This window comes from Haliotis rufescens, unplaced genomic scaffold (genome assembly GCF_023055435.1).
Source record: "Haliotis rufescens isolate VD_foot unplaced genomic scaffold, xgHalRufe1.0.p SCAF_7, whole genome shotgun sequence".
NCBI classification, from domain to species: domain Eukaryota; kingdom Metazoa; phylum Mollusca; class Gastropoda; order Lepetellida; family Haliotidae; genus Haliotis; species Haliotis rufescens.
Genome location: NW_025964361.1, coordinates 8,314,606 through 8,523,919, shown reverse-complemented (window position 1 = coordinate 8,523,919; position 209,314 = coordinate 8,314,606). Strand labels below are relative to the sequence as shown.

Below are 209,314 nucleotides of genomic sequence, written 5' to 3'. Positions count from 1 at the left end.
ATTGAAGTATATTTTGGGTTCCGTGCACCATATCCGTGCTTGTGGGTTCACTATTTTGGAAGATCTCAACGAACTGCAAGACTCCGGGCTGCACCCCCCCCCCCCCCCCCCCCCCCCCCCCACACACACACACACACACATCATACATATTTCACACGCAGTTGCGATGCACACGTCCCTGAAATCATCATACATTTTAGAATCATATCAGAAACTGACACAAATGGACTAATAAAAATCAAGCGAAGTCAGTCCGACGTGGAAACGATTTGCCCTGAATACTTAACTATGTCTTGTTAAAAAAGTGTAATGCATAATTCATGGTCTTTTGTTTTATATTACTTATAAAAAGATAATAACAACAACTTTGACACAAATAACACCCCAGAAGAAATAAAGGCAGAACGGCACACGTTGTTTAAAAAGGGAAACCACTCCCAACTAGAGTATGAAATAAGGTTACCTGCCCCTGAGTTATCTTAAAGGTCACGGTCAAAACTATATCCTACAGACAATTTCTTTTATCCTTCCCAAATTATATAAAAGGGAGTGTCGTTTCACATCTCATTTAACACAAACTCGAATGGAAATGATAGTTTAGATAAGGAAGTTCTTTGTGTAATCAAAGTGTCCTTGGATAAAGATGACGTAGGAACATAATCTCAAGATTTATGCCATTCTTTCGATATCTTGAGCGATGGTTTCGAAAATAGGCTACTATGGCGTATGAGTGCCTAAGAATGGCTTCTCTAGAATGGCTTTTCTATACTCGCAACCTCGTTCAGAGAATCTAGAGGCTGGTGATCAACTGAGACTCAGAAATCTCAAGGGGGTCATGAATTGGATAATAGTGTTTACACTTGCTAAACGTAGCTTACAATTCGGCGTTTGCTACCAAAGAACAAGTGAAGTGAAAGCCAATATCATATTGCGTGCGGACAGGACAGGTCTATATTTCTCTAGAGGAAATTGATACTGAAGCTTGAGTTTACACTCCGAGGCAGAACAAGTTGCCACACTTCCAAGCTTGTCATGAGCCATTAGGACGTCTTCCTACAGAGCCCAAAATGACATCTGATTTGGGATTTATGTCATTTCTTTGACCTTGCAGGAACTTCTCCCCGGATTAAAATTGGTCCCCAGTCTCCAGCAACAGAGCTGGACCCCGACGGCGTGACATCAATCACTGGATTGTCCAGATTAGATTATTTGTTGGCTGCCGTCATATAGCTTGAATATTGGTGTGCGGCGTCAAACATCACAAGGATGCCAATACAAACATAACTCCTTGTGAATCAAACAGTGATACGTCTTGACATGGTAACTTAGGTGAAAAAAAGGTTTAATGTCACGTTCAAGATTAGTTTGTCTTTTGGTATTTCGCGGCCAGGGGGTCGACCTATTGACCTTCAGAATCTGATCCCTGTTCAAACGTTCTTATCCACTGCACCGCAGAGGCCGTTAACTATACAAGGTACTTTGTTAATTTTTTTACCTCAAGTGCTGATGCACACTCCATATTGTCGGGGGCACGGGGGCCCAGTCGTCTAAGGCGCCGCGATTCGCTGTGCAGAGTTGCGTCCCTTGGGCACGCCAGAAACCTATGATTGTGGGTTCGAATCCCGGTTCGCCCCGATTATGTTTCTAGGTTTGTCAGCACCATACCCGTGCTCGTGGGTTTCACCTTAGTGGTAAACGTCTGAGACCTGCATCACTTCGGGCTTTCCTCCCACATTAAGCTGACACGCCGTGATATAGCTGGAATACTGTTAAAAGCGGCGTTAAACCCAACTCACTCACTCACACTCACTCACACTCCATATTGTCAATATTTCGGTGATAGTACCCCAGTGGGTCCAGTAATAAATGCGTTATTTTATTCATGCGAACAAGGAACATTCGCAGTTTTCACATAAAGTTCATGATTTAGAGTAGATGTTTATTGGCACTGGCAGTTTTTCCTGTGCTGTGAATCTTACGTGACAAAAAACTCCAGTAAGTCCAGACACAAATGCGTCACTTCATTAATGCGCACTAGGCATATTGGTTCGCATTAATTTACCAAACAGTATATATGATCGTTGACGTTGAATTATTAGCAATCGATGTGCTGCCTGTTAAATAGCCAGAACACAAATCCTATCATCCTTCTAGAGAACTACAATAATTTGATCAAATGAGTATAACACAGTTCAACAAAAATGTCGCTTGACAAGAGCTGACAGACTTGCGATGAGCTCCAGGAGATGAGACGCCACCACGTGGTGCAACACGTGACGTACAAGCATAGAATTTATATCACATTGAGCTACTTTAAATATAAACGTGACATTTAGTCTTAAAGGGGGGCCTTGCTCCACCATCTTATAGATGTTTTAAATGATGGTCGTATTGACTGTGGTGAGGTGAGGTGAGGTGAGGTGAGGTGAGGTGAAATGGGGTTTAACTTAACGTCCAAGATTATTGCACTTATATAGCGACGTACATGCACGTGTGACACAGACACAGTATACTGACTCCGAGCCTTGTTTTAGCCCCTTTATGCCGAGCGCCAGGCAGGGTAACAACTAGTACCATCTCTTAACGTCTTTTGGTATGACGTGGCCGGGGATCTCTTGACAAGCTCCCACTAGACCACGGAGGCGGTGTAATAACTGTTAGTATAAACATGTTTTCGAACCCCTTAACAATACGTAACCATGAGCTTAATGACGTAATCAAGACACTTCAAAGCTCACTGAAGACATCACAATGTTCGCAACTTGTCGAGTAGAACCATGCTTGCCGGAAAAGGCGACTATACTTGTCGTAAGAGGCGACAAACGGGATCGGGTGGTCAGGCTCGCTGACTTTGTTACACGTCATCGAATCCAATTGCGTAGAACGATGCTCATAATGTCAATCACTGGATTGTCTGGTCCAGACATTACTATTTAAAGGCCGCGTCATATAGCTGGAATATTGCTGAGTGCGGCGTTAAACAACAAACAAACCAAAAAACAGTACTCCATTTGTTTTTCCTCTTTTCATAACCTGGGCCTGTTCCTCAAAGCGATCGTAGTTCTACATCTGTCGGATGTTTAAGTGTGGGCGTTACGATCACCACAGCGCTAAGATCGCTTGGAACGGGGCCCTGCATCTTTGTACAAACGGCATCTGAACTGATCATGATATTTATTGATTATCATTCAACAATAATTTTGGTTAGCATATCAATTGGTAAGATAAATGAAACATTTCCGAAAATGTTCATATTTAATAAGCGTGTTTCTATCAGAGAATCTTGCCTGAAATTTGAACAGGACTATACGTAGGTTCAATCGTAGGCACTTGGGTAGAGATAGGACGTCGCAGTCGGCCTGTGTGGTGACGTGTCACCGACGCAATGTAGACGCAGTTATATTAGTCTGTTTTGTCAAAGGCGTACTGATTTATCGTTCCTATCTCTACACTTTTGTATACAATTAGATTCACTCCGTATTGATAATAATGACAAATAGAATGTATTTATGAATATATAATTAAATGACAATATTCACTGCCTCGAAAGTATTGATTTTGCCGTATAAACGTTTCACATTGTAGTTAATCGATGGCTTAACAAAATTATAGCAGGAACAATAGCACTTCGACATTTGGAAATATGAATATTTTATATCCCCTTTCTTGAGGATGAAGATACCTTATCGGAGTATTATTATAACAAGCGCGGGCTTTCCTGACAACACCTAGTTTAAGGGATACATAAATATTGTCTCATTTGTGATAAACAACAGGAATAGATATTTCACTGCTTCGGGGCTCATGTTCAAGGAAATCCGGACAAGTTCATCACTGAACACACATACATATTCATGATATATTCATGATAATTGTTACTGGTGTAACATGAAGGGACGTCTCATAGAGAGTAACTGTTTAAGAGTGACAAAGGTAATTCTGAAAATAACTTTTCACGAAAGCCGAAGAAGATTATAGTTATTATTACTGGACATGTTTCATTTATAACATTATACAAATAAATTATTTATTGACCAAATGGTTCACAACCCACGTTCTATTTCTGAATGAAATTGTATAATACAGTATACACAACAGTGCCATGTATGGATTAACACATACATGTATTTACCGGATATAACATTATGTACATGTATAAGTGTAATTATATCATTAATCATTAATTATATCAATGGAGCTGTTGTGTGTCTTGGATAATTGTAAGTGCATAACAGTGTCAGACAGCCTTAAGAAACAGCATTTATAAAACATGAAGATGAAAATATTTCCTGAGAGAAGGCGTGTAACGTTTGTCGAACTGACGGTGTATTGCGATTATCTTGTGCGGATGACGATGTATCGTTGAAGTATCGATGGTTGATATCGATTCCATGCTTAACGGTCGAAAGTTTCGCTAGACTTAAGGCTATAAAAAACATAACTATACTCGCAGTTCCGATTTCACTAGTAACCTTATCAGAACATATCATTTACACCAGACTAAAATATGTCCACCTCTTTAAAAATACAAGCACATTAATAATACATGCACCGGGGAGTAGAGGACGTGTCAGGGTTGACATCGTGTTGAAGCAACACCTGTGACAATGACCATGCACAAACTAGCATACATGTACAGCCGTGGAATGAAAGTGCATCACACATAGATTAACATGCACACAAAACCGTAATATTGAACATGCATCATGCACAGATTAACATAAATGTGACCATTTGAAAATGAACATGCATCATGCACAGATTAACATACATGTCAGCCTGTGACTGTAAACATGCTTCACATCTAGATTAACATACACACAAAACCGTAATATTGAACATGCATCATGCACAGATAAACATACATGTCAGCCTGTGACTGTAAACATGCTTCACACATAGATTAACATACACACAAAACCGTAATAATGAACAGGCATCATGCACAGATTAACATACATGTAACCATTTGAAAATGAACATGCATCACACCTAGATTAACATCCATATAACCCTTTGAAAGCGAACATGCATATATTAACATAGATGTAACCAAGTGTTGGTTGGTTGGTTGGTTGGTTTACGCCGCACTCAGCAATATACCAGCTATATGACGGCGGTCTGTAAATAATCGAGTCTGGACCAGACAATCCAGTGATTAATCTCATGAGCATCGATCCACGCAATTGGGATCGATGACATGCATCAACCAAGTCAGCGAGCCTGACCAACCGATCCCGTTAGTCGCCTTTTACGACAAGCAAAGTCACCTTTTACGCAAGCATGGGTTGCTGAAGAACTATTCTACCCCGGAATCTTCACGGGTCGTAACCAAGTGTAAGTGAATGTGTATCATGCATAGATTAAGTCATGTAACCCATTATGGCAGTGAACACTAACTGTGTTGATAACTAACACCTCACCTGCAATGCATAGACAGATTAACATTCATCACATGAAATCGAGCACATCAAATATTAATACTTAACTCACCATGTATCATGTATACCTCCTACTTCACGGCAATGGCCATGAACATTAAACGCATGACAGTTAGCATTGCTGCATTCACATTTGCCTCATGTACTGGCGGGGGCACGGGTGGCCCAGTCGTCCAAGGCGCCATTATTCACTGTGCAGAGTTGCGTCCCTTGGGCACGCCAGAAACCTATGATTGTGGGTTCGAATCCCGGTTCGCCGTGCTCGTGGGTTTCACCTTAGTGGTAAACGTCTGAGACCTGCATCACTTCGGGCTTTCCTCCCACATTAAGCTGACACGCTGTGATATAACTGGAATACTGTTAAAAGCGGCGCTAAACCCAACTCACTCACTCATGTACTGTCATCATGCATAGACGAGACGCCTCCGTGGTCTAGTGGTAGAGCGTCCGCCCGGAGAGCGAAAGGTCCCCGGCTGCGTCATAGCAAGAGACGTTAAAAGATGTTACTTGTTGTTACCCTGTCTGGCGCTCGGCATTAAGGAGCTAGAACAAGGACTGGTCGCCTCGGAGTCAGTATACTGTGTCTGAGTGGGGTATTCGTGTTAAACAGCTGCATGGTATCTCAGTGGGCTAGGACTATAAATCAGGATCAGTCTAGTACAAGCAGCCACACATACACGTGCATGTACGTCGCTGTATAAGTGCAATAATCCTCGACAGGACGTTAAACCCCATTTCACCACCTCACCTCACCTCATAGATGCGCGTTCATCAAATGACGGGACACTGGGTGTTAAGGGGCGATCTACTCGCTTAGCCCTGAAAACACCCCGCGTTCACTAAATATGTATTTGTATATCACATGACTTGACGGAGCGCATATAATTGACTCTCTAAATAAAGATCCATACACGAATTATATGAGTTTAGTTCCACTGCATAGAACCGATATGTCAGATAAATACTTAATCAGTAATTGATATTATAAGAGTAAATTTGTTCCACATTGTGCAAAAGATTTTCACCTGGTAACGTCAGTTGTTAAGAAGTACTTCAAGAGATGTACTGGAACATGTGTTTATAAGATTATAGTGGAATCACGTACCTAGAACATATACCGGATTAAAGGTTTCTGCGAGAAGAATTTGGTTTTGTCGGATATATGACGTTCGATTTGTCATGGGTTGGTCCTTATTCACTCAATACCAATTATTGATACCTCATTTGAGAGGTACTTATATATGGCTTCCAGTGGTATATCACACTTGAAGATCAGTGGATCACTAGTGAGATGACAACCAAAAACGTAATGATACCCCCAAGTGATATATGGCAAAACCGGGCGAAAACGCGATATAGGGTACCATACTTTTAAAGGCTGTAACAACAAGTTCGTCCCAACTTTTTTCTGGATAACATTCAAAATCATGTGTAGTATGTTAATGGGCTTTAAAAAAAATTAGTGGGGTTTGGATGTGTGTGTGTGTGTGTGTGTGTGGGGGGGGGGGGGAGGGGGGAGTGCTCGTTGGTCATACCTAGCCCACGGCCTTATTGTACCTGGGCCCCGTTCCACAAAGCATTCTTAGCGCTAAGATGGTCGTAACTCCCAAACTTTAACACTGGCTTACGATAGTCGTAACGCTAAGATCGCTTTGTGGAACGGTGTCCTAGACTTTACCTTCAAGTCACGTGTCACTATATGGCTGGAAAATTGACGTTGTGACTTTAAATATTAACTCACTCACTCATTCAAGTCACGTTGACACGATCTCCATGAAATATGAAATCAGAAAATCCACGTAGATCATTCTTTGTGCCACAATTACAGGGAAATTACACGTATCAGCACTTTTGCATGTATCCTATCGTATGGCAGTGTGGCGATCATAAAGAATAAAAGTGTTCAATGATAATATATATTTGCATTAATCAATCATAGATTCCGAAAAGCCTTATTGACAAGTACACCTCGGCACACTGCCCTACTTGAGACTAAACAACGCTTTTGTTTGCTGGCACTGAAAATAGACTAACATATAAAACAAATTAGCACAAATAATGCCTGCTGTTCCGTATTCGGAGCAAAACACTGATCAGTTATGAAAGGGTATCTGACCGAAAAAATACAATGCTGTAATATTTTACGCAAGCACACTAGCAATAATCCGCAAACAGAAATCTTTACCCTCAATTCATGTTAAGTCCATGCACTACTAATTCATTAATCAAATCAAAGTGTGTAAAGGTTATTTAGAAATAGTATTGGATAATGTTGAGAATCAAACATAAAGCTGAACAAACTCAGGTCCTTCTTAAAGAGAGATGTGCCATAGTACTTTCAGTGCATGCTGCGTCGTTGTGCTTTGTTTGCTGCTGGCGTGCATACTCGCCGTCCCTGCTTTAAAATGGACGTAATGTGGAAACATTAAAGGCCACTGCGTTTGGTAGTAAAGAAAGTCTTTGTGTGTTAACTGTCTTTAACTTTGATGTAGCTCATCAAAGTTTCTGGCAACTGGATTGTACTGTTTCTCACGCAAGACGGACGTTCTTCATATAAAAGCTTAAGTGTTAGATTAATGAACAGACGTGCATTTATACAGAATAACACGACCACTCAATTGAAATAATTCCTTGGAAAGTAGGCGCTGAAACCTCAACCTGGTGTGAATACGTTTCTTGTTTTATTAAAAACGAATAGATGATAAACAAAATACAGAATTTTTTAATAAGGTTGGTTGGTTTGTTGTTTTACGCCGCACTCAGCAATGTTCCAGCTATATGACGGCGGTCTGTAAATAATCGAGTCTGGACCAGACAATCCAGTGATTGATAACATGAGCATCGATCCACGCAATTGGGATCGATGACATGCTTCAACCAAGTCAGCGAGCCTGACCACCCGAGGCCGTTAGTCGCCACCTACGACAAGTATAGTCGCCTTTTACGCAAGCATAGGTTGATGAAGACCTACTCTACTCCGGATCTTCACGGGACTTCTTTAATAAGGCATGAAACAGGATAACGTGGCAGTATTATTTTGACAAACTAAACTGCCACCAAAGGAATGTTTACACCCGTGTTTGATGGTGGCTTAAATGAAGCAAACAAGAAATGGTTATTCCATGGTGATGTATTTGATACGGATATCGAAGCCGACATGATATGCATACTATGACGCAACAGATGACGTGAACATGACGTCACAAAGGACCCGTGTCGCAGTACACAGTAATGAGAGAAGTGGGAATTCAAGTCCATACTTTCTTTTGCGCGGTAGTTTATTCCAGTTACCTCTATCGTACGACTCATCATTGTATCTCTTACTAAGAGTTGTCCATCACCACGATATTTTTATATAACATGTGTCTCGTTTTTAACACCACAGTCAACCAGTATACAAACCTAAATTTTCACAGAGTATTATAAAATAAATATACCACATGATAAAAAAGAAGTTAAATTTGATATATACATCCCCGGTTAGTACTAATACATATATACTTGTCAACTCAACTTGTCAATATGCATCGTTTCCGGACAGTCCTTCTCGATCCGTACATGCACCATCGTTGAACAGTGAGAACATACCAATCAATCTTTAAATAGTTTGATATTTGTTTAGAAAGAAATGCGATTGTTACAAACGTGATAATTAATGAACTAGTTTGCATGTACCCCTGAGGCTAGTCTGCAGGCAAAGTTCCAGCTTTTGTAATTAACCGTTACATATTGTTCTGGAATGTTACCGAGTGTTGAATGAAATAATTGTCTTACATGCGTGTGTATCCGTCACTCTCCTTGTGTTTGTTGTTAGCCATGTTATTTATTTAACCCTGTCTGTGTTTGGCTAAATTAAATCATTTTTATGGACGAACTGTATAAAATATTAACACCAACACACAATATGGAAAGAAGGTATGTTAAAGATCATTTCTTATCAATCGAATGTCGAATCAACATCGAAATGCAATATTTATAAAAAACATGTCTTCTTTTCAATAGATATATTCTGAGAGGTAAGGATTAATTTCATCTCAATGTCTAAACGGTCAATCAAGGAAGTACCAATTAGTAAAGAAGTATCTTACTTTTGTAGCAATATTTGAACACGATACCCTCAAAACGTTCTGAGTAGAGGATGGTGTCTTCCCGAGAAGATATTCCTATTGGTATTACTAACAAAGCTTATTTTGCTTCAGGATCGCAATGATATTTCTCAAATACTAGTTGTAAAAACGATAAAACTGTTCAACTTATTAACCTGTGGTTGTTCTGGGTCAGAATTGGTCGCCAGCAGCATGTGCTGGTCGCAAGAGTCGACTTAAAAGGACCTGGTCAGCATGCGCGATGACCTGGTGCATTGAGTGTTATATTACCCCGACAGCATGGGTTGTTGCTTATAACGTTAATCACTGGATGAGCTGGTCCGGGCTCGAATATTTACAGCTGGAATAGTGCTGAGTGTGGCGTTAAACAACAAATATGAAATACTAAAGGTCTAACAGGGGGTGGTGTTGATGTAGATGCCGTATCTGTACAGTTTCAGTATGTACAGCGCTGCTGAATCCACGCGTATGTTATATGTGAGGAGCCGTGTATCTGTCCATGGGGACAGACGCACTCATTGGCGGCACGTACAGCTCAGACTCTGGGCACGGTTCTTGTCTTGATAGTCGTGAAATCACTTCACATACCCTTATCACAATGGCCGCCTCCGTGGTCTAGTGGCAGAGTGTCCGCCCGGACAGCGGCAGGTTCGGGGTTCGATCAAAAGACGTTAAAAGATGGTGTCACCCTGTCTGGCTCGGTATTAAGGGACTTAAACAAGGACTGGTCGGCTCGGAGTCAGTATACTGTGTCTGAGTGGGGTATTCATATTAAACTGCGGCATGGTATTTTAGTGGGATAGCACTATAAAATCGGCATTAGTCCGGACTAGTAAATGGAGCCACACACACACACACACACACACACACACGCACGCACGCACGCACGCACGCACGCACGCACGCACTCACGCACGCACGCATGCAGGCACACACACACACACACACACACACACGTGCATGCACATCGCTATATAAAGTGCAATAATCTTGAACGCGACGTTAAACCCCATTTCACCTCACCTTTCCGTCACTTCGGAGGAAAACACTTCACATTTTACCAATATGAGAGGTATGTATCACGCGAACATTCAAAGTCATGTATGTATGATTTCATTAAGTCCATCTGCTTCACCTTAATCCTTGATACACTTTCTTTACGCGAATGGAATATTCTGTTACATTCAATTGATGCCTTTTTAAAACAAGTGAAATCTTTATTTGTGTGAATGCGTGAGTTTCAGCGCCGGGTCACCGGTGTCAATTTGTTTGCACGAATGTTACTGTTTGATGTGAAGGTATATTAGACGCAGGATACTGACGATGACCAGTCGTTGTTTTATCCCCTTTTGCCGAGCGCCAGGCAGGGTAACAACAAGTACCATAACGTCTTTTGGTATAACGCGGGGATCGAACCAGCGACAATCTCGTTTCCGAGCAGACGCTCCATCCACGACATCACGGAGACGGTCTCAGGGAACCATAGACTCCACTACAACCTCGGCTTCAGCAGCTACTGAAACGGTAATCGAAAGGTCATTAGGGTTATATTGAATGGATAATTGAGCACAACGTTAGAAGACGTATTCTCAGCTGTGACCTTCCTGAGATTAGTGCGCCATGGGTCGATGCTCACAATATCGATCACTTTTTGTGTGGTCAAGCCTCGCCAGGTGACAAGTCATTGGAGACGTCAGTAATGCATTTATATAGTAAAGTCAATATGATTTAATGTAGTTCGTATCTCACCCTGTCCAAATAGGACGAATGCTAACATTACACATGCAATATAAATGCATGCTTATATTCCTGTGAGCGAAACTCTCGGTAAACAGTGATAAAGATCCGGTATTGGCCGTACACTTTGAGTACCGATGTCAAACATCGACAGTCATACAGAGAGTAAATACGTGTATAGCATTCAACATCTAGATTAGGATTTATCGAAATGAATGTTTGTAAATCTAACTATGTACATTAAACTACGTTTATAACGAACACGCTTATAACGAACTGACGGATATAACGAAGTTATTTTTTAGTCCCGGCCATTTCTTGTATATATGCTGTATATATGCTTATAACGAACTACGGTTATTACGAACTAAAATTAGTGGTCCCTTTGAGTTCGTTATAACCGCAGTTTACTGTAATAGCAAACACTTGACTCCCACCCAAACATTATCTGGGCTCTTCCAAAAAGCTATGTTAGCGTTAAGATGATCGTACTCCCATGCTTTAACATAGGATTCTATTAGTAGCGATAAAATAACTTTTTACGAGACCTTAAACGAGACGTGTTATGCATTTCAGACCGTGTGCAATGTCATGACATTGTTTTCTACCGTTATGATAATTTTTATTCTTTCAGACTATTCGCATATTTAGGTTCGTTTACAAACATTCACTATGCATGTATGTGAATCCATATAGCTGCATTATGATTCATATTCAGTGATTGTAAAAAATGGAATGAATGGGAATCAATAGACCGCATTCAGGCTATTGTGTCAGCGAGATTTTAAATTGAGTTTTTTCGTTTTTTGCCTGATAATTCAAATATTAGATCGCATAGTTTCCCCTCTCTGTAGTTAGGGATGGCATGTACATACTGGCTGATTTTGATATATGACAACGTTTTGAATATATCATAATGAATGTGTATTTCCAGCTATGCTTTACTGAATAATCAATCAAAATGATCATCATTCAATCATTATGATTGATTCTCTCTGCTGCTGCGTTTACGAGCTTTGTCTGGGACGCGGGTAATAAAACAAATTCACGACTAGATCATGCTGGAAAGACATTAATATTGGCCAGCATTAGAACGGAATTGTGCATATAGACAGGATGATGTTAGGCGATGGTGAAATACACCTGCAAAAAGTTCATAAAAGCGGCAAAGCCTAACCATAATCGTACAAAATCTCTGCTATTTTCTCTCCATTGTACGATTCCTACACTTGCTAATATCATAAGCATGTGTATTTGAATCTCTATTAAATAATGATGATACGAGGTATTGGCGAGAAGGTGAGCGTATCTTGCCCAATCGGTGGCACCGTCACAAATACATGCAAAGGCAAGTCAATTATTCACCTGAAAAGAACCACATGAATATGGTTAAAAGTCAAAATAGGGAATTTTATAGGACATTTTTTTCGTCCCTGAATTTGGAAATGACATGTCTGAAATATAACCTTTTGAATGTATTAATAAGGCCTTAAATGTTGTAGTGATCCAGAAACTTATTTATACTTAATAGCTTAGTGTGAGACAGGCAACTTATATGGATACCTGTTTTATGTACCATACGCATTGTCGATATTCGTGTACATTCGTGTACGGTGTGGTATACACTGCGTGTCATCGTATGCTGGAGGCATGGTGAGGTGAAATTGGGTTTAACGTCGCGTCCAAGATTATTGCACTTATATAGCGACGTGCATGCACGTGTGTGTGTGTGGCTGCTTGTACTAGTCCGGACTGATGCCGATTTAGCACGCTGTGATATCATGCCGCAGTTTAACATGAATACCCCACTCAGACACAGTATACTGACTCCGAGCCGACCAGTCCTTGTTTTAGCCCCTTAATGCCGAGCGCCAGACGGGGTAACAACAAGTACCATCTTTTAACGTCTTTTGGTATGACGCGGCCGGGGATCGAACCCCGGGCGTACGCTCTACCACTAGACCACGGAGGCGGTACCAACCATAAGTGGAGCCATTGATGTCAATGGAGGCGGTACTGGAGGCATGGAGCATTATATGGAGCATAATATCAACCACTGGATTATCCCGTCCAGATTCGGTAATTTACAGGCGGTGGGGTAGCCTGGTGGTTAAAGCTTCCGCACGTTACACGGAAGGCCCAGGTTCGATTCCCCACATAGGTACAGTGTCTAAATTTCATTTCTTGTGTCTCTCGTCTTGATATTGCTTGGGTATATGCTGAAATCAGGAGTAAAACCATATTCACTCAATATATACAGGCCGCCGTCATATAACTGGAGTATTGCTGAGTGAGACGTTTATCAACCAACAAACATACCTCCGCAGCATCAATTATAAGTCGTACGGGCCGACTGAAATGAGGTTTTGTGGCTGTGACGTGTTCATGGCAAAGTGTGCATAATCGGTTCCCGATGGCAAGATGTTTTGCTCATACTCTCGACAACTAGTTTGCTTTCGTCAGATTCAAATATTTTTAAACCATCGCGATTTTGCTATTTCACGCGGGTTTTTTCCGTTTTAAGTGTCAGATTTGCCTCGTGGGTGCGAATAATTATATATGTCATATACTAGGAAGGGTTACCTGCAGGTCAAGGTCAACGGATAAAAATGATATCCGTTGGGGTCATTTACGGAAAATAGGTAAATTGAAAAAAGGCCGGGTAGGTACCATCTTTATTGTTAACAACCATCGACCATCAGGCATGTGGACAAATTACTGTGATAATACATCACCGTACAATTTAGAGGTCATTCTTCGTTTAGATCGATGGTACTGATTGTGAAGGACAAATTGAACGACATTTCTTTACTAAGATACACCATCAATCCCACGCCTGCATAAACCTAAATCTCCGAACAGACGAATTCAATATGAACCTAAAACATCCCTTAGTAAAATCTTTCACAACGTTTATTGATGCATATTATTATGACATACCGCGTGTTATTATTCTCAAAATATTAGTCAAAGATATCGAAAATAGTGTCTAAACTCAAATATAACACTGTCCGACTTACGAATGAATACACTTGTGACGTAATATATTCCTGTGCACATTTCAGGAAGTGTAATGTTTATGTTTCATTTGTGAGAGATGAAAATACTCTTTTTGACAAAATAATTTAAGTATGACATTACTTAATAAAAAGGTTATCAGGCTTGTGTATTTTGCAACGGTAAATATCCTGTATTAGGAATACCCGCTAAATACGATGCCGATTCCTCACACTCTGTTTAAATGAGTTTGACAGGTTGATTTGCTGGGAACAAATCTCAGATTAATTAACAACAATACTGACATTATTAAATCGATTACTACACGCTTCAATGTGTCACAATATCAAGTGCAAGCACATGTGTTCCTGTGGATAATCACATCATATTCAGCAGGTGGATCGTTAACACCATAACAGAAGAAATAATCTGTAAATATCCTAACCGCGTGACAAGGCGATATTAAACCTGCATTTGGCTCTCATTTCATTATTATGATATAGATTACGTTAGCCCACCTATGAAAACCCCAATTTCATACCGAATCGCGCAACTGATTACAAAAATACACAAAGGCGTGTTCCGATTTCCTACTACTTAATCATGTTGGGCATTTTGGACTTTAGCCGGATGCTCTCGGGCAGCAGAGCATTTCGGAAGAAACAATAGATCGAGAAGCAACATGGTTTAATTGTCGCTTGAATGCTTTGCTCCATAAATAGGTACATACAAACATTATAAACCAGTACATACAAAACATGATAAATAATTTAATACAAACATGACAAACAAGTACATGCAAACATGATAAATCATTTAATACAAACATGATAAAACAAAACATGCAGACATACAAACATGATAAATTAATTGATACAAACATGATAAATAGGTACATGCAAACATGATATATCATTTAATACAAACATGAGAAACAATGCATGCAGGCATTATAAGCCAGTACATACAAACATGATAAATCAGCACATAGAAACATAATAAATCAGGACATACAAACATGACAAACAAGTACATACAAACATGATAAATTAATTAATACAAACATGATAAACAGGTACATGCAGACATGATAAATCATTCAATACAAACATGACAAACAAGTACATGCAGACATGATAAATTAATTAATACAAACATGATAAACAGGTACATACAAACATTATAAATCAGGAAATACAAACATGACAAACAAGTACATGCAAACATGATAAACCATTTAATACAAACATGATAAAACAATACATGCAGACATTATAAGCCAGTACATACAAACATGATAAATCAGAACATACAAACATGTAAAGGTATGGCTAAAAGATGCGCAGCGTGGTGAATTAACACGTTCATGGTGAAAACGGAAAGTGATTATAAGTTGTTCTATATACTGACGTTATTGGGCTGTCGGGCAGACATTTCTACTGCCTCAGATTCCTAACCTACTTAAACAATGTGACCACACAGTTCTATTCCTGTGGAGAAGTTGGCAGGCATGTTCAGCGTGGCGGAAGACGTGATACACATGCGAAGCTGGTGGCACAGATCTGTCACGGCCACAGTAAGACTGTCTATCTGGTAACGCTGAACAGGGGGATCATTTGTCACGTCCTGTGCAAGACGGGAAGTACTATTGACACAGAAGTTTCAGGTCAGAGAAATCATTTGTTATGCCACATGCTAGACAGGATCGAGCTGCTACTGGCCGAAAACTGTCAGGTCATAAGGTCATCTCTATAACACAAGAATTAGGAGTGACCAAAACAGGTCAGAAGAGAGAATCATTTGTCATGCCGTATGCTAGACAAGATCGAGCTGCTACTGGACGAAAAATGTCAGGTCATAAGGTCATCTATGAAGACAAGATTTATGAGTGACCAAAATCGGTCAGAATAGAAAATCATTTGTCACGGGATAGTGACCAAAACATGTCATGTTAGGAAAGATTTGTCACGGCCTGTTCTAGAGAAGATGGAGCTACTACTGATCAACAATCAAGAGCTACGTGATAAAGAATCGCTCAGGCTGTGGATCCTTCGTTACGACGTATGCAAGGCATGAGCTGCTAGTGAATCAAACACAGTCAGAGACCATTTGCCACGACCCATAAAGCTAGACAACAATGTGCCACAGTATTTTCAAATGACACATTTCGATCTTTTAAGGCACGTATAACTACGTTAGCTGTAACAGTAATTCGATCCTGTAACTGTTTTTTCGTTACATGTCAGCTTAGGCCCTGAGGCAATTATGAGCTCATATTTTTCATCCTTCCGAGAATTTTACAAGAAATTTTTACGTGTATGCATCTTCCCATCACTCACACGTTACACTGATGATACGAGCAAATATTTTGTCAACTTTTATAAGAGACAATACATACTGGTATACACTACACGAACCATGAGTGAGTGAGTGAGGTTTTACGCCGATTTTAGCAATAATTCCAGCAATATCACGGCGGGGGACACCAGAAATAGGCTTCACACATTGTACCCATGTTGGGAATCGAACCTGGGTCTTCGGCGTGACGAGCGAACGCTTTAACCGCTAGGCTACCCGACCGCCCCCACGAACCATGAAGGTCAATATGTAAAACAATGCACACTTGTTGTGGAAACTATAATGTTCTTTCAGTGCAGGATATGTAAGGTGAGCTATGAAAACACATGAATAAACCAGAACAAGAACTACAAACGGTTTAATACAATACAAGGGTCCATATGGCGAGCCATCAAGGCCATCTGTAAGACGGCCCTTACTGGCGATGGACATGTACAGAAGTCCACATGGTGCCCCATCACAGCCAACGTAACGCAAAATCTAATCAAGACAGAGTAAAGTAGAAACATTGCATGGTGAGCTACGAAAGTTTACGTGTGAGGCAAAAACTACCAAAACATGTGTTGCTACAGTGGGTCATTGGCCCGCAACTCTTGTTTTTCAACACAGCTTTAAATAAGTGGAAAATCATGACCATCCCCTCTGCCGTGAGCCCCACTTCCCTTCCACCGCTGTTTATCTCCATGACCTCCTACTTCAAAACAGCTCTGCTCCCAATGTCGCCCGACGTCTATAGCTGGATGTCATATCGCCCAATTTTGCTAATTTGAAGCCAAACTTTTGGTCTGTTATTGATCAAATGGTTTCACAACGAAATTCATCTGCCTGATAACTTGCAGATATCGAGCGTTTTGATTGATTGGTACATGCAGTCTGGGTCACGTGACCTGCATCGACCCCTCGTCCTTTCATGCTCCCTGTGTGTAATTAGTTTTACAAATTGTACAAACCTTGACTCGGCTTTTTCGGGTCAGCAGAACTCCACGAGCCTTCTTAAGAAAGCATGACCTACATCGGAACGAATGGATTCCCTTCCTCGTGCTCCTCTGCCTGGACGTCCTTGACCCTTTACTATTCTGTGGACAACTCGTTTATCCAGACTACTCAGATAAACTTGTCTGGATGAATGGGTTGGATTTTTGGGGCGTGATGACAGTAACTACTTTGAAGTGAAGAAGCAACATGTCTGCAGCTTATACCCAGATGCTGGATCTCTGAAGCGTCCATCCGGAGAGCGGAAGGTCCGGGGTTCGATTCCCGGCCGCGTCATACCAAAAGACGTTTAAAGATGGTACTTGTTGTTACGCTCGACATAAAGGGGCTAAGACAAGGACTGGTCGGCTCGGAGTCAGTATACTGTGTCTGAGTGGTGTATTCATGTTAAACTGCGGCATGGTATCTCAGTGAGCTAGCACTATAAATCGGCATCAGTCGGGACAGGTACAAACAGCCACACACACACACACACACACACACACACACACACACACACACACGCACACGCACACGCACACGCACACGCACACACACGCACACACACACACACACACACACACACACGTACATGCACGTCGCTATATAAGTGCAATAATCTTGGACGCGACATTAAACCCAATTTCACCTCACCTCACCTGCACCTCTGAACAGTTCGGATCCGATCACAGTCTGTTTTTTGAGACAATGAGTATGTTTATACACAATTTAAGAGGCGTTTAGCACTATTCCAGCAATATAACGAGAGGAACCCAAAGACTAGGCTTCAGCAATATCTGATCATGAATCATACCCGCGTACTTTGGGCTTAACCACTAGTTTACATCACCGACCGCCGTTCATACATGTACAGTAAACTACGGTTATAACGAACACGCTTATAACGAACTTACGGATATAACGAACTTACTTTTTTGTTTCCGACTATTTGCTGTAGTTATGCTGTATATATGCTTATAACGAACTACGGTTATAACGAACTAAAATAAGTAGTCACTTTGAGTTCGTTATAACCGTACTTTACTGTACATTTCACCTCCTGACTACGTTGGTTTGTCATACAGTAATGGAGTAGAAAGGATTCTTCGTTCAAACTAAGTATTCATCTTCACACCCGAGTTGCCTCAATATTAGTTTTCATGCGTTTAGCAATATCTAACACGAACCCAGGTCTTTGGCGTGACGAGTGAAAGCTTTAATCACTTAACCCCCTATCGCTCCGCATGGTGTGAGGTCCAGGATGTGTTCATATATATCTGTCTACATGGCGATAGGGTCGAACATATAAAGACATGCTTGGAAGAGTTCCCGATAATAAATACTTTGGTTCAAGTTTTCAGCATGACATGACATGTCAGCTGAGGCCCTGAGGCAATTATGAGCTCATATTTTTCATCCTTCCGAGAATTTTACAAGAAAGTTTTACGTGTATGCATCTTCCCATCACTCACATGTGACATGGAACTGAGAAAACGCAAAGATGCAGCGGCCTAAATAACGTTCTGGTATCTCATGTTCTGACACCTCAAGAATTATGACTCGTCTCGCAGACTGACATCTTGATAGTTCTCCGACTGCTGTAGGCAGGGATGGCCCAGTCGTCTTAGGCAGAAACCTATGGCCGTGGGTTCGAAGCCGGTTCGCCCTTATTATGTTTCTAGGTTTGTCAGCACCATACCCGTGCCAAAGGGACAAAGGTCTTAGGCACATCCCACATCAAGATCGCACGACGGAATATGACTGAAATACTTGTCAAGGGGATATTAAGCCAGACTTTTTCACTATCTACAACGTAAACTACACAGTGCGACGAAGGTAAATGATACAATTAGAATTGTAGACCTGTTCAGATGCAGATAGGCAGTGATATAATGTGTATTGTAGACTTCGCAGGAGATGACAGTGCTCAAATGTAACACCGTACAGAGATCGATAACAATCATTGGCTGTTTGTTAGCATGTGAGTGAGTATGGTTTTACGCCGCTTTTAGCAATATTCCAGCAATATCAAGGCAGGGGACACCAGAAATGGGCTTCACACATTGTACCCATGTCGGGAATCGAACCCGGGTCTTCGGCGTGACGACCGAACGCTTTAACCACTAGGCTACCCGACCGCCCTTGTTATCATGTGCACGAGAGGCAAACCATTGTCTTAAACAGGCATATAAAAATGAATTGCTTTAGACAAGAAACAATCTACGAATAATTAATGCCACATGTGTTTTTCGATATCATACATTTATTGAAATGCGCATTTGCTTTGAAAGAGTCGAATAAAATTGGAATGGATTGTTCTCCAAGTCCAATAGTGATTAAATGGCTAAATGGCTAAACTCCCATCTCAGCCCAGATTAACTGGTTCGTTGTTTGCCCTCGCACCCCTCGACCAGACTTGTTGGAATACGAAAGACTCTGTGCAAAACCCTATTCACTCAATACCGAGGACACGAGCTGTGTGTTGTTAGACAGAGTTCAAGGCCTCGAGAAATCTGTGTTTCTTTTACCATGACCCTGATGTTACATTTAAATTAACGTGTTTGTGTGACATAACGTCAGCAATGTTGATTTATCCATCAACACAAACACGCTTAACGGAATAGAGCTCAGATGAGATGGGAAAGAAACCTATGAAATTTAATTGGAATGCTTCTCCAATTTTCAGATGGGATATCTACAATCATAAATCAATTGATGTCACGTGATCTGATTTCGAAATGCGTGTGCAGCCTTTTGCGCAAATAATCTTCAGCAATATATGAAGACGCAGCGGGCGCACTCCTTATTCCTAATGGGTCTTCTAAATGTGGATTCGCAAGACGATGGATGTAATTGTACGACTCTGAAAGCGGGGGTTCCGATGTTCAACATAACACTGTTCCAACTACGGTTCCTCAAAACTATCACCTTTGGAATGTCAGACATGCAACCGTTAGGTTTAAATTACCTACAGTAAAGTGCTACCCTATTGATGGGCTTTGAGAAATGCCTGCGTTCTGTCTGTCGTGTTTGAGGAAGACTCGTTTGTTGTGAAAATGTGTCTGTTCGCCTTATGTTAAGTCACAGCTGAAAAAGAATGTTATTTATAAATACACATAAGAATGATAAGCTGCACCAATGGTTCAAGAACAACGTTGTCCACAACAAGAAAAAGAATTGACAACAGAAACAAAATAAAAGGTAGTCTTGCGAATGATAACCTGAACATTTGTTTAAGAACAACGTTCTCCTATATCAACAAAAGAAACGACAACGGAAATAGAATGAAATAAGTTGATAGCTTCCACTCCCATATTACCCAGCAAGGATGATTCTGAAATGAGAGCAAAGGCAACTTTTCGTTTTAAGATGGTTTCATTATGATTTCTGGTATTTTGTAGACTTGCTTAGGAATAATCTCGAGCAAAGTTAAGCAGGATCTTGAGGAAAAGCACCCGCACCTGTGACAGCGTTTGACCCCGCTGAAGAAACTAACTGCGATGGTGTGATAGTCCATCTTACGTATCAATCAAGCCTGCATAGTTATAGCTAGATCTGTTCCACAGTGATGTGTGATCTTTCTGCTAAACGTTTGCCGATTTTGCTGATAGACAATACGAGGTGTTTGTAACAGTTTTTATGATAGTCAATAATAACTCTACAGTTTATGGCAGTTTCTAAACAATATTACTTTTTTAAACAATTCAGCTGTGCCATTGTGAAACATGATCGAGCCGATGACACATCTGTCAAAGTTTGATGCATGATATTCCTGATAAACAATAATACATATTATCCTTTAATGCATGGTCGTGCGGATGTATCCCTCGCAGTACCACACTGTGTAGCGGTAACTTAATGAACCCTACACATTTAACTGTTACAGGTTGTTGCTTAGTCTTATTAATTACCAATACCATCTGTGACAGCTGGGTTAGGATATAGATGATACACAATGCATTTTTGTTGTTGTGTGAAGCTGTTTTCTAATGCCAAAGCATCTCAACTGTTACAGTGTGAATCAGGGTCTCAATGACACAGCATCTCAACTGTTACAGTGCTAATCAGGATCTCAATGACACAGCATCTCAACTGTTACAGTGTGAATCAGGGTCTCAATGACACAGCATCCTAACTGGTACAGTGTGAATCAGGGTCTCAATGACACAGCATCTCAACTGTTACAGTGTGAATCAGGGTCTCAATGACACAGCATCTCAACTGTTATAGTGTGAATCAGGGTCTCAATGACAAAGCATTTCAACTGTTACAGTGTGAATCAGGGTCCCAATGACAAAGCTTCTCAACTGTTACAGTGTGAATCAGGGTCCTAATGACAAAGCATCTCAACTGTTACAGTGTGAATCGGGGTCCTCATGACAAGTCATCTCAACTGTTACAGTGTGAATCAGGGTCCTAATGACAAAGGATCTCAACGGGATTTTTCTGATAGCATCCCCAAGTATGAAACAGAAGCCCTGATCATGACAATGTTAAGAATGACAAACAGTAAATTATAACAGTGAACTTTCGGTACCAAACTGAGGCAAACTGTTCACTGATTATAATCACCTCTAATGTGTTTAACAGCTGGACCTACAATCAGGACTCACTTGAATCACTTAACTGTGTATCAACACTTGAACATTTTGTGCACGGGTAAATTAATCGAGTATCTCGATTGCTTTGTAACGTAATGTTTGTTTTCTAACCAGCGTTTTCCATTAGTTTTGTTAAATCGTCCTGCAAAGTGTCTCTTCTTTACCTCTAAGTGATTTCATTTACCCAATCAGTGAAAAGCACAGGAGATGTGTTCAGGTAATGCTGGACCACCTAACCTGTAAAAAAACAAACCACAACGAATTTTAATAGTTCTAAACGAGCTCACAAAGAAAGATAACAATATATCGGATAGATAAAGTAAATGCACATTTTAACAAGGTAAATATACAATGTATGGTCTTATCTCGAAAGAAGTATCCCCATTGACACTTCTAAAAGCCTGACAAGTTCGATCTGTTTACACTATCGAGCCATGCACAGGAGATCAGACTAAAACAGAGCCATGGCTGGAAAAGAAGGTTTCAAGCGATAATTAGACAGTTCGAGCACCTGTTCCATCACGGGGAACAATATAATTCTAACTTCGTGAGAAACATGGCAGGCTTTCCCCGACGCAACTATCGGTTATTTTCAGATCAAGGGGGTGCTTAGAGGAGGAAGCAATGATTTATTTAATGAAAGAAAACATGCGCGTTTCTGGTATGTATCTGATGCTTTTAAACAGGTATCAAGCCCATCATTATCGCTTTCGGGTGTATCTAGGTCGTTGTGCTATCAGGATTAAGTCAATCTTCTACAGATTTGAAATCACTCATTGTGAAACACTGCATTATATATCAGCTCATATTTGAATTGCATTCAGTTCGTGACAGACAAGATACAAAGCGTGTCATTTTTACTTGTTTAGAGGATTAACATGTATTCATTTTTATAAATTGTAGGTCTGGTTTGATTTGGTTCCTTTAAATTGTTTCAACACCATCCACTTATTTTGTTGCATACATTCATTACTCCTGGGTCCTCGCCATCAGATTTGGTCTATATCAGCGTGTCAGATAATCAACACCACAAAGACAGTAGAGTCGTCATCAATGTGACACATTACACATGGCTCCACGAAATCCTAAATTGGAATCGACACGTCCATGCACCTGATTTGACTCCTGGCTTCAGATTAGTCAGACATTATCTCCATGCCATCCTAAAACATGTCTTCAGATACTTGGTTTCGTGTAATTGACGTTCATCGATTCTCGCTGTACAGACACTCGGGTTTTTCTCTCCAGACTGTTTGACTCCACGCCATTCTAAAACACTGTAGGTATTAAGGGTAGAAATGGTGCTCATTAGCCCATGCTTGTCGCAAGAGACGACTAAGTAGATCGGTGGTCAGGCTTGGTGACGTGTTTGGTTGCGTGTCAAGAAACAACAACCATTTGTCTGTGGCATTGGACTTCATTAAACAATTAAAGCATGCCACTCAGGCAGTCAATATAATGTCACCAGATATCAGACCCCACGCTTACTAGACACATGGTCCGGGGTTACCTAGTCGTCTGACTTAAAGCACCAAGGTAAACGGCTCATGATCAATGTGACCCAGTCATCTGATAAACGCCATCCAGACAGATGATTCAATGTCACCCAATCTTCTGACCCAAGCCATCCAGACAGATGATTCAATGTCACCCAATCATCTGATTTCATCCGAAAGTTCGTTTTCAACATACTAGTATTTTGCTTAATACCATCCACCTGACTCAACGTCATCGAGATAGTTGGCTTGTGAAATTGTAGAGACAATGGCATATGAACACTGTCACTGCTGCAAACACACGGATACGGAGATGAAGACTGCATGGTATTAACTAGGTGTAAGTATTTCAGTCTTAATGTGTGAAGAAAACCTAGGGTCATGCAGAGCATAGAAGTCAACAGCTCTGTTGAAACCACTGAGCACGTATATGATGCTGACGAATCAAGAGTCATCATCAGAATGAATCTGGAATTCGAACCTACTCTCAAAGAGATCCTGTCACTACTAAGTGATACAACAATGCAAAGATCTGTGTTGTGCCTTAAACTATTGTTTCGAAGGCATAAACGAGACGAATTAGGGAACCATGATAACCATGAAAATCCCCCTGTGTCCTGATGTCATTTGCTTTATTGGTATCTTTATATCTGGATGAAGCATATTACGATGATGAAGATGAAGAAGAATTCAGATAATTATGGTGATTATGATGGTGTTGTTGTTGATGATTATGATGATCTGAATATTGGTGATGATGAATCATGTTGCGATAACAACATGTAAAGTGAGATGTATCACTTCTACGTCTAGTTTTGATGAATTAAGAGGGATGATGATGATGATAATGACGATGACGACGACGACGACGATGGTTATGAAGAACAATCTTGAGATATCTACACATATATATATCACATCTGCTTCTAGTTCTGATGAATTAAGAAGGATGATGATGATAATGATGATTATGACGTCGACGACGATGATTATAAAGAACAATCTTGAGATATCTACACATAGATATATCACATCTGCTTCTAGTTCTGATGAATTAAGAAGGATGATGATGATAATGATGATTATGACGTCGACGACGATGATTATAAAAAACAATCTTGAGATATCTACACATAGATATATTATATCTGCTTCTAGTTCTGATGAATTAAGAAGGTTGATGATGATAATGACGATGATGACGGCGACGATGATTATGAAGAAAAATCTTGAGATACCTACATATAGATATATCACACCTGCTTCTAGTTCTAATGAAACAACAGGGACAATGTTGATGATAATGATGATGATGATGATGACGACGACGGTGATTATGAAGAACAATCTTGAGATATCTACATATAGATATATCACATCTGCTTCTTGCAAGGGTGAATCCATAAAGTGATGATGATATGACCTCCGCATGCCGACGATGACAATGATAACTACCCATTCATATAGAATCTATATAAGTAAGTGAATGAGAACCCGTTGGCGCTTCTTTTGTCAAAGCAAATACATACGGAACTCTGCGAACGGGAAGCGAACCCGAACCTTTTGCGTGCCTCCATCCATCGCCCTAATAGAGGACAGGCCGGTGGGAACTGAGCAGCTTGGGATGTAAGATTTATTGGGCTATCGCTGTCAACCACTGTCTCAAGTCAGACATCTTCTTTGTCAGTGCAAGATGGCGACGTTTCCGTCCAACGCCACATTGATCAGTTTTATCGCTATCTCAGCCAGTCTTAACTATCTTGACTGGACGCCTCGATGATTAATTAATCTTGTGTGATATCTCAACCACCAATATTTGTGGTGAAGTATAGTTGTACCGGATTCGATAGCCTATATAACATTTGTATTATTATTGTACGGGTATCATTATCTCGTTTAGTGATTAAAGTGCTGTGAATATATAGACAATTATTTACTATGTCCAAATATTTTATATCTTATCCTCAAATGTCACATATAGCCAATGGGAGGTCACAGTAACTATTTTGTAGGACAACTTGTGGGCCCCCAGATGATCATACACTGTTACCTCATTGAAGTCCCAGCGTGAAGTTCCAGCATGAAGTTCCAGCATGAAGTTATAGGCAAAAAAACTCATCGTTTTTCATTTCAGCGTATCAAGAATAATTGTCACAGCTTAAAATCCCATAGGCTTGAAAGATAGGGAGGGACAATCCGAACATTTAAACATACTGGAATCTGCATAATTGTAAAAAGTCATCGGAGTTTTACAACTTTCTCTCAATCCCATTCACGTTTGTGGATACAAATGTTTAAACTAGCAGTCCGAACTTCACCAAACTAATCAAGCACAAAAGGACACGAAAAATTTAACAATTCTATATATTGTAGGGTTTGTTCGTTTAGCTCGATTCTTACTGGATGGTTAAATCCTTTTGGACAAGTTGGGACTGCTGACTATTCGGCCTTGCCCATTCCACAAGTAAAGGTCTGCAAACTGGTATGTATATGTACAAAATAATGTAACGGTACTTTTAGCCACACCATTGTTTGAGATAATGTACTTAACTTCTACTCGCTAACCATCCACTCTCATATGATGTTTGTACATCACCGCATCCCCAACAAGTTTCAATATCACTGAAGGAATGCCCCCCACACACTTAACAGTATATCGTCCAATTAGCAGCACGGCCTCTCCAGCATTAACGGGTCTCAGGAACTGTACAGCAGCATTACAGGTAAAACAAACCAGAGCTGAATTCAATCTCCCGACAAATATGTTTCAGCCTCCTGCAATCAGTGTTGTTACTACCAAATATTGTAACCATTCGTATGAAACGAATGACACTGCAGGGAGCCACTCTGTGAGTATCAGGCCTGAAATTGATCATGCTCACTTTCACAGAGGAATAGACCCTCCGCTTTGTGCATTAGGGCAGCATCATTGGCTTTTGAATGCAACGAATGAGCACATGTTTACTTGGAGCAAAGGTTGAGAACGTTTACTCACAAAATCGGTGATGTAATTGTCATTAGAACTGACGTTACACTACTTCTCATGTTCATAAACGCGAGCACAGAAATCCTTTAGAAAAAGGGTAAATATAGCACGCTATGTCGTTCTGATCACATATATCGTAAAAAAGATCATTATTGACTATTATATTATATTATAGACATGGTACTAATAATTACAGTTCGCCTACGTTCTTATGCAAATATTAGCTTATATCGACCAAATGTAGCCAATATCATGGCACATTACACCATTGATAGATATTTGAAGATCTTGACTCAAGAAGATTTATTTAAATAGTTACTAGGATCAAACGTCGTCATTACAGATTTTATTCCTGTCATTCAGAGATCACCTTTAGCATCTCGTTAAACCTAGTGGTAAAAGGGTTACAATCGGATCATGTGTAAGTTTGACTGAGGACTTTCATTTTGGGGGCATATCATTTTTCAATGTTACAGATAGGGTTGACATTATTTTGAATAAGTCTCCCCTGGCATCATGATTTATGCTTCATGCTGATTGGTTAGTTCCGTTGTTTTCTTTGTTGGCGAAGAGTCCCCACAGCATCGTGACATCATTTGAATTTACGAAGGTTCTGAACTTATAAAATAATTCTCTCGGGACAGATATTACTTCTCGTGGCATGTTGACCGCCTCCGTGGTCTAGTGGTACAGCGTCCAACGGGAGAGCGGAAGGTCCGGGGTTCGATCCCCGGACCAAAAGACGTTAAAAGATGGTACTTGTTGTTACCCTTTGCTGGCGCTCGGCATTTAGGGGCTAAAACAAGGACTGGTCGGCTCGGAGTCAGTACACTGTGTCTGAGTGGGGTATTCATGTTAAACTGCGGCATGGTATCTCAGTGGCATGGGCTAGCACTATACATCAGTACCAGTCCGGACTACTACAAGCAGCCACACACACACGTGCATGCACGTCTCTATACAAGTGCAACTATCTTGGACGCGACGTTAAACCCAATTTCACCTCACCCATCTTGTGGCATGTGAGTTATTCTCTAAATACGTACAGCGAGTCGTGAAGTATAACTATTTTACCTTGCTTGTTAAAAGGGAGATTATTTTTCAGAATGCTGTATATTCCTAACCTTCAACATTTCATTAACCCTTCCTGATTGCACATCTACAAAATTAAAAGAAACGTTTACGCGAAATAATTTGTGTTATGTGGTCAAGTTTGGGAAACTAATGTCCGAAACCGTAATTTAACAAACCTAATAAGACATATTGACATTAAACAATCAGGACAAATGACTTTATGATTTTGCATTATATGCATTCGACAGGTAATTGACACCGCTTTAAGTGGCGACTGCTATTGACAGTGGACAAAGCGGCTATGTATGGGAGTTGGGATCACCTTCCTGGATAAACCTTCATATCACCTTTAGCACGTTTCTAATCAAGAGACATATCAAGATTATTCTTCCATTAGGCTATGTCAACATACGGTCCGATCAGTTTTGCTTGCTCGAAAAACACCCTCGGGGAGCGCCATTGCCATCCTCACTCACATCAATGTGATCAAACCACGATTGGTTTATCTGGGAACATGTCTTGCCAGCACCAATCCTGGGTGGTGTTTGGAAGATGTAGTTTAGATTATCTGAGTCTTTATAATTAAACACCTCCGTCTTATTTTTGAAAATCCTTTGCCTCGGGTTAGTATTATTGTTTTGTTTCACATTTGGCTATTTTTCACTCTTCTATTAAATATTCATTCTAGATTGTGAACTAAACTAATTAAATTGCTGGAAAAAGAAAGTATACACTTGAAAATAGAATTTAAGTAAAATAATACGAACGTTACTAAAACTTTAATAGTAGCCAAATCAATGCAAACGTGCAACTTCGATGCAAATATTAAATACACCACCATGACATAACCAGCTTTTGTTTGGGTCATTTTTGTCCGTCAGTTTACTACAGAGACTATATAATTCAGTATAGGTAATCACTTTTTTGTTCGTTATCTGCTACAGTAATTCCACGCTAAAAGAATGCAACTCGTTATTGGGTATTTGATGTATTTGGCTGTTGCGCTTTGCAATGTAATTTATCTTGTGAGTATGTGGATTACATTTAGTGTCGGCAATGAAATCTGCTTCTGGTGAATGCTTTCAGCAATGTTGAACTCATGTTGGTAGCCGGTGTCCCGGTATAAGCTCTCCCCTGTACAAATTCTCCCCCCGGAGATTTTATACCGGTACAGATTCTCCCCCGGAGAATCTGTTCTGAAATAAAATCTCCCCCGGGCGGATATATTTCGCGCCCCCCTCAGTATAAAGTCTCCCCCATGATTATTCGGTTTGTTGCAATGTCTTTAAATACTATGTTCTTTAAATAGTTATCTTTAATGTAAGGAGGGTTACTTTAAAAATAGATTATGAAATATGGTCATAATGAATTGATATTTCAGCATATTTTATTTGGTAACTGTACCTTCCATCCTACAATAATTATAAGACATAATAATACCAAACAAAGGATGGGAGACAAGAGTCTCTACAGAGTTTGTTGTTTCTAATGTTGTTTTCTGTATACATTTTTTTAATATACCAGTTTGAGTCTACATGTGAACACAATCGATAGTTGAAATGCTAGTCTCAGAAAAAAACATGAACTAATTCTCAAGAACTCTGATGTATAAGGTCACCTTCATCTTTGATTGACTGATGTATTTTCAATCTTTATTCAGCACTGAAGAGGCCACAGGCCTATAGTAGGAAGCATTAAGTTTATGAATAATCAGAATTGATTTTGACTCCATTAACTGTCATAAAGTATTCATAAAGTATCAGGGGTCATTTCAACTTGCAAAATGATTGACATAGTCCTTTATAGAGCGAGGATTGGGCTGTTTTCCCATCCGATTGACTGATATTACAACATTCACATGGTTTAGAATGGTACAATGAATGGTAACGCATGCAAATTACACTAATACGCGATATTTCATAAGAAAATATCATATCTCCGTTGAAACATAAAACCAATATTTATGAGTCTACATATTGATATAAGACTTTATCACTGTATCCAATTCCAAAATTTTAGATATAAACTTTCGGACAGTTCAGTTCAAAATTCTTCAACCTTTAATACATCGTATGATTTGTAGCTAGACGACGGGAATCTACAGTCTTGACTGTGTGTCTTCTTTGATGAGAATGTTTCTCACCGACCTTAGCGTGTAGGGGTGTGATGTCCTGGGCAGGAAATGACAGTGTTTTGACTACTCGTCTTTCATTAATTAACGTGTTTGGCATCCCTAATTAACCATTACTAAGTCATGTAAAACCAACACAGGATGTTTTCTGGAAGTGGACAATCGCGAATGTCATAGGGCTGACACGACACGTGTTAATAACTGTCCTAGAACTTCTAAAGTTACTAAACATTCTTTATATCTAACGACTAGTATTATATCTACCTATATACTACTTTATTATCTCATATTGCGGTAGTTAAAGAAAACACAGTGCTCAAAGTGAAGACCTTTTCACTCCACATTCTCAACATCGTCTCTATCAGAAGTGTTTGGCAACTATTGAACTGCATGGCAAGTATTTATAAAACGACCGGGGGAGGAAATATTCTGGGGGGAGATTTTATTTCGTAGGGTGGGGGACAATTTATTTCGAGAGGGGCGGAACTGTACCGGTATAAATTCGCCGGGGGGAGACTTTATTCTGGGGGCGAATATATTTCGTGACACCGGCTATTCAAAATCAGGGTATCTTTGTTCGGCGATCTGATCATTGAGGAATAAGTCAACCAATGAAATACAACCTGAGCCCTAGCCTTAACCAATCATCGTGCATAACGGCTGACCCTTGAGCCAATGAGATCCCATCTTGCCCTGACACCAACCAATCATCACGCTTTACCTACCCACACAGTTACCCTTGACCGAATGAGAGACTTTCCAGATCCTAATGGTCCCTTAAGTTCAACCGCGATAGCTTCTATTTATCCGAATGACATATACATGGAAGAGCCAACTTTGTTAGATAAATGACATCACGTGATCGGACGAAGTTTTACCGATAAATTACGCTTGTAACGTGACGCGAAAACCGGAGTGAAAAACCTCAATTATGACATTTTGTAATTGGGTTCCATCGACTGGATGCTGTTAGAGAGGAGATGCTTTAGATTCTAAGAGAAGTGTTTTTGTGGATGGAAGTCGGAACTAGTTAGCATCAATTAAGAAAGTATCTTGATATTGAATACCTCCTCTCTACTGATATTGGCTTCGTGTCAAATATTATTCATAGTTTCAGATCACGAGATGCAGTTATTTCTTTCCTTGAAAGGGCGGTCTCAGATTCTTCGATTCGATGAACACTTAAAATACTGCGTGCAGTCATTCATCTGATTAAATGTGTGAGAAAATAGTTGAATTGGTATTATATGCGTATTTAATGCATATTCCACAAATGATATACGCGGATGAGGGTTTTATGCAAGTAGAAGCATGATCATGACTGATAAACGAAAAAAGAAATTGTTAATTACAATGTAACTGTTATTTACACAAAGAAATGTCTCACACTGAATAATGAGATCAGGTGAATATACCAAATGATACATAGTGTGACGTCACAAGAAGTACGCTCTACAAAGAGATGTAGAGAACATCATCTTATCAGGTGAATGGACCCAGGGATCTCAATGAGATAAATATACACAGAAATGTATAAAGGAGTGAGTGAGTATGGTTTTACCCCGCTTTCATAATTAGCACAAGAACTCAACGTTGAGTGAGTGAGTGAGTGAGTATGGTATTACGCCGCTTTTGAGCAATATTCCTGCAATATTACGGCGGGGACACCAGAAATGGGCTTCACACATTGTACCCATGTCGGGCATCGAACCCGGGTCTTCGGCGTGACGAGCGAACGCTTCAACCACAAGGCTACCCGATCGCCCCTTGACAGTACAAGACCGTATCAGGTGAATAAACCGAGGAATATATAGGAGAATAGCATCATGACCGGTCAACACTAAGAGAAGATTAGGAGCATAACACAGGTATAAGTGAATATACCCAGGGACATATAGGAGAATAACATCCTAGTTGGTGAATACATCCAGGGATACTGAGGATAGCATCGTAGAGAAGTGAATAGAAGTGAATCTGTTAAGACAACTCGTTATGTGGGAATATAAGGGTCTAAATATTTCAACAAGTTTTTTTTATATATCCATCGACAGAAATATAAACATGTGGGTCTAAATACTTCAACACCTTTCGGAGATCAGCAGCAGAAACGGGAATATATTGGTCTGAATAGACCCAAATAAGTTCGACCTGACAGCACAACAGGGTCTAATAGGCTCAGAATATGCCATGAATGTCCTGGCACTTGATGTGGCCCAGCCTTTTTGTCAGTGTATGTTATACTATGGAGTTATACAGTCGGAACGCTAAGACCTTTTTGAGCAAGTGAACCTGGGCACCCTGTACACAATGGCTGTATTAAGAGGGTGGTCTATATTTCAATGGGCATCGACCTGGGAAGAGCCACTCGACGTTGTTAACTTGTTGAGTAAATGTTATCATACACCGGGAACGTAGATCCGGGACGTAACATTGTTGATCTTTGGTCTTCCTGAGCCAGTTGCCATTACACTTTACCCAAGCTGCTTTGATCCTTACGTCCTTACTTTTACGTCAATAGCCAAGGATGCAAAATTATTATCATCTTGTACTAACATAGAATATGTGTGAGAACTTACTTTCTGCTGGTACGGTACACATGCAACTGGTGAGGCACATGTCTGCCTCGGTAGATTTCTAGGGGCAGAGACACTCGATGTATGACCCTATCGCATGTTTGAATTTGAATTTGAATTTGAGTTTGAGTTTGAGTTTGAGTTTGAGTTTAAATTTGAATTTGAATTTGAATTTGAATTTAAATATAAATGTATGCATTTGAATTTGCAAAAAAGTAAATTAATATTATATTTCCAAACGAGGCTTAAAGAAATCATTCATTTTGTGCTAGATATGTACACTTTAGATTCAGACCTTTGATCTAATGTTAGCACAACCCATGTTTAGCCTCAAACAAAAATGTGTTTGAAACACTGCATTAGACATTTCAATTCTGTTTTAAAAGAACAATATCTAATTATTATCCCACCAGACAAGACATCTTTTGATCCAAAATAATAAAAACATGCATAAGGGCAACTAATTGTTAATATATTACTTGAGAAGAGATAGGTTTTTCGGTTACAATCTGGCGTTAGTTCTCAGCACAGGTATAAGGTTATCTAGGTCACTATTTCTAACAGTGAACTTCCCCGTGTCGAATGATTGATGCCCCAAGGGTACTCCAACAGCAACTCTAAAACGTCCAACACTCCTAGCCTATCCCACAGAGTGTAGCACTGTGCGCGTGCTGGGAGCGTTGTTCCCCTATCAGGCGGTTATAGTGGCGAATGATACGGAAGCAAAAACTGGTCAAATGATGAATGATATTGTGACGCGGAATTTCAAAATGCGTAGAAGGAGCCGAAGGATTTAAAGATAACTATAAATATGTATATACTATTACGTGATAACCCATAGGTGATGCTACACGTGTCTTTCACATTCCTCATAAGCATCCTTGATAACGTGGAGCCTCCCAGATGCTTAATGACTTTATCTTATCCAAAGCACAGCGTAATTTATAGCTATATGTGAAGGCGAACAACAATTTATTGTGAAACACTAAAACCGTTCAAGCACTTACGAGCAAACTACACCGTCGATGCTTCAAGAGCAGTGTGGGGATTGGAACGTTCAGGCCCTTGTTACAAATACAAATGTACATGCGGCTTTGGGTCCCGCTTTGAGTTGGAAACAACAACGTTGTTTTACAGACAGAGAGGCGAGATATGGTAGGTCGGAAGCAAATAAAAAGACATAGAACATTCCTGCCTGCGACCATCGCTTCAAGTTTCAAGAAACCGGAAGTAGAGGCCATATGTCCTGAAAGCTGAGATGTAAACTCCTTGTAATAAACACTGTTACCGGTTCTAGTTATGACATTATATAAACAGTGCACTTATAGCACATTGTAACAAAATGTAGGTCACGTGTTATAGTTTAAAACACTTGTATTAGCAGCTGTAGCATATAGAGAGATCTGCTTACATTACCGAGGGGCAAGTTCTAATAGAGAGACAGCATTCGCTTACATTACTGACGAGTCAAGCCTCTGATAAAAATATATTTGCTGACATTACTGTCGAGTCAAGCCTCTGATAAAGAAACGTTTGCTTATATTTGTGAGGGACAATCCTCTAATAGAGAGATAACATGTGCTTACATTAGTGAAGGGCAATCTTGTGAAAGAGAGATATTTGCTTACGTTACAAAGGCGTCAACTATATGATAAATACACATTTGCGTATATTAGTAAAGGCCAAGCCTGTGATAGAGAGACGGCATATTAGATTTAGGATACATTACAAACGCGTCAAATCTATGATAAGAAATATTTGCGTATATTAGTAAAGGCCAAGCCTGTGATAGAGAGACGGCATATTTGCTTACATTACTGAGTGTCGCGAGTCATGCCGCTGATAAAGAAACATTAGCGTATATTAGTGAAGGGCAAGGATGTGAAGGAGAGACGGAATATTAGACTTAGGATACGTTACAAACGCGGCAACCCTATGATAAGAAACATTTGCGTTCATTAGTGAGGGGCAAGCCCCCATAGAAACATTTGCTTACATTAGGCAAGATTTTTTTGGATGGACCACATGCGCTTCTGTTTACAATAGTGAGGGGCAAGAAGTTTATGTTCGACAACATTTACCTACAGTAGCGAGGGGCAAGAAGTTTATGTTCGACAACATTTACCTACAGTAGCGAGGGGCAAGCAGTTTCTGTTCGACAACATTTACCTACAGTAGCGAGGGGTAAGAAGTTTCTGTTCGACAACATTTACCTACAGTAGCGAGGGGTAAGAAGTTTCTGTTCGACAACATTTACCTACAGTAGTTAGGGGCAAGAAGTTTACTATATACATCATTTGCTTACAATAGTGAGGGGCAAGACATATTTGATATACATCATTCGTTCACAATAGATAGGTGCAAAACGTTTCTGATAGACACTTTTTGCTTACAATATAGAAGGGTTACAAGTTTCTTGTAGACAACATTATTTTGCTTAGAATAGTAAGGGACAAGACGTTTATGATCGACAATATTTGCTTACATTAGTAAGGGATCAGCCGTTTCTGATATACATCATTCGTTTACAATGGTTAGGAAGTTTCCGATGTAAACTATTTGCTTACAATATGTAGGGGCTAAAAGTTTCTTGTAGACAACATTTGCTTAGAATAGTAAGGGACAAGACGTTTATGATCGACAATATTTGCTTACATTAGTAAGGGACCAGCCGTTTCTGATATACATCAATCGTTTACAATAGTGAGGACGTTTCCGATGTAAACTATTTGCTTACAATATAGAAGGGCTACAAGTTTCTTGTAGACAAATGTACATTTGCTTAGAATAGTAAGGGACAAGACGTTTATGATAGACAATATTTGCTTACATTAGTAAGGGATCAGCCGTTTCTGATATACATCAATCGTTTACAATAGTGAGGACGTTTCCGATGTAAACTATTTGCTTACAATATAGAAGGGCTACAAGTTTCTTGTAGACAAATGTACATTTGCTTAGAATAGTAAGGGACAAGACGTTTATGATAGACAATATTTGCTTACATTAGTAAGGGATCAGCCGTTTCTGATATACATCATTCGTTTACAATAGTTAGGAAGTTTCCGATGTAAACTATTTGCTTACAATATGTAGGGGCTAAAAGTTTCTTGTAGACAACATTTGCTTAGAATAGTAAGGGACAAGACGTTTATGATCGACAATATTTGCTTACATTAGTAAGGGACCAGCCGTTTCTGATATACATCAATCGTTTACAATGGTTAGGACGTTTCCGATGTAAACTATTTGCTTACAATATAGAAGGGCTACAAGTTTCTTGTAGACAAATGTACATTTGCTTAGAATAGTAAGGGACAAGACGTTTATGATCGACAATATTTGCTTACATTAGTAAGGGATCAGCCGTTTCTGATATACATCAATCGTTTACAATAGTGAGGACGTTTCCGATGTAAACTATTTGCTTACAATATGTAGGGGCTAAAAGTTTCTTGTAGACAACATTTACTTAGAATAGTAAGGGACAAGACGTTTATGATAGACAATATTTGCTTACATTAGTAAGGGATCAGCCGTTTCTGATATACATCAATCGTTTACAATAGTGAGGACGTTTCCGATGTTAACTATTTGCTTACAATATGTAGGGGCTAAAAGTTTCATGTAGACATTTGCTCAGAATAGTAAGGGACAAGACGTTTCCGATAGACAATATTTGTTTATAATAGTGACGGGCAAGACATATCTGATATAAGGCATTTGATTACAAAAGTGAGGGGCAAGACGTTTCTTATGGGCATTATTTACTTGCATTAGTGAATTGAAAGTGTTGTTTGTTACTTATTATTTTCCTGTTTCTTAATATACTTCATACGAGTTTTGTCCGCTTCAAACTTTCCTGCTACTTTTCAACAATGGACTACAGGAGGTGTACACAAGAAGTGGCTGCCGTTTCTTGCCATGAATTGAGAAAACCGTCGAGTCTCTTTTCGCGGTTGAAGTTGTGTAGAACTACTGCAGAATGAGTACCTAGACAACCATCTGCTATCAAAATCAATGTACTAATTGATGACCATGTTTGGCCCCAACATTCGTAGCCGATACAGATGTGTCTATGATATAAGTGGTCAGTCACATTGCCAGCACTACTCCAAAACCGGCATCTCGGAATATAACAGAACACAATCTTTGTAAATGGTGCATTTATTTCATCGACTCGCATACTGCATATAATGCCAATACATAAATGATATGCAAATGTGTTGCCCCCACGTACACACGACGGATTCTCACTAAAACAGGTGCGTGATCACACAACGAAATACCATAACATCTGCTGATATAGAACAGGGATGACCTGGTCTATACATAGACGTTCGTCAACAAGCAGACATTTTGACGGCATCGTACAATATGGTAAATATATCCCATTTGTAGAAATATAATGGAACAGGTGTTACATTGACATGTCAATATCGCCACACAAATATATTAATTACATATTATAAACATCCGTCGGAGAGTTACGTGCCATTGTTTCAGAATTCTTCAACAGTGTGAATTGGTACGTATTGAAGTGAAGGGCCGTTATGCAGTGGAGGTGCATATATATTGATGCATTTGTCTACTATATTGTGATATTGCTTTGGTAACGCTAATTTTGTGACACACTTAGCAATGGGATGTAATTACATAAAAAAACATTAAGGATTGATATTTCAGGCGGTGATAATGTCTCAAGGAATAATTGCTCGTTGACGACAAACAAACATTGTGTTTAGTACGAGACGTCCTGCAACCAGTTTTGTAGAAGGTCGACATAAAGTGTAAGTACAAACATTGCATGTGTAGTGTCAGACAGTTCTGTTGTCATTATCTCGACATGATCGCATGTATTATCAATACAAACAATGAATATAATACATCGCCAAACACCTCAGTAGTACAAACGTGTGCAGGTATGATCTAGGAGAAATCAAATACAAAGTATCTTCGCAGACGCAGTGTGTGGTATAATGACACGAAAATATTAACAAAGTGTTTGATCTGCATAGGGAACAACATGTAGCTCCTAGTGATGACTTAGGTTAGATTAGAAGTATCTTAGTAAAACCAGTATATACTGGTAAATTTAGAAGTATCTTATGATAGTAGACCCCGTATGTCCTGGTCAATTTCGAAGAGTGTTACCACAGTCAATCCTGGTAAATTAAGAAGTATCTTATGATAGTAGACCCCGTTTTACCTGGTAAATCTAGAAGAATCTTACTACAGAAAACCAGGTCAATCCAGGTAATGTAGAAGTAATCACTACAATAAAACCCCAGTCAATCCCAGTAAATATAGAAGTATCTTACTGTAGTACAAATTTAGAAGTATTTTACTCCAGAAAACCTAGTCAATCCTGGTACATTTAGAAGTATTTTACTCCAGAAAACCTAGTCAATTCTGGTACATTTAGAAGTATTTTACTCCAGAAAACCAAGTCAATCCTGGTAAATTTAGAAGTATTTTACTCCAGAAAACCTAGTCAATCCTGGTAAATTTAGAAGTATTTTATTCCAGAAAACCAAGTCAATCCTGGTAAATTTCGGAGTATCCTACTACAGTAAAAACCAGTCGCTCCGGACGGTACCGATCTCAGTGAACTCGGGTGAACTATCAAAGTTCCGGATTAATGGATTATGGGAACGTGGAAATGTCTTTCAATAATATTTAGATCTAGCATAAAGCAATCGTCAAGAAACGGTTTCATGATGAAGGGTGTCCGGGTTTATGGGGCTTTGCATTGTCTATGATACTTGGGTTGTTTTCGAGAACATGTTGCCTTACACAAACTAAGCGCAGAAGAATTATAACTATTCATGAAAATACCTGCTCTATTATTTAAATTTCTTTTCAACTTTAAGGTATTTTGAATTGAAATATCGATCTGGCGTGATGGATTTATGCATAAATGCATGTGTATATTAACGTGTGAAAGAGCAAGCAATGATGTGTAAACTTGTCGATACAGGCGAATTTGCGGGTTAAATAGACGAAAGGAAAGCTGTGCACATTTTGTGTTGAGTAGTGAAGAGCTCTAGGTGATTGGCGTAGACTTTAAAGAAGTCATGTTGGTCAGTGCACAGTGTATGTCATACTGAATATTGTGTAGTAGTTAATGACATTTGACAATTTCAGGGCATTGCTCACCGAAAATCTCACAGACATACAACTTACAGTGTGACACATGGCATATTGGTGATAATTCAAAACAAACAAACATATTGTTATATCATTTACAAATGTGATACGTATACTGTTGCATCTGTGAACATATATATTTTTTTCACTTTACATTGTTGAAGACAAAAAAGTTGATAATTAACAGAAAAAATGTGACAGAACAACAAATCGCGATTTTGTTTTCCACAAGAGACACATAAGCGTATCTGTCATCATGTTAACTGTGCAGATGTATTTGTAAATATTTTGTAATGATTGCATTCATTCAATGTCTTGTTTCACACCGTTTTGTAACACTATTTCGGTTTTATCACGGTCAGCCAGCTTTAAATGTCACGAAAGTGACGGAAACCTCATCGTATTGCTGAAACCAATGTGTATGGTATGAGTACTGACATACCAAGAATATTTATCAGTACGAAACCAGGATTGGAGCGTACCTCGGCGCGCGTAGGCCTCAACTCAACACAACGAATTTCGGCGCCTTAGGAGGAGTGAGCCATTAGTGTCCCCTTAATATGAACAAACTTAAGGTAATGCACTTTTACAGAAGGGTCATCGCAGCTCCTCACATTAACACCACCGAGCATATGAAAGAACCCAAACACAAACATCTAGCCAGAAACGGGTTGATTCCTAGGCATTGTATGCATAAACTCTGTATCGTGGACAAGGAAATATCTGCCATTCTGCTGTAGCAAATATCTTTGATTGAACTAATTCTGAGACGACATTGTTTTAATATGATACTTTTGAAAAATGAGGCGGTATTTCTTCTTGTAAAAAGGGAAACAAAAAATTGTTGCTTTGATCAGAAAACACTCTATTGATTAAGAGGGATTTGAAGAAAAAGCCCACATCCTCGTAGAATTTTCATTTTCGCTCGATTTAAGTGATATCTGACAAATAAAAACATCAAAGGAGATTTCGAGATCTGGAGCATTGGAATTCTTTAGTCAAGGGTCCAGTGTCTGCCGATGCATAAGGGTGGTCACTTAACAAGGTAGCATCCCCATCCTTCTAGCCAACGTAATTATATCAAACGCTAAACAAAAAAAAGAGTTTAAAATGTACTTAAATCGAACAAAATTGCAGCATGTGGCACTAGGTATAGGATCGGTTACAAAATGATCCATTTGTTCTAAGGCTGTGTTCAAATTTCAAGAGACCATATTCAGTATCATTTCAGACAACCCTATTGGGTATACAATGTATAGAAGACGGTGCAGGACACACACATGAACAAAACCAATGCATATTAACCTCATGACTATGCACGACAGTGTGGATATTACACACTACACAGTGTGGAGGCTTTACCAAATCATAAGTCGTTAATGTTTGTAAATCTGGATGAGCAATAACGTTCATTGTGATAATGATCTGTCCTGGACTTTCACCAATTCCCTTGACATCTAACTGATGAAGATTCAGATTGTAAAGCATATGATGCTGTTTCTCGAACAATCCACGTAAACCCTTAAAACTCGAATAACTTTAAAAGACGAATTGCCGATTTATATACCTGTAATATGTGGCATTGGTCAAATAGAAAATCGAATCTCTAAGATCTGTTGACATATGTTTTATTCTGTTTCCAAGTTGTTATAAAAGTTTACAAAATCTGATAAAAATGTTGCTCACAGATTGTTAAGACAGTGTCTAGTGTCCTTTGCTAGTCCAGATCTAACTTTTGCAATTAATTCACTATAGATTAGCATACAATCAATAAAACAAATTGAGTTGACAGGCATCAGTAGGTTTCAAATGGCTTGAATTAAACTTGCTCAGGCTACCAATTAGCCCGGGTCCAGTTCTCAGTTAAATCAAGCAGCCAATTGATTTGTGTGTTATCATAAAATTTTCGTGCTGCATTTGAGCAGTGATACTGTACTTTACTTCTGCAGTGATGTTCTATTTGCCAAACACTTCAAACACACATACTGTTTTACAGCGTATGAAGTATCAAATTGTCGTTGACAGTAAACACGAACGTTCATGGCATTATAATGAGCCCAATTAGCGTTAGCTGGTTAATTTGCTTGTATTATTTGCTCTTGAAACATATTCAGGTTGGTTTGTTTTACCACCCCGTGGAAACAAAAATAAACTTAGGTTTGTGGATTCTTTGGTAAGCATACATGCGTGGTTAAAGCAATAGTATAAATACAAAGAAATAAATAGGGATGAAATAATAAACATCGAGGATTCAATATCACAGACTTCAGTGCCAAATGTTAAGCAATTTGACCACTACATCCTAACACTTGTCGACTCTCTGTCAAAACCTGCCTGAAAATTTAAAACGACTAAACCCGTTTGACAGACTTAAAATATGTTCTGATGAGGTGAACAAGGGGACTAATTTCTGTCTAGCTGACTTATACACCTCTAAAATGATGCATATAGTCTGCTGCAAATGTATCACAATTCGCTCTGATAATGAAAATTAAATAATCCTGATAAATACATATAAAGATCATCTCTCCGCCGACAGGTCGTAATGTTCAAGGGCTAAAGCGATGTGGTCCGTCGTCTCGATGTCCGACTCTGGAACGCCCGGATGTGTGTAACTTTCCAGAAATAGTGGTACGCCTTCAACGTTTTCCGGAAATCCGGGTGGAAGGTCTTCGCGCGTGCGCGGTATGAAGTTGAACCCCGGGGTGTCCCGCAGTAAACTGAAAAAGACAAACATAAAATTCATGAGTGTATATATTAATATTAAATCGAATTCCACCTGCATCGCTTGTTTTTTTCCTCCCATTTCATTGAAGCTGATACGCCTTGATATAACGCAACTCACTCACACACTATTCCAGTTCCTGTTGACGGTGACTATATGACTTCATCTAATACACCCATCTCAACCCTAACCCTCTGTCCAGCACTCTCTTCGTCCTGGGTCTCGTACCCGCTTAAATCCTCAGAAAGAGATACGATAAAATGAGTATCGGGTGGCTTTTACAATAGTTCAGAATGGATATTTCATAGATGGGTCACCACCTAGAGTTTTGGCAATTATCATCCTATGCAGTGTCACTGGATACCCCCATCAATGCTTGCTGTTCACTCCATTGACCACTGGTTTACTTTTACCAGACCCAACAACTCCTGATTTACAATTTTACTGTTACATGACATTGTATATCTAACTACGTCCTAAAATCATATTCACTCAAACACATTATTTTCCTGTGTCTACCATGCCAAGTGATTATTATCGCGTCCTGTTGCATTATGTTTGGCATAATTTCTGACCTACCGTGTTTTATACATAGAATAATGTTACATTTACCTATTCCCCCCAATCTTGCAATCCGTCCATCTGTATATAAATGTCTGTGTGTATATATAAATAGCTCAGTGATGTAGAGGATACGATACCTCTAAATCTACTTCTATTTACAGATACAGCGAAACTTCGGAGTATTAGATAAACAATATCAGTCAAATCCTTCCGATTATTTAGCAATAAACATGCAAACTCACGAGGTGGTACGAAACTACAGCGAGAAACCTGACAGGTGTTCACTATACTCAGTCAGCCATCTTATCTCAAGACGTGATGCACTCAGCAAGATTATTTCTCGTGCGCTGTGATTGGACACGCCGATAACGCGGAGACGACAACAACAGGATGAACTATAAATATCATCATAATTACACATAATATGATGGATGTGTTCCGATTGGAAGTGGTTGTTATCAGATTGTGTTCGCCAGATTTGCCGGTCCGCTTGTAAAAGGTATGGTAGAGTTATCATAGAGCATACGTCTTCGCATAATCTTATTAGACGCACACTTCGGTTCCGGTCATTATTCATGAATGACCGGTATGTTTCCAAGTTAATCACTACTTTCCACTTAATTAATTGCTGATTCGATAACCTACAGCTATGTGTGCCATCAACAACCATTGTATAAATTGACAGGCATACTTCAACACCTATCGATGTTGCAATTGCCAGGCCTTCCGACTTACCATCGTAAACGTCTCACTGTTTCTTTATCATTTATCATCTTGAGTTTAAGGCCATAAAACATGACATTAAAGGAGCCGGAAAGGAAACAGAATAAAGGCTTATCAATAAGAACTTGAGTTTAAGGCCATAAAACATGACATTAAAGGGAGCCGGAAAGGAAACAGAATAAAGGCTTATCAATAATAACTTGAGTTTAAGGTAATAAAACATGACATTAAAGGAGCTGGAAAGAATGCAGAATAAAGGCTTATCAATAATAACTTGAGTTTAAGGCCATAAAACATGACATTAAAGGAGCCGGGAAGAATACAGAATAAAGGCTTATCAATAATAACTTGAGTTTAAGGCCATAAAACATGACATTAAAGGAGCAGGAAAGAATACAGAATAAAGGCTTATCAATAAGAACTTGAGTTTAAGGCCATAAAACATGACATTAAAGGAGCAGGAAAGAAAATACAGAATAAAGGCTTATCATTAATAACTTGAGTTTAAGGCCATAAAACATGACATTAAAGGAGCAGGAAAGAATACAGAATAAAGGCTTATCAATAATAACTTGAGTTTAAGGCCATAAAACATGACATTAAAGGAGCCGGAAAGGAAACAGAATAAAGGCTTATCAATAAGAATTTGAGTTTAAGGCCATAAAACATGACATTAAAGGAGCCGGAAAGGAAACAGAATAAAGGCTTATCAATAATAACTTGAGTTTAAGGTCATAAAACATGACATTAAAGGAGCTGGAAAAATACAGAATAAAGGCTTATCAATAATAATTTGAGTTTAAGGCCATAAAACATGACATTAAAGGACCCGGAAAGAATACAGAATAAAGGCTTATCAATAATAACTTGAGTTTAAGGCCATAAAACATGACATTAAAGGAGCAGGAAAGAATACAGAATAAAGGCTTATCAATAATAACTTGAGTTTAAGGCCATAAAACATGACATTAAAGGAGCCGGAAAGGAAACAGAATAAAGGCTTATCAATAAGAATTTGAGTTTAAGGCCATAAAACATGACATTAAAGGAGCCGGAAAGGAAACAGAATAAAGGCTTATCAATAATAACTTGAGTTTAAGGTCATAAAACATGACATTAAAGGAGCTGGAAAAATACAGAATAAAGGCTTATCAATAATAACTTGAGTTTAAGGCCATAAAACATGACATTAAAGGACCCGGAAAGAAAATACAGAATACAGGCTTATCAATAATAACTTGAGTTTAAGGCCATAAAACATGACATTAAAGGAGCCGGAAAGAAAATACAGAATACAGGCTTATCAATAATAACTTGAGTTTAAGGCCATAAAACATGACATTAAAGGAGCCGGAAAGGAAACAGAATAAAGGCTTATCAATAATAACTTGAGTTTAAGGCCTTAATACATGACAATAAAGGAGCCGGAAAGGAAACACAATAAAATAAAGGATACGTGTATAAATGGTGACATTTTACAATAAATGCAAGGAAAGAGAAGAGATGATATGTTGATAAAGTAGATCTGAATAGCATTTATTTCAGGTTAAATAATTATAATGACGTCCTTACTTGTAACTGATTGGGCTGACGTTAATCTTCAGGGCAACGCTGCCGGATTCAAACTTGTTTGTGATGGTGACGTTGTTTCCAAACAGACAGTATCTAGGCATCTTGGTGCCCACAACCCCAGCCAACACAGATCCCGTATGGATGCCGATCCGCATCTGTAAGATGAAACATACAAGAACTATACATGAAATGAAAAATCATTATATCGATATAAGAATCTCAAGAAAATTGAATTTTATAATTGTGAACTAGCTTCCTCATTATATATATATATATATATAGACCGCCTCCGTGGTCTAGTGGTTGAGCGTCCGCCCGGAGAGCGGAAGGTCCGGGGTTCGATCCCCGGCCGCGTCATACCAAAGACGTTAAAAGATGGTACTTGTTGTTACCCTGTCTGGCGCTCGGCATTAAGGGGCTAAAACAAGGACTGGTCGGCTCGGAGTCAGTATACTGTGTCTGAGTGGGGTATTCATGTTAAACTGCGGCATGGTATCTCAGTGAGCTAGCACTATAAATCGGCATCAGTCCGGACTAGTACAAGCAGCCACACAAACACACACACACGTACATGCACGTCGCTATATAAGTGCAATAATATTGGACGCGTTAAACCCAATTTCACCTCACCTCACCTATATATATCTATCTATCTTGTCGCTTGAAATGGAGCAGAAAAGGTTAAACTCAAATATCATATCAATAAACCACATATTGAAAAGTTCAAATACGATCGTCATAATGCCACAAGGCTCACTAGAGCGACGTAAAACATTCCCATTAGTAAATCTATACTATAGTTCCAGTACAATAACATACACTATCTTTGCAAACAGTTGCCAACCGTATAATGCCAGAACAAACACGATAATTCATTGATGCGATAAATGGTAACGATTCATAACGTATCAGTTGTTAAATATATCATACATTGGCAATTTAGTGGCCTTTAACGTGTTATGTGCCAATGATGTTATAACCTCTAAAAGAAGATTGTAAGTAGATAAATGATTCCTTTAAGTGCACAAGTATTTATCTATTCACATGGGGAAAATGTACGCTAGCATTCTCAAACCAACATAACTAATTCTAACCATGAGGCTACTGCGAAAGTTAGTTGATCTTGTAATTGCAGATATGTTTACTGAATATCCTCGACTGTTATATCACTTAGAACGTGTTCATTAACAGTCATGATTTAACTGAAAGAGCGCGAGTGACCAATATTTTACGCCGCCATCTGCATGACTAGAATTGATCCCCAGCAATCAATGATCGGCCGGATCAAATGGATCGTCACTCCGTGACTTCTTTCATTGCGGCACCGTACCCCGACAGTGTGGATCGTTGTTCATAATATCAATCACTGGATTGTCTTGTCCAGACCCGATTGTTTTCATGCCACCAACACATAGCTGGGATATTGCTGAGTAGGGCTTGAAACATCAGGCAAACAACAAAAATCACACCGGCCTGAAAAAGAAAATTAATAATCGAATCTGGACGGGCACCAATGGTTGATAGCAAGAGCAACAATCCTTGCCGTCGAGGGACAATAACAACAGGTCGGAGATTGTGACTATCCGATCCTTATTGTAAACTGTGACTATCCGATCCTTATTGTAAACTGTGACTATCCGATCCTTATTGTAACCTGTGACTATCCGATCCTCATTGTAACCTGTGACTATCCGATCCTTATTGTAACCTGTGACTATCCGATCCTTATTGTAAACTGTGACTATCCGATCCTTATTGTAAACTGTGACTATCCGATCCTTATTGTAACCTGTGACTATCCGATCCTTATTGTAACCTGTGACTATCCGATCCTTATTGTAACCTGTGACTATCCGATCCTCATTGTAACCTGTGACTTTCCGATCCTTATTGTAACCCGTGAAGATTCGGGGGTAGAAGAGGTCTTCAGCAACCCATGCTTGTCGTAAAAGGCGACTAACGAGATCGGGTGGTCAGGCTCGCTGACTTGGTTGATGCATGTCATCAGTCCCAACTGCGTGGATCAATGCTCATGATATCAATCACTGGATTGTCTTGTCCAGACTCGATTATTTACAGACCGCCGTCATGTGGCTTGAATATTGCTGAGTGCGGCGTAAAACAACAAACAAACTCATTGTAACCGGCACTAACAACAAGCATTGTGTTCTATGTATCAATTCTACCCTGACATTCCACAGAGGAACTTAAAGAACAACAGTGTCCGCGTATACGATTCGAAGATTTTACGAGGTCGAAAAACACACGCACAAGACAGAGCCGCCACAGATTTAGCCGAGCCTCCTGCCAATGATTCAGCTTTATCGTCTTTCATGTACTTTTGTAACACTTTTTATGATGACACTCTCTGAGAAAAACACACACAAAGTGGTGAGTGAACTGCTCCAGAAATAATCCTGTCGGCATAAAACTTGCAACAGACACCAGCATGAAAACAAACTAACCCTGAAAATACTCCATAGGTTTGAAAAAGTAGCAGGTGCCCTGAAATTGGTGTCAAGCCAAAATTCAAAAGCAATTTGTAGAAAACCTAAACTTTGGTATTGTCGACCTGACAGAAGAAGATCTCCACACTTGCTGGTGAGCAGAGCGCGTGTAGACAGAGAAGGGCTGAACACTATCTATGTTGAAAAACATCGAACAGCCGGTTTGAAGAAAAAAAAAGTTGACTCGGGATCGGTTGCGAAGGAAAGCCAGTTAACGAGTTGAAATAGATTGTGTAACTTCAAAACGAGTTAAAGAATAGCTAACGCTCTTGTGTTTTATAAGGTTCAAGGCAAGAAGGGGTAATGCTAAATGCAGATGTGTTGGCGGAGATGTTTTCGATCTGAAGGACTTCTCTGCTGAAATATGCACTTAGAAAATGTGAACAACTGCATTAAACGTTTCTCGGAGATTCAATTACAACATTAAGTACAGCCTTTGACAAAAAAAGCTGTTGTAAGCTGCAGGAACTGACTGCATGGGGGCGATTACAGACGCCGGCGGCGTTACAGTATTGGCGCAACGCATGCAGAGAGTGGAGAAGATTATGTCATCCTAGCAGTTGATGCCCGGCATATATCTGATACAGCTTATAATAAACGAGGACTTAAAAAAAAATCCTATCTACAGCTTATAATAGGGAACCATTAAGTTCAGGTAAGCATGTTGGACATTCCAATATATTTTTGCTTACTATAGAATGTCAGAGCTAAAACGTTTCTCGACCTTTTAAATGACAAGTATTTGAGCTAGCGGTTTTTCACACTCCTTCAGATATATCCGAGGCGTAAGTTGTGAAATACGCAGGCAGGATTCATGGCTGTTGTGGCTGATTGTCGGTTATTTTTTTCTTATCAGTTTTTGTGACGCTAGATTAAAAAGTAATGGCGTTAGCTTTTCTGTCTGTTTGGCTCAGCGTTTTAAGATGCAGTCCTAAAAATAGTTGACGAAATAGAAAATAGACAGAAGAAATGTTATTTGTAGCTTCTCGGCCTTACCGTTTTCTTGGGTTAACCGTGGCATTGACTTTCACGTACGCGGATGCAACCGGTAGTGGTTATAATTTTCGCGCACTTTTGGTGTCACCATTGCAATACACGGTTCCTTTTTGGTCAGAATGTGTTTGTTTTCATGAAGACAGAACCATGAGTGTCACTAAGATATTGTCTTTGTTTTTTCTTTTCGTATATAAATCGCCACTTACGTATGAATGTGTCAGTTTTCTCTGAAGTGGGCAAGTTCTACACTCTGGGAACACCCGTCATAGGAACTGTTCTTTACTTTATGAAAAAAATCGAACACACATAATTTGCACACTGTAGATATCGTTTTTTCTAATTCTTGGAACTGAACATGTCACGTCTCTATGTTTATCATATTTCTTGCGGCGGTCGGGTAGCCTTGTGGTTAAAGCGTTCGCTCGTCACGCCGAAGACCCGGGTTCGATTCCCGACATGGGTACAATGTGTGAAGCCCATTTCTGGTGTCCCCCGCCGTGATATTGCTGGAATATTGCTAAAAGCGGCGTAAAACCATACTCACTCACTATCATATTTCTTATTGCCTGGACAGCTTAGTGCCGTTGTGCAAAACAATCTTAGCGCTTCGACTGTCGTAAGATTATGTTAAGGCATGGGAGTTACGATCACCTTAGCGCAAAGGTCGCTTTGCACAACGGCACACTTGTCGAGGGTTCGAATCCAAAAGTCGTCCTGATCATGAATCCGTGTTAGTTGTAGGAAAAAAGTGGCATATGTCCATTCGTCTAGTTGAGTTTACTTCCCATCCACGCAAAAGCCATGTGTAATTGTGTCCCGAGCATGTAAACCACAACCTCACTCACTCGGCCTCAGTCTGTTGCCATCCTATACATTCCTACCTTGATAGCTCCACCATCGTGCGCTTTCTGTGACGCAGCTGCCTTCATCATCTTGATTGCCATCCATGCGATCTGCAGGGCGTGGTACTTGCTGGCCCGGTGCAGCCCTCCTGCCACGCAGTAGGCGTCTCCGATTGTTTCAATCTGGTTGCAACAAAGACGTTAATTGACATAACCGTGCTTCAAATTGTATTTTTTAATATTAGTGTTCATTATGAAGTTTACATTAAAGGAATCAAATTCTGGTCTGGAGGCTACACACGCCAACGCCAATGCGGGCATCTCCCCAAAACCGCATCGTCTGATACAAGATATGTAATTCTAACTCCAGAGAACAACCAGCCCAGATCCATGACAACAAGAGCTCATTTCGCAAAGAAAAAAAATATTCTCCTTTGCCCGACATCGCACAGAAGCAGCACTCCAGCATACCAAAACACAACCCAAGTGAACTATAAGGAGGATATTAATTATATTTGTTTTCTTTGAAGTACAAACTACTCCTTAAATGATATCATTCTACTTAATTTTTACATTATAGTTTCCTTTCTTTTAATTTGTCTGTTCTCATCTCCAGCAGAAGAGGGCGACCTGGATACGTGTGATGCTAACAGTTGCAGCCTACAACGATCTGCAGCACTTGGTTGAGAACATAAAACCAGATATTGGGTCTTATCGAACAATTTGTTTCCACATCAAATCCATTATCAGCCAAACGAGACGATTTGTTTCAGTGATTGTTGGTACAGTTCCCCATTGCACCAACTGAGAAAGCAATCAAAAAGATGCTGATTGAGATTTTACTGAGTGTATCGTCTAATTGTCGATGATTTTCAGGAACAGACAGAGACTTCTTGAAGGATATTTTTTTCCTAATTAACTAAACTAGGATTACAGGACAGCAGCACTGCAGGATTCAAGATAGGAGTATCAAATCCAAATCAGCATTCTATTTTAAGGTCTTAATTGCAAATTCACAAATTAGGCTGGTCCGTCAGTTGGTTGGTTTGTTGTTTAACGCCGCACTCAGCAATATTCCAGCTATCTGACGGCGGTCTTAAAATAATCGAGTCTGGACCTGACAATCCAGTGATTTATATCATGAACATCAATCCACGCAATTGGGATCGCATGGGTCACTGAAGACCTATTCTACCCCGGATCTTCACGGGTCGTCATTCAGTGGGTAATTAAAATAAATTGTTTCTTCTTCACGCTTAATTCCAGGGTACAATGGGAACATTATTCATCCCTCCTCACAGTGATATTTTTGGAACATTGCTAAAAACGATGTAAAATATATATTCAATGAGTTTATGAATTAGGAAAAAAATGAAATAATACGTATTGTCTCATGTCCTTTTCCAAACAGGTTTGCATTGATACCAATATACCATCCTACCCTGTATTCTGTTCACAGTGGGTCAAAACACATATGTTGCGATTTCAAAGTCATTTGTCTCAGGAAGTACCACGTTTCTTTATTACCATTTGTTTCAGTGTGAGGTGCGAAATATGATCAGCGGATCCATATACAAATAAGAGAGGACCTCATGTACAAGAATGGTGCCGCATCGGACCATTGAGCCACGGTTTGGAACATTACTTAACGCTAACTTCACTGGCGTATTTATAGTGCTAGACATGTTGAAACGTACCAGGCAAATTCCGAACTGCCAGCCATTTCCAGACTGTCTCAGTTGAAGGAAGATTTGGTCGGTTGGTTTGTTGTTTAACGCCGCACTCAGCAATATTTCGGCTAAATGACGGCGGTCTGTAAATAATTGACTCTGGACCAGACAGTCCAGTGATTGATATCATGAGCATCGATCCACGCAATCGGGATCGATAAAATGGATCAACCAAGTTGGCGAGCCTGACCACCCGATCCCGTTAGTCGCCTCTTACGACAAGCATAGTCTCCTTTACGGCAAGCATGGGTTGCTGAAGACCTATTCTGTCCTGGATCTTCATGGGTCAGTTGAAGGAAGACTAGTTTGCTAAATGCATGCATGTATCCTTAATCATAGCAAACCCTGGTGAATGCAAAGGTTTGTTTGTTGTTAAACTTCGTATTCAGTAACAGTCCAATTATATGAGGGCTATGTGTAAATAATCGAGCATGGACCAGACAATCCGGTGAGCCTCATGAGCATCGATCCATGGAATTGAGATATAATCGCATGCATCAACCAAGTCAGCGAGCCTGATCACCACCTCATAGCGTTATTCGCCTTTTACGACAAGCATGGGGTCCTGACAACCGATTCTTAACCGGATTCGCACGGGCACATGTTCAGAGACATTCCTAAATATTTATCAATTCTGTAGTACTTAAGTCGTAGACAAAATGGAATGAGAGTCACTGTTTTTCATAGCCAACATCAGCTTTTCACGTAATCAGATTATCTTTGAATGATCTTCACGGGGAGAATACAACGGTAGTCAACGATAAAAAAGTTTCAAAACAGGAGCGTCTTATTTACAGAAGAATTACTTAATGAAAAGTAAATAAGCACTGATTACAGGGAATAAAAAAAGGCATATCAATAAAAAAGTTGGTGTTTGGTTGTGTGATACAAACACAATCAGCATCTTCACAAGGCCACATTAGGTGGGCGAGTAACAGCATGCAGCAACTCTGATGGCGAATGCAGTATCTGGTAATAAACATTCACGTATCTTTATTATACATTTCGCTCTCCAAACCGGCTCGGCAAGAACTGAAGGCGGCTCGCAGTGGGAATATTATTTTTAGAAAGCATTGAAAGTGATAAATCTGGTACAATACGATTTTGGGAGGCTAATACCACAAGGCACTTAACTAAGATGGATGTTCATTATTTTCATATGGTACAGACGCATAAACTGGTATTTGCAATGATTTGCTGCGATCATAATGTATATTCGAGGCAGCGCGACATCAGCGATAACGACATGTTAAGGTAAATAATTATTCCATCCTATCCCACTTTTTAAATTTTAATCAGTATAGGACTATGTGCCAAAATCTTCGAAGTCTCTATTAGTTTAAAATATTCACTGCTAATGTTTGTTTGTTTGTTTGTTGTTTAACGCCGCACTCGGCAATATTCCAGCTCTATGACGGCGGTCTGTAAGTAATCGAGTCTTGACCAGACAATCCAATGATTGACAACATGAGCATCGATCCACGCAATTGGGATCTATGACATGAATCAAACAATTCAGCGAGCCTGACCACCCGATCCCGATCCCGTTAGTCGCCTTTTACGACAAGCATTGTAGTCTTTTACGGCAAGCATGGGTTTCTGAAGACCGATTCTTACCCGGATCTTCATGTATCGCAATATGAATGCACATATTGCTCGTGTGATGATGCTCCTGTAACTTTCCGGTGAAAGCCTAAAGAATGCACATACTAAAGAATGCACATACTAAAGAATGCACATAGGTGTTGAAGTCCAGTCTAAATCATTTCTACTGAAATCAAGTCCGGAGTTGAAACAATTTTATAATGTCAGAATCATTTTAAATGCTATATCAAAATTACGCTAAATGCTTATCCTGTAAACAGATCAAACAAAACGTATTTCGAAACTCGTGGCAATATAGTTCTGGCGAACAATGTAAGACAAATGGGAGAGAAGCACTATTGAGCATTCAGATCCATTGTCCCTAAGTCGTGACTTGTAACGTCAGAGAACGTGACGAGTCGCCCGCTTCCCCTGTCGCTTGATGCCCCTTCACAACAATGCTCTTAGTTCCTGTCAGAGTCATTTTCGGGGTGTATTTTACCATCCTTCTCAGGGAATTCGACTCTACCTATGTACGTGCCTCCAAGCAGACCATTACTGTATCGTATTTTGTGCAGGGTTCTACCTTTGTGTCCACCGACATGAACGGCGGTCCCTGATCACTTGGAGCGCATGTTCTACGGGTAATTAAGTCCCCTGGTGTGTTGATGTAGGGTTGATGGTTGCTAGTTTTAACAGCAGTTTTGTCTTGAAGAACGGAAATCCGCGTGCGGCATAGAGAAGGGTTACAACGAAACTAAACCAAACTCGTGCATAATTTAATAGAAACGTATAATCGGTTCGTGTTGCATTGTGGAGGATAATGGCAATGTGCCCATTTGCACGCGCACAAGCGATTGTGTAACCCTATTAGGGAGCAACCATTTGATTTCTTGAGGGTCGTTTTTTTTCTAAAAAAGTAATCAAGCCCCCGATCAACTGAAAAAAAATTGCGTGTGGTTTGCATAGTAGGGAAACAATTAATGTTCCCTTTTCCTTCAGACATGTGTCTACAGAATACAGTTAGTTTTAAGGATTTAATTAAAAAACAGAAAAATTGAGCACCTGCTCATGTTGGAAAAATAATTGAGCTCTTGAATATTAAAAAAACACCTTGAAAGTCAAATGTTTGTTCCCTTATCCCCCCATTGGCTGGAAATATAACAATAGAGTTATGCAAAATGGACCACTGAGTGAGAGACTTCACTTATAAAAGGTCTGGCCGCCTACGTGGTCCAGTGGACAGAGCGGCTGCCCTGACAGCATGCCCCAAAAGACGTTTTAGATGGTACTTTTTGTTACCCTGCCTTGCGATGTGCATTAAGGGGATAAAGTAAAGACTGGTCGTCTCCGATTTATTCATGGTAAACAGCGGGATGGTATGTCAGTGTGATAGCACTATAAAATCGGCATTAGTCCGGACTAGTACAAACAAAAACACACACACACACACACACACACACACACACACACACACACACAGACACACTAATCAGAGTGTCAAAAACATCCACCAGACTGTATGATAAGAGGGATAACTTGAACATCCCGGCAGCTGCAGCATTTTGGGTCTACATATCACAGCTTTTGGGGTACAATCGAGCATCCTCTTTCTACGAAGATTTCAAATAGCGTCATACAACTTGCTCATAAGTTGTTTGACCAGGGTTACAACGTCCAAAACCGCAGAAGTTTTTGCAAATCTTTATGGTGGAGAAAATGTCCAAATTTGACGCATCAGTGACCAAAAAGATACCTTATGCAATTCCCAATTTTGACTTGCACCACATGTTTCCATGATGAAAACTTGACTTGACTCTGCATGTGTTTGTACCACCCGTGCGACAGGATACCTGGTGTCATTACTATTTGATAGTGATCCATCAATACATCCCCCATTATGTTTTTTTATGAGACACTTGCAGGTACTAACACGTCAGTTACAGCTTTAATGCTGACAAGAGGTCATCAGGGGCTTGTCTGATTTTCGGGCATAATTATTATGATCATAGGAAGGGGTATCTGTTTTAGTTTTAAAAGATAATGAAGTAAACGGAATAAGTAACTGTAGTGTTAAGATGTGTTTTTACAACATGTGGTACTGTCATATCCTAAGAACTTGTTACACGTTACGCTTTAGGCATCAAAATCTGTCATATAAATATTATACATTTATTGGTGGCCAAGTAGATAGTGCTTAGCTCATAATGGAGAACAAGTTCGATTTCCTCAAATCAGTAAATTGTGGATGCCCATGTCTTGAAATTGCTTCCTTGTGACCAAAAGCGGCGTAAATTCAAACATTCAAAAACAAGGTTTCAATCACAGTGTTACCTTGTACACGTCGAGCAGGCCGCAGTAGTTGTCGAAATGGGTGTAGAGGGAGTTGAGCATGTTGACGACCTGCATGGGCGTGGCCGTGGAGCAGATGGCCGTGAACCCAACAAGATCACTGAACAACATGGTGACGTCATCGATCTTCATCGGTTCCACACTTTCACCTGGAAGGAGATGACGTTATGAAATTGGTGAATTCCTCAATAACAACGTATTTTCATCACTTTACCCTCCTGGTCTTTTCAGACTTGTAGCAATGCTATCGAACTCACTTAACAAGCCGCCAGAGACTCTCTGAAGATTCCACAACAGCTGACTCCTGAGGTCATAGATTAATGCTGACTCTTGGTGGGAAATTAAAAAAAAAGTATAGCCTTAAGCTGTGCAGCTCATCTGGTTCCAAATGATATTTTTACTTGAGAGTTGTGCAATCATCAAAAAAACGAAATACTGTAAAAACATATCATCAATGTTGAAACCTTTTGCATATTGACAACAATATGCCATATCGATAAAAAATAAGGGAAGTGATGAAATGATAGCGATGGTGAAATGACGATAAAATGTCTGTAAAACTAATTTGGAGAGTGCAGATCAATATCTGGATTGGCCACCATGTTGGGCGATACATCCACGACACCTTGATGGCATAATGGTGATTAATTTGTGTATGGTTGCCCTTGGTATTGTCACCATTCCGCCTTAAGAGCTACCCAAAGCTAGGCCACGGTGGCGGGTGCAAGGTCTCTTTTCTCGGGAACAGATGCTCTATTAGGGCGAATTGGGGAGATAATCGGTGACGACCTGTGCACGAGGGGTCTGTCATTGTCATTTTGCAGTTCAAAATTTCTGCCGATAGTTTAAGCGAATTGGGACAACGTCAGGTCGCAATATTTCGTCAACATATTGCTGGCCAGTCAAATGTCACCTTGACACGTGACAATCCGGGCTAGAATAGGTCTTCAGCAACCCATGCTTGCCGTAAAAGGCGACTATGCTTGTCGTAGGAGGCGACTAACAGGATCGGGTGGTCAGACTCGCTGACCTGGTTGATGCATGTCCTCGATCCCAATTAGGGGGATCGATACTCATGATGTCAATCATTGGATTGTCTGGTCTGGATTAAATTATTTATAGACCGCCATCATATAACTGGGATGTTGCTAAGTGCGGCGTCAAACAACAAATCAATAAGAAGAACAACAAATGTCACTTTACACTTTTTGATTTGCCAAACATTCGGGCCAGTTGGGATATTGACGTACCCCCTCTATCGTACCCACAGTATTCGACATTTTTCTGTTCATTGAGATACTTATAGCGTGTGCTCAGCTCATTTGCATCAGTGATTGTGAGCTACCCTAAAGACGCACACGCTTTGGCTTCTGCGGGCACGTGCATCACGTGCTGTTCATGCATGAGGAGATATTTCACTGTGATTAAATGTTGCGTTCAGACGGCCGGAAGTGATTTTTAGAAAAGGGTTTCCATGCAAACCTACAAGTACATTGGATGCAGCATATGCGAACACATTTGACAGATGTCATTCGTCGGTATATCCACAAGTTTCAGTTTCATTGCTTTGTGGAATAAAAGTCAAAACAGACATTAAAAATATCATGCAAGCAAAGTTTCCACTGTATTAACACTTTCTTTTAATATTAGTGTCGTTTTAGCTGCAATGACCAGAGCAAACAAGCCATTTTTGTGTGTTCATGTTCTTGAGACGTCAAACATGAGAAAGGTAGACAGACGGTCGGGATGACCATTGCACCAAATAACCCACATGTCTTCCTCTGACATTTGAAAAAATTGGTTCAAAGAGTGCTGCATTCATTTTTTTCACCGTCAGCGACCCCAAGGTAACATTTCCTGCTCCAAGGAAATTACATTCATTAACTAAGCCGCCAGTTGTATGTCAGTTTGTGACGTACTCGTCATAACACGTAAATGAACACATTAAGCGCACGAATATACAACTTATCACATTTAGCACCTTTAATTTAATTAGACAAACTGCGCTGCCTGTTACTCTAATGTAATATCCTTTTCATTCATCTCAGCTCTTATCCTCATGGTTACATTTATAGACCATGACAACGTTGTCCAACACAGTGTAGTGGTATGTATTTCTGACCAGGGTGTCGTTGTACAAAGCTATCTTAGCGCTAAGGTGATCGTAACTCCAATACCTGAACATAGACTTACGACTGTCGTAGGGCTAAGGTTGTTTTGTACAACGGCACCCAGAACCCCCTATATCTCGGCCCGTGCATATCTTCAATGACTTTCAAGTACTGCACTTTAAAAATTCCGTGCTTTTCTAAATATAATCTGTGTCAACCAGTACCACACATTATCGAAGTCCGTGCATTTGTGTAATTCATAAATCATCTATATAGTCATCTATTACGTCAACTGTCTAATGTCCATGCATTTCTATGAATTGTATATGAATCTGTACTCAATATTGACAAAGTCTGGCATGTTGTGGTTGACGAAAAGGTACCACGCATTGTTCAAACCCGTGCAGGGGGCGGTCGGGTAGCCTAGTGGTTAAAGCGTTCGCTCGTCACGCCGAAGAACCGGGTTCGATTCCCGACATGGGTACAATGTGTGAAGCCCATTCCTGGTGTCCCCTACCGTGATATTGCTGGAATAATGCTAAAAGCGGCGTAAAACCATATTCACTCACTCACTCAAACCCGTGCATTGACATCGCGTTTGTCACTCTGTATTTTAACTGCAGGCATTTTCTATGACTAATCTGTACTACAATTGTCATAGTCTGTGCATACCGTGTTTCATTAACTGGAACAATACTTTGTCAAGACCCTGGCATTGCTATAATTATTTCATCTTCATCTTCAAGGTACATGCATTTGGAGGAATTATCAATGACCAAACAGTACTAAATATTGTCAGAGTCTAAGCATGTCGTGTTCGTCAAATTAGTACTACACATTAACCACCGTACATTGGTATAATTAGGACTTCGTCTGTGTCTATCCTTAACCTCAACGTCAAGGTATATGCATGTGCCTTCATTGTCTGTGACCAATCAGTGCTGTAAAAGTGCACACCAACTGGAGCAATGCGTTGTCAAGACATCGCACATCGCTCTGAGTGAGCGAGTTGGGTTTAACGACGCTTTTAACAGTATTCCAGTTATATCACGGCGTGTCAGCTTAATGTGGGAGGAAAGCCCGATGTGGTGCAGGTCTCAGACGTTTACCACTTCGGTGAAGTACTGGCAGATATAGAAACATAATCGGGGCGAACCGGGATTTGAACCTACAATCATAGGTTTCTGGCGTAACCAAGGGACGCAACTCTGCACAGCGAATCGCGGCGCCTTAGACGCCTGGGCCACCCGTGCCCCCACATCGCTCTGGAATACACTTATACATGTATACATATGTCCAATTTTTCAAAGTCCGTGCACTTGTATGCAATGTGAATGACAAACACATACTGCAATTTGTCCAAGTTTGTAATTGGTAACATTGTATGACCTCCCAGTACAGCATTAAGTCTTCCTGAAGTGCTTGATATTGTTTGAGGATCAATCTTCAAAGGAAGTAAAAGAACATCCGATTCTTTCATATTACTTTTCTGTCGTGGCATGGCAGATTACCTATAGTATTATAAAAGAATCGGTGTTCTTAAACTTATTTTGAGTGGTCTTTATTATAACTAATCAACAATGTGTTGCTATATTTTATCGGCATATCAGGGTCAACACACAGCAAATATGGTGCACGCGGTGGAACTGATACCACGACAAGAACAGGACACAAATCAGACTGGATATCAGTAGTGGAGGACGTTTAATCAAAATACACGCTAAAAAGGGAAATACTCGAAATAATACGATTACTTTGATTTATAAGCCCTTCAAGAAAGTTTAGCAAGGTTTGGTGGAAGTGGCGTAGCAATCGATGAAGTATCTAGTCCTGAACATCAGCATGCCAAACAGCAGGTGGAAGGGCCTGCAGTCGCATCTACTAAACAGTTTAAGATATACAGATCCCGCTAGCGGCTTCCACAAAGGCCTTTCTTTATGGGCTAAAATACCCTGTGGGCTTAAAATAATACTGGCAGGGGCTTTGTCGAACATCAGATAACTAAAAACATGGTCTTAATTGACATAAATCTGAGAAGCCTGCTTTGGAAAAAGATAGTATCTGCAAGAGAGACTTATGGCGCAATTCATTACATGGTGGGAGGCGCGTGTTCCAGGTAAAGAAAGACGAAAACAAACTTAACAGAATTAGCGTTCATGTTTTTGCAAGTAGTTTGTTTTCCAAGAAGTTAAATTGGCAAGTGAATCCAAGACGAGGGTGCAAATAAAAGCCTCAGAGAAAACGTTAAAAAGAGCGAGAAAGAAACAGAATCATATCCGAGGGGAGACTAAAGAGGCACATAAGGTTCAGTGTAGTGGGCATAGTACACTTTTTACTGAACACGATGTGACAGTGTTGTTTCTGGCCAACAGATGTTACTCACCATATGGCCCCACAGACATCTGAAATAACTCTGGCAGTAATCGGTTCTTCAATTAATACATTGACTCCTTCATGACATCATGTATTTGATCAGGAAAAGAATAATAGTCTTTATCTGATACGAAATTTCATTAGGTTCGTTGCCATTAATCATTTGTGTATTTTGCATCAGCAGTGTCGTTCCACAAAGGGCGTGATTTTTCTAATACTGTGTAGCGGTGCCAGTAATAACCAAGAACTTGTTTATACTTTGGAGATTCTGCCGTAGGATGATCGCATTCTTCAGCAAAAGGTATCATCTATCAAATGCCTTTTAATATCTCATTTACAAAATAACCACATTCAAAACCGCTTAGTTTTGTTCAAGCGTTCTATTGTCGGTGAGACATGTAACTTATCATCTTTGTGGACGTTAAAGAAATATTATTTGCAAATCTAGTTTCCAGTAAATGTGAAATAAATGGTAGACCTGCAACTGTAGATAATACATTGTGAGAAAAGGCTTCCTGAAAAGTTTTGTACTGCTTTCATTATAAACTTTTCGACTACCTCGACACGTGCATAGTTTATGGAACTTCTGGTGGAAACGTGGATTAAGTGTCTGATTTTCCTAAATCCCCCATCCTTAAAATTTTATACAACCTACCTGGTGAAGACTCCTGACAACACCTGGCGGTAACACCGTAACAAACTAGTGTACCTACAGTTTCAGGGCAGCACCTGGCGGTAACATGCCCCGTAAGAATCTAGTGTACCAACATCACAGAAAACAACCTACCTCGCGCTAGTTCCAGGGCAACACCTGGTGGTAACATGTCCCGTAAGAATCTAGTGTACCAACAACACAGAAAACAACCTACCTTGGCACAGTTTCAGGCAACACCTGGCGGTAACATATCCATTAAAAGACTCGCGTACCTACATCACAGAAAACAACCTACCTCGCCACAATTTCTGGGCAATCTCTGGTGGGAAGATGTCCCGTAAGAATCTAGTGTACCTACATCACAGAAAACAACCTACCTCGCCACAGTTTCTGGGCAATCTCTGGTGGGAAGATGTCCTGTAACAGACTGACGTTCTTTTGCTTCTCAGTGTCCACAGCCACGCTCGCCTCCATGATACTCTTTTTCAGTGTCTCCATACGCCTCTTCAGACCATCCTGAAACAAAACAAATCAATCTCTCATGACTTCCCCCTGTCCTAAAACGTTCACATTGAAACTCGGGATGACATTATGTCACAAACTAAATAATCGTCGGAAAAATCTTTCATAAAATGTGTTTTTGTCAAAACAAGAACATACAGAATATTATGACAATATACCGTAGGCCTATCGACATATACATATTTATCGCTAATTTTCAGAAGTTTTAGACCAGTTGATGACCACGTCATTATTGAGCGTATGTTTGCAGTGTCCTCTGTCCCTAAAGTACACAAAAATAATCTTGACTAAGTCTTCTTAGAACACAATATATTTCCAGTAAACAAGGCAACATGCAGCTACTTGTTCAGCCTAAAAGGTGACCTATGTGCACATCCGGGTACCGTATGAACCCATGGCTATGTAATCTCTCTGCCACACAGGACCTAATTTATTAAATCATGTGACAAAGAGTAAAGGAAACCGTTCATGGGCCGTTGCCAAAGAACGGGTGTAACTTTACTCCTGTGAAATACAGGTTTTATTGATAATAGATATGGGAAATGAAAAGGAAATAGAACGTACGCATGTGCATATCAATCGAGGAAAACATAAATTTGTTTCCCTGTCGAAATATCAGTCGCGTGTATTATCCATCTATTGCTCTCCAAGGGAATATCACTCACACCTTATCTACTTCATTACCTTACGTCCTTTTTAAGTCACTATGAGGTAAGAATCGATTCTAACATTACTGCTTGGTGCACAGTATGTGTACGAGTGTTATGTTTTCAGTTGATAAGACACATTTGAGCTTTTATTCCCAACTGTGACTCTGATACTTTCAAAATAGTTTTAAGGCTGTAACATGTTTAATACATTATCCATCTTCTTCCCCGATCGAATTATACGATAGAAAAAAAATGAGTTTTGTTGGGGTATCGACAGTACTATGTTACACGAATGGAAACTAAGGGAAGATGCTGATTTCTGAATGACGCCATGCGAAAGGGGTTATTCACAGATGACAGCCCGCATCAAGTAAATGCAACCCGAAAGCCCCCAGTGAAGTGCATGATATACCCTTAATCACACATCTCTGCAGCTACTTCATGTAACTATTGAGTGGAAATAGCACAAAAAAACACACATATTCCCATCCATTAGTGCAGTGATGAGAAATACATGTGCTTCGTGTTATCTTTGTACAAATTGATTACATGGTGCAGTTTTCTGATGCCACAAGTAACAGGCATGTCAAGAGTGGCATAGTTTATAGGTGAAGTGACCATTACTGTTTCGATTTAGATTAACCTGCTTCAAATATTGAGTGAGTGAATGAGTTGGGTTTAACTCGTTTGTTCAGCAAAATGCATGCAATAATATCATGAAGAAAGCCAGTATTTAGGCTTGAACACTTCACACCAATGTAAGGAATCGAATTATGTTTTCAACTGTTCCTGGAAATGCTGGCAAATAATGATTGGTCTAAAAAAAGAAATAATGAAAATACAAAGAATATAAAACAATCGTTCACAGGGACATGCTGTAAAGTCAATAAAATAATATCCAACATTTGTGTATCTCGAGTACGTTTGTGTGATCAAGGGTACATTTTATAGTAATGACTCATTATTATCAAGATACAGAAAATCACAGGCCTCTCCTAAAAAAACAAACCCTTCACCCGATCATCAATGGGCTGTTAATTGCGAAAGAATACCAAAATAACGTTTTCTTGTGTTTATTTAGAGGATTTGGCAAGGAATGTAGACTGTGTTGATAAGTCACGTCTCGGTGTGTTTTGCTTAGACTAAACTGTACATTTATGACTATACTTCCGGGTTCTGGCGCACAATTTGCAACAAACTGACTACACTCTGGAAACATGCAGTTAAGCAACATTCTGAGTGTGAAGACCGCCTCATTGGTCCAGTGGTAGAGCGTCCGCCCGGAGAGCGGAAGGTCCGGGGTTCGATCCTTGGCCGCGTCATAGCAAAAGACGTTAAAAGATGGTACTTGTTGTTACCCTGTCTGGCGCTCGGCATTAAGGGGCTAAAACAAGGACTGGTCGGCTCGGAGTCAGCATACTGTGTCTGAGTGGGGTATTCATGTTAAACTACGGCATGGTATCTCAGTGAGCTAGCACTATAAATCGGCATCAGTCCGGACTAGTACAAGCAGCCACACAAACACACACACGTACATGCACGTCGCTATATAAGCGCAATAATCTTGGACGCGACGTTAAACCCCATTTCACCTCACCTCACCTTTTGAGTGTGAATAGAGACATAACTAACATGGGACTGATTCTCAAGGGGCGAAGAGGACCGAAATACACGGTATATTTTTGTTAGTCTCGGGACTTATCCAGGATGTATCGGTAAGATTAACCCCGGAGACCCCCACTACATCCGTAGTGCAAAACAACGTGAAACTCGAGCACACGTATTTGAGAGAAGTGTCAACAAGTCTACCATTGGAGATAACGCCCATCCATTCTCCACAGCTGACACAAGACCAGTACCAAACACTCTCCAGACACCTCAACATGTCTATCTTTACCAAGCAAACACACTTTACATGTCGGTGTGTGTTCAGACGCTGTTTGGAAGGTAGGTTCTAACTGTGCCATTCGTGAAGGATTGGTATCTAGCCTCTGTGGTAATGAGGTATCCTGTAGCTCACGTTCTAGAAAACGCAAACAAACGTTGAACACTTACAGTTGTTAAATAATGGATATGTAGAGAGACATATCAGTAAGATGGTTGTTGGTTGGTTGGTTTGTTGTTTAACGCCGCACTAAGCAATATTGCAGCTAGATGACGGCGGTCTGTAAATAATCGAGCCTGGACCAGACAATCCAGTGATTGAAAGCATGAGCATCGATCCACGCAATTGGGATCGATGACATGTATCAACGAAGTCAGCGAGCCTGACCACCCGATCCCGTTAGTCGCCTTTTACGACAAGCATGGTCGCCTTTTACGGCATGGGTTGCTGACGACCTATTCTACCCCGGAATCTTCACGTCAGAAAGATGGATCAGTCACAAGGAAGGAAAATCACTCAAAATGGGTATATAAGCTATCCCAGAAATTTACTATGTTACATTAATGCATTAATACAGGATGTTTCCTCAGAGACCTGTTGGATTTTGTAGAGAAAGCTGAGCTGGAGCACCAATCGTGGTGTTCTTCGACCTTCGTTATGACGGATTGGTCTTCGTTAAATTCTCATTGTACATGTTGAATGTTCCCGACTCTTGTGACTATTGTTTGGATATTCGTTGATTTCGGCCTAGTCACCTGCCTCAGAGACCTGTTGGATTTTGTAGAGAAAGCTGAGCTGGTGCACCAATCGTGGTGTTCTTCGACCTTCGTTATGACGGATTGGTCTTCGTTAAATTCTCATTGTACATGTTGAATGTTCCCAACTCTTGTGACTATTGCTTGGATATTCGTTGATTTCGGCCTAGTCACCTGCCTTTACTCCTTGATCCTGGCGCGGCCGGGTAGCCTAGTGGTTAAAGCGTTCGCTTGTCACGCCGAAGACCCGGGTTCGATTCCCGACATGGGTACAATATGTGAAGCCCATTTCTGGTGTCCCACGCCGTGATATTGCAGGAATATTGCTAAAAGCGGCGCAAAACCATACTCACTCACCCACTCACTGTCCTTGATCATGGTTGTCATGTCTTTCTCGTGAATGGGATCGACGTCCGCCTCCCTGCCATGATCTACCAGATGTTCTTGAGAGTTGATTATTGTGTTTCTTACGTAAACACCATCTCTGCCAATGTCCCGTAATACCTCCTTCGTCACATTTAGAGAAGGTTGGACATTTACTTTTTGGTTCTCTTGGATGATCACCGGTACAGATGAGATTTGATTTTCGAATGGCATTGATCGTTGTCGAGTTTAATTCTGTGCCCATGTTCTTTGAAGAGTTCAGGCAAAACTTTGAAGAGTTCAAAAGTTCTGCCTAGTTTTAGGGCTTCATCTAACTTATGCCCACTTTGGCAAAGGGGAGATTTTTGGAAATCATGTATGGGTGCTGATGCTAGGTCTGTTCTAATACTGTGAATTTCTGGCATACTTAATTGCGAGATCTGGTAACAAAATTACCCAAAAATGCATCTTGCCTTGATAGTTTTGGTGTAACTTCAGTCGTGCAATTATGTAGTTCTAATTGCTCTTCAAAACAATTCCAAATGCGTAATGGATTTCTTTGTTGCTTTTCAATTAATGTCCACGGGTTGTATAGTTTGAGCCCTTCATCTTCCACGCCTCGAAGGATATACGGGATTTGAGGAGCCCCTTCTATCTTCTTTTTCGAGAAAAAAACATTCACGTTTCTGTTAAAAAGACGGAAGGCTTCCGTTATGTACGCCGAACCCCATTTCATGGATAAGAGGGAATCAGTCATATTGTTGTTGGATGAATAATGTTGAATTATTCAGTTCCTTCATCCCACAATTCGTTTGATCACATAGTTCAAAACGAGCCATGTTCAAAACTCCCACTTTGCCGCCATTTTTGTTCGGTACTCATGGTGGGTAGGATGTTTTTGTCCTGATATCGACCGATTGTTAATGTTCAACTGGGCAAAATTGTTCATTTTCACCCACTGTATGTTTTCATTTCCCGCTCGCTATATATACTAAGTTTCAGAATTAACTAAAAAACAACATGACCAGACTTTACACTATTCATACCGTCAGCTGTCATGATTTGAGGAGTCGTTGTGCAATCAGGCAGGTTTTATTGGTAGAGAGGTTCATACAGCGCCATGTTTGAGACAACACACAGACGCGTATCACTACGCGGGTACACTTCACAGCTTCCGATTGAAGTTATTACACTTTTATAAAGAAAGTAGTTCAATTACATTAACTTCTCTCTATGATTTGTTTGTTTGGTTTGTTTGTTTTTTAACGCCGCACTCCGCAATATTCCAGCTATATGGCGGCGGTCTGTAAAAATAATCGAGTCTGGACAAGACAATCCAGTGATTGACGTCATGAGCATCGATCGACTCAATTGTGATACGATGACATGAATCAACCAAGTCAGCGAGCCTGACCACCCGATCCCGTTAGTCGCCGATAACGACAAGCATAGTCGCCTTTTACGGCAAGCATTTGTTGCTGAAGACCTATTCTACCCCGCACCTTCACGCGTCTTCCCTCAATGAGTAGAATATAGGCAAATGCGTGGAGTTAGTAGCGTTAGGTGACCTCATTGCCGGAAGGACATGAATAAATGTCAAAGAGATGAACACTGTACAGTCAACTGTTATCATGCCTGTTTAGTATGTCATGTAGTGAAACGAATCGGACACTCAGCCACTTAATTGTGTTCGATGTACGCGGAAGCCGCAAAAGTTGTAATACTGCTGACATTAGCGTTAGACTCACTTCTCTCAATGACTTTATGGTTATGCTGCGCTTTCGTTGATGTACATGACGCAGTGTGCTTTATTTTACCTATCTCGATCTACACAGACAACCCAGTGTGACCCTTGTTGTGCTTGAGGGGACGTGTTTCCTATTGCCATCTACAATGACAGAGTAATGTGAGCCTTGGCGTGCTTGAGTCACGTATACTCAGTAGCATACAGCGTGTTGCCCGTCTCCTTCTACATCGACATATGTGTCTCAGCTGGGGGGAGGGCTTGCGTTGATGTATATTAAGTAGCATACAATATGTTGCCTGTCTTCTCCTACACCGACAGAGGTGCCGTAGCCGTAGTGTGCTTGACGTGTACCCAGTAGCATACATCGTTTTGCTTGTCTCCTCTACATCGACAGAGATGCCGTAGCCTTGGTGTGCTTGACGTATACCCAGGAGCATACATCGTTTTGCTTGTCTCCTCTACATCGACAGAGATGCCGTAGCCTTGGTGTGCTTGACGTATACCCAGTAGCATACATCGTTTTGCTTGTCTCCTCTACATCGACAGAGATGCCGTAGCCTTGGTGTGCTTGACGTATACCCAGTAGCATGCAGCGTTTTGTCTGTCTCCTCCACATCGACAGAGGTGTCTCAGCCGTGGTGTGCTTGACGTATACCCAGTAGCATACAGCATGTTGCCTGTCTCCTCTACACCGACAGAGGTGTCTCAGCCGTGGTGTGCTTGACGTATACCCAGTAGCATACAGCGTGTTGCCTGTCTCCTCTACACCGACAGAGGTGTCTCAGCCGTGGTGTGCTTGACGTATACCCAGTAGCATACAGCATGTTGCCTGTCTCCTCTACACCGACAGAGGTGTCTCAGCCGTGGTGTGCTTGACGTATACCCAGTAGCATACAGTGTGCTGTCTGTCTCCTCTACACCGACAGAGGTGTCTCAGCCGTGGTGTGCTTGACGTATACCCAGTAGCATAAAGCGTGTTGCCTGTCTCCTCTACACCGACAGAGGTGTCTCAGCCGTGGTGTGCTTGACGTATACCAAGTACCACACAGCATGTTGCCTGTCTCCTCTACACCGACAGAGGTGCCTCAGCCGTGGTGTGTTTGACGTATATCCAGTAGCATACATCGTGCTGTCTGTCTCCTCTACATCGACGGTGGTACTCAGCCGATGTGTGCTTGACGTATACCCAGTAGCATGCAGCATGTTGTCTGTCTTCTCTACATCGACGGAGGTGCTCAGCCTTGGTGTGCTTGACGTGTACCCAGTAGCATACAGCGTGGTGCCTGTGTCCTCTACATCGACAGAGATGCCTCAGCCGTGGCGTGCTTGCTTGGGCGTATACCAAGTAGCATGCATCGTGTTGCCATCTTCATCTACAACGACAGCGTAGCGTCTTCTTGTGTTTGCGTGTTCGTAAACGACAAAACATCCAACTACCGTGTCACTTATCAAGTACGACAGCGTGGTACGAGTCTTCACGTACACAAAGTACCATGTATCGTGTACATATCGATATTTACATCTACATCGACAGCGTAGCGTGAATCAGTGAAGAAAAGGAAGACCGGTTGACATTCTTATGGACGAGGAATGACAGTGATGTCCACACCCATTTACAGTTACAACATGTAGGAACCATAAACACTGTCTCAACAAAACTGTATGAGCAGATTGCGTGATCATGAACATCAGAATCGGAAGAGCATCAGCATTCTAAAACTCACCAGCCTCTCCCAGAACAGAGTCTTTATGCCAAAGCACAGAACACACAAAAGAGAGGAGTTTGCAACCTCAACTGTACTTACCGCGGAAGGTTTTAATAATTAGATGTGCAGGGTTTTTCAGACATCACACTAAACCCCACACGGTATAGGGTTATGGAAGTTAACTACAGACTACATATAAATTTGAGACATTATATAAGCCAGCGGATGAATACATGAAACACTGACTAAGCGTAGCTGTCAGCATCACTTAGATGTGCTGTGATGAGGCAAGGAAGATAACATGACGTTAACAGAAGCGCCCTGAACCAGCCCAAAGTAACACACACAATAGTCATGTTTGCATCTTCATATTAACCAGCTTGTGTGTTTTGTGACAAACAATTTACATATGGTTTCAAACATATGGTTAATAGTTATATAATTCATATACATTCATATAAGAGCTAGTGAGTGAGTTCAAATTGCTTGATCGGCATAACTTAGAAGTTGACGGATGGCAAAGTAGAGGGAATTTATGGATTACAATTCTTTATTTACTGTAGATGCGACGTTTCGTTATAGATCCTTATACCGTTGTTAACGGCAGGCTGACAATGATATAAGGATCTATACTGAAGCGTCGCCTTTACAGTAAATAAATAAGTTGTTACCCATAAATTGTCTCTACTTTGAGTGAGTTTAAGTTTCACCAGGGCATCATTGAGGCTGGTGTGGACCAAATTCGATAAAAAACATACAGAAAGTAGTTCCGGCACGTAGATTATTTCAGTCGCGTCAGATATTGATTTTATATTTTCATATAAATATAGTTTGTCATCACAACAAACAGTAATGCTGAGATGTGTCATTTCCAACAACATATATCCGCACCTACGTATTGAGCTGAGCAGAATATTTTCAACGTACGGTATGCATTTGAAAAAATGTCAGCAGAAATTTGACCTTACCAACATCAGAATGTGTCCACACATACATTTATGACGAGACTTGAGAGTGTGAGTGAGTGAGTGAGTGAGTTTGGTTTAACGCCGCTTTTAACAGTATTCCAGTTATATCACGGCGTGTCAGCTTAATGTGGGAGGAAAGCCCGAAGTGATGCAGGTCTCAGACGTTTACCACTTCGGTGAAACCCACGAGCACGGGTATGGTGCTGACAAACCTAGAAACATAATCGGGGTGAACCGGGATTCGAACCCACAATCATAGGTTTCTGGCGTGCCGAAGGGACACAACTCTGCACAGCGAATTGCGGCGCCTTAGACGACTGGGCCACCCGTGCCCCCACGAGACTTGAGAGTGCATATAGACTTTTTACGTGTACCTACAATACAAGTCTGTTGATGGATATTGAACCAATATATAAATTACATGCAAATCATGACATTATCAAAGCATATTCAAGACGTCACGTTGCCCACGTTGAGATCTGAATCCAGACTATCTTAAGTGAGGTCGGGGCACCTACTGAATGGCCAGTGCAAAGCTAACTTGTAACCACAGACCTTGATGCCGGACCCACGTTAGCTCCGAGGTAAACATTATCGGCAAAGTCTGCACAGATCGCGTGCGACGTGAGTGGTTGAGATTGTGACTGCGCCTTAAAATAAGGCTAATAGTTTATTGAACTGGACTATTGTGAGAGAGCGCACATGTAAACCGCATTGTGACGCACACGCTCGAGCTAGATTATAGGAAACCTCGGCCGGGAATCAATACAATGCAATGGTCCTCTCAACGGTTTCTTTTTTATCCTATTTCGGCTAGACTGGAGGAAACTAATCTTCGAAATGTTAAGGTTGGAAAAAAATATTGAGTGCGAAAATTTCATCAAGATTCCAAGCGCCAGATGTTAGTCAAGCCGTTATTATAACAGAACTCTACATGGAGCATTCCACGTTGTCCTGTGTACTTAGTAATGGGATATTGCTTATATCGTATCGGAAGTTTACACACGGGCTAAGAGAAACAGTCACCAGGGACTTTGATAACTAAGAATAACTCGCTTGTATGGCGGCATGTCGTGGGTTATCACAACATATAGTTCGTATCTTACCTGATATATTTCATTCATTAATCGCTATTTCCTGCTTAAGATAACTGAAAGTAGTAATGTCCGTATGACTGTAAGTGTATCAAGTATTTCCGGAAGGAGACAAGAAGACTGTAATAACCAGTCCAGACTTACCACTGATTGTAGCATCCTACTGATGTCTTATTATAACTGACAAAATTCAAGGCCCCGGTTATTTTCTTGAGCTATTGAGCTGTATATCTACCCATGTGTTATTCACATTGGGTATTGGCTTTCTTTGTGTATTCAATATATTTTTTCCCCTTGGGGCCAATCTTATGGGTATTTTGAAACTAATAAGTGAACCTTCTTTCAACAATATTCTCTTTTAAACGCTGTTTCTAGTGACTCCAATTTGCATCTCTCCATGTGATGCCTAAGTGTATCATATATCACATAGGCTCACAACAGCAATACGTGTTACAATAAGCGAGACGTAGCACGTTCTTGCATTATTAACTGAAGTAGACTTCATGTATACATGCTACCTGAATCGATCAATATAATATATGTAAAGACAGACAGGTCTGCCACTGAAAAGGCAACCGTGGGTCATTACGCACAGAGTTATTATTTATTTATTAGATCATTGAGTTTGTTCATGCATATTTGTACGCCAACAACTACTTTATGCAATACGCTGCTTATCGGTAGCACTGCGTAGTATTTCAACATTTCAAATGTACAATTACAATGTAAATGATCATTATAGATATTAATATTGAAAATTCGTTAAACCGTACCTGCTCTCTTGAGGTATTAAATATATATTTTTTTATATTATTCCACTTTTTGTGTCCTACAGCATTTCATACATATAAATATTAAAGGTATTAAAGAGGTATTAAATATGTCGAAGATGGCCCACTGCGCATGTAAAATACTTCTCTAGGAGGACAGTCTAAAAAGTATGTTATTCAAACGATTATTTGTGGCATCAATATTCTCAGATAATCTTAATGTGAAAACTTAAGGGACAGATGATTACATAAAGAATGCCATTATAAAAGTGTAGGATTTTATTTTTTTCCCAAAAAATATAAATGGAGCACACCTTAGGATTAAAATTCCTGTTTTTCTGGAGATTAAGCTAAATATATCTGATCATTGTCATTTGTGAGAACGGTTTATTGCAATTCTGCATATTAGGAATTTTGATATTGACTAACTCTTTTTAACACCTTCATGGTTATACAGGTTCAGCTTATTCTTTCATAACCAGCTACTTACGCATCCGAAGCCACAGATTATAATGAAAGATCGATTCTGCTTTACATTCGGGTCTTATGTCTGGTTCTGGAGCATATGATTAACGTAATCGGCATATGTAAATTTGAAATCTTTGGGAAGAAGTATGATGAATGTGATAGGAGATATGTTGAAGGGTTGTGCCTATTAGGAACACATTGATAAATCGTCTCTGTGTTGTGGATGACGCCGCTCGTTACGGTCACTGCGCCAACATCGCGCTCAGCTGTTAGCGTTCACCTTCGTAATCCCTTGAGTGGGACCTGCCCAGCGCTACACACAGATCCAAACCAGCCACACTGCCTGCTTACATGCAACCGCCACATTGGTTCATTTCTTGAAGAAGATACCGTAGTACTTCTAATGATAGGGCCGTGATAGTAAGAAGGAATGTGTGTGTGTGTGTGTGTGTGTGTGTGTGTGTGTGTGTGTGTGTGTGTGTGTGTGTGTGTTGGACAAGGTGGCAAGAGAGAGCACGTGGAGGTTCAGTACAGGACATTAAGTTGTTTGTTGTTAAACGCCGGACTCAGCAATATTCCAGCAATATGGCCATGGTTTGGCCAAATAATCTAGTCTGACAAGACAATCCAGTGATTAACATCATAAGCATCGATGTACGCATTTGGGATACGATGACATGCCTTAAGCAAGCCTGACCACCCAATCCCGTTTGGCGCCTCTTACTACAAGCTTTGGTTGCTCAGAGTCAATCCTAACCCGTCTCTTCACGGGCGGCGGCGGGGGGCGGGTAGCCTGGTGGTTAAAGCGTTAGCTCGTCACACCGAAGACCCGGGTTCGATTCCCGACATGGTTACAATGTGTGAAAACCATATCTGGTGTCCCCCGCCGTGATATTGCTGGAATACTGCTAAAAGCGGCGTAAAACCATACTCACTCACTCACTCTTCACGGGTGGACATTATGTGGGAAGGTAAGACATCAATGGCTCTACTTATGGTTGGGACCGCCTCCGTGGTCTAGTGGTAGAGCGTCCACCCGGAGAGAGGAAGGTCCGGGGTTAGATCCCCGGCAGCGCCATACCAAAATACGTTCAAAGATTGTACTTGTTGTTATCCTATCTGGCGCTCGGCATTAAGGGGCTAAAACAAGGACTGGTCGACCTGGAGCCAGTATACTGTGTCTGAGTGGGGTATTCATGTTAAACTGCGACATGGTATCTCAGTGGGCTACCACTAGAAATCGGCATCAGTCCGAACTTGTACAAGAAGCCACACACACGTGCATGCACGTCGCTGTATAAGTGCAATAATCTTGGACGCGACGTTAAACCCCATTTCACCTCATCTCACTTATGGTTGGGCAGGAAATAGGGTGTAACGTTGGTTGGTTTATGAATTGGATCAAGACGGAGAATATGTAGGGTTTGGACAGAGGTTTGAAAAGTGAACGCTGTTCGAGAATGGCGGTCCGCTATTACGTGAGCTAACACAAAGAAAAGAGATCCATCAATGATCCTTAAACATAGGTTATTGTTACTCTGCTTGTCGTTGTGTGAATGTATTATATTTCATTCCATTTGCTGACAGAGCTTCGTTCTGAGACCGATCTGAATCACTGAATCTTAAAAATAGCCGTCCAATCAAATAACACACATGTGCGAGAGACAGTATTTGTGAAGTCACTAATAAGAGACTTAAATGTGACATCACTTCCCAAACGAAGCTGCTGTGGTGAGTTTGCCCACGATTCACTGGGTAATCGGGGTTGGGGCAATATATTTCACTAGAGTTTTATCCCGCGTTACCAAACTGTTCCCACACAAATATCGATATGGGAACAGATTTCATTTAATATTGTATAATAAATCAAAATAAATGATGAAAACGCATGACGAACAGAATAGGTGGGAGTTAAATAGATTAACCTGTCGAACAGATAATGTGGTTGACATTTGGGCATTCACCTGATCTGACTCATGTTTCGCCGCTATTACCTGAGTATATGACATCTTGTCCGGTCAGGCCGATATTTACCTGATTAAATCAGTGTTATTTGGCTTATGTTTCCCCATCATTAGACGAGTAATGATACAGTTCCCTGACATTCCTGATTGAGGCAGTGTTAGTTACCTTATATCAACCTAGAGCATCCAGTAATCAACGATATGTACTTCTGGAGTCAGTGAGTGAGTTGGGTTTAACGCCGCCTTTAACATTATTCAAGTTATATCACGGCGTGTCAGCTTAATGTGGGAGGAAAGCCCGAAATGATGCAGGTCTCAGATGTTTACCACTTCGGTGAAACGCACGAGCTCGGGTATGGTGCTGACAAACCTGGAAACATTACCGGGGCGAACCGGGATTCGAACCCACAATCATAGGTTTCTGGCGCGCCCAAGGGACGCAACTTTGCACAGCGAATCGCGGCGCCTTTAGACGAGTGGGCCACCCGTGCCCCCTCTATTTCTGGAAGATCTGCCATATCACCAAATTAAAACAATATCATAACAGGAACTTATATGACTTGTACCTGAGATATCCTCACTTGACTTACATCTTTGACAACGTTGCATGAGTGAGTATGGTTTTACGCCGCTTTTAGCAATATTCCAGAAATATCACGGCGGGGGACACCAGAAATGGGCTTCACACATTGTACCTTTGTCGGGAATCGAACCCGGGTTTTAGGCATGACGAGCGAACGCTTTAACCACTAGGCTACCCGACCGCCCCTGACAACGTTGAAGAAAGACGACTTTACAATATTGGTTCAAGTATCTCTCACTAAAGTTTCGTTCTTTGTGGTTACGCGGTCTCCTTTTACCTGAATCGGACTCCTTTGGCACAAAAAATACTCATACCACAATATTAATAATGTCTTGAAGAGACCCATGAAGATCCGGGTTAGAATAGGTCTTCAGCAACCCATGCTTGCCGTAAAAGGCGACTAACGGGATCAGGTGGTCAGGCTCGCTGACTTGGTTGAAGCATGTCATTGATCCCAATTGCGTGGATAGATGGTCGTGATATCAATCACTGGATTGTCTGGTCCAGACTCGATTATTTACAGACCGGCATTATATAGCTGGAATATTGCTGAGTGCGGCGTTAAACAACAAACGAACCAACCAATAAACCAGAAATAAGATAATTTGTTCGTTATTTCAAAGTTGATTAAACTCTCCTCAATGTTCTATAAATCAAGGATAGTTTTTTTCAAATGGATGTGTATTTATTGAGTTCACATGTTGTGGATTACCTTAAGTTAACCTAAATCTTATACAATGCAGTTTAATATAAAACACAGACATTTAAGTACCATTTGATGGTAAACGAAGAGGAACAAGCAGGAATAAGTACATGCAACGAACCAAAAATTCATAAATAACTATGACGTGAAATGTAAACAGTAAAATTGACTGTGAATAAACTATTTATAAAGGGTTGAGGATAAGTATGAAATATTAATATGATATATAATCCGTGCAGTGTTTAAGAACTTAGCGGTCCTATTTAGAATAACCAATGGGTCAGCGATAAATTCTGAAAGGGAGAGTAGACTAGAGCAAATGTGGGCTCCTGGCAAGTTCTATGATCTATGTTTGCCCGCCCTCAATTTAGAGGGATTTGTCCAAATTGATATTTTCACGAGTTTAGGAACAGGATTAAAAGTGTCAGTCAGATTAATTATACTTGCTATTTGATAGAAAGGCCAAACGTTCCATTCATCCTATGCATAACGACCAGAGAGGGATACGGGAGACGGGACATTTAAGTCGGTTACAGAGAACAATAGCATGACACGCAAGTGAGAATATAGATTTTAGTTTCTCAGATTACTTATCGAGCCGGAAAGGTAGATAGTGTATGAATATTTCAATACCGCCCACTGCACATCAACGATGTGATTTACGAGACGCGATGGTAACATTTGCCAATACGAAAGACCTATGGAATCAAGAACAATCGAAACTGGTTTGGGACATCATATGATGGCAATGAGGTTCCTATTTCGCATACCGGTATGTCATTTGTTGTTTTACTCTGCACTCAGAAATAGTCCAGCTATATGCCGGCAGCCTGTAAATAATCGAGTCTGGACCAAACAATCCGGTGATTGGTATTGTGACCAACGATCAGGTTAGGATGACACACTGTCAACCAATTCATCGAACCTGATCAGCCGATGGATTTGGTGGTCTCTTATAATTACGACCAGCATCCCCACGTTCCTCCACAGGTCCAGTTAGTCACTGTGATTCCAGTACAGCGAGCGAGCGAGTTGGGTTTAACGCCGCTTTTAACATTATTCCAGTTATATCGCGGCGTGTCAGCTTAATGTGGGAGGAAAGCCCGAAGTGATGCAGGTCTCAGACGTTTACCACTTCGGTGAAACCCACGAGCACGGGTATGGTGCTGACAAACCTAGAAACATAATCGGGGAGAACCGGGATTCGAACCCACAATCATAGGTTTCTGGCGTGTCCAGGGGACGCAACTCTGCACAGCGAATCGCGGCGCCTTAAACGACTGGGCCACCCGTGCCCCCTGATTCCATTACAAAGAATGTGGTGCTTGCATGGTTTCAGTTGTGTATGAAATAGAATATATACTGGAAGACTTTTTCATCGTGTCTCAATTTGCATTCGGACAATATCCATCACTACGTTATTCAACTTGGCAACCAGAATAATCTTATATAAACACGTTGTTAATGGTAGTTCAGCGAGAGTGGCATGTATTTGTCACATACAGTTGAGCAGTATAGCAATTTCGTTCCGATGAATAGACATTAAGGGAGTACTACCACACCATGTACAACTGAACACATTTGTGAATAGGATAATTTAGCTTAATCGTAAATGGTATTGGGCATCCAATAGTGTATTTCTCAATTTACCACTAATGCATTTCTCAATTTTACATTATAACGCATTTCTCGCTTGACTGCATAAAGTGAGTCATAAGATGGGTCGGATGCAACCATGTTTAATTAAGGAAGTTGCAGAACATCGAAATAAGAAAATTGGTTCTGATTAATAATGTTTTCCTTGTGCCCAAAACCTGTGTTTGAGACATGACCCTTTCTTTCAATTGTATTGTACAAGAAGACATTATGGCATAAATAACCACATATTTGATGTGTCTAGATACACGAATGCCTTCTCAGTGTCACCAAGTCGGGGTTCATGATCACGTCCTATATATATATTATTCAAACCATGAACAGGAGAAGTGGCAATGTGATAAACCTTGCCCGACGATGTTTTTTCAGCTATGATTACTTGGGGAAGGCAGTCATCTTCGTGCGGCGATTTGTAGTCGTTCACAGCAATATAATTTGTCTTCCAGGCGAGAGCAGGACATAAGAGGTCGAGGTTAATTCTCCAAATAATAGGGAAAGAGATTGGTTGTAGGTTTACCAAAGCCCCTGACTATCATGAGGTGGGCTGATTGTGGCTTCAGGTTGGGGACAATTCCACTGAGCTTAGTTGAAGGAAGGAAGCGGTCGAGAAGCCAGCGAGATGAGGAGACAAATGCCCGTATAGCTGGATTAGCGTTATGAAATACGTTGACAGGCGCGTTGGATTGGGTTATGCCAGCGTCGTGGAGATGCTAGCTATAGGGTAAGGCAATATGCCCCGTTGCTAGTTTACTGCTGTTCATAGGTCACTGTAAGAGTGAGTGAGTGAGTTGGGTTTATCGCCGCTTTTAACAGTATTCCAGTTATATCGCGGCGTGTCAGCTTAATATGGGAGGAAAGCCCGAAGTGATGCAGGTCTCAGGCGTTTACCACTTCGGTGAAACCCACGAGCACGGGTATGGTGCTGACAAACCTAGAAACATAATCGGGGCGAACCGGGATTCGAACCCACGATCATAGGTTTCTGGCGTGCCCAAGAGACTCTGCACAGCGAATCGCGGTGCCTTAGACGACTGGGCCACCCGTGCCCCCTGACCACCGTAAGAAACATGTTCGTAGGTTAATAGTGGATGAGTGGGTTAGAAATAGGTAGGTTGGATATAGCATTATCTAACGAAGTTGTATAAATGGATACTAGGTAGAGGGTGGATGGGACGGTGGATTAGTGGGTTCCGGGTTTGTGGTACGGCGTAGGTTGAGGGATGAGGGTGTACGTGGCGGGCAGGTGGTTGATGTGGATGGTGGATAGGTGAATTAGTGCTTAGATGAATTGAAGGTCAGGTTGGTTGTTGGTTGGTGGGTTTGTTGTTTTACGCCGTTCTCAGCAATATTCCAGCTATATGACGGCGGTCTGTAAATAATCGAGTCTGGACCAGAAAATCCAGCGATTGACATCATGAGCATCGATCCACGCAAATGGGATCAATAACATGCTTCAACCAAATCAGCGAGCCTTACCACCCGATCCCGTTAGTCGCCTCTTACGACATGCATAGTTGCCTTTTACGGCAAGCATGGGTTGCTGAAGACCTATTCTACCTATATCTTCACGGGGATAAGATGAGTTGACAAAGTGGTGGATTAGTGGGTAGATTGATAAGGAGGTGAGTAAGCGTTAGGATAATAAGGGCAGATGCGTACAAGTGGTGGATGGGTGGAGTATGATAATCTACATACTGAATTTTTTCAAACAATTTATTTCAGAAAGTACGGTGAGAGTTGAAAGAAAAAGCGAACAGATAATCCCCATGTGTTCCGATAGATACCCTTAATGTATCTGGAGGTGAGGGTTTTAATTCGAAAAAACAAGAGAATTGTGAATTTCAGGTAAAAAACTTATACATTCAAATATTTCAGATTTATAAGTTTCCATTTCAGTGGAAGAAACGCATGAGGAACAAACGTTGTCGTGAAGTGCTTTCAAGACCAAGTAGGTTTTCCAGTGAGTGTCAAGATAAGCCTCTGCTTAAAGGATAACTTTTTATACTTTCAAAAAATGGTTCTATACACTTAATTCATGCTATTCTTATGGATATCGCAGCTCTTCTTTCAATAACGCCAGAAATGCATTATTCGGAACACTGCAAAATCATTCGTCATCATTCGTACAAACGAGGGGCGGTCGGGTAGCCTGGTGGGTAAAGTGTTTGCTCGACACGCCGAAGACCCGGGTTCGATTCCCAACATGGGTACAATGTGTGAAGCCCATTTCTGGTATCCCCGCAGTGATATTGCTGGAGTATTGCTGAAAGCGGCGTAAAACCCTACTCACTCACTCAATCGTACAAACGAAATAATATATCCAGTGATCTGACATTTTCTACATATACAACGTTATACTCTTTAAGTAACACACCTTACTGCATGTATGTCGTTCAACAAAAAATTAAGTTGAACTACTTGGAATATATTATTGGATGATTGTTTGTTGTTGTTTAACGCCGCACTCAGCAATATTCCAGCTATATGACGGCAGTCTGTAAATAATCGAGTCTGGACCAGACACTCCAGTGATTGACATCATGAGCATCGATCAACGCAATTGGGATACGATGACGTACATCACCCAAGTCAGCAAGCAAGACCACACGGAAAGCATGGTTGCATTTTACGGCAAGCATGGGTTGCTGAAGACCTATTCTAACCCGGATCTTCACTGGTATATCATTGGATGTAGGTGATACAGTAGAATATTATCTTCTTTACATGGGTATGTAAGTGAGTTTGGTTGAGGTCCGTTTAAGTATTTCAATATTATCACGACGTTTCACCTTGACGTGGGAAGAACCCCCGTGCAGCTTGTTCTAGAATCCACGGCCTCAAACCTAGAAAAGTAATCTCCGAATCTTGGATTCGAACCAACGACCATGTGGCAACTCATACGACCGGCCAACCGTGCACCCTCGAGGCCACCGCGGTGAATATGTTTATGTTTTATAAATTCTACAGTTATTTGACATTGTCTACAATCCACATACTCATCGCAGAGGGCGGGTTGTCAAGGGAATGAGAGAACGACTGAACAAACAAAGCTTTCTTGAAGCATTCATGAAACAAGGTTTCTTTAAGTAGATGTATGTGGCGTTTGTATGTCTGTTGCATCTAACTCATAACGTTTTATTCGCTGCTATTAGTTAGTATATGCAAGAGTCTACCAACATCCCGGTTCATATCATGCAGTTCCATTAGTTTGAGATATCGAAAGAAAACACCAAGTTGTGTAACCCCAGTCACAGAATACTAAGTATACAGTTGTAGACGGTAACTTCCTGGGCTGTGCTGTGGTCGGCGTGCCAACGAGGCACGAATCGTATTCTGTTGCAAGGCAGCTTTACACGCCGGATTTGAACCGATGGAATTTCCATTAGTTGTGATGCAGTTTGATAGAAATGCTCAATAGACGTTGCAATCCTTTTAACGAGACTCAGGCAGAACTCCAAGGCCGGGGAACCATTGCCCTGTGTTGTGTGTGGATCAACTGCGTTCCTTGCAGAATTAGGTATCCATGAATAAAATAATAACAAATCAGTCAATAATTAAGATTTCTTTGAATTGATCAATAGAGCGCTGTGTCCAAAATACGTAACGTATGAGGGTATTATGTTAAAGATACGGTTTTTGCAGAAGTCGCTTGGATGCATGGGGAATGGTGACGTTGTGGTCGCTGGAGTGACCATTGCAATGTTATTACCGGTTTCTGTTTGACAGGTGGGCATTGCGGTAGGATTACGGGATGGTTGGCGTTGAGTGTTTGTTGTTTAGTAATTTGTGTACAGTATATGTGCTTGGCACCCGGGCTATGCAAACAGGATAGATCTGGGTATGCAAAAAAATAGTTCGGATACATTGAGATTCATTGGTGCTCAAAACCGTTTTTTGAAAAAAGTAAAAAAAATGATGTGACGGTTAGAAGTGAGATGAGGTGAAATTTGGTTTAACGTCGCGTCCATGATAATTGCCCTGATATAGTGTGTGTGTGTGTGTGTGTGTGTGTGTGTGTGTGTGTGTGTGTGTGTGTGCCTAATTCATAAACCAAGCCACGTTACATCCTTCTTTCCTGCAAAATCATAAGTGAGATGAGGTGAAATGGGGTTTAACGTCGCGTCCACACGTGTGGGTATGTGGCTGCTTGTACTAGTCTGGACTGATGCCGATTTATAGTGCTAGCTTACTGAGATACCATGCCCCAGTTAAACATGAATACCCCACTCAGACACAGTATACTGACTCCGAGCCGACCAGTCCTTGTTTTAGCCCCTTAAAGCCGAGCGCCAGACAGGGTAACAACAAGTACCGTCTTTTAACGTCTCTTGGTATGACGCGACCGGGGATCGAACCCCGGACCTTCCGCTCTCCGGGCAGAGGCTAAACCACGGAGGCGGTCTCAGACGGTTAAAGATGTCATCAAGTCTAAAAGTGTGATACACCGTAACGCCCTTACCTGAGCCTTGGTTTGTTCGCCGACAAGGATGACGTCTCTTGTGGCGTCGTGGATGGGAATGTCGGAGATGTAGATGCCCTTGCCTATCAGTTCATCCAGTTTTTCTACGCTAGGCGATCCAATGAACATGATGGCGTCGGCTGCTGGCAGATAGATCATCTGTCCTTTTATGTCCATGCTCTGAATGGGACACATTAACGTTAAGGCACCTTTAGATAAATATTCAAGATCATCGATTTCGGTTACATTTGTTTTGGCTTGCCATTAGAACATTATGACCTCTGTTATCCATAAAAAATGTCCCTCTTCCGTTAACAAAATGTGCAGAAATTGACATTTTGTTAGATAACCAGTTTCCAAAAAGTTTCTCATATTTGTTTCCGCCTTCGTAGAGTACGGAAACCTGAATGATGAGGTGTAGCTTAAGTACGAGTTATTACCATTATTGGATTCTAAGCCTAGCCCTACCCTAGCCCTACCCTAGCCCTACTCTACCCTACCCTATCCTACCCCTAACCTTATTCTACCCTTCCCCTAACCTTATTCTACCGAGCCGTACTCCACCTTTATCCCTAGCCCTTACCCCAACCTTGACCCTAACCCTAACCTTTACCCTAACCCTGACCCTAACCCTGACCCTTACCCTTACCCTAACCCTAACCCTTACCCTTACCCTAACCCTAACCCTGCCCTGCTGACGAATCCCACGTATGAGTCATTATAATGTTACGATATAACAAGGAATAAATCGACATTTAAATGATTGAGATGTTGTGGTGAGCTACATGGATTGTAATTACTGATTCGCATATCATTTGTTATTACTTTGCCCTGATTCTCACAGAAGACGTAGCATGGCGCATAAGTGTTTTATACACTGCACAAATGTACCCTCGCTCACTCAAAGTAGCAAAGTGTGTAACGTGTTCACCCACACCGAAGATTTCTGTTCGCCTCCCATATTGTTTTCATGCTAATTCTGGATTGTCCCCAACCTGATAAATACAGCCTCAACAAAGTCCTCATGAGACGAGTATTGAAAAAAGGATATTGATACTTAATTCACTTAATTTTATATTACCAACCGGCAGCATGAGGTAGGAATGCGTTAGTTCAACGCGGCTTTAAACAGCATTAAACTTTCTAATGGCACGTCCGTTTAATGTCGGATCCCAAAGTGATGTACACGTTTACCACTTAGGCGAGATCCTTGAGCATGGTGCTGTCAAACCAAGACTCATATTCAGGACGAATCTGGGATTCGAACCCATGATCAAAGGTTGCTAGCATTATGGCATCTTAGTCAACCAAACACGCGTGTCTCCCAACCCCCACTCCATGCCCACGGCGAAAATAATTGATCGAAGTGGCAGCTGTGGTGTTACAAGGCTTTGAACAATAGAGTGAGTGAGTGAGTTGGGTTTAACACCGCTTTTAACAATATTCCAGTTATATCACGGCGTGTCAGCTTAATGTGGGAGGAAAGCCCGAAGTGATGCAAGTCTCAGACGTTTACCACTTCGGTGAAACCAAAGACCACGGCTATGGTGCTGACAAAGCTTGAAACATAATCGGGGCGAACCGGAATTCGAACCCACAATCATAGGTTTCTGGAATTGAACAATAGAGTGAGTGCGTTTAGTGTACCGCCGCTTTTATGGGTATTTCAGATATACCACGGTGTGGCAGCTTGATGTAGGAGAAAAGTGTCTGGTGATGAAGGCTTTGACGTTAATTCCTTCAGTTGAACCCATAAGCACGGTTATGGTGCTGAAAAGCCTTGAAACATAATCAGGGGCGAATCTGGGATTCGAACCAACGATCATAGGTTTCTGGCACGCATAAGGGATGCTACTCTGTATAGCGAATTGCAGCGCCTTAGACTACCGTGCCAACCGTTACCCCTCAAAGGAAAATATGTACTCACCTTGGAGGTTTTTGTCAGAAGCAGGAAGCTGAAGTTTATACGTGACAGGAGCGCAGAAAAATTCATTTTGACTTCCGGTCGAAGGATTTCAAAGTACGTTGAGAGTTCTAATCCCTTTGTGGCCATTTCCGGTGCTATTGTCTTCATGAAGGCGCTGCCAAGCTGTGTGATCTGAAGGTCACGGTCAAACACCACGTGGAAAGGGAAGGTTCGGCAGAAGGTCGCCACGCCTATCTGAGAGTCGGACGGATTGGCGGAGACCGTATCTTGGATAGCACCGGTACCTAATGTATTGTTACTGTCGTTGTTGTTGGTAATGATGGTGATGATAAAGATCTGATGAGGAGAGTCTGGTGAGCGATTGGGAGACACTTTTATTTCCACCTCCATTGAGAACCGAACCTTGGCTACGGCAGTAATGGTACCTAACATCATGTGCAACAGCTTACGTCGACTGGAGTAGTAGTGAATTAACAAAGTGTTGCGGTCATATTCACATCGAAACGAAGCTGGTGTATCACCGTGAAATTTAGGCGTTTTTCGGATATGTTCATTCAGTCCATCGACATTGCTGAAAAACTCGAACATACTGCTTCCGACCATGTGTAGTTCCTTGCCGTATTGTTCAAAACACAGCATGAAGTACTCCATGCCTAGCCCAGCCATAAAGCGGTTCACCTCCAGCCCTGCGGGAGAAACGATAACTTAGTTTATTTTAATAACTATCTAGAGAGCGAAAAGTGGACAAAAAGTCAATCAAGACCATCAAGTACCATTCACAAGGGGAAAAAAGTGAGTGGTTATACCACTCATCCCCTGTAACCTCTCATCGAGCAGAGCACGCGTCATTGGGAATCACATCGCACTTTTTCTTTACATTTATGAAAAAAGACAGGATGAAAAAAGAACTCAATCATTCTCATCCGTGTATAAGAGTACTTAGAGTGTCCATCAGATCTCATCTGATCTGAAAGGTTTGGATTCAGTCATGTATTACTAATATTCATATCTTTAAGCACAGGTTTCTGATTGGGTTTTAAGAAGGTCATGATGTGTTTGTGTTTGAATATTTGACATCTATATTTTATAATATTCTTACTTTGACCTTTGGACATGTTATGCTTTAAAATTAGGACTATGTCTTATACTAGTGAGTGTGTGAGTTTGACGCCCTTTATAATATTTATCCAGTTCTATATATGCAGTTCTCTTGGTGAAATCCACGAGTACGGGTAAGGTGCTGAAGAAACCTAGAAACATAATCTGGGCGAACTGGGATTCGAACCCCATTCATAGGTTTGTGGCGTGCTCAAGGGACGCAACTCTGCACAGAGAATCGCAGCGCCTAAGACGACTTGGCTATCTGTGCCCCCTGTCTTATATACGTGTGAGTCGCTTAAAATTCTATCAAACAAAAGACCCCTTGGAAAACTGCCCCTCGATAATGTAGCGCATACCATAAATAACCTTTCAGTTTAACACTGTATTCAAATCCCCTGGCAAACGTTATGAATATATCATGTGTTATTTAGTTTCTTTTATTATTTGCTTTAACGCATTTTGAGAATATTTTGTATTACCTTCCTCAGGTACCTGTCACACGTTGTATTACAGGGGGCAGTTTTCTTACAATCTTTTATGTTTAAGAGAATTTACTTTTCTTACAACGCGTGAAAGTGTCGACTAGCAGTCTGTATATGTAATTCCCCAGTTGCACTCTAACCATATATTATGTATAACACCCAGTCACGTCTTCTACGCTAAAATCTACTGAAAAAAAGATTCCATGGCACCAAACACGATCCAGATTGACGCGGATTGGTATACATTTGTAATTTGACGACTGTTAAATGTAATTCACTCTAAGATCACCGCTAAATGATTCATCACTGAAAGGTCTCGACCCACGTGCCCATTAACACGTAAATTACTCTCAGAGGATGAAGGAAAGACAACAACGATTGTCCCGGGATTTGTTTAAATGTTCACTTCTTCCACTCCACGAAGTGTCCGCGTCTAAAGCACTCAATGTTGTTAAGACCGTAAGCACGATTGCTATACGACCGCCTATGTGATCGACAGTGTTCAAATTCTCAGCTCGGTTTACATTCAATTTGTGTATATTTACTGTATCTCTTGACATACAACAACAGTCTGAACACCGTGACCACAGTACCAAGATGCCATTTCCATTAGAAGTTGGCGTGGCCTTCACAGCCAAGACGTCTTCTTAAAGGTCAAGTGTAGATGAATTAGACGTCTTAAGCGCCGTACACTCTGTTTGATATATGAATGTGATCTGGTTACTCTAAGTGCCATTTACTTCAAAGTGGTAATTATTCTCCAATCACTTGAAACATGACGATATTGGACGAATATTGGACGTGTGTCCAGACGTTTTGTATCTAAGAAGGACGTCAATCTCACAGCGGTCAGGTAACGTAGACACGTTAAGATGTGTTGAGGATGTTACAATAACGCCAAACGAGAAAAAAGTATCAACGAATAATTACTGTTTTAATATTGTTCATATACTGCTTATCGTTTAACGCCGCTGCCATATTACATCTATACCACGGTGTACTAAACAAAAAATGCTGTCAGTAATGATATTCAATATAATAAATACAATAAATAATTTCTGAATAAACAGTGAATCGCATCAAACAAGATATAACGTCAACTTAAGAAACAAGTGGAAGTCTAGCTTCATCAGTCAACCCAAAAAATCTACACATAAAATATGGCAAAAACAAACAAACCACAAATTGAACGTGTCGAGCCCAACTACAAATTACATATGTACCAAACATAAGGAAATGTTGAAAATAAATATCAGGGTGAGGCTGTAAACAGGTTATTCAATATGGCTACCGTGGCGGACATATTTAAAATCAGATTCAGATTAAGAAGTACAGCTTTATTGGTCCAGTCGTTTCTCGGAAGAAGATGTTTACGACACGCACGGACGCCGGAAAAAAGGCCATGACATTAGCTCACGTGCCTTTCAGTCAGGTGAGCTAAGAGTAAGTAAGTGAGTATAGTTTTACGCCGCTTTTAGCAATATTCCAGCAATATCACGGCGGGGGACACCGGAAAATGGGCTTCGCACATTGTACCCATGTTGGGAATCGAACACGGGTCTTCGGCGTGACGAGCCAACGCTTAAACCACCAGGCTATCCCGTCGCCCCAGGTGAGCAAAGAATCATTCAACGTATAATTCTTTAATAGTGTTTATCAACATAAGGTACCATGTCAGAGTTGGTAATCTTAAAATAAGGATTTATTCCTTCAAGTTTATTTTCTGACTCCCCCTGAAGGAAATTTGATTAAAAGCAAACACTTTTCTGTCACATTCCATGGAAACATTCGCTTCAGGATAATGAGTCTTGTAATGGGAAACATCGTTCACGAATAACAGGATTCCACTGGCACCGTCTGTTTTTAGCTGGTATTTATAAACCATATCCCTAAACAAACACTTCGATCATATAGATAGACCAAATAAACAAACCAAAAGCCGTTTTATCTCCCTAATGTGCGAGTATTTGAACCATCGGTTGGACATAGATACATCGCTTCTCATGATCGTTCTAATCAAGGGACGCAGAGTTCTTTTAATGTATGTTTTCCTTGTGAGAGACGCCCATTATCACTTCATGGCGGTAATTTGGAAGCTAATCAAAAGGTACTATCTACAATGCTCTAATTCCTATATAGAATCATAGGCATTCATCATTCCTGTCACTTGTGATAAACGTACCATCGATAACGTTCCATTACAGTGGCAATACATATTACTTGTTTCGCTACATTATTACCCTTCGGTAGGAACTGTTCACGTGGAAAATCGTCAATACCTTAAGTGTAACTTCTTCCGGTTTCACTTCAAAAAACGAGAAGGGCACCACTATCATAACGTCTATGCTTTAACATACACAGGCTTTTAAAACTGGTTTATCGTAGGAAGTTCGCGTTCTACATCTTAGTTGTTATGACGGACGTTCGTAATAATGACTCCAGTCTATTGTACAATGGAATACCCAGACGCACCTTCGTTGCAAGGGTCACATTTGACCTCTAATAATGTCAGCATGTCAATTACCAGAGAGCGGAATGACACTGCCACAATATACAATGTATAACTATTCGCTAAACCTGAATCAGAACTGGTCCCTCTAGGCTGGGTAAAGCAATTTATTCCAGATAATTGCAAAACACTGGTTTGGTTTTTTGTCGTGACATGGCTTGTCCTATTTGTCTTCTTATTGCGCTAAAATTCAATTGCAGTCTTCATTTCTGCAGCAACCTGGTGCGAGGAACTATTTGAAAAGAATGAAGACAGAATGGTCTCCACATTGGCAGAAATGAACCAATTTACAATATCACTATCTGATTGCCGCCCCAAGCGCCAATACTGACAACTACCAACTTGATGAAAATTGAAACATGCAGAGCTTGCTCCTAACCCCGAAGAAGTAAAGGTTTCAATGGAAAAAACGCGAAGCATCCAATAACACTAAACGGCTACTCATAGGCACATTGTCACCGTCATGTTTGTAGAAACGTACCGTTAACATTGTAAAAAGGTTTCTTCACAGGGCGAAACAACGTTATGGCATGTTTGTATACTAATAGAAGGTTGGCTGGTTGGTTGTTAAGTTTGTTGTTTAACGCCGCACTCATCAATATTCCAGCTATATGACGGCGGTCTGTAAATAATCGAGTCTGGACCAGACAATCCAGCGATTAATATCATGAGCATCGATCCACGTAATTGGGATCGATGACATGCATCAAACAAGTCAGCGAGCCTAACCACCCGATCCCGTTAGTCGCCCCTTCCGACAAGCATGGTCGCCTTTTACGGCAGGCATGGGTTGCTGAAGACCTATTCTAATCCGAATCTTCACGGGCATAATAGAAGGACGGTAATACTCAGCGAAAAGATGTTGTAAACCTATCAACAAAGTCCTTTTGGATTTGAATCTCATTTCAAATACCAGTATTGAACCATTACATCTAGTGATTTAAAATATTTATTATTATACCAGGTGTAGTTATTTTAGTCAACTTACCTAGGTATTCAGAACATACTTCCGCCATGCGCACAACCAGGTTGTCATCGACCTGACTATGACGTAATGTCAGGTCACTGCACTGGATATCAAAGTCGGTGGGGAAGAAATCTTGGGACCTGCAAGAAAATGAAGTTGCTTTTACAGGTGTTGATCTTACGCGACTGAAATGTGATTTCTGGTATTGCATATGTCTATCTATGATAACAGAGAAGAAGCGAATGTTGCCCAAAACTAGTGGTTGCTATTATGAGCATCGCCACATGACGTCAATTACAGACCAACATCCTGACCTTGCGACAAACCCCTTTTCTATCCCGGAATCCTTACGCTGCCTTTGCTAACAGATCTATATTACAATACAGCGGATTTTATTAAAAAACATTACCACCATAGTCCAATTATCACCGAAATTCCTCCGTGGCCTAGTGGTAGAGCGTCCGCTCGGAGAGCGAACGGTCCGGGGTTCGATCCCCGGCCGCGTCATAACAAATGACGGCATGGTATTTCAGTGGGCTAGCACTATAAATCGGCATCAGTCCGGACTAGTACAAGCAGCCACACGTGCATGCACGTCCTTATATATGTGCAATAATCTTGGACGTGACGTTAAACCCAATTTCACCTCACCTCACCTCACCTAACCTCACCTCACCTCAGATGTGAAATGTGCACATGTTCCACAATATTTATGAAAAAGATACCCAGACAACGTATGACAGAATTATTTTGAAACATGTGCACTTAACCAAACAAAATATACCAAGGAAGTGCACGAGATGTCAAACACGACAACAAACAAGATGGGTGGAATACCATTTAATATCCATGTAGAAACAGTAACGTATATATCAACGAGCAAGAAAAAATAACAATCGCGAGGTTAGTCAATAATGAGTTAGTATGGTTTTATGCCGCTTTTAGCAATATTCCAGCAATATCACGGCGGGGGACACCAAAAATAGGCTTCACAATTGTACCCATGTCGGGAATCGAACTCGGGTCTTCGGCGTGACGAGCGAACGCTTTAACCACTAGGCTACCCCACCGCCCCGGTAAGTCTGTATAAGTCAAATGACACCGTACGATATTTCAGAGTCAATATTATGTTTCATCTCCTGTCACAATTAAAGTGCCTAAATATAAATTGAAACAGACCCCTAAAGCGTCGGTGAGGTGAGGTGAAATTGGGTTTAACGTTATATAGCGACGTGCGTGCACGTGTATTTGTGTGTGTGGCTGCTTGTACTAGTCCGGACTGATGCCCATTTATAGTGCTAGCTCACTGAGATACCATGCCGCAGTTTAACATGAATACCCCACTCAGACACAGTAGACTGACTCCGAGCCGACCAGTCCTTGTTTTAGCCCCTTAATGCCGAGCGCCAGACAGGGTAACAACAAGTACAATCTTTTAACGTCTTTTTGTATGACGCGGCCCGGGATCGAACCCTGGACCTTCCGCTCTCCGGGCGGACGCTCTACCACAAGACCACGGAGGCGGTCCCAAAGCGTCGGGTTCACATACCGAACATTAGGTTACAGTTATACACTAAAGTACGTTTGTAACGAAAACGCTTATAACCAAATGACCGATATAACGAACTTAAGTTTTAGTCCCGGGCATTTGTTGAAAAATGATGTATATATGCTTATAACGAACTACGGTTATTACGAACTAAAATTAGTGGTCCCTTTGAGTTCGTTATAACCGTAGTTCACTGCATTTTGTATTGTCCTGCTGGACTATGTTCGTCAACAAAGGTCCTTCCAATTGTAGAAACATTACTCAGAGATTCTGACGGAACCGTTAGATTGATTCCACTTTTAAACCTTACTGCACTGATGTAATGACGTAATTGAAATACACTTGGAACGGTTTGGGATTTCAGATCAATCAGCATGAATAACTGTGAATTGAGTTAATCAAATATGACAGTTACAAAATGTATTTTTACAAAGAAAAAGAGTGTTTCCCGCGAGTTATAGCTCTCATTCAATACATGTCATTTAATATTTGCAAAATGAAGAGAAGAGAAAAAAAACAAAGAATTATTACGATAAGCTGTCGCGACAGGATCTTTATGATTAATGTTGAGTGGATGCACGTGGCGTAAACCATTAAAGGTCCTGGCATTATCAAACTCCTCTTAAATGTCTTTACAGCACGTTGGAGGCTAATAGACCACGCATTCCTCGTTGCATTTCCAGAGCAGAACAAAAACATCTCCATCTACTATTACACAACCACCATATACCTGTAGACAGCCACCATATACCTGTAGACAACCACCATATACCTGTAGACAACCACCATATACCTGTAGACAACCACCATATACCTGTACACACCCTTTACATAAATTCCCAAGATCACAACATACTTCCACACATCAACCGTAAGTCACATGTCACATAACACATGTCTGTTCATTCGTTCATCACCAGCAGATAACCGTTTCTTGCTTGTTTCATTGTAGCCACCATCAAACATGGGTGTATACCTTAATGAGTTTTTAGTTTAGTTATTAAAAATTTAACATCACAATCTAGACCACTAAATGATCACGCATCTGTTTAACGTTTATAAAAATGTCATACGCCACCACAACGTTCTTACATGAGTTTGGATAAACAACTGAGCATTGATGGTAAATGCTTCTATAGTGATTGTACAAAAATACATCAGTTTTATCTGTTCAAGGAATAATAAGGAAGTAGCGTGAACGTTGCCAAGCGTGTCTCCAGTTAACACTCTCTAACGGTGCGGTATGCCGTGACACGCCGGACGATTGGTTCTCTGGGGCAGAAAACAGATAAAGTGAGGAACATGCAAATCTATCCCCCAGGTGGTACCACATGCACCGCATCAAGCGCAATCAGCAGTCATTAGCTTCCACGATGTACACTATAGCCGTTATTAAAGCAGGATTTGTAGCTGTGTGTTCCTTCGACCACCCAAGGCTAAGTTATAGGTGCTGTATTATCAGATTATGCACTGATATGGTTAGGAGATGACGAGGAGGATTTCCGTTGGTGTCCCGGGGGAATTCATATCAAAAGACCTTGTTAACCACGAAGGTCTTATAGAAATGTAAACACGTACAAAGGGTAGCATACAGATTCAACAATTTGTTGCAAATTAACAGGGCATACAAATAAACGTCATTAAAATGGCTAATGTGACGTTAACGTACTATACAAGACGGTGGCGTGGATGAGTACAAGATATGGTTATGGCCCGACAACAAAATCTTCGAATTTCAATACTTTAAATAAAAATACAAAATAGTTCCATGGTCTCATTTTCTTGCAATTTCTTGTAATTTGGATTTCTATTGTTGAGTGGAAATGTGAAACGTCAACGCCGGATAATAACCGATCTGGATGCAGATTACATTTGGCGTAAAATGCAAAATAGCGATGAAAATTATATGAATGGATCACTGAACACCAGGTATTCGCGAATAGGGTATGGTGTGCGGTTGATCCTTGGTTTCTACATACGCCCTAGCGGGGGCACGGGTGGCCCAGTCGTCTAAGGCGCCGCAATTCGCTGTGCAGAGTTGCGTCCCTTGGGCACGCCAGAAACCTATGATTGTGGGTTCGAATTCCGGTTCGCCCCGATTATATTTCTAGGTTTGTCAGCACCATAACCGTGCTCGTGGGTTTCACCGAAATGGTAAACGTCTGAGACCTGCATCACTTCGGGCTTTCCTCCCACAGTAAGCTGACACGCCGTGATATAACTGGAATACTGTTAAAAGCGGTGTTAAACCCAACTCACTCACTCACATACACCCAAGCAGCGTGATCAAGGGCATTTTTTACTGCACAAAGATTATAACGAGTGAACAGTCCATACTAGGTATGTGTTAATGTCTTGGCGTTTCCGTCATTGTAATGTTAATAGGATATGTCAAAAGTATGAGCGAAACATTATCGTACAAGTTTTCGAAGAAAAGGTGGGAACTTGGCGAGCTTGGTGACGAGTGCATGAGTTGATTTAACAGTACTGAACAGTATTTCAGTTTTATCATCATGCGTGCGTCACCATGATGTTAGAGAAATTCCCCAAGCGTTGCAGTTCTTAGACGTTTCCCAATTTAGTGGAACCTGAGCATGGGTATGGTGCTGACAAACCTAGAAACACTCAAAGCGAACCTGTTTTCGGCACCATGATCTGGTAGGCCTAAGGAACGCAGCCCAGCACATTATACTGAGGTTGCCTCAGACAACTGGGTCATCCGTGATCCCGAGAGCTAGAAGACAAGATGTGTTCAAATAGCCGTCAGAAAGTAATGCATATGAATGTAGGTAGCTTGATATATCAAAGTAGTCTGTAAGACTAGAATGAAAGCTTTGACGCTAAAATTACCACCAAACCTTCCAGGCAATCTTTAATAAACAATAATACGCATATCACATTTGCCCTTGAGCAACACATTGGGAATGCTACTTTATAGGAGCTGTCGCTAAGGTAACAGCACATCAATTTTTCTTATTTCCGAATAGAATGCAGAAACATTCCGTTTTACTTGATTGCTTTTTCGAAGGTGCGCTTGGATAACTAGTCCACCTCAGAAAACTGTAATCATCGTGATGCCATGGCGTGTGTTTCTAACATGTGTTTTAGTTGCACTTTAGGGGTCTTTCAGATTGACAAAAACATTTAATTTGCTTCGAAATGCTACTAAATCTGAAAACACCTTTCTCCAATGCTCCGAAAATACTCACTCCTTCACAAAACCACAACCATGTAGTTGTATAATGAAAATGGCGTCAAAAAGTTTTAATTTGTTTAAGGAGTTTCGTTATAACTTTAATTTCAACCCTGAGTGAAATAATGGCGTTCTATAAGACACCCGATAGCGCTGACACTTCCCAATTACTGGAATGGTCCAATGTTATCTTGGAGCATGTACCAACAACAGGAAGATTTCTACAAAAAAATGCCGTCGTCTTGATGAACCAGTGATAACCATCAGCACTGATATAATGATGAAAAATGACACAATTATCACTTTGAGATGAGGCTGGGAGGAACTCTGTCTGACGGGGAAGACAAAGAAAACGATCAAATGTGCAGACAGCGATTATCTCAGAGCCGCTGGAATCGACCATTGAGCTGTTGAGTGACATTCCATCTAATGATGATTGAACGATCAGCTACACCCTGAACGTCTTTGCTAACCAAAGATATCTGGTTGTCTTATTCATGTGGCAATGACTTGGGTAACTGTATTCAATAATTGTCTAAATATTTGCTAAGATTACTGCCTTAATCATCTCTCCACTCTTGACATTTTGAGCTACTTGCTACATGAAAAACATGTAGACATACCTTTTTTATAGAAAAACTAAGATGCACCAAAGCAACAAAATTATAATAATTCAAATCATGCGATTTAAGTAAAACAGTGTATGTTTTGATGTGCAAATTTAGACCATATCGGACAGAGAAATGCTCCTTTGTGTATAATCAGCGAGTGTTTTGATAACCTTTGTAAAACCCAATTATAATGAACATATTATTTTCTATGTGCAAAAAGTTTAACTGATTTGTTTTAAACATCATTCAACACACTCCTGGGCCAAATGACAGAAATGGAGATAACACGGAGCAGAATCCATTATGAAACGTTGATAAGACCTCTCAAAGAGGATAAAAAAACCATCTTTCTTCATACCTTAGATTAAGAACTATCTTCAGATGACTAAAAATTTAATTAATTTCAAAAGAGAAATTTTAAGCGATCTATTAATAAATACATGTTTTCACCAGTTTAATCATTCATGAAATAATACGTTATCAAGAGACGAAACAACAGATGCATTTCTCTTAAGAAGACCGTCTTTGATGTTTGATTAGGAACATTCTAATATTATAAAAACCGTCCTGTTGTTTTCTCTCTAGAAAGGAGTCAATTTGTCCTTCGGTAGAAATCCACTTTTAATCTGAAGGCGTCATTACCTTTGATAAACATGTGTTGAAAAATAACCCGTCACGTATCCGAAAATTCCCGAATGACATATTCGCTCGGATTTCACAAAAGAAAAGTACTCTGTGTAACGTGTTCCCTTGATAATGGATTAAACAGTGACCTCTGCTGTGACTCTTAACGGCCGCAGGCCAAGCTAAATCTATAATGAAAATCTGATATGGAAAAATCATTTCTTTTGATAATGCGTTGGACTTTTTCAGCCGCCTTTTAAGTAGGAAGTTTGTTATTTTAGATCACGGCCCCGCTGGAAGCTAAAAGACAGCGGTAGCACTATTTCACAAACTCAGCATCGTGATTAGAAAACACACCTTATATTGTGAAAACATCAAAGAAGCGTAAGGGGTGATCGATAGTAATCGGCATGCTGTGTGTATTACTTTATTTAAGGCTTTGAAATCATAGTTCCCATCAACATTTTGCCAAATCTCAAAGCGATAATCACTTCTGAATTGAAAATTATATTTCAACTACACGCAACACACATTCAAATTACCTCCCTAGAGGGGTAAAACGCTACCGAAAAGTCCAAAACCTTTTGAACAATTAAATAAAAGCGACAAAACCCTTTGTTGGCCACAAGAAATCTCTGCTAAAAGGAGAGTCGTTTTACGATTGGGACTGCTGAAACAGGTTTTAACAGTCATTCTTTGGTAACTTTGATGCGATCTCAAGGACCTATTTAGTCCAAATTCTGGGATTGACATTACAGGTTATTTGACGTTAATTGGAATCGTAATTAAACCAAAGAAATAATGCAAAGTGTTATCATGTTGGAGCGTAATTAGAATAACGAATGTGAAAAGTAGCAATGATCATAACATCAAATACGTTGAAATACTTAGAGGTTTAAGAATACCTCTTAAATAAAGGGTTGACGGTGTTCCTATTCTCATGAACTGTTTGATGTGGAACCCGACACCACCTAAAGCAAACTCACGCGGAGCCAGCATTCTAATTCCTGGAAATAAAGACCGAGAGTTCCGTGGTAGAGCTCTTGACGTGAACTATCACTGCCCGTTAATGGCACCTCTCTTAAAGCACAGTGATGAGACGTGATGGGGCGATGGGGAGGTGGTGTCTGTCATTCAGTCCAAAATTGTATGTGTGTGTGTGTGTGTGTGTGTGTGTGTGTGTGTGTGTGTGCGTGTGTGTGTGTTTGTCATAATGCACACAGTACTACAGCTAAAGACGATCTTGTAGCATTAACGGCGGAGGACATATTTCAGCAATAGTGAGTGAGTGAGTATGGTTTTACGTCGCTTTTAGCAATATTCCAACAATATCGGAGGAGAAACGTTTTTCAGCAATAACGGCGTATGGCACCGCCTTGGATTCACATACTACCTCGTTGTAATCGTACCCCGCTCTGACACACAAGAACAGTGATCATAAGACTACTTTAAAATAACAAATTTCAATCAACACCCAAAAAGTTTATTTTTAAATCGTATTTCGTTTGCAAATGAAGTTTTATTGAATTAAATAATATTGGGAAGGAGTAAGCCATTAGAGACAGCGGTGTAACTGATTACATGGTAACTTGTTGATGAAGCTAATCGCAGAGTCACTCACCAACCCAACCCTGACTCTCTCGATTCAGTAAGGTTGGCAGCGTTCATCAGAGCGCCATCAGACCAACACACGCTATGTATTTAGCCGAGCAGCTGATACTAATGGCAGTAATATGCTGTGTCTATCTCATCCCTGTTTGATAATGGCTTCTACCTGACGGTCCATTTGCTCAGCTGGAATTGGGCACACGGTGAATACCACCACACGACACACAGGTCAGGGACCAGGTACATCCTCTACAAGGGCCAGCAGCTGTTAGTAAGGTCAAGGTCATACGCCTACGTCCATGCCTAACTGCGTTATGACGCCCTTGTAAAAGTTGGACATGGCTTCCTATTAGTGTGCCGTGTGGTTGTATAGTGACCTGATTTGTTAACGTCGAGGCTGAGTTTATCACAAGAGTATCAACATTGACATCAAATGGTCGGTTATAACATGGACGCGTTGTACGGTTTCATGACATTGTATTTCCACCTGGAACACATTGATGGTCTAGCTTCCCACACCATTATCATTCCACGGTAGATATGTTTGTGTTAAATTGTGTCCATTTAATCAGACCACTGATTATATTTATTCTCACCTGAGGTGTTCCATAGCACCTGGCTTTTTGCTGTTTGTAAGCAACTTCTGAAGAGCCGTAAACACAAAGCCATTCTGCAACAAAAGAAGGACATCTGCTATATTGCAAACACACTTGATGGTATCATTGTCAAATGGTAGCATTAGTTGTTACAAAGAAAATATTCTAAATAGGTTAACTGTCGTGCTGGTTAATCAGATCCACCTGAATTCAAGTCTAGTTGGACAGGTATGTTGACTCCATAATTATGTATGCTTTGTAAATACGAGCATTTAGAAATAATATCCTTTCACAAAATGAGTTTTGATTTTGGTTCCTGCTTCCAACATGACCTTACATCTTGTGTGTATCATCGTTTCACCATGTGAGGTGAGGTGAGGTAAAATGGGGTTTAACGTCGCGTTCAAGATTATTGCGCTTATGTAGCGACGTGCATGCACGTGTGTGTGTGTGTGTGGCTGCTTGTACTAGTCCGGACTGATGCCGATTTATAGTGCTAGCCCGCTGAGCTGCCGCAGTTTAAAATGAATACCCCATTCAGACACAGTATACTGACTCCGAGCTGACCAGTCCTTGTTTTAGCCCCTTAATGCCGAGCGCCAGACTGGATAACAACACATTTCAGCATGTACCGCCGTTTGATATAGTGAAATATCAGTTATAACGAAACTTATTTGAGTGTCAAACACACTCCAATTAACAGTGTTAATGTACATGCCTCCTTTGGATGTCATGAAGTCATTCAAGCTACAGTGTGCTACATGACAGTGGAGTGTATGTGTTTTGAAGATATCCGGTATTGGTAATATGAATGTCCGCACTATATTATATATACAGGATTACATTGACCCTGATTAAAATCTAACTAACGCTTTGAATAAATAAAACATAATACGTTAAACTAATAAATCCATAATAAAATATTTCTTTCTTGAACAAAACAATTAGACTAATCGATACGAAACAGGGAAGTGAGTTCTTATCGCAAAGGGACAATCCAACAACCAATGGTAAACATACGTCAAATCAATACGGAAGACCCGTTGTCTCTCCTACGGCAGTGGGCCTCGTCTAAAAAGTATTAAGCGCTCGGTCTATTATTAATTTAATTGATTTTAACCTGAGTGTACTGACTGGTTTTACAGAAGGTTTGCATGGTCCTTGGGGATGATGTTGGTATTCATTTAGCCTGCCGAGAAGATAACAGTATTTAAGATTTGTGTAATTCCAATGTTTGTGCGTAAATGTCTGTAAACATCGTCATCACTGCCGATAATGCCTTTGTATTATGCTGATTGGGGGTTAATGGGGAACAGTTGGTCAGATCTGACATCATTATACAACTAAACCTGGAAATATTCTGAATTAAGGATTTGAGGTTCGGCTTCCTCTCAATTAGTAGTTATTTTTCTTTCAATAGGGACCGCCTCCGTGGTCTAGTGGTAGCGCGTCCGCCCGGAGAGCGGAAGGTCCGGGGTTCGATCCCCGGCGTCATACCCAAAGACGTTAAAAGATGGTACTTGTTGTTACCCTGTCTGGCGCTCAGCATTAAGGGGCTAAAACAAGGACTGATCGGCTCGGAGTCAATATACTGTGTCTGAGTGGGGTATTCATGTTAAACTGCGGCATGGTATCTCAGTGAGCTAGCACTATAAATCGGCATCGGTCCGGACTAGCACAAGCAGCCACACAAACACACACACACGTACATGCACGTCGCTATATAAGTGCAATAATCTTTGACGCGACGTTAAACCCCATTTCACCTCACCTCACCATCTTTCAATAGGGAGTAGTATATGCCTGTCACGACGGGCAAGAGAAAATCATACCTATATTTCATCTGCAGTTGACGCGAACGTCAAAATGTAGTTAGTAAGAATATCAATAATTATCTCTTTAAGAAATGCTCGGACGAATGGATTATCGCTAAAGGTAAAAGTGTATTGTTCACGTGTTGGTCGGCAACTTGATGACATTCACTAAGCAGTGAATGAACGCTGTTAACCGGGCAATTACACAAATAATATATGATCAGTATTTCACAGAAAGAGTTTACCGGTATTGTAGCAGGGAGCGCCCCCTGGCGGGGGAACAGTTGGATATATGAATCTCGGATAAATGGGAAATACCATACGCCAAGGGATCTGATAATGGTGTACCGAATGTGGGGATTCGTTAGGCGAAACGCCACATCTGCCAGCACTATCTCCCTACTACTTCAGTCACGCAGTACAACTGCAACGGCAACGTAACACCGTTGTAGAAGTCGTTACGTTCGTGGCAGGAACACGTTGTAAATTACGATCATGGATCTTTCACATTTCTTCTGGATCGTGTATGTCAGTGGATGGTAGATAATGCGGCGTGAATATGAAAGTGTTACAGAGTACATGCGAACGCTGTGTGACGTGTGTGTTCTGTCTGTAATTGACTTGAAGAAAATCATTATCAAATAGATAAACAATAAACTAAAAAAATGAGAGGAAGAGGGATTTCAATCAATTTGCTCTGCAAAGTTTGTTTTTATAGAAAACAGTTCTCAAACACCAGGTGCACTTCGAAATTGTTTACAGAATATAGATTTGTAAATAAGTAAATACAAACATATCATCAAACATTTCTTTCTTTGATGTGTTCTACATTTGGTATAAATTGAATTTCCACATTGTGCCATTCCGTTCTGTTGGAAATATAATATCTCATACTCCATTCATACTAACAATCCGAAAGGTATCTCTGGCTAAAACAGACATATCCTGTTTCCATATTGTGAAGTAATATCATTGGAATCGGTGGTAGTACTCTAAAACTCCACCAAATACCCTTCTCTTTTCCACTATTACATTGAAGTAATATTCGTCGTTCGTTTTATGGGGGCACGGGTGGCCCAGTCGTCTAAGGCGCCGCGATTCGCTGTGCAGAGTTGCGTCCCTTGGGCACGCCAGAAACCTATGATTGTGGGTTCGAATCCCGGTTCGCCCCGATTATGTTTCTAGGTTTATCAGCACCATACCCGTGCTCGTGGGTTTCACAGAAATGGTAAACGTCTGAGACCTGCATCACTTCAGGCTTTCCTCCCGCATTAAGCTGACCCGCCGTGATATAACTGGAATACTGTTAAAAGCGGCGTTAAACCCAACTCACTCACTCACTCACATACACCGAAGCAGCGTGATCAAGGGAATTTTTTCACTCACTCATTCGTTTTATGTCATATGGTAAAGGCAACCCATCATCACAAAAGTATTTCAGTAGAGACAATTATGTCAAAGTGTTATAGTTCGATGGGCATAGTGGTGTAAGGTTCCATCATAATCTACGCTCCAGCTATGTGGTATGAGAACATGTCTGTACCCAGCCACTTATCAAGCCCCTCAGTTCTACCCGCCAGTATAGTGTACTAAAGCATGTATTGTTATCAACAGTGAGACCTGGAAGAGTTCAAAGTGTTATTAACAACCTAGCCTGACCCTGAGTACAAAAGTGTTAATCTTTATTGGCCACCAATACAGACCTTTATCTCGACATGTCACTGAACTGATCCAATAAAGTACCGTGTTCGTTTCCTCCTCAACCTCCCGTCACATCGGTCAAATATTAGTGTTGTTCTTGACACGATAAATAGACGGTCTATCTTTTTATTGCAAGGTCTTCATACAGGTTTCCAATTTAACCAAAGCTCCCCGATCGTACCAATTGCTGAGAACCAATGGTTTAATGGAAATCCTTGAACTTCATTTATCAAAGGATATGAAAAATGCAGTTGGCTTCCAACAACACATTGTCCGGGGTTTTAATGCAAATCCTTAAAGTACATATATCAGTTGTTTGGCATAAATGCAATTCGTACCAAATGCACACATGCACCAATAGGTTCATGCTAATCCTCAAGCTGTATATCAATTGTTTGAATAAAATGCAATCTGCATCCAATACATACATGCCTTTATGTTTCTTCTGTGCAAAGTCAATAATAATTTTTACCCGCTCAGAGGTAGCTTCCAGTGTTCCCGGGACATGCAATAAAGTCCCATTTACCGGAGTGGGCCGGTGACCTGTGCTGAGTGCAATGGAGATTGAAAACATGGTTACAGTTTGAAAAGATTGAGCTGTAATTTTAAATAAAATGAATTGCGGATCCTTTTCTAAGAAGTTGAGCCAGGTATTTCAGGAGATCGAAGGATTAAACGACTTTGGGTACCAGCATCTGCCTCCTTGTATTTGCCTTTGAAAGTTTTTCATCAACAGCTGAGGCAAACAAGTGTGAATGATTTACTAGTAAGGTATTAAAAATACAACCCCATGCTTGTCAACTGCAGACAGAAGACCGACTCAACAAGGTGACGGAGAGAAGATTAAAGGTTTTTGTTAAGGAGGACAACATCAATTTCATAGTCAGTTTCCCAATCCGCGAATTCCATTCCTTCAAAGGAAATGCAACCTTTGTTATAGGCAAGCTATTGTTGAAAGAATTCATCGCACGCATATTTTGCCACTGAATTGAAAACAGTACTGTTATGACGATATATAACATTAAAAGGTTGTCGATAAAGGATACAACATTCCAGGCCGAAATAAAGCTTTCAAAACGTTTTATGGTAGACATGCGGAGGACATTTCCACATTTGACGCATCTGTGACAAAAATGAGGTCCGATGCAATTCATTATTTTGACTTGTACCATATGTTGCCGTGTTGTTTTCAGGTGAACATTGACTTGCCTTCGCATGTGTTTGTGACGGGTGCCACCGGTGGGGCAGTATAAACGCACCTAATCGCGTACACCTGGTATCATCACTATTTGATAGTGAGTCATAAACACTTGCTTATGATATAGTCGGAATCGTACAATCGACTCTGCTTTAAGAAGAGATTCCTTACGAATATGGCAAGGGATTTTTCGCTTTTATTTAGGAATAATAAAAAATTCTGCTGTGACGGTACTCATAATTCCCCCACTGCTCGGCCTGGCTCAGACAGACAGACATAAAAATATAAGGGTAAAGCAGGAACAGAGCTGACTGTCGCGTTAAACTGCGTTCACTTAACACCTATCTCGAGATTCTGATTGTACTATATAAGGACGGCACTTCTAAAAGACTTCTTTATAGTTGGTTATTGGACAAAACGTGTCTGTCTTCACCAACAATGCCCATTGGGATCACAGAGGACATCAACGGAGCCCTAGCTCAGCTCACCGTGAAAGTAAATAAACTTTCACGACCCATAAATGCGCCCGAGTGACAGTATCAGTCCACGAGACACAATCCCGAGGTGTCTCACAACGCCAAGGCTATGAAACTCAATCGAGCATGATCCTCTATTGATCGACGTTGCATGTATGTGTCGGCTTCCATTGCAGCGACGGGATTTAATGATTACCGTTTTACAGAGCACAGGCATAGAGTTGTGTTAATGTTTATGAGCCGTACCATATAAAGGACAAAAACGTGGATATTCTGTGTCTCAAAACGTCTGCAGGTTGTGAATAACGGATTGACGTCGCAACTTCACGTTCAGACCGAACGCCCTGGTTACACACCACTCCTTCTCGACGTGTTGGCACTAAAGATATGCTAGGTTTATGGGACACTTAAGTCTGTCATCCGAACATAATGTGTGTAATTATTTAACAAATATGTCAGATGACAAAAGCTGGGTTTATAAATCGCATCTTATATATTTCCGTCTTTTGTAAAACAATCCTTTATAGAAACTATCAAAATATACAATGCTATCGAAATCCTTAGTGTTGGGATTTTATGTTGTAAATGATACCTGTATAAATAATACTAAATAGATATATATTGTACATGTTTATGGCGTCAGTGTGGACATGTTCGTTCTCATCTATCCTGCAAACCACATGATCAACGTTGCCAAGTGTTGAAACACTTATTCCCAAATATATATTATCTTAAAGCTAAGGATTTTGCAAAAGGAGTGAGTGAGTTGGGTTTTACGCCGCTTTTAACAGTATTTCAGTTATATCGCGGCGTGTCAGCTTAATGTGGGAGGAAAGCCCGAAGTGATGCAGGTCTCAGGCGTTTACCACTTCGGTGAAACCCACGAGCACGGGTATGGTGCTGACAAACCTAGAAACATAATCGGGGCGAACCGGGATTCGAACCCACAATCATAGGTTTCTGGCGTGCCCAAGGGACGCAACTCTGCACAGCGAATCGCGGCGCCATAGACGACTGGGCCACCCGTGCCCCCTTTGCAAAAGGAAACAGTTATGTGTACAAGAATATAATAAGATACGACTGCCTTAAGCTAAGGGTTTTATCAAACCCCAAGGGACATTTAAAGACACTTCGTCTTGTCGAAAGATCGTTATTCGTGTTATGATTATGTAAGTGTAGTTCGTTATAGATAGGAGTTCGACGTGTCATAGACGTTTCACAATATCCGACAACGATGTAATCGACGTTTTGCAATTTCAAGCAACGTGAATACAATATACTTTCAACAATATCCGACAACATTATAATTGACGTTTGCAATATCAAACAACGTGAATATAATATACGTTCAACAATATCCGACAACATTATAATCGACGTTTTGCAATATCAAACGACGTGAAAATAATATACGTTTAGCAATATCTGACAACATTATAATTGACGTTTTGCAATATCAAACAACCTGAATATAATATACGTTCAGCAATATCCGACAGAATTATAATTGACGTTGTGCAATATCAAACAACGCGAATATGATATACGATTCGCAATCTCCAGCAACGTTAGAATCGATGGTTTTTTAGGGAAACGTTTGACTCAATATACGGCAAAATCACATTTTCACAATATCCTACAATTTTATTGTTAACCTTTCGCCGTAGCCAACAACGTCGTGGTCCAGTTTCCTATCATACAATAACATCAAGTCGATGCTGCGCAGTGTCCGACAAAGCTAAATGGCCACGTTCAGCGTAACGCGACGTGAACACAATTGACGCATGCGTATTGGCCAATTACGTTAAACTCAACGTCTCTCGATATTCAGTGACATAGCAGTCGGCCATTCGCATTTTACGATTACTGTAAAGAAAATCATTCAAATATTTCGACGATTCGTACATCCGACAACGTTAAAGGTCACGTTTAGCATTCTCCGACTACTCCGTCGGACTTGCCATACTCGTCATATATGGGTCTCCTGTTTCTCGGGATCAACTGCTTCATGCAGATGTGATTAGATGTAACCAATAACCATTCTGTTTTCACCTGCAACCGGCGTTACTGCATTTACCGGAGGACGGAGTAGGCAGGTGGCAGATTGGAGAGATGGAGTGGCGCTGGTCCCACGATGTAGCCCAACACATGGGTCTGTCGCCCCGTTCTCATACAGAACTAGACTCTAATCACTGGTTCAACCTGCCAATTAGTTCCTGATCGATCACATCTCACTTTTATAGACTCCGTGCTATTGTTACTGACGACCTGGGATATTTCAGGACGTGCATTGCTATTGTGCATTATGCGAAATAATTCCTTTGGGACGTTGGACTTCTACGTGTAAAAATTGCAGTTTCTGTCATTGGTAATTCCACAGCGTTTTCCGGTTTAAAAAAAGTGTTTGCACAAATGCATCAATTGGTATTTTAAAGACATACAGAAGTCAGACATGCTCGTGTTCTGATGACGGAACTGTGAATTTTTTTGTTCGTGGAAAAAAATCTCATTGTAAAGTACCTCAATACATTTACTGCCTAGACTGTGTACTAAGTTTTAAATATCAAGTGTTTAAAGTTGCGTCATGATAACTTTGTGTTTTCACGTTATAATATAGTTTCATCTTTGTTAAAAGATAGGGTAATAAAAATGGTCTGAAAATGAAATAAATCATAAATTAACTGATTAAATTCTTGTAGTTGACCAACAGCCATATACACAAACTAAACTGAAACATATAACCGTATTTATCTACAGTCAACTCCGGATAATACGAATAAACAGTGTTCGGTCATCACGCCGAAGGCCCAGGTTCGATTCCCGACATGGGTACAATGTGTGAAGCCCATTTCTGGGGTCCCCCGCCCTGATATTGCTGGAATATTGCTCAAAGCGGCGTAAAACCATACTCACTCACTCCCGAATAAACGGCTATATACCTTCATTGTTATTGTCCATGTGAACAATGAACATCGGTTACAACGAACTGATTCTGAGGCACCTTACTGTAACATCAGTGGTCAGCTGTAACTGAAAGCAGAGTGAGTGAGTGAGTTGGGTTTAACGCCGCTTTTAACGGTATTCCAGTTATACCGCGGCGTGTCATCTTAATGTGGGAGGAAAGCCCGTTGTGATGCAGGTCTCAGACGTTTACCACTTCGGTGAAACCCACGAGCACGGGTATGGTGCTGACAAACCTACAAACATAATCGGGGCGAACCGGGATTCTGACCCACAATCATAGGTTTCTGGTGTGCCCAAGGGATGCAACACTGCAAAGCGAATCGCGGCGCCTTAGACGACTGGGCCTCCCGTGCCCCCTAACTCCAAGCAGATTTGTTGCACTATTTCATAAATGCTTTTTGTAAGAAGTTTGTCTAAGTATTTCGTCTCCGGTGTTCTTGGCACAAACTCGACTCTGATCATTCTTCAAAAATTATCAGAAAAAGTTGATGGTATAATTAGAACAAATATCTGCCAATATCTACATAACACACTCGCAATCCCTCTCGCAATCCCACCCAAGCCCCGCCCCCCCCCCCCCCCCCCCCCCTCCACACAAACACACACACACACACACACACACACACACATACACGCATCCCTCTTACTTTGACACACAAGAGTCAACGTCATCTCATAAACGTATAATCCCCACTTCTTTAAATCTCAAACAACGTCAACTTGAATTGAAGGATGCATGCTTCATAACTCCACAAACCAGAATATAAGTGCATGTTGATATCTCCTTAATACACTTGTAATTAACTTGAGGCAAAAGTGCTTTACACTCAGAACGTGGATAATAAGCCATCAAGAGAGAGTAATTAACAGCAACGCAGAGATCAACGTATGGGAGACCGGTTAGGACATCTGTGGCCGCCGTGATCACTGCAACACCTTTATACCAAGCGATGACAACCAGACTCTCAGGGATATCGTATTATCAATCAATTTGTTGGCGAAATTGAAAGTATCTTGATGGCTGTACTGGCATTGTCGACATCAGGCCCTCAATCTAGCTCAGCGACACGAGCAATGATTTTTCGATATCTGTTTAACTTGGTCTGTGGTCTACTGTACAACAGCAACGAAGGTGATATAATTGACACAGCCTGTGTTCACCAAAGTCTTGATTTACCGTCTAATGTCACAACGGTGTTGTGGGGATCACTGCTGTAATCAATAGCCATGTTTTACCCTACAGCATACCGACACCATAGCCCTCGTTATGACAAATCTATGAATAATATTAGAATGCACTATTTCTGTAAGGAAGGCCAAAAAAGGCCTGTGTCCTTAGGCTTGACCCCAACACTGCCTCCGCCTTATGGGGTTCCCCAGTGGGGGACTTAAGACGTGAAGAAATTGAATTACACACAATAAATTCACGTTATGGATAACGTGTGTTATGTTATTTTCAGTGATCATTTATATATTTTTTCACGGCTATTTGCCCTTTCATGTTCAATGGAATATGTTTCGGTGGACAAACGAGACCGGTATACCCTGTGCATAATTTACATGCATGTGGTACCACCTAATCTACAAACGGACTGGGAGACTGCTGTTTTAATAACCCATAAACATCCAAATCATACTGCCAAATATTCATTGTAAAAGAGTAAAACGGAATTAATATTCATGGTAATTGACATCATGCTTTCTGTGTGACGTCGCTTAAATCCATCATATTTCGTTTTGCCCTACAACAGCCCATAACCGAGTGAAGAATCATTATTGTTAAACACTGATCTTCATAATAATAAATTATGTCATGTGTTGCCCTAAGTTTAACCTAGAAACTACAAAATCCATAAATTCAGCAATATGAATATTTATAACAATATCAAATATCATGACTGAATATTATAAGAAACCTTTCCAGTTTTGTGCTGCCCTACATCCGTCGCACAATAAATGATCGTTGGGTAGCCTAGTGGTTAAAACGTTTGCTCGTCACGCCGAAGGCCCGTGTTTGATTCCGACATGGATATGATATGTAACGCCTATTTCAGATGACCTCACAGTGATGTTGCTGGAATATTACTTAATGCGGTGTAACACATTTTACAAATGGTAAGAATCAAGGCAATAGTCGAGACAGCCCAGATCCCAGGAAGCGCTGCCTTGTCAAACCCACACAGAACTTTTTGGAGAATGTGAAGACTCCCCAACACTGCAGCCTTCTGCATAACCCAGATTGTCAGAAGGGCTGTATTCCTGGTAGCAAACCCGGGTACTCTCCCGATGTCGGTCAACAGATTGGGAGGTACCAAACCTAAGGCACCGAGAACAATGGGGAGTCGGACAACTTGGAACTTTGGATGCAAGCGTGACATTATTATTATTATTATTATTAAATTATATACACACAGACATGTATATATATATATATATATATATATATATATATATATATATATATATATATATATATTGTTTAGGCTCTCTATCGGTGTCCTAAAATATTATTTTGGCCCATATATATAGGCAAGCGTGTGGGCCAAACTTGTATTTACAGCCTGATACCGAAACGTAAGACTACAAAATAATATTATAGGACACCGATAGAGAGCCTCAACAATGACAGTGGATAATGAGGCAGACTGACACTGTGCGGATTCCAGATATTGGGGAGATCAAGCAAGTTCAGACTACACATCGGCAATACTGCCCTGTCACAGGGGACTTACGTAAGGCTATAGTGTTGAGGCGCGTTGCTGCTATTACATGTAATTGATTTCAGATAGAATCTGGGGGATAAGTGATGATGATATACCAAATGGACCACGCAGGATTCTGACAGCGGGGATAAACAGTCGTTATATATATATTTCGGGAGCCACATGTGTTTCGTCTCTTCAGGCACCTCTTAACTTCTCTTTACGAAAAAACAGTTATCTGATATATATTTTATCATACTTAAAAACTACAAAGAGCAAATCTATAAGCAATATCAAATTATATGAAATCGATATTGTATAATCAAAGTTTGATATTATGGTTACAAATTTTATCAAATGATGTTAGGGAATAGGGATATTATTCAAGCCCTGTTGAACGATTTAATTCGAAACACTTCACATCAAAGAGGATGCAGAATTTTCTGATTTGGAAAGGATCAGCCAGTTGTCCACGTTACTGAAGAATCGCAGGGCCTCGGTTCTGATCAATGAACCGAGTAATATCATCTCGAGGTATCAAAATATCATACTTATCCGTTTAAAGCGTGCTTCTATTACATTATGGGGAAGTAAAGCGAGGACAATTTCATTATGTGGAGCCAGAGATGTTCGTAGTGCGGTGATCGAGACCAGAGACCGATGGAGTTACCGTTATTGCTGAGTCGGATTACACGAGAGATATTGATAGACGCCGACTCATACAACAGTGGTTGTATCCTCATATCTTTCAGACATTCAGGACATCAAATAAATAATGAACTTAATAACTCTCTTGGGGTTAATTATATCAGCATTCTGTAGTCGTGGTCGTCACGACACATGTGGAATCGTGATTTAACCAAACTGCCTAGTCAGTGGTAGTCCAGATGATTATGTTAAATGGAATTCTATCTAAAATATCTAGCATCCCAATTAGCAGCATCAATAAATTTAGTGGTCTCACCACATATAAATTCAATATAATATAGCCACAAAGTCTGTAGGCAATTGTGGTTTCATTAAACTATATGTATATACATGTATAATGGTTTCGTTAAATGTTCATATCAAATCATGGTAAAATTGTTCGTATGCAAAGATTTCTATTTGATATGGAAATGGTGTTGTCGCTTTATATAAAACAATAATTCTCCCCCAGTAAAGATCAGGTAAAATCTTAAAAGAATTTGTATATCAGAATTTGAGTTCTGTTTTTCACCAAAAGTTATTTCAGAAGACTGCTGTGAAAATGGGCTTTATTGCAAATTGGAACAGTATGCAACCATATGATGACATTTCAGTTGAATGCGGACAGGAGAACCAAAGTTATGGATGGAAGACGTTACAACCTTAATGAAACCATTGATCACGGTTAATGATTGAGCATCGTGGATTTGAACCCAAGATTGCATTTTTTGTTACAGCTAACGGACGCCAGTGTGTACAGCAAGGGAAGTCAAGCCCCTTAGACCAAGAACACCAGTCAGTGTCGTTACATACTGATGAAATCCACAGACCAGTACCCCTGTTACTTTGTCTCAACACGTCTTGATAAATCAACTACAAGTAAATATCCTCCTCACCACCAAGTAAATACACACTTCACTCTAGGTCTTCATAACAGACATATTTCAGGCCTATACAATCAAACAGGAAGGTCATAAATTTCAGAGGCCACTACAAGAATATGCGTTGATCCTAACAATCTGGACATCTTGTTTTACCTGTGATATGAATAGGAGGGCATTGAACCGCCGTATATAGAAGACCCCACTACATTCGTCGGTCCTCTGGTAGCAGGGCCATTGTGGGTTTGTCAATGGACTATAGTGTTCTCGTAAAGCAAGTATGTGGTGGCTAGAACCCTACCTGTAAATAACACTGATAGTGACTGCAGGATTGAAGTACTGAACCATAATACTTGTCATGTATGAAAGTACTTGTACTACTTGACTTATATGACTTCAACTGAAGAAATAATACAACTCACCCAAAGGAATTTCTTGCACAGAAGAGAGGGAAGGAGGGGGAGAGAGGGAGAGAGAGGAAGATCTTGAGAGAGTGGATAGAGAAGGGAACAAAGTCAGATTAACCTCGACCGTACATGTGGTGTCTCCTTAGGCAAGTGACTTTGTTCGAAATGTGCCTCTGTTCACCCAGCAGTGAGTGGGTACCCGGTAGGATGAGATGGTAATGTGGCTGTTAACCTTCTAGCGCCTAACAGACAGCTTGGGTTGTATACTCCCCAGGGAGGTGAGAATGAAAATCGAGTGCTCACTGATCCATTGACCGGGGTAATAATAGTGTAGCGCTATGAGCATCCACTTGGTGAATGGAATCTGGCGCATTATAAATGCACTTATTATTATTATTTATGTTTCAGGGGTGGGTAAAATTTGGGGCTAACGTCGCGTTCAAGATTGTTACACTTATATAGCAGCGTGCATGTGTGTGTGTGTGTGTGTGTGTGTGTGTGTGTGTGTGTGTGTGTGTGTGTGTGTGTGTTTGTGCTGAAATTTGGAGAGAGAGTAAGAGAGAGAAGGAGGGAGAGGAGAGAGAAAAGAAGTGGGAGAGAGGGGAGAGAGATGGGGAGAGAGAGAAAGAGAAAGAGAGAGAGGGAGAGACAGAGGGTGAGTATGACACTATACCTTCCTATGTATGATAATACATAATGAGTTTGCTGCTAAAACGTAATAGATTTAGATCCTGCATCCTCACTAAACAGACATACATGCTGCCCCCCCCCCCCCCCCCCCAGTTGATACGACGCTCTATGAAGATATTCATCTTAATGTTGAACAAATATATTCAGACGGGTTATTATTGATGTCCTTGTGCGATATAATAACATTGAGCCCGTTTAAAATCGGGAATGGGTTCACTTATATACGCTTATCTTACAAGATAGTGTTCAGATGTGAGCATCGAATGAAAGACTTTATTAAGAATATGAATCCATTTCTAAGTGAACAAACATATAAAATATTAAAAGCAAAAACACATAATAACGACTTGATAAAAGTGTTACTGTATATCTGAGCTCTGGTTATCTATTTAGAGCACTCAAAGACAAACCCCAGCTTTCTGGTTACCCCCAACAAATGTAATAACAGAGATAATAATTTCGAAACCGAACGTCTTCGAAAACGGTACCGCGTAATGTGAAGAATAATTTGCTCTCTCATAAACATAAACTGTTGTCCTGGCAACGGCGCGGAAATAATGTAAGAGGTACATACGTTTGAAAGCAAATTGTACATGTTGATGGCGTTTTATCTATTTGTTCCCCATTCAGCCGTGCTAGTGGACGCCATGCTGGGGTGTACTACACTTTTTTATAAATGAGGCAAGCATGTACACTCCCAGTCTATCCGGCCCAGAGGGCATGTAGTTTTACGCCGTATGTGTTTAACGTGTAAGAGATATGCGGCAACAGTATGTGGTGTGTGCTAAATACGAGGCAACACTTTTTGTAGTTTGTTTCATGTTAGTGCGACAGTTCATGTCGTGTGGTTGTTGTGAGAAATGCGTGGCGAACGCTTGTTGTGTTTGTTGTGTGGCAATGCTGTTTGTTTTGTGCTTGATGTGAGAGATATGTGGCAAAGCTGCTGTGTGCATAATTTGGGAAATATGTAGTAACTCTTTCTGTTTTATGCTTGATGTGAGAGATTTGTGGCAAAGCTGGCGTGTGCATTGTGAGAGATGTGTCGCAAAGCTGTTGTGTGCATAATGAGGAAGATATGTGTGCAACGCTCTCTGTTTAATGCTTGATAGGAGAGATATGTGGCAACGCTCTCTGTTTAATGCTTGATAGGAGAGACATGTGGCAACGCTCTCTGTTTAATGCTTGATAGGAGAGATATGTGGCAACGCTCTCTGTTTAATGCTTGAAAGGAAAGATATGTGGCAACGATTTCTGTTTAATGCTTGATTGGAGAGAGGTGTGGCAACGATTTTTGTTTAATGCTTGATAGGAGAGAAATGTGGCACTGGATTGTCTAGTCTTGACTCAATTATTTACAGATCGCGGTCATATAGCTGAAATATTGCTGAGTGCGGCTTTAAACAACAAATACACAAACAAATTCAACAATTTTCGGCGGTATCTGGGACATTTAACACAGTACGACAATGCCATATATAGACGTGTTCTATAGGGAGTGAGTGAGTGAGTATGGTTTTACGCCGCTTTTAGCAATATTCCAGCAATATCACGGCGGGGGACACCAGAAATGGGCTTCACATATTGTACCCATGTCGGGAATCGAACCCGGGTCTTCCGCGTGACGAGCGAACGCTTTAACCACTAGGCTACCCGACCGCCCCTCGTTCTATAGTAACACAGAAGTTAAGAATATATAAAGTAAACAAAAGCAACAAAACCCTTTCCATATTCATAAGAAATCTCTTTTTTAAGTCAGAAGAGTAAAGAAGTGGGTGCTTACCCTTTTTATGTGGCAGACGTTTGTGAATTTGAGATGTTTTACTCCTTAGATAATTAGGTTATTCAAGCTCACCCATAATTGTTTTATTACGGCAAATCACCTGCTCTAAATCACATCTGAATAGGTCATCTGCACATGTCACTCACTCGCTGACCCAATTTAGTGATTTGATATACACTGTTGATTGACCGTAATAGAACACTCCTTGATTGAAGATTATCAGTTAATGCCCCTGTGAACTGCGCGTCTTTCTTGACCGAGGCCCTCACACACCACCATTCACACCTTCACACTGCACTAATGTGTGGCCATTAGGGAGAACATAAAGCTTTTATCAGAGACATGTACATGACATTCCTTCGTCTGAAATATTATAATACAACTTCTGAATCATCAACGCAAGTGAAATCATATACCCCCTTTAATGCCTAGAGACACGTTGCTTATATTAATGCACTAGTCAATGGTGTTGATAAACAAACAACCCATGATATTTAAGACTAAGCTTGGTTCCTCTCGTTGTGCAAACGCTGAACGCATATATGATATCCCCGGACAAGACAACACCATCGAAATTGGAAGAAAGTAATTTGAGAAATATTGTTCAGAATACAATGAAAACCTTTTAGGCCATAAACATGAGACTGGGGCCCAGATTCAGGGGGATGGGTGTTGGGTATTGTCTACTTACATATGTAAAAGGGGATCGCACGTCCGAAATCGAGATTCCTTCATCGGGAAATATATTCTTCCGGACAATTTCGTCGGGGTTCGATCCCCGGCCGCGTCATACCAAAAGACGTTAAAAGATGGTACTTTTTGTTACCCTGTCTGGCGCTCAGCATTAAGGGGTTAAAACAAGGACTAATCGGCTCGGAGTCAGTATACTGTGTCTGAGTGGGGTATTCATGTTAAACTGCGGCATGGTATCTCAGTGAGCTAGCACTATAAGTCGGCATCAGTCTGGACTAGTACAAGCAGCCGAACACACACACACACGTACATGCACGTCGCTATATAAGTGCAATAGTCTTGGACGCGACGTTAAACCCCATTTCACCTCACCACCTCACCGGACAATTTCACCGGGAAAGAGCCATCAGGATTAACGTTAACGTTGTTTATCGAAGCAGGACATGCTTACCCTCTTCACGAACACCTGGTGTCCAGGTTTAGTGCTCCATTCATATAACTTTCACCACTACGTTGCCTGTTCCGCCCAGTGGAATCTGTTTCGGCAGATAATTGAGACTGATTATTCTCCGGTGTTAACGTTTAATATTGACCGTACTGTACGAGAGTTGTATTTCAATTGTGACAAAGCAAACGCTGAAGTGAAGTGTGCTGTAAATTGCACCAGCTACAATGAACATGTGAGATTACATATGTCAATGTGCAATGTCCACACGAGCAGGCGACATGTCAAACAAATCCTTATGTCAACATTTGGTATTTGCAAACTTAAAAAGACAAACTTCAACTGACATAAACTATAAAGCATACCCTATAACTAACACCAAATCTTGGCGTTAAGAATGGGACAAGCACTGGGAACTTCTCATATGTGTAAGACATGTGGTCATTCGTTCGTTCGTTTATTCCTTCGTTCATTTATTCCTTCTGTCATTTATTCATTCGTTCATTTATTCATCCAATGATATTGTGTTAAATCATATGATCTTTAATGTATATTATATGTGTATTGATATTACCAATGTATGTATAAATAACTATTTATTTCCTAAATTGTTTCAGTTATCTTCATTACAGTAAACTACGTTTATAACGAACACGCTTAAAACGAACTGACCGATATAACGAACTTATTTTTTTGCCCCGGCTATTTGTTGCATATATGCTGTATATATGCTTATAACGAACTACGGTTATTACGAACTACATAGTGGTCCCTTTGAGTTCGTTTTAACCGTAGTTCACTGTATTTATAACTTAACCCACTGACTGACGTAACATATTCCGAACTTAGTCGGACAGAAAACAAAAACACGCAGAACTGATAGAGGAGAACAGTTTAAATCCCTATTTAGCAAACTGATTTATATGTACATCTTGCTACTCGTCGCCCTTCTCACGGTACATATGATTAACATGATCTCTAATGGAACAGCTGTGTTTGTGATTTGTTTTCATTAGGCCACAACCATTAATTACATGTTTAACCTGCCGAGGTGTGTTTGCACGGAAGACGGTGATCACCATCCGACTTGGTTGATTGGCACAGCCATCGAGACTTAATTAAGCATATGAATTCATATACTACCATCGACATGTACCAATCACGTATATGTCATTGACCACGGCTTATGTGGAAGGCATACATGCCAAGAATCACGCGCCTGGGAAGGCGTTTTGTCCAAATGTTGGAATGGTAATGCTTCCGAGGCGAAACAATAACTCCAGATCTGACATCGAATGGCGGCACCAAGTTCCCGCGGTTGAAGGTCGACTGGAGCGAAGTGGCAGCCTCAAGCTATTTGTGCTTTATTGCACATTCTAAAAGGCCCCTGTCTATGCCTCTTTTATATTCATTAGACCAGTTCAAAGTCGGTCAAAATACATTGAAAGATCAGAGACTTTCATCTGCTTCCATTGACACCGTTACACGATAACGTAAAGCTCATTGATGCCTGGCCATGTTGGTAACCTTGTTTCTGGAACTTGTGCTTTCATTAGTTCCTGGAGTATTGTGTCTTGCCGGGGAGAAGTCGTGTGCCCGTGGTGCTTTCACACTTCCGTCATAGTAAGACACTTGAGTGAGTGAGTTGGGTTTAACGCCGCTTTTAACAGTATCCCAGTTATATCACGGCGTGTCAGCTTAATGTGGGAAGAAAGCCCGAAGTGATGCAGGTCTCAGACGTTTACCACTTCGGTGAAACCCACGAGCACGGGTATGGTGCTGACAAACCTAGAAACATAATCGGGGCGAACCGGGATTCGAACACACAATCATAAGACAGCTCAAGGTGATACAGACGTTGACCACTTTGGCGAATCCCACAATCACGGTAATGGTACTGACAAACCAAGAAACATAATCAGGATGATTTTTGGATTCGAACCCACAGTCACAGGTTTACAGATTCTGGTACGTCCAAGAGTGGCGGGGGCACGGGTGGCCCAGTCGTCTAAGGCGCCGCGATTCGCTGTGCAGAGTTGCTTTCCTTAGGCACGCCAGAAACCTATGATTGTGGGTTCGAATCCCGGTTCGCCCCGATTATGTTTCTAGGTTTGTCAGCACCATACCCGTGCTCGTGGGTTTCACCGAAGTGGTAAACGTCTGAGACCTGCATCACTTCGGGCTTCCCTCACATTATGCTGACACGCCGTGATATAACTGGAATATTGTTAAAAGCGGCGTTAAACCCAACTCACTCACTCACTCACTCATTCGTTTTATGTCATATGGTAAAGGCAACCCATCATCACAAAAGTATTTCAGTACAGACAATTATGTCAAAGTGTTATATTTCGATAGGCATTGTGGTGTGAGGTTCCATCATAATCTACGCTCCAACTATGTGGTATGAGAACATGTCTGTACCCAGCCACTTATCAAGCCCCTCAGTTCTACCCGCCAGTATAGTGTACTGAAGCATGTATTGTTATCAACAGTGAGACCTGGACCTGTGAAAAGTAGCGTTAAACCCAACTCACTCACTCCAAGAGTGGCACTTCTGCACAACAAATGTCGGCGCCTGAGGCGGCCTGGTCACCTTATATAAGTCCCTACTGCCGGGCTTGGGGTGTACTTCATTTATACGTCTGTGAAAGTCTAAACATTTGGAGGAAAAAACCCAGAAAGTATCCAGCGAGAAACAGAAACGTGTAGAACAGGCTAATTTCTATACACGAGGCCCATCGTTTTGAAAGCGACCTCACTGCATTGATTAAACATCCCAGTGGGAAGGTTCCTCTAGTCAGGATAATGAAATTAACGTACAGAGTTCGTTTAGAACAGGCAATTCAAGCTACGTACGTTGAGTGAGGTATAGCTTATTTCTAAAGCTGACGAATATACAATATCACCAACTCGAGAATATAACAACTACCCCTGGTGGTGATTCCGGGTTAGAATTGGTCCCCAGTATCCGAGGGCTGTATTACGAGGAGACTTAAGGCATCGTGTGGTCAGGCTCGGTGACTTGGTTGTCATCGTAACCTGGTAGCTTGGTCGTTACCCACACTACCAATCACCCGTTTGTCTGGTCCAGACTATTATCTACAGGCGACAGTCATATAGCTGGAATATTGGTAAGTGTCTATGCCAGGATATTGACCTATCGGGCCATCAATAAATCAATAAATCAACGTCAAATGACCTTCTAGATGAGGAAATAATATATCAATTCCTACCCTCCTGATCACACCCGTGGAATCCTCCTTGTCCTCTGAACTGGATGCAATCAAGATCTATGCTGTGCTACATTCTGAGAAAACACGTAGTAAATTGCTCAGGCATGTGCCCTGCCTTTGTTAATGTAACCAATAAACCATTGAAGAGTAATGTAAGTGAAAATAATATCTAAATCTAGAAAGGTCATATTATGGATAAAAATAGTTAATAGTATGGACATAATTAATACTTGTATCAATTAGTACATGTTCTCTTCACGTACTCTCGAGGGACATCGATCCATGCTCGACGGTGATTGTACAGTGTATACATACAGTAGGGTAAATACGTCATGGAATCACAAAACATCATGCTTAATGGAATTGGAAATGAATGTTGGAAAGGCTAATGGACCTTTAGTATTCTTATAATTATTTGGCACAGGATGCTACCAACTTCAGCACCTCGTTAAGCTGCTGGTATCCCCTCCTCACGCAAACACCGTCCTCTGGCATCCCCCAGCAAGCAATACTGATGTAGTACATTATTTAAGTCCTGCGAACAATTTCTCCTTCCACTTGAGAGACCTGGATTCGGCCAGGAAGCGGCGAATGGCTTGCATTGATTTATCGGCACCATTCCTGTATTTCCTTGGCTTGATGAACTGGACATTATTTATCGTCTACATCTTCTTCATCCCGCGTTTGATTGAGGCAATGATCAGCAATCAGTGTTAACTAGCTTATTATTTTCTATTCGTATGGATAGAGAACAGTGTCAATATATCCTCTTATGGAGCCACACATGACTTGTCTCGCATGTAGTCTGTTCCAGTCCATCTGATATTATCAGATGCCAGTGTACGGGTGCCCTAAGCCTACCGTTATTCCCCTTGTCTGTGATAAATTTACAGTCGTCGCCTATATTTAACGTGATGCGTTTAATTGATTGTATAATTATCAAACAGGGAGTAATGCATCGTTAGCTGCTGATAAGGAAATAGCAATGGTTTGACCCTTGTTTGCTGAATAAACACAGCAAAGCGTCAGCTAGGTTTGATACACTTCTGCTCTGTTTGTACATTCCTGTTCTGGGCACTGTTCCACAAAGCTATCTAAGCGCTAAGTCGGTCGTAACTCCCATTCTTTAACACTGACTTACGACAGTCGTAGCACTAAGATCGCTTTGTGAAACGGGTCCCTGATTGAGAAAATGTAAAGAAGGGATATGAGTATCAAGTCAATCCATTAGTGTTTTATAGAAACAATCAGAATCAGTTTCAGAATCAGAAATGCATCTAAATACATCACTTAATTGCATGTAGTCGTTGTTAATACTATCTCATATTATCACGGTGGGAATGGATTTCCCCACTAAACGTGATACTAAGCAATTAATGTTTGTGGGTTGTTTCTAGCACATTGATACCGCCTCACAAATCAAAGAAATTGAAGGTTATTCTCGATTTTCAGTGCCCTAACCATTATTACAACGTTACATACAGAAGTTTAAACGATTTTATGCAGCCAGGGGACTTGAAATGATTGGGGCATGTGTTGGGTATTTATGTGATGTGCTAAAGGACATTCTTTAGTGTAACTCGAGTAACGCAATATTGATGTGGGCACAAAGGGTTCGAGTTGCGTTTTCCGAACAGGTACATATTCTAGATCATGAACACATTTGGATATATTGTTACAAATACATTCACGATTGAGTATATGCTAATAATTAGGTTATTAATGAGCTTTGAAAAACATTTTATTGCGCAGATATTGAAAATGTCATTACATCAAACACACTTAGTCAGTCACCCAGTTGACTGACTGACTGACTGACTGACTGACTCAAAGCCCAAACGACACACATTTTTACCCAATTACTCTCTCACTCACACATCCACCCAAAGCCCCACTCACACACCTTTTCAACCAACTACTCAGTCACTCACTCACTCACTCATCCCTTTAAAGCACCACTCACACACCTTTTCACCCAACTACTCAGTCACTCACTCACTCACTCATCCCCTCAAAGCACCACTCACACACCTTTTCACCCAACTACTCAGTCACTCACTCACTCACTCATCCCCTCAAAGCACCACTCACACACCTTTTCACCCAACTACTCAGTCACTCACTCACTCACTCATCCCCACAAAGCACCACTCACACACCTTTTCACCCAACTACTCAGTCACTCACTCACTCACTCATCCCTTTAAAGCACCACTCACACACCTTTTCACCCAACTACTCAGTCACTCACTCACTCACTCATCCCCTCAAAGCACCACTCACACACCTTTTCACCCAACTACTCAGTCACTCACTCACTCACACACTCCCTCATCCACTCAAAGCCCCACCCACACACCAATTCACCCAAATACCCATTCACTCACCCACTCACTCACCTCCGACACAAGGAGCAAGGATATATTTGTGAACTGAATCCAACTTATGTTCGCTGATAACTTTATCCAAGTATCTAATGTGAAACTCATGCTTTATCTCTCCCTTATCACAGCAACACGTTTTAGGTAGATCTCGATCGAGAATTCTTCAATAAATACCACTTCTTTAGCATGGATTTCTTCACTATCTTCGCGTAAAATAAACACCTCTCTGGTAATGTGTTTGGATGTTCAGCAGTCGGCAGCGTTGGGATAAGAGCCCTGATTCAAGAACTCCAAAGTCTAACGCGAAACATCCTCACCATCACAGCAGTCCTGCCGATCGCAGATAATAAACCTCTTACTTACATGCTACTGGGAGGCACTTCATTACTCTGATGATATAAAACCAAGGCAACCCCCTCATACCATCCGATAGCCCAAAACAGTTACCGATATTTTTCTCGTACATCACATCTCGTGTGAGCGATGGTATTTGCATAGCATGCGATGGTATTTGATCAGGTCTCGAGCTGTGATGTCGCCTGGTCAAGAGTAAACATTGTAGAACTCGGCATAAATATGCAGATTCTTGACCCAATTACACATGATCTGGCCAATTCCAGTATCTCTGCAGACAATGGTGTTGAGTGGATGAGTGAGTGGAGTTTAACGCCGCTTTGAACAGTATTTCAGCTACTAGAGTGTCATGGCGTGTCGGCTTGGTGACGGAGGAAAGCCAGAAGTCATGTAAGTCTTCACTTTGGTGGCACCAAAGAGCAGGGTATGGTTTTGACAGAACATGAAGAATAATCAAGACGAATCTGGGATTCGAACAAACGATCATAAGTTCCTTGCACGCCCAAGGGACGCAACTCACAGCTCCGCCGTCCCACCGGGTGAGTAAGTGGACAAAGTGTTCACTAATAACACAAAGAACCTGGGTTCGACTCGATGGATAGAAAGCCTATTTCTAGTGTATTCGTTGTGATGTTGAAATGTTGCTGAAACTGGAGTAAACCCAAATCGTTCCATTTCATCAATACATTGTATCAATAATGTTCATGTCTGCAGTATTCATGGATACTGGTTCAGAATACGATACTGTTGGCAATAGTTCAATGACAACAGCAATGTTGGTTGGTTTGTTCTTTAACGCCGCACTCAGCAATATTCCAGTGATATGACGGCGGTCTGTAAATAATCGAGTCTGGACCAGACAATCCAGTGATTAATATCATGAGCATCGATCAACGCAATTGGGATCGATGACATGCATCAACCAAGTCAGTGAGCCTGACCACCCGATCCCGTTAGTCGCCTTTTACGACAAGCATAGTCACCTTTTACGGCAAGCATGGGCTGCTGAAGACCTATTCTACCCCGGAATCTTCACGGGTTGACAACAGCAATGTACTAATCAAGTGTGTACCAACGTGCACAGGAGTAAACATATAAAGAGTGAGTGAGTACACTTTTACGCCGCGTTTAGCAATATTCCAGCAATATCACGGCTGGGGACACCAGAAATGGGCTTCACACATTGTTCCCATGTCGGGATTCGAACCCAGGTCTTTGGCGTGACGATCTAACGCTTTAACCACAAGGCTACCCCCCGCTCAAACATATAAAGATGAAGACGACATTGAATTCAGTCTTGTCATGAATCTGGTTACACTTATTGCTTTAAAAAAAAATTATTCGTTTTTGTATTTTTGTCTTAATACTGTAGGGAAGACTATACGTTTCACGAAATTTTGTTTGCTAAAAATGAATGAAAGAGCCATCAGTATGCAAAGACACCGTCAACCATTCCACACGATCCTATTATATCTGGCTCATGCGACACACAATGCATGGAGTGCTCGGTGCTCTTCTTCTGCGGAACCCAACAACGATTGTAATACAATAAATTAGCATTGAAATAGGAAACGCGCTTACATAAGAATTCGTAGTATACATAAACGCTGTCACTGTGTTAATAGAGTAGATCGATATGCACAGTCACTGCAATGGTGAAACCATTTGATATAACATGCCGTGATGTGAGGGTATGGAAGGTTGTGTATATAGACCAATAATAATAATAATAATAATAATAAAAATAATAATAATAGTAATAGTAATACAAACCAAGCAGCTGCATGGCCTGACGTAGACCCTAATGAATCTGGTATACTGGAGGTTCAAATAAAGTTTCATGTCAAACAATACTGACTCACTGACACATACGACAGCAAGTATAGACCCCCTAATTACAAGTATCCGCTGATCGTGGGTTCGACCCTACATAAGCGCCGATTATGATCCTTGGTTTGTCAGCACCATCTCCGTTCTTGGCCATCTTGGCAAATATCTCCAACACGTGTCACTTGGCTTTTTTCTCTGATTGTAAACTGTTATGACGTTTCAAAATCAACATTGTATAATTAACATTCTGTTCAAAGGGGCGTTGAACCAAACTCCATTGGAGATGATGCATACCTAAACAGTGATTTCAATTTAATATTCTAACGGGGCACGTTCATCCCAGGCGTCGCAATTCGCTGTCCAGAGTTGCGCCCCTTTAGCATGCCAGGATCCTATGATTGTGGGTTTGAATCCCGAATCGCCCCTCGTTTTGTAAGCATCATACCGTACTGTTGTGTTCCACCAAAGTGGTAAACGTCAAAGACCTGCATCCTTTCGGGCTTTCCTCCCACATCAAGCAGACACGCCGTGATATGACTGAAATACTGTTCACTTACTCACTCACTCACTCACTCACTCACTCACACACTCACTCACTATTCGTTGTTCATTGCAATTGCATGGCATGACATATTCATGTTTTATTCTGAGAGTGAAAGTTAATGTATGAATAATGCTTCCAGGCATACAGCCAACTTACAATCACATAATTTGTCTATTTCAGTCTGCACGAATGCTATTACAGTAGACGCGGGGCAAATTATATGTACATTTCAGGACATAAATAACTAACATGTCTGTCATGCAGATATACGTGGCACAAAAACCTTAATTGATTGCGTAGAAAGCTAGGGATGTGTTTGCTCTGTCAAAACACATTAAACACGCGGGGCAAACTCCGGACTACATTTAATTAAGGGTGAATGGAGCCTACCCATTACTGCAATATCCGCTGAATATGGGTGAAAACACTAAAACCAGTCTATATTAAACAGAGTAAAGGTGCAGACATGCTTAGTCTCCGCAGGACATGCAGATCACATCGATTGAAACTTCTGATCAATAATTCGTCTACCAAAGCTATTAAGTTGGGTGGACGCCATCCCAACGACAACTGCATAGCGATCAGCAATATCACGACAATATACGAGATGATAGCGGAAATATACGAGCCCACGCGGAGATGGCCGAGATCCACGAGCAGGGCTGCGTGTTTAGACCTTGTTTGTTCAGTGATATGGGGATGGTTTATGATTTGGGTTTCTCTGATAATGAAGTGAAATCTCCAGGCAGGCCATCATGGCACCTTGACACGAGACAGGTGCCTGTGATTGGATAACCCATTCTATTGTCAGTCCAACAATAATTCTCACGTTGCAAGAACAGATTAGAGCCCAACGGCGGTCGTAAACGAGCTCTACCTGCTCACAAAGTTCCGTGATTTATTGTGTTGGTGATAAAAGAACTTACCACATATAGATCTGGTCCAGTGTAAGAAACTTAACCTATCGGAAATATGTGAGTTCTGGGAATTCATGAAGTCGTTCATTTCATTAGTTTGAAAATCCATACACGCACCATACCATCCAGACTGGTTGCCAAACACTGGCGTCCAATAACTTATATATTTTAAATCTCGTTACTCCGCAAACATTACAAGCATAATCGATTCATCAGTCAGGATCTTTGTTAATCCGAGCGATATTCGCCGTCCGGATTAACAAGGTTTCACTCTAACATGATCCCACTTGTAATGTCATGACGGAGATATGTTTTGAGTACCATGGTTCTAATTGACCGTTTTAAGTTTATAAGCTAGTAGGGGCGGTCGGGTAGCCTAGTGGTTACAACGTTCGCTCGTCACGCCGAAGACCCGGGTTCGAATCCCGACATGGGTACAATGTGTGAAGCCCATTTCTGGTGTCCCCCGCCGTGATATTGCTGGAATATTGCTAAAAGTGGCGTAAAACCAAACTCACTCACTCACTTATAAGCTAGTACATGCGTCCTGACTACAGAACATATGTAACGTTTGCAGTACGATACATTTGATGAAACATACATGTATTTTACCTACGTATGTAATATACATGAGTTACCAAAACAACATTGGCATTTACTTAAGCGTTTGTATATACAAGCCATACCGTTTCAATTCATTATTGTTCATTACGAGTAATCAGACACCGAGTTAAATAAAGAAAATATTGATCCGTATGTCTATTTATATTCATATGAATTATTGATAGCACTTATAACGGTGTAGAGAGACGCAGCGCTAAACTGACAGTGTAGCGAATCTAGGGCAGGACATCAAACAGGATAATCATGATGATAAACCAACAGCAAGACACGCTAATGATGACGGATGAATCCCCCTCCTTATGTCAGCCTCCTTTAGTATTTCCAGTGTATGCATCCTTCCGCGCGCGTCGCTTAATAAAAGTAGAGACCAATGCAGATCACTGATGAATATTTGCAACTTCGTCTGACATATTAGGACAATCGTGTCGTTTTATGTAATTGCCAGTTCCATGGTTGGTTGGTCTGTTGTTTAACGCCGCACTCAGCAATATTCCAGGTATATGACGGCGGTCTGTAAATAATCGAGTCTGGACCAGACAATCCAGTGATTAATATCATGAGCATCGATCCACGCAATTGGGATCGATGACAAGTATCAACCAAGTCAGCGAGCCTGACCACCCGATCCCGTTAGTCGCCTTTTACGACGACTAACGGGATCGGGTGGTCAGGCTCGCTGACTTGGTTGATACATGTCATCGATCCCAGTTGACTACAGTGTGACGGTATATGCTTTGGTGTTGAGAATACTATCAATAATCAGTTAGATAGCACTCGTATTCATTCCAGTAAAGTACCTTAATGGCTTAATGGCGTTCCAGATCATATCAATAGAGTGGGTGGAGATTTTGTGGCAAATTGGTGTCAAGTATTTTTCTGCTTTTCTATATTTGTGTTGCACTGAACGTGTGCTTTTCATATTAAACAACTGGATAGATCTCCCGTCCATACAAACACCAAGAACATGTAAGCTTTTAACGTAGATTATCGATCCCACTAAAGGTTGCTATAACTGCAGCCTACAAAGTAACTGTATATTTTAATAGTTAACGAAATTAAGGATTTCACGAAATACAGTAATGTATATACAGACACAATAGAAATTGTATGAAATAAATATCTATTTCAGAATATACATGACTTTTGAGTTTTGTCTTTTTACACTTGGAACATTTAATAGGGGCAGTGGGGTAGCCTTGTGGTTTTGTTTGTTGTTTAACGCCGCACTCAGCAGTATTCCAGCTATATGACGGCGGTCTGTAAATAATCGAGTCTGGACCAGAAAATCCAGTGATTAATATCATGAGCATCAATCCACGCAATTGGGATTGATGACATGCATCAACCAAGTCAGCGAGCCTGACCACCCGATCCCGTTAGTCGCCTTTTACGGCAAGCATGGGTTGCTGAAGACCTATTCTACCCCGGAATCTTCACGGGTCGAGAGATCATTCGGAGTATTGATACAACACTGAGGGAATGTATTTGAGCATTCGAAATGGTATACAATCAGCTGCGTAAACATTACTCAACATCTATGAAGGCCCAAACCGTAAAATAATCGTTCTAATTATTTATGTAAAATAAAATAAAAACATGACAATAATTTCAACTTAAATTGTTGCAACCAAAAGTGTCACAATCAGTGTTATTTTGCCACAAATGTTATTAAAAGATTCAACGTTTCAAAGATGTCAGCTGAAATGAAGTAACACAAAAAAACATAAAATACTTCTCATTGCCAAATTTATAATTAAAGCAAAATGACCCTCCATTAAAATTAAACCTATAACGAATGAAGTTATACCTTTGTCATTTCCAACATGGCGTTCATGTCTCATAAGATGACTGGCTAATGCGTGACACTGTACATTCTCTCGCATTCATGCTAAATGTACATTCTTGGAGAACCACGTCATTGATACCCACGACATTAAAAATGCACGTTCACGATAGGTATAGGGACATACGACTTATTATTGCCCTTTAAGGACGTGATATATTCACCTGTGCCTTTAATATTTAAACGCATAATGGGGCACTCTTTATGGATGTCAAGAAATCAATGCACTAATATCATCCATTCAAGAAAACTGGATAACGATATGGAATGCAAACATAGTGTTTGTATCAGTTTAACATTTATGTTCCCAAACTGTTTGGAAAAAAACAATTATAACAATATAAAATAAAATCGATTATATATTTGGCCAGGGTGTATGTACATGTGGTGTGTGTGTATGTGGAGGGGGTGGGGGTGGGGTGTGGGGGGGTGGGGTGTGTGTGTGTGTGTGGGGGGGGAACTTAGGTATAAGAAGGTCTATGTTCTAATTATACCATTAATTATACCATTTTCTTTTAAAAAAGAGTCGTGTTTGTACCAAGTACACGGGATTCGACATACTTCGACTTCTAACACAAGACATCTATAAAGTATTATAGCACATGCTTCTACCACCTTATAGCACCGGAAATCACAAACAGGTTCTAGTCGTTTACAATTTGGTGAAGCCCGATCACGTCTATGGTAGTGACGAACTAAGAAATATAATCAGGCGAGCTGGAATTCGAACCGGGAATCAGCTGTGTCTGGTGCATATAGGAGATGGAATTCTGCACAGCGAGTCAGGCGGTAGGGCTCCCATGTCACTTCTCCAGGAGTCACGACATGGCTTAAATATTGCCGATGTGACGTTATATTTTAACTCACTCACTCTCCAGGACAGGTGATATTAAATGGAGATTAACGTCGCGTTCAAGGATATTGCATCTATATTGCGACATACAGGTACGTGTGTGTGGCTGCTTGTACCAGTCTGGTTTCATAGTGCTATCCAGCAAAGATATCATGACCTCAGACACATTCTGACTCCGAGCCTACCAGTCCTTGTTTGGAAACAAAATAGACATTATCGACACAGTCTGCAGGGAATCAAAAGAAATGTTTCCAATTGTGTTTACCAACATTTCCATTCTGAAAATCACTCCATCCTTGGCATGAAAACTAGCATATTAGAGACAACACGCCATCTAATAACCTCAAATACAGTCGGCCTGACAGGATGCACAGAGAAAATCATTGGATTTGACTGTTGTTTTCGGCAAAGCCATATGTCTGTAATGACAAAATAAAAGACGTTGGCAGGCTTTCTTATCAACGAACCGCCAAAGTCAATGTATTGAATTCTAACGACGCCGCCGCAGCCATGGTCACAAGAAAAGACGAAGGCCAAAAGATACCATTGATTTGGAAGATTTGTTGCCCCTCGTTCAGGAACCAATGGGACTGCACAAAGTAAGAACAAGACTGGACTCTGTGCAGTTGAAAGAAATCCAGCAAATTTTGCTAATGGAGGGTCTGCAAACAAAAGCCTATAGTGTCGACAAGAGAGTACAGTTCTTAAATTGCTTTGAAACGTCAGGCCATCCAGAGACGCCACTAAATAAGAAAAAGAACGTTCCTGAAGTCTACAAACAGGGAATTGATGCTTTGAACATAAGTAACATCTAAGACAAATATCAGTTTCCCTAAATGTCCCAGAAAAATTTCAAGAACAACTATCAGTTCAAGAATCGCTTTCTCCTTTTCGAATAAGATCCGTGAAGATTCCGGGGTAGAACAGGTCTTCAGCAACCCATGCTTGCCGTAAAAGGTGACTATGCTTGTCGTAAAAGGCGACTAACGGGATCGGGTGGTCAAGCTCGCTGACTTGGTTTATGCATGTCATCGCTCCCAAATGCGTGGATCGATGCTCATGCTGTCAATCACTGGATTGTCTGGTCCAGACTCGATTATTTACAGACCGCTGAAATATTGCCGAGTGCGGCGTTAAACAACAAACCAACCTTTTCGAATACCATCTCATCCAAGTTGTTCATTTACAGGAACGTGTTGCAGAATGGAAACTTGGCAGTTCATAATGTACATGCCACTACGTGGAGCTACCATGACTCATCATACTGCTACCAACCAACATGTTGGTCATATAATCGGATGAGACTTCTATTGTATTGACAATAACAACCTGCGTCAGATATAATTCAAAAAGTAAAATATATCATGAACAGCCTGCTATCCATTGGGATCACAACTTTAAAATCATAATGGATGTTTTCGAAGCGTATGCCAAGATATGGGCAAATGAGGATGAACCTGTTGAATGTCTGTCAGGGTGAGTTAAACCAGTGCGTTATGTTGTCATTGGTGGAATGCGCGACATGAAAAAGAGGACACATGATTGGAACACACCCTTTCTGCCCCAGCCAGGTGCCATTTAAAGTCTGGCATCACTACATGAAACGTCTGTTGCACCCACTGACAACACCATACGATTCTTGCTCAAGTGAGTGAGTGAGTATGGTTTTACGCCGCTTTTAGCAATATTCCAGCAATATCACGGCGGGGAACACCAGAAATGGGCTTCACATATTGTACCCATGTCGGGAATCGAACCCGGGTCTTCGGCGTGACGGGCGAACGCTTTAACCACTAGGCTACCCGACCGCCCCTCTTGCTCAAGGGTTGTTGGATAAGGGTAACAGCATTCAAGGCCTCAGTAAAGCTTTCTAAAGGTTTTATGACAGACATATGGGGATAACACAAAGTACCATATTTGAACATATTTCTCCATGACACCGTCTCCAGGACAGGTCATTAGATATTTCTTTAGGTGGCATTTAGAAGAGGGTGCGAAGACCAAGAAAGACATTTGTATGGTCTGCTTGGATTTATTGATTGTATGGATTGTATATCAAATTGTTCAATTGTCCTATTTTAGATACTGTAACAATGACGTAATAGAATCTTCTATTCTACTTCGATATCAAATATGTAAGGATGCTATTATCTTGGATCAAAGTTTTCAAACGCAGATCACTCAGCGAATCATTTCAGATATCGAATTCCTCTTCTTTGTCGACGATGTGTCAACGATGTTTCAACGCCGAAAGAAAACACGGACACATTATTATTAAACATATACATTTAAATATATTGAATTATGTTTGTAGGTTAACACAGTGGACGAAGAATTGTACCGTGTATGGTATGTTTTATATTTTGATTACTGTTTTGTTTGTTGTTTAACGCCGCTCTCAGAACTATTTCAGCTATATGACGGCGGTTTTAATTAGTACTGTTTTAAAAGGAACAATGTACCCCATAGACCTATTGGTCGGATATTACATCTGCCTGCTGCCATAGCAAACTGTCTTAATCTGCAAAACATGTAACATTTAAATAAAAAAACACTTTTCTTTGTGATCTTCTTCCTTGAGAATAGGACTCCCTACACTACATAAGCACTTCTTTTATGACACAGGACGTTGTAAGAAATACAATCATATGCATTTTTCACAGAATATTGTGCTTAAGACTAATTTACACAGGTGGATCCTTCGCAGCAAGCACTAATTAAATTTTTGCTTAAACATAGATATGTTTTGTCAGATTTAGCCGTTGTCCTTGGCAAACTGCGAGATGTCTGTTTGATGTATAATTTATCATTGATCAGCGGTATACCAGCCATAAAGCGACGGATATAGCTGGAAACGCCAATAGGGCAATATGACGACGAAACCAGATATTCAGTGTCACAATTTATTTTCAATTATGTGAAGAATGTCTCAATCGATATGTCTACAAGTAAATGACTCGCGGAGGCTATAACGGAAAATACTTTATTCAACATGCATATGTATGCTTTCAGCTTTACTATCAGGGAAGATCCGGGGTAGAATAGGTCTTCAGCAACCCATGCTTGCCGTTAAAGGCGACTATGTTTGTCGTAAGAGGTGACTAACGGGATCGGGTGGTCATGCTCGCTGACTTGGTTGATGCATGTCATCGTATCCCTATTTCGTAGATAGATGCTCATGATGTCAATCACTGGATTGTCTGGCCCAGACTTGATTATTTACAGACCGCCGTGACTAACTGGAATATTGCTGAGTGTGGCGTTAAACAACATACATAGGAACGAATCAGGAAACATGGGTGGCCAAATCGTCTAACGCATCGCAATTCGCTGTACAGAAGTGAGTCCCTTTGCCGTGCCAGAAACCTACGAGGGGCGGTCGGGTAGCCTAGTGGTTAAAGCGTTCGCTCGTCACGCTGAAGACCCGGGTTCGATTCCCGACATGGGTACAATGTGTGAAGCCCATTTCTGGTGTCCCCCGCCGTGATATTGCTGGAATATTGCTAAAAGCGGCGTAAAACCATACTCAGTCAGTCGGTCAGTCAGAAACCTACGATTTTGGGTTCGAATCCCGAATCGCCCAGTTTACGTTTTTGTTTGTCAGTACCATACCCTTGCACGTGGGTTTCACCAAAACGACTCACCAAACTCACTCACTCCGTGTATAGCGGTATGCAAAAAATATGGAATATTTTAAATTTTACTCAAAAGACCGTTAAACGATGCCATGTCGTCTCCTTCAGATTTAATGGTTTCATAACCAACCCTATGTTATAACACACAAATCAGTTCAAGTTTTCCCTCATGAAATGAAAATGGATGCGTGTATACAAGCAATAACTCTACCCTAGAGACGCCGAGTGCATAATGAGATCTGAAGAACCACAACTCCGGGTGACTCATCACACGAAAATTCCAACTTGTTGGGACAGTTCTACCTGAGGAAGGAGAATGTCAAGTTGCAAAAGTCACCACAGCAATAGCTTTGTATAGTGTATAAGAGGGAGTACTGTGTACTGTTGACATGTCTCTCAGTGAAGGTCACGTCCTAGCAAGCATACACACGTTCCCCGGGGTCCTAAGCTGGAGACGCACAGTCGTGATCAGGGATTGATTGTGAATCTTCATTTTTTTATGTTAACGTGAAGAAAATCAGAAATATATTATGAAACATATGCACTCATCAGTGTATGAGCTCTCTTAATGAAAATACCGCCTCCGTGGTCTAGTGGTAGAGCGTCCGCGCGGAGAGCGGAAGGTCCGGCGTTCGATCCCAGGCCGCGTCAAACCAAAAGACGTTTAAAGATGGTACTTGTTGTTACCCTGTCTGGCGCTAGGCATTAAGGGCCTAAAACAAGGACTGGTCAGCTCAGAGTCAGTATACTGTGTCTGAGTGGGATATTCATGTTATACTGCGGCATGTTATCTCAGTGTGCTAGCACTATAAATCGGCATCGGTCCGGACTTGTACAAGCAGCCACACACGTGCATGCACGTCGCCATAGAAGTGCAATAATCTTGGACGCGACCTCGACTCACCACCTCTTAATGAAAAATGGAAAATGATATCGTCTGTTGCTGTTATATTGGTGTTGAAAATCGATAATGTGATAATAACGTGATAATAATTAGTAAACCCTTGTTAGCTTGAAGATAGTGAGTGAGTGGGTATGGTTTGACGCCGCTTTTAGCATTATTCCAGCAATATCACGGCGGGAGACACCAGAAATGGGCTTCACACATACCTATGTCGGGAATCGAACCCGCGTCTTCGGCGTGACGAGCGAACGCTTTAACCACTAGGCTAACCGACCGCCCAAGCTTGAAGAAATTGCGCTAGCGCTACAGTATTATTACCCCGGTCAATGGATCAGTGAGCACTCGATTTTCATTCTCAGCTCCCTGGGGAGTATACAACCCGCCGTGTTTTCGTCCCATTATTTGAGTGACATCTAAATCTGTAACTTTGAATTATTTTGAGTGACATCTAAATCTGTAACTTTGAATTTGAAATTTCACTTTCTTATTCGTGATACACGCCTTCAACAAATCATTCGACTGCCATCATACATGTTAACTGTCCAACATGAACAGTTAGTATTTACATTGTAAAGGATAATGCTAAATAGATTAAATTACACCGACACCTTTCAGTTTTCCTGATGGCGACATTTGATGTTTCGAAAAGCAAAAGCTCGAATTCAAATGAGGCGTGGACAGAGGAAATGAGGTATTAAGCACATTTGTATTGTACTGTATTGTATTACTAATGCATGTGTTCGAGCGCTTGTTTGGAGAACGTTTGGTTAGATCAGGAAGTGAATTACCTTAAATGAAAATGTTGTGCTAATATTTACAAAGTATTTTTTTTCAGGTGTCATCGGGTGAGATCGTGATAGGCAGAGTGTATTGGCTTTTACATAAACATATGTTTGAGTTTTAAGATGCATGTTAGTTTAGCGTCATCATAGGGTCCTGCTACAAATTGATCATGGGAAAAGCGAGGTGAGGTGAGGTGAAGTGGGGTGTAGGGTTGTGTTCAAGATTATTGTACTTACATATCAACGTGCATGCATGTGTGTGTGTGCGTGCGCGTGTGTGTGTGTGCGTGCGCGTGTGTGTGTGCAACTGTGTGTGGACTGTTGCCAGTTTTAAGTGCTAGCCTACTGAGATACCACGCTGCAGTTTAACACGGATACCTCATTCAGACACAGCATACTAACCCCGGCGCGTCCAGTCCTTGTTTGATGCCCTGAATGCCGAGCGCAACAACAAATACCATCTTTTAACGTTTTTTCGGTATGGCGCAGCCAGGGATCGCATGGTAAGGGTAACGAATGGGTTTAACACCTCTTTTAACGCACCGTATAGCCTCAATATTTGCTATACACCCCAGCTGACCAAGATATTAAACTATGGAGCACGGATAGGCTGCACATATGCTGGTTTGGGCGGATCTTGGATTCGTATCAAGGACTACCAGTAATTAATGGACTTCATGTTTCAGTATAAAAGAAACATCAAAGTGGAACACATTCTCTCAATCTGATACATACTAACATGTTTTAGAAGAGACCGGGAATGCCATTCAGTGTCCATGGTAACTCAAACTTGTTCTCTGGCGTACATATCCATAGTTGAGGTTTTTTAGCCAATAATGATAAAAAATATCCTGTATTATGCAGTGAAATCTCATAAATCAGGACCGTGTCACTTCAAGTCCGCATTGACAAGTTTCCGAATTAACAAATTATTGGCATGGAGCAATAATTAAATTGCAAGTGATTCCGTGGTAGTTGATTGGCCAACCAATCAAATATTTTGCATAAACCGAAAAAATGAGGCCAAGCCCACTAACGAACAACTTTTTCCTGATTGACTGATAAATACAGTGTGTTGTATTATTGCGCTAAACGATGTCAATGATTTCAAATTGTTGTCTACATGTTTTTGTGCGAATGATTAAATAAGCTGTCTGTGAGGTTATTATTTGTTTACGTATTTAATTATAAATTGACTTCAGTGTGTTTTTGCTTCGTGGATCATTTTACGTTTATACCTCCATAACGGTAGAACATATTGCAGTCAGCTCTGAATTGATATATACTTAATATTTAGGTATGCATATCTGTTTCAAGGGCTTCCAGTTTAACGGTGTCCAGACTAACAAAGTTTCACTGTGTAACGCATGTATACAGGTCGCACGACCCGTTTGGTAACGGGTCCTTGTCCGTAACAGGATACCGTTATCCCTTGTCCTTGTAAATACATATATGTATGGAGTGTTTAGAGCTTTTGCAAATACTCTTAACTGGCTTAATCTGGCGAAGCACTCCATGGGGGAGTTCAAACACGACAGCAGAATAGGAGAGCGACTATGCCTTGAATATTCTCCTATAATATTCGCCACCAAACACAACTGTTTGCATTTCCGACCATTAACCAGTTGTAACTAACAATAAAGCGGACGTGAAATAGATATGTCACGATTTCATTGTGGGTATTGTTTTCGTCAATATTGATGCAGTGTTTTTATATCTACAGCTGTTATTAATAGTCGGTGTCTCCCCCGATCAAACGATACGGTGTGGGAAGAACAAACGGAAGGGGTTTATGTTACCCAATAACTGTACGTCACCAACAAAAGCTGAATTTAGGGCACGGGGGGGGGGGGGGGGGGGGGGCGGAGACGGTACAGGTGACACCCTGTCACTTGATAGGACATGCTCCCCTGTTGAGATTCCCTATCCCGGGTAAGAAAAGGCCCCCTGTTGGTCGCAAGAGGCGATTAAATGGAATAGTGAGTTAGTAGATTGGACGTCATCATACCCAACGGCATTGTCGTTCCTTATAACATCAATCACTGGATTATGTGCATCCGACATATAGCAAAATAGACCCGTAAAGATCCGGGTTAGAAAAGGTCTTCAGCAACCCATTCCTGCCGTAAAAGGCGACAAGTATGTTGTTTAACAACTAATACATTATTATTATTATTATTATTATTATTATTATTATTATTATTATTATTATTAAAACTATAATCCTTTTCTACATTGCTCCATAATAGCCACCCACATAGATTTCTGGCAACGAGTAACATAGCGTCGTGTAACTGTTGGACACCACAATGTCAGAGACTCCTCAATCTCTCGTGTCTAAAGACGAAGTCAAAGAATGTTTATTCGCAGGTAGGTCTCTCAACATATACAGTTTATACATTTATAAACATTAATACACAGTAAGGCCTTTGAGCTTAATGAGTAACATCGTATACTACAAGCATATTATTAACATAACATAGAAAAAGCTCTTAGTTATGTTTGTTTCTAGATAGGTGATGATGTTATTTTGACATATTTACAAAATATTCCAGGAATGCCACGTCACCTTATCCTGATCAGTACAGAGAAATACAGAATGACATTCATTCCGCTTGTAAAAATAGAATATAATGTTAGTAAAAGATAAATCGCAAACCAAATACTCTTATCGACTATTCATCCAAGCTTATGCATAGCGTGCATTTGTTGTCTTGAAATACAGCATTCAGACTTGGACGTACTGTTCATTATATACTTAATTATATATAAATATGTAACCCCGGTACAGTAAATTAACATACAGCAAACTACGTTTATAACGAATACGCTTGTAACGAACTGACCGATATAACGAACTTATTTCTTAGACCAGGCCATTTGCTGTATATATGCTGTATGTATGCTTATAACGAACTTTGGTTATTACGAACAAAAATTAGTGGTCACTTTGAGTTCGTTATAACCGTACGGTAGTTAACTGTACATGTATGCACAAACACACTATATGTGAACGAACGTTTCAGCCGAAGAGTGAGTGAGTGAGTGAGTATGGTTTTACGCCGCTTTTAGCAATATTCCAGCAATATCACGGCGGAGGTCACCAGAAATGGGCTTCACACATTGTACCCATGTCGGGAATCGAACCCGGGTCTTCGGCGTGACGAGCGAACGCTTTAACCACTAGGCTACCCGACCGCCCCTTCAGCCGAAGAAACATGCCCACCACCGTTCGATTTCTTCCTTCACGTTCAGGTTCCCGGTTATGTCAATTTTGAACAAAAATACATGGTCTTCGCTGAGCTGATAAGACTTAAAATTTGCTTTGGGCAATAAAATTTAAAAAACTCATAAACGTATACTGACGTGAATTTATACAAAACGAACATAGCTGTGGTAAAAGAAATTTACATTTATGTTGAATTGAGTGCAGCCTTTCTGTAGTCGTGCGAATATATTAGAAAAACGTGGACAAAGTCCCGAGCACAACAAAGAGCCCCCCATGAAAGAAGGTGCATAGTAAGGACCCGGTAACAAATGGGCTCAAGGCACGGTTTCTGGAGAGTTAATTTATATTACTATTACTTCTTTGTTGTTGCACGGTTTGTATTGCAGAATCCAAAATGTCAGGCGCTGCAAAAAGCTTCGGTTACGAGAGACAATACATTAATATTGACACTCATAATTATTTCTAAAGTGTCACAGGTCATATGAATAAACAATAAAGACTGCACTTGTTTACTCTGTGTCCCAGGCAATAGCATATCCTGTGAGAACTAGACTCCGTGCAGGTCCGGGCAGATTAAGAAAAGGTCACGACAGGTATTTGTCACAGTGATTCCGAATGCGACTCGGGAGCCAGTGCCAGGTCATTGAGACCTCTCCATATATACATCCTTCACCTGTACCACGGGATGATAGACCTGCTCTGTCCGCACAGACTGCATTGTTATAAATCTCTCTTGTGCAAACCTGTATTTTTTAAATTCGTGTTTTTAAAAAGAAATTAACAATTGGAATGGTTTTGTTGAATTATTGCTAACGGTAAAACAAGAAAGATATCATTAATTTCTAATCAACGATTTCTTGGGAATAACTGTTAACATTTGGCGATATGCTGAAATGTATACTTGAAAAGCTCGTGTTCATCAATAATAAAAGGGACTCGTCAGCCCCGGCACAGCTTGAATGGTTTGCGGGATAGTTCTACCTTAAGTGATGACTATTTGGTTGCAGCGGCAGAATGTGTTCAAGATGACGTTTACTGCGATACTAAGAAAAACATCTCCCCTGTGTGTGCGGATATTGTCGTGGGTATATTTTAGCTGAACAAAGAAAGGATTACAAAGAAATGTAACGTATACTCCCCAGGGAGCTGAGAATTAAAGTCGAGTGCTCACTGATCCATTGACCGGGGTATTAATAGTTTAGCGCTATGAGCATCCACTTGGTGAATGGAATCTGGCGCATTTTAAATGCACTTATTATTATTTAATAAATGCTTGAAAAACAATTGAACCATTAACCGAAATCTCATTGTTTTTTTAATAAAACTGTGAGATAAGACCAAGGGATGGAGATGGGAGACATTAAATATAAATCAAGATATCGGAAGTTCGAGACAGACGAAGTGCCGATATCGATTCTCCAGGAACTTATATCTCTCATTCATCTTATGCGATGTACGAAAAAATGGAGTTCGAGTCAACGAAGTTACTGAATAAATCATATAAAACATAAATTTCTCTTTTATATGGTATATTAGCCGAATGCATAAACTACATCTGTTTCTTGCCTATACGTTGAATATATCTTTACAGTGAACCCGTCCCCATGGTGAGTAAGAAGAAGTTTACAGTGGCTAGTTCTGTGACTCTGCTAATTGGTGATGCTCATGCTTTCAGTCACTGGATGGCCTTGTCCAGACTCCATTATGTGTGGATCTCGTTATATACTAGAATATTGCTGACGGTGGCTAACTAAAACCACTCACTCACTCACTGTGAAGGAGGTCGGGGGTGGAGGAGGAAACAAACATTTCTTCTTTACCCACAACAACTTGTTCTTCATAACAACCAACATGTCCTGCGAACTATTTATTATTTATCATTCTATTGTTAAACATGTTGAAAAATATTTTTTCAAGCATTTACGGGAACAGACACACAGACACACACACACACACACACACACACACACACACACACTGAATATCATATCGACTGCTACATTAACACGTTAAAGATGCTCTGAGGTATGTTGGCAAATGTTTCCTGTGCGAACGAAGACATTGTGTGTACGTTTGGGGGCATTGGGGTAGCCTAGTGGCTAAGGCGTTCGCTCGTCACGCCGAAGACCTGGGTTCGATACCCAACAAGGGTACAATGCGTGAAGCCCATTTCTGGTGTCTCCCGCCGAGATATTGCTGGAATAGTGCTAAAAGCGGCGTAAAACATTACTCGGTCACTCCCTTGTAGTCTATATAACATCACCGAAATAAATTTCATTGGGCGTAAAAGGGAAAATTATATAGATGGATCACTGAAAATTCAGTGTTGACACCAGGTATTCGCCAAGAGTAAGCATATCCTGTCCCACGGGAAATACCCGCCACTGCAAAAAATAGTGTTTCTTGACATGGAACCACTGTCACTATTGCACATCATCAAACTGCATAACACGTTTCCATCAAATTTGATGGGGATGCCAGTTTGCGCATGCCTTGTCCACCTTTAACGTGGCTCAACATCTTGCATACCATATGTACTATGTAGGACTTGCAAAACCGCTACAGACCGCCAGTGTATGATATTACTATATAGCATATTAGCACCATGTGCAGTACATATCATCACAGTAGGAAATGTGTACACCATATGTCGACACCATCAGACAGAGGGAAGTTCAATGTTTGTTTAATCATGGTAATGGACTGGGGATCTTATAAACAAATCGGCTGTAGCGCTAGCAAGAGGCAAAGGGCTTATTAAGGCGTGCTTTGTCATTTTAACTCCTGCACATGATACAAACAGGACGTCAGAAATATTGACAACAATCATCATCACTTTTTTTAACATACATGGTAACTGTTTCATGCTATGGCACTTTGGTAAAAAAATATTGTATAGCTTTGGCTTCACGGTATATGGCGTTTAGACTAAAGAAAATCGGTCATTCATCAGCATCCCGCGCATGTAAATACATTTTATTGTGTTTATATACAAAATACTTGAAATGGAAATGTTTAATGTGGAACAGCTTTCTTCAAAGGGCACAGCATATTGCATGTGAAATCCGGTCGTTATTAACACTTATATCAAACCACGCGGAAAGGACAACTTTACTCATGCAATGAAATACACCCCAGGGTGAGAGTACATTAGGATTACTAATGGAATGGAAACATATATGTTCCTGAACACAACGTGACGGCTTTTAGGAAGTTCAAAGCTTAATATATATCCTACATGCATACTCGCTGACGGAAATGGATAGTAATACAGTCTGTCATTGTGATATGGGGCGGTGGGGTGGTCTATTTGTTAAAGTGTTCTCTCGCAACGACAAAAGCCCTGGGTTCGATCCCCAGATACTTACAATGCGTGGCATGGATGGTCCCATCCGTGATATTGCGGGAACATTGCTGAAAGCGCCGTAAAACCCATCTCACTCACTCATCTATTCACTCATTGTGATGTACACAATGTGCTTAGATAAACGTAAGAAATGTGGATAAACAGCGACACCTCCAACACTTACTTTATAATCTCGGTGAACCAGGTAAGAAGATTAGTGTTTCTAGCTGATTGTATATCCTCACGAACTGGCGTACATGTTTTGCGTTTATTAAGGTGTAAACGTAAAACCCTGTGTGCACCTTCATGAGATCATATCCTTGCTTGTCTCCCTGCCGTCACAAGATCATATCCTTGCTTGTCTCCCTGCCGTCACAAGATCATATCCTTGCTTGTCTCCCTGCCGTCATAAGATCTTATCCTTGCTTGTCTCCCTGCCGTCACAAGATCATATCCTTGCTTGTCTCCCTGCCGTCATATCCTTGCTTGTCTCCCTGCCGTCACAAGATCATATCCTTGCTTGTCTCCCTGCCGTCATAAGATCATATCCTTGCTCGTCTCCCTGCCGTCATAAGATCATATTCTTGCTCGTCTCCCTGCCGTCACAAGATCATATTCTTGCTCGTCTCCCTGCCGTCACAGGGTCATGTTCTTGTTTGTCTCCCCGCCGTCACAAGATCATATCCTTGTTTGTCTCCCTGCCGTCACAAGATCATCTTCTCTACACGTCTCCCTGCCGTCACAAGATCATCTTCTCTACACGTCTCCCTGCCGTCACAAGATCATCTTCTCTACACGCCTCCCTGCCGTCACAAGATCATCTACTCTACACGTCTCCCTGCCGTCACAAGATCATCTTCTCTACACGCCTCCCTGCCGTCACAAAATCATATTTCCGACTCGTCTCCCTGCCGTCACAAGATCATCTTCTCTACACGCCTCCCTGCCGTCACAAAATCATATTTCCGACTCGTCTCCCTGCCGTCACAAGATCATCTTCTCTACACGTCTCCCTGCCGTCACAAGATCATCTTCTCTACACGTCTCCCTGCCGTCACAAGATCATCTTCTCTACACGTCTCCCTGCCGTCACAAGATCATCTTCTCTACACGTCTCCCTGCCGTCACAAGATCATCTTCTCTACACGTCTCCCTGCTGTCACAAGATCATCTTCTCTACACGTATCCCTGCCGTCACAAGATCATCTTCTCTACACGTCTCCCTGCTGTCACAATACCACATCCCCGACCCGTCTCCCTGTCGTCATGGAAGGATATTTACGACACGTTATCTCCCATCACACCAGGTGTTTGCCAGTTTAAGCACACATCTAGAAGAGTCTCCCACACCAAGCTAATCAATGGACATGTCTTCTGGCAGCAACCTCAGCCCATCTCACCGTGCGCTACTTCAAACTCAATGTTTGAGCCAAACAGTTAACAAACTGAAGCGTGAAGGAACATCTCGTGTTGAGACTGATTTCACTGCATTGTAGGAACGTCAATTGAGGAGTTCTCACAGACACAATGGACACTCAGTAACCCGAACACCTTCGTTTTAATCGTCTGGGTTAACACGTTTAGATTTTACGAAACAAGGAAGAAGATATACTTATGTATTTGTGTTCTACTGTGACCCCGGGAGGTACGGTATCCGGAGAAGAGACTGTGTGAAGTGTCACAGTCTAGTGATACATTTCCTTCATACGTTCCTACGGAAGCCTTTTAAGGCCATTTGTTTTTTTGGTTTTTTTTCGATAATATCTTTAAATTCCAACTTAATATCTTTAAATTTCAACTTAGTTTCTTTAAATTTCAAGAAAGTATCGAAAAAAATTAAAAAAACAATTGGCCCTAAAAGGCTTCCGTACGTTCCTTCCAGGGGCCATTTTGAAGCAGAATATCAACACTTGCATCGTCCTATTGATAGTTAAGGGGCTCACATTTGGTATCCGGAAAAACGGGATGTTTTTGAATAAATATAACTTGCAGTGACAAAACATGTTCACTTTTTCCTTTTCTTCACTTGAAGCAGTGACCGAAAAAATGATTTGTGCTAAGAAATATCATAGCTATCATACCTAGGATATTAAATTGTGGTCTCATAGTCACTGTTAATGAAACTAATACATCAGTGATGTAGTTCATTACGTGTTGTTCTGTCGCCGTATCGACACCTTCATCAGCCAGGACAAACACAGGACCGTGTGCACCTGTACAGAAGCAATGGCGCATAGGCCATTAGCTTCTTTGACCCTTTCACTTTTCCAATAAAAAAAACACCTCTTAACGAAAGTCAATATAGTTCAAGCCCATGCAATATGAGCGTTTATTGACGATGTCGTGTGACTGCATCGATGTCGTTCACTGTGGCAATCATGGGACACTGATCACAGCCACTGTGGCCGGACACGGACAAAGAAATGAACACGAGCAATATACGGCCTCATTTCGCGTCATTGATCGGCATGGACACCCGTGTAAGGAGCTGGGATCTGGTTAGATACAACATGGCAGCCCTGTCTGGGAGTTCGAGGAATTATCTGACCAGCAGGTTTGATCGGAAGAACATTTCGATAATTGTTATAGATTGTAGCTGGGATCTGCTCATGCATACGTTCATAACGAAATTACCGGATCTCGACAAGGAAGAACCTAGATTACCACAGACAAGGGACTTGTTACGTGAACACCAGCATGGAAATACCTCTATTTGGAAATATCCCACAATCCCCGAACACCAACATGTATTTTTAATGACTGATTGATAAAGTGAGTATTTTTAGACCGCATTTATCAATATATCAACAATATCACGGCTAGTGGACTCCAGAAATGGGATTTACGCATTGTATCAATGTGGGAATCGAACCCTGTTTCGGCATGACGAGTTAACACTTTAACCACTAGGCACCTTACGGCTCTTATCATTTGATTGCTATGTGTGGTTATTACTATAATTCGACGTACAGGGGGTTAACCAGACTAACATTTAGTCTCTGAAATCTTATATTACACAATATCCTTCTTGACTCTAAAAATATAAAAAATTCCCTATGCTGATTGTGGAATAGAGCTAGCTTGAGCTGGCTAGACTTGCTTTTGTATGCATTTCTAGATTATTATTTTTTCATAAAAAAATATATTCCACGGTCATGGTGCAGGACTAGGGGTTAACAGGGGCGGCCCAGTCGTCCAAGGCGTCGCAATACGCTGTGCAGAGTTGCGTTCCTAGGGTACACAGAAACCTTTAATTGTGGGTTCGATTTCCGCATCGTTTCTAGGTTCGTCAGCACCATGCCCGTGCTCAAGGGTTTCACCAATAATGATAAACGTCTGAGACCTAAATTACTTCGGTTATCCTCCCACATTAAGCCAACACTCCGTAGCATAACTGAAATGCAAAGTGGTGCACAATCAAACTGACTAACTCACTATGGTGGATGGGCTATAACAGTCGTGACCTTGCTGGTTGTGTCTCATCGAACCCCAATGGGGTGGATTGATGCTCGTGCTATCAACCACTTGCTTGTCTGGTCCACATACCCTTCTGCAGTAATATTGTGCCTATGGCGTAGAACAAATTCTGTCTCTACTTTAAACAATGTGTCATCTATATTTAAAGACTCAAGTCACGACACAAACAGAATCCCTTTATGTGCAATTACGTCAAATAGAACGGATAGACAGCTATTAGTGCAAGTCCTGATCAGTTAATCTGGACACTGCACTCTTCTGTTCAGAGCGTCTACATGCACACACAGGACATTATTTCGTTACGTGTCATTAATCCGGACATCGTTTATCCGGACACCCCGCTTCCCTGTTTAGAACGTCTACGTGCACACATAGGACACTTCCGTTACAATGTTTCGTTAATCAGGACATCGTTTATCCGGACACCCCGCTTTCCCATTTAGAACGTCTACATGCATACAAAGAACACTTTCGTTACAATGTTTCGTTAATCCGGACAAATTTGCTCGTAACGGCATCGTCCGGATTAAGAAGGTTATTTCATTTTATGTTAAGAGGTTATTATCAGGTACTATCCGCGAAGGAAAATACTGTTAAACAATAAATCTTCACATTTTGACTTCTATTACGCAGGTCAGCGTTTCTGAATCAACGTGTCCATACAAGGACCAGCTGTTTTTTACAAGGACATCCCCGGTGCCATTGGGGCCTAATCACTATTGTAACAGTCGATAGGATCGATCCGCTGCCCCCGCGCAACAGGGAAAGTAGCCATGGCGTTTGAAGCATGTGTAGTTTAGCGGGTAAAAGCGTTTTCTTTCCACGGACTATTTCTTAAGCATAACATTTCTCTACAGAATCAATAGGTATCCAAGGCCTTCTTATACACATCCAGTACAAAAGCGGGTAAGAAAAATATACTCATACATGACTGTGATATGATAATATTAGTGTGAGTAGTGTTTAAACACGTATTGCTTGAGTGTAAACGATGTGTTTATTGAGTCGATATACAAGTCTTATAAGTTTTAAAAACAAACCAGAATAAGAATTCCTATAAACCTCTCTCCATTATTATGAGAGAGACAGAGAATAATCAGTCTCGATTATTCAGCGAAACAGATTTCATTGGACGTAAAAGTCAAATAGCGCTGAAAATGTATCAAAACATGTCGAGTAAGGATCAGCGAGATGTGGTGTGTCACACTAGCAGGTGTAATTTGCGTTTGCCTGTATGAGAGCACAAAGCCGATGGCCATTGTTTGGCCAGATTCACGACAAAACATAAGAGAGAGTTATTAGGACGTGGGTCTTTGTTTATGACGGAGGAACACGACATAGCTTGATCCGCGACCTCAAACAGGCTGTCATAAATCTAAACCAAACACTGATGTCGTTACTTCAAGCAGCTCGTTACATCAGAACAACCGTCGCTGACCTATCAAGTATGTAACCTTAGCTGAAATCCCAAACTCTCTTGAGATCCGAAAAATATTTCCACTCAAGGGGTATACATTACGAGGGCCAATAAATGTTCTCTCGGCGAACATAAGGTATTTTTCATGCAGCTGTCTATCGTGTGTATTTGAAATTGTGTTATTGTAAACAGGGGACAATAAATTTAACACACACAAAAACAAACATAAATTACGGTGTCCTTTATAACCGCAAGTTTCAAGCCAAAGTATTTGATATTTTGTAATCTATTATGAGACGCCAGTACGGTTCACACATAAATAAAACTACATTATCTCTGCACAATCATCTTATGGTCTGTATATATGTGCCGCGCATACAGCCATAGATAAAGGCAGTGTTAGAAAGGTGTTATGTCCAGTATGAAGACTTAGTACAAACACCTGTTAAACCGATCACCTCGAGTAAGAGACCAGCGCCAGCACCGTGTAAACGCCGTTTGTATGCATTATCTGCTCGCTTTGTTGGGTTATTGGTGAGTAGAAGTGTTTGAGTGACTTACCGCTGGGATAACGAGGGTTCCTACTCCCTCAATAAGTCCAGTTAAACTGATTGTCCGGTCGCCTGACCCGTCCCCTGTCTCGTCTGACCCTCCGGAGGACGCAGTTGATATGTTGCTTATTTTCCTCGATCTTGGCGACTCATCCGAAGAAGTAGTCTCCTTACTAGTCCGTCTCTCCGGTTGTCCATCTTGAACTTTTTGTCCACTAAGAGAACGCTGTAACAATTTAGCCTTGTCGCGTTCTATACCTTCTTTAAAAGGACAAGTAGCCATGTTTAGATTTTGATAATTCTCCAAATACTCACATAAGCGATTCTACACAGAGGCAGATCAGGATAAACTTGTAAATGCTCTATTTACAAAGTTACGGTATATTCCGGAAGCGTGGTAAGCATGGCATCCAACACTAGCTGCACTATAGGATTGGACCGAGTCGCAGCCGATCGCAGTCAGCGATGCAGTCACATAACGCCCTGATGATGTAGTCCAGGTGAGTTGCAGCTTAAACCAGTGAGGAGAGACTATGTTAAATTACATAGAATCACAGACGCTCAAATCAGGGCTCTCTTTCTACAGTATCCTCGCTAGTTCACACACACATCTCGTCGCACACTCTCCACAGCTCGTGGGTCAATTACAACTAGTCGCCGCGCGCTGAATGTCGGGTAAGCTCGTGAACGACTCGACCGTCAATGAATGAATCTTCCACGAGAGATGTTCATATACTCTCTCCAAATCAATTCATATCGCAACCACCCTCATCAATAAACACTGCTAATTAGCTACCTCGCTAAACGCAGCAAACTTGGGCCTTTCTTGATAAATCGTTCCGTGTATGGTATACGCATGGAATAGGCGTTACACAGAAAAAGGGATTATACTCCAATACCGTTATTACTTGAGACGTGAGGAATATGGTCTCTCATAGTCTTTGCAGCGCTGCCGGGGTATAGGTACGGCGTTCAACTATTCAAGGACTACATAATATAGCCAACTGAGTATGCGGGGCTTTCTTCAATGAAGGTACTATAGGCATTGCTATTCGCAGTGGGGTATAAATAGGAATTGTCACGTACTATGTGAACGTTACACTGATCCCCTGCCCACCGTGCCACAAGGCAGCCCGACCCTATAGCATGACTATTATTCCCATGAATGCCTTTATTCAAATCCTACAAGACAAAGTGGTTTCATTGTCACCTCACTGTAAAGGTATCTATAGTACAGCGTAAAATAGCCTTCAAATGAGCATTGCTATTTCGGAGCTTAGTATGTACCGGCTCGAACTACGGTCTTCGTATTGAAAGAGAAGTGATCTTGCATTTTCTTTTGAACACTCGTGTGTGTTTAACAGGTAAAAATATGACATTTTGTAAACAATTCCCCTTTTTTTCTGCATCACCTCTAACAAATAATCCATATTGTTAATGTAAATTCAGACAGCACACATCTATATTAATGCTCTTTAAAGTTTATCTTTTTTCATGACGATAGTTATGCAATTTAACATGACCATTTTATTTTGTTTAATAAAACATGATATTTAAAAATAATTGTATAAATTATTGCGTAGATATCTTTGTTTTGAATGCAAACTGAAGGTGAGCAAAGATTTTGTGAAATCCGCCTCGCAAGCCTATACCACACGCGCGGACGTACCAGCCTTTCGCTCTCATACAGTAAACGAGATTATCGGTAGAGCGCACGGCTTGGTCTCGGCCTGGTGTACCGCGCTTTGTGTTGGATATAATCTGTGGAGAAAATACCATACTCTAGATATACCTTGACTGCCAACAGTCAGTAACAATTACTTTTCTTATTTATGTGATCAATAATGTTTCTTTGTTTGTCTTAACAGCGACAATGTGTCTGTGTGGATGATATCTTGTTGTTCTGTCCAGGGAGTTTGGTGTTGTGACCAGAGACAAGCCGAACACAGCTGTGACATTGTCAAATATTATATATAAATGTATGTATATAACATCGTAAATGTATTTAGAGGAAGCATTATTTCCTACATATTAAGTTTTACATTAATGTCATCATTTATTCAAAATATGTCCTTCACATGTCATTATGAGCTGTTGTAGAAAGGTAAGGTGTGTGTGTAGTGCAGATATGAAGAGGTAATTCATAATTATTAATTACATGTTGGTCAGGTGCAATGTCGTGCCATACTAACCCGATGGCGTAGATCGTTGATCATGTCATGTCGCATATATGGGGTGCCTTGAAGATATATATCCTTTAAAGTTCGCCATATATTCTGTCGCTCAAATGTGGTGCCTAGATGACTCGAAATATATCCTTAAAAGGCCGCTGTATATTCTGTTGTATACACGGGGTGCAATAACGATTATTTAAAATATACCAATCAGATGTCGCTATGTTCAGTCGCACATACTGAGTGCCTCATATACTATGTTGATGATAATCATAAAGGTTTTTCAGTTTTTGTATGTTTTGTCATACACAGAGAGACATACATGCACACACACACACACACACACACACACACACACACACACACACACACACACACACACACAGACACACACAGACACACACACACACACACACACACACACACACACATATACACATACGGACACACACATACACATACAGACAGACACACATATACATATATACATATATTCAGAGCTCCAGATAAGCTTTTGGTGTTGTGGGTATTTTACCCATGCATTTTAAAATCATTGGGTATCAGTAATTCTATCTGGGTATTCAAATTTCTGTTACCCACTAGTTTTTACACATGTGGGTATTTAAGTTAAATATTCAAAAACACTGTTCTATCTAGTCCCTGCAAACTGGTGTCGTGTGGGTTCGAGAGCTTTATAGGACTCAAAAATACCATGATACTTCCACAAGAAAGTGTGATGGCAAATGATCATGATGTAACTGTCATCGTGGAGTTTGGCAAGGTTGACGGAATGCCCGTTTATAATTTCAAAATAAGTTGCTGATTTGCTAATCGAATACGCAGGGTTACTTCACAATATTTTGATGATACGCACAAGTTTTATTTTTGTAGCATTTCTGTAATGTTCGTTGCTTATTCGATACGCTTGGATGATATTTTACTGCGTATTTCTGCATTTCTGATGCGTATTTTACGCAGATACGCAGCTTATCTGGAGCTCTGTTATATACACACTCACAAACACACATACACATACAGACACACATTTATACATTTATCATATAATAGGTAGGTTTCTCGGCAGGATAAAGCCAACGGATAAAAACGATACCCGTTGGGGTCATATGCGGATAGAGATGCAAATATCAAAGGTCAAGTAGGGACTACTTTCAGTGTTTATAAACAAACATGGCGTCGCACTTGTCATTCGGCGATCGACTCAGAATTAACCATCGTGAATCTGGAGAAACTACAGGGATAATTGCTAATAGTCTAATATACTGAAAATCAGTGTCGAACTGCGACGTAACTAAGGTATTTTATAAGTTTTGGCAACTTTGGAGATATAAATTTCGAAACAATTTTGCGAGGGCACTCGGCCTAGCCAAGCGGGATCACTAGCCATATCTGTGCTCCTAGACCTCGGTGGCTTGAAACCTTTTCCACAAATAAAAATAGTTGGATTTAGGCGAAAGATGTATGAATTGTTACCTTGTTTCGTTTTGGCGCTGTGTGTACATCTGACTGAACTTCTTAACGTTATGACAGAACAGGCCGACTGTCAACAACGTCTGGCCGTGGCAGTGACGTCTCAGACTAGGGTAAGAGTAGCTTCCCTTTGACAAAGGGCAGTTACTCTAGCGTACAGACCGATGGATTGCCGCGAAAGGCAAGTAAAAACAATTGTTGTTTTGCGTATATGTTGCTTCGCCACAGTATAAGAAACAGATTTCAGTTGGAACTATATTGGCTACTGTCACTGTCCGACTGACACATCACTTACCCTGTGACGTAATGAATATTAATGCGTGCATTCGAGGAAAACTCGCAATGTTTAGGGAATGTTTGTGAGTGAGGGGAAGCGATTTTCAAGCACAGAATTGAAGAATGACATTACAGAATTGAAGAATGACATTATATGATAAAGAGGTTATCACGCTTGTGTGTTTGGAATAAAGACTTTGTATTTCGCTCGCCAAGGCTCGCTTAATACAATGTTTATTCCTAATGCAGGATATTTACCATCCCCAAACACACTCGCGTGATAACCTCTCTCTCTCTCTATATATATACATACACACTCACAAACGCACACACACACATACACATACAGACACACACATACACACTCACATTCACACACATACACATACAGACACACCAACACACACTTACACTCACTCAAACACTCACACATACACACATAAACAGACACACACAGACACACACACTCACATACACACACACACTCACACAGGGACAATCGCATAAACGCACACTCACACTAACAGACACACACTCACACATACTCATGTATGTATATTATCTATAATGATTTAAAAAATATAACCTATGACGGTCAAATGTATACGGAGCCTACATGCTGAGTCATACGGTTCCTGTCTGTCTGAATATAGACGGCGCCGTGAGAATAATTCAGAATATGCCATTTAAAGGTTGATTTTACCTTCTATATCTGTTTATTTGTTTGTTGTTTAACGCCTCACTGAGCACTATTTCAGCTGCATCCCGCGAGTCCTCTGACGACAAGCCTGGGTTGCCGAAGACCAATTCTTACTCGAATCTTCACAGGCAATCTTCTGTAAGCATGTATGGGATGCCGATATGGTAGTTCAAGAGACATTCCTGACAAGTTATGTTCTGCGATTATATGGAGAGATTAGAACATATCCTTTACATATCGTCGTAATGTAGGTTATGTCGCTTAAACTTTACACCGATATCATTTGGAGAATACTACGTTCTCTATCACAAGAGTCGGTCGGGTAGCCTAGTGGTTAAGGTGTTCGCCGTCACGCCGAAAACCCGGGTTCGATTCCCATTTCTGGTGTTCCCCGTCGTGATATTGAGGGGGTATTGCTAAAAGCGGCGTAAAACCACATTCACTCACTCAAGCCTCATTTTGAATTCAATGTGACGTTATGTCGAGGGGAAGCTGGTTAATTCAAATTGTCTGACTCATCGGAATATCTGCCAATGCGTGACTGAAGAAGGTCCACATCTGAATCTGCTTTTTTAATATAACTATCATTAACTGTATCAACAAAGAATGTAAGAAAAAAGATGAATGAACTAAAACGAGCAATGATTATATTTCTGCCTGGCGTGGTAGTGATTGATTGATAGAGAAATAGGAATGACAACAAGCGACCTTTCGTAAACATTTATACCTGCTTATGATTGATACATCATTTTTCTCTTTATAGCTAATCTACAAAATCCAATATCAAAGGCGCAATGGCCAAAAAAATCCAACATGTTCGTACCCCTCTGTTCGGATCAAACATGTTTTAGGCACACTTGTTTGTAATATTAAACGAACCGATCCTATCTCCATAAGAGGTGGTGTTGGATTACATTTAGATTATTTTTTGCTGGTTATTTTTCTTTTTGGCTTGCTTCTATAATACCATGTTTTAATGTTGTATTGGTGATCTAAGTGCCTGGAAGTGGCCTATATATACCTACATCTAACAGTGTTACTCTTGGCGACCAGTAAATGGCCGGTGTTTCTGTGGTCAGGTACTTTGTTCCGTGGCACTTGGCACTTGGGCTTTTCTGGTCGCCTCTAGCAGAGTAAACATAAAGACTACAGGCGGAGTTGGTCCCCTTCAGCAGGGTAAACATGTGACTACAGTTGAGCTGGTCACTGAGAGCAGAACACACAGCTCCCAAAGAATTCTGACAAATACAACGTTAAGCATATTATGAAACTATCTAACAGCTGACATGGACTGTAGTCTCGAGACTGAGTTTCATGATGTTTACCAAGCCTTGGCTAATGAAAAACACTCTCTCCTCATAAAATGACCTCTATGAGGTTAAGGGGCGCTACATTAGACAGCGAAAGGTTTGTTATGGAAAGTAAACAGAGTTATACTTGATCATTGTTGAGGCCTGTGTACTGAATTCGGTTCACTTCTGTTCTTGATCATTGTTGTCGAGGCGTGTTGTATATATATATATCGACAGCAGTTATGGGATGATTGATATATAACTTGGATAAATCCCCCGAACAAAAGGGTCAATTTGATTTTCACAATAACATGTCTTTTTTGCCAGTGTTGAATTTATTACATCAAAGATTTAATGCTCTCTACTCTGAATATACCGCTAGGGCTGCACCACGTGACCTTGTGCTCGCAGCCTTAAAGGTGCCATGACGTCGCTGAAGAATGTTGATATAAAACTCATGCACAAACATAATCCATATGTCGCTGCTTCTGGTAACATAAAATGGCTTTTCAGAAGAGTTAATGTGAGGTAGAATGGTGCTGACTAATTTGTGTTCGTTTCGTAAATCTATATCAAGTCGTTTTTTTATGGTCTAAAATACTTTGACAATGTCTCTTCATTTACGAAATGTAGACGAGCACGAATGGCATGATTGTTTTATAGGCACCGTTATTCGCTGTCCCATGATCGCACCGTCATTATGCTTGGTCTGTCTGCACCATACACATCGTTAGGTTCCACCACGGTTCTAAACGTGTTCGGGCCGAGTGGTTAGAGCATTCGCTCGTCACGCTCGAACCAAGACTCGGGTTCGATTCCCTACATGGGCACAATGCATGAAGCCTATTTCCGGTGTCCCCCCGCGACGATATTGTTGGAATTAGTGCTAAAAGCCCCGTAAAACTAGACTAGACTCACTCACTCACTCTAAAGGTGTTCGCCTTTCCCTTTTCCCTTTGGCCAAATCTCGCGTTCTCGCGATCTCGCATTCTCGTGTTTAGGGCATATTTACCTCGTTTCCAAAGGTCGAGATCGCGAGAATGCGAGATCGCGAGAATGTCCCTTACAGTATTCCATAGTTTTCAGTATAGTAACGTTTCGATAACGTTTGTAACTTTTTGTTCACATCCCTTTTTCAAGAGTGTATTTTTCTTTTGCAGTTTGTGAATTGAGCAATTCCTTCCCTGGGAACTGTGCTGAAAAGGCTACAAATAATATAAGATCCACTTTTCTTGTAACATTTGATTCAGATGATCTTTGCGCTTATAAGTTACACTTTGCACGGATAATCCTATCATAACTAAACCATTTAATTTAATGTATTATTGTAGATGTAATTATTTAATCATGCCTACCGACAATGACTGAAAAAGTACTGTTTTATGAATATTAGCTTCCGCGGTGATGCGGCTGTCATACCAGCTGTTTCAGTCAGAGGGGGTTTATTGTGATTTGATGGCCTCTGATTGACCAATCAGAAACGAGTAATTTCCAAATTCATGGTAGAATGCATATTATATGTCTATAAAACATAACCTACAAGCATTAATATCAACTATTTTATTAGAATGCCAGCACGAGAACCTATTCATCCATGTTTGATGGTGGCTAAAAATGAAAACAAGAAATTGTTATTCGATTGGGATGTATTTGATACGGGTATCATAGTTGTGTTTTGGACCTTAAGTTTGCAGTGTTTCGGCGACTGTTTTCAGCCTGATTACGTTTGTAATTTGTTCGTCAGATCCAATTGTCAAGTGTATGTTTTCTTTGCCCGGCACTGTACAATTGCACAACGCAATGACAATAATATTGTGAATAATGCAATTCAAAACCATCAAAATGAACAATCTTCTATTCGTTATGCGTGTAAAATTATTCAAAACACGAATACCTATATTTAAAATAAAGTTTTATCTCATCTACCTCTCTTATAACAGTTATTACTGTTTATGGCGGCACGGGTGGCCCAGTCGTCTAAGGCGCCGCGATTCGCTGTGCAGAGTTGTTTCCCTTAGGCACGCCAGAAACCTATGATTGTGGGTTCGAATCCCGGTTCGCCCCGATTATGTTTCTAGGTTTGTCAGCACCATACCCGTGCTCGTGGGTTTCACCGAAGTGGTAAACGTCTGAGACCTGCATCACTTCGGGCTTTCCTCCCACATTAAGCTGACACGCCGTGATATGACTGGAATACAGTTAAAAGTGGCGTTAAACCCAACTCACTCACTCACTCACTATTACTGTTTATGCGATAATAACAGCATGGCCTACCTCTTTGGCAAATGACTACAATTACACATTGACAAAGAACCTCCTGTATCTCGCTATGACAACCCTCACCATAACCATAAAAGAAACTAGTTTTTCATCTTGAAGAGAGTTAAAAAATGTTACATAAATATTTAGTCTAAAAGTAGATACAAACAACTTTCAATTTCCCCACTTCCATCTTTCATACCATGAGATGGGAAGTTGAACCATAAACGCTCCCCCGGACTTCGCCTACTTAGAATGCCGTTAAAGAAGCAGGTACTTCAGAGAAATGAAGACTTTTCCTATTATCTCGTCCTGAAGAGGGGGCATTGGCACCGCCCATTGCCATATCGTAACAGCATCAAGTAGATAATCAAACCGTACATTATTCCATGCCCCGCTATATTGGTAAAAAAATAATTAAGTGTTCATAAAAAATGATCTATTAGCAGTCGAGATAACAGTAACTGTTATATGTGAAACAGCTGGATTGCCGTAAGCAGATAAGGGGGAAATTTGTTTCTTTGATATGTCAATCCTCGGAGAAGGGCATATCTTCAGTGTGATGTTTTAGAGGATCTGGTTTCTCTTCAGGCCACATCCTAAAGATATTCAAGCCAACAGTTACCTCTGTGTAACGCGTTGCATAGCAGGGAATAGATCATTATTACCGTAACTGTTTTTAAAGATATGTTTTTTGAAGTATCTCTGAGCATTATTTCTTTCACAGAGTCAGTGGTATACGTGTGCGGGATGGATTCACAACGGCCGTAAATTACGTGCGACGCGTAGGTAGTTGCGATTTTTGTAATACAGTGTATGCACTGTCTGATTTTTTCTGACGGTGTAGGTAATATCAGAAATATGAGCAGAAACAATGAAAATTAATGATCTTGAACAAAAAAACATTAAGTATATTATGATATATATTTAGCGTCATTATTGAGGGTCACGCGGGTATTAAGAAATAACAGAATTAAACAAACATTGCATTTTCAACTTCCAAGAGTGAGTAAGTGAATGAATAAGTATGGTTTTACGCAGCTTTTAGCAATATTCCAGCAATACCACGGCGGAAATGGGCTTCACACAGTGTACCTATGTCGGGAATCGAACCCGGGTCTTCGGCGTGACGAGCGAACGCTTTAACCACTAGGCTACCCGACCGCCCCACATCCAAGAGTGCAGTTCAGTTGCATCTGGAATGAACCATTTTATACCCACGTTGACTGTTACGGATTTGTATGCCTTTGTATAAAGTTACACATTCGATAGCAAATATACCTTGTCATAAAAGACGAAAATCGATTTTCCACTGTGACGTCAAAAGACGAGTGAGCGATATACACACGCACAGAGGAAAGGGGGTACGACTCGGTTGTGCGTGGAACTTGGCCATTGTAACTCGGCTCTCTTGATGATAAGTTGTTATGGATCACGACGATATATTCTCTTAACTGTTTTGTTTTTTAAGCATTGAATTGCAACCCAATGTTTGGGTGGAAAATGCAGAATAAATTATGATAAATACTGTCGACGTTCTGCGCGAGTTTTCGTCAGTCTCGCGGAATTTTATTTTCACTTTTTTTGTTTTTACCAAATCGCTGTAATATATCCATTTTTAATCCCCTAATTCTTCTTACTATAAATTCCCATTGCATATGCTCAATAAAGTGGCCCAATTGTGCGACGGATAGATGACTGGATCTCTCAGTATAGTAGAAATGCTGCTCAATCTAAAATCTGGATTTGGCTTTGTTTACATATTTAAACAAGTACGGTTGTCAGAGCACATCTTTCCATGTCTACACCTTTTGTATTTTGCGTGATTTCATCTTGTGATAGTTTGACATTTGAGTTTAAAATGTATGAGGAATTCAGAGATCTATGTATCGCAAACAAGTGTGAAATATTTGCAACGGTCTTACACGAAACGTGCTTTTGTCAACTCTATCACTTCGGCGTTCGTGCTTGTTTCTCTCTAAAATATACTTACTGCAGAATCGATTCTAAGGTTATAGGCGGTGTTTCAGAATGAATATTGGTGTCTTGATAAATAACAGATACCCGTGATCACTTACATGATGCTTTGTAATTGTAAAAATCAGATATCTTGATTTCAAAACATACATTGATTTAAGCTGTGAATGGTGATTTCATATTTAATGTAAACAATAGTGATCACTAACATGACGCTTTTGTAATATTATTGTAAGTTTAAGATATCTTGATTTCAAAAGATACATGGATTTACGCTGTGAATGGTGATTTCATATTTAATGTGAACAATAGTGATCACTAACATGACGCTTTTGTAATATTATTGTAAGTATAAGATATCTTGATTTCAAAAGATACATGGATTTACGCTGTGAATGGTGATTTCATATTTAATGTGAACAATAGTGATCACTTACATGACGCTTTAGTAATTGTAAGTATCAGATATCTTGTAAACAATAGTGATATATTGTCTCTGTAGGCCCATTTAACTTTCAGAAATCGTTTACAGTAATTTTGATTTTCGTAGAATGACTGTGGACGATACCACAGAACAGAGAATATCAAGAATACAACACTGCGCACTATATTAGTGTCCGTGATGTATTTTGAGTTTAATTCAACTTCAAAGACTTAGTGAGGGTTGAAGGGGGCACAAAAGCCTTAGCTTTCTGAATCCTGGGGTTTATTAATTACGAATGCAAATAAACATTGAAACATGCACTCACCGCAAAAGGTTGCTTAGATTGAAAATAATTACATCAAACTGCTCTGCTAATTTAAATTTCGTCGAGAACAAGTTTTACTTCGCAAACAAACTTCACCTTGTCCGCTATTTGTTTTCGATACAGAGGACCAATGGACGCTATGTTTAGTGTCGTCCAATCGCCGCCTTCGATAAATCCGCTGCTGCTGGCTACTAGTTTAGGTAGACTGGAACCCAGTCTATATAGACAGTGTGAAGAAATGCAAAAAGGCATAATTAGAGATTACTACACGAGTGCCTGTCATATACCATTTACAATGAGCGAAAGCGAGTCAGATACGTTTTGAAACAACGTTGTAAGATAAATAATATGTGACAGACACGAGTGCGGTAATATGTTTCTTTCAAACTCTCAACTGGTACCATTTTAGCATCGAATCGATGTATATTTTGTCTATTCTCGTGATCGCAGATGCGCATTTATACAAACGGCGAGTGACGTCATCCGGCTTACTGTTCACTACTCATACCTAGTGTGACTCTCCACAGTAAAGTTTGAGCCATGTCTGTGCATTGCCAAGGCGATAATGATGAAGCAAACAAGATAAGATGAAGGAACAATAATTCAACACTAAAAAACCCAGTTTCGACACAGACGTAAATGCATTCGACCGAAGAAGGAGAAACGTATCCATCAGGAAAGTAGTCCGTCATAATCTGACCGCAGGTCATCACCATGGAGTAGCCAATCACGTTCCCTGGAATTCGATCTCATCCATACCAGTTATTTCAAATGGGTTTCTTACCCACGGGTGTGTAAGAAATAGATACATAATTACCCATCTACCTGTATATATGATATTTGGGTAAAAACCCTACCCCAAACGCAAAATATAACCTGGACTAGCCCGTTGTCATCAGCGACGCGTAAAAATAGATGCACCACCTCGGATCGCATCGTACGTGTATTCATAATTCGCCGGTTTTATAAAGACACGTTCAAGATGTTGACGCTACCTATGCCTCATGAACGCCCGGTTTGAATAACATCGGGCTATCAATAAAACATCAAACATTAGGAGCAATGCCATGTTGATAAATTTAATCGTGCGTGTGAAATGAATCATTGCGTCAACATGTCCAAAATAGAAAATGACACTACGGCCAACACAGACGAGTGGTCGGCACACGTCCCGAACATAGGTTAATATCGTCGTCATTAAACTTTAATTTTTATATGTCTTGACACATTCTGTTTCGTCTCTTGCTGTCATCTCAACAGGCTAGCCTTCGGAAATATCCATTCACTATTTATGGAAACTCTTTGAAGGCTTTGAAATAACATAATTGACATACATTATGCACACGAGTGAGCGAATGTGGCCTAAAGCACCTCCCTAGTGTGTGTGGCAGGTGTTAACGGCAGTGCAGGACATGCTTACCCTTTTCGCAAACACCAGGGCCCACTTGCACAAAGCGCTCTTAGCGCTACGACTATTGTAAGCCTATGTTAAAGTATGGGAGTTACGATCATCTTAGCGCTAAGATCGCTTTGTGCAAGTGGGCCCTGGTGTCATCACTCGTTTTTCAGTAATCAATTCTTATTATTTTCCTCACTGTTTTGCTTTTTTCTGCCCCTTTGAATCCGTGTCGGTGGACAATCGAGACTGGTTAATTTCTAGCGTTGACATTTTATATGTAGCCATTGTCCACGTTTAAAGTGAGTGAGTGAGTATGGTTTTACGCAGCTTTTAGCACTATTACAGCTATGGGGTGGGGGTGGGGGGGGGGTGGGGGGGGGGGGTGATTGTACTAGTCCGGACTAATGCCGCTTTTATAGTGCTAGCCCACTGATATATCGCAGTTTAACATGGATACCCAACTCAGACCCAGTGTACTCACTCCGAGTCGGACAGTCCTTGTTTTATACCCCTAATGACATACGTCAAGCAAGGTAACAACAGGTACCATTTTTTAACATATTTTGGTATGAAGTGGCGGACATCAAACCACCGACCTTCCGGGCAGACGCTTTATTCACTTGACGGATGCGGTCCAAGTCTGTATTAACTTTATTTTTTACAATATATTCTGTGAGAACCAGGCCGCCTCCGTGGTCTTGTGGTAGAGCGTCCGCCCGGAGAGCGGAAGGTCCGGGGTTCGATCCCCGGTCGCGTTATACCAAAAGACGTTAAAAGATGGTACTTGTTGTTACCCTGTCTGGCGCTCGGCATTAAAGGGCTAAAACAAGGACTGGTGGGCTCGGAGTCAGTATACTGTGTCTGAGTTGGGTATTCATGTTAAACTGCGGCATGGTATCTCAGTGAGCTAGCACTATAAACCGGCATCAGTCCAGACTAGTACAAGCAGCCACACAAACACACACACGTTCATGCACGTCGCTATATAAGTGCAATAATCATGGTCGCGACGTTAAACCCCATTTCACCTCACCTCACTCCACCTCACCTCTTTGAGAACCAGTCCCCATCTGAAAAGGGAGTAAAGAGATCCGATTCTATTCGAGTGTGATCCGTATGAAGCACGGAAGCACCGAAGGCTTATATAACAGTGAGTGAGTGCGTTGGGTTTAACGCCGCTTTTAACAGTATTCCAGTTATATCACGGCTTAATGTGGGAGGAATACCCAAAGTAATGCAGGTCTAAGACGTTTACCACTTCGGTGAAACCCACGAGCACGGGTATGGTGCTGACAAACCTAGAAACATAATTGGGGCGAACCGGGATTCGAACCCACAATCATAGGTTTCTGGCGTGCTCAAGGGGCGCAACTCTTCACAGCGAATCGCGGCGCCTTAGACGACTGGGCCGCCCTACAACCGCCACTGGTTGAAGCTCAGATGAAATAACATCTTCCGTAGCAGTAAGTCAATGTTAATATCTACAACAGAGTTGTTACTATATGGTAGATCACGTCGTACATATGCGGTAGATCACGTCGTTAATAAGCGGTATATCAAGTCGTTAATATGCGGAAGATCACGTCGTTCATATGTGGTAGATCACGTCGTCGACGACAGTACCCGTTTGCCAAGACACGTGCCGGCATAAACATGTTACATTTTGGTTTGATGTTTTTTGCTTTTACAGATATAATGTCCGACGGACATGGTATGCTTTAAATTACACTGAGTAAAAAAATTACAAGATGTTATTTTTTGAGAATGACGAATCCGATCTCTGTTTTTTTCTGTCAGAAGGTTGTTTGGAAGTCTCCGGGTTATTACACCGCGAAGAATGTTATAAAAAGGGCGTAAAACACTACTCATACACTCGTCGGTAAAACTACATTTGAACGCGGGCAAAACGTCAGCTTCCATAAATTTTCTATCGCATTTAGCAATATTGAGAGTCTAGTACGCTGGATGCCATGAAATGTTTATCTGGCAATAAAACTCCAATATTTCAATGTTTAAATGTATTTTACCCGTGAGTGACAAATCAATGAAATACTTAACTCTAAACTAATGACCACGCATGGTCATTCATCCATGTAAGTCTACCAGTCTACTTGACTTGTACCATATGTGTATCCTGATATGACCCAGGAGTTCCTAAGTTGGATGCGACCCGTGAAGATCCGGTGTAGAAAAGGTCTTCCGCAACCCATGCTTGCCGTCAAAGGCGAATATGCTTGTCGTAAGAGGCGACTAACGGGATCGGGTGGTCAGGCTCGCTGACTTGGTTGATGCATGTCATCGATTCCGATTGCATGGATCGATGCTCATGATATCAATCACTGGACTGTCTGGACCAGACTTGATTATTTACAGACCGCCGTCATATAGCTGGAATATTGCTGAGTGCGGCGTTTAACATCAAACCAAAGCCAAGATAAATTAAGTGGTTGGTCGGATGCCTAAAGAACGGGTTGGCACCTCAATATCCAGTTATATCAAAGCAGGAAACTCCAAAATTGCGGACCCGTGAAGGTCCGGGGTAGAATAGGTCTTCAGCAACCCATGCTTGCCGTAAAAGGTGACTATGCTTGTCGTAAAATGCGACTAACGGGATCGGGTGGTCAGGCTCGCTGACTTGGTTGATGCATGTCATCGATCCAAATGCGTGGATTGATGCTCATGTTATCAATCACTGGATTGTCTGGTCCAGACTCGATTATTTACAGACCGCCGTCATATAGCTGGAGTATTGCCAAGTTCGGCGTTAAACAACAAACCAACCAACCAACCAACCAACCAAAATTGCACTTCGCTCAATGTAGTCAGGAGGTAAATCGAATCCATGTGTTCGACGAGCGAACGCTTGAACCACTGGGCTATCCGCCCTTTGATTACATTAATGTAAGATGGAGACTGAAGAAACACATTTTGCCTGGACCTAGAGTGAGTATTGTGCGTTTAACGCAGCTTTTAACAGTTACAAATTATATAACTGCGTATCGGCTTAATGTCGAGATACTGGGGAAACCACCAGCACGATTATGGTGCTGACAAACCGGGATTCGAACCCACCATCACAGGTTCCTGACGTGCCTAAGGGGCACAACTCTGCAGCGCCTTAAACGACTGGGCCACTCACGCCCCTCGTTTGGTAGAAAACGCTCAAATAGCATTGCGACATCACCAAGGCTGCTGTGAATATTTATGCAACTCAAGAAATCTCGGAGCAACTAAATGTGCGTGTAATGAGCGCATTCACACATAACCATGCAGAATAAAACCTAAACATCTAGACAATAATCTCTACCAACATCATAAAATTGTCTGGAAGAGAAACATAACTCCGGCAGCGGCACCTTGACAAAACAATAAATACAACGGCTGAGCATGTTTAAAGGAAACGTCTGAAAGGAATATGTGTCGATCTTTCAAACTGACTGTAACGTTGTCATTCCGAAGCATTTTAAGAACTAAATATATCTGACAATATCCAAACCACACACAAACTTGTAATTTTCCCATCGTTAACTTCTGGCAATGTGAAATATATAGCTGCACGGGGATTTGGCGTCGCTTGCTAAAATCATTAAATAAAACATGTGTTAAGGACGCAGGCATGTTTGCAGCCACGTAAAGCATGTCTGGGGATTTGATTGATGCAGGCGAATCTGGAGAGAGGGAGTTATAACGATGGATGCATAAATACCCTACAACAGTCGGAGATCACAGCGTTGGAGGTACTGTTACATCACCATAATTCAAGTATAATCGACATCGCTGAACCAATAGATTCAACGAGACAACAACAGTTTCAATGAGAAAATGACAAGCACGACTGTTTATCACCGAAGTCAACTCGATTGATCGCTTTATCGAATTTGAAATATATCTGTTTTTCAAGACTGTTTTAAATTACCAGGCTTCACCGCCATGTTCAAATAGTCTCAATGAGACATGTTATATGGGTACATGAAAACAAGTTGGTTGGTTTGTTGTTTAACGCCGCACTCAGCAATATTCCAGCTATATGACGGCGGTCTGTAAATAATCGAGTCTGGACCAGACAATCCAGTGATTGACATCATGTGCATCGAGTCACGCAATTGGGATCGATGACATTCATCAACCAAGTCAGCGAGCCTGACCACCCGATCCCGTTAGTCGCCTTTTACGACAAGCATATTCACCTTTTACGGCAAGCATGGGTTGCTGAACACCTATTCTTAGACGACGTCTTCATTGACCATACAGATTGCCGTTTAGAAAGTGGTCAAATGTATCAAATGTTTTATTTGGGATAACACTTTCTTAGTAAAGTACAGATTCTCGTAATTTTGGGCGTTGAGTCCCATCCGGGATTCGAACCGGCCGTTGGAGCCGTGTAAGTTTACACATGTGATAGGGTTATACAAAGTACGTAATCTAGACTACCAGTTGGACTTTCACTTTTGTGGAAGCCTTGGTGGCTTAGTGGGTTAGATCGCTGACTAAGTATGCTGGCGGTACTGATTTGTTGCCTCACCCCGGTAATGTGGGTTCGAATTCCTAATGGCACTCAACCCAAACAAGTACGAGAATCTGTACTAAGAAAGTGTTATTCCAAAAATAACATTTGTTACTTTTTTATTTACTTTCAAAATGCATTATGTATGTTGAAAGAGCATGTAAAATAGCCTCGGTGCAATGACTAAAGGATTGGAACAATAGTTTATCACCAAAGGCTACACTTTTAGTCAGTATATAAAAAACACATACTTTTTCCATTTAGTTTCAAAATACCAGGCTCTGCTGGCACACACACAGGGAGAACTCACAGCCATAACAAGTAAACAAGTCTCATGTTGACGCTTTTTGTTTATTCCAGTAGGTGTGCATGTAGTAGCGTTATACAGCTTACATGCGCAGATGCCCTTCATGTGAAAAACCCTTGATTGTTGTAATGTAAATCGGGTGTAGGATCCCAGTGTAACGTGCCTCTCTGTAACGAAGTCCGCAAAACGTGTTGTATCATTAATCGGTAAGATGGCGAACGGCCCTCGTGGAAGCAATATGATTAAAATTAGACAGGTCGCTGCCGCCGTTTCTGCTCCATTTACTGTTTTTATCGTTTAAAGGAACGTTTACAGCCAGAGGGGAAATATCAGGCGATGGTTACAGAAAACAGGCATATGCTGTAAAGTCAACGCGGTCCAGAGGTTGCCCAAAATAGCCGCATGGGCCTTATGCAACGTGTTTTCAATTGAGATCACGTCAAGACGCTTACGATAACAAGATGGCCGACTCGGAAGAAATTTATACGAAACGCGGCTGGTCAACTCATCAGCTGTCGACAGCACCACCTGTTGGTTGCACTTTTCATCCTCTAAAACTGAAAATTTACGTTTTATCGAACGACGGCTGTGGCTGAAGGCAAACATCCCACAAGGAGGGCACGATTAAACTTTGATTATTTGGGTGTACGTTTTCAATTTCACGTTCTGTTGAGCAGTATACCAAGCGTTAGAATCAATGACCAATTTCTGTCCTGACCGCGTGGTAATAGGAGATGTCGCCTCAAAGTCGCTGCATGATACGTGAAATGGCGGCCGTCCCGAGTCCTTTAAGGTCACAGGGTTTGGTCACCTAAATTTCTCGTCAAGCAGAATATAAGAACTTGTGTTTGACTCCCTAAATCAATTTACATTCCCGCTTATTTGTTTGTTGTTTAACACCGCAATATTCCAGCTGTATGACGGCGGTCTGTAAATGATCGAGTCTGGACAATCCAGTGATTGACATCATGAGCATCGATATATGTTGGGATAGATCTTTTAGTTCTACCAATTACATGTAATATAATAACACCATGACATACATGACGTACTACTAAAATCGACGTTGGGAGACGTCAAGGTGTAGGATGCTATGCAAACGTTTACTCGTTACGCCGAGGAATTCGATTCCCACGTAGGTCCATTTTGTGTAGGCCATTTTGGATGTCGTGATAATACCGCATGACTACAACCATCCTTACGCACTCATTAAACGACCTAAAGGGACCCCAAAATGGCTTCCCAGTGTGTACTAATAACAGAATCGAACCCGAGTCTGACGAGAGAACACTTTAACCACTATGCTACCTCACCGTGCCACAAATTGCAGTCTACAACTACAGTTTAAATGCATTTACTCATCAGTTGTCTGTCTGTTCATTTGCTATGTTCATGAGAAGGCCGAGAGCAATACAATAATATTTCTTACTAGTTTATAAAACTGTTCAGGCGCAGACAAACCCCGAAGACATTTCAACGATAGATTATAAATCCCATTTGAGGACAAGGAGTGCCAAGCATATACAAATTGTTTTTCCCCTGTCTGACCAAAGTCAATACCATCTCCTGCCACTGCTGCCAGCCAACGAAGTTAGTACTACAGGGTGATCTGTTACCTCCCTCGTTTATCGTTGAAATAAATATATACTTGGTTGAGACCACAAGTAACGTTAGTTATATGCAATGTGTTAAACAAAGACTGCACGACTAAGTTAGGTACCTAATGGGTGAATATAAACAGTCCAGATCAACATTTATCTTGAAACACCATCCCCGGGTTGATCATATGAGGCAAATTGTTATCACATAACCTTTCAGGTTAAGATTCACCATGTAACGTAGTAAGCTTCATACTAAGACTAACAAAAACATATTTAACGACATTTCTTCACCAAAGAATTTTGTATAAGTCGTTCATATACATTTTCAGGAATACTAAAACGTTACCTCAAGTGATGTCTTTCAAACACATGTAAATTTTTTAAAAATATAATAGATTATAATCCATTGAAGCAGACACTCGAAGGTGAAAAACATATTGAAAACCCGTTAAAGGTTAACACAGTGTTTTCAAATACAATTCATCGAACTTTCTTAAACAGGTATACTCAAATGTTATGAAAAAAACAATTATGTCCTAACGAGATACCCCAAGCAAGAAGTCATTAATATATTGGATATTGCTGTCCTTTCAAATAGGTTCCTTCGTGTTGGAATATTAGGCCTTATTACCATCAGAGATCTGTCAATACATCGGCTGAAATAGCTCGCAACGGATCTGGTGATCTGTCATCGAGTGTCGACCTTATACAAACGTCAACAGTCAACAGTCAAAATATGACTGATATTTGGCTGAATTGGCTGCCCTGGAAAACAATCCCAGAACACTGAGAGACCTATTGATTGACGTACAACCAAAGTTCAACTACAAGAATCGGGTCAGTGTAGTAGAAAACGATGTGAGCAATCTTACGATTAATCATGTCCTAATGTTTTCTCTATGTCTGTCAAAACTGATTGAGTTGGATATTACGACGCTTTTAGCATTATTCCAACAATATAACGGCGGGGGTTACCAGAAATGAGTTTCTCCAGAGACCATATAATATCTATATCTAGTATATGGTCTCTGGTTTCTCGCATTGTACCTATGTGGGAATCGAACCCGGATCTTCAGCGTGGCGAGCGAACGCTTTAACCACTAGGCTATCCTTTTGCCCTTGTCCAAATGGAAAAGTTAGGGCTATACAAGATGCACAGGTCATTCTGCAACAGTTCTGACGGGATTAATACATTGAATAACATTTACAGGAACAACATCATACTCCTAGTTTTCGAGATGACAGTTCAAGATATAAAAAAATGATGCCAAGAGGAAGCAAGGTTTTTAAAAAGGCTCTGAATGATGTGGTGACTTGAACAAATTCAATTCATCAGACTTGTGCGTTGGCAGTAAGGTTAAGAAATCAGCTATTGCCATCATCCATCTGGTTCAATGCCCCTAAACCCCTTCGCCAGGTCCCTTATTCGAATAACGTTTGAAACACAGTTCCGATATTACCAAATACCTCTCAGACCGCTGTGTTTATAGGTGAGAACCGCCGAGTCACGAGAGATCTATACTGCGAGTCTTGTTATACCTGGGCTATTAGGGAGCCTGGTGTTTATAATTAAAGGCCACAGTCCTAACAAACATAGTGAAGGAAGCAGTAAACCCGGCTAAAATTAGCTGGCCAGATCTCGTCTGTCAAATGTGTTTATAGATGTGTGTGGCGTGTTCTGGTTCCGGCAGCATGAACGGCACGTTGTCCTCACGTGCCTCGGCACTGGGCAGTGTCCGATCCCCTGGACCAGTTCCTTACCCACAAGCTACAGTACGCCAAGGAGACTTTCTATCACACCAGTTTTTGTTTGTTCGTTTGTTTGTTTAGCGACACAGTCAGCAATATTCCAGCCGTATGGCGTCTGTCTGTACGTAATTAAGGCTGGACCAGACAATCTAGTGAAGGACATGAAAAGCATCAATGTATTAAATTGGGATACGATGACATGCATCAACTATGTCAGAGAGGCTTACCATCCGGAGCCGTTAGTCGCCTTTTACGACAAGCATGGGTTGCTGAAGACCTATTCTCTATTGCAGAACATTTCATGCAAACTTTGGACTTTCAACTATTTCATTACAAAAAATCTAAAACTGTATAACAATATTATATTATTAAATAGTACCCGTATGCATTTTATATAGACAGTTCTATCTAAAAGAACTCGTAAGCGCTGCATATCAAATTATATATCAGATAACATTATTTGCAAGCATTTAACATATCCTGCTATCCTCCTTATCGTCTATTCTAACATGCAAGGATCTAACATATTCTCAAGTTATAAACTATATTGTATTATGTAACATATCCAACCACTTATCAACTATTCTAATGTCTAAAATATACTGAAAGTTATCAACTACTCTAATGTCTCACATATCAACTATTCTATTATCTAGCATATCCTGAATGCTATCAACTATTCTATTATCTAGCATATCCTGCATGTTATCAACTATTCTATTATCTAGCATATGAACTATTCTGATGTCTAACATATCCTGCAAGTTATCAAATATCATAATGTCTAACATATCCAGGAGGTTATCAGCTATTTTATTATCTAACATACCCAGCAAGATATCAAGTATTCTATTGTCTAAAATCTCCTGAAAGTTATCAATTATCCTAATGTCTAACATATCCAGCAAGTTATCAACTATTCTATAATCTTACGCATCAAGTTATATAATCAACTATTCTATCCGTCAAGTTATCAATTATTATATAATCCAAAAAATCCGCAAAACTTATCAACTATTCTAATGTCTAACATATCCAGCAAGTTATCCACTATTCTTTTGTCTAAAATATTCCACAAGTTAACAAATAGCCAACTAACTGTATTCTGTAATGTAACATATCTATTATTCTAGTATCTAACTTATCCTGAAACTATCAACTATTATATTATTTAACATTGAAAACAATAAAAAAAAATTTTTTAAAAAGGCTCATAGTTTATCCACCCCCAAACCCTAACCCCACCTCCACCACCGAATATGAAAGAGTCTGTACCTTATAAGTAACTACCATTCTAGGAAACATGTTAGACACGGCACAGCTTTCATCAAGCAGTCATACAGTTTACTATTAAACCTTGTCCTCCACACTATGCATCCGGATCGTGTTTTTACCCAATGTCCCATGGGTAGACAGAGAGCTGTTGCAAAGGTCCAGCTGTGAATCGATCACCGTTTTAATCAATATATTAACCTCTACACCTGTACAGGTGCGACTCTACACTGAAAGCATCCACAAGCCACTTCAGTCCTTGGCGTCATGCAAGGATCTAATCACAGAGGGGTCAGATTTACATGTGGGATATTTCATGGCGTGACGTACACCTAAAGGGTATTAAACCTTGATCATATTACGATCTTCTAATGGGAAACACCCAATTTTCTCCATACGCTTATTGTCGCTTTTTTTAAGGTAACTACATGGTACTTGTATTAAAACGAGGATCAGTTTGATACAACCGATCGATCATTCAAAGTGATCGTCAGGTTGTTGCTTACTCGAGACTCGTGGAAATTCGGCGATCGTTTTATTATATCTTTATCGTGTGATAAGATAACGTCAATGTTCAGCATTTGATCGACATTCTAGGAGTCGATGTGGGTGATGCTAAATTGAGGATTTTTGCTGACTTTATTGCCTGGTATTGAAAACACGTAGATGAAGGCTCATTTGTTGATATTTCTCTCTGTCTAAGGGGGCACGGTGGCCCAGTCGTCCAATGCGCCGCGATTCGCGGTGCAGAGTTGCGTCCCTTAGGCACGCCAGAAACCTATAATTGTGGGTTCGAATCCCGGTTCGCCCCGATAATGTTTCTAGGTTTGTCAGCACCATACCCGTGCTCGTGGGTTTTACCGAAGTGGTAAACGTCTGAGACCTGCATCACTCCGGGCTTTCCTCCCACACTAAGCTGACACGCCGTGATATAACTGGAATACTGTTAAAAGCGGCGTTAAACCCAACTCACTCACTCAGTCATTGTCGACCACAAGTTATAAGACCCACGTCTATGTTCTATTATCGTAGTAACGCTTGATAAAAATGGCGAATAACTATACTCAACCCCACTCAAAGGTTCAGTTGTCAGGATATCTGTAATGCAAGATTTGAACAATAAAAACTCAACAGTCCAATCACTGAGGTGGGTCTACATTTTATACATCCGAAATCAATGTATGTAAAAGTTTGTGGAATCGCGATGCAGCGATTTGGTAGGACACAGAAAATGAGTCATTTATGAAAAAAAAACGAACATACATTAACAGCTACACATGATAAGTTGATTATGACATTGTATTATCACCCGCCAAATCTTGGCTTTGCAGTGAAGCTCATTTGTCAACACTTATAATCTCCTGGATACCGACACGGTAGAAAATAGAAACAACAAAAATGCATTCCGTATGAATCATGAAAAGAATTATTTAAAACTCCCAAAATGGTATCTTTGATGGAAGAATCGTTTCATGAATCAGGTTTCATTCTCCAAGATTTCACTCTATCTGAAAAAAGTATCGGTAATAATTAACATGATACCAACTACTACGAAATCTCATCAAAACGTACAAGTTGGGCCCTCGACGTTAAGTTCTGACTCGAGTACTGAACATCACTCACTGCAATAATGTACCATTTAGACTGGGATGAGGATGAGGAGGGTGGCGGTGAAATGTATCCTAAACTATCGCTGTGTGGTCGAGGTATACTCCAATGTCTGTATATCGTTGTATGGAAGATATCCTCCTCCAACTCCTTCACGTTTCTCACATCTTTCCAGAGCGGGCGTCTTGCTGCGACTACAGTCGGGCTCCTCATATGCTACTCTCGACCATGAATTTAGTTTGATGATCGGATTAGCAAATCAGGTCGGGGTATTGCATAAATGTTTTGATTATGATAGGATTATCCGTGCAAAGTTTAACATATAAGCCTCTGCACAAAGATCAGCCGAATCAAATACTACAACAAAAGTGGATCTCATTCGTAGCCTTTTCAACACAGTTCTCGGGGAAGGAATTGCTCAATTCACAAACAACCGGGCAAAAGAAAGTACATAATTGAAAAATGGATGTCACCAAAAACTTACAAACGTTATCAAAACGTTACTATACTGAAAGACCGCCTCCGTGGTCTTGTGGTAAAGCGTCCGCCTGGAGAGCGGAAGGTCCGGGGTTCGATCTCCGGCCGCGTCATACCAAAAGACGTTAAAAGATGGTACTTGTTGTTACCCTGTCTGGCGCTCGGCATTAAGGGGCTAAAACAAGGACTGGTCGGCTCGGAGTCAGTATACTGTGTCTGAGTGGGGTATTCATGTTAAACTGCGGCATGGTATCTCAGTGAGCTAGCACTATAAATCGGCATCAGTCCGGACTAGTACAAGCAGCCACACAAACACACACACGTACATGCACGTCGCTATATAAGTGCAATAATCTTGGACGCGACGTTAAACCCAATTTCACCTCACCTCACTATACTGAAAACAGCGGCGAACCACTGCAGCCTTAAGTCCAACACACAACTATGCTACCTGTATCAAATACATCACCATCGAATAACCTTTTCTTGTTTGTTTCCTTTTTAGCCATCACCAAACATGGGTGTATACTTTCTTTTGGCCGTCAGTATATTTATTTGTATGCACATACATGTGTGTTGCAAGCGGTAATGTCTAGCGATGAAACACATACTGGAAACCTGGTTATTCCGAAGCCATGTCGACTATCGACACTACTGTCACATCGAGTTATACTGAGTTGACGGAGTTCGAGTTAACAGTACTTCGAGACAAGATGTTATACTCAATATTGGACAACAGTGCTGATAATGTTTGTGTCGGGATCAGGGCCCCATTCCTCAAAGCGATCTTAGCACTAAGGTGATCGTAAGTCCCATACTTTAACATAGGTTTGTGGTCATCGTAGCGCTAAGATCGCTCAGAGGAACGGGGTCCTGAACGTTAAATCTTTTAATAATTTTTATCGATCAACGGACTTCTAGTAAAACAGATTCGGCTAATCAGTATTCGTAGGCTACAAGACCAAGAGGTTAGTAGTGATGTACCAAGGGACTTATGTACAAGTCAATGATTATGACGATCCTAAGCATCCTGCTTTACCCCCTGAACATAAACCACGGACCCCATTGTGAGTCCGGGTTGCAGATGGTGCCAATGAACCCATGCTTGTTGACAGATGGCGTCTAATGGGTTGGATGATCAGGATCAGTATCTTGGTGGATTACGACGGCCCGCGACGTTGGTCACAGTATCAATCACTGGATTGTCTTGTCCAGGCTAGATTACTTACAGGCCGCCGTCATGTAGCTGGAATAGTGCCGAGAGTGGCGTTAAACGGCGTTATACAACAATATTTCTTTTTAATAAAACATTATCCCAGATCCAGGTATGAACCGTTTCGTGTAATTACGCCAGCAAACTTTACGAAAATGAACTTAAAAACAAAATGCAGAGAAGTTGGAAACACGGTTGTAAAATTTCTTGAAAAAAGGACAACCTAGAGTATTACGTTGTCAACTGTGCTCCCTGATGTTCTTCATCCGATGAAATTTTATCTCACTTTATACTGCTAAAACAAGAATAAATATGCATTGGTAGCATTTAGGCCTACGTCCACATATACCCATCTTGTGAAAATTGATATGTAGGTACCTGTTTATCCCACAGCGTTGTTGACTTGTAATTTGGAGAATGCGTTTTCTAGTGATAAATCTGTTTTAAAACATGGATACTCTCCAAAGTTTATGCACGGCTCGTGAAGCCTAACAGTAAATCTCAGGAGGGAAGAAACGCCGAGACAGTTGCAAGAAAGTCTTATATACTCTACCGCGTCGGAGACAGGGAAGTGAACGTTGTTGGAACTTCTAACGATCCAGGTACCCATTGGTTCTGTTTGTAGAAGCAACGCACTGGAAAAGCATTATTTTCTTTTTAGAAAAGCCACATTTCGATGAATCAGATAAACACGGAATGCAGGCGCGCTGGTGTTGTGTCTACTGTTGTGTATTGCACACGGAGATATACATCACTTGTTGCCCCGGTGCTGTCGATGTGTTATAATATAGATAGTGTCGATCATTCACTGATTTGACATGGTATTTTGCTGTTGATGTGTTATAGCATAGTTAGTGTCAATCATTCACTAATCTGACGTGAAGATTTTGCGCTGTTGATCTGTTATAGCATAGTTGGTGTCAATCATTCACTAATCTGACATGAAGATAGTGTACTGTTAGTATGTTATAGCAGTCAGTGTCAATCCTTTACTAATCTGACGTGGAAGATATTGCGCTGTTGATCTGTTATAGCATAGTTAGTGTCAATCATTCACTAATCTAACGTGAAGACGTTGTACTATTGGTAAGTTATATCATAGTCAATGTCTATCAGTCAATCGTTCAGATTTGACATGATGGTATTTTGCTGTTGATGTGTTGTAGCATAGTTAGTATCAATCATTCAATGATCTGACATGAAGATTTTGTGCTGTTGATGTGTTAATAAATAGTTGGTGTCAATCATTTACTGATTTGACACGATATTTTGCTGTTGATGTGTTTTAGCATATAGTTAGAGTTAATCATTCAATGGACTGACTTGCAGATTTTGTGCTGTTGATGTGTTATAGCATAGTTTGTGTCAATCATTCAATGATCTGAGGTGTAGATATTGTGCTGTTAATGTGTTGTAGCACAGTTATTGTCAATCATTCAATGATCTGACATGAAGATTTTGTGCTGTTGATTTGTTATAGCATAGTTATATAGTGTCAATCATTCAATGATCTGAGGTGAAGATATTGCGCTGTTGATGTGTTATAGCAAAGTTAGTGCCAATCATTCAATGATCTGACATGAAGATTTTGTGCTAGTGACGTGTTTTTAAATAGTTGGTGTCAATCATTTACTGATCTGAGGAGAAGATATTGTGCTGTTGATGCGTTTAGCATAGTCAGTGTCAATCATTCAATGATCTGAGGTGTAGATATTGTGCTGTTGATGTGTTGTAGCACAGTTATTGTCAATCATTCAATGATTTGACATGGTGATATGTTGCTGTTCATCTGTTATATCATAGTTTATGTCAATCACTCAATGATCTGACATAAAGATTGTTTGCTCGATGTGTTATAGCAGAAAGTGTCAATCATTCAATGGTCTCAATTTGATGATAATGTGCTGTTGGTGTGTTATAGAATAGCTTGTGTCAACCGTTCACAGATCTGTCACGCTGCATATTTGTATTGAGACATTCGACAAGTTCGGCCGATTTTACCAAAATTCACAGCGGCAACAGAGGTGTAGGCCACGTGAGTGGACCTATTGACGGTCATTTGTGAGTGTATATGAAAAGCTCACGGAAAGCTTACAACGTATTGTTTTAGCCTAACTCCAAGTCTATACTTAATGATAAGTCCATGGGTGTATGGTAGTTCTATCCTTATAATAGGCAAGTTTAGATGAGCGGACCGACTAAGGACGCCAGTGTTCTTAATATTTATATAAGAGGAATCATTATTAAACTAATAATCATTGCCTTAGAGACTTGGGCAAGTCTACCTTTGTATGTGCACTGGTCCTAATCAGCGCACTGGTGTGTACATCGCGTGGTGACACTTTGAACCTTTACCCATCATCATGTTATGTAGCGCGTTTGTCATGTAGGTGTAAGGGAAGCAACTCTACTTTGCCAACATACGGTCATAAACTGTGATGGTGGTAGAGCGCACGCACCAGTCTCGTTTATTTACGTTAAAATCTTTTTTCTTCTTCACTTTTTTCTTTCATTAACTCGACAAATGTAAATACACCTACTACAATAGTTCCGATTAGGTATGCATGACAGTAGTATTGTCGCATCTATATCTACAGCTTTACATTTGTCAACTCCTATTAATGCTAATGATCTTGTGACAGGTATATATATTTAGTTTAACGCAGGAGACCCACCATGGCTAGAGACTTCTCATTCCTGTCCAGACGATGAAGGTGCTTTAGTGTGCATGGGATGAAGCTTATATACTTACCAGGGGCGGAAGGTTGCCTCGTGGTTAAAACGTTGGCTGGCCTATGTGTGCACAAAGTGTGAAGCCCGATCTGGTCCCCCCGCCGAGATAATGCGGTAATATTGCTAAAAGCGGCCTACTTGCTTCACTCAAAGGGTTAAGTAGATGTGGTACTGACACATTACTCACTATGTTTGCTTTGATGAGGGTTCAAATAGGCTACAGGTGGACAGTGGCTTTCCGAAGAATATTTTTAAAAATTCAACATTTCGGATCAAATTCTGCATTAACGTTTTTGGTGCTTTACCCAAGTCGTGTTGAAAAATTGTCTGATTATTTCAATTTGTCGACGTCATTTGAGTACTTAGAGAAAGTCTGAGACCAAGTCTGTGACCAATACGGATGCCTGTACCATATGTCTGTACCGTCTGCAAGTGTAGACCACTGTCTTTATCTACATCTCCTAATAAGGAATTCAGCTTGGTCAAAGAATAGCGCATGTTCAAATACATTAATTAGAAATATGCTTCTTTAAGACCTCTATCGATTTTGCACGGAGCCTTACCTATACATTTAGCTTTGTTCTGTGTTCCAAACATGCGAGTGTTGAAATGCCTTTCTCATTCAACTGAAAACATTTGATAAGTTTCATAACTGTAACGTCATATTTTCTCCTCAGAAACGGTTTGATCTCAAAGGACTTTTTTTATTTATGCGCATTAAATAATGCTGTGGTTTACTGTGTACAGAGGAGATCGATCAAGTAGAGAATCCATATAGTCCATATTACCATAATTATTATTAATTCTTAGTTATCATTAATTTTTTATTTTGCTTTTGAATATGTGATACTCCACTTTACATATCGTGTCGTGTAGCTTTGTGTGTGTGTGTGTGTGTGGGGGGGGGGGGGGGGGGTACCCATTTCCAACTGGGTGAACAGACGGATATTATTTCTGTTCGTAATATGCGTCTGTTCGACAGGTAGGATGAGCTTATAATGTGACTAGTAATCTTCTAGCGCCTCGCAAGCAATTTATGTTGTATACTGCCCAAGGAGCTGATAATGAAAATCGAGTTCATTCTGATCCATAGATCGGGGTAATGATTATTATTATTATCATCAGCTTCTTTGAGAGGCATTTAGAAGCTGGAGTACTAAGATTTATAGATGAACAGCTACTTTATTATAATTAGGAACGACGTTTCTGTGTAGGTCGCTTGCTTGATAACGTAGTTAGAACGTACACCGAAACGTCGTTCCTAATTGTAATAAAGAAAATGTTCATCCATAAATCTTATCGTTACATCATCATCATTTCATGCAGGTCTCAGACGTTTACCACTTCGGTGAAACCCACGAGCACGGGTGTGGTGCTGACAAACCTAGAAACATAATCGGAGCGAACCGGGATTCGAACCCACACTCATAGGTTTCTGGCGTGCCCAAGGGAAACAACTCTGCACAGCGAATCGCGGCGCCTTAGACGACCGGGCCACCCGTGTCCCCCTTTTCCAAATGTACCCGATGCTACCTCCGGCATGTTTTTAAAAGACATCATGTGTTATATCAGTCACGCATGGTACCATAAAAAGTGTGTTCAAATAATACCAATCATTCATGATCACCACGCAATGATCGAGTGTTGAGAATGTGACTCATTAATCTATCAATCATGGGATGGATAGTGTTAACGATGCGACAAACCAATTCGATAAACTTGATATCGCGATTAGATAAATATGCAAATGGGGTCATTTAGCAAGCTCTATACATTAAGTTAATCTTGTATACATAGATGCAAATCCAACCTGCTAAAAAACGTTTGCAAGAAGTATAGGTTTCCGAATGAGTGATTGCTTTATGTAAACACACAGAACACACAGAACAACCTTTCGCGAACTATGACCTACCAATGAAATGACCAACAGGAAGTCGACGTTAGCCACTTAGAAAGCAGCTTTCTTAAGCTTTGGGTACCAGTTTCAAAGTTGCGACTTCCATTCCAGACTATGCTTTTTAAAGTATTTTGAATCTGTCAAACAGTCCGTAACAGTTGTTTTGTGTTAAACTTTAGAGGTTGAATGATTAGAAAACATATTCCGCCAATAATTTAACATAACAATATGGTATATATTTTATATTTTTTATAACGTGTTTGAATCCTTATCTGTCGTGTAGTTGTCCGATTTTCGATAACGAACATTGATACTACTAAATTTCGTTTATCCGACATACTCGTTAATCCGACACAATCATATGCAACCATCGATGTCGGATTAACGGGACTTGACTGTATATATTATACATGGGGCGGCTCAAACAGTGTATTCCTACGCTTTTTCTAAAGTTACAATATCATATCTTATACGTCTATTATTTTGAAATTGACACTATGTATGATAACAGATTATTAACCACGTGTGTTATTGAAATATATTATGAGGCATACACAAATTATCATGCGAGCCTTTACGATACTTTGACACACTCTGCTAATCCTCTCTATCGGTGAAAATAGCAACGTTTGATGTGTTAGCTGAGAGTGTAATTTTAATTGTTACTTAATTGTAAGCTAATCTGTAGTAGATTGTAGGTTTGGTTATATATTTAACACGACAGCCGAGTTACAACATTTGCCTGTGAAAGTAGTAAACGTGTTTATAAATAACAAACGAGCTATATTTCTCCCACAGAAAATGTTTTATTCTAAACTGTTTCAATGAAGTCCTTGTTATGTTTTTAGACAATATCATGACTTATTTTGGACGTTACTTTACTGTTTGGTCAGAGGTTTCAAATCACAATAATTTAACACAGCTCCTGTAGAATTGAAGGCCCGAAATTTAACGTTCGGCTTCACTTTAAAATAAGCGCCCAGGCAAGTCTATATATAGATAACATTTTGCTCGACATTGAAAACACAGTATCTCATAAATAACGATCACCTCACTTAGTATAACTTAACACTCATATGTGAGGTCCGGTAAGGGTTTTACGGGACTGTGGATATTTGCAGGAGTTGTCGGGGAGTAGGAAGGACGAACGAGGTATACACATTTTATTTTACATACTCACAAATGATCTGTAGATATATGTATTTCTTTTGAGTCTTGATATTTAAGATGGGCCGTGGGGCAGCCTAGTGATTAAAGCGTTCACTCGTCACCCGAAAGACCCGGCTTCGTTGCAATGCGTGAAGCTCATTTCTGGTGTCCCCCGCCGAAATATTGCTGGAATTTGCTAAAAGATGCCTAAAACATACTCACTCGATCGCTAATTAACTGATATTGGGAACGCTGCCCAGATAGCAGTCAGACGTTGGGCCAACGTTGGGCCAACGTTATCACTTACGTTGGGCCAACGTTGGCTATCAACGTTGGCCCAACGTCATTTTGACCGGCGGCCCAACGTTGGGCCAACGTTGGCCGAACATCGTTGGTCCAACGTTGACCCAACGTTGGGCCAACGTTTCTTTGCCAACGTTGGGCCAACGTTTACCCAACGTTGGGACAACGATGTTCAGCCAACGTTGGCCCAACGTTGGGCCGCCGGTCAAAATGACGTTGGGCCAACGTTGATAGCCAACATTGGCCCAACGTTGATGGCCAACGTTGGATTACGTCTGTTTTATTCCTCACTATACCTCCCAGGCAGCCTGAAATGTTTGTACCAAGGTAGTTAAGACATCAGGTAACAAGGAATACATTCTGCAAGTTAGATTCACTCTGAACTCATTCCATGAAAGAACATGCCAATTAAATGCGCTCTCTTCTGGAAGGGTACCTCGGCATACATAGTTTGAAATAGGGCCAAGAAAAAATTCAAAATGTTTTAAATTACACGTGCAATTTGGTGCTATAATATTTACTTTCCAAAACCATTTTCAAGACTATGTGCAATTTGTTCACAAATGTTTCAACACTATTAAAAGATAAATGATTTTCACACAAGTTTGCAAATTAAAAACCATCAGACAATAAGCCTGCCACAAATTGAAACGTTTAATTTTTCTTGGCCTTACCCCATACATTCAGCATTAGGGCAACACTGAGACAAGCAAAATCGTCCATGCATCGGATGTCCTATGATCAATATACTTGATCTATTAAAAAATATGATAACAGCAACAAAATGACAATAGAATTCTGGTTTCGGTGACCTTTATTTATTTGTTACATGACAAATCAGAACTTGGGCTGAGTGGTTGAGGAGCCTTTTCAATCCTCAGATGTCAGAAGAACTTATCACAGGGATGATCTTCAACTGTATCCACGGTCTCTCTGTGTGCCTTGGTAACTGAATAAAACAATGACACAATCATAATAATGATAAGGCAAGGGACATTTTTTACATACAAAATGGTTGCCTTCCCCTAAATAATAATTTGATGTATGAAAAAAAGGTTTCAGCAGTGCTACCTCCACCCATCCAAGTCATAAAACTGTTAAAAAACTGCTAAAACTGGGAAGGTAGCATAGACAGTAATACCATGATGCTCTTGAATCATAGATAGGCAGAAAAGCTATTAACACTAAATGAACAAGAGTAACGACTCATTCATTTTTCAAAGTTTAAAACATAGAAAAAGCATAATTATCAAAATCAAACTTTGCACTGCACATAAAGTTATAGGTCTCACAAATGTTGAAGAAAATAATTTTAAGTTCAAAACATGAAACAAATCATATTTTTTCTGAAAATACACATATCAAAATCAACATTTTCACTGTACCTCTTTTATTAGCATAGAAAGTGTTTCTTAAATTTGGAAAGAATCCATGCAGTTAAAGGTCGCACAATGTTGAATTAAAAAACAAACATTTTAAGTTCAAAACATGTACAAAAATTATATTGTTTAATAAAATACACATATCAAAATCAACCTTTGCTGTGCATCCCATTTTTTAATATAAAAGTGTTCGTTAAATTTGGACAGAATCCATGTTCTCTAGTAGATCTCAAGTTATAGGTAGCACAATTGTTGAAATAAAAAATATTTTAAGTTCAAATCATAACAAAAGCTATTTTTTCTTAGAAAATACACTAATCAAAACCAAACTTCGCACTGCACCTCTCCTGTGGGTGTAGAAACTGTACCCATAATTGGAAAAGAATCCATGAAGTAGTGTTCAAGTGATAGGTCGCACAAAGGTTGACATAAAAAGAAATATTTGAAGTTAAAAACATTTAAAGAATCTTATTTTTCCGAAAATATACATATCAAAATCAAACTTTGAACTGCACTCACACAAAAAAAATGTCTTTGGAAGGAAGGACGGACAGATAAACTTGATCACCCGCCCTTTTAGATTGAGGGTGTAATTAAATAAGAATCATCTAAATTTCCATTATTGAAGATGTTTGAATATATTATTTATTGCATCATGTATACCTTTCTGGCTGTGATGTGATGTAAACAAATATGCTTCCACAATACTGTAAACTCCACCTGAAAGAAAAATAGAAACCTCAAAGTATAACATTCTCAAATAAATCAGTAGCGATAAATCTGATTTACTAACAGTATGATGTGAGTGGTTATATTTGGCAAATAGTTTTATCAGCCAATAGAAATCAACTGTAATTATTCAAAAGCAATAACTTTACGTTTCTGCTGTACCTCACAAACTTGTGATCAAGTAAAAAATAATGCAAAATAGCATGCATATGTTGGCAAAGTTTCTAAAATCTGATGTGAAAAATAAACAAATAAATGAAAAAAAAAAATATATTGCCAAATAAAGAGTTCCAATGTTGGAAGCATGAATGTTGAATAAGATTATGAATTGACCTTCCAATAAGTAATAGAAGTGTTAACACTGGTATTAAATTAAAATCGTGATTTTAGATTCTATTTTATTTTAAAAATATAAATATGAATATTTTCCATATAAATATGCCATGATATCTAAGTTCTAACATTTACAAAGATAGTAACGTTGGAAAAATTAACAAAATGCGATATCGGAGACAACACAAGATGAAGCTGAAACAGCTCTGTAAATATTTATTGAAATATATTATTCTCAATCGGAAATGACTTCATGACTATTTCGTACCCAATCTAATCCAATACGTTCCCTTCGTTCTAACCATTACTCCCCCGCGGTATGCACAAATAAAAAAGCGATTATGCCATTATCAATCCCTTTCAAATAACAACAAACGCAATCCCACGGCCACTGATTTGTGATCGAAAACTGAACTCGCGATGTTGCCGACAACAGGGAAAAGCTCCGTACACTGATCAGTAGGAGTCTGCATGGTATTATTTTATCATGTACACGGAATGCTTTGAGTTTTGGAAGCCTCGTTCTGAATTGTTCAGTTTAGTTGATCTTTTTGACCGTAAAATTGCACAAGCGAGAACGAAATTGACCTTTTCAGTTGAGTTTGCTTGTTATTTTTAAACTTCCACGAGAATAGAAACAACCAGTATTCATTTACAAATACCACAGTCAGTGTTTGTTTAGGTAGTCATGTGGTCGCTCGCTGTCCGATGACCACCAACTGTTAGAAACAGCTGAGATCGACACTGCAACTGCACTTACGCGACACGGTGCACATTTCTTTGCACTAACTTGTCCTCACGATAACGACAAACTTTATGATACGGACAAGCGCGACTTTTTTGGGGGTATGCTAGTAATAGCAAGCTATATATTTGCAAGCAATCAGAGTGACATATATTCCTATTTGGCTTCGGGTCATGAACTTGATGAAGTTTGTGGTGTTTTCAATTTCTGGAAAATAATTACTCGTGTTGATATTTCTGAATGAACAATGGTTGTTTTATTCTCGGGTACTGTTTGTACATCATATTAGATAATGATTAAAGACTTACCTCTTTATATTCGAGGAAAACGGTATTCCGATGATCGAACGTGTGCTTGTGTCTCGTCGTCTGCTCGTTGGAAGCGCAAAAAACGCAGCGCCCTCTCTGTGAAGTTGTCAATTACGAGTAGCGCCCCTTGGAAATAATTTCCGAAATGCGACCTAACGTTGTAACAACGTTGGGCCAACGTATAAAATCCGACCGCGACACTGCCAACCATTGCCGACGTTGGGCCAACGTCTGAATGCTATCTGGGTGAACGTTAGCTAGTGTACCTTTCTGCAATTCCTTCAAGTTCAGGATATTAAATTTTATTAAAACAATATCGTGCAAACGAAAAAAATAATACTAATGCGTTGTTATGTCAATGTTATGAATGTTTAAATTCTATTATGTCAATCGATATTGTGTTGTAAATCGAATATGCAGGAAAACGGCGTGCAAAGCCGACTCATGAATATTCATTTATAATGGGGTCAATTGGGACTTCCGGCTTTTTCTGAAGCAGAAGGTTGACCTTTGCGGCTGCTGTTAAAAAGCAGTGATTATTCGCCTGATATATGTACGTCACCACTTGTGTATGTTGACATTGTTTGTGTTGATGAGGTATATGCATCCCGCAGTGTACAAATAGTCACGTGAATGTCCGTTTTTATGTGTAATCTCCTTCAGGGCGGGGATTGCCGAGCATGGATCAAAGGGAGTGCACTCTTGTTGTTTTGCTTTTCTTTCTATGTTGTTTGGTGGTAGCATTACCGTCATCAAAACAAATCCAAACGATAAATTTGTTTGCGGATTTTTTCTTCTTTTACAGTCATATAATTCACTCTGATGATAGCTACTACAAATCTTTGGGATATTTCATTAAGGGTGATAAAATAACGTGAATAGCTTTTGTTAAAGACATAGATTATTTAAAGTGTTTTTAATGCATTAATTTGCTTCCAAACATAACAAGTAGTATACTAGTTATTGGCCATGTCAGGAAAACATGGGAAAACCTGATCGAGTCACTGTGTCATACAGGTATTCAGAGTATTGCTACACATTTGTCCAACGTAGGTAATTTCTTTTTGGAACAGGCCGATGTACTTAAAAAACAAAAATGCAAGCCCATAATTTGCTAAATATTTTTTGTTTGTTAGCCACAGTATTCAATTATTTTTTTGTTGCTGAAAACATCTGACCATGAATGCCACAAGTTTTTTTATACATCATCTTAGATAAAATTCTAGGCTTGTTTTAAACATTTGCAGGGGTGAGAATCTTCCGCGAATTTCCACGAATTTTAGTGACCACAAATTTGTTAAAATCTGATGGCTTCAGGGGCGTCAAGACCCCCGACCCCTAATAAACTCCCCTCACTTATGGATCACACTCCTTTGAAAAGAAGTTTCAGCTTAAAAAGAAAATATCCATTCACATCCCTGCATTTGCAAGGATCTTCCATGATTATCTTTCAAAATGTACTGGTGTTCACTAACCACTCGTCCAGGAAGAAGTGTTGATAAGATGGAGGATTTGCATTTTCATATTTCTCCTATGTATGTTTTGGTTTGGTTTGTTGTTTTACGCCGCACTCAGCAATATTCCAGCTATATGACGGCGGTCTGTAAATAATCGAGTCTGGACCAGACAATCCATGCAGTGATTTACATCATGAACATCGATCCACGCGATTGGGATCGATGACATGCATCAACCAAGTCAGCGAGCCTGACCACCCGATCCCGTTAGTCGCATTTTAAGACAAGCATAGTCGCCTTTTACGGCAAGCATGGGTTGCTGAGACCTATTCTACCCCGGAACTTCACGGGTCTTCTCCTATGTAGAAATGTGTACATTATCATAATTATGAATGTTACTTTTCAGCCTTCGGATTCAGTCATGAGTGGCACAGCGGATGTGGAGTCTCTGTTTGACAGGTTCTGGCAGTGGAGGCAAGAAGACAGTCCTGAGTTTGCCTCCTACTGTGGGAACCATGACTACGATGACCGCTGGGATGACATCAGTGAAGAGGCATATCTGAAGAGAGAGGTGAGTTGTTTGTTCAGTATTTATAGTATTTTGTATTTAACATTGTATGAAGGCATGAGATGAAGAAAAAGGATAATTTATCTTGTAATCCGAAGTGACAGGAAAATTGGGTAAAATACATTATTTGGTTTGAAATTTAAAAAAAAAAAATCTTTTTATCTTTGCATTTTTTAACATTGAATTCTATCGACGGCCATTCAGTCAACAAATCTGAAATAAAGGATAAAACTATACAATAATAGTCAAATATTATGAATATAGAATGTATGTTTCAAATAAAAGTAATTATTTACATACAAATAAATGTAATGAATTCAAAATGCAACACGATACCAATGAACTACTCGCAAACAAAAGACGTCATGTAAAGAAAGAACAATGTATATTAAAGAACGTCAGTGCACAAAAAGAACACTAAACTACTAAAGGACACTGTTTACAATAAAAATTGACACATGGCTGCAATTTGTAAAACATTCTGAGTTTAATCAGGCTCTTTCCGACGAGTATATAATAAATGCATGCTGAAATGCTCAATGTATTACGTCATGCCTTGTGCTATTTCGTGACCGTTCACACACATAGAGGTTATCACGCGAGTGTGTTTGGGGATGGTAAATATCCTGCATTAGGAATAAACATTGTATTTAGTGAGCCTTGGCGAGCTAAATACATAGTGTTTATTCCTAATACAGGATATCAACCATCCCCAAACACACAAGCGTGATACCGTAACCTCTTTATCATAAAATGTCATTCTTTAATTCTGTGCTTCAAAATCGCTTGCTCTCTCTCACAAACATTACAGAAACATTGCGAGGTTTCTTGGAATGCACGCATTAATATTTATTAAGTCACAGGGTAAGTGATGTGTCAGTCGGACAGTGACAGTAGCCAATACTGTTCCAACTGAAATCTGTTTCTTATACAGTGGCGAAGCAACATATACGCAAAACAACAGTTGTTTTTAATTGCCTTTCGCAGCAATCCATCGGTCTGTCTGCTAGAGTAACTGCCCTTTGTCAAAGGGAAGCTACTCTAACCCTAGTCTATGAGACGTCAGGGCCACGGTCAGACATTGCTGACAGTCGGTCTGTCCTATCATAACGTTAAGAAGTATTGTCAGATGTACACACAGCGACAAAACGAAACAAGGTAACAATTCAAACATATTTCGGCCAAATCCAACTATTTTAATATAACCCCAATGGATATCGTTTTTATCCGTTGGCTTTATCCTGCCGAGAAACCTACCCATTATATGATAAAAATAGTGATCCTGTTCCAGACCACATGTCTCGCACACATAGCCATTAGTTAACCTGTTACAAGACATTTCCCCCACACACTCAGCCAATGATTTACCTGATACAGGCCCAGTAACTATTAGATAAATGATGCTGTTGATCTTCCCTAATTGGCAAGTATTATTATCCCCCGCCACGAAGTGGAAGGAGTATATTTTAATGGGGGCTGTCCTTCCGTTGATCACATTTTGTTTCCGGAGAGGAACTCAAAAACCATGAAAGATGTCTTCACCAAACTTGGCACATAGATAGGTCTAGTGGTGACCTTGTGCCTTTTGATAGTTTGTGATTTTTGGAAAATTTATTTTTCGAGTTTCCATGGCAACGACTTTGACTTAGACCGGACATATTGGTGGGGGATATGAGTATTTCATGCTTGTTCAGACTTAATTGCAGCCATCTTTAGACCATCTTTAAAGGTTGTTCCTTTACTACATCCCATTGGAGACCCAGGTTTGAGAAACCGTTGGAACTAATACTGGAAATCTGGAAATTAATACGACTGCTGACCCTTAGCCAAACGACTCTATATCAATGCGACTCCCCCACCCCATCCCCAGTGGAATGATACATATGCTTACCTTAATTCAATCAAACAGCAAATAGCACTGCTTATCAGCACTGAGTAGAGCACTCCCGTCAAAACAATAAACAACATACAGTTTATATGTTTACTCTGTTGATTGGCATTAAGGAAATTCAAAGCCAATAGTTGAATCAACAACAGTTCACTGATTTGTATGCGGAGAAGCTTGACATGAGTGGGTAGAACTCTTGACCCCAGCAGTGATAACTCACCGGATGCCCATTGTGTAATTCCTATTCTTTGAATGACTTTATTATATACTTGTTACAACTGCTGCTCAATAAAACGTGTTTGTGTATATTCAATTTGTTATTTCCCCTATCCAAAGTGTGCAGTGAAGCCGTCTTATTGTTGATAGTCATTTGGAGTCATAAATGCAAAGGTAACTAATGCAAGTAAAGATCACTTGCGTTTAATTCACGCTCACGTTAATTTCAAGATTTTGACTTTGACAATGTATAACAAATTAGTAGGTTTTTCTTACCTTTTCAGACAAAGGTTCGAGAGTTCCTGTCGGAAGCAGAAGCGTTGGACGCCTCGTCTTGTTGCCAGGTAACCAAGGACAGTTTTGCCCTGCTCACAGAAGACCTGACGACCTACTTGAATGGGGCAAAGTTTAAATGGTGAGGAATGGTCCCCTCTACTTTGTACACTTTGCACCAGAACAACTACTACTACTACAACTACTACTACTACTGCTAATGCTACTACAACTACTGTTAATGCTACAGCTACTACTACCCGTAGTAGAATAGGTCTTCAGCATCCAATGTTTGGTGTAAAAGGGGACTATGCTTGTCGTAAGAGGAGACAAACGGGATCGGGTGGTCAGGCTCACTGAATTGGTTGATACATGTATCCCAATTGCGTGGATCGATGCTCATGATGTCAATCACTGGATTATCTTGTCCAGACTCAATTATATTCAGACTGCCGTCATATAGCTGGAATATTGCTGAGTGCGGCGTTAAACAACAAAAAAACCTACTACTACTGCTACCACTACTACTGCTACTGCAATTACTACTACTACTACTGCTACTGCTGCTACTACTGCTGCTACTACTACTATTGCTCTTGCCACTCCTCCTCTTCCTGCTACTACTGCTGCTACTACTACTACTACTACTACTACTACTACTACTACTACTCACCCACAAAGATATCTGGGGTAGAATAGGTCTTCAGCAACCCATGCTTGCTGTAAAAGGCGACTATGCTTGTCGTCAGAGGCGACTAACGGGATCGGGTGGTCAGGCTCGCTGACTTGGTTGATGCATGTCATCGATCCCAATTGCGTGGATCGATGCTCATGATAATAATCACTGGATTGTCTGGTCCAGACTCGATTATTTACAGACCGTCGTCAGATAGCTGGAACATTGCTGAGTGCGGCGTTAAACAACAAACCAACCAACTACTACCACTACTACTACTACAAAATATTTTGCTAAATAACATCACTACATGTTCAGCTACCTGCTCCCTGTAAATTTCATGGAGGGAATACACAATGACCTGGTCCACCTGATTGAATACCATGGCTTCGACTCCCAGGAAGGCTTCACGAAGTATCTGGCCCGACTCAAGGCATTGCCTCACAGGGTAAGTCATGAGGAAGATAGCTTCTTTTCATCAAGTTGGTGATTAAACCAGTCATTCTCAGAGGACAATAAAAACAAGGAGGCATCGATACTTAATATATCATAGCATTGAATGACATATTTTCACATTTTGATAGTAAATTTGTAACAAGCTACCAATCTTCTCCCAGCATATCCTTATAGCAATATCTCATTCCTATTGAAAGTGTAATGAATGGATGCAGGTATGAAGTCCTTCAGAGATGTGTCACCTTTCTGAAGGGTTGAGATGGATTCTTGTATTCCCTTGATACGAAATAAAACTTTTCTTTTGATTACTTTATTCATGGATCAATTGCGCTGATCCAAAATATCACAGAAAAGGCTAAAAGAAATTGAGGAAAGTCTCTTTTTGTCCCTGATCAATCTATAATTTCAGTTATCTTATAAGTAGATACATTTAGGACGGTCAGTATCCTTTGGACATTTAAGAGAATACTAGCCATCTATGTAGTTACTTTAGAAAGCCTGTTAATTGGATTTTTTATGAAAAAAAAATATTGTACATGTATTAATTTAAGATATATAATTATTGTTATTGTTGCCACCACCAACTCAACAGTTTTGGAGAAAAAATCTGTACACTGACTGGTTTAGGAATGTCATGTTACAGCTCTTGAGAGCATGGCTGTGTTGATATTTCTCTTTGGTTTATAGGGGCGGTCGGGTAGCCTAGTGGTTAAAGCGTTCACTCGTCACGCCGATGACCCGGGTTCAAATACCGACATGGTTACAATGTGTGAACCCCATTTCTGGTGTCCCGCGCTGTGATATTGCTGGAATATTGCTTAAAGCGGCGTAAAACGATAGTCACTCACTCTTTGGTTTATACTTGAACATATCATTTTAAGATGATTGCGATCTTTGATAACTTACACTTGTATACATGGTATATGTTTGTATTTACCCAATGATTTCACACACACTGGAATGAATGTTTTCCAGATTCTCCAAATGATCCCAGTCTTGAAACAAGGAATAAAGGAAGGACTTACTATGCACAAGCATGCCTTGGTGCGTGAGTGTAGTGTGTAGATGGTGGAATGTTTCCATGTACATATTAACACTCACTGTGTCACATGGGATAACACCGAACATGGGATAGAGTACCAAACATGGGATAGAGTACCAAACATGGGATAGAGTACCAAACATGGGATATACCCTAGTACCAAATATGGGATAGAGTACCAAACATGGGATAGAGTACCAAACATGGGATATAGTACCAAACATGGGATAGAGTACCAAACATGGGATATAGTAACAAACATGGGATAAAGTACCAAACATGGGATATAGTACCAAACATGGGATAGAGTACCAAACATGTGATAGAGTACCAAACATGGGATATAGTACCAAACATGGCATAGAGTACCAAACATGGGATAGAGCACCAAACATGGGATAGAGTACCAAACATGGGATATAGTACCAAAATGGGATAGAGTACCAAACATGGGATAGAGTACCAAACATGGGATATAGTACCAAACATGGGATAGAGTACCAAACATGGGATATAGCACCAAACATGGGATATAGTACCAAACATGGGATATAGTACCAAACATGGGATAGAGTACCAAACATGTGATAGAGTACCAAACATCTGATATAGTACCAAACATGGGATAAAGTACCAAATATGGCATAGAGTACCAAACATGGGATAGAGTACCAAACATGGGATATAGTACCAAACATGTACCAAACATGGGATGGAGTACCAAACATGGGATATAGTACCAAACATGGGATAGATTACAAAACATGTGATAGAGTACCAAACATGGGATATAGTACCAAACATGGGATATAGTACCAAAATGGGATATAGTACCAAACATGGGATATAGTACCAAACATGGGATATAGTACCAAACATGGGATAGAGCACCAAACATGGGATAGAGTACCAAACATGGGATATAGTACCAAAATGGGATAGAGTACCAAACATGGGATAGAGTACCAAACATGGGATAGAGTACCAAACATGGGATATAGCACCAAACATGGGATGGGGTATCACTCATGGGATAGTACCAAACATGGGATAGAGAACCAAACCTGGCATAGAGTACCAAACATGGGATATAGTACCAAACATGGCATCGAGTATCACTCATGGGACAGTACCAAACATGGGATAGAGTATCACTCATGGGATAGTACCAAACATGGGATATAGTACCAAACATGGCATAGAGTACCAAACATGGGATTGTACTGAACATCCGATAGTACGAAACAAGAATCGGCCGAAACTTAATACTCTTTAATGGAAAGCTGATGAAGCAAAATGACACACAGTACAAGTTGGTATGATGACAGGATTTTTGACAAGTAGATTGATAAGACATGCAAAAATATAAGGTGAATCCATAAGTCAGTCCTGTCTTCAATCTCATTGAAGTGAGATCTTTTACTCCCACCCGATGCCTCTCTGACACCCAACAGGAGACCATGTCAGGGGAACCCTGAGCAAACTTAGATCATCCCATGTAAATGGATGCATGGAATTTTCAGCCAATCAGCTGACTAAAATTATTTGCTTCATTTCTACACCACCCCAGTTCGGAAATTTGATTTGTATACTGGAAAACCCACATAGAGCATTAATATTCTTGCAATGGGACTCCCTTTTGAGTGACGATGCAATGGTCCTCAGAAACGACTGTGTTATAAATATCCACAACAATATAATAGTGTGGCCTTAATTATCAACATTGGGAACAATTCAGTTTCACTTGTTTAGAAATTTACAAACATAGATCTGAATGCTCCACTTGTTTGTACCGAGTATTTAGAAGCCTCAATGCTCATTGGCTAATTTCCCTGTTTGTTTGTTTGTGTGTTTAACACCGCACTCAGCAATATTCAGCTAAATGAGGGCGATCTGTAAACTGACAATCCAGTGATTGATATCATAAGCATCGATGCACACAATTGGGATACAATGACATGCATCATCAAAGTCATTGAGCCTAACCACCCGATCCCGTTAGTCACCTCTCATGACAAGCATGGTCACCTTTTATGTGAAGCATGGGTTGCTGAATACCTATTCTACCCTGAATCTTCACGGGAAAGAAGAAAAAAAATCCTATGGTGGTGTCACTAGATCTTTATGAAGAGAAGCATTGTTATGGAGTAAAAGATTTTATTTTATTGAATTGTTCATCAATTATTGATACTGAAAAGGATACACTACAAATGCTTTGTTTAAATAACAATATACTTGTCATATAGCTCGAACTTTATGAAGAGAAGCATTGTTATGGAGTAAAAGATTTTATTTTATTGAATTGTTCATCAATTATTGATACAAAAAAGGATACACTACAAATGCTTTGTTTGAATAACAATATACTTGTCACATAGCTGGAATATTGCTGAGGGTGGTGTTAAACATGAACCACACTTTAGATTACCACTGCGTGTACATGATGCTGGCTGTTGTCTCTCATCAGGCTGTGGTGCCAGGCCAGATGGAGATGATGCTCACAGAGCCTGTTGAAGACTCCTTACTGATGGCGCCGTTACTCAAGTCAGGAGGGCCACTTTCTACAGACGAGTTGTATGTACTTAGTACACACCCCTCATGATATTGCTCTTACTTACAGTCAAGTCTTGTTAATCCAACACTTGTTAATCCGACAATCGGCTTTATCCAACACTAATGATCACAACCTATTAAATCAGTGCTATAAAGACCCATTAATCCGACAGTCTCACATTCCGACACACCAAATTTGTAACGAATTACCGAGATCACTCATGAATCAGACTCGTTAATCCGACACAGTGATCAGCGTACTCTGTGGTCATCTGCGTACTCGGTGAGTACACAGCTCGTGTTGGGATGCGAGTCGGCTGGTAGCTTCATATTACACTGGCTGCAGAGATAAACTTGCTTAACAATAATCAATTAATTCTTTAAATAAACAAAACAGATTTAATCATCAGATTACCTCAATCTTGTGTTTGTATCGTTATCTATCATGTAGTTGTCCGATTTTCGATCACAAACGTTAATACTACTTAATTTCGTTTATCTGACATACTCGTTAATCCGACATAGGCATATCCAACCAACCATATCGGATTAATGGGACTTGACTGTATATTGTTTGGGGCATATATCTCGGTAATTCCGAGATAATTTTTGTAATTGACCTTGTTTCTTGTTTGCACATTCAGGTTGTTATCCCCCCGGGCATATATATGTCTGTCTGTCTGTCTGTCTGTCTGTCTGTCTGTCTGTCTGTCTCTGTCCGTAATCATTTCCTTTTCCGGGGCAGAACTCGAAAACCATTCAGTGTATTTGGTTGAAACTTGGCAAATCTATCAGTCACATACTGAAGTGGTGCCTTTTGATATTTTGGGATTTTTTGAATTTTTATTTTTTTAAATTTTTATGGAAAGAAGTTGGACATAGACTCCATTGAGGATGGGGTTCGTTTCCGGGGCAGAATTCGAAAACCATTCAGTATATTTGATCGAAACTTGAAAGATGTATCAGTCACATGCTGAAGTGGTGCCTTTTGTGCTATTTTGTAATTTAAAAAAAAATTATTTTTGCTATTTAGGAATGTTTCAAAATTTCATTAGTTAGACTTTGCTGAAATGGACACTAGGTGTCATTTCTGGAGCAGCACTAAAAAACTGTTCAACAGTGCTGAATCAAACTTGCAACATGTATTATTCAGGGGTTGAAGTGGTGCCTTTTACTATTTTGGAATTTAGACATTTTTTTTTCCTGTTTCCATGGCAAGAAGTTTGACTTTGACTACATCTTTAAAACTAAAAGGTATTTTTCCTTAGAACTATGCACACATATGACCAGTATGTCATCTGGTGCCTTTTGCTATTTAGGGATTATTAAAATTTATATTTTTCCCGTTTCCCTGGCAACAAGTTTGACGTTGACTGGTCATGTTGGTGTGTACCTGACATAGAAATACTAAGTTCCGAATCCCAATTCCATGGTATTGTTTTGATAGCTCAATAACTACTCTTGTATACTGACAGACAGATCAGATAGAAATTCTTCATCAAGTGGACTTAACAAGCAGATAATTTGTTCCTTCGAATTTGTAGGGGCCGGGGGATTTGTCATCTTCTGATTACTCTTGTTACAGAGACACTATGAAGAAGCAGGTGGAGATGGAACTCACTACAAACATCAGGCCAAGTCTGGAGAAGCTGAAAGACTTCATAGTAAATGTGTGTATTGGTCGTACATGTAGAGAGACCCGTGTAGATCCGGGGTAGACTGGGTCTTCAGCAACCTATTCTTGTCATAAAGGCGACTACGCTTGTCGTTCTAATGAGGCGACTAACAGGGTCGGGTGATCAGGATTGCTGACTTGGTTGATGCATGTCATCGTATTCCACTTGCGTAGATCGATGCTCATGATGTCAATCACTGGATTGTCTGGTCGGGACCCAAATATCCCACATCCCATCCATTTAGTAACCTCTAATGACAAGCATGGGTAGTTGGGGACTTTATGTTCTGACCTAGATGGTCTACGCTAATACCCCTAAAAATTTGAAAATGATCCCCCAAAATACAGACTGCATCTACTGGGATGCAGGTTTTTGAATAAATGCTACTGTTTCCTAGTTTGGTACAATTTAAAATATAATTTCTGCACATAATCATTTAAAAAATGCAATATGCTGTCAATTTTTTTATGGTCTAGCACTTGTAGTTTCAGTTACGGGATTCCATATCAATTTTTAAGTGTGCTTCAAAGCATGGCGAAACAACAAGAAATTTGTTTCAGCTAGGCATGTTCGATGATATAGACTTCAAGTTCCCCCATTCAACTGTTATTTGTTATTTTCATGATTCCAGACTCATGTTTGTCTTTCATCATCACATGGAGGGCCCAAACGTTGACACCTAGGGCAGGGTTATATAATGGGGACTCGATGGGGGCTGGCTTTGATTCATGCCATGATGTGTTGTTAGCATCCCTGATGAGAGCTGATTATCATCTTTGTTCTGCTCATCCCATGTCCATGCTCATTGCTTCACCAAAGTGGTCAATATTCGTGACGGCATAGCTTGTGGCTTGCCTTCAACATTAGGTCAGTTTGTGCTAGTAAAGTTGAAGCCAACACTCTTACTAGATACCAGTCAAGAAATACCACTGTTCCTTCTTGTCCATAATAAATAGTTGATTCCCAATAGAGTGAGTGAGTTGGAGTTAGCATGGCATTGTACATCTTCCAGAGGCAAGGGAGTTAACTGACTATAAAAGTCCAGTTTCCACCCTTGCCGAGCTAGGCTGGAATTCCGGAGTTATATTTTATCTGGACTAGACATCCGGTTCATAAACAACATTGATTTCAACGTGCAGATTTCGGTCAACAGCAGGATTTGCAAAACATGTGTCTCATACAATGAGCGTCGACAGATACTTTGCAAATCTTTTCATGTTTTTAATCAAGATGCTCACATGATTTGATGCACTTTGCAGGGTAAGACCTGTATTATTACAATATAGATCTTTATTATCGATCAGATCGTCTTGACTGGGCACCGCCATTTTGTTTGAAGCAAATATAAATGGTATGAGAGATTGAATCTGATTGGTCAATAGGAAGGACGTAAAAGGGACATAATTTGTAATAGCCATTGGTGGCGCTACGATCCAGCCTGGAAATTCCTGCATAGTTTGGCAAGGGTGGAAACTGGACTTTTACAGTCAGTTAACATCTTTGCCTCGGGACGATTGGCATTGTACAGTGTTTCGATGTCAGAGTAATGTGAGAGGAAGCCCTTAAGCATCTTCTCTTGGCAACAGAGTTAACTGACTATAAAAGTCCAGTTTCCACCCTTGCCGAACTAGGCTGGTATTATGGAGTTAGACTTTGGTGGACTAATGAGTCTATGCATAGTCAAATCAAAATCGCACACCGAAATCGAAACTGTCATGCAGATTTCGGTCGATTGCAGGATTTGAAAATCATGTGCACCGCCAACTCATTGTCAACAGATATTTTCCAAATCTTTTCAAGTTTTTAATCAAGGTGCTCAAGCTGCCCTTAAGTAATGCATATAAGTTGTATCACCTTGATCAAACCAATGTGCAATGGTATGGTGCAGACCAACCAAGAATTAATATCATGGCTAATCTTGGATGTGAACCCATGATCATATACTACTCAAAAGAAGTTAAGAACCACCTTATTCTTTCATATCACTATAGTAAATCTGTCAAGTCAGATAGAGTAACTACAGTAATATAAAGGAATCGGGTAGTGTTTGAAATAAAATAAATTGCCATGCTGCCATTAGGACCCATGCACAGACTTTAGAAGCTGCAGGCCCTGACTAAACTCTTCAGGAACTCATTTAAAAAACTGCAGCTTATTGTGACAAATCAATGAACATGTAAGTTTACTGCAGGCCTTAAGGACCCATACAAATATGAAAGTCCGCCCCGATATGAGATCTACCTGCCACAGACCTACAGGGAGGTCCTTAATTTGATCACTGGGGTAGTGCTTAACCGTTTTAGAGCAGTGTAGAGTTCTGGCACGCCTAAGAGATATTATTCTGAATAGTGAAGTGAGTGAGTAGCAATATTCCAGCAATATCATGGCGGGGGACACCAGAAATGGGCTTCACACATTGTACCCATGTTGGAAATTGAACCCGGGTCTTCAGCGTGATGAGTGAACGCTTTAATCACAAGGCTACCCGACTGCCCCTCTGAATAGTGAATTGTGGTACCTTGAACCCTCATTTTAGAGGTGTTACGTTGCAGGAGTACATGCATCACCTGCGGCCAGCGGAGGGGGTGTGTACACTGAAGAATGGTGCATCCTACTACCAGATGTGCCTCAACTTCCACCTGTCTTGTGACATGTCACCACAGGAAGTGCATGATCTTGGTCTCAAGGAGGTTGCTAGAATACGCAAACAAATGCTGGAAATATCAGCAAAAGAAGGTTTTGGACAAGATCTGAAAGCATTCCAGAAGAAATTACATACAAGCAAGGAATTCAGCTTTGATTCAAAGGTGATAAATTTAACAGTTATCAAATTATGAATTTAACATGTGCTCTACAATTGGCATTGCATTTCGTTAAAAATTAATTTTATTATTTAATTGGAAATGCAATTCCATATTTTTCTGTAAAAGAATCTGTACTTCACCTGATCACTTGATATAACACATTTAGCTGGAACAAGTTCCAGCGTGTTTAGTCTGCATGATGAACACCATGGTTTTCAGACTAAGACGTGTGTAATATCAGTGAGAAAATACAAGATCATAGAACATTTGGATTCTCTTGTCAAATAACATGTTCATTTCATCTTGTTGATATTTAAATTTGTCAGGTCACTCGATGAGATAAACATTATATTTGACAAGAAAAGCCAAAAATTCTCCACATATTTAGGATGATGCCATCTTTTTCTTGCTTTTATGAAAATCCTTTCATGGATCTGGACAAGGAACTGCATTAATTTCTGATTTCATACTGATGAATCTTCGATGTGTCTGCAATCTCCTGGGTGCATTCACTAGGGTTTATAATCATTTGTGCACAATGATAACATCACAGTAGACTCTATCTTCCTCGCCTTCCTATATATATGAGATTCGTAAAACACAATGGTAGCCTTGAATTTTTAACACTTAATGAGATATGTTTCTTCCTGCATGACATCTAATCATGCTGAACCAGTTGTCATGGTGACTCTTCATTCCACTTTTGTACAAATAGCCAGTATTTCTTAGTCCTTGTTGTATATCGGAATATTGGGTACCTAAATGTGTCTTGTCTGTACTGATATTCAGGATGAAGTGATGGACTATGTCAAGGACATCTGCTTCAACCAGATCCGACCAAAACTCCATTCAGTGTTTCACACCCTCCCTGACATACCTCTCGTGTAAGTATAGCAGGATATTCCACACCCTCCCTGACATACCTCTAGTGTAAGTATAGCAGGATATTCCACACCCTCCCTGACATACCTCACGTGTAAGTATAGCAGGATATTTCACACCCTCCCTGACATACCTCTAGTGTAAGTATAGCAGGATATTCAACACTCTCCCTGACATACCTCTAGTGTAAGTATAGCAGGATATTCCACACTCTCCCTTACATACCTCTCGTGTAAGTATAGAAGGATATTCCACACCCTCCCTGACATACCTCTCGTGTAATTATAGCAGGATATTCCACACTCTCCCTGACATACCTCTAGTGTAAGTACAGCAGGATATTCCACACTCTCCCTAACATACCTCTAGTGTAAGTACAGCAGGATATTCCACACTCTCCCTTACATACCTCTCGTGTAAGTATAGCAGGATATTCCACACCCTCCCTGACATACCTCTAGTGTAAGTATAGCAGGATATTCAACACTCTCCCTGACATACCTCTAGTGTAAGTATAGCAGGATATTCCACACTCTCCCTTACATACCTCTCGTGTAAGTATAGAAGGATATTCCACACTCTCCCTAACATACCTCTAGTGTAAGTACAGCAGGATATTCCACACTCTCCCTTACATACCTCTCGTGTAAGTATAGCAGGATATTCCACACCCTCCCTGACATACCTCTAGTGTAAGTATAGCAGGATATTCCACACTCTCCCTGACATACCTCTCGTGTAAGTATAGCAGGATATTCCACACTCTCCCTTACATACCTCTCGTGTAAGTATAGCAGGATATTCTACACTCTCTTCCTAACATACCTCTAGTGTAAGTACAGCAGGATATTCCACACTCTCCCTGACATACCTCTCGTGTAATTATAGCAGGATATTCCACACTCTCCCTGACATACCTCTAGTGTAAGTATAGCAGGATATACCACACTCTCCCTGACATACCTCTCGTGTAAGTATAGCAGGATATTCCACACTCTCCCTGACATACCTCTAGTGTAAGTATAGCAGGATATTCCACACTCTCCCTGACATACCTCTAGTGTAAGTACAGCAGGATATTCCACACTCTCCCTTACATACCTCTCGTGTAAGTATAGCAGGATATTCTACACTCTCTTCCTAACATACCTCTAGTGTAAGTACAGCAGGATATTCCACACTCTCCCTGACATACCTCTCGTGTAATTATAGCAGGATATTCCACACTCTCCCTGACATACCTCTAGTGTAAGTACAGCAGGATATTCCACACTCTCCCTGACATACCTCTCATGTAAGTATAGCAGGATATTCCACACTCTCCCTGACATACCTCTAGTGTAAGTATAGCAGGATATTCCACACTCTCCCTGACATACCTCTTGTGTAAGTACAGCAGGATATTCCACACTCTCCCTAACATACCTCTAGTGTAAGTACAGCAGGATATTCCACACTCTCCCTGACATACCTCTCGTGTAAGTATAGCAGGATATTCCACACTCTCCCTAACATACCTCTCGTGTAAGTATAGCAGGATATTCCACACTCTCCCTAACATACCTCTAGTGTAAGTACAGCAGGATATTCCACACTCTCCCTTACATACCTCTAGTGTAAGTACAGCAGGATATTCCACACTCTCCCTGACATACCTCTCATGTAAGTATAGCAGGATATTCCACACTCTCCCTAACATACCTCTAGTGTAAGTATAGCTGGATATTCCACACTCTCCCTAACATACCTCTAGTGTAAGTACAGCAGGATATTCCACACTCTCCCTTACATACCTCTCATGTAAGTATAGCAGGATATTCCACACTCTCCCTGACATACCTCTAGTGTAAGTATAGCAGGATATTCCACACTCTGCCTGACATACCTCACATGTAAGTATAGAAGGATATTCCACACTCTCCCTGACATACCTCTAGTGTAAGTATAGCAGGATATTCCACACTCTCCCTGACATACCTCTAGTGTAAGTATAGCAGGATATTCCACACTCTCCCTGACATACCTCTCATGTAAGTATAGCAGGATATTCCACACTCTCCCTGACATACCTCTAGTGTAAGTATAGCAGGATATTCCACACTCTCCCTGACATACCTCTAGTGTAAGTATAGCAGGATATTCCACACTCTCCCTGACATACCTCTAGTGTAAGTATAGCAGGATATTCTACACACTCTCCCTGACATACCTCTCGTGTAAGTATAGCAGGATATTCCACACCCTCCCTGACATACCTCTCGTGTAAGTATAGCAGGATATTCCACACACTCCCTGACATACCTCTCGTGTAAGTATAGCAGGATATTCCACACTCTCCCTGACATACCTCTCGTGTAAGTATAGCAGGTGGTTCCACAATCTCCATGGCGCCTGCGTGTGGTAATACACAGATCCTCCTGAAGATCCTCCTTTGCAAAACAATGTGAAATTAAGGACCTTTAAGATAAATTTCAGCGTACCAAAACTTTTGTTTACTCTTGGTGTTTACATAATGACCTGACCCGTGAAGATCCGGGGTCAGCAACCCATGCTTGCCGTAAAAGGCGACTATGCTTGTTGTAAGAGGCGACTAACGGGATCGGGTGGTCAGGCTCGCTGACTTGGTTGATGCATGTCTTCGTATCCCAATTGCGTGGATCGATGCTCATGACATCAATCACTGGATTGTCTGGTCCAGACTTCATTATTTACAGACCGCCGTCATATAGCTGGAATATTGCTGAGAGCAGCATTAAACAACAAACAAACGAACAAAAACATAATGACCTCCCTACCCTAGAGTTGTGACAGCAGATCCTATCATGTTGTGTCTCCTGCAGGTTGAAGCACACCCCAGCTTCCCAGGCCAACGCCCCAGCGGGGTTCTACAGTGCAGGGACAGCGGACAAGACGAGGCCCGGCATCTACTCCATCAATGCCAATAACCTGGACTCTTGGTAAGCAATTTATTTACCAAAATATGAAAGTGTTATATTTAGAATTTGGACTGGTCAGTGACTTGGCTGATTGCTTATCATCGTACCCTGACGGAACCAGGCGTTGCTCATAATATTAATCACGATTGTGTTAGATCCAGACTCGATTCCCATTTCTGGTGTCCCCCACCTTGATGTTGCTGGAATATTGCTTAAAGCGGCAAACCATAGTCACTCACTCACTCACTCCAGACTCGATTATCATAGCTGGTATATTGTTGAGTGTGACCTTCAACCTTTTTTGGACGAAGATCAGTTATCAACGATGTAATGTTTAACAAAAGAAGATTTACAAGATACTTTTTTTGCCAGTCCACAATGACTGGCAGTCACATGAGTAACTGGTTCAAGCCTAATTTTACCGGTAAAAACTGGTCAATACGGTAAACAGGAACACTCCTGATACACAAGTTTAATTTTTGTGTTTCCAGTAAAAAGTACGAGTTCATGGCGCTGAGTCTTCATGAGGGGGAACCAGGGCATCACCTGCAGGTAACTAAGCTTCATCCACACTGTGTACAGTGTTTCTCTGTTTGTGATATACGCCTGGAAGAGAGTTAGGCCCGGCTTCCAAAATTCTTCTATGTAAAACATACATTTGTATTCTGTATCTTTTTTTTTCTGACAAAGAATCTGTTTTTGTTTTCAAAGTGACAGTTATGTTGACATAAAGAAACCAAAGTTGATTATCTAATGCCATGCTTTGTGACTGTTTCCTCGTATACTGTTACTATGGCAACAGGACAAATCCATGCTGGAATAAAAAAATAAAGATTGTTTCTTGTGGGAGAGCCTGCAACACAGCTGTTGCTTTAAACAACGCAAGCCTGATACATCAAACAGTAATACTGTTGTGCATCTATGCACCCTATCAATTTCAGGAACAACAAACTTTATTTTAACTCAATGTTTAAGAAATTCCAACTTTAGTGGGTCCTTGTTTTGATAATATATTTTGGGGGCAATATGCTATCAGCTTAACGACTGGATAGAAAAAGAGCAAATTCTGATTATTATTATTTCCATTTTTTAACAAAATTTACAGTCTGCGGATCTGTAAAGTAAAAAGATGTGTGGCTAAGTAGCCTTATGACATGCTTAATTAATAGGGTTTGTCTACCCTAAGCTTTATATGCCAGGGAGTATTTTGATTCGCATGACTCACATGACCTGTTGTTATGTATTTTAAACACAACTCAACGTAACTCAAAGTCTTTGAGGGGGAACAGGTGGCCCAGTCTAAGGTGACGCAACTCGCTGTGCAGAGTGTGTCCCTTGGGCGCACCAGAAATCTATGATCATGGATTCGAATCCTGGTTTTCCCCGATTATGTTTCTAGATTTGTCAGCACCATACCCATGCTCATGGGTTTCACCAAAGTGGTAAATATCTGAGACCTGCATCACTTCGGCTCTCCTCACACATTAAACTGACATGCTGTGATATAACTTGAATTCTGTTCAAAAAAATTGAACCTAACGCACTCACTCCCAGAATCTTTCAAACATTTTTTTGCACAATGTGGCACTCATACGTATCAACCTAATGCAGAGATGGTGTCTGCCTTTGATAATGTATTGTTTTGTTCTTGTGTTCATATCCTTTGAAACATGTGGAACTTAGAGACAAAATTTGAGGCTGCTGCCAGAATTATTCTAAAAACTTTCTTCGCATGAGGCTGAAAATTATTTTCGTTATTTGATTGTCGTCTTATGTATATATATTTTGTTAACATCGTTAATGGGGGTCAGTTAATCAACTGCATCTATGCTTGCCTTTCATATGAATCCTTTTTGCAGCATAGCCTTTCTGTGGCCACAGCTGTCCCCCTATTCCGACAGTATATAGAGGACAGCAAGTACTACCTAGCACCAGGGAGGTTCCCTATGCACACAGCGTACATTGAGGTTAGTGGTCGTTGTGTCACACAGTATATAGAGGACAGCAAGTACTACCTAGCACCAGGGAGGTACCCTATGCACACAGCATACATTGAGGTTAGTGGTCCTTGAGTAAGACAGTATATAGAGTACTGCAAGTACTACCTAGCACCAGGGAGGTTCCTATGCACACAGCATACATTGAGGTTAGTGGTCCTTGAGTAAGACAGTATATAGAGTACTGCAAGTACTACCTAGCACTAGGGAGGTTCCTATGCACACAGCATACATTGAGGTTAGTGGTCCTTGTGTCAGGCTGTATATAGAGGACAGCAAGTACTACCTAGCACCAGGGAGGTTCCCTATGCACACAGCATACATTGAGGTTAGTGGTCCTTGTGTCAGGCTGTATATAGAGGACAGCAAGTACTACCTAGCACCAGGGAGGTTCCCTATGCACACAGCATACATTGAGGTTAGTGGTCCTTGAGTCAGACAGTATATAGAGGACAGCAAGTACTACCTAGCACCAGGGAGGTTCCCTATGCACACAGCATACATTGAGGTTAGTGGTCCTTGAGTCAGACAGTATATAGAGGACAGCAAGTACTACCTAGCACCAGGGAGGTTCCCTATGCACACAGCATACATTGAGGTTAGTAGTTCTTGTGTCAGACAGTATATAGAGGACAGCAAGTACTACCTAGCACCAGGGAGGTTCCCTATGCACACAGCATACATTGAGGTTAGTAGTTCTTGTGTCAGACAGTATATAGAGTACAGCAAGTACTACCTAGCACCAGGGAGGTTCCCTATGCACACAGCATACATTGAGGTTAGTAGTTCTTGTGTCAGACAGTATATAGAGGACAGCAAGTACTACCTAGCACCAGGGAGGTTCCCTATGCACACAGCATACATTGAGGTTAGTAGTTCTTGTGTCAGACAGTATATAGAGGACAGCAAGTACTACCTAGCACTAGGGAGGTTCCCTATGCACACAGCATACATTGAGGTTAGTGGTCCTTGAGTCAGACAGTATATAGAGGACAGCAAGTACTACCTAGCACCAGGGAGGTTCCCTATGCACACAGCATACATTGAGGTTAGTAGTTCTTGTGTCAGACAGTATATAGAGGACAGCAAGTACTACCTAGCACCAGGGAGGTTCCCTATGCACACAGCATACATTGAGGTTAGTGGTCCTTGAGTCAGACAGTATATAGAGGACAGCAAGTACTACCTAGCACCAGGGAGGTTCCCTATGCACACAGCATACATTGAGGTTAGTAGTTCTTGTGTCAGACAGTATATAGAGGACAGCAAGTACTACCTAGCACCAGGGAGGTTCCCTATGCACACAGCATACATTGAGGTTAGTAGTTCTTGTGTCAGACAGTATATAGAGGACAGCAAGTACTACCTAGCACTAGGGAGGTTCCCTATGCACACAGCATACATTGAGGTTAGTGGTCCTTGAGTCAGGCTGTATATAGAGGACAGTGTATAGAGGACAGAAAGTACTACCTAGCACCAGGGAGGTTCCCCATGCACACAGCGTACATTGAGGTTAGTGGTCGTTGTGTCACACAGTATATAGAGGACAGCAAGTACTACCTAGCACCAGGGAGGTTCCCTATGCACACAGCATACATTGAGGTTAGTGGTCCTTGAGTCAGACAGTATGTAGAGGACAGCAAGTACTACCTAGCACCATGGAGGTTCCCTATGCACACAGCATACATTGAGGTTAGTAGTTCTTGTGTCAGACAGTATATAGAGTACAGCAAGTACTACCTAGCACCAGGGAGGTTCCCTATGCACACAGCGTACATTGAGGTTAGTAGTTCTTGTGTCAGACAGTATATAGAGGACAGCAAGTACTACCTAGCACCAGGAAGGTTCCCTATGCACACAGCATACATTGAGGTTAGTGGTCCTTGAGTCAGACAGTATATAGAGGACAGCAAGTACTACCTAGCACCAGGGAGGTTCCCTATGCACACAGCATACATTGAGGTTAGTAGTTCTTGTGTCAGACAGTATATAGAGTACAGCAAGTACTACCTAGCACCAGGAAGGTTCCCTATGCACACAGCATACATTGAGGTTAGTAGTTCTTGTGTCAGACAGTATATAGAGGACAGCAAGTACTACCTAGCACCAGGGAGGTTCCCTATGCACACAGCATACATTGAGGTTAGTAGTTCTTGTGTCAGACAGTATATAGAGGACAGCAAGTACTACCTAGCACTAGGGAGGTTCCCTATGCACACAGCATACATTGAGGTTAGTGGTCCTTGAGTCAGGCTGTATATAGAGGACAGTGTATAGAGGACAGAAAGTACTACCTAGCACCAGGGAGGTTCCCCATGCACACAGCGTACATTGAGGTTAGTGGTCGTTGTGTCACACAGTATATAGAGGACAGCAAGTACTACCTAGCACCAGGGAGGTTCCCTATGCACACAGCATACATTGAGGTTAGTGGTCCTTGAGTCAGACAGTATGTAGAGGACAGCAAGTACTACCTAGCACCATGGAGGTTCCCTATGCACACAGCATACATTGAGGTTAGTAGTTCTTGTGTCAGACAGTATATAGAGTACAGCAAGTACTACCTAGCACCAGGGAGGTTCCCTATGCACACAGCGTACATTGAGGTTAGTAGTTCTTGTGTCAGACAGTATATAGAGGACAGCAAGTACTACCTAGCACCAGGAAGGTTCCCTATGCACACAGCATACATTGAGGTTAGTGGTCCTTGAGTCAGACAGTATATAGAGGACAGCAAGTACTACCTAGCACCAGGGAGGTTCCCTATGCACACAGCATACATTGAGGTTAGTAGTTCTTGTGTCAGACAGTATATAGAGTACAGCAAGTACTACCTAGCACCAGGAAGGTTCCCTATGCACACAGCATACATTGAGGTTAGTAGTTCTTGTGTCAGACAGTATATAGAGGACAGCAAGTACTACCTAGCACCAGGGAGGTTCCCTATGCACACAGCATACATTGAGGTTAGTAGTTCTTGTGTCAGACAGTATATAGAGGACAGCAAGTACTACCTAGCACTAGGGAGGTTCCCTATGCACACAGCATACATTGAGGTTAGTGGTCCTTGAGTCAGGCTGTATATAGAGGACAGTGTATAGAGGACAGAAAGTACTACCTAGCACCAGGGAGGTTCCCCATGCACACAGCGTACATTGAGGTTAGTGGTCGTTGTGTCACACAGTATATAGAGGACAGCAAGTACTACCTAGCACCAGGGAGGTTCCCTATGCACACAGCATACATTGAGGTTAGTGGTCCTTGAGTCAGACAGTATATAGAGGACAGCAAGTACTACCTAGCACCAGGGAGGTTCCCTATGCACACAGAATACATTGAGGTTAGTGGTCCTTGTGTCAGACAGTATGTAGAGGACAGTAAGTACTACCTAGCACCAGGGAGGTTCCCTATGCACACAGCATACATTGAGGTTAGTGGTCCTTGAGTCAGACAGTATGTAGAGGACAGCAAGTACTACCTAGCACCATGGAGGTTCCCTATGCACACAGCATACATTGAGGTTAGTAGTTCTTGTGTCAGACAGTATATAGAGTACAGCAAGTACTACCTAGCACCAGGGAGGTTCCCTATGCACACAGCGTACATTGAGGTTAGTAGTTCTTGTGTCAGACAGTATATAGAGGACAGCAAGTACTACCTAGCACCAGGAAGGTTCCCTATGCACACAGCATACATTGAGGTTAGTGGTCCTTGAGTCAGACAGTATATAGAGGACAGCAAGTACTACCTAGCACCAGGGAGGTTCCCTATGCACACAGCATACATTGAGGTTAGTAGTTCTTGTGTCAGACAGTATATAGAGTACAGCAAGTACTACCTAGCACCAGGAAGGTTCCCTATGCACACAGCATACATTGAGGTTAGTAGTTCTTGTGTCAGACAGTATATAGAGGACAGCAAGTACTACCTAGCACCAGGAAGGTTCCCTATGCACACAGCATACATTGAGGTTAGTGGTCCTTGAGTCAGACAGTATATAGAGGACAGCAAGTACTACCTAGCACCAGGGAGGTTCCCTATGCACACAGCATACATTGAGGTTAGTAGTTCTTGTGTCAGACAGTATATAGAGGACAGCAAGTACTACCTAGCACCAGGGAGGTTCCCTATGCACACAGCATACATTGAGGTTAGTAGTTCTTGTGTCAGACAGTATATAGAGTACAGCAAGTACTACCTAGCACCAGGAAGGTTCCCTATGCACACAGCATACATTGAGGTTAGTAGTTCTTGTGTCAGACAGTATATAGAGGACAGCAAGTACTACCTAGCACCAGGGAGGTTCCCTATGCACACAGCATACATTGAGGTTAGTAGTTCTTGTGTCAGACAGTATATAGAGTACAGCAAGTACTACCTAGCACCAGGAAGGTTCCCTATGCACACAGCATACATTGAGGTTAGTGGTCCTTGTGTCAGGCTGTATATAGAGGACAGCAAGTACTACCTAGCACCAGGGAGGTTCCCTATGCACACAGCATACATTGAGGTTAGTAGTCCTTGAGTCAGACAGTATATAGAGGACAGCAAGTACTACCTAGCACCAGGGAGGTTCCCTATGCACACAGCATACATTGAGGTTAGTGGTCCTTGAGTCAGGCTGTATATAGAGGACAGTGTATAGAGGACAGAAAGTACTACCTAGCACCAGGAAGGTTCCCTATGCACACAGCATACATTGAGGTTAGTGGTCCTTGTGTCAGGCTGTATATAGAGGACAGTGTATAGAGGACAGAAAGTACTACCTAGCACCAGGGAGGTTCCCTATGCACACAGCATACATTGAGGTTAGTGGTCCTTGAGTCAGACAGTATGTAGAGTACAGTATGAGGACTGCAAGGATGACCTACCGCCATTGGTGCTCTCTATAGTTTTCTAGTATGGAATACACCCCCACTGTCTTAGGGTTCATTTTTGTTATACTATTGTTGCAGGTGAAATCCTGCTGGAGGAACTGTGAGAAAACAGACATAGTCAAAGTCAAAATATTGTTGTAACTGTAAACTTTTAGATAAAAAGTTATTAATTGCAGATTTTTGTATGATAAGCAAAAATTAAAAACAAGTTCGTAAATTCATCTGGCCTTGCTTACAAAATATTAATCGTCCAGCGGTCGGGTGGCCTAGTGGTTACAGCGTTCACTCGTCTCACTGAAGATCTGGGTTCAATTCCCAACATGGCAGCAATGTATGAAGCCCATTTCTGATGTTACCTGCCGGGGTATTGCTGGAATATTGCTAAAAGCGGCATAAAACCAAACTCACTCACTCACTCACTCATCCAGCAAGTTGTTCTGGTACTTCACCAAACAATTTTGGAAGAAATTTTTTCTTACTTCGAATTGATTTTCGTGAGGATGTTTTTTGGAGTTTTTATAGAAGTGATAAAACGTAAAGATTTTTCCTTATGTTCTGTCTTGATATACAGGGTTGGGGCCTGTACTCAGAGGCATTGGGCCTGGAACTAGGAATGTACACAGACAACTACTCCATGTAAGTACATAGAATCTACTATTACTGTCTCATTAAATAAGTCTTTCCTTTATTGTTCCAGTCATCAGTCTTGATGTAAAGAGTTGTGTCCCTTAGCTGTGCCAGGATGTACAGGTTGTGGGTTTGAATTAAATCTTTCCTTTATTAGAGTGGTTGATTGTCTTTCTTATCCACCGCCACGAAGTGGGGCGAGGGATAGTTACATGAATGAAAGCTTGCATGCTTATCTCAGTGATACTTGTCAAGACTGAGTTTGAAATTTATCCCATATTTTTTTTTTAACAAGTGCGGCACTTGATCCATGTTATCTCATTTAGTGCAGGTGTGTGCAATGGGGACAAATTTTCTTAGAAACTACTGTTGTTGCATGAATGAAAGATACTTGACAAGTTCAAAAATTGGTCCCGTAAAATATTTTTTTACAGTGTAACAGCCCTTGATCCATGATATTTTACTTGGCGCATAGAGTGTGCAATGGGGACAAGTTTTCTCAGAAACAACTGAAGTTAACGTTTCGAAGAGATACTTTTCAAGACTGTGTATTAATTTCACATTTAATAATTTTTTCTGATGACATAAAGCGGCCAAAGTGCCTATCTGTTTTTAAGGCTTTATAGGACTCTTTATTATAGTTTATCTTCACTGCTATATGAACAAACAAATTCTAATGTGCCCACTGGTGGGGGGTAGTGTTAACGCTGTTCTCTTGATACTGATGTAACATGGGTGTTCCAGTCATATGTCTTGATGTAAAGAGTTGTGTCCCTTAGCTGTGCCAGGATGTACTGGTTGTGGGTTTGAATTAAGTCTTTCCTTTGTTAAAATGTGTAACTGTTTTTATACTGATGTAACATGGGTGTTCAAGTCATTTGTCTTGATGTAAAGAGTTGTGTCCCTAAGCTGTGTCAGGACGTACTGGTTGTGGGTTTGAATGAGTCTTTCCTTTCCACTGGTGTTCCAGTGTTCACATAAGGATAATGAATGTTTGAATAACTGTCTGGAGCCCTGGAGTATTTATAGAGACACACTATCAGTAGCTTCATCTAACTGTAAAGTGCCTCTATTTTACAGGTTTGGACGCTACAGCTTTGAGATGTTGCGAGCAGCTAGACTTGTTGTAGACACAGGACTGCACTCCATGGGGTAATAATAATAATAATAATAATAATAATAATACAACTACTACTACTAATAATAATAATAATGATAATAATAATAATCCACTTGTAATGGGTTTTACATGATATAAGCACACAAGAAAAGACATAGTCAGTCAGTAAAGGCGATCATGAAAAGGTAAGTCTTTAATCGTTGCTTAAAGATCTGGAAAGTTGGAAAAACTCTAAGTTCGAGTGGGAGACTGTTCCACTCAGTTGCAGCAGCAAAGGGAAAGGAGCTATGGCCATAGCTGATAGTCTTTACATGTGGAACACAGAGGAGATGGGGAGATTCAGACCTGGGTGTGCATGCTGGTGTGTAGGTCTAGTAGATAACGTGGTGGTGTGGAGCATCTACTAGCAAACACCTGTAGGTAATTTTTTAGGCAGGGAATTTTGAAAATGAACAGAATACACAGGAATCCAGTGCAAGCTGTTGAGTACTGGAGTAATGAGGTCGTACTTGTGATAATACTTGCTGATCAAGAAAATACATGTAACATGCCAAATAGGATGGACTGATCTATCTGATAACAAATATGACCCAACAGGAGAAAATGGATCTTATGGGTGCTTGGATACAATTGTGCTAAGACGTCATAAAGATGTTTGACTTCAACTTACTTCAGTGAAGATCCATATGTGTGATGTCATGTATCTCTGTAATAAATACGAATTGAAGCCTGTGAAATATATTTTTGTTTTCTGAAGAGTCTGTAGTTATAAAATATAATGAAAGGTCAAAACGTGATTTTTCACCCATAAGGTCCCTTATCTCATGGTCACAAATATTGTATGAGGTAACAAGATATTGAACCTTTTAAAAAATGACCAGCGCTGTGTTAACTCCAGGTGGACCCAGGCTAAGGCCGTGGAGTACCTCGTGGACAGTACGCTGACCGATGAGTGGTCAATGAGGAATGAGGTCAACAGGTACATCACCATGCCTGGTCAGGTACGTCAAGCTGTATAGGGACATTAGCCTTGCTTGTTGTTTAACGCCACACTCAGCAATATTCCGGCTATGTGATAGTAGTCTATAAATAATCCACCAGGTTTGGCCACCAAGTCACCAGGCCTGGCCACCAAGTCACCGGGCCTAGCCACAAAGGCATTCTGCCTGGCCAGCAAGTCACCGGGCTGGCCACCAAGTCACCGGGCCTAGCCACAAAGGCATTCTGCCTGGCCAGCAAGTCACTGGGCCTGGCTACCAAGTCACTGGGCCTGGCTACCAAGTCACCGGGCCTGGCTACCAAGTCACTGGGCCTGGCTACCAAGTCACCGGGCCTGGCTACCAAGTCACTGGGCCTGGCTACCAAGTCACCGGGCCTGGCTACCAAGTCACTGGGCCTGGCTACCAAGTCACCGGGCCTGGCTACCAAGTCACTGGGCCTGGCTACCAAGTCACCGGGCCTGGCTACCAAGTCACCGGGCTGGCCACCAAGTCACCGGGCTGGCCACCAAGTCACTGGGCCTGGCTACCCAACCCGAATTCATCTTACGACCAGGATAGGGTTATGGAGCCTCTTCTAACCCGGATACCTACTACGTTTCTTGCATCTTCCTGAGGCAAGAGAGTTAACTGACTATAAAAGTCCAGTTTCCACCCTTGCCGAACTAGGCTTGTATTATGGAGTTACATTTTGACTGGACTAACGAGTCTATGCATAGTCCAATCAAAATCACGCACCGAAATCCAAATCTGGTTTGTAAAATGTCGTGCAGATTTCGGTCGATTGCAGGATTTGCAAAGCATGTGCACCGCCAACTCATTGTCAGCAAATATTTTCCAAATCTTTTCATGTTTTTAATCAAGGTGCTCATGTGATTTGATGCATTTCGCGATGTAAGCCCCGTTTTATCACAATATAGATCTTGATTATCAATCAGATTGTTTTGACTGGGCGCCACCATTTTGTGTGAAGCAAACGCAAGTGATACGAGAGATGGAATCTGATTGGTCCATAGGAGAGGCTTAGAAGGGACATATCTGGTAATAGCCAGTGGTAGCGCTACGATAGAGCCCAGTTCGGCAAGGGTGGAAACTGGACTTTTATAATCAGTTAACTCTCTTGCCTCGGGAAGATGCCTTTCTTGTTGAGTGAACAAGGTCAACTTATATCTTTTAAGAATAGAAACATTTAATTGAGTCAGTGATGACATTACACAGTCAGCGAAATGTGGGCTACAATATGCCAGCCTTCAGTTACTTGAGTCTGGACGGCGACAGAAAACACGAGCAATGATCAGTTTTTTTCAGGTCACAATTACCCACAACCTGCCAAATTACCAAGCTTGACCCTCAATCCTTGGCTCTTAAAACAAGCATGGGATACTGGGGATTTTCTTTTCTCAAGCATCTTCATGAGGGTCCTACAATAGAAGTAACTTAATGAGAGTGTTGAACACGCCATAATATCATTGAGAAAACTTATAAAAGATACTTAAAGCCTCCAATTGCATGCTTATTCAGATATTGTGAAATTGGTTTTAATATTGTCATGATTGGTGTATCTAATGCAGGCTTGTGCCTACAAGATGTGAAATTGGTTTTAATATTGTCATGATGAGTGTATCTAATGCAGGCTTGTGCCTACAAGATGTGAAATTGGTTTTAATATTGTCATGATGGGTGTGTTTTATGCAGGCTTGTGCCTACAAGATTGGGGAACTGAAATTGTGGGAACTTCGTCACAAGGCAGAAAAGGAGCTTGGTAAGTAACTGAAGCTACATAAAATCTACCAACTGCAGTCCTCTCCGAGGATAAGAGTGAGTCAGTTTGCACGCAGCTTTCAGTAATATTCCAGCCCTATCATGGCTAGTGGTGGAACTATATTGTGATACAGTTATCCTGATTCGAGGCGCACGATACAATAGATCGACGTACAACCCCTGTATCGTGATACATACCATACATTATATTACAGGTTATATTGGTGTGACACATGTGAATGATAACGGAAACTGATGAACAACCAGCTTACTCAGATTCTCCAGTATCTCTTGGTTGACTTAAACAGCATAACAATCACAGTGCCCTCTTGCCTCTCGCCACAGCGTTTCTGCCCTACAACATTAAGGATTATAGATGCTGTTGAGGTAATTCAGCTGTCACCTGACTTGGTACAGTCCAAAAGATACAGTGTTGTTTCTGCTGGCACAGTGTTTCTTGCCATTTAGGAAAAACTTGGGTTGGGTCTGCTTCTGTGTCTAGTTTGTTTAGTTGTTATCAACATAATACAGAACTTCCAACCCTTCATAGACTGAAAGATTGAGAAGTGATGCCCCCTTCAGCCAACATATGTCATTTTCAGACATGAAAGTGGATATTTAAGAAAAACCTAAATCTGTAATGTAATGTGTAATTATGATATAGAAACGGGCTCCGTCCGTCTGTCAGGTTTCGTTTCCGGAGCATTCATCAAACTTTGAAGGTCTGTCCAGTACATGCTGAACTGGTGCCTTTTGCTATTTAGAAATTTTTGAATTTTTTATTTTTAACGTTTCCATGACAACAAGATGGACTTAGGTTCCAAACTCTTCTTTTTTTTACAATTTCCATGACAAGTTCCACCTCAGTTAAGAAAGGTTAGGGTTTGTTTAGATTTAATTATGTCATAAATTCTGCAACAGGGGCGGAGGATATAGCCACGTTAGTGGCAAACTCTTGTTTTGATTGAAAGAGCAAACATTGACTAGAAAAATGAATCTCAAGCCAAAAACTCAAGAGTTGGTGGGCATGATCTTCGTGGTCCTTTCCTTCCTTCCAAAGACCTGGGTTCGATTCCCCCACATGGGTCCAATGTGTGAAGCCAATTACTGGGTGTTCCCTGCCTTGATATTGCTGAAATATGATTAAAAACAGTGTAAAACCACATTCACTCACTCACTCACTCACTCACTCACTCACTCACTCACTCACTCACTCACTCACTCACTCACTCACTCACTCACTCACTCACTCACTCACTCACTCACTCAGTGTTTCAGGTAACATGATTCAGAAGGTATTGCAAATGCTTCACATGTCCAGTGTCAGGTGACATGTTCAATGTTTCAGTGACATAGGTGGTATGTTTGAGGTGACATATCCAATGTTTGAGATGACATATCCAATGTTTAGGGTGACGTGTAATGTTTGAGGTGCCAAATCCAATTTTCGGGTGACGTGTAATGTTTGCGATGACATATCCAATGTTTCGGGTGACGTGTAATGTTTGAGGTACCATATCCAATGTTTCGGGTGACGTGCAATGTTTGAGGTACCATATCCAATGTTTCGGGTGACGTGCAATGTTTGAGGTGCCATATCCAATGTTTCGGGTGACGTGTAATGTTTGAGGTGCCATATCCAATGTTTCGGGTGACGTGTAATGTTTGAGGTACCATATCCAATGTTTCGGGTGACGTGTAATGTTTGAGGTGCCATATCCAATGTTTCGGGTGATGTGCAATGTTTGAGATGACATATCCAATGTTTCGGGTGACGTGCAATGTTTGAGGTGCCATATCCAATGTTTCGGGTGACGTGTAATGTTTGAGGTACCATATCCAATGTTTCGGGTGACGTGCAATGTTTGAGGTACCATATCCAATGTTTCGGGTGACGTGCAATGTTTGAGGTGCCATATCCAATGTTTCGGGTGACGTGCAATGTTTGAGGTGCCATATCCAATGTTTCGGGTGACGTGCAATGTTTGAGGTGTCATATCCAATGTTTCGGGTGACGTGCAATGTCTCAGGTGACATAGGTGACAAATTCAATTTTTCAGGTAACATGTCCAAAGTTTGAGGTGACAGATCCACTGACATGCAATGTTTCAGGTGACACAGGTGACATATATCATGTTTCAGGTGACCTGTTTGATGTGCGAGACTACCATGCAGCAGTTCTTCAGTGTGGGCCTGTCCCGCTCACATTCCTTGAAGGAGCAATAGACGAGTACATCAGCACCACAAAGGTTTGTGAGAATTCTATTACCACATGCAGGTAGCTCTCCCCTAAACATGTGAACTTCTCTTTTAGGCTGAAGCAATTCATTGAAAGAGAGGAATGTCAAACTCATTGATGTGATCTCTCAATGACTTGTTTGTTTGTTGTTGTTAAATGCTTCACTCAGCAATATTCCAGCTATATGACTGCAGTCTGTAAATAACCGAGTCTGGACCAGACAATCCTGTGACTGACATCATGAGCATCGATCCACACAATTGGGACACGATGACATGCATCAACCAAGTCAGCGAGCCTGACCTGATCCCGTTAGTCGCCTCTTACGACAAGCATAGTCGCCTTTTACGGCGAGCATGGGTTGCTGAAGACCTATTCTACCCCGGATCTTCATGGGTTGATCTCTCAATGAAATAATTGTGGATCAAGGACTTGCTCATATCCCAATAATGCCTCTAAACAACCTCTAATAGCAACTGTTTTGATTCAAATTATTATTCTTTGGTATTCAGAGCTCTAGAATAGCTTTTGGTTATTTGGGTATTTTACCCATGAATTTGATTCTTATTAGGTATCCACAATTTTTAATGGGTATTCAATTTTTTACCTCATGTTCCTTTAAATTTAAGTATTTCAACTTGAAAACCTGTTTCGAAACAATCCCTGTAAATAATTTAAAACCAAATAAATAGTAGTATACATATTTTTTACCAAATGCAACTGTCGGTAAATGAGCTCGCGATCGACAGGTATGCAATCGTTCACAGTTGTAAGATATGCATTGGTTTTATTTCCATAGCGTTTTTATAGCTTTTGTTGCATATTTGATAGGCTAGGGATTTTATTTGTCTGCATATTCCAGTTTATTAAATACATATTTTATGCATATATCTACAGCTCTGGTATTGTTTCTTATTGTTTTGATAAGGGTCGTTTAGAGGCCTCAGATCTGTGTATTGTGATATTATCATATTGTAACTTCAGTGTATCAAGAACTGAGAGATAGAATGTTCTCCCAGGCCTGTCTTCCAGTTGCAGTGTAGGTGTAGGTATTTGCTAACTGCTATGAGAAACCTATGTGTAACCAAAAATGCTTAAGGCTCAACATACAGTAACCAGAGCAGGCTTTAGTCATCCTCATCCCTGTATTGTGTTTCTGCCTCTGTAGCTCCCAAACACTGACACTGCTGTTGTATTGTTTGTCACAGGAAAACCAGGGCTCACCTTCCAAGAAAGCCAAGGCGAAGTAGGAACTTGATTGGAGCAGAACTATAGGACTATCCAGAAATAATTTCCTGGCAAAATGTAATTATAGATTGACATTCAGTTCAAGCTATAAATTGAAAAAAACAAGGTGCTCACTATAACTCCACAGATTCTGTTCCATGGATTATTTGCATGATTACATTTGTAAGAGAAATACTTGAGATAGTACCTGACTTAAATACATGTAGTTAGATTGTTTCATTTCTGGATGAGACGTCTCCAGTCTCCTGAAATCTTTTCTGAATGAGATGTCTCCAGACACCTGAAATCATTTCTGGATATGACGTCTCCAGACTCCAGAAATCATTTCTGGATATGATGTCTCCAGACTCCTGAAATCATTTCTGGATATGATGTCTCCAGACTCCTGAAATCATTTCTGGATATGATGTCTCCAGACTCCTGAAATCATTTCTGGATATGATGTCTCCAGACTCCTGAAATCATTTCTGGATATGATGTCTCCAGACTCCTGAAATCATTTCTGGATATGACGTCTCCAGACTCCTGAAATCACTTCTGGATATGGCGTCTTCAGACTCCTGGAATCACTTCAGGTTGAGACATCTCCAGACTCCTGGAATGATTTCTAAATGAGTCGTCCACTGTCTGCTGGAATCATTTCTTAATGGACGTCTCAAGATCCATATTGTCTGAATGAGTCATAGATATATCCCTTATATCATTTCAGTGAAAGACGTCCCAGATAGATATCTTGTCATAGGGAGCAAATATGGCCTATTGATGTAAATCCCATATCACAAAAATTTGCTGTCTGTAACCCAGATATGTTTGTATGGTGATGCTGGATTAGGATATATCTTCATTCAAGACATCACTTTTAGTCTGCCTAATATAATTCTATTTTACCAAAATTATCAGCTGCAATTCTACACCATGATATCTGTATCTTTAAGATGTGTTATATTTACTGACTTGTTTTACTTGAATAAAGTATTTCTATGAGGTCTTTTAGTTGGAAAGAAAGAAGAAATGTCAGAAATGTTAACAAGGACAAGAGCTTTGCCTGCAACAATATCAGGGGAAACTCAGGAACAAGGACAGGAACTTTGCATGGGACATCAGGGGAAATACTTGAACAAGGGCTCAACAAGGACAAGAACTTTGCTTGTGACAACATCAGGGGAAACTCAGGAACAAGGACTCGAACAAGGATAGGAACTTTGCATGGGACATC

The 209,314-nt window shown here is 40.7% G+C and overlaps 2 protein-coding genes and 1 long non-coding RNA gene across 8 annotated transcripts; 1 reads left to right on the top strand and 2 right to left on the bottom strand.

The window, feature by feature from the left end:
- Positions 1-38,771: 38,771 nt before the first annotated feature.
- On the bottom strand, positions 38,772-142,101 carry LOC124144457 (guanylate cyclase soluble subunit alpha-2-like). Its single transcript, XM_046513863.2, has 10 exons — positions 141,191-142,101; positions 94,817-94,890; positions 86,657-86,775; positions 81,577-82,262; positions 79,650-79,829; positions 59,734-59,872; positions 54,200-54,366; positions 48,591-48,734; positions 44,207-44,361; positions 38,772-41,342 (listed from the first exon to the last, which is right to left on the bottom strand). Exons 1-10 carry the CDS (start codon positions 141,461-141,463, stop codon positions 41,144-41,146), a joined length of 2,136 nt encoding a protein of 711 aa, XP_046369819.1. The 5' UTR covers positions 141,464-142,101; the 3' UTR covers positions 38,772-41,143.
- A 24,638-nt stretch (positions 142,102-166,739) lies between these two features.
- LOC124144458 lies at positions 166,740-209,082 on the top strand. Of its 5 annotated transcripts, none has more exons than XM_046513869.2 (18): positions 166,740-166,827; positions 177,668-177,832; positions 180,218-180,348; positions 181,201-181,330; positions 182,314-182,382; positions 184,848-184,954; positions 186,519-186,603; positions 189,162-189,416; positions 190,203-190,297; positions 193,136-193,252; positions 193,723-193,783; positions 195,091-195,198; positions 200,677-200,741; positions 201,813-201,884; positions 202,751-202,853; positions 204,546-204,612; positions 206,754-206,860; positions 208,059-209,082. In XM_046513869.2, the coding sequence occupies exons 2-18, from the start codon at positions 177,683-177,685 to the stop codon at positions 208,098-208,100; spliced, it is 1,764 nt and encodes a 587-aa protein (XP_046369825.2). In that variant the 5' UTR covers positions 166,740-166,827; positions 177,668-177,682; the 3' UTR covers positions 208,101-209,082. The 5 variants fall into 5 exon arrangements, with proteins under 5 accessions (XP_046369825.2, XP_046369822.2, XP_046369824.2 ...); XM_046513866.2 differs by lacking the exon at positions 166,740-166,827 and adding an exon at positions 171,873-172,007; XM_046513868.2 differs by lacking the exon at positions 166,740-166,827 and adding an exon at positions 176,271-176,357.
- Positions 172,892-176,046, bottom strand: LOC125376101. 2 transcript variants are annotated; one of them, XR_007219004.1, is made up of 3 exons: positions 175,020-175,784; positions 174,353-174,409; positions 172,892-173,256 (listed from the first exon to the last, which is right to left on the bottom strand). It is a non-coding gene; the product is annotated as an uncharacterized LOC125376101 (long non-coding RNA). The 2 variants fall into 2 exon arrangements; XR_007219003.1 differs by lacking the exon at positions 175,020-175,784 and adding an exon at positions 175,805-176,046 and having other exon boundaries at positions 172,893-173,256.
- Positions 209,083-209,314: the final 232 nt, after the last annotated feature.

Bases quoted from the DNA above. Each gene is read 5' to 3' on its own strand.
- LOC124144457 (XM_046513863.2), bottom strand. From the start codon at position 141,463: ATGGCTACTTGTCCTTTTAAAGAAGGTATAGAACGCGACAAGGCTAAA. The intron at 79,830-81,576 runs GTGAGTACATAT...TGTCCCATTCAG, and splicing joins TTCTGACAAAAACCTCCAAG to AGCATGGACATAAAAGGACA. The intron at 54,367-59,733 runs GTAGGTTGTTTT...ATCTCCTTCCAG, and splicing joins TGCCCAGAAACTGTGGCGAG to GTGAAAGTGTGGAACCGATG.
- LOC124144458 (XM_046513864.2), top strand. The intron at 177,833-180,217 runs GTGAGTTGTTTG...TTACCTTTTCAG, and splicing joins AGGCATATCTGAAGAGAGAG to ACAAAGGTTCGAGAGTTCCT. The intron at 180,349-181,200 runs GTGAGGAATGGT...CTACATGTTCAG, and splicing joins AATGGGGCAAAGTTTAAATG to CTACCTGCTCCCTGTAAATT.